Below are 238,041 nucleotides of genomic sequence, written 5' to 3'. Positions count from 1 at the left end.
ATTGTTCCAAAATGTGTTAATTGATTAAATTGTAACAGAAAGTCCAAAATTGGCATCTGAACTCTTCTTTTTAAAGTCTCATTATATGGTTGAAAGAAAGAAAAAAAACGTCACTTAATCGCAAGAAAGCTAAAGGCCCAAAAGAGCTGAACAGACAGCAGAGATTTATTAGCTCCGGCAGTCTCTACACAGATCCACACGGCGCCTTTGTTTTCTGATCTCTTCTCCAGCGTCATTAGCTTTCATCTCTCACTCTGTTCCACTCAGGGTTCCTTCCTTCCGCCCGTCCTTAGCATCACCTGCATCTAATTGCCTATGGCACACATTTGTGCATGACTGTGAGCATGAGTCGAGCTCTTCAGGCTAGACACTGCAGTAATAACTTCCAGCTCAGTCTTTAGGTAATGAGCATTTCCGGGTAGCTGCCGCCGGAGGATGATTCACAAAAAATACGCTGACTTTCAGTGGACTAGCTGGGGCTCTGTCCTCTGTTAGACAAAAATGTAAAAAATTGATCATTTTTCTTGTGAATGTTTTTTGACAGGACTGTGAAAAAGCTCTGTGTTAGCTTTAAGTTACAGTTTTAATGATAAACATTGGCAAGCCAGAGAGTGTGTTTTTATTACAACATACTGCTAACATAGGCATCCGATTTGTAGATTTCCCTATTTTGGAATCTGAACTACTTTACTGTTGTAAAAATAAAACATCTTCTGTCAGTACTATGTGAAGGTCCTCTATTTTTGTACAATGAAAGTCAGCTTTCCTGAGTTTTTTTTTTTAGCAAATAGGTTACTGTTACACCTGAAGAAATAAAAAAAAAAAAAAGCCCTGATTAACTGAGTTGTTCATGCTATTTTGGCCAGGCTGAGACATTTGTCTTGGATTTATGAAGTAGAGATCAATGCACCGAACTGGAGAAAACTTGAGCAATTTTGCTACAAAGCCAGCAAGAACTGTGGTTACAACTGACCTTTAACCTCATCTTTCACCAGCAACTGTCCTTTCACAGGGAATGCAGTTTAAACACTTTCCATAAATGGAATCAGTAAAATTTGTTAGGCTGGGCCTACGTCCAGTAGCAAGGGCATCAGAGAAGCCTTAGATCAAACAGACCGTAGCCTTGGGAAATGGAGGAGATTCGGGGCATTTCCTGCTGCGTGGATCTCAGTGAGCTGCTTGCAGTAGAGCCAAACAGTCCTGAAGTGGTCCTGCTTGACGGGACTATAAAACATGGGGTGGTCCGCATCCAAGTCCAAGAAAGCAGCAACATTTTTCATAACTCTCTAAAACACTGTTGTGTTCAACTAGAGCAGCATTAAAGTAGTACTGATCTTGACTCTAGACAGTGAGTTTACCTTCTGTAAAACGTAAAGTCAGTGCAAACCTTATAGATAGGTACAGCCTGGGGCATACTAGCATAAAGGACTAGGGATATTCCCATTGGGTTAATGGGTAAATGGGCCAGTGTTTTAGAGCGCCGGTGTGTTAGTAGGCCGGTGTGTTAGTGGGGCGGTGTATCAGAAGGTCAGTATGTTAGAGGGCACTCTCCCTGAAGTCACGCAGCACATTCTTGTTTTGCAGCACCACATTGCCTGAAACTCTGCAATATTAAAAGCCTTCTCTATGTGTCCTTTTCTCAAGTCAGGCAGGTCTCAGCGCACAATTCGCCCCCATAAAGCCCGGGGCTATGAAAACAAACATATAACATATTATCAACTCATCTGTCACGATATGGAAAAGCCTTGTCCCTTGTGCCACATGAATTAAATCTTCCTGTTTTGTGTCTTGAATTCAGCAAAGAGATGTGCAGTGCCATCCAGGGTCTGAAGCAGAATATAATTTAGGAGATTCTCACATCACCAGAACATCATCACCACTAGCTGCAGATTTGGTGGAATCTGGGAGAACGGGCCAAGTTTAATTTAGCCTGTCATAAAAGTAATCACTGTAAACTGATTATTTGCTGAGATTTATTCATGAACAAACCAAGGTCAAACATAATTGATTAAGCTCACAGCATCAGATTATCACTATTGAAACACAACAGTCAAACAAAGGAGATTATTCTTTGCACTTTTACTAAGTAAAATTGCTAATTAAATCTTTTTTTATTATTATTTATTTCTGATACTTAAATAAAATGTAATGGAATTGTCATCCTTAATAAACAAATGTTAAAATTTTAGACAAATAGTCTGGGTTATATTTCAAGAATAAAAGAGAGGGGGGAATGGTGCTCCGGTTTGTGGTCATGTCAGTCTTTCACAAAACCATTATTATGTTCTTTTATTATTTTTTTTTTCTGTATTGTTATTTCAAATACGTAATTAATACCTAGCTTTCCATTTGTTACAAACTAACACACATTTTACAATATCAAATAAAACTTAAGAAAGCACAACACTATAACACTCTAACTTGTGGCATCACTATGACTAATGATGCCATAAGTAACATTAAAGTAAATATGTCCGCATTAGTCATGAAGATGGAGCAGCAAAGATAATATACAAAACATAAAGTAAAGAGAATATAGCTGAATTGTTTCTGGACTGCTTTTTGGAAATCAAAATATGGGCACCTTAATAATAAAAAAAGTAGTCTCACTGTAACATCAGCTATGGTTGTCTGGTGCATTTTTGCCTAAAACATGTTTGCTCATCAATAGTTAAGTGACTCACAGTGAGTAGAGTAACCAGACATTTTGCACAAGAACAGCAGTACTTTATAATGACATTAAGTACCACTAAAAAGGGTTGTTTTTTTTTTCGTATTTTTTTTGTAACTAGTTACAGGAGTAAATGTAACTAGTTACAACCCACCTCTGCAAACAACATGTGACTGCCGTGGCAAAATAGATAAAATAAGTAAAACCTGAAGTCTCAGCAACATACACGAACAAAATCTTGCAAAATGTGGTCCTGGGATGTTTAGTTCAAATGGGGAGAGAGATTAAATGAGGTTAAAGCAAGTGAATATTTTTTTATTTTTAGCAAACTAGAGAAATACATAAAACGTGTACCTGTGTGTGCATCTGTTCAACATTCTAAATAATGTTGAACATTATTTAGAATTAGACTTACCTGTTGGTATTAGAATACCAACAGGTAAGTTGGTATTTTAGAAAGTCGGCTCTATGTTTGTATTTATAAGAAGCCGAGAAATGTACTGAGCCCGGTTCAGGTTCACGTCCCACCTTCTGCTACCAGGTGGTGGCGGTATATGCCTAACCACGCCTATAAAATTAGGAAGAAGAAGACGGGGCTCTGACTAAAAACTACACGGACTTATATCGTCTAAAGGTAACAACGTTTGATACTTTTGTAATACTTAGTGTATTTACAGCCTTATTTCGACCATATGTGCTTATTTTCCTGGAGCTTTTATATCAGAGGCTTTTTCCGGTAGCGTAGCTAACCACGACTCAGCTGACGTGCTAATACAGCCTTCTGTTAGTTTTCTTTCCTATCCACGTTGCTTTCACTAAAGCTAATGCCCAAAACTTTTCTATGAAGCTTATCGAATCCACTTCAGACAGCGATTCTTCCACTTTTTCAGTCCGTTTCGGTGTTTTAATGTAACTCGGTATTTAATTGGAAGAAAAACAACAACCTTCCAAGATCGAGTTTGGAAGTACACATGCTGTACTTATCTTGTGTTTATTCATCATTCGCCTGTTTTCCATCCAGTTAGTCTCTCTCTCTCTCTCTCTATATATATATATATATATATATATAGATCTATCTATATAGATAGATCTATATATATATATATATATATATATATATATATATATATATCTATATATATATATATATATATATATATATATATATATAGATCTATCTATATAGATATATCTATATATATATATATATATAGATAGATATATCTATCTATCTATATATAGATATATATATATCTATATATATATATAGATATATATATATATATATATATATATATATATATAGATATATATATATATATATATATAAAGAGCGAAATTTCATGACAAGACTCCACTAATAATCATATAAGTAATGAAAAGTACAAACATGTACAATAAAAAGGTTAATGAAAGTTTAGTATTCTTGTGGCGTGAGGGATGAAGCTGTTGTGGAATCTTGTTGTGGTTCTGTCAGCCAGGAGGATCCTGATTGGTTCAGAAATGTGTCACTCTAAAGAGAATATTTATTTAAAGTCCTCCGAAATATAATTGGACGGCCTTAATATAATAATAATAATTAAATTGGCTTTAATTATGAGATTAGAATAAGCTTGTGATTCTCTCAATTTTTTTTTAGAAAAAAAAAAGAAACACATTTGTTTTGTTGTTCTGTTGTTTTTGTTTTATATTGTTAATATGTTTCCCTGCAGTGATAACAAATTTTGCTGGATGATAAATTGTTCCAGAAGTTATCACGATAAACGCTGATATTATTTACCATGTAATTGAGCAATGGGTCGTTGAGAACAAAACACCAGACTGAAGACCTGTCATCCAGATTTTGGTAGAAAAACCATAAATAATGCAAATGGAAATGATTCACATGTATCATACAATTAATTGGCTTGTTGCGACAGGCCTCCATATTGTTAGCTTTCTAAAATAATGGCCTACATAAATCACAGCCTTTTATCATAGCCAAAGGATGATTCGGGGTAAAGGAAAAAGTCACTGTTGGCAAAAAATGACTTGCCATTATTTTAGGAAGGTGACAATATAAAGTAGTTGATCAGCTTTTCATGAGCTTAAAAGGTTTCCTGAACATTTTCCTGCTGTTTCTAGGCCTTCCTTCGACGCCATGACGAGGTGGGCGAGAGCCAACAACGTCCACAAACACAAAGCAGCCGAGGCGACTCCCTGGAATCAGCTCAGATCAGCCGGGAGAAGACAAGATGGAGGTGTGCCTGCTGGGCCGTCACGGCCGGGTCAGACGGACCCTCTGAGAAAGACCTGCGCTTCTGCCGAGAGGAAGCCCAACCGCAAGAAGAAAGAGTACGCCAGCGAGGACGTGAACGGGTTCCTGGAGTACCTGAAGCAGAGCGGTCAGGACGGAGGCAGGGAGGCGGAGACGGAGCTCAAGGAGACGGTGGAGGTGGCCCTGAAGAAAGACAGGAGGAGGGAAGACAGGAGGGTGAAGAGGCAGACGGACAAGAAGAGTAAGATGGTGAGCTCTGCTGAAGCTGAACCAGGAGGCCTGTAAACGTCGGCGTACTCACTTCTTGTTGCTTTGCAAACTTTGCTTGAATTTTAGTAGTTCATCATTGTGGAGCGGAATGATGAACTACTAAAATCAAGTGTGTTAAGTATTAAGTAAATTCTTGAAGCAGTGCTCTGTTCGACCTCTAGGACTGTCACAATGACAAATGTAGCTGGGCGATAAATTGTCCCTGGAGTTATTGCAATAAACAGTATTATTGTTTTGAGAGCATTTTCAAGTATTATAATGGTAATGACCTAATAATGCAATAGCATATTCTCAAACTTTAAATTCTAATAAACATTTAACAATAGAACTAGAGGACATTTGAAATACCAAAAATAAATGACCAAAACAGCAAAAGCAAAAAAAAAAAAAAAATAAGGTGAATTTTGAAACAAAACTGTCCATCAAAACACTTCCTCTCTGTCCCCTTCCTGTCTCTCTCTCTCTCTCCCTCTCCCTCCCTCTCTCTCTCCAGGTGTGCTTTAACTGCAGGAAGCCAGGTCACGGTCTGGCTGACTGTCCAGAAGCCGACAGAGACGAGGAAATGGGCCGCGGCATCTGCTTCCGCTGCGGCTCCACAGAGCATGAGATCCAGAGGTGCCGAGCCAAAGTGGACCCAGCACTGGGTGAGGTGGACCCCTGCACGCACGCACACACACACACACACCCCACCTTCACCAAGCCTGACTCCATGTCTGCATGTTCAGCTGTTGTAACTGTAACTCTCTCCTTCAGGTGAATACCCGTATGCTAAATGCTTCATCTGCGGTCAGACTGGACACCTGTCACGCTCCTGCCCTGACAATCCCAAAGGGCTCTATGCTCAAGGTTCTCACACACACACACACACACACACATACATATGGAAATACCCTCTCTACATATCGAGACGTGACAGAGAGGACTGTTGTGTTTGCAGGTGGCTGCTGTCGTGTCTGTGGTTCTGTGGAACATTTCCAGAAGGATTGTCCGGAGCACCAGGCAGCAAGTGAGTTTCAAACTTCCGATTATTCAAAAAAACAATCCATGTTTCCATGAAATGAGATACATAATTAAAATCAAATGCTGATAAGTTTGTTCACACAGTAAGTCGTTCAAAAACAACATGCCTGCCATCATCTGCCTCCCACTTCCTGTTATTTTCTTCATGGTTTGCCCCAGTGCCAACATCAGGTTGTTGATCATGTGAAACAATGTTTCTGCTGCAGTTTGGCCAAAAATCCTAGCATCAAAACTTTTTTCAAATAAACAAGTTTTTTCCAAAGTTTCTGTGTTTCCCTTAAGCAGATTTATGTTTGGAGTGTCAAGTTGCTCAGCTACATGGTAAATGGAAATGGCACAATGTTGGTTTCCCCAGACAACAATGTTCTCGGGACAAACTGACCAAAAAGCCTTCCTCACTTTCATGGTCTTGATCCAGAACGGTTCCTGGATTCTGGAGTGTTATGACATGTTGATGATCAATATTCTTTTTTTTTTTGTTTGCCTTTCTTTAGAAGTAATGACCCAAAGTCATTTTGCACAATCCTCTAACAATGTGAGCTTCTGTTAAACCAAATGGTGAAACTCTGGAGTTTGTAAAACGTTGAATTTAGTGCATAAATCATTGGGTCACGACCTCCCGGATCGCCGTCATCTTTGACTCATCGTCTCATGTTTTACAATCTGACTCAGTTCTAGAGAATAAGTTACTGTAATGCCACAGTACGTAACAACATACTGCAGATGTGGCAGAAAGTATAGCTAAATGTATTCAAAGGTTTTATTAAAATGTTATTTATATGGTGGCAATTCACAACAAATTGACACTTTCCACCAATTATTCCGAAAATGTTTTTTTCTTTAGAGATGACAATGTCATAATGTGACGCATATGTAATAAACAATCACAAAGTGTTTGTGTTCATCCTAATGATTATTTTTCTAATAATGGTCATGTTGTAGATCCTGTACGCTTCTTAGTTTAAATAAATGCTGAACTTTTGGTCGTTTAGTCGCCTTTTCAGAACCTTTGTTATTAACACGTCGCTCAAGACAAAAAGAACATTTTAATGCTGATTTTATTACATTATTACATATTGTGGCGTCACAACCTTTTGTCCATGGATTGATGTCGGTTTCACTGTTACAATAGGAAACTTTGGCTGTTTCCTGTGATTAATGCCAAAGAGAGGCAGGAGAAAACCTCACCTGGCTTTGCAGAACAGATGCTAAGCCATTACGTTGAGTTCATCATGTATGAGTCTTCTGGGGTTTTCGTGTGTTTAATCCATCATATTTGTGTGTTGGTCCTTCCAGCTAACTCTGTGACTCTGGGCTGGTTGTCCAACAACATGAGCGCCGACCTGGAGGACGTTCACGTTCCAGTGAAGAAAGCCAAACCCAAGCAGGCCAAAGTGATAACCTTCTGATGGGACATGAGAGGACGTTAGAGCCTTCACCTTGTGGACTCTTCAGAACCGGACCAGTGGGTCAAAATGCGACTCTGAGTTACTGAAGTTTTGTTTCAAATGTTGGCTTACACAGACTGCTGGAGGTGAATCGTTTCACCAAATAACAGAACTCAGGAAAGCCAGACTGTCCAACCGGAGCTGTGTACCGTTGGTGTTCATGTGTGTTTGCAGAATCTATTAATTATTCACACATCAACTGTACAGCTCTTCTAATACTGACGGTATAAAACTAGAGCTAATACAATACAATCATATTAGTAATCGATTAATCAACCGATTATTCTGACGATTACTCTGATTAAAAAACGGGCATATTTTACAGTTATTTCCTTGTATGCAATACATTAAAAGAAAAACATTAAAAATGGATCCAAGTCCTTTTTGAAAAATTATATTTTATTACCTAAAATGCTCTTCTTCTGTGATTCTGAACCAGGTGAAGCTAAACATAAACCACTTGAGTTTGGGCTAAAATATATTTACAGTCACAGATGTCTTTGTCTTAAATATAAAATAGAAAACAAAGTGAAACTGTAACCAGGCAGCTGCTGCTGGCTGCCCGCTCACTGAAGATGATTACGCCATTACCCTTGAGTTTCATCCACAGCGTGTGTGTGTGTGTGTAAGTGTGTGTGTGTGTGTGTGTGTGTGCCTTATAACATAGAGAACTGATTCTAATGTCTCCTGGTTCCAATTTGACAGCAGCTGAGAGCATCTAGTCAGAAGATTGTTCTGCTCTTGTTGAGTTGCCCAATATCCCACCTGTGAGCCCCAAACTTTAATTCTATGCATAAAACTTTGCAGGGGGGCCTTGTAGTAATATTCTCATTATTTATGACAAGTAGAATAAAAATTGACCATAGTAACTTCTTATGACAGTTATGCAACTTTTCTCTGCCGCGAATAGAAAAAGTAGTAAAGGAAGGCAAAGATGGAAGAAATGCTTCCAGACATACAAGAAAAAGAAGAACAAAAAAGGACATTGTGTATTAGAAACCAGTACCTTAAATCCAAATCAGACATGGAACTGAAGGTTAAAATGTGACACAAAAGCTTTTAAAATACGATGTTTTTGGGATGTATAAAAATAAAACCAAGCTCAGTCACTTCCAAAGTCTGGCCACCTTTAACGGGCCACATCTCCAGTGCAGTTCATCTGCTGCAGAGAACGACATAAAAAGTGAAAAGGTGCCACAACCTGTTTGCGTAAGTGTGAACTAAAACTTTGCTCAAGCTCTTTTTCTTCATTGCATTCAGGATTTGTCAGGAGACTGTCAGGATTTCTCATCTCGACTCGATCAAATTCTCCCACTCTACCCGTCAAAGGTTCAAGACTCTTTGGACATCTCCAGCCCTCTTATAAAGATCCCACACTTTTTATATTCTGGACTCCAAAAACCTCCAGAACTTTGATTTCCTTCTTATAAAGTCATTTTCTATTTATTTTTGATGTATTCTTGGTTTCGCTGCATATCTTAAAAAACAAAACAAAAAAAAACATAACATTATTTTATTCATCTCCAACTGTACTGTGGCAGAAGGTCATTTTTACAGCTTTTGGTAAAATGTGGACAACCCTCAATATGTTTATTTTATTGTAGTTTTGTTTTACATGACAGTATGACTAACAAATTATTTAGTCTTTAACTTGGATGGATCTAAAACCCCAGAGTACGTTTTTTATGTAGTGGCGCTTTTTCGCCACCAGAGGGCATTCACTATCAGTTGGAAGATTGATTAGAGTCCACACAGTGGAGAGCAAGAAAAGATCGTGTACAGCCCACATGGAAATATAAACAAAAACAAAGTATCGCTTTTTCTAATGTCGGGGTCAATTTAGGAAAAGTTATACAATTTCAATCCAGGAAAAAATCGTTTAGGGTATTTTTCCTACCGGTAAACATGGTAATGGGTCACTTTTGACCCGCAAGACAACACAAGGGTTAAAAATAAATTATTTGCTTTGTAGAAACTTTTCTTCAACGAAACAGAAGAAATTTCCGGGAGAGGTAGTCTCTTTCCAGTGTTACCCGGAACAACATCACATGGGAGCGGGTTCATATGTAACCCAAAGCTCCAGAGACCGTCCTTGAATTTTAATTTGTGATCACGCTTACTATTAAAATCAAATTTTTTAAATTTACGAAATAAATTCAATTAAAACTGACCACTCTGGAGTGGAAAAGTCTCCCCTACACCACTTTCTTTTTTTGAGATGATGAGATTAAAATTAAACGTAATTATTTAAGTTAAAACTGCATTCATTTTCTGAAATACATTTTCAAATAATCACAAATCCCGACTATCATTACTTATTCCGTAATTTTGATTAATTAAGTTACAGTACGACCCTGAAGTTAGGGTCCAATTTAAAGCTTTCGAGTTACTGCTTAATTAACTTGCTATTCTGCTGCATGCAATTATCATAGACTACTTTTGACCTGCTCAAGCTCAAAAATTTTAAAACACTTACAATAATAACACTTGAACTGGGTAAACTATCTATCCATTTTCGGAAAAGCAGAGACACCAAGTTGAGCTTGTCGTCTCGGGGACTAATTGCCAGTGGTTCCAATTGTGGACCAATCAGCAACGCGGGTTCCGGTCTCTCGCTCCGTCCAATCAGATCGGTAGATTGTTCTAATTTCGAGAATCAATTTTTAGGCACCCAATCTTGTTCCAATTCACTGAACAGGTTCGTCTGCGTTTCCGCAACTTCAGGAATTGTATTTTTCTACCATTGTAAGAGATAAATGCAAGAAATCAGTGAAAAATCTGTGTAGAAATTGTAATTGTGTGTGTTTACTTTTATTTTGTATTCGTGATTTCTTAATATTAGTGTATGCATATGACCACATATTTACACACAAATTCTTCTTTTTTACGGTTTACAAATCATGTTTCACAAATACAACTATGCAAACTTACACACAAAGATGCTTACACAAATGGCAAATTCAGTAAAACACACACATGTGTTAACTATTGCCATAGTAAGGATTATTATTATTATTATTATTATTATTATTATTATTATTATTATTATTATTATTATTATTATTATTATTATTATTATTATTATTATTATTATTATATGTAGTAGTGTGAGACTCCACTAATTGCCAGTCGTAGCCAAGTCTTGTGCTTTTAAAACAAAATCCAGCCTACTTCAGGCTATAATGAGGTGGGTTTTCCAGTTCTGCTGGGTTTTTAACAAGGCTGCAGCTCCCAGCTGATTTCACTTCATGTGAAGACAGTGAGAGTAGTGCTGCAAGCTCGACTGGGACACAGACATGCTGCTTCAGCTTTTAGTGGCTCTAACTTTAGCTGCCTATGTGAAAAACGGTAAGAAGTCACCCACCCTTTAATCCTGTATTGTTGTAAATGTCTGTAGAAAGATCCACATGGTTCCTCACTGCTTTTGAGAAACCGTAAACTCCAGTTCTCTGGGGGAATTGAGTGTTATGATCAATGTTTTCCTTAGTCATTCTTTATATATGAATGAGTGATTGTGTGACAGTTTTTTTTTTTTGTTTTGTTTTTTTTCCACAGCGTCTCTGTGTAACAAAAAGGTAGCGCAATATGTGGGCCAGGACCCAGAGACATTACAAGGTAAGGTCACATTGTCTGTGATTTCAGTTTCAGTTGACAGTTTGGTTGATCTTGGGTAGAAAGAAAACAAAACAGTTTTCAAGACTTTCAAGAGTGTATGCATTTAGGCATTTCAAGCAACTAAAGGAGACAAAGAACCAAGATCAATACTATAAGAAAAACTGTTAGAATGCGTTCAGAAAGAATTGTATTTTTTAATTTTAAAAGGCACACTGTTCTCCTCACAAGAATCATGTCTTGCTTTTTCTAAAAATTAAATTTGTTCCTGAAAGTGGTCTTCCTTCTTTGTCCTGAAGTATTTCAAATGGCTAAATAATGGCAAAAAAATTGTATTGCAGAGCTATACCTTGGGATATTTTTACCCTTAAAATCAGAAACTGTAAAATAATAAATTTAACATGAATGTTTTCCCAGAGCTTCTATCTCGTGCCCTGCCAGTGGTGGAGGGAGACATAATTTTATCGGTAAGAACAAGCAACACTTCTTTGCTCTTTGACACTTGGGGTTTATTTGCTATGCAGTCCATTTTAAATCGGCAAAGTTTCAGCTGCAATTGATATGTGGGCTCTTGCCGCTTCTCACAAGATATTACCTAGGGCAGTTGCCCATATCAGAAACCACCACTGGTTAAAATAACTTGACTGAATACCAAAATGAACTGGTGGTACTTTAATGCAGGGTAATTATTATTAATATTTATTTTTTAATGACCAAAACAGACACGGACAAAACTTACTTCTGATCAGTGTGAGCTTTGACAGAGTAGGTAAGGCTCCAGGGTCAACTAAGTCTGGCTGTTGGCAAGATCTGGAGCAGGCTTGCTGCACAGGATCTATCTCCATGGTAACTTATTTGTTGTCTTTTCCTTGAAACTAAATCGAGACCAACAAGTTCAACCAAGATCTAGTGAAACTCATCCATGCATTTATCTTTAGTTTAATTGATTCACAGGTCTGGTTTCCCTCCACCCCTTCATTGCCTGACAATAAACTTGCTACAGAGTTGCTTACTCTTTACAGTATTGCTAATTGCATATCAAGTTTTCAACACAGTATATGAGAGAGATATATAGGCACCCTTCTGTCAAATTTTAATCGGAGTTTGATGGATTAAAGACCCTAATTTATTCCTTTTAATTTCCGGTGTCAAATTACCCCCCCCGCGTCCCATCCTCCCATCCTGTGACAGGATAAACATTCCTTGGACATCTGTTATTCTGATCGATGCAGCACATTGTTGTTGTTTTTTTTGGGGGGGGAGGGTAGTTACCTCTGGTTTTTCTCACTAAGTCAATTGTGTTTGTGCATGTGTGTCCAGTTTTAAAACAAAATGCGGGACAGACCTCTGGGGTCGGCACATATTGCGACCCCCCAAGGAAACTCTATCTCTTTGGAAAACAAATTTTCAGTACAACTTAAAACACCAACAGGATGTCTCATCACATCAGGTGAAGGATCGATAGCTTTGATGATCAGTGTTTGTGCATGTGTGTCTGGTTTACTGCAAAATGTGGGACTGACCTCACCCGTCAGGATGAGCTGAGGTCATTGTGCTCATCAGTTATCAGCTCTCAGGATTTGCGTGGGAGAGGGCATAAGGCTGGACAGGGGTTGAACCCCCTGACCCCGCAATGTGTGTGGGTGGGGGTGTGTGTGTGGGTGTGCGCATTCCTGTGTAAGAATAAACATAGAAAACCTACAGTGTAACTGTTTTACTGCATTATTTATGGTAGCACGATTAGTCAGTGCTGACTATGAGTTTGTAATTTCCTTCATCACTTTAATTTGATGATTTTTTTTTCTATAACACTTGCTAGTGTGATACATTTCAGTAAATGTTACTCATTGGTACATGTAGTTCTTAAGAATATGTAACACTTGCTAGTGTGATACATTTCAGTAAATGTTACTCATTGGTACATGTAGTTCTTAAGAATATGTAACACTTGCTAGTGTGATACATTTCAGTAAATGTTTCTCATTGGTACATGTAGTTCTTAAGAATATTAACACTTGCTAGTGTGATACATTTCAGTAAATGTTTCTCATTGGTACATGTAGTTCTTAAGAATATGTAACACTTGCTAGTGTGATACATTTCAGTAAATGTTACTCATTGATACATGTAGTTCTTAAGAATATTAACACTTGCTAGTGTGATACATTTCAGTAAATGTTTCTCATTGGTACATGTAGTTCTTAAGAATATGTAACACTTGCTAGTGTGATATGTTTCAGTAAATGTTACTCATTGATACATGTAGTTCTTAAGAATATGTAACACTTGCTAGTGTGATACATTTCAGTAAATGTTTCTCATTTGCACATGTAGTTCTTAAGAATATGTAACACTTGCTAGTGTGATACATTTCAGTAAATGTTACTCATTGATACATGTAGTTCTTAAGAATATGTAACACTTGCTAGTGTGATACATTTCAGTAAATGTTACTCATTTGCACATGTAGTTCTTAAGAATATGTGACTGGTTGTAAACAGGCCTACGTGAGGTTCCTCAAATGTAACTTTTATCTTTCGACAGTTAAAGTGAAAAACAACCTCTAACATCCCTCCATTTCCAGAATTTGTCCTTACATCATTGTAAATGCTACTTTCATTCAGTTTTTTTTCTGCTGTTGAATCAACACTGATCTTCCCACTGCTTCATGCTTTCTCCAAAATTGACTTTCTTGTTTGATCAGATCTTGTTAGTCATTTACATAGCATGATTACTAATTAAAGGTTGATTCTTTTGTGTCTAGATGCAATGAAAGTAGCATTTACAATGACACAAGGACAAATTCTGGAAATGGAGGGATGTTAGAGGTTGTTTTTCAACACCAGTCAGAGTGTACATGAATGGTTTTGTCTTGTTTATCATATGTCTTGCCCTGTGATGGATCCACTGTGGACCCTGCCTTGCCCTCTGATTGCCAGCGATAGGCACCAGTTCCCCTGGTGTCTCGCAATAGGAAAAAGCAGGATTAGAAATTGGATAAAAGTTTCAACCTCAGCATCCTGTCTAGGTCGAAACCAACTTTAAAACAATGTCAACTGAACATCAGTAATGTATATATATATATTTTTGTACACCTGTATGTTGCTTTACAGAAACAGAGGAATACAAATGGTAAACCTTGGCCAACTACAGACTTGGCATATGAGATCAGTCCACTCATAGGTAAGTAGTAAGTAAACTAGTTAGCACCACTCACAAAAAGTTGTAACTGAGTTTATTTTTTTTAAGAATTCATGACGGAGAATATCCTGGCTGGCATGAACATGGTGTCTGAGCACACCTGTATAACTTTCCACAAGAGAAACTCTGATCCAAACTACGTGTTGTTCCGTCCTGGAAAAGGGTATGTAGACTTTTCAACCAGGTGTGGACATGGGTATGGTGCTTCATGCAGGGTTTCAGCTAATTAATTTAATATGCCTAGGCCACCAACAGAACACATGCTCAACCCAGCCTGCTCAGGAGAGAGTTGGGATCAGAATGATTGTGTCTAATAACATGTCTGTGTGTCATCTGTTGCCCCTTAGCTGTGCTTCAAACATCGGCTTTCGAGAAGGCAGGCAGTTTGTGTATCTTTCGCCATTATGCTCAGTGGGCAGCATTGCTCATGAGATCCTTCACACTCTTGGCTTTTCGCATGAACACACCAGGTCGGACCGGGCTGACTATATTGAAGTTATCGTGAAAAACATGATCGAAGGTAATGTGACATCTATATTGCTTCTGAATTCAACAAATACACCATGTTCCAAATTATTAGGCAAATTGTATTTAAGTGTCATAAAGATTAAATTTTTTTGTTGTGCTATTAAATTCATAGATAATATTTTGTGGCAAGGCTCTTTGAATCCCTATAATTAATTTCAGAGAGTTTGATTAGTTTGTCTGGTGAGCTCAATTAAAGGAAATCTACTTAAGAAGGATGTTCCACATTATTAAGCAGGCCACAGGTTTCAAGCAATATGGGAAAGAGAAAGGAACTCTCTGCTGATGAAAATCATCAGATAGTGTAGTGCCGTATGACAAGATATGAAAACGTTAGATATTTAACAAAAACTGAAACGTTATCGTACTGTGAAGAGATTTGTGGTTGATTCAGAACAAAGATGGGTTTGTACAGATAAAGACATAATGAGGAAGGTTTCTGTTAGACAAAATCATCGGACTAAGAGAGCAGCTGTTAAAATGCCCTTACAAAGCAGCAAACAGTTATTTGAAGCTGCTGGAGCCTCTGGAACCTCAAGGTGGAGGATCATCCAGAGGCTTGTTGTGTACTGGTACTATTGGGCCACCACTAACCAGAGCTTACAAGCAGAAACGGTGACAGTGGGCCCAGCCATACATGAAGATTAATTTTCAAACAGATTTGTTCACTGATGACTGCTGTACAACCCTGGATGGTCCAGATGGAAGCAGTAGTGGATTGGTGGTGGATGACCACCACATCCCAACATGGCTGTGACGTCAGCAAGGAGGTGGTGGAGTCATTATTTGGGCCGAATTCATGGGGACAGAGCTGGTCAGCCCATTCAGAGTCCCTGAAGGTGTGAAAATGACCTCAGCAAAGTAGATGGACTTTCTGACTGATCACTTTCTTTCATGGTTCAAAAAGAAGAGCCGAACCTTCAGTAGCAAAATCATCTTCATGCATGACAAATGAATGCTGTAAGGAATACCACTGTGTCATTGGCTGCTATGGGCATAAAAGGGGAGAAAGTCATGGTGTGGTCCTCTGATCTCTGACCTCAACCCTATTGAGAACCTTTGGAGTTTCCTCAAGCAGAAGATCTGAGGGTGGATGCAGTTCATATCAAAACAGCAGCTCTGGGAAGGTTTTCTGACATCCTGCAGAGAAATTCAAGCAGAAACTATCCACAAACTCACAAGTTCAATGGATCAAGAATTGTGCCGTGATATTAAAGAAGGTTCTATGTTAACATGGAACTCAGTCTGTTAAGATGTTTTTGATTGAAATAGCTTTTGATTTTAGTACATGTGACCACTTAATGCTACACATTCAATAAATGACCACTTGCAGTTCTTTATAATCCATAAAATGTTTGGAAAACTCATAAGTTTTCCAAATCAGCAGTCTAGAATTACAAATAGACAGATGTTTTATCAATAATGGTTTATCTCTAATATCCCCGTGTGTTTTCTTATGTTTAAAGAAAACAAACATAATTCAGGAATTTAAAATCGAAAAAACAATTTGATTTGACATCAACCCACCGTTCTTAAATGTCCATGAAGTTGCATGACCTGTGTAAGCAAATTATTCTACATAAGAGCATACTCCCAAAAGTTTATTTATAAACCCAACTTCATACCTCAATTTCAAGTATGTCCAATTAAAACAAATCCCAAGCAACATTTCCGACAACAGTATTTCTATTGTCATCAGAAATATTGCCCAGTGACTGTTGTCCTTATACCTGTTGACGTTTTCCAGCTAAAAAATTGTACCTTGGAGGCCAAATGTTTCATCATCATAAACAATTACAAATCAGAATTTGGATTGCTTTCCTTGAAAAACGTTCATTCATTGTTTATTCTGAACCCTCACATTAGAAGTGATCAATTTAGACGGAGGAGCTAAAATAAATGTGGAAATTCCTCTGAGACAAAGGTTTTGTAGTACTGTAACATGTCATTGCCTTTCAAATCAAATGGTTTGGTGGACTTGGATTTATGTATTAATTCAAATCAATTAAGAATTTCAGGCACAGATATGTTGTGATCCAATTGTTTTCCAATCTGTTTGTGTTTGACATAATCAATTAATGTCACATCCATCATACTAGTTATAAGATTTGGTGTTCCTGTACACCAAGGCACTCAGGTGCTCTATAAAGCAGCAATTAGTTTAGTTTGTTAGTGTAAAAAAAAACAACTGGATGAGACGGTCTCTTAATTAAAAATAAATTAATAAATTCTATCTACTTTAAGCCTAGGCTGAATTCTGATTGCTCCTGTTCAATTATTTTTCCCAATAAGTATTTATTGGGAAGAAATACCTTAAGGTCATTGCTGATTTCTTTGCTTCTCTTTTGAGGCAATCCCACTGATTAAAGTATTTATTACAACAGTTACATGTCTGAGAAGGAGTATTTAGAAACTTAACTTCACTGTGATTGAACATGTTGAGAAGAAGAACAATGGCTTCATCTCCACTTTAGGCAAACATTGAATGCTTCAGTCCACATTATGAGGACTGAGGTGATCCGTTTCCTGTCTAAAACGTTGGTCTGACTGTTTCAGGTGTGGAGAGCAACTTCAGAATAATTCGTGGGAAAACTTTTGGTATTCCGTACGACTACGCTTCCATACTGCACTATGGACGGTAAGGTAGTTTATATATATATATATATATATATATATATATATATATATATATATATATATATAAACAAAAGTTTGTTAAATGTAATTTTTTTTGTAAAGATTACTGTTCATTTGTCAGGACTTTCTTTTCAATAAACGGAGAACCCACCATCATCCCAAAGAGAGACGCAAGGAACATGGGACAGAGGCGTAGACTGACGGAGTCAGACATACAGAAAGTCAATCATCTCTATAAATGTGGTACGTACTAATGTGGACCTGCTGTCCAGGTGAACAGTGGCTGTGTTTGTGTGTGTAAAATGTAAAGGAGTGACTGCGTCTCTAGCCTTCAGACATTGTTACATTTTAAAGAAAACTAATTTAAGCTTGTCATTGGTCACGTGTGAATAAACGTAGGAGTGGGTCAGAAATGTTTTGCAGCCAGTAAAAAAACGACTGTTTATGGTTTATACAACAGAGTAAGGATAAATGTACCTTCAAATCTTGACGGGGTTCCTTTGTTTTTAAAAAGATCCTGGTAAAAAAGGAGGTTGACTCTTAAACTGGGGCTGCAACAGATTGTTGATGTGGCAACCTGCAGAAACATCAACCTTTTCAATCTCAGTTAGAAACCAACAGATTTTTCCATAAAGCATGAAAGGTTTATTCTATTACTTTATTAAAAAATTTTTGCTGCTCAACAGTTCAAATTAAACTCTGAAATTTTGAGCAAAGGTTTTTGTGGAAAACTCAACTGAACAAATGACTTGGTTTTCTTTTTTCTTCCTAGATTCCCTCAAATCAAATACTACAGCGGAAGGCTGAATTCCTCTCTTTCCACCATCGCCTCCTGGAAGCACATGGAAACCATCAGAGGGGTGTTGGAAATATGAATTTAAACATGGTAGTTGTAATGATGTTTAAACTTTAGTGCATGTTGAAATATTACATTGATCATGATTGTTTTGAGTAGGCCTCAATTTAGCTTAGATTTAGACTCATAGTTTAATCAATATATAACTTAATCAGCAGAAAAATATTTTCTTAAATGAGCACGATTTGATTAAAATGAATCTAATCAGTAGTTTTTTTTATATTAGACCATAGTCTTAAGAAGTATATGTCATTCATCTGAAAATGTTTTAGTTCATTATCAAGCAAAGGAGTTGAACACTAATCAGAAAATATTGAATGTAACAGATATTTTGGTATTGAAACTGCTCATGTCCGTTTTATGAGTTTGAAGATATTATATGAAACTGGTTAATATTTATAATCAAAATCTGCTGTTTGATGCACTGTGTCAGAGGAGAGGTCAGGAGAGCTCTGTGTGGTTCAGGAACCAGTTTGAAGGGATGAAAAACACGGACAGCTGATAAACATTTGGTCTCGCTTCCTTGAGTAAAATGTTTCTGTATGAAATAAACACATCTATTGTTAGTGCCCTGGGAAGGTACTCAGGGAGGACAGCTTAGACAGTGGACAGATTTATCCCTTGGCCTTGGTAATGTATGGTCTCTGGCGTGCAAACAGCAACACGTCATTACGGGCTGTTTGAGACCACCTCTGAACTACGTTAGAACGCATCAGACAGTAGAAACATGCATTCATATGAAAGTAATTGAGCTAAAACAGCTGGTCAGATCAGTGGGGTGGAACTGTCTTAACTGCCCCACTCTGTGGTCTCCGAAGGCTCGTCTTCGTATTTTGGTATTTTTCTAAGGTAATTAATTTCTTCTTTGTGGCTTTGGCTTCTGCTGATTATGTTGAGATGTTGATGTGATTTTATGCATTTGATTGTTTGAATAAATTCTGGTTGATTGTGAAGTTGAACAGTGACTGTTGTCTTTGTGGTTTCACTTTTACACACGACATTAATGGACCTGATGAGACGAGCAACAAGTAACAACTATCTCGCTTTCTCAACAGCAGGGAACACAGAACCTTCACTGATTAGCAGTTTTCCTTCTTTTTTTTAAAAAAAAAGGATTGCAACCTAGATATGATTATTGCTATTGTTTTTTGTTTGTCCAATCCCACCAGTTTAGACAAGCAGATGCCCATGTAGTTTCTTCTAGTACGTGAGCATAGTGAAATATTTCCCCTGTTGTATAACTAACGTCTGATTAGATGTAGAACTAATATACACTTTACCTGCTAAATATAAAAATGTTATTCACTATGTAGATGTAGTAAATAACATTTCACTTTCTGCTGAGTAATTCACATGGTTTACCACAGATGTCTTTCCATCCAGACTGTACATTTCCAGTTTTTATTTTGTTATAATTCCAGCATGAAAGACGCTTTCAGAACAACACACAAGGTGGAAGAGTGCTTCAGAACTTCTGAGCTCTGTGTACCTGAGAAAACTCAGTGCTTTGTTTATAAATGTCTAACATTTGTAAGAGTATGCTCGCTGCCCATAAGTGATCATGTCCTGTCACTGAATTAATACATTTTAAATGGCAATTTCGTGGGGCCATTATTTTAGGATTGGAACGATTTTTGCTTCAGTGTCACTAAACATATCCTTAGCAAATTAGATTTTTAGAATGCAGATTTGTCCTCCCGACCACCTGGTGGCAGTGATGCTCCAAGAAACCGGCAGCAATGGAACGAAGCAGAGGAAGAGCAGCGGTTTGTTTGTTTACATCGTTGAAGCTAATGCTAATGACGCAGCTATAGTTCCAGCTACAGCGGCCGTCTCTCTCTACCTGCCGCCTGAAAGCTGTGTCTCCTGTTCCGGTTTGTCCAGCGGTTGTGAATAAAGGCGTCGTTCCGGAGGATTACAGCAGCCATGGCTCAGCAGAGAGGAGTCAACAGCCTCCAGTTCAACCAGGACCAAAGTAAGCTTCACTCTGGTCCCACTTTAGGAAAAAGGCTTCGTCAGTAAGGCGAAGTTTTACAATTGCACAAAATATCCCCAACTGCCGCAACTTGTGGATGTGTTCCAGTCGGAGAGCAGAATAAGAGAAACCACCGCAGACGTCTACAGGCCTGGGGGAGGCTGTTGTTGTTTTGCTCTCTCTACTCCTACAGTTTTGGTTGCATCAGAGCTGTCGGTGTTTGGAGAGTTATTCATCGAATTGACACATTTTTGTTTTATGGGATTGATTCTGAAAATGAAAATATGCAATGTCCTTCCTGATTTTATTTGTTGGTCCAGCAAACGAGAATAAACACTAATACATACCTTCTATATTCCTTTGGATATTTGTTCTCCCATGATAGATCGTAAGGTAGTATTCCTTTCAGTTCATGTTTGTTTATATAGCACCAACTTAGAAATGTCTCAGGCGCTTTATAAGACAGACAGGTTTGATATAAATGACATACTTGACACTTTGAGCCATGAGAACTTTCTGTGGATTAGGAAAAGTTCACAACGCTAAAGACAGCAATAGTTAAGGTAACTTCTATGAGAGGAGAAATGCAGTTAAACATCAAAGCTTTGATCCTCTGGAAACCAGACAAAAGACACTGATGAACAAAGAATCACTGAGCCAAGTGTGTTTTCTATTGAGAGGAAAAGAAATATTTCAACTGTAATCCATAACAGTAGGAAATGTCCAATCAAGTTGGTATAATTAAACTTTATTTAAATACGTTTGTATTTTATGGACTGTGGTACTGAAATAATGAGATTTCTCTTAATGAGATTTATATGAAAATGTTAAAAACCACATTATTTTTTACTCAATCAACCCAGCTTACTGTAGTTTTCCTTTTTAATCACAAAGATGAAAAGTGTTTGCAATAATAGGCTAACAGCCAAATCTTTGGGTAGTGCTCTCGGCTAAATAAAATATTTGGCTGAACAAAACAAGATGTCTTCCTAAACATAATTTATCGTCCAGCAAAATGTCTTTTTGTGACAGATCTACTAATTCATGTACTTAAACATCAAGTTTTTTGATGTATTGTGGATATAATCACAAATATTCTCAAACCTAAGGTGTAATTTAACTTGTATATATATGTACATATTTTTTTTGTACATATTTACACATTCTTCTGATCTAAATTAAAACTGTCATATGCAACATTAATGGACAATTCACACAAATGACCATGAGTAAGGCTTACGTCAAACAACTTCATCACATCAAGTCAGTGCCAATGTTGTGTGAAAAGTTGCCTATTTTTGACCCTTTTTACCTTCCGTAGAGATCAACTCAGTTTGTTTTTGAATGGTGTTGAGTGTTTAGAAACGGCATCAGCTTCAACATTTCATGGATTCATTGTGTAAACAGCTGGAGGCGCTCCCGACTGAAAACCTGCAGAACTAACAAAGAGATGAAGTTTGAGCTGTTTGTCGTCTGCAGGCTGTTTCTGCTGCGCCATGGAGACGGGGGTGAAAATCTACAACGTGGAGCCGCTGATGGAGAAGGGTCACCTGGGTGAGTCCTGGTGGAAGTGGCTGATGAGCCGCCTGCCATCACTCCACCACTTTAATGAGAGTTTTTATCAGCTAATCAACAAACCTCTGGCCTGTTAGTGACTGGAAATAAATGCTTTGCAGTAGAGGTGGGCGATACGGCATTGTCTGGTATCGCTGATGCTGATACTGATACTTTTTATTACTTCAGTTTGATATATCAGAGTTCTCACATTTAGCCATTTTTATGGTTTATCAATTTATTTTCCAGCAAAAAATTTATGACAGGCCTACATATAATTAACATAAACAAAAACAATAGAAAAACAAAACAAATTTGTCTACACTTTTTTTCTGCGTTAGAGTTGAGGTACCACAACATAGAAATAGGAAAGCTTGTAAGTAAATCTGTAACTAAAGTCTAATTTTTTTTTTCCACAACATACTGTCAAAATTATCAATGTTTTGGATGGCTCCGCCCACCTCTGGTTTACAGCTCACGCGATGAAAATGTGATGCTGAACGTATGCCTGAGAGATGAAGACCTCTGTCGTCATGACAACTGTCCCAATACTGTTACAAGTCAGTGTCCTGTTTGAGTGTTTGTGTTGTTGCAGACCATGAGCAGGTGGGCAGTGTGGCGCTGTGCTCCATGCTGCATCGCTCCAACCTGCTGGCCTTGGTTGGAGGAGGAGTCAATCCCAAATTCTCTGAAATCTCCGGTGCGTCGGCTTCTCCAGAATGTTCTTTTATTTTTTATAATCAGCCTGACCTGTCTTCGTTTATGTTGTACCTGCTGTAGATATTTGGAATATGTATTTGCTTAGTAAAGGATCCCCACTAGTCTCTGCTGTAGCAGAAATTATTCTTCTTGGTTTCCACACCAAACATTACAATCATTCCTGCACAAACTATTTCAGACACCCTCATTATCAGACACTCTTGTCCCTAGTAGGATCACCTGGTGCCTAACGGTCAATGGACGACGGTCATGTTTTTGGACTGTGGGAGTACCCACACAGGGAGAACATGTAAACTTCATGCAGGAAGACCAGGGCTGGGAATCGAACCCACGGCCTTCTTGCTGCAAGGCAGCAGTGCTACCAACTTCCCCACTGTGCATTTTGATATGGCTACATCAGCCATATCAAAACTAAATAAAAAACAAAGATACAAATAAAACTGTAACAGACTGAAAACAGATTGAGGCATTCCATCAATTTCATGTACATTTATTCTGTATTAAAATTTACATAATCAGCCATTCATAGTGTGGGTTCGAGGCAGAGGCATTGTAAGAGTACTGACAGAGTTTTGTCTGGTATTAAAGGCATGTCTGTTGTAGGTGGGTCACTCCTACAGTGAGAATAGAACATGTGTTTCTCATTCATTAAATTATTGGGCATCACTTGGATTTGCTCTCCTCTGGTTTAAGTTCTGATCTGGGATGACGCTCGAGAGTCCCGAGACCCCAAGGATAAGCTGGTGCTGGAGTTCACCTTCACCAAATCGGTTCTGGCCGTTCGCATGAGGCACGACAAGTGAGTTTCCTCTGACCACTGTTACCCGTCCCCATCCGGCCACATGGATCCACTGATCATGAGATCGCCTGTTGTCGTAGGATCATCATCGTGTTGAAGAACAAGATCTTCGTTTACAGTTTCCCAGACAATCCAGTCAAGCTTTTTGAATTCGACACCAGAGACAATCCTAAAGGTGAAACTCTTTCTTATTCTGTAGCTTCTTTGTCTCTCCTCTTATTGTCTTACTTCTTGACAGCATTTCTCTCCGACCTGCAGGTATCTGTGATCTGTGTCCCAGTCTGGAGAAACAGCTGTTGGTATTCCCAGGTCACAAATGTGGCAGCTTGCAGCTGGTTGTAAGTTCCAGACTCGTGGGAGGACGAGTGTGTCTGACTCTGTTGTTTTAGCCAACAAGCTGGCACGTCTTGTCTCTTTCAGGACTTGTCCAACACCAAGCCCGGCACGTCGTCGGCGCCGTTTACCATCAACGCCCACCAGAGCGAGATCGCCTGCGTGGCGCTGAACCAGCCAGGCAGCGTGGCGGCGTCAGCGTCCCGCAAAGGAACCCTGATCCGACTGTTCGACACCACGACCAGAGACAAGCTGGTGGAGCTACGTAGAGGCACCGACCCGGCCACGCTCTACTGGTGCTGACTGCAGCACACAACAGATCACATCAGATCACATTAGATCACGACAGATCACATCAGATCACATTAGATCACGACAGATCACATCAGATCAAAACAGACCACATCAGATCACATTAGATCACAACAGATCAGATCACATTAGATCACGACAGATCACATCAGATCACATTAGATCACGACAGATCACATCAGATCAAAACAGACCACATCAGATCACATTAGATCACAACAGATCTCATCAGATCACATTAGATCACGACAGATCACATCAGATCAAAACAGACCACATCAGATCACATTAGATCACAACAGATCACATCAGATCAAAACAGATCACATTAGATCACATCAGATCAGAGTGGAAGGTGGATGTAGTTTGGGCCTTTGGTCCAGGTCTTCATTTAGTATTTTTGCATTTTTTGAAAAAGTAAACAGCTCTGCGTTCACCGTAAAGTTATGGCGTATTAACCATGTGAAACACGTGACCGGCGTTATCGGCTTTCCTCCATTGAAGCGTTCCCCGTTTTCTCTCTTTCAGCATCAACTTCAGCCACGACTCGTCCTTCCTGTGTGCCTCCAGCGACAAAGGCACCGTCCACATCTTTGCTCTGAAGGACACCAAACTCAACCGACGCTCGGCGTAAGACCCTCCGCCTGCTCCCGTCCTCTCACTGCTGCTGCTGCTGCGAGCTTGAACGCGTCTCTCTCCCTGCAGCCTGGCCCGTGTCGGGAAGGTGGGCCCTGTGATTGGTCAGTACGTGGACAGCCAGTGGTCGCTGGCCAGCTTCACCGTGCCCGCTGAGTGCGCCTGCATATGTGCTTTTGGAAAAAACACGTCCAAGAACGTGAACTCTGTCATCGGTGAGGAAACCTGCTGTCGTGCTTTGGCGTCATAAACGTGGCATTTCCTGCGTGTTACATGATGCAGAGAAGCTGGAATGAAGCTCAGTAAATGTTACTGATAAAAACGGAGCAGTATTGTAATAAGAAGATATACAATAAAATCTTTTTCGGTAGGATCTTATTTATACCAATCAGGGCTGCAGCTAACCATTATATTAGTAATGGTTAGCTGAATTATTCTTTTGATTATTCAGATGATTAATTGGTAAAAAAAAAAATTTGCCACATTCTGCAGATTTTTTTATTTGACCATTTCAGCTGTTTTTATACAATATTAGAAATGTGTTAAAATATGTACGTATGAAAATAATAGAATTTTTAAGAAAATAAAATATTTTATTGTCTGAAGTGCAATAACAGCATTCCCTTAGTGAACACTTGACCACTTCTAAAAATCGCTGATTAGTTTTTGTATTAACTAATAATTAGATGGCAAGAGGTGGCTAATAGATTTTGTTTTACACAATTTGAATCAGGTGAAGCTAAAACGATGACTTCATGAGTTCTGGGTCGAACATATTTGCAGATGAAGAATTTTTTTTTATCTTGAATGCAAATATTACATATTTTTGTACAGTTTTGGCCTTATTACCGCTCTGAGTGTGTTGTTCTTTCAGCAAATGTTCTTCTTTTGAGTCTGTATAATCCAGTGAACGATTTATCAATTACTAAATGAGTGGAAGATTATTTCAATAATCGATTAATCACAATTAACCATTTCAGTCCTAATACAAATACTCCCATCCAGTAACCTGGAGTTTTTTACGCTTGGCATTAGTGAGACTGACGGGGAGGAGGCGCTGTAACCGAATGCAGCCGCCATCTTTAAACACTTCTAGCAAAAGCCAGTCATCTTAGCTTTAGCATCATCATCCTGTACTTCAGCTTCACTTCTACATCCTGACAGAAAAAAAACATGTATTTCAAGTCCGTTTACTTTCTTCTCTAAGGTTATATTTCTCCCAGTAATTTTGAGCATCACTGTAGTTTTCTATCCTTGCCTTCTCCTGCCGTCTATAAAGCCGCCTCTCTGTTCTGCAGCCATCTGTGTAGATGGGACCTTCCACAAGTACGTCTTCACACCGGATGGAAACTGCAATCGAGAAGCCTTCGACGTGTACCTGGACATCTGTGATGACGACGACTTCTGAGAGGAAGGCAGAGGGACGAGACGGACCTGAAGAGACCGCTGTGGTCTGGAGAAGGAAAAGACCACCGAGCTGCAGCCTGTTTTATCGAGAGCCTCGTTTTAGTCAGTTGTATTTACAATGTGCAGCTCAGTCGGTCAAATGCAGCCCAACTTACCTGGATGACGAGTGACACATGACTAATGTGCAGGATTTATGGAAGCTGACAGTGAAAAAAATCTGTTTCTTTTATTAGTAATAAATGGACCTTTTCTTTACATGTTGCTGCATAAGTTGCTGTTTATCATTTGGCATTTATCTTGAGATTTCAGTGTATGTTTTGCATCTTTAGTGCGTCCCTTAGTTGCAGTGTATCAGAGGAATAGTTTGGATTTGTCAAAGTAAGGTTCTGTAGTATTTCTATACTATATTTCCACCAGGAAAGAAAAAACCCAGGAAGTCATAATTATGAGAGTGAAAGTCATAATTTTGACTTTCTGAGTCCTGCTTATGAGATACGTGTGACCTTGAAAGTCACAACTATAACCCTTGTTATTATAATAACTTGGAATTATGACTTCCTTTTGGGCTTTAATTATTATTTTTTCTTTCATGGCAGAAATGGGCTTCCGTACCATAGAGACCTTGTAGTAGCTAGCATGTTCCTGTGCAGGAAATGACTCTCCACAGAGTGACAGTCTCGCCTGTAGCTTAAGTAAAACATAAATATGACTTTGAGCTTTACCTTATGCTTCAATGTTATTCCCTCAGCAAAAACATGCCTGAATTGCTGCCTTGATTATTTCTTGCATGTTTGAGAAATCCTAAAATCTCCCATGGCAACCATTCGTTGTGCCTATAGGCTAGGTCTTACCGAGTGCTGCCTTTCTACAAAGATCCTCCTCCAGCCACGCTTCAGTGTCACAGAGCAGCCCGGCCCCACTCAGCTCCTTCAGACTAGCCAGCAGCAATTAGCAAATACCTACATTTAAACAAACAGGTTTACAGCTCAAAACTTTGACATCAATAATGCAACAATCAGTAAACCATTAATGGGAAAATAACTACTGGTCAGAATCTATATCTAGCAGTGCAGTAGGTTACTTAGTTATGGCTTGTTCAGTTGTATTCATTAAGAGCTAACGAGTCAAATGAAAGAACTGGAAAGTGATATAAAGTCCTCAGATAATAAAACATCTTTAAAGGGGCAGTGTTATGTTTTTTTCCAGGTGTATAGTTAACTTCAGTTGGTATAAAAATGCTACATACATGTTAAACATGAAAAAATAAAAGTTGCCTTTGCAATTTGACACCTTGAAATCTTCTCTTAAATGAAGACTAAATAAAAATGTACAAAAGTAATAGCAAAACACAAAACAACATACAGAGAGGTCTTTTACTACGACGTTTTATTAGAAAGAATGAAGCAGATAGATTAAGGTGACTCATCGTGTGGGAGAAAACGTGACAAACACTATGCAAGTCCATGTAAATATATTAAACCTAGAAAGATTTCAAACACATCACCTCGCTTATGTCTCATCATTATACATACAACTCACATTGTTGTTTTGAATACCTGAATTAGTGCTGCAGGGACAAGAATACAACGTAAAATCGACTTAGTCTGATTACTGTAAATGATAAATGTGGTGTTTTAGATATAAATAAGCAAATAAAAAAAAAAAAAAATTATTTGACCCAACCAAATTCATTCAAACTTACTTTCTTTACTGTGTAACTTTCTGTGGAATTTCACAAAAATATGCTGAACACAATCAGTTCAGAAAAGCACTACGATGAGCAAGAAATATCCAGAATATAGCAATTAATGTACAGGCGTCTGAATATGAAAAGATCATGAAGTGGTTTCTTAACTGCAGTCTGCTGGAGCCGTTGTAAAGAACTGAAAGGCACGTCACATTTATCAAAGCTGACATTTAAACCAGATGTCCTTAAAACGAACAGAGTGTTTGACATGGTACACCGCAGCACTGTGTCAGCTTCAGAACCCTTCATGTCTTCATGCGTCGCCGTTGGAAACATAGTCAGCTTAAGGCCACACTGCTCCTGTTCCAAGATGTCAGCTCAGTGACTGACATGGCAACCCCAGTCAGCTACAGACGTTCTCACTGGTGAGATGCCAGCAAAAGCAAAACTGCAATAATCCTGCACTTTTACACATTTACATACATTACAAAAGATATCGATGTTATTTTGGTTACTAAAATGTTTTTTGTTTTTTTTCTGCTTTCTTGGTCATCGTCATTTTGGCTTCATGGAAGTTTTTTTTTCTTCTTTTTTTGAAAGAGGCGCTGATCCATTTTTAGCACAAAAGTAACCATTTGACTTCAGTTCTTAGCTGACCTTCGGCTCCATTGGTTTGTGTTGGTGTGTGTAAAGTTCTAGAGGAGGACTTGAATGATGAGGAAGAAACGGGTGAAGACAACATGCTTTGGTCCGTTAATGATCTTTCTTGGCAGTTATATATTTGAGAGAACATGGTGGTAGCTCACAGGCCAAACGTCCACAGTGTGACCTCTCCATTTTGCTAACCATTCTCCTTCCATAGAACTAAGTGAATGCTATGGTCGGGCATGCTGGTGGCAAATACCAGTCCAGAGTCATTGCCCCCATCCAGGCCGTTCAGCCAGGAGGTGACGCCTGCCAGGAAGCTGGATCCTCGTTTGGATTTCCTGTAGGCTGGAAGAGGCCAGTGGCCTGAGATAGACTCTGTCCTCAGGTCCATGACATACAGGAAGTGGTTATCAAAAAGGAGAGCAAACACCTCACCGAAGCTTAGCAGGGACAGGTTGGCTGGGTCCTCCATCTTTATTACTCTGAGAAAAGGACAACAGAGTTGTAAGGATTAGAGAGACATCGACTGGGTGTCCATTAACCACAGAGCTGCACAAGTTGAAAATAAATTTGCTTCATGGAAATACACCAATTTGGAAAAAAACTCAGTTTTCAATTAAGTTTTTGCGTTAGATCGAGGTGGTTTTTCAGCTGAATCGAAATACAAATATTCTGCAAAACTGCAATGAAAACACTTTTTTTTTATGTCACACGAGTTACATCATCAACAGCCGGATGTTACTACCAGCAAAAACGAAGAAGACAACATGGGTCCATGTGCTCCACCAGAGCTCTCACAGCATCACATACCCATAGTACATGACTGATGTACCTGCGTTCAAAAACTACTGACTAGGCATGTGTACTGCAGTACATTTAATCAGTATGAATGCTGTTGTACATATTCTTCTGTTTTCTGCTGTATGATATTCTGTTGTAAAATGAGAATTTGTTCTCAATCAATTTAGCTGGATGAATAAAGGTAGTCTTGAACTAATGTGATATTCTGAACATTTTACCTCAGAATTTCGAAACTGGCAAAATCCCACTGATAGACCCCCAGGACGGAGCTGCAGACGATGTAACGTCCATCAAACTGCAGGCGAGGCTGAAGGCTGATGCTGCGGTCCTCCGACACCGACAGCGTCTTCAAACACATGCAGTTGATTTCTCTTCCTAAAGGCCAAACCTGCAGAGTGAGCAAAACATTCAGTTTCATCCTGTGGAGCGCTTCTCACGAGGATGAGAAAACCTCCAATGACAAAATGATTTCCAGTAGGCTCAGAACTTTACCTTGATTTCATACTTATCAGCACTTAGCAGGATATAATCTCCAGGACTGTGTACCATGGATTCTACTTCACTCCTCTGCAATATCACCTGATAGGAGACCAAACCAGGGGGAGAGCAAACAGTGAGAGTCGGCGTTACCAACCAAAAAACACGATCCGTCAGCATGCTGATCTCACCTTAGTGACCCACTCGGTGTGTCCAGTGAGCGTGTTGAGGCAGGCACCGGCAGACAGAGACCAGACCTTTACCGTGAAGTCTGCAGAACCGCTGACCAGCACATCCAGTTCATCGTTGTAGTCCACACTAAAGACTGTACACACACACAGAGACTGTAACCATGGTTGTGCATCACCCTGAGTCTCTTACATGTCAATGTAGTAAAAACCGTGGAACATGATTGATGTACGTCAATGTCAGGGCAGGAGAGGTTTCTAAATCACTCAAACATTTTATAGTTTCAGCATTGTCTAAGGCGTTGCAAACTCCAGATGGACATTTGGTCAGCATTCATACTGACCTGCTCCAGTGTGGCCCCGGAACTGTTGGATTTTAGCTCCGGTGCTCCATTCCCAGCATGCAATAGTGTTATCAAAGGACCCGGTCACTAGCTTCTGTTCATCAAATTTCACCGTGGCACATGTGTGTGTCTGAATTCCATAAATACACTGTCCAGTTCGCACATCCCATAATTTGGCAGAGAGGTCATCAGAGCCTGCAACAGAAGGAGACAAACATGATGACAGCAGGCAGAGTCACACAGAGGAACTAACACAGTCAGAGGCAGAGCCAATGAAAGGTACCTGTGCAGAGCAGGCCGTCCTTGTAGTACAGGGCATAGACTCGGGCACTGTGGCCAATCAGGGACGACGTCTCAAAGGCCTCCTGGTCCTTCAGCTGCATCATACGCAGTTTAGCTTTTAAGTAGACACCCTTCCAGTGGGCTGCATCCTGAATGGATTCATCGATCCGCCAGCCTAGCTCCCGACACGCACTCTGCCATACCTCTGTGCACGAGCTGATCACCTACACACACACACACACACAAACACACACACACCTAAATAGCTTTAATATTTGCTTCTGGGAGTTAACTTGCTTCACAGAGAATTCAGCTAATAAGATTCATGACAGATTTCATTACAGTTCTATGTAAATATTAACTTTGTATTATCATCATCAAAATATCTTCGCTATGACAACTTGACATTAACCTAAGAAATCCTGATCCGACATAAATTTGTTATGAAAGTATTACTGATTAAACTTTAAAAATTATGTAGCTTTATGTGGTAATATATCATTGCTCTGCCATTTTGTTTAGTCTTAAATTTCTTAATTTAATTGATCCTACAGTTTTACAGCAAGATGTGTACAAACCACTTTGTATTTGAAACATTATTCAAGGCTGTTTTAAGTAGTGCAATACACCATCTTCACCAGTGAGTGGCAGCAGTGCACGAACAGGCGTGCAGTATGATGGTGAAGAATAAATCTTCCATCTTGTGGCAAGAACCTCACTGCAGCAAACAGAAAGGGGCGGGGACGGACCGCTGTCAGTCTCATACCTTTTTTGGTAATGGGACCATTGCACTCCGGAAGTGAAGGGGCGCTATTTCCTATATTATTCGCGGCCTCCGGTTTTTATTTTCTTTTGAAATCTGTCATATATGCTGAACAAAATCAGTTCAGAAAAGCAAGTTAAAAGGATTTTCACCCTCAGCATGTATTTGAACTTCTCCCTTTTATTTACTTCAGCGCAGCTCACAGTTTTTAACAAATTCTGTAGGTTTCGGGGTACTTCTAAATCTGCTCTTTAGTCGCATCTTTTCGGCCCTGCTACTGCCTCTAGTGGCGTGGGGGTGGTAACACAACTAATCTAATTACATTACTAAATCAGAATACCACAAAGTCTATATAATATTATTCATTATTAATTCTGGCATTACTGGAACCGTAACATATAAATTCCCTCACTAAAGAACATATCTTTTCATTTCATTTAGGAGGTAGAGCTAATTAAATGAGATAAACAAGAACTGAAAGTGATCCCAGTTTCACTTGATGGCCAACTGTTGAAACTGTGGTAAATTTTAAATTCCTTGTGTCATTCCTGGACAGTCAGCTCAACTTTTCTGAAAGCACTGTATCTTTAAGAACGGTTCTCAGAGACTCTATCTTTTAAGAAGATCTAGTGATCTGGAGGAACCCAACTTGAGGTTGGGTAACCCTCTACTTAACCTCTAGGTAAATAGTGGTGAAACAACTCTGTCTCAACTGTTTGCTGAAAGAACATGGACGATGGGAGGAACATTTTAACAGAGAGCATCCATCTTGGTTTTTGACAGTTTGAACTTCTGAGCTCATGAAGGTGTTATTGTGTTCCTCTGGCAACTAAGAATATCTATTAGAAGTCATTTATTGACAGTGCAATAATTATTCTTAACCAAACTAAATGATAACATTTACCTACAGCATGCTAAGTGTTTTGCTCTATTCACAAATTGTTGATAATGTAATTATATGGATATTATTTATTGCTTTAGAGTCAAAGGAAAATTACCACATTGATAGACTAAATAGTTTCATCTTATTTTTTCCTATATATAAGACTCTACAAACAAAAAGTCTCTCAGAATAATATACATGGCACCGTAAAACCAAAAATTTGAATTTTTGCTTGTATCTGTTACATTTACTGTGATGGACTGCAGCCTGCCTGTTGTATCATGTTACACTACATGAGCTCAGGACCTTTACCTTATTCCACTGTTTGCAGACCAAGCAGCAGGTGAGCAGGGTCTGAGGATCCAGCCACCGCAGCAGGTAGAAGGCCAGCTCAAGGGGAAGGAGGCGCAGGAAATCTCGTTTCAGCAGCGTCTCCAGGCCATTGGACAGGTGACGGAGCTGGGCGGCGCTGCTCAGAGAAATGAGCTGATCCAGACACTGGTTACGCTGCTGGTCGCTAAGAGAAAGGAAGGTGGCAGAGACCGACTCCAGCCACCCCTCAAAGGCCGTTTTGTCCATGGGCACATGACCAGCAACACCTGCAAAGAGCAAGGAGTCCAACGTGTGACTTTCAGTTATGCATTTACTGATTAAGGATTTATTTTTGCTCATGTGGAAAAAGCAGTTATGTATGACTTTCTTTATTAGTATTTAAACTGAAACCAACAAGAGGACAGAATCTGAAATGTAAACGTTCAGCGTTGGAGCTGAGTTCCCTCAGTTCACTGAACCAGGTTCTGATGGAGGTTTCTTCCTGTCAAAGGACAGCTTTTTCTTTCCAATGTTGCTACAAGCATGCTCAGTATGATTATGAAAAAATATCCTTATCCTTTCAACTTTCTCAAATATTGTCAAAATACAACCACCACAACATTTATTCATGTTATCATTTCATGTTATCAACCAACACGCACAAAGACAACTATGAACTGGGAGGAAAGTAGTACTTGACTTTCCAAATGACAAATAAGAAATCTGAATAGTGTGGTGTGCACTTTTATTCAGAGGTGTTTACTCCAATAACTCTAAATAAGGCATTTCAATGCAGTCAATTTCCTTCATAATCCACCTAACTAGTAAACGGAGTACCTTTCAGTGGAAAAGCAGCAGTTCTCTGAAGGCCTCAGAGGTTTGATAGAGAGCATGAGTGGAAACAGCATCATCAGATGTTTTTCAGGGACGTCAGTGGAGCTTTGAGCTGGGAGGATGCCACATTCAGTCCTGATCCAACATCTCCAGCGTTTTCTCTGAGCCGTCTCCCAGATTATTTTACATTTTCTATTCACTTCATATTCCCGCAGCAACTCTACGTTTTTGTTTGCAAGCAGAACATTTAAACTGCTGGATATCATACTGTTTGCTTGTATCCAAATACATGAATTAAAAACGTCCAACTTCAGAGAAAATATTAAAGGAACCGGGGACTTCCCCTTTAAGCGTCTCCTTGGATACGAGGCGAGAGTAAGCCTCTGATTAAAGCCGTTTTAAAAGATGTTAGCTGGTAAAGTTCAAATGTTTCTCTGCATTTTTGTGTTCTGAGAAAGCCTGTCACAAGAAGCAACAAATCAATTTATCACATAACACATTAAAAGGTGCTTCATCATTTTCATTTGCATGATTGTTTGTTATTCTCGTGTTTCTCTCTTTCTACCAAAGTCTGGATAAGAAAGGCTTCAGTTGGGTGCTTTGGCCTCAACTAAACCTGCTAAGAAGGACAATGTTGACAGAGACAACAGTTTCTTGTTGTCTTCAAACACTTAAGTAAGTGTTTGAAGACTATTGGTATAGTTCTGTTGGAGTGTCCAACAGAACTATACCAATAGTGCAAAAAAATGTTAAAAAGGTATTGACAAACCATGTGATTTTTCTCCTTCACTTTGCATAAACTCATACTCTTTATTTCTGTAAAGAGGATGTTTATCTCTTTTTTCTTAATCCACAAAATAGAACCAATCATTATGTCTCTGTATACTCCAGAAACACAATGATCCAAAATTAAAATACAAATTCAAAAGTTGTTACAAAACAAATTAAAATGCTCTGCCAAAAAGAAGGACAGACAGAACCAAGTCACGGATAAATAGTTTAGAAAAGAGGAATTATCCTGTATGACATTTGACCTTGTTTGAGCTAGATTAGCTCAAACAATCTAGCTAATTTTTTCAAAAGTTGTATAAGTTGTGAGGTCAACACTTTTATCAAAGAAGGACGGCTACAAAATAACATGATCTTCCAATGACAGGTGTATCTGCGTTTAGCTTTAAATGTGTAAAGTGACAGCCAAGAAGGTTCCGTAAAGTCCTGCTCATACGACGACATCTATTGTCATCACAGACAGAAAATTAGATTATATTTCGCACAAACTGGGTTCTAAAGCAGCTTGCAGGACACAGACTGCTGCAGCTGACAAGCTTGTCCCTTGGCAGGTAGCAGGGGACAAGCTTAAAGTAACTTCATTTCTAAATAAAATGCTCCTGGTACTGTCAGAGGAGCAAATTTACTCACCTGGACTGGCATAAAGGTGCATCGATACACAGTTTGTTCGGATTCTGCACCTGAAAAAACTTTATTGGCCATAAATATTCTCAGCAACACTACCCATATAGCTACTTAGCAATGTCTGTAGCCGTCTTACTCATGTTATGTGCAAAATAATTATCATGGGTCGAATTCTCACTACAGTCAGTTCAATTACAACACGTATAGGTTTAACATTTCCACCAACCTGTAAGTTGCAGGAAGCTTTTCTTCGCCTCTTTCCTTGTTTAGTCAGTAGCAGCGTTAGCTTCCATAAGCTAACCTGCCTAACTAATTACAGTGTCCACGTAACATAGCCGACTGGCTTCTGAGAGCTAGCCACCATACACAGTGCATTTGATTGTTTAATGCTTAAATGCAACGTTTTTTACCTAAACGTCTTATTCGCATTTTGAAAGCAGGAAAACAGCAGGGAGTAGACAACGATATCAGTATTTGACAGCATGAAAACCAGCCGATAATAGAAACGCATCATCCTCTCCAAGTATTTTTTATGCCCTGCGCGCTGTCACAAAGGATGTATCTGGAGCAAACTACTCTCTGATAACAGAAATGAGATTATAGCTTGCTAATTTTTTTGTACACTTTCCTTTTATTTTTCTTAGTCTAGTAAGAAACAATAGTAGCATTTCATGTTCTTGTAAATTATTTGCCTGTTCGACAAAACAACGGGCATAATTTAACATAGTTCGCAGGTCTCTGACTTCCGGTGTTACACAAATAGTGTAACGGAGTGAAATATGGATGTAAAACATGACCGAAGTGGGTTTCCTTTTGTTAGGCTCCTACAAGTTGGTTTCTGTCATGAGACAATCGATGCTTGATTAGGAAAAGCCTGTAAAGTAACAGAGTACAGATATTTCTGACAACAGCCGCGCAGAGAGTATGTTTTAAAAAAAATCTTGATCTGAAAAATATTGCAGCAGGGCCGAGCACAATTTGACCTGTATGTCTCTCAAAAAATGGGGGCTCAGACCAGTCCAGAAATAGTTGAATGACACCTGCATTATTTTAAAGTTATTCAAAATTCAATTAAGTCAGCGCGTTTTTTTCCAGTCCTCTGTCTCAACTAGAGGTTTTGAATGAATGAGGAATAAAACACACACACGCACACACACGCGCGCGCACACACACACACTTCATTTGATTCTGCTGTAAAAATAAATAAAACAAAAAAAGTAAATTGCATGTGCTTGTATAATATTTTATCAAGTCCTTAGGACTCCAAAGCATTTCATACCACATTCAGTCATTCAGCAGTTTACATGACAATGGTGCCATATGCTACTGGATAGTAGCCACAGCTGCCCTTGGAAAACGAACAAGAAGTAGACAAGGGGCAGTCTGACAGAGTTGAGGCTGTCATGCATCAGCGCCATCAGATGAAGTGTCTTGCCCAAGGACACAATGACAAAGGTGGATAGAGTGGGAATTGAACCGATATTCCACCAATCGAGGGATGAACTTCTACCGTCACTACCATTGTCCCAAATGTTAAAGAACAAGAACAGTTTAGAGTTTGATAGGAGAATAGTTGAGAATAGTTTTTGAAATATTTTAAAATAGCTAAATAATATATTTAAATATTTTTTTAGATCTGAATTTCTGCTTGACAAAGTCTTCTTTTTAACTAAGAGAAATCTGATTCCAAGTCTAATTATTTTCTAAGTTGATATTGATCTTTGGTTTTTTTTATTTTTTTAAATTTATTTATTTATTTTAATCAAATATACAGATCCTGAAAGCAAATTCATTCATTTTATGTTTTTGTGTCATTAGCCATGTGCCATATTCAGACTTCTATTTTTGCTTTCATGTTACAGTTAAATGTTTCAGATAATCCAAAAATTTCAATATCTTTGGACTGTAGGAACTAGCATGATTTTATTAAGGGGTTTAACCAGTTTCTAAGCAGATTTGTTTAATTGTTTCTCTTAAAAGGGGGTTTCTGAAGAATTAATTTTCTATAAATCTCAGAATGTATATTGTGATTTATGAAACTAGGCAAATTTTAGGACAACCTTGTTGGTAGCTGTTATTACATATCTAGAAAGTGGGTGGACCTATCATGGAAAAAGTACAGAACTGGATCAAACAGACCATGTGTTGATGATCTAGGAATAAATTTTAACCTATATATACCCAGTATAAGCGCTTTGCAAATAACTTCTAAAAGATTTCAGTAAGATTGACATTCTAGTGTGATACAGTAAAGCGCTTTAGAAAATTCATTGAAACTACTCATCTTACTTAAAGTGTTGTCTTTATACTAATCTGTGAATAACATTTTGATTTGTTGGCAAATACAATTTATGTGAGATTATGATGTCGGAACACATGTGGTACTGCAGAGAACAAGCAGACGCTGAGGTGTCAGGTCCAGATTGTGCAGACAAACGTTTCTGAGCACCTGCTGGTGGTGGAGGAAGAGAGACTGAACAAGTGATAGATATCTGCTAATCTCTGTGGTGTAGGCAAGCTACTTAAACTTCTGTGGACACTAATGAGCTTGGAAGTAAATCCTGGCCTGGACTCACTGGAACGTATAAATGTATTATGTCCAAGTTGTTTGGCTGCTTCATGCACAGTCCAGCCTCTGGGAAGAGAACAACATACTGGAGTGAGCTGCTTTTTATCCGGATCTTCTATAATCCGTTAGCATTTTGTAGTGGGGGACCAGAAGATATAAAAAGCAAAAGGAAGAAACAACTTTTTAAGACAGTAAGGCGTATAAACAATATGATTTTAAGTAAGCGACCAGATTGGTGGAATTTGAATGTCAGTTGGATTAAAAATATCAACATGTCTAAGTTTTAGTGGGACGTCACATGAGACGCATCTTATGACGGCTGAAACACAAAGAGCTCTCAACCTCTTTGTGTTTTTCAAACCATACTGATTGCACCAGATACAGACGTATTGCTAGATTTCAGGATGTTTCACTGAGTGGAGAGAACATCATTTTCCCAGAAACCAGCTGTGGTCAGATGCTCCTCACCAGGTTTCCAATGGAGTCAAAGGAATAACCTGAAGAGATGTCCACGAGTCAAAGACCACAAACTGAGAGCTTCAGAAAGAGATTTTTGTAGGTAGACATTTTTCCATTCAAATAATAACCAATCCACTCATCGGTATTGGGTTCTTTGCACATTTAATTCACAATGTTCCACTGAAAAAAAAAATAATAATCTGTTTTCTTCAGAACATTTGGGCAAGCCAAGAAAATACAGGTTTAAAATGGATCTGGCCAATATTAAACTTTTTGGGTGAAGTTGCACAAACCATGTTTGGAGAAGAAATAGAGCTGGACTTCACCCTCAATTATAGTGTGGGGCTGTATTTGATGATGTCATCAGGGTTTCCCCAAGAGTTTCATAAGCCTGGTGGGCCACCAGTCTTGACTTATGCCCCCACCAGACTAAGAATTGTTCTAACCACTGCTAAGAACTTCAGCAAACAAAGTGACAAGTCACAAATAAGGGATAAACAAATTTTGGACACTTTCATCTGGATGAAATGACTGAAAGAACTGGTTTTGTGTTTGGCTTTTTAAGACTCCACAGTTGGTGTTTAATGCTAATAATTTCTTCCAACAACACATAATTAACTAGTCATATTTTAAAATTTTCTGTCAACGTTTAAAAATTTGAAACTCAAAGACATGGTGGGCAGCAGGATGACTACCACCGGGCTTAGCAAGTTTTCTGTGGGAAACCCTGTGTCATATTCATATGTGTGAATTTAATGTGAATATTTCTTTAAAAAGAGATAGCTCCTTTAATTCCAAAAGTCCAATGAGAGAGTTCATACCAGCACTTGCACAGGAGCAGGTGTTAGTCCACCTCATGTTTTCCTGACAGCTCTCTCTCTCTCTCTGATGGCTGATCACTCTCCTTATGACCAGGGGAGGCTGCCTATGGCCAAGCATGGAGGGTGGCTGTGGAGAAAGTCAACCTCTAGACTGAGGCCAGCCAGGAGCAACATGTCGAGACTTTAACACTTGCCTTTTTGCTTTTTTATTCTGATTTTTTTCTTTTTTCTTGAATGGACGTACATCTCCAGCTTTAGCATGGAGCTGGGAAAAGTTCATTTGAATTTAAAGACACTTCTGCTGACAATGATGATGTTCAAGTGGGGTGAGTAGAAACTTTTAATCCTTCTGTTTAATGTGAAAGTCCCAATAAAGAAAATCAACACAAAACAACTACATTAAATAATGCAGATTTACTTTAATCATTGTTCTACATGTAACATTTGTAGAGGTGAAAGTCTGTAAGAGCAGTGTTGGATGGGAAGGAATGTTATTGTGCCTCTTGATGATGGTGCTTCCCAAACAAGTGGCTGTCACAAAGTTGTGTGATGTAAGACCTCTTCTGAGCCTCAGCTATGTATAAAGAAGATGAAGCAATAAGGAGATGTTGTGTTTTGTCACCCTTAACAATTATTTTGAACTTTCATCATATCCAGTAAAACCGAACAATAGTGAAAAGGCCACAGGCATGATGAGGACAAATCATTTCAATCACCAAAGTTGGAAACTTTCTCAGACTAATAACGTAAAGAGAGCATTCTGAACTTGTGGGAGTTGAGTTAATCTGTGTCTGATTTGACACATGACTGACTCAGAATGAGACCACTCAGTCATGCAGACTCAAATCAGAGCAAACAATGGAGGAGTAGAGAAAGTTGGTTCATATCTTTTCATGCTTGAACGAAGCTGCAGAATGAGGTCACGTAATGTCCCGTTATGTTTTTTAATTTTCCACTAAGTTCTGGTTTATGACATGATGGTTGTCTACTGTGTCCCCTACCCAAAATAGGATCTGTTGTTTAAAGGTTCTGCATGAATGCTCATAGTGAACTCACCACTATGTCAAGGTCTTTACAGCAGAAAACTGACCAGCAAAAAAGCCACTTTAATGTTAATGAGGCAGTTTTTCTATATGCAACTTTGATATATTATTGATAACTAAGCATTTATCCTGTACATCTGCATATATATTTGTAACACATGGTTACATAACATAAAGACTTGAACTTGAAGTCCACCAAACATTTTTCCAGGCTTTTACTGTTAAAGTTCATTCTTATTATTTTATTACTGTATTATTTCAAACTGTTTGTGGTGTTCTACAATGTAGCAGATAGTTCAAATAAGATCAATAACATAAAAGCAGCTGCTGTTTTTCTAAACTGAAAAAGATGAATATAGATTTATACATGGTAACAGAACATTTTATAACTATAAGTAACAAATGGGTGTACTTATTTACCTTAATATAGAAACGATTAAACAATAAAAAAGGTTATTTTTGCTATAATATTCATACAGCTCCTTTTTTTTGGTATAAACTAATTAGTGCATAAATGTCCTTTGGCGGGTATGAATTTAAAGTGTGTAAAATGGCTTGTCAGATAACATCACAAAGGTATGAAATAGTAGATGGCTTGTACTTGTATAGCACTTTATCAAAGGACCCCAAAGCAATTCACACTACAGTCATTCACCTATTCACACACACACACACACACACGCACACACACACACACACACACACGCACACACACACATATGCTGATGGTGGCAAGCTACCGGATGGAAGCAAGGTTCTCATGCAGGCCTCGGACCCCCACCTGCAGGCAAGGTGGGTGGAGGGTCTTGCCCAAGGACACAACAACAGAAGCGGGTGGAGCGAGGATCGAGTCAGCAACCCACAAAATAACCAGCAGCTATCAAATAGGCTCTAAAATCAGATTTGATTGACTTTTATTCTTATTTTTATTAGGAAATGAGAAAGACATGTTATTGAAGCTGTGTTCCAGTTGATTACACCACATCATAAGGATTCTTTGTTGTGTTTGTAATTACTGAGCTGATACAACAGGAAAGATTGCGTTAGGATGTCTTTCAGCCCTTAGTCACTATGAAAACTTTTCCAACACTCCGCTGCCACTCTGGAGCAGCTTAGGCCAGGACTCAGGACACGTCTCATTCAGAGTTGAGTCAGATTGTAATGTCACAGACACAGACCAGACTACAATTACCATACCTCCTTATATTTATGTCTAAACACCCAAAGAGTCACAAGTCACAAAAGACAAAGGTGAACAGGAAGGATAGATGAAAGAATGAAGATTGAATCTTCTAGACTTAATCTGTCCAGGTATCGTGCCAGGAGATTAGAGGAGCAAGGGGGATTGTCCTCAAGACGCCAAAGGGATTACAACATGGAGAGGTTGGGGAGGTCAGGGTGGCTCTCAGAGCTCACGTGAAGGAAAGAAGGATGACTTATAAAGGGGATATGGAACATATCATAACACAGCAAAAAAAAAAAAAAAAAAAAGTTTAGTCAAATTAAATAGTTTTTCTTGGTTGAAGAAATACCTCAACTCTGCTGGAAATAATGTTATTTTCTGAAAGAAATAACTTTGTGTCACAAAACAGTAAAATAATAAGAATAATATAGGCTAAACACTTTCTTGCTCTTTCATTACTTAAAGTATTATTAATGATAAAATTTTTACACAAATTGTTTAATAATTATTTGATAATATATATAGACTTTCAGGCTGGTAGTTCCTAACTCCTGAGCCAAAATGGTTGATTTATGCACTATGCCTTTTCCAGTGAGAAGCCCAATCACTTCCTCTCTTAATTGCTAGAAACATTCCTGGTAGCCTTCTTGCACCTCCTTACATGACTTGGATCTAATCTTAAAACTCCAGACAACCACATGTAATTCTGTTACTGTGCAGGTGGCTAACCCCCCACTGAAGCCCACAGTAATCTGTGAAATTTCAAACTTAGTTAGTGTCTCCAGCTTAGACTAGAGGCAGGATGCATCTTAGCCAGAATTGGAAATGACATCATCCCTCTGTGGTGAAGGAAGGCGGGGCTGTAGGGGTCCCTCTCTTAAAGCAGATTTACAAGAAATGAATAAAAGTGATAAAATAGAATCACAAATAAAGAGAGGAGACCGTGTTTGTTGCAAAACATGTGCAGAATACACACTAGCATCCACACAAAGAAAATATGCTCCACAAGGACAGCTGGAGCACTGACACTGGTTAGAGAGCTTCCACTTTATCTTCTGCACAGACATCCCAGCTTACAGGGTAGCATGATTAACAAGATGCACTAATAACCAGACTGGTCCTTTATCTGTTGTGTGAGTTACTGTGCATGACATCCATTCGGTCATGAAAAGGAGGCAATATTCTTGTAGGTCCTTTAATCTCCTTGTCAAAGAGGCAAGTCTACTAAATTAATCAGAAAAAGGAGAATCACCCAAGACAGGTTGGACATCAGAACCGACCCAGTCAAGAATCAGTCACACTGACAGCTGGTCTGAGTGCTTGGTCTTACTTCGTTAGCTCCTTCATGTGAATGCAAGAATAAAAAAAGGAGAACAGAGAGATTAACATCCCATTAGAAAATAAATCTCCTGTCATGTGGTGCAGTAAAAGTCCTCGATTAGGAATGAAGCAGACGGAACACTTAAAGGACAATCAAAAGTAAATCTATGCCAAATAAATGTTTCCCTGTTGATTTTTTTTCATGTATTTGTAGCATGGTTTTTAGGGTGCAAAAATAAACTCTAAAGTACAATGAAGATTAATATAAGAACAATAAATCAGAGTGGAAAAACGAAATGGGATCAAACCTCTTTATCAGTCTAACATTTTAAAAATGTTTTTCAAATTTTACATGAAAATCCAGAACAACACCAAGACTGAGCAGTTTTCAAAAGATTTGATCACCATCACACTGTTTTTTTTTTTTTTTTTCAGTCTTACACAATTTATTTTTACTTTGCTTTAGGAACTCTCTGCTCGGCCACATCAGAAAAATGCCTGTCTGCGCCTTGCCAGAACGGGGCCACCTGTGTGGACACCATGGATGATTATGCTTGTATCTGTACCAGAGAAGGTGTGCTGTACATGGGCAAAAACTGCGATGAACTTTACGATGGCTGCTCCTTTGTGCCATGTGACGACTGCACCAGTACCCCGGGAACGAGGAAATACCACTGCATATGCCCGGATGGACTCACAGGGGACAACTGCACCGAGGAGGTGGACGAGTGTCGGAGCAACCCTTGCTCCGAGCCTCGATCTCTGTGTGTGGACCAGCTGTATGGATACTTCTGCAGGTGTCCGGCTGGATACGGAGGTCAGGACTGCAGGACGCATGTGACCGACTGCATCGATAAACCTTGCATGAACAATGGCACCTGCTTGCTCCGACCAAATGGCTTTGAGTGCCGCTGTGCAGCAGGGTTCAGAGGGAGGAGCTGTGAGGAAGACGTGAATGAGTGTTTATCGGAACCCTGTCAGAACGGCGCCATCTGCATCGACGGAGTGGCAGAGTACCACTGTTTCTGTGTGCCCGGCTTTCAGGGCCACAACTGTGAAATAGACATTAATGAGTGTGCTTCTCAGCCATGTGAGAACAATGCTACCTGCATCAACGAGAAGGACCACTATGAATGTGAGTGCATGGTGGGCTTCACAGGTAAGGTCCACAGTCGGCCCATACACTCCTACACACGCACACACACTGCAAGGTTTCCCCCAGAAAACGTGCTACACCCAGTGTTTGGGGTTCTAGGACAGCCATTCGTCCAGAGGCCCACCATGTTTTTTAGGTAAAAAACTTTTAGAGTTCACAAGAAACTTGAAAATATCACTTGATAATTATATGTTATTGGAAGGTTAACACCTGAACACCAACTATAAAGTCTTAAAATGCAAACGTTTAAAACAAACAAACAAAAAAACAAAAACTTAGATAAATACGCAATGCTTAGCCTGGTAGGGGCACAAGTCAACCCTGGTGGCCCGCCAGGCTTATAATACACTGTGGGAAATCCTGCACCATAATTCACAATCTTGGTTGTGTATGTGAGTAGGTTATGAAATTCAAGTGAATTAGTTTTGTTAGAGAAGCTTTATATGAAGACCTGGCTGGGAGACACTCTGGAAAGTTCACCTGTCCAAGTCCAGTCCTCGGGGTTTTACAACTTTACAATGTTTTTAGATTGGCTTTATTACACATGTATCAAACAATAAGGCAATTAGCAGAACTCTATGGGATTTGACTGACTGCTCAGGAGGTTATTCAACCATCTACACGTTACAGGACTGAACCTTTAGACCCCAGAGCCTTCATCCTGTGAGGTAGTAATGTCTCACAGGAAGTTAGTCAGTAAACTGCTGCCTTACAGTTAAAAGCCATAACTGTTTTGTTCCAAAAGAATTATTTTGGGGGATAAAATAACATTGGGTTTGTCCTAGTAAAACTATCCAAGATTTTATGGTCAAAAATATGCCTGAACAAAATATAAACTGTACACAATTTTGGGCTAGAAGTGATCAGTAGATGTCTGAGTCATGTTATAGTCATCTAACAGAGTGATGAAGGGAATCACACAGCAGCACCTTATGAGGTCAATGTTTTAGCTCCACCAAACAGCATTGGTAGTGAAAGAGGCTATGCAGCCCACTATTACGACAAACTAAAGATTTTAAATGGATTGGACCCCACATTTCTCAAAGTTCTGTTGATGTTCTTGAAATGTTGTTGTTGGTTTTACAAACAAAGATATTCTTTTGTCTGATGACAAATTTGGCCGATATTCCCAGAATTCCAGAACATTTTCTTAACCCTTTAATTGTCATCCCAAATACTGTCACATGCAGGTCAATGGGTCAATCAGACACCGGCGTCCTCATGGCAGTTAAAGGGTTAAGATAAAAACTTTTTAAACTACTTCGAATAACTAGTTGAGCATACAACTGTTTGATAGCTTGGACCAATCAGAATGCATGTGTGATTGAACTGAAATTATTTTTTTGTAAATAGGCGTTTGTTGTGGATTGGCGCTATCAAAATAAACTGAATTGAATTCAGATATCTGGCAAAAGCACAGTGAATAATTTTGTAGAGAAATCTCATTTCCTCATTGAAGTAAAGTAAAGCATCTAAAACTCTGTGTAAATGTGAATGTGACAATAAAGACTGGAGATACATTTTAAAATGAACAATCTTCTGGGATGTCTTTAACCGCCCTCTGATACTGTACTGCATTGTCACAATCCTTGCACCTTATGATACGTATTGTTACTGAGGTGTAGACCAGCTGTAATTGGGTAATTTTAAAACCTTTCCATCTTTTGCTTTCACCTGGATTAAGCAAAGCATGTGGATGAGCTCAGAGGCAAGACAAAAACCTCTGATGTCATCCATCCATGAACTGAAATTAGAGACGCAGCCTTGAGAGGGTTGTTTGGGTTGTGTGTTGCCTGTCTAACGGAATCGTGACCTTTCAACTCTCATGGGCTCAGAAAGAGTTGATACAGTGTTTGTGTTGATTTGCAAAACAGCTTTATTGAATTCCAAACACTGACTCCTGTACGTCCCATAGGAGTCAACTGTGAAACTGAATTAGACGAGTGCGACTCCCATCCCTGCCAAAATGGAGCCACCTGCCATGATTTGACTGGAATGTACTCTTGTGAGTGCCTGGCTGGGTTTGACGGCATCAACTGTGAGGTTGATGTAGATGAGTGTGCCAGCCAGCCCTGTCAGAATGGAGCCTTCTGCCATGACATGGTAAACAGGTAAGTAGTCTCCATAACAATCATGCCCACCTTAAGCAGTAAAACAATGTTGTATCCATTTTATTTATATTAGACACTCATTACACTGTTGTAATGTGTGTCAGCCTTTTATTTTAATGGTAATAGATGACTTAATTCCATAGAAAAATAATGTTCCCACATAGTCTCTTAAAACATTTACTAAGTAAGCTAGCGTGCTGCTACCCTCTAGATTGTGTGAGGAGCATCTCATGTGCATCACTGATGCGGCATTGGCACAAATCAGACTTCAATTTTGTAGTAATAAACCAATAATAGCATTGCTTAATCTGACCATTATCCATAACTTTTACTCACATCGGGATGCCAGAAGCATGAAAGTCAAGGAGAAACATATCATATATTATTGTAATTATTTGGGTAATTATTATTTACTCACATTACTCACTCAGAGGATTGAAGCCTCATTCTCAAAGTGCCATCTGACGATTTAATATGTCAAAAACTACACTAGTAAAACAAGACACACCAGTGAAGAATATGGAAAAGTAGCATACTAGGTCATGACGCAGCAGAACACTGTGAATTCCACAACACCACTTATCTCTGTATACAGAACATATCAAAAGTGACACATGTACTTTAAAGACGTTGCAGGATTTGATGCTCCACAAAATCTTTAAATCTTCATGTTTTCACTCAAATGAAGTGTTTTTCAAAATGGCAGCTTATATGGCAAGGTACAAATTAACCAGCTTTAGAACTCCCTGAGAGCAGTAGTTTTATTGTCAAGACCCTGGACAGGTCACCAGTCCATCACAAGTCAAGACAGAGTCAAACAGGATAAACAACCATGCACATAAACACACACACACACACACCCACACACACACGCACACACCTAATGACAAATTATGGAGGCTAATTAGCCTAACAGTCATGTTTTTGGACTGTGGAAGGAAGCTGATGTACTCAGAGTTAACTCATTCATGTACAGGGAGAACATGCAAACTGCTCAGTGGTACAGTTGGTAGCATTGTTGCCTTGCATCAAGAAGATTCCTGACCTGGGATCTTTCTGCAACCTTCGTCTAATGATTATATACTTTTCTGTAAATCTTACACACCTTTCTCATTTGTCACTGATGGACATCTGTTTTGCAGAATCTAGTGTCTGAAAAATGAGCTCCTGTAATGTCTCAAATGATCTCAGTCTGCTGATCCTCTCCAGTCTAATCACTGGTATCTATCTGTCTTTACCAGCTATAAATGTGACTGCAGTGACACAGGGTTTGAGGGCGAACACTGTGAAGTGGATATTGCTGAGTGTGCCTCAGGTCCCTGCCAGCATGGTGCCACGTGTATAGAAGAAGTCAAGGGATATGTTTGTCTTTGTTGGCCAGGTATGGAAAGACTGTCCCTTTCTCTGCCAAGACAAGATCCAGCATGACGGACTCACAGGGCCACTGTCCCTGGATGTAGAATACTTAGGGGACAGGAAGAGCTTGTGAGTTGAAGTATTGTAAGATGATTTAAAGTTACTTAAACAGGCCTCTCCTAAGAGAGACAATTCCTTAGAAAAAAACAACAGTAGGAGTAAGAATGGTTTAGTAAAATAGACATTGTTAAGGATGAGAGAGAATGATGTACTTACTGATAAAAAAATTGGAAGGTATCTGAGATTAGATAGAGAGAATTTGAATATATCCATCTGACTTTGATGTGGAGCTGTTTTGTAAGTAGGAATTAATTTAGGAATTTTTTTTTTTTTTACAAATTCTACAAACTGTTAATTTATTTCAATTTCTGCAAATTATGGATTGTTGCATATACATCAGTGTCCATAGTGAAAAAACTGGCAAATATGTTAATATTTTTGCCTTTTTTTCAGGTTATGAAGGAGCAAACTGTGAAGTTGACTTTGATGAGTGTGCTGAGCAGCCCTGTCAGAACGGTGGCGAGTGTTTCGAGCGCTCAGATCCTTCTCACTGGGAGCAGGACTGGGAGCTCAGGTTTTCAGACGCAGCCGGCTACATCTGCCAGTGTCAGGGAGGTTTTGCAGGTTGGCAAAGAATGAATGAGAAACTAAGTGATCTCTCACACTTCCGGTCTGATGGTGCTGACTCTGATGTTTTTCTACATTTCAGGAGAAAACTGTTCCATCAATATAGATGAATGTGAATCTGAACCGTGTCAGAACGGAGGCGCTTGTGAGGATAAAGTCAATGGCTATGTCTGTGTATGCCCTATTGGATTCTTAGGTAAAGTTTCTAATCTACAGCCAACCAATCAGAGCCAAGAGGAGGGACTTAGAGCTTACAGTGAAATAAAAAATAATAATGGAGAAGCAGGAAAACTGTTTATTCACTGTCATCGGTGGCCATGCTAACTAGCCTATCATTCATGGCAGGCCCTGCTGTGGGGGAGGAGCTGTAGTAGAGCAGAGGGAAAGGGGGAAGATTATGAGAGGTGTGTATACAAGCATGATTGACACTGCTAAGACCCTCCTCCTGGCTCTAACTGGTTGTTTCTGACCAGTTAAGCAGAGTATTTCTGCAGGTAGCACTGGCAGAAGGCAGAGGAGCTCAATTTTTTTCACATATTATCCATCTCATATTATGCTGTCACAACATAGTGATAGTTTTAACAAATATGCCAACAAAATGCTACTGCCAAAACTTAAGTTTGTGACTTTTTTACACAGTCTATATCACCTTATACATGCTGAATTTGGAGATTTCATGTGGGTGCATGATTCCTTGTTCAGAGCAGAATTCTTCTATATTTTAATGGAGCAGAAACATTAGAATATTTAAATGATTAAATCCCCTCTTGTTGTTATTGTGTGTTAACTTTCTGTTACAGATATCAGCTGCAGTTTCTGTCTAACATTCAGTGTTCTCTCTCTCCAGGTGAGCTGTGTGAGTTGAACATTGATGAATGCGAGAGCCAGCCCTGTCAAAATGGCGGCTGGTGTGAAGATGGCAGAGGATTGTACACCTGTCACTGTCCTGAAGCTGAGCCTGGCGACCTTCCATGGGGAGGTGACCACTGTGAGGTTAAACTCTCCGGGTGTGTTGGCCACAAGTGCCAGAATGGAGCCAGCTGTCTTCCAACTTTGGAAGAGGGAAAGCACAGCCACAAGTGTTTATGTCCGCATGGCTTCTACGATGAACAATGCTCCACCAGAACAACGTTCTCACTGTCCAGGCCTGGGTTCATTCATATACAGATTGCTCTCAAAGAGAAAGTCCGCAGGGAGGTGGAGCACCGTGGTCACCAAGGTTTGGGGTTGCAGCTTCGCTTCCGGACAACCTTACCCAATATGTTGATCTTCTACAGAGGAGATCTGGATAATTATCTTTTCCTGGAGATTGTTAACGGTGGCCTTCATGCAAAAGCTTTTTCTGAAGAGTCTGAATTGGATGTTACATTTGCTGGCCCGGTGAGTGATGGAGACTGGAGGGATGTTCATGTGTTTTTGGATAACAGAAGTCTATTCTTGACCCTAAAGGGTCCTGACTGTGACAAAGATGGATGCACAGTCACAGATGGTGATGATGGCGAACCTCCTTTCCAGCCCTCTCAAGCCTTCGCTGATGTTTACATAGGGGGAGCACCAAATGACCTTTTGGAGCTCTCTTTAAGTGGTGCAGCATTCCTTGGATGTATCGAAGACCTTATGATTGACTCAAAACCTATCCTACCCCAATCGCTTCCAGAGGGCCAGGATTTTGAGTTGGGCTGTTCCAAGATGGAGTGGTGTAAACCTGATCCCTGTAATGGGCACGGCCACTGTGTGGATCTGTGGACTAGCTACCAGTGTGACTGTTTCCGTCCCTTCCATGGGGAGAGATGCTCTGAAGGTAACTATAATCTCCAGCCAGGTTCCAACTTCCCAAACTTGGCAGATTTCTTTTACTGTAGTCTAAGGCTGTTTTCTGAGTGACCACATAATAGAGCTAGTGTACAAGGTATAAGGACCCAACCGTACCAGGTATGAGAATAAGGGTGTTACCTGATAGTCTGGTACTCGGTTTGATTGGGAACTAAAGTTGCAACATTTGTTAGATTTTCAGCTGGTGTAGCAGTTCTCTTTCACACTGCACCCGTCAAATGATCCAAACCCTTTGAGAACCGAGACCAAAGGTTGTAGGAGGACTAGAGTTCACCTTTTTGGGCCACATTAGAGTTCAAATACACATTCACACTACTCCAAAAAGACTTTATAGGCAAACGGACTGCAGTTCAAGTAAAATGGACCAAAAGGGATTCACACCAGCCCTCACTGTCTTCTTCAGAGTGAAGGAAACTTCCTACAGTGGTTCTTGGTGCAGCGCCCCCACAGGCGAGGCCCCCACAGTTTTTGAATGGGTTTGAACTGTTTGTCACAGTGCAGTGTAAAAGGGTACTGCAGAAGCTGAATATGGAACAAATGTTGCAGTTTTGGTCACCAATTGAACTGAGTCTATACTGGACCATCAGGTGTGAAAACACCCTAATAATCACCATGCTACTACCACAAACTCTCATGTATATAAATCTTAGTATGCAGATAACCAGTAGGAATTCTCTCATATACTAACTTTATTTGAGTATGGAGTTAAATTCTTGTTGATTTCACCTTGTTGGTGGAAGAAAACACATCAACCAGTGGCAGTAGGAGTGCTTTCTGTTCCTTTCTGTTCCATTGCTGATGCCAGATCTGTCTCTTGACATATTCTCAAAACCACACAAAAACTGGGCTGTTTTCTTTAGCATTACAGCTAGCTAATACGCTACAGAGTTTTCATAGACAGATTTAGAACATGTTTTGAGTACACACCAACACACACTTATTTACCATTTTGTTGAGCTATATTGTTTGTTGTTTTCAAGATGTATCTATTGATTAGCAAAGAGCTAACTTTAAATTAGCATTGGCTTCTTAATTCATTTAAATGCTATCTGCTTTGTGTGTAATGGCTATTTATTTTCTGACGACTGGAAAGGTGAGGTAAATTTTAACACTACTCTTCTTCTTGTCCCTTGACAGAATATCTTTCATGGACTTACAGCCATGAGGACACAGTGAGTTTTAGCTCCTATGATTTGGAAGAGAGCCATGGAAGTAACTTCAGAGTGTCGTTTTTGCTCAAGTCCCTGAAGCCGGACGGGCTGCTGTTCCAGCTGAGAAGACCCCATGCAGAAGATGAGGGGGAGGCCTACTTTTCCATCTACCTGAGGATGGGGAGGATTTTCGTCAGCTCTCTGCCTGACAGCTCCCCGCTGACAGCTCCTGTGTTTGTGACCACCGGGGAGAAGCAGCTTCTCTCTGTGGAAGTCAAACACACACATGTGATGTTTGATCATGCAGGACTTAACTATGGAATAGGAGAGATCCCTGAGGTGGCTGTCCGGAGCGGAGATAAGGCTTATGTCGGAGGGCTTCCAGAAGGCTGGGACGCTGCTGAGTGGGGGGGGCATTTTAAAGGCTGCCTCCAGGACCTTCGTCTAGACGATGCACATTTGGATCCGGGTGGCTGGAGCAGCCCTGATGAAATAGTTTATGTATCAAGTGAAGCTGGAAATTGGAAGGAGGGCTGCATCAGTGATGATGCCTGCAAGGTACAACAGACCTTCCTTTTGTCCTTTGTTGATGTAATTGACTAACAGAAATATCTTTGTACATTTTTCCATGAGTAGCATAACTTTATTTTGCTTCTTCTTATTAGATGGGAATCTCAATGAAATTAATTCCAGACTTTGATTAGACCACAACAAAACTTTTATCTTGTTTTTTGCTTGGTTTTGATTTTTCTGGCCCTTCAGAAATGGACTTGCTGATATGAAGTAGATTCAGGTGTAGTTTAGTTTATGATTATGAGCTGAAGGTGGGACATTCTCCTTCAGGGTTTTCCACTCAATATGGAAGTCCATCAGTTACAATAAGTGGTGATCATCAACCCTACCACCACCATGTCTGACAGTCAGGATGAAGTTGTTTTCCTGAAATGCTGTGTTAGTCACAGGTCAGACAGAACACACACCCTGGGCCGGATTGACAAAGATTCTGGCCTCTGGGCTGCAGCCAGGTTTGGTTCCCGTTACAACAGGAAACATTCTTCTGCTAAGGCAAATTACAGTACATTAATAGGTACATTAATAGTCCCATAAATCATCAGGTATGAATTAATGCATTGTAGGTTTAATACATCATCTAGCCAACAACTCCATGTTGTTCCCAAAGAAATCTATCATAATGCCATCATTTTCCAGTGCTTAAATATTGTTTATATTCCTACAAATCCAGAATATTTATACAGCTCACCTAATTTGGGCCAATAGGTTTTATACAAAGTGAAATATTTGTAAAATGCATATTAAAAAAAACAGAAAGAAAAAAAAAATCTTTGTTGCCCTCTCAAAAGTTGAGGCCCTGGGTTACTGCCATGTAAGTCCTTTCTGAAGTCTATTATTCTCAACATTCCTGGGGAACATCAAGATGTCTCCTTTTCCTACAGTTGTCCTGTGTGTGCTGTGATAGTTTGACCTAACCAAGTCAGTCAGCATGTTTCCTGTTACAGACCAAACCATGTCAGAATGGAGGGGAGTGCACCATCACCTTCAACGACTTCACCTGTTCTTGTACGGAGGAATACACAGGGAAGAACTGCCAAACACGAGTTTGGTGTGTCAGCAATCCATGCGTCCATGGCGGCTTGTGTGTGGACCTTCCTGATGGATATGAATGTAAGAAATCTGCACCAATCTTTTTCAGCAAGTTATTCATCTGTTTGTTGGATTAATGCAGCTGCTTGTATTTTGGCCTGGACAATCTTCTATTCATCGTCTCCAGTTAGTACAAAATGATGCTGCTTGTCTGCTGAGTGGCACAAAATGAAAGGAGCATGTTGACTTCCCTTCACTGCCCCCCGGCCTATTTCAGGATCCAAACTAAAGTTTTACTCTTTGTTTTTAAATCATTGCTTGGTCTTGCCCCTTACTACTTGTCAGAGCCACCCTCTATTCATGCTTATACTTTTTGATGTCTTTCAGCATTTTGTGTGTTTTTTCCTTTTAAAGCACAAATTAATTTGATCTTGACTTTGACAGCTGAGGTTGCATAGAAATAATATAACCATTCAGTTTTGCGAACGCCTGGATGGACATAGCCTGGATGTTGAGACACAGCCTCTCACCAGAGCTGCAGGGTCCAGGCCTCTGAAGTTCCACCTCTCAGAGCAGCCCTTTCCAGCAACGACCCCACTCAGCTCCTTCAGACTAGCCAGCAGCAATTAGCAAACACCTGGTGGAGCTGTGTATCTGCTCAATTCACTACAGCAGCTACTTCTAAGTGAAACGCTGGTAAAAAAAAAAAATAAAAAAATTAAAAAAAAAACGTTGTTAAAGGATTAATAGAGGAGCCACGTTGTGATGAATCCCTGAAGGCGGAGTTTAAAAAGAGCAGGAGTTTTTAAAGAAACAGGAGCCCTATTTCAAGCCAATGAATTTTGAAGTCAACTTTCCTTTAAGTTATATTTAATATATATAGCATTTTTAGAACAACTGGAGTTATCACAGTTTGGTTGTGCTGTAAAATAGCACTATGTGCCTGGAAACTTGACATTGGTGAACTTTGACCTTGCTAACTTGCTTGAATTAAAAGCAACAGGAGAGAAAAAGCTGGTGTATTTTTGTGCGCTTTGAGAAAGAGAAAGTTCACAGCATGACTTGTCATTTGATGAATAAGATGTGAACACTTGAACAGTAGCAATGTTTCCTCCATGTTCGCTGCTAGGTTTGCACAATGCCACGTTTGAGAGCAACCCAGTGCAGTACAGTCCTGGAGGCTCCCTGGCTGGACCTGTCGCTGACATCTACATGGAGCTGCGGACCCGATCAGAGAACGCTGTGCTCCTGAGGGCCTCCTGGGGCTCCAATCTGCTGGTGGTGGGCATCCTGGATTCCTCTGTCTGGGTGGAGATCCAGACGGACAGCAGCATCAAGTCGCTGACCCTTAAAGGAATCCGTCACGTGACTGACGGACGCTGGCACCGCGTCAACGTCTCCATGGCAGACTGGAAGCGCAAAGCCTCCCCCTGGGTCATCACTGTTGATGGAATCACAGATGCCACCAGCAAACAAGAGCGCACAGGAAGTCTGAGCTTCCTCAACAAGAAAGGAGCGTTGCTGTCTGTTGCGGACAGCTTCACTGGCTGTTTGGGTGCAGTGAGGCTTGGCGGGATTTATCTGCCCTTTGCAGATGACCATAAAGCTCCGCAGCCCTCTCAGTTTCACATAGTTGGAAAACCCAAAGTGCATCTGGGCTGCAGCAGCGCGCCGGTGTGCGATTCTGGTCCCTGTCTAAACGGAGCCACGTGTGAAGACTTGTTCAATAAATTTGGTTGTGTGTGTGACACGGGTTGGGAGGGAGAGCTGTGTGAGACGGACACCGACGACTGCGCGTCTCAGCCCTGTGTCTACGGCAACTGCAAGGACTACCTGGCGGGCTACGAGTGTCGCTGTGACCCGGGTTACACCGGAACGCTGTGTGACCAAGATACTGATGAGTGTGCTCTTCATCCCTGTGAACATGGAGGAACCTGTCAGGATGGGGATAACATGTACACCTGTGTGTGCCCCACGGACTACAGCGGGCCCCGCTGCCAGTGAGTGCCGGCTGTGCTCATTCTTTTTTCTATGCTACATCCCTTCTATTGACAGTCATGAGGTATTTCTTATCTTTGAAATATTGCAAACCATGAGAGAGAGATCACCCAAACTGTTGATTTTGTTATGACAAAGTGGTGTCTCTCCTTAAATATTTAAGTGGCGTTTAATGGATTTACTATATAATGAAGGCAAGGTGTAGATCCAGTATTGTCTTTTGAAATTCCTTTTATAACATTATTGTTTTTTTTTAGGTGGGACTATCCTCCATTACAATGTGACACAGACGTCCAATGTGCAAACGATGGAATATGCAGAGATGGGCTCTGGGGAGCTAACTGCACATGCATGCCAGGTTTCACAGGCAGCAGGTAAAATAACTAGAACATTTGCAGTATGTAGTTTTTTACTTTTGACAAAAAAATAGTTTGTTTCTTTTTCTATATTTGTTAAAACTGTCACCATGTGATGAGACAGATAACACTCTCATCACTAAACTAAGCTCTTCCACCTGCTACCTGAGCTGCTATTGCCGTCTGCAAAAATGGTCCAGTCCTGGAAAAGAAAAACAACCAATCACAGCCGGGTGGAGGTTCTTAGCGCTTCCAATCAACACGTTCATGCGCTGCTCAATGTGCTAATAGCAGAGGAACAACTTACCGTTACAGAAAAACTGCTTATCTGCAGCCACGAATGCTAAAGCCATGCTAATTAACCTTAGCATTCATGGCAGGATAGTGGTCATGAGCATATCTGGTGACATGAAATCATACAAACCATGATTAACATGTAATACATTAAATTTAATACATTTAATACATTAAACAAGTATTGCTTAATGCTGGGGCAGGTGGAAATGCGTGTTTACAGTAATGTGTCTTTAGGGTGTGATAACATCGCTAACTGTGTGGGAAACTCCACTGGCTTCACTGATTTCACACAAACACACTTCCAACAGTTATCTGTGACAAGCAGACCAAGTCAAAGCTCAATTCTAGAATAAATATGACGAACAAACTGCTTTTTACATGGCAAAAACACAAACTCTTCCCAAGTACTTTTGTCTAGTTTTTAGTTCAAATATTTTAGTTCATGAAATAAGAAAAAAATTTAATTAAAAGTAAGTTTTCAGCAAGATAAATACACTCAATAATTCTTGAATATGGAAAAAAATAATATGCTTTTTCTGTTTTGTGTGAAAAAATCTGCCAGTGGAACTGGTGCTTGGTATTAGTATTATTGACCTCTAATAGTTCTTCATGTTTTGTTTGCCTTGTCTGTGGATTTGTAAAGGGGGTTTCCAGCCAGGTGTTAACTTTAGGGGGTGGCATGTAAAGTTTGTGAATCCTCCTTCAGCAGATTCTGATGATGGAATCTGCTCCTCAGTACGCCACCCAGGACGGTGGGCCCTGGAGCCCAGGCCTGGCCATCACTGCCTGTTACATGACATAATTTCCTCTTTTCTTTAGGTGTGAACTGGAGCTCGATGAATGTAACTCCAACCCCTGTCGGAATGGCGGCTCCTGTTTGGATCGCTTCAACATGTTTGTATGCGAATGCCCGGCGGGGTACAGCGGCCCGCTCTGTGATGTCAACGTACGTTTCCTCCGTTGGTCTTGTTCTCATGTTTTCTGGGTGTATGGATGTCTGGGGTGTGTGTAAGCCAAAGACTGCAACTAAAACAAAACAACACAAAAAAAGAATAAAGCCACAGCATTATTGCTAGCGTTTGTTTTCCTGTGTGTTTGCAGAAGGAGGCCCATAAACAGGGAATCCCGTGGCTGATGGTGGTTATCCCGCTGCTCTGCCTCTGTGTGGTGGTCCTGCTCATCGCCGCCACCTTCATGCTGCTCACAGCCAGGAAGAAGCGCCAGTCAGAGGGGGCTTACAGCCCCAGCGCTCAGGAGCTGGCCGGAGCCCGGCTGGAGATGGACAGCATGCTGAAGGTCCCACCAGAGGAGCGACTCATCTGACCGGCTGGCCGGCTGCTGGGTGGAGGGAGTTCCATCTGATCGGAGCGCTGCAGGATGAGCTGGGCACTCTGACGCATCACAGGGCACAGCCTCCGTGTGGTGGCCGACGCTTCCTAATCCCGTAAACGTTGTTTGTGGCGGAGCCTTAACGCTAGTTTCCTACCAACTGCCACTTATGTGGACTGTGTGTGCGTGTGCAGCGTCACAGTCCTCTGGCTCTGCACCTACGTTAATGGATTACAGCATGTACTGTACTGGACCTATGACTTAAATCTCTGGCTTAACTTGTTTTCCTTGTGACACTGGGACGCTCAGATCCCAGCCGGAGGGAAACGTCCAGCAGCGACTCTGATCTCTGCAGCTCTTCTCGAGGTGCGGGAATTAGTGGAGAACTTCACAGAAATTTGATGTCATCAACTGTGTTGTCTCCATTATAAAAAGTAGATTTCTACCCATATGCTGATGTTAATTTGTGTACAGTGCCTTGCAAAAGTATTCAAACCCGTCAGCCTTTGTGGAGGAGTTACAAGCAGGAAGCTGGTGTTGAAAGAAAATCATAAGAAGTTCTGTCTGCATTTTACCAAAACTCATGGAGAGGAGACAGCAGGAAGGTGTTGTGGTAAACACACGAGTTGCTTTACTTTAACAGAGCCAGAGAAGTTAGTCGGAAGGTGGATGAAGCTGAGTCCAGAACAGTCCTGGAAGAAAACATGTTTTCTACAAACACGCCTTGAAAGTGAGGCACTGACTTACCTTCCAGCAGGACAACATTCAAATGAAGGATTGGACTAGATCAAATCATCTTTGTGTGGCTGAGTCAATGTCAGGATCTGTATCCACTGGAAGCGCTATAGCGATATCTGTAAGTTCTATTTCTAGAAGCTCTGTTGCCAATTTGAAGTTTGAGCTTCTCTGCTGCCAGAAAGACTGAGCAGAACTCTGAGTCCAGACAGAGCATACTGGTGGAGATGAACCCCAGAAGGCGCTCAATGAATTATTAACTCAGGGAAGTTGGATATTAATGTATGACATATTTTTAAGATGTTTCATCGCCTTGTATAATTTTCCTTCCACTTGACCATGACGCTTTATTTCTTCTCGTGACGAATCCCAGTGACCTACAATGAAATTCCCGGTTCCAATGTGAGAAACTGGAAAAGGTGCAAGGGATGCAAATACTTTTGTGAGGCACTGCAACCTGAGTCAGAAAGGGTCTGGACTCTCAACACCACGCTGTCGTTTTTATTTATTTAACAAAAATCACTCAGAAACTAAATGTGGTGGAAGTAGGGGGGCTTAAAACAGTTCTGTTTTTAGTCTGCATGTTCTGATGCTGTTTAAAACGACGGTCAGAACGTCAGACATGTTATCCACAGCAGATAAAGCCTTTAGCTGCTGCCTTGTTCATACTGGTGTTGTACTGAATTTTCTACAAAGAACTATTTTTCAAACCAGTTCAGATTATTTATACAGTATTAATTCACAACACGCCATCTCAAGGAGAAGAATCTACTCGGAAATCCCAATTCAGACCCACCCAATGCACTGTAATATTATTCAAATGTCCACAAACAGCTAATAAGAACATGACATTTAACATGATTGTGTTCCACATGCTAGGTCATTTCTACACACTCTGTGCTGTAAATAACTACAGATTACTATGGTAACGTGTGTAATACAAAAATGTAAGAGTTTAATGAAATAGTGTGTATATCTCCTGTTGTACTTGTTGGGAGTTCTTTGATTTTTCCAAGCTGGGTGAAACGTGTCATCCACTGTAGGACTACAGGACCAAACTAATACAAACCCAAGAGTCGCAGAAATGTATGTAAATAGTTTTAGGTTTCCACAGAAAACTTATGTTGCAAGATCGTTGTTGGTAAGTGAAGTCCGTCGCTTCCACTTTCATATTATTCACCAGTCGGAAATTGCAACTCAGCAAAATGTGCTGTTACACTTTTGGCTGTGATGTGACTGAGTATTTTCCTGTCTTATAAGTTTCCTTTTGCTTTTTGCCACAAACGTTTTAGACCATCAATCACGACTGATTAAATACGGAATGCAGTTTGGTTTAAAAAGGTAATCTCTCCCTAAACATAATTTGTGGTTCTTCAACTCTTGACAGCAACAAGCGTTTTAGGTGACAAGCAATGAGTCGCATTAGCATAAATGGCCTGTTTGAAACAATATGACAATTCTAAACCTTCATGTTTTTTCGTCAGTCAGAGGTGACTTTATCTGGACATTTTCCTATAGGCGTGGACACACTCTTTTTTTTTTTTATATACGTCTCAAGTCATGTGATCAACAACTGGCTGCTACTACTGGCAAAACCTCTGAAAACACAGGAAGTAGTTCTGACGATGTGCAGCTGGCTCCACCAGAGCTCTCACTGCATCACACTGTTCATAAAGGTTATGTCATTCCAAAGTGTTGAATCCATAACTCTTCTGTAAAATTTCAAACTATTTTCCCTAAATAGCGTCTCCCAAGTAAAGTGTCGGGGGTTTGATGCTCCAATGCTGCCGGTTTTCAGTAGTTAATCTACCACAGGTCAGCTGCTCCCTGGACAGATAGCTGCACTGCCGCAGGGCAGCAGATGACACACACACACGCACACACCTGCGCCTCAAAGCCATTTAGAGAGACCAATTAACCTAACAGGAGGGAGAACATCAGTGAACTTATGTAACCTGCACACACAAACACAGCAAAAACATGCAAACACCACATAGAGCAAACAGCTGCATCACCATGCAACCTCAATAGCAAGTTTAAAGTAACACTGTCCTTACTATGTATTTTTAGTTATTCATTTGGTCAAATTTGCTCTGTATGATTTCACTCCTTCTCTAATATGTTGAACCCCAGCAGGTGTTTTTTTGTATTTGTGACAGTTCTTTATTTATCCTGTCCCCCAACACCTACAGACTTCATTTCCTTTCACACTGCTCACCCCTTCAGATTGATCCTGATCCTACATCTGCCAAAAAACTCAGAAATTTTGAAATTCATTTTCAGAAATTTTCTAAAAAGCATTAAAGTTTTTTTTTCCTGTCCACAATGGCCCCAATACGCCGCTGTACCATTATGTTCAAAAGAAACAAAAACTAACCTAAAATCTCTTTCAGCGGTTATTCCAGTTTTACATTAATACCATGATAGATAAACTGTTGTTTTTATGTTTCTGTTGTGAATATTTTCAGAGTACAGTAATTCTGTGACATTTTCAAAGTGGCACACGAACAATGAAAAATGGTGCATATGTGAAAAGAAAGCCAAGTTTTCTCCTCTTGCTGCACTTGAATCCTTATTGCTGCCAGTGTTTACATTAATGCTGATGCATGTAAACATGGAAATAAGTTAAAGTGAAAAATAAAATATGGAGGTTTTTTTTTTTGTGTCGTCAGTCTTTGTCATTCCTTTTAGCTACGAGTGCTTAAATATTAGAGGTTATTTCAGGAAGTGTAATGAATATGTCAAAGGTCAATTAGACAAAGTAATCCACAACAAAGTGATGCTTTGCAGACACTTTATTACACAAATACAATAGTTACTGAAAATAGTACTCTTGTACTTAAACTGCTGTCACAGCTAATACAAGGTAGGCCACATGTGACAGCGTAGCTAAATATCTATGGCATGCGGTTAGGAAAGCCTCTCAAGCCTCATAGCAAACTATGAGCAGCGGCAGAAAACATAGAATACGATTTTAAAAAATGACAACCGAAAAACTGATCCACTAACGTAAAACCTGACGTTACAGAAAGTGACTTAACAGATCATTAATTTTTTTTAAATTTTTTTTAAAGATGCGATTTACTAAATTATTCACTTAAATTCTGCTGCAATAAAATATCTGAACCGCGGTTAAACGGAAAATAAATTCTCTTTCCATGCTGTCCTGAATACAGTTCTGGATGGATGTGCTGCTTTTAGTGAACTCTGGAAGTGAACAGAGGAAATAGTTTAGTTTCCATTAGCTGGACAGAGAGAGAGGGAAAAAAAACAACAACAACAAAAAAAATGCACAGTGGGTTCAGATTAGCCTGTGACAACAAGCAGAAAGCTGCAGCAGCATGAAGCCTGCTCCCCACATGTTAAATAGTTAGCCATGCCAAACTACAAGATCTGGGCTTTTTGCCCTGACAAAAACAAACCAGCAGAAGGCACAGAATTACAAGTGAAATGATAGTCGACCAAATACAATGATGATGCCGAACTGTCATAAAGAACGTCAAATGACATCTAGAATCCCGACTGCAGCAACAAATGTCAGGATTCTCCTCTGAAATTCTGATTCATCTCATCCCTAAACTGACACTGAAACACTGCAGGTTTAATCTGAGCCAACATTCAGATTGAGCGTCAGCATTGTTTAATAATCTGACAGGAGCTGCAGGAGACAAACATGGCTGACAACAGCCCCACCTAGCGGTACTGCAGGCACTACAGTCACAGGGCTGCAGGATTTTATGAAAACGATTAAAAAGTGAGAGCTAAGAAATAAAACAAAAATAATACAATAAAAAAAGATAAATAATAAAAACCACATGAACATTTTTTCTACATAATAATGCATTTGCAGAATTTCTTGGACTTTTTAAGGCTAAACCTGATATTAGTGGACGGTTTTTTTGGGGGGACTATGCTGATAGTTTTACCATAAAGGCAATTCTTTTATATAAAGAAAAATATAAATATAATCATTTTGTCTCCAAGATTTTGTCAAGATGACACTAAAATGAATTTTATATACAAGAACACATTTAAATATATACATTAAATAGCAATTTTGGCAGCTGACAACAGTTACAAAAACAGTGAATTAGCACATGTGAGAAATCTAAGCTGTGTTTGGAGGGGTGGTGGGGTGGGGGTGGGAGGGCAGACTAGGAGGAGGACTGAGGAGGAGGAGGGCGAGGAGGAGGAGCAGAGTACTCCTCTGTGTCCGAGTCGCTGCTGTCCTCCACGTTCCTCTCCTGGTCGCTGCCCTCAGTGCTCAGCTGGTCGAAGCCCTGGCGACTGTAACCTTTGTGAGACGCAAAGAATTTCCCCAGATTCAGAGTTCCCGCTGCTTTACCTGACGGGGAGGAACAGGGGAGTTACCTCCTGCTGGAGTTCAGGATCAATCTATAGGACATGTAACACAGCCACAGTCCAGAAATGACTTTTTTTTTTTTTTTTTGTATCTTACCTCGAATTTTACCCAGGACTCCTCCCATAGAGCGAGGCTCCATTTTGATCTCATTTCTCTCTGAAAACAGTCAGTAAACAGAAAATGAGTGAAGGCCACACAGCAGAACTAACTCAGTTATGGTTAGCATAGAACCTTCCCTTCACAACACCTCGTCTGTCTGGATGTGCAGGAATAGAGGTTTGATGTCCATCAAACTTGGACAATTTTCAAGCTGTATTGATGTTTTATTAGTGCCCATAAATTAATGGACATTAATAAATTTTTTTAATGATCAAAAATACTCAAGAATGTTAATATAGCAAACTCCACAACACTTCCATACAAAGTGGACAGTAAAACTGTAACCACAATAATCACATCCGATGACCACATCCACACTGCAGGTTTTCATTCTCAATTCAGATCTTTTGATAAAATATTTTTACTGTCTTGTACTTTTTCTTTTACTTTACTAATTTTATTACGAAATATTTCTACTCTTGTAAAACCTTTTTACCCACTGAATGAAGAACAAACATGTTTTAAGCAAAAATTCACCAGACAAACACAGACCTGCAGTGTCTGTTAAAAGTTTTACATTGAAAAATTGATTTGGAGAAAAAAAAACTTGGCCTGATTTTTTCATTTTCCGTCACTTAAATGAATTATTGTCATTTTGATTATTAAAATAGAAAAATTTCCACTTAACTTTATATTTTGGTCCATTTGTTGATGTAACTGTTAAATATTAAATGATTGATCATTTGATCAGTCACTCAGGACTGGAGTAGACTTTCTACAAAATATTGCTTTACTCTTATTTGAGTCATTTCTTCTTTTATGTTTACTTGTGTAAAAATATGTTGAAGTAGAGCTATTCTTACTGGAGTATGATTTTTGGGTACTCTGCCCCATTCTGACAGTCTGGTTGGCTGCTTTGTAAAGGGTCACATCAACCAATAAACCATTGAGGAGAAAGTGAAGTAAGTGTTTTCAGTCATAGAAAACACTTACTCACAAACACAAATGTGCAGGTATTTTGTTAGGTCTTGGAGAGAGTCAGTGCATGAAGTGAGATTAGTCGTCCTGTTTTCCCATCATACGTACTGTTTTTCATCCAGCACATGAAGACGCCCAGGAAGACGATGACCAGCAGAAGGACGAGGAGCAGCGAGACAACAACAGCAGGGAGGACGCTGTTCTCTTTCTTTGACTTTGGTGTGCTTTTCCTGGGTTCCACTTCTACCAGCGGATGGCTCTTCTCTGCCACGGTTTGCTTCTCCTTGACAGGCGCGGTCTTTGAAATGTTGGGATCTGGCTTCAGCTTGGCTTGGACGAACGCCTCCACTTCTAAACAGAGAGCAGGAGGGATGAAGCTGGGATCTGATAGAGCAGTCAGGCATTACAAATGGAACTTAAGTCTGCTTACCTTCAAGTTCCTGGACCTCGATTCCAGCTTTCTTCACAGAACGGTGTAACTCTGAAAAGTGGAGACAGGAAAGTTTCCAATAAAAACTAACGTATGCGGCTTGTAACCAACAAATCTGTGACTGAATTACTCAGAAAAGACACAATAAAATACGTTGGATAAGCTGAATTTGACCCCATGTGAACAAGATATAACACATTTATTAGAACATTTAGCATGGTGTCATAATGTGCATGAACCTACTTTCTGCAGTAAACTTAAAGACTGAATTGCTTCCTGCGTCGCCGACAAAAACACTTCCATCCTTAGTTACGACAATGTCATGAGGCATTTTAAACTCCTGTAGAAAGGAAAACACAAACGTAACCATGTTGAACCTTTTTCACATTCGTCACTTTATGTTCACAAACTTCGATGAATTTTAGTGGGATTTTATGTGATAGATAACCATACGGTAATACATGATTGTGAAGGTGAAGAAAAATGATAGATTGTCTTGACTTTTATTTAGTGCTAAAAAACTGAGAGATGAACTTATTTTCTAACAATAGTTAAGCCCAGCCACTAACGATGAATGTTACAGCGTCTGAACTCCCAAACCTCAGAGGAGGAACTGAATTAAAGGTGACCCTATTATGCTTTCTGAACAGGTCGGGATAGATCTGTGGGTGATACAAAACATGTTCCTAACATTATTTGCACAAAATCATTCTTACATAATGAGATTCCAGTCTGCTCTGCTCTGACTCAGAATGAGTTGTTTTAGGGCCTCTGTCACTTTAAAATCCAAATAAGCTGCTTCTGGCCCCGCCCCCCCACCTCAACATTTACACTCACACCTTAAAATGACATATGTGCAAGTATGCAACAATGCATCTTTGAAAAGCAGAAGTGGAGCCTCCTGCACAACCAACAAACATGCAGCAAGCGGTTTTTGGATGGCAAGTCAACAACACTTGTCTTTTCCAGCAGCCATTGTACGGCGCATACAGTGGTAAAACCAACTGACCAAACGTGATGGAGCCTGATAGGGGTTGCTAGGTAACAGGCTGGGCGTCATAAGCTCCTGGGTGAGGGGCAGTGACTGCTGATATGTGACGTTAGATTCAGAAGGTTTTTGAAACGGCTCATTTTTCAGACACAGAAAAACATCAACTTGTTGCCAAAAACTGGCTGGGTGGTTTTTAAACACGTTGGCTGTTTTTAGAAGCAGCTGAGACCCAAATGAAAGTACAAAACATGCGAAATGTGAATTTTGTATGATACATTCTCTTTAAAGAAAGCACCAGCTTCCACATCAGCATTTCCTCAAATACGAACAGAAAGAAAAACACTCAAAGCTTTTGTTCCTGAGCTTTTAAAAGATCAAATATTTTTAAGTGTTTATGTTCTGAGATTCAAGATAAATTGATCACAACTGTACAAGATTGCTGGTTATTCAATAATTCTTAGTTTGAATGGAGCAGAAGCTTTAAGAGACATCAAACAGTCTTTAGTTCTTCAGCTCTGATGAGAGATGATTTCCATCACATCGTGATAAAAATACCAAAAACGTTGGTTTTACATAATAACCTTGTCTCCTCTCTTTTAAGTTCTCCACAACAGGAAAATCCAACAAGACATCAGTATCAATTACATCATCACATCTGCGAAATTATTATTTTAAAAACCCAACTTGACTGCATCAAACTGATTAAACGATCTGGTATTAAATTACAATTGCCCATCCTAGTCTAAGAATGTTTTTTGGCAAACCTTTATGAGAGTTTCTAAGCAAGTTTCTAGAGTCAATAAGAAATGCAACTCATAGAGGAATCCAGAAATGGATTTGAAAAAGTCACAAATATCTAATAATGACGTTCAGGCTAACACTTTTGTTTCTTCTCTAGCAAGCATCTGTTTTTAGGGAAAGGTCCGTCAGTGTATGTCAGCGTGTTTACCTTGTGGGTGGGACTGAAGGAATCCAGAATTTGTTTGGTTGAATAATCCAGAACAAACCCTCTGAGAGGAGCTGAGTGGTAGGGCGAGTCTCCGTTCACTGCAAAGATCAGGCCGTCTTCAGGGCCGAGAAGACAGGAAGGAGATTCATTAAGAACAACTAAAATGACACATATTCACAATTTAAAAAACCTCAACAGAGATAAATGAAGATGTTGAAACTGAATCATCTGATATCTGAAATGAAGAAGAATATGAACAAAGCCTGACTTTGGACCAACAGTGCCAGTGTACTCACTTCCAGCAGGGCTGTAGGTGATGGCAAACACTTCTCCTCCAAAGTCTTCGTTCTTTATCTCTTTGACAAACTCCCCGGTCTCAGCGATGAAACACTGGATTCGGCCGTTTTCCCTGTCAGCCACACACACTTCCTTCCTTTCAGGAAGGAGAACCAAGCTGTGGGGGATCCGGAACGGTGTGCGCCTCCTTCTGTCTGACGAACCTTTACCCAGAACGTACAGATGAGAAGATGAATTCTTGATCCATCAGTGTTAGTAATGTGTAGTCACAGTGAATTATATTGTCATTGTTGCTCTGACTGCACAGAAACTGGAATCTTGAAGAATAAGTTTGGCTACTTTGATTAAATGTGCACGCTGATATTTGACACTAAAGTGTAAACTGAGGAATACCTTGAAGTTCAATAAATTTCCTGAACCACCAACAAATGGTTTCATTACAATTCTTTGGAATAAAACTGAAACCTGTACGTTTTATGGCTTTAACACTCAAAGTATCTATGTGTAATTTGAGCTGGCTACCTGCTCCCCACTGAGTTAAGTATGTGCCATCGGCAGCAAACTTCAGGATCCTGGCGTTGCAGTAGCCGTCAGACACAAAGACGTTCCTGGTTTCAGGGTCGACGGCCACGTCCGTCGGCTGGCAGAAGTGCTCGGTGTCGCTACCCGGAGTGAAAGCCTCTCCCAGGACCAGCAGGGTTCTGTCCCTGCCGTCACGGCTCACTTTTAACACCTGAGGAACAGCAACACACAAAACAGATGAAGGAGACTTCACTGCTACTGTCAGGGTGGGAATTTATCCTATTGTTTATCCGTTACCGTGATAAATCTCTTATCATGATAAGAATTTTGATCGCTGTCACAATAAGTTGCCTGGCCTCATGCTGAGATGGGCAAAAAGTTGGTCACATTTTATGGTGTTTTTTTCTTTTTTTTTTTTTTTGCAGCTTTGACTGCACATCACTACAATCACAGCCCAAAAACTGAAATACTGCTCTTAACACATTTTTAATGAAGAACAACTGACCACTCCAGAGACATTAGGTGGTGCATTTTTATCACTAAACAGAACTACGTTACGTTTTCAGGGTTTGCATACATAATCATGTCAAATTTATTTTTCTGATGGCAAAAATATTTTCACACAAAAACAGTAAATTGGTACAATAATTGCTCATTACTATTGCATACTTATTTCTTCTAATTCAAGATTATGCCCCTACTGGGTATCGGTCCAACACATAACAGCCAAATACTGAAGTTTGTTTTTGACAAAATGTGAAAAATGTTGAAGAGGTCTGAACACTTCATTTGTGCTGAATTCTTCAAAACGTTTATCTTTAAAAAAATAAAAGATAGCTAAATATCATTTCAATGTGAGAAACAAAAGCAACACACACACACACACACACACACCCACGGAAAAAACCTGTCAGGTTTTATTACTACTTGATAATAGGTCAGCTTGATGCTACTACAAACTGTGGGTTTGTGTAAAGGCTACGTAGCTCCAGTGTGGTTAGAGCTTGCGCTCCAGCTCACCTGATGCAGAGCCACATCAGTCACCCAGTAGTTATTCTCCTGGTCTGTCGTTATTCCATGAGGCAAATAAAACCTGCCAGACCAGAAAATGATCTGAAGTTAAAAAACAGAGCCAACTCTGCAGGGCTTCAAATCATATCCCAGCAATACAACCCTTACATTTAGAACCAGGAAACATTTTCTCTCGCACTCACATGTTCCGGCCCGAAGCCTTCAGGATTCTGCCGTTGGCCGGGTCCACAACCAGAATAGTAGACTGCTGAATGGGCCCCAGGGCCCGCTGCTGGTACCGAGCCTGGCTGTTGAAAGAACTAAGCAAACACACAAGAGAGAACATTTACTGTGCGTAACCTTGGAAACTGCAGCTCCGAGGAGGAGCTGTGCCTTGATGGCGGAGCTAGGTCCATCCAGGTGTTTTTGACAGCTAAATGGTTGCCATGGAGATTAAAGGATTTCTCAAACGTGCATAAAATAATTAAGGCAACACTATAGGTATGTCTTTGATGAGGAATTAACACTATAACTTGATTTAAAGACCTAAAAAGTCTATTCAACATAATATTGCCCCTTTAAGTTGAGCAGGACGGGCTGGGCGTCTCACATGTTGATGTTAGAAGGATTTCTTAGCTGCAGATGAAAACTTTGCTACAAAAGATCAAATCTACGCCAGAGTAAAGTTGTCGTTGTATTTCAGTGCTGCTCCAAACAATTTATTAGTAGTAGCGGTTTTGGTGAAAACAACAGACATTAAAGTGCTTAGATAACATTTGTTAACTTGTTAATAACATAACCATGTGAAAAGTGAAAACAACCCACTCTGCCCCCCAGTGGTGGTCGCCTCTGTGAAAAATGACCAGGTTGGAGTCAGAGTCCAGGGCGAGTCCTGACACCTGGCCCAGCTGAAGAGAACTCTGCGGCCACGCTGACACCTGCTCCAAATGAGAATCTGCAACCACACCATGAATACACACACACACCGTTCCATATGAGCAGGAGAATTCTCCACGGGTCTTGCTCATAAATGTTTATTTTCACAAAGCCAATTGGGAAACAATAACCGCTTTTTACTAGAATCCAGTCAACCTTTCCAGTTGGCTTGGCACACAGTCACTGCAGTACAGTCAGTCTTTTATTTCACTGTTTAGTGAGTCACATCAGATGGGTATCTGAAGTCATTATTTAGTGCAGTCTGGTGTATTATCGATTTGAATCTTGTATCAGCAAAAAAAAAAAAAAAGATCAAAAACAATGCTAAAGGAATATTGTTAAATACAACAATGATGATATCAGTAGCAGTTAGCCCACAATTTCACTTTGCTATTTATTTTGTTGAAATTAAGACTACGGTTCAATGTTATATTATATACAGTTACATACAGCTACTTCCATTTCATCATCTGTTTTATTAGCAATAAGCTGGTCATGTAATGTTATGGACATAGTTCACATTTGATTCACTTTGAACTCACCCTGATCCAGAAGCGGCTCTGCTTTGTTAGCATTCATCGGCTGTTTGCCATCTTGATAGAGAAATACAGAAAAGAAAATAATCAGATGCAACTTGTTAACATCTTTGAGATTTGTAACAAGCCACCTTTATTAAAACCTTTGTACTTTTTTGGAGTAATTTATTTATATATATATATATATATATATATATATATATATATATATATATATATATATATATATATATATATATATATATATATATATATATATATATTGGACTGAGACTTAAAGACAGTTATAAAGTCAATTTATGTTATTTAATGGATGTTCTGTTTACAATGTCTTTTCCTTTTGTTCCATAATTTAAACAGACTCTCTAGAACGTTTGAATAGAAAAAAATGTTTTCTTGAATTAAAAATCATTACTGAATCTAATCGCTAGACGGTGAAAGTTTTGCATTTCTTGTTACTGAAATGTGCGACACATAAACTGGACTTCACTATTCTGAGTCATGTAGAGATTAAGAAATTGTCACCTGCTGCCTTGTAAGTTACTTCACTTCTGTTACCATGGAGACTGCTGCATCATCAGTGAACAGAAATGGTAAATGGCCTGTACTTGCTAACAGGCCTTAGAGGATCTCTAAGCGCTTCACTCTACATTCAGTCTAGAGAAGCAGATCTTCCTGTCCAAACAAGGTGGAAAACTGTGTTTAGTTTTCTAAAGTATTGATCAGCTCAAGAGGGAGTGCTGCTCAATTACTAAGAAAAAAAAAGCCCCACATATATTACATAATTTTAATGGATAACGATTAACTGGAAACCCTATTATCTGGCTTTTAGTTCATGCTGGCTTCACAACCACGCCTGATGGACTCACTTTCATTAAATCGCTTTCACACAAAATAAAGCATAATGATAGTCTGCAATTAGCCTGGAGATTAGTGAAAGTTTAAGTTCCACATCTCTCCTCTCATCAAGTCACTTTGCTGTCCCTCATTTTGACACATAACAAGGACACATACTCTGAAGAAATCATTTACTTACTGACACTAAATAAATGAGGATTTTTTACAGAACAATAAGGGAGTAGAAGGAATCAATTAAAAAAACGGTCAACTGATTTAGTCATCGATTAACTGTTAACTGTAGTATAAAGACTTACAAAAGAAGGTAATTTACTAAAATAATAATGTTCAGAGCAGTAATTAAGTCATAACTGTATGAACGACATAAACAGTCTGTACTTAAAATAAATTAAACCTGTCTGTAAATATGTTCTATCTAGATGTCCCATTACGCCCCTTTTGCAATTCAATGAATAATTAGTTAATCAAAGAAATGTTAAACAGATCAGATCACTGTACTGATGTTAAAGTCGAGCAGGAAAGACTGAATTTTTTTACTTTATTTTATCTGCAGATCCATTATTTTCTACAAATGATCAAGCTGTCACTGAAGGAATGCTGTTTTTTACTTTAGGCAGTCAAAGTGTTCATTTTTGAATTATGTGCCTAATTGCATTTTTAATGTATTCCTAATAATGTATAAAAACAGGCTTGAGTGGTTAAATGAAAAAAACTCTGAAATTTGCTAAAAAAAAAAAAAAAATCCTGATTAATTGATTAATCGCCAGGATAATCGATTACTAAAATAATCTAAACTTGCAGTGCTATAAAGGAGAATTGATAAAGAAAATATGTGGATACGTTGACAAGCTAACTGCACCGATGCTGTAAAAACTTGTTATGTGTGTGTTTGGCTCTGAGCCTTTCTGTGAGTAGTTTCTGCAGAACTGTTTACTTCACCACAAACTAAAAGCCGTTATTACGCGTGGAGACTGATGAAGCAGCAGCATGGTATGGACATGACACTGCAGTGCTATCAGTACTACTATCAAAAGGCACGGAGATTAAGATGACTCACTTATCTGGCTGAAGTAACACAAAGCACAAGACCAAAACACACAGCCCTCCCTGAAGCCTGAGCAGGACGGTGAAAGAAGCTAAGGAGCTTTAATTGCTTTGGCTGGCAGAGAGTCCGATGAGCACAGAAGATATTTATACAGGATATTAATTGGCAATGTTGCTCACTCAGGCAACAGTTTAAAAAAAAAAAAAACAACCCAAAAAACAGGCAACTGATGGAGATGAATCATCTTGTCTGCGACCTGAATCATCTTCAGGTCACAGACAGTCATAAAGATTCATCTTTAATCACAACGTAAATGTAAAGCACAATAAATAAACAAGTTATAAAATTCTAAATAATTTTATAAAATTAAATACATCAAGTTTTACTGGCCTGGTCTGGCCATGCCTATAAAAATGCTTCAATGGCGCCACTGTCACCATTTCAGATTTAAATCACTGTTTTAACTAAATGCTGGCAAAACGCATCATTTCTAAATCGGAATTTTATTTTATTTTACTGGATTATTAAAAAACATGTAGAATGCCCCTTTTTACAAGTTTGGGATTTCTTTGGCCAAATTCAAAGTTTATGCCAGATTTGAGACGGACATAGATAAGGTAGATTCATGTACCTGTAGCGTTTCCCATTGGCATCATGGCGTGCATGTGACCTGGACTCACGGCGATGGGAACATTTGCCTCTGCTGGAATATGTCGAAAGAGTTCTTTAGAGCCCGTCTCCATGCAGCTCATGAAGGGAACGGCGTGTTTCCTGTCCATGTAGTACATCATATAGAAGTTGCACATTTCATCACTTGAAGTACCACTGCAGAAAAAAAAAAAAAAAAAGGATTACAATAATTAAAGCCACAAGCAGCACTGATTGGTGCTGCTACCTCAAAGACACTTCAGTCTGCATCAACCATCAGGTGCTGTGAACCTGATGGTTGGCATGGAAACTTTGACAATACTTCACAAGGTTATTTGTTATGCACAATCACTAAATTACAAAAGGAGAATCGTATAAAGAATTCAAATGTGTGCTTGGATTACCTCCAAACGCTCACTCAGCAATAATCGGCAGTGATCTGTGAAACTCACCCGATGTACGTTTTGGAGATCCGGCCCTCCCCACTAAAAACACATCTGGCAGCCATGGTGTCACCGTACTGCACAGTCACATCCCTGTTAGCTGGATAGAAAGCCTGGAAAGGAAACATTCATTAATGAGCAAAGAACAGTGTGGAAACGTACAGAAGATGAATCAGAAAAGCCATTCATAAATGAGAACTAGAACTGCTTTTCATTATTCATATTCATTACGGCTAGAAACAGTTCTGTTTATTTTAAATAAACAATACTGAATTTTTAAAAACACAGATTTTGATCTCCCATTAAGCGTAGTTGATGTGCTTAATGGGAGATGGAAACACATATTACATACGAAATATGAGTCTGATAAAAACACCTTGACATCTTTTTATGAATGCACCCTTCAAAGTGGGGATTTTTATATGGAAAGAAAATGTGAAAAATTGCAGTCAACTATATTCCAAACAGACAGCAGTGACTTTTGAGAGAAAAATTAGATATCTCTCTCAGAAGAACAACAGTTGTATAGAACTGATGTCACAGTGGTTAACTACCTGTGGTAACTGAGGGGACTGTCTCCCAATCAGACTCCATTTCCCATCACGAATCCTGTAACCGCTGACCACTTTGCCTGTGAAAGAAATGATCATGAAGGACCAAGGATGTAACTCCAGGAGACACAGAGGCAGGAAATGACACGACTCCTCACCGAGGCTGTGTGTGTGGGTCCTGAAGGCAAACGGGTAGATCGGGTAGGAATCATAGTCACAAGCAACATCTGCATTTGTAACTGTAAGAAAAAACAACAACAATGAACTGTATTTTCTGTCAATGCATTTTTGCTTCGTCTCCTACAGGAGGTGTTGGAACACACTCTCTCAATTTTTGTTTGTTATTGTTACAGATCCCATTCTGGATGATCTTAAACAAATTTTACTTGGGGCCAAAATCTGACTGCAATAACTAACTGATAATAATCTGACTGCAATAACAATAAAATCTGACTGTTACTGAAGTATAACCAGTAGCTACTTAGAATAGTGCACTAGTTCCCTTTTTAAAAATGACTTGCTCAAACTAAAGTTTATAAAAAAACTCATCGTCATAGTTCCTCATGTGGAACATCTTATCTCATCATCACACACTCACACTCACACAGCAACACACTTCATCTGCATGATCAACCTGCTCTCTGCTGCTTCCTTTTTCTGTTTGTCTGCACAAATGTGTCACATCTTATAGTCAGCTTCATGCTGACATTTGCCCACGTCTATTAGTCGTCTGAATTCAGTAAAACCTTTTACTGTTTACTGTGGAGAAACGGAACCAGATTGTGTTCTCGTTATAGATTGTAGCAAGTGGAGGCAATTTACTCACTCAAACACAAAGACCAATCCCAGCATCCCTGCCAATAGCTCAGGAGGTTATTAGTTGTGTTTTAAATAACAATCACTGCTTGTGAAAGCTTCACAATACTGATCATCTTTTATCAGCTGACAAAAGATGACAGGTGAATTCAGAATAAACTGCAGAAAAATTAGCAACATTCTGTTAATCTGATGTTAAGCTGACATTTTCAAATTGTTGAAGCATAATGTCTCCTCTTTCCTGTACTGGAGCTGAAGCCGGTTTTCTGGGTTGCGGCTGGAGTTTGTCTCCGTGGTAACACAAGAAACAATGGTTTAGGAGCCAGTTGAGAACTGGAACCGATTTGGTGGAAAAAAGTGTGAAAGAAAAAGAGCTTCAGCTTCCCTCCGATTTTCCAAGGTAATACTCGTTAGGTTGATTAGTAATTAGCAGGTTCTAAAGAATTTGAGTAGAAGGAAACTTGACTTCATGAAAATATTCCGTCCTAAAGTCCCAAGTCCTAAATTAAAAGCCTGAAACTTTCCAGTTATTTAGAACCCTTTCAGATGAGCAGGCAGTATTTACCAGGCATACAGTCAATGTGCTAAAGAGGAAATGGAAACACTTATTAACCAAAGTCTTATAAAACATCTGTTACCTTCAATTGTTATAAAAAAATGCCATATACATCAAACATAACTAAAGAAATTTGACTTTGTAATTTAATGTCTTGAAATTGGACCTCTGTCTCTTTAAATTCTCTTTGCTTTTAAGAAATCATCACATCATGGATCCTCCATTAACCCTTTAACATTGTTTTTACCAGCATTAAGAAGCAGCTCCTATAATGAGCTCAGTTGATGCTCACTTCCACCAGATGCTTGCTAATTTCTTCTGGCTAGTTCTATTATGTTTCTCCAGTGCACCAGTCACAAAGAAGAGGGATTTTATCACTAAACTGCTCTCTGCAGCTACATTTCATCAGTCGAGAAAATAGTGATACTGACAATACAGTCAGTCTTGGAGAGTTTTAACCAGCATTACTTGGAATTTATCACTACTACAGTAAATCAAAATTCTTATGACAAGAAATCACAACAAATGACCACTGCTATACTGGAGCTACACAGATTAATAATATGGTCTGAGAATCTAAAAGCAGGTAAGCCATCATCTAATGTTACAGTGTTCCACTTGATAAAGTTTATGAGTCAACAGCCAGTCAGAGACTTTGAGGTTTACCGAGCTAAAGCTTCAGAAACAACAAATGTACCTTTTTTTCCTGGAAGGATGACCGTATCCACAGACATTAGCAGGTAGATGCCCGCAATGAAGGGCTGCCTTTAATGGAGAAACAAAGAACAAAGGAAGCTCTTACTTTCTCCATTTTAACTCAGTTATTGAAGGGAACGTACAGGCAGTGCCAGGCAACAGGCCAGACCTTCCTTGATTTCACACACAGCTTTAGTGGAAGACGTTTTATATTTATTACCGCAGGCAGGTACAACCTCTTTAATATGGCAACTTAAGGAATGTTTTCATTTTATCTCTGCTTTCTTATTCCTTCAAAAATGACCGACAGTACTATCTGCATGTGGCACACCTCCCCCAGCTGAACCAAAATGCTGCAGTATTTTTTCAGCTTTTTCTTTAAGAAAACAAAAATCCTACTTTATATATTTATATTTATCTGAATGTATTGAAGAGTAATCCAGTAATCTGGACTGGATGTGCTGCAGTGTCAGTGAGTGGACTTACGGTTTTAAAGTCATTCTTAAAGTTAGTCCAGAGCAATCTCTGTGATGATCTGGAAAAGAGGAGAAAAAAAAAAAGAAGATTATTAATAATGTTACTAACATCATCCAGTCTCCAAGTCCTACTGCTGCGGGCATCATTCAAACATTCAACTGCTAAAGAACTGTTGCTAAAATCCATATGCATTTTTCTGGCTCAGAATGGCACAATGTGGAAGTGACTGTAAATGCTGAATGTCTGATAGACAAGCAACAATCCAACAACTCAATCAGTCTTCAGTGAGCTTATATGGGCTCTGGAGCACATTATAAAGATATGGATCCAATTTAAAGCTGATAACAATCACTGGAGATTCAACAAAGCTAACAATTTCCAAAACCTACAACTTATCAGTTACTGAAAAGAGATTCAGATAACCGTCCCTGAAATTGCATTTTAGTTATTTAACAAATCTCCGTTAGCAATTTTTCTAAATAGCTTTTGCTATCTTTGACTTTTTGGTCACCTTACATAAAGGGTTGGTTAGCGACACCATCTACTGCTGCAGAGCAGTGAAATGTGGATGCTTTTGCTTGGCTGAAATATTTTCAATCACATCTGTCTGTAGATGTGTTCAAGGTTGTTCAGTTTGTTTCTCAACAGATTATCAACCAGTTTTTTCAACATGTGTGGGAGGTTTTTTTATCAAGAGAAAGAGACTCAAAAGTATTTAGCAAGTAAAATGTAGAAACATTTAGTCCTTTGTCGATTTGTGAAGAAATACAGGAAGAAAGCCCAACAAAGTATTCTGAATTGACCTGAAGGTGGATCGGGTGTCATCCCTGAATGGATGACTCCAACAGCCCGATTCATTTCACTTGATCGCAAAACGTAAAGATCACAGAAAGAAAGATGTTCTGAAACCGCTTACAACTTTTTTTCCCCCATTTTGCTCTTTGCAGTAACTAATAAACTGCAACAACTTGGATCTTTTCAGAAGTTTGGGGAGTTTGATAGAAAGGTTAAGAAACACGATGGCACTCACCTCTGAAGGCACTGACATCTCCATAATGTATCTGCAGCACAAAGTAGGACATTCCTGAATTTCTTCCAACTTTAAAGCCAACATCTGATGGAAGAAGAAGAGGAATACAAATCAGTGAAAAACAGAGAAGGGGCCAGAAAACACAAAAGCGTCTCTCTTTTCTGTCTGAATGCAGGTGTAAAAGTAGCTAACCAGCTATCTACTAAAATAAAGAATGAATTCTGAATATTGTTATCAGCAGCTGTTTATATTCATCTGAACCTTTCCTAAAACGGTTTTTGTTAATGTTTCTCCTAATAAAATAGTTTTAATACCTGTTAAAAAAAAACACATAACTTGAAACGATGTAAACCATTTACCTTGAGTGTGTGACTTACCTTTAGGTAACTTTGTTGGAGGAGCATTTCGAGCCCAGGCATACATAATGGAAGACTCGTCTTCACAAGTTCCCTGTACACTGCCACAGTCCCTGAACAGAGAAGGGATAAAACCAATGCCATGAAAAGACACACAATCTTTTTTTATAGTCTTAAATGAAATCCAACTAAACTTTTCCTGTTTTAGGTCATTTAGGATCAGCAAAATTATTTCTATTTGCTAAATGCCAGAATGATGGGAGCTTTACAAATATTTTCTTGGCATCTCTCCTGCTCCCAACCAGCTACTGTACATGCACCACCATGCACCATCTCATATCATGATGGCACGTTTTAACTGATCAGACGGCTTAAAAATATTGAGAAAAATAATTATGTAGATTATGGATCAAACGTTTGGTGAAACACAGCATTCAAAACTGAGCTCCAGCTTGTAAAAATAAGTCTTTTCATGCCATTTTGACATGCGGGTCTTACCAGTGGCTGCTGGTGGAGACAGGAGTCTGGCAGCCAAAAAGCAGCATGTGGTGAACAGTGTCCATACTGGCATGAGGTAGGAAGTCCACTGAGAGAGGAAACACACTGTGCTTAATGGAAACATGTTCAACAAAATCAACAGAGTTTTACCAATTTTTCAACATTTCCATATAAATTTAACATTAACGCAAGTAACTTTTATAACATTTTCTTTTTTTTTTTGCAATTATTACCCCGGTCACTATTCCTGACAGCATAAGATGAGACAGATAAATAAATAAATAAAAATTGAGATCCCCTGCCTCTTCCCTGTTGCCCTACTGCAATCAGTTTCCAGTCAGAGACGACCAATCAGAGCCAGGAGGAGAATCGTAATGCTGTCAATCATGCTTGCACCCTCTCCTGCACAGCACTCATGAGCCCCAGCTGTTCCAATGGTCGGCAAACAATCTAACGTTACAGGAAAACTGCCATTGGTGGATGATTGACAGCGCTAAGACCCTCCCCCTGGCTCTCATTGGTTGTTTCTGACAGGAAGCGGTGTATTTCTGCAGATTGCTGTAAGACCATATTGAGGAGGCAAAGATTATCCATCTCATATTTTACTGTCAATTTGAACAAATATGTAAAAATCCTATTTTTAGAAATGTTGCACACTGATCCTTTAATTCAAAGAGAGCATATTGTTTTCTCTTGGTGAACAAAAACATGGCGTTACTAAAGATCTGTTTATTTACAAACAGCTATTTCATTAAGGAAAAGTGGAAACTTGCTCACCAATATATGAATCCCGACTAGTTGGCACAGGAAAGGCCATGCACAGGTAAGTGTCCGACTGAAACAACAAGAGGATGAGGCTCATGACTTTATTTCAACCAAACACAAATGTTCTGCATGACATTTATGTGAAGGTGAACCAAAAACATATAATTTTCTTAAATTAGAAGTAGATTTAGGATGGTAAAAAATAGAAAGACTCACTTCAGTTGGTAAAACCCCAGGCATTCGAAGATCCACTGTGAAATTCTGAGAGTTAAAGAGCTGCGGCGGCTTGACTCTGGACACACAGTCACTGGGATTTAAGACATCTTCCCAAACCCTTAGGAATGACAACAACATACACTCAGTCCATTACTAACATATACCCTCCTCCTTTATTTATTTAAAACAGATCTGTTCCGTTTGTCATTACTGGGAGTACATTCAGCGGGAAACAGAATTCAAACAATAGATATTTAAGCTAGAATCTTTTAGCGAATAAAAGGTTCTGAGTTGAATTTCAGGAGTTCCTTACCTCTTCGACCCATACAGGGAGGGCTGTAGTTCCACACTGTGACTGTGATGGAGGAAGGCTACCACCAAACTGACCACCAGGAGTCCCATCACACCAACAGGTCTCACTCTGCCGTTCACAACCAGGCTGCAAATGGGAAAACAAGCCATTAGAACATAAAGATAGCTAAAATACACAATGCTGAGTCCCTGAATCAGAATTCCTTTATTTTCCTTATACTTAAAAGCAGATAGATAGACCCTGATCTTATACTAAAGCTATTTCTTTGTGTAATTTTACAAGCCAGATCTGTGATGTCAAAACTTTTTGCCCAGGGGGAAATAATTGGCAAATTGTAACAAAATGTATTAAATAAAATGCAAAAATTAGTTTATTGTTATTATTTTGTTTTACCTGCTCAACAATAAACAAAACTTTTTTGGAACCTTTTTTATATTATTGGAAATCCAAAACACATTTGCTTCCGATTGCTGCCTTATTAAAAGAAAAAGAACCTGATAATTCTCAAATTTTGGGGTCGTGAATCGTCTCCTATTTTGTTGGCCAAATTTTTGACCATTCTTGATTTGTGGTCAGGGGCCGAACAAAATCCTTTCCAGATCCAAAAATGGCCCACGGACCACCCTTTGACCTTTACATTAAAGTACTGTAATATCTGAATAAATCCAAGTAAAGCTCCAAAATAAATGGCTGTCAAATTTACTGCAATAGCAGCACAGGTTATGGACACGTCCTGGATTCTCAAGTAGTGTAATAACTTGTAATAGATCATTTTCAAACAGTTCAATAGAACCACTGATAATTGAGCCTCGTCCTCAGGCCACTGACACATTTCTAACCGAAAAGATAGAAATTGGTTAAATTACTGACAACAATAAGTACTTTACCAAACTGATGTATCTAATTACGTTCATAAACACATTTCAAACATTTTCTTTGTTACCCACAATTGAATTTAGTAAATTATTTTGATACTCCAGTATTTTGTCACCATAGTTACGCTTGCCGCTTGTCCTTAAAGACAGGTTGTAGCTACAGTACGTTCTGTGACACCAGTGAAAACACGCTACATTGTTTCTTCTGAAACGCTGAATGTCTGTTCCTTGAAATGCTACAGTTACAAACATGGCCTCTGGCTAAACAACATTTTATTTAACCATCATTTATTGTAACCACTAAAAAGGCAGATAATAATCATTTCATCCCAATACCTGGAAAATTTTTTTGAACATCAAGTCTTTTTCTGCTGATGCTGGGTTCAAAACTTTTCACAGATTTTAATAAAAATTAAGGGACAAAAATTCAGCTTTGCAAAAATTACTGCAACAAACTACGTTTTCAACCTGCACACATGACCTTGATGTCATTTGAAAGATTTTTATTGCTCTCTCTGGCATTATGGTGGATGATGCATCATCGTCCCCTCTCTCACCTGGACACTGTCGGCAGCACTGTGAGAATCATGTTTTATCAGCTTCTCCACTTACTTCAACACCATCTGACCCACAATTCTGAGAGACAAGCAGGAGGAGAAAGGAGTGAACCACCAGGTCGCCTCACAAACCGAGGTCAAGGCTGTGTTTCAGACAGTACTGGAGCACCACTGCCAACGGTTCTAGAAACTCCACAAACTGCTTTCTACAAAAGTTTTCTGATGACTCCACAACAGCTGCCTCATCACAGATGGGGGCCACGAGGAATATGAAGAACTGACTAATGACTGTGGAGCGCTGAAAGCAGAACTACCTCCAGACAAACAGAGGAGAAAAACAAAGAGATGGTGCATTCTCCACTGCAAAGGTGCAGACTCCTGGGGACAGAAAGAGACTGAACAGGTTGATCTGGATGGCGTTTCAGATTAGCGGCCCTCCAGGACTGGAGTTTGACACCTGTGGTCTACAACATCCCTTGCAGCTGACCAGTCATACAACACACAACAGGCTGACAAGCACACTTCTTCTATAGACTTGGTAGTTTTCTGTTGATGCGCAATATTTCTACGAGTGTAATTATGGACACATACATGTCAGTGGGTGCATGTGTATATATGCCTGTATGCATATGTAAGTATATATGCATGTGTGTGTCCATGCAACTGCGGTTTTGTAAATGTAAATTTGTGTGTATATTTTTATACATGTATCTTTTATATATTTATATTGCCATTTTCATATTTATGTTTCTATTTTGTCTTGTATGCTTCTACTCTGTATCGTTCTTTTATTTCTGTTCCTCTTTTGTTCTGTCATGACAGCTTAAATTCTCCACTTGCGGGACAAATGAAATTAATAAATTGTTTGTTTCAACTGAAAATGTGGGGGACATTCCTACTTACAGCTACTGCAAAGCTCAGTGATATTCTCCTCCGCGTTGGAGTGTGGAAGCAGCTGTTTGTATCATTGAACTTTAAATTTAGAGGATGCTTTTCAGTGTGAAAACTCATTGAAATGCTCGGCTTTCCTGATGACTCATCGCTGTTGACAGCGCATGGTGGATCCAACAGAGGAAAAGAAGGCTGAAGGTCAGCGCTGTGCTAACATAACAACCCTCTGAGAGCAAAAAGGAAACTATGGAAACGAGACTCTTCCCACACACGTAATAAACCGTCAACCACATTAAACCTGTATGCAGTGTTAATATGAACATTTACAACCGTGTGGACTCTCAAGAACGAATTTGGAATCATTTTAAATTTCCATTGATGTGGTAAACAGGACTTTGGTTTGATGCGACAGCTGGTTAAGGCCAAGCAGGGATAACAAATGTGTTAAATATAGGAGTTCTTACGATAAGCATATAGGAACTTGACGTTTTCACTTGGTGGCGTTTTTATTTGGTGTGCTAAAACATGTTTGGTTCAAATAATTTCGAACTAAAAGATAGCTGAAACATTAATGGCGAGCCTGAATCAGACGAAAACATTTCACCATTATGTTTTCCGACTACCGGCGTGTTACACCTGGTCAAAATGGCTAAAATAGAGCTCACTATAGCTAATAAGTGCTGGAACGATACACCTTCGCTGTAGAGATGCTCTAACATTGTTAGCTAATGTGGCTAATAGGGTTTTTAACAGTAATATCTATGAGCTCCATAGGCTAAAGGTGGTTGTCTGCATTGAAACCGACTTCTATTAAACTGCGACCAAACAAGAGAAGACAATTCGCAAAGATAAGGCTAGTATTTTTTTATCAACGGAGTACAATACCTGCTGGTGGTCGCAGCACGTCTTTCCAGATGACGATTGTTTTCCCGTTTTTTTTTTTTTTTTAATTGATAAGAAGTCACGTCTGCACTTCCCCTTTCAGAGTAAAAGCACCAAATAGCCCATGATTGACCATAATAGTCCATGGGAGGCACAGACCACATACGTAGACGCCGAAGTTACGTATGACCTTATTGGATCGCTACGTCAGCGCGTCCGACTTTTAGCTGTAAGATCAATCAGTCAATAGGAAACTGATGTTTAGTGCTCTGCTCGTGAGACAAGTAATAGCCTACCGTAATAGAAAGAAAACTAATACCAGTTTGTTTTTCTTCCTATGCTATTTCAATATAGTTATGTTCTGCGTTATAAGCCGATGCTTTCTTTAACTATAACACATTAAATTCCTTTTAACGCACTGGCGTCATTCAAAGGATGTCAGTGCATTAAAGTGACAACACTGACATAAAAACCTGTGACTAGCAACTGACATCAAAACCTGTAACTAGCATTTTTATGTTTTTTGTTTGTTTGTTTTTTTAGATTACAAACAACATTTTGTGACTGTTTCTTCCGTCCATCCTCTGTCAGATTGGATGGTCTACCTTTACTGACCCATTCTAACATAGAATAGAATAGAATAGAATAGAATAGAATAGAATAGAATAGAATAGAATAGAATAGAATAGAATAGTTCTTTTTTAAATCCCAGAGTGGATAAATTCAGTTGTTACAGCAGTTGTTACATATTAGGGAGAAGCAGGACAGACGCATAAAAATTTGAATCTGATAATAACAACAACAATAATATAAATTATAAAGATAATAATGCCAAAGAATATGATTTGACCTAAACCAATTCATTGTAGTTATGGTTGTATGTTGAGGATCATTGTCCTACTGTACAGTGAACCTACAGAAACCTTACTTCTTTTGTAACGTTCCACAGCATTATGCTGCTTCCATCATGTTTCACAGAGAGAGCAGGTGTTTTTCTTTGGGCTGCAACGTTTTGCATGCAGCTTGAAAAAAAAAAAGTTCAATTTTAGCTGAACAGGGCTTCTATTTCCAGGTTTGCTGTTTCCCTCACATGAACCCCTGTGGTTTGCTTTAAACATTGACTTTCTTCTTGCCACCACTTTAGGCAGCCCAAATTTATTAGGAACATGACAAATAGTTGCTTTGCCAAAAACCTCTTCCATAAGCTCCAGATTTCTGTTTAATCTTTCAGACATAAAAACAAAATAATTGGAATTAGTTTATTATTTGCCATCCCCGCTCATGCATTACATTGTGTACATATAATTCCAAAAGATACACTGAAGTATGGAATTACATTTTAGTAGTAATTCACTTCAAATATAACCTCAAACTGTTTTGCAAGATAAGCAACTCCAGCTTATATCCAATGAGTTGAGAACAGTCCGAAGTACAAAATGTCAGTTATTTATGTCATGTGAAAGGAGACTGAACAATAACAGATAAAATGCTGACCCAGGAACAAAATACTTGACAATTAAAAAAAGAGGTGGATAGATTTAGCCACCAGATGGCAGTAATGCAGCTCTGCAGTTGCAAGTTGCGTTAATAAAGCTCGAGGAAGAAGAAGCAGCTGGGGAAAATGAAGACGCCGAACTGTCAAATTAGAAGGTATGTACGTAAAAACTGATGTTCAAGACCAACTGGTGAGATTCTATGATTAAAGCTGGATTTAACAGAGATTTGGTGGCTGGGCTAATGCCTGATAAACGGAGTGCGGAGAAATAACACACACAATATTCTCAGTCTTTAGCACATTAAACATTTGTGCTTTGTTTACAATAGCAGGCTGTGAAAATGAACGGTGTCACAGTGAGAAACTGGCATGTTTTTAATCCTTTTTGCTCATTGTTACACTGTTACAAACAGACATGATCTGACAGGCATGGTCACGTTTACTGGAGCGTTATTATTTGGCTCAGGTGTGTTGAAATAGAGAAACATCTAAAAGTTGCAGGACACCGGCCCTCGAGGACCAGGAGTGCCCACCCCTGCCCTACGGTGTCCAAAGTGTGGTCCAAGGGCTACTTAGACTCAAGTAACATTCAAAATTTCCGAGAACCTCAAAACAATAATAATAATAAAAAATTCATTTCCAAATGTTTTCATTTGCTGTAAACCATAATCATCTAGACAAACAGGGAAAAAAAAAAATGTGGATAGAAATGTGTGAATGTGGGTTCTATGGCTTTGAATTGATGTATTGAACCTTTTCCTGTACTGAATTATTTTATATTTCTTAAATTTATATTATTGACTGTTTATTGAATAGAAAAGCATTTGGAAACGTCTCAATTTTAACAAAAACAAAACTTTGAATCTTTTCTCTGAAGTTTATTCTAGATTTTCTCAAATCTGGACAGGATCAAAATTAGTACACAAAGACTTAAATACATACACATTCAATAATATCTGGTTTAACTTCCTTTAGTAAGTTGCACTGCAAACACAAGTGTATCTTTGGGTTCCTTCACCCAGGATATTATGATTCAGATGTTATATACAGTGAGAATGATCATTATTGGATCACCTGCACATTTTATATTTTTTACCCACTTTTTATGTGCTATAATATTTTGCTTTCTCCTTCACCTGCAGAGTAGCATGGGTCACCACAGCAGCAGCATTAACTCCCTTGTGTTTCCTGTTGTGATGGGATGCCTTGCTGCTTTGATGCTCAGCAGTGCCTTCATATACCTGTACCTGGATGCTGTGTATCAGTCGGAGGAGCAGCTGGTGAAAACACACTCTGACTGTCTCCCTCAACACTTTAAACTGCCGGTCATGAAGAACTGTAGCCCCTGGCTCCAGTGTTCACAGATTGAAGCAGAAGTACGCAAGATAAAGCTGATTGGGCTGGGAGCTGTGAAGAAGGTGTGTGTACCTTTAAATTAATAGATGGGTTAAAAGATATGAATGTGAGAACAAAACAAACTTAAGTTATTAGTAAATACAAAAACACATACAAAGTGTTATTATATAGCCTTTTCATACCTTTTTACAGAATGGAAGTAGAAAGAGACAACATGGTGGTATTAGATTATGAAATGAGGTTATGAATTAGCAAATGAGGGATTTTTTTGTTTTTTGTTGTCATTCTCATTGGTTGCTACTGTAATCATTCCCCCAGTTTTCCATTTTATAGCAATGCAGTTTTGGTGTGTCATCCCATTAATCTGCATTTCGTAATATTGTTAAACTTTTCCTATTAATCTCATGCATTAATGCATTAATGTTCTATGTTTTCTTTCCTCAGGTCTATCTGGCAGAATGGAGAGGTCATAAGGTGGCTCTGTCTGAGCTGGCCTCTGTGGAATACCGAGAAGATTTTCTCCATGGACTGTCGATGTTGCTGGACCTTCAGGGCCCACAGGTTGTGCAGTTGGTGGGATTTTGCCTTGAAGACGACATTATAGTTACCCAGCACCATCCACACGGCTCGCTGCTAAACCTAGAAGACGTTCTGGCACAGCAGAAGTACCAGCATCTAAACACTTGGCACCTCAGGCTGAGACTGGCCACAGACTACGTCTCCATCCTCCACTACCTCCACAACAGCCCTGCTGGGCGGCGGGTGATGTGTGACTCCAACAGCCTGGAGAAAACCCTTTCACAATTCCTGCTAACGAATGACTTCCACCTGGTGGTGAACGACCTAGATGCTCTGCCCAAAGTAGACGCGTCTAAGGGCGCCCTGGTGAAATGCGGCAGCCGAGAGCTCACTGGAGACTTCGTGGCCCCAGAGCAGCTTTGGCCTTTCAGAGACAGTGGACAGCCATTTTCAGACGATCTCATGCCACCGTATGATGAAAAGACAGATATCTGGAAGATTCCAGATTTGACACAGTTCATAATGGGAAGGACTCCAGGTGGAGATTTAGTTCATTTTCACCTTTTTCAGATCCATAAGGAATGCAAAGATGTGGACCCTAAACTCCGTCCTTCTGCTCTGGATGTTTTGAAGGCATACAAATTGGTCTACAGTGCAATTGTACGAGAAACATCTGGACACAGAGATATGCTGTAGGATCTTTCTCTGAGCAACATTTAGCTGAGTAGACAGAAAAGACAACATAAAATTTGATGGTTGCAAAATCTTCAGAACTCTTGTTGAAAGGTGTGTTTAGACTAAAGGTGTTTTCTCTGCTTATAGATTCAGTTAGATTGGGAACCAAAATTACAACATTTGTTACAGTTGGTGCGGCTCACTTTCATCTTTTGAAAAACCTGTTTATCTCCTTGCCTGTGTGGACGCTGCACCAAGAACCACTGAAGAAGACATTGAGCGCAACTACCTTCTTCACAAAATGTAAACAAAAAGGGAGTGGCGTCAGATTTTAGCGGTTGTAGGATTTCTCTTTTGTGTTTCTCATTTTTGTTTACGTTTCATGAAGAAGGAAGTTGCACTCATGTCTGTTCTGAGGTTTTCATGTTTTTGCTTCAGTGGTTCTTGGTGCAGCAGACAGGTGAGGGGAACAGGTTGCTGGATCATTTGACACAGTGCAGTGAGAAAGAGAACCGCTGCAGCTGGAAATGGAACAAATGTTGCAATTTTTGTCCCCAACTGAAATGAGTCTATGGGACTATCAGGTGTGAAAACACTCTAAATTTGGATTGGGCCTGCGAGTTCAACAAGTTCACTTTTCAATGTATTTTTCTAGCCTGAGTAAAGGCATCTGGTAAAAAGATGTTCATGAATGTTCAGTGTTTGGGGGAAGACGGTCCAGACATTATAAAAATACTCAAGTCAGAGGATGTAGGAATCTTATTTGCTATCAAATGCAACGTTTGTATGTTTACTAAAATAAACTTAAGTAAAAATGATTTCATCTGTGCAGTCATTTTCAACACTCAGCAAGTTGCTGCCACTAAATGGGACCTTATCTGATGTGGACAGAATTGAGTTTGCAGAAACAGACATTAGTATGCATAATGGAGGAAGTTTCATAATTAGGCTAACTAGAGCTTCCAATAATACTGCTTTTAGCTAATAGAAAACAAAAACTCAAACTTTTTTCTTACTTTGAAAACATAATATAAGCTGTCAATCTTTACATGTTTAAGTCGTTACTTACTTTATTGCTATTGTCTGAGCCAAAGAACCTAGTGATTTGATCAGCCTCATTAACTAAGAATTATCATCCTGACTGTATTATTTCAGAACAACTAAAATTCAGTAGTAGTTGCTGATTACTACTTCATTCACTACTTAATATGCTTCAGAAAAATCTGAATTAACACCAACTGTGTGTTGTCACATCGAAGATAAAAGTAAAAATATTTTGAGAGCCAAACTGTTGTGGTGAGTTCTCACAATGGAGATAGTTATAATTTCATTTGAAGGTCATTAAAACTGGAGTATGAAACTTTTAAAAATATATATTTGTTTTACATGTTTGTTGACAGTCACTATGTCGTGACAGTATGGCATGAGGTAGATCATCTGTGAAAAAATCAAGCTCCTTCGCTTTCTCCTAGAGCTCCCAGGGGTAGCTGGAAACAACCAATCAGACCCAGGAGGAGGGTCTTAGTGCTGTTCAGCATCTCCCCTCACCCTGCTCTCTACCATGCTACATCCGTCAACTTGCTAAGACTAGTTGGCATGACCACTGACAACGACGGATTAACAGTTTTCCTGTAACTGTGAGATGTTTCTTCAACATTAGCACAGTTAGCAAATACATAATTGACAACACTAGAACCCTCCTCCTGGCTCTGATTGGTTGTTTCTGACCAACAATAGCAGTAGCTCAGTGAGGAGATTATTTCACAGATTATTTGTTTCATACCAAACTATTACAACATGATGACAGTTTTAACAAATATGAAGAAAACATGTTTTCTTGTGAATGTTACGTACTGCAGCTTTAAGTTTATTTCACATTTGAAAAAACAAATTTTTTTAGATTCATGGCAAGAGATTCTTGCACTGTGATCCAAAGTTTATGTTATAATGCCTTCTTTTAAACGTGAATTAAAATAAGACCTTGGATAAAATTAACAGAGAATGAAAAGTTGGCCCTAGATATTAAAAGCTATAGATTATTTTTGAAATATCTTTATACATTTATTGTAAATGATTTAAAAGTGTTTTAGTTATATTTCCAAGGCTACCAACTGTTCCCCCATGCAGGAAAGTTTACAGTGACATGAAATTAATTGGCTCTGCTAAATAATGCTAGTTTGTCTGTTGTTTTTCTTTTTCTTTCAGCGCTTCTATAGTATATCTACCTTCACCTCTTTTTCATTTTATTTATTTTTTCCCATAGGTCATATATGTAGTATTCACCCATATATTTACTGTGTATTACGAAACCAGTTTTTTCAAAATATTTTTCACTGCCAGGAGTCAGGAGAAAAATAAAAGAAGATACTTTACTTGGGTCCTTACATAACACACTAAATTGGAAGCCAAAGATTGGAAACTGCTGTCCTACTTTCTGTGAGTACAAAGGTTCTAAACGAAGGCACTGAAGTGTTTTTCTTCAGGTCTGAGCTGCTCGGTGCTGTGTGTTTGTGTCCGGAAGGGGACTGAAAAAAACCCAGTTGATGACCTCATTAGGAAATCTTTTTGGATTTTAACTGCAGCACAAAAAAAAGAAACAAACATATAGCCTTGCCTTTAATTATAGCCAGATGACACCAAACACCTGCATATGGATGGTCTGAAGCATCAGCTTGGATTTTACTTGAAGGTAACCAAAACACATACTTTTCTATCTTATTTTCCCTCAGAAGAAATTGCAATTGTACTGACTTCTGGAAAAGTACAGCTTGCATAAATACACAAGCAAAAATTAATTAGGAGATAGTGGAGTTATTTCTCTCTCTTACCCATCATCTTAAAATTCCAAGAATTTAAAAGCCTCTGCAATGGTTTATTAAGTATGATGTATTCAGTACTCTGTAAATCATTTAAAGCTGTTAACTTACATTGGGCAACACTAAAAGAGATCAGTTAAAACATATAAGCATGTTTTAAAATCCAATTTAAGGTTTACATTTTGCAGCATTGTTATTCGTTTCAAATTCAAGTACATAGCCTCAAAGAGGACAGCATTTATTTATTTATTTTGCTGTAATTCAGAATAACAGACACAAAGAAGGAGATTACCAGATTGTATTTAAATATGTTTCAGAAGTAAACACGTGCTTCATGTTTTGGGACGTTGCTGACTGGCAGTGCGGCCAGGCAAAGTCTCTCTGTAAACCTGTGGAGTGATGCTGAGGAACTGGCTTCGAGAGTGGTACGCCTGCTTTTGGCACAGCCCCATCCGACTGAACAGCATCAGGATGTCTCTGTGAAACGCCTTGGTCAAGATGGCGTAAAAGAACGGGTGTGCACAAGAGTTCAGTGGATAGAAGAGCACAAGCAGCACCTGTGGAGAAAATACAAGTTCGTTATTGTTTTAATAAAAAAAATCAAAAATCTGAATTTAAAGTATAGTGGACCCCTAGTATTTATGTGGACTAGGAAACACAAGTGTGCACAAATAGCTGTAGTCCATGAACACTTGAGACTTGAGATCCCGAACATCCAATAGATAGGGGTCCACTGTCCAGAGAAAAATGCAAACCTTAGAATCTGTGATGGTCATCAGTGGCTGGTGGAACACTGCAGCCAAACCATAGAAACAAATAGGAGCCAGACACAGGAAGTTGGTAAAGATAAGAACAGCCATCCGCTTGGCCATGCTGGTGTCACATCGGCTGGAATCATGCTGGGGATTGTGCACCATGCAGTAGATGTGCAGGTAACACAGACATACTACTATAAAAGCTATTATGTTTAAAATTAGAACAGAAGCTATATAAAACTGGGCAACGACTGTCTCGGTGTCCATGGGCAGACAAATGCTCACTCTCTGGTAAGTGTTCACACCAAGCACTGGCAAAAATGCCACTGTCCCACAAAGTAGCCACCCAATGAGCATCAGCACGGCCGCATGTCGCAGCCTCATCTGTCTGTCCGGCCTCATGGCATTGAAGATCGCATGCCAGCGCTGGAAGCTGATTGCAGTCAAGGTGTACACAGATAATTCACTGGCAAACAGTGATAAAATCCCTGCCAGCTGGCAGCCACTTCCTGTTTGCCAAAAAATAGCATAATGGTAGTAGTTAGAATGGGTGTAGTAATCGACTGATGCTATCAGCAGCAAGTACATCCCCATACAGCTGTCGGCAAAAGCCAGGTGACCCAATAGGAAACGGGTGACAGAAAGCTTCTGTTGAGATGTCAACAGGATGAAGAGCACCCACGAGTTAGCTGAGATGGCTAACAAGCTAACGACCCAGACCAACACCCGCAGGAAGCCCTGACTCATTATGTCCTCACAGGGGTTCAGCGCATCAGGCAGAGGCGTGCACAACGGTACAATATCTTGGTGAAGCTCATCACACAGAGCAAAGTCCAACTCTTCCCCTTGCTCCTCTGAGGATAAATCCACAACAAACAAGCCTTCATCCTTAGCCTGTTCACCCAGACACCCAATGCCAGGATTGTTAAGATGGTAAGTTTGGGTCTGGAAGTTGTTTTTCAGATGGTGGGGCAGATCATTTCCCACAACTGTAAAAGATTCCTGCAGCTGTGCGACAGCAGCCCTGGTTTGGTTGCAGAAATGTTCCTCTCTGTGTTTGGAGAGACAAAACACAAGAATATTTTAATTGTTGCAAACCAGCCTCAGGTGTCACAATATGGTTCTCAGAAGTTCAGTCACATTTTATGAAAATGTCTGTCTGTCGACATTCCTGGATACTTCAGGTCAGTCACTAGCTACGTTTGCATTAACTGTAAAATTACGCAAATTGAAACTACAAAAATAAATTAGCTTAACAGAAACAAAGCGGTTTTGAAAACCTGTTTTTAATGAAACATTTTTGCACTAGGATGAGGTGGCTTTTCTGTCATAACGAATCACATGAGTCACGTGATAAACAACCGGATGTTACTACTGGTGGAAATGACAAAGAAGACGACAGGAAGTAGTTGGAGGATCACGGTTTGTTTTAGTTGTTGTTTTATTTCGGACAATGTCCAGCTGGCTCCACCAGAGCTCTCACAGCATCACAGTTCATAAAAAGTTGAGTCGTTCCAACAATCTGAATCTATAGCTCTTCTGCAAAATGGCTGACTACAATTTCTCCAAAGTGCTGCATACAAAGCCACTCCCAAGTAAGGACGGCTTGTCAAGACGCCAGCTTCTCCTCTGATTGGCTGGTAGATGATTAGCTCTAGCACTATGGCTGAATTATGAATATATCCCATGAAAACTGTTTACAACTTGTCATTGCCATGATTTTTAATGACTTATCATGTGAATAAGCTCATTCACGTGTGATTTTAATCTCCACTCTTACTTAATAGAAACACTGCAAAAGTTTCTTGACATTTTATCAGAAGATAGACACAGATTTGCGCAGATTTGTAATGGAAATGCAGCAACTGTATAAACTTTTATATTCATTAAAACATGTTACAATCCGAAACTTAGCTAATAGGTCCTCAAAATCAAATATCATGGTTGGTTGGCCAATTTAATCAACCCTAACATCTCTTCAACCAATTTTAAACATCACTGTACCTCTTGCTTTTTAAACAGAAGGTATAGTCATATAAACAAGTCTTGTATCATTATTTACCTATAACACATAATATTCTAACGTTGCAACTCGTGTCTTCACATTGTGAGAACTGGAGTTGATTGAAATGTGAGGAATTTGAGGAACGTGGGAGCCGTTTCCAGCACTTTTTGTTTTCTTACTCACCTTCTCCATCTTTTGAGCATTTTAAGGCCACAGCAATGGCTTGCGAAGGTCATGTGAGCACTCTGCAAATGAAGAAAAGCACTAAGAGGAGGCAGAGCTTTAAGTGCCCATGTTTTCCGAACTTGAAGGATCTCAATGCTGCTCATGCCTATTGAAGGCAGAGAGAGTACTTTGGTTTCTGAAAGGTCTCTAGAATGACAGAAGAAGATATAAGAGTAAGGAATTCACTCACATTGGTATTTTATATTTAGCTTAGACTTAAAATCATGCAGTGATTTGATGTCAGAATGTTTATGTGAAAAATCATTTGCCCCCTTTGTCAAACGTGCTAACATCAAAGATCAGTGGAGTAAATTCAAAATGTAATTTTCAAACGATGATTTAACTCATTAATTGAAAATGGGATACTGGAACCACAAGCACCCTTGATCAATCATGAATTAAAAATAGTTTTATGGTTAATTTGGTTGAACTTATGTGATTATCCGCACTTTAATGTTTGGTTTCTTTAGCCACACTCAGGCTTGATTACTGCCTGATTACAAAAACATTGAAATAGAAATAAAATATTTAAAAAGGGAAATCATCAAGTCCTGATGTAAAGAATTATGATAACAGATAATAATTGCTATAAGGTTGATAACATCTATCATTCTGGAAAAGTCATTCCTAAGACTTTGTGAGTCCAGCGAAGCACAACGAGTGTCATTATCCACAAACAGAGAAAACATGGAACAGTGGTGAACTTTCACTGAGGTCATTTAAAGACCCCAGAGCGACATCTGAAGCGCTGCAGGCTGGACCTGCTTTAATGAAGCTCAGTGTTTGTGATTCAACATAAAAAAGAGAGACTGGTGAAAAATCATATCCATGGGAAAGGTCCAGGATACAAAAACTTGGTGAACAAAAAAATAAGAAAACAAAGATCGACTTCACACCTGACTGACTCAAAAAAGATGATATGACTGTAAACAGGTCGATGATTCTAGAAGAGACATTCAACCAGAAGCAGTTTCAAATGAAACCATTTGAAATCTAAATCTGCTTGGGAAATTAATCATTTTGCCCTTGATTGTTGTTTAAAAATTTTGGTGCAATTAAATAAAGGGTAAACACACATACTGCATGTTACTATAAGTAAGTTGTGACCACATGAATCAACGCACATTGAGTTATTAATAGACTTACAGATGAGTGGGGCCATGGATCACCCCATAAAATGCATATTCTGCTATATTTTCCAAATCCATATTGCTGTGAAGGTATCTGGAATTACAAAGAGAGAATTTTTAAAAAGTAATTAATCAATTGTTAGTTTTTTCTTTTTGAAACAGTAATGCCAACATTTCAGCAAATGTGGTTTTAGCAGAAAAAACAGGGAGCTAATTTTTAAACATGTAACATGGGCTCCCAAAAGAAAAAAATAAAATGGTGGGCTAATATAATAGTAATGACTTCTATATAGTGTTATTCCTTTGAGCTCTCAATATTTGTATATCTTTTTAGTATTAATTCAAAAGGCCTCACACTTCTTCCAGCTGGCTGCCATTGAAGGCATAGTCCTGGATCTCCGTCAAACCGTTTCCATTAAGCATGCTACGAGACAAAGAATGCTGTAGACATGGTGTGACACAAAAACATCTCATAACTCTACGGCGTTTCAGATAAATAATGAAGGGCTAAAAGTCTCATTTACAGGACCAACTAGCATAATGTAAACCTCACAGACAGCGACTTCCAAGCTCTCCTTTTTATGTAAATATGTGCTAAAAAACAGCGCTCTCTAACACCAAGCTGCAGCTAACTGGTTAGCATGGCAACTGATGACAGGCATAGACAGTTTTCCTGTAACAGTCAGTAGTTTCTCCACCTTTAGCTCATTGAGCAACAAGTACATGAGGTGATTGACAGAGCTAAGCCCTTCCTCCTGGCTCTGATTGGCTGTTTTTGGTCAGGAGTGGTGTGTTTCTTCAGATGGCAATAGCAGCTCAGGGAAGATGTGGAGGAGATAGATTTTTTTAACAGATCATTTGTCTCAGATTGTGCTGTCACAGCAGGGTGACAGTTTGGAGAAATATGGAGAAAATATACATTTTTAGGAAAATGACATACTGTAGCTTTAATCTGTGTCATGTTTTTCACTTACTGAATGGAATCACTGAAATAAATAAACTTTTTTTTAAAAAACCCAAATTAATTTAATGTGACTGTTTGATGCTTAAAAGGGTTTGCTGTGCTCAAAGTGCCTAATTAGTTCAAGAAAATGATTTAATTTGCTATTTCTTAATTGCCTTAGTTGACTTCAGCTAACTCCAACTTACACTGTCAAGGCGTTCTCAGACACTCCAGTGAAGGAGTTGGCAGGGATCTCTCGTAGGAAGGCATTTTCCACTATTTCCCTGAATAAACAGACAAAATGACTGAAATTATTCACACCAGGTAAAACACATTGAGGTTTCTCTTGACTAGCAAAGTTTGCTTACACCTCTAGAATACATACAAAATGAAATCCTCCTGTCTTGACTGAATGTATTGTAAAACAGGAAATGATGTCAGACCCGTGTTGGTGATCCCACTGCAATGACACACATCCAAGTCAGTAACTTCTGAATGGGAAAGTAATAAAAGGTTTACAGTGGACCCTCGCCTAGTATAGGTTAATATTTGAAGATTCTTCTGTAGAAGATTAACTCTAAATTATTTTTGCCTATTTGTGAGTTTTTTCAAAGGACATATCTAAAATATCTGAGAAAATGCAGCTTGGGAATCTGAAGTATGTTGTTCTAAATCTACTGGACACTCTATTGGCTGGTGTTTTCAAAGCAGCCAATCCAGGAGCACCATTAAGTTTCCTTGTGACTGATTAATCTATTAGAGGAGGTGTCAAGTGTTCAAGGATTCTAGTTATTTACAGGACACTGTTCCCCTGTCAAGGGGACAGTGTTCCCCTTGAATTCCAGGGGAACACTGTCTTTATGGGATTTTCATTTACTCTCTTCAAAAACAAATACTCTTGAATGCTAAACATATAAACAAAGACTTACAGATATTTTAAGTTTGGAAGTTCCTTGAATGCCTCTGGATCAATGTAGGACAGTGTTTTGATGCTGTGCAGCTCTCTGTGGGACCCACAGACACAACCATCATGTGTACACACATCACATGCACATAAGCAAATCTGACACTAAGAACAAATGCTGTTTTTGGTCTTTTATGCATTTTCTTCTTGAAAATAATAATCTAATGTAGTTATTTAACTGAATCCATATGTGATATTTTGAGGTCCAATGAGAAGTTATTGGTAGTCAAATTAATTAGCATTTGTTAATTAATTTGACAAATGTTAATTTGACAAATTAACATTTGTGACAATAAAGGAAGACAACTCAAGCTGTTTAAAGTCGACAGCTCACCTACATGTGCATGACGCTGGACAGATTGTAAAAAGAATATCTCTCAAGAGATCTTAAAGCATTGTCATCAGAGATATATCTGTAAAAAATAAAAAAATAAAATAAAATAACACAAAACAGAACCTTTGTTATTCACAGAGTATTTTAACTGATTTGAAAAACATTTTTTATTTTTGCTTGTTGAGATAACTTGAGTGAACCAGAGTGGTGTCTTGATTAAATCCTGGTACAAGAAGTCATTCACCCAAACGCTCATGATATGTTACTCTTGTGATTAACAGAAGGGAACTTTTGGTTCAGTAGCTGTTCAAGGTAGATTCATTTTATCCATTGCTCATATATGATAAGGTAAATTTTACTTATATGGCTCCTTCCACAGGATAAAACCACCAAGTGATAAAGAAACGCAATCATCACAGAAAAATAAAACATCAAATATATAATAGCACCCTTTTAATCCTGCCTAGAGATTTTCCAGGGAGGCCCCCTGGTGGTCCCCACTTTCAAAAACACTGTGTTCAACTATTCTCTTTCTTTAACACTTTTGTCTTTATTTTTGTCTCTTCATCTTTGTGTTGGTCAGACTGTCTTCACGCTGACTCACCACTGCAGCACACACAAGTCACCCTATCTTGATGGCGTCAGGCATCCAGAAAACTTATTCTGTCAAACCTTTTCATGTTTTATGTTTCACAGCAATGTGGGCCCTCAGGGCTACCAACATGCACTGAAACAATCCATGCAATGAACAGACAAAATGTGCATTCAGTTGAAGATTTCTAACTGGCAGAAAAAGATTGTTTATTTTAAAGAGCATGTATCAAACTCACATATCACAGACACAAACACAGCATTTTTTTAAGGGTCAAGACAAATTTTGTGAGATAAAAGATTATTTTAGCTCAACATAATGTCAGAATAATGGCTGTATAATCAGCCCAGGGTGTGAAGAAATATGTGTGCAGCTGTGTTTGCAAATAAAAAGCTAGTTTACATAAAACATAACAGTTATGTTTTAGTTTAAATGATTTAGCTAATAAATAGGATAATTTTCAGTTTTCTCAATGACATTAAAAGTTGCCTTGAGTTTCACTATAATTACAATAAACTAGCTTAGAGAGAGTTTTACATATTTCAGAGACACATGATGAAAATCAAACTCTTACATGTGAGAAATGTTGGGCAAACTAGCAAAAGTATTTTGAGGAATGAAAGCAAGCTTTGTCCTCACGAGCCACCTAAAACACAAGTAAGAAAGGCATTAGCCATCATCACTTGCTAACTAACATTTGAGTCAAAAACGTAATTACTTACACCTCCTGAAAGGACAAATGGAAAACAGGCACAAGTTCAACTCCAGTGCATGACACACGTTTGGTTTTCCAATCGCACTTGCAGCGGGGAGGACAGCCGTCCGCGGGGAGAGACAGTCCAACGAGGAGGAGGATGACAGAAGGAGGCTTCAGGTCGGGCTTCATTGTGAATGTGGTGATGCAGTCAGAAGGCTTCAAACCACTGAACTCAGTCTTTACAAAACACAGGATTGCACTTCTAGTCAAGACCTTCAAAATAACATTTTCAACTCAGACCCTTCAAAATAAAAACCATCGTGTAATTTTAGTTCAACATATTTGTCTCTAGAAAAGTTTTACAAATACTGGTAGCACATCATTTGAAGGGGTGTGCATAAGACTGACATGACACTGTCATAAATATGACACAACACCAGTTATGAACATGAGTCTTTCTGACTGCTGTCAGTAAATATTATTCTGCAAATGACACTTTTAGTGCAAAGTTGATTCTTTTAATGGACTTTTAATGCAAGTTTTAGTGCATTAAAATTAAGCTTTGCAATCAAAATGCCATTATTTACAGAATGACACCTCGTGATAACAGTCATAAATACTTCATGTTTATGACAGAGTCATGTCAGTCTCATGCACACCCTTCAACTAAAGTTTTAGCCAAACACTCCATGAGAAATTAGAGGAAAACAGAAGACGGAGTTGATCAACTTTTATTTACATTTATTAAATCTCATTTGTCACCCTGTTGGATTGAGAACAATTTTTAATGGCCTGAACATTCATGAGCAATATTATTTTCAAAACAGCAGCACGGTGGGAGCCATGAAGCCGTCATCATATGGGAAGCTCGTCTCGGCCCTCAGGCTCCTAACATTTACAGAGTCCAGCTGTTCCTCACATTCTGGTTTCTTCTGGTGGGAGGCTCATGTAGTCCTGAAGGACCTGGTGAAATGGCCGCCACTTCTTTATGGAGGCTTTGATGGCTAAAATCCATCTGGTAGAGCACAAACAAAACCGTCATAAAATCACTGAGGTTGCATGTCAGACATCGAAGCTGATCAGATACATTAATGCCTGTCTTGAAAACTTCCGGTTGTTTCTGTCAACACATGTCTTGCTTTTCATCTTGAAATAAAATTATAGGATAAAACTACACATTAGGACGTTTTGTGAGGAGATTTCTCATTCAGTCTGTTCTACAGAAGAGATCTGGTCCAAAGAGCAGCTCTACTGGTTTATCGCAGACTGAGTTATTCTGACTGTCAGATATGAGTCCTGCTGTTGACGCCTGTGAAAAGCCTCAAAGAGCCTCAAAGAGCCTCAAAGAGCCAACTCCTTACCGTTTATTTTCAGCTGAATCGTCGGCACAGAAGTAGAACGTCTTGAACTCATCAGTCGGAGGTTTCAGTTCAATTGTGGACTTTTTGGATCCATAGGCCTGCTCCCGCACCGCGTAGCCCTGAAGGTAAATCCCACCTTAAAGCAGAGACAACACAGTGTTCTGGTAAATATATTAGTAAATCATTTCAGAAATGAAAAATGTAATCTCGGAGGAAACAAGGACTAACAACCAACTGCTTATATCTTTATCAAATGTTTGGATTTTCGTAGCTAATCAGATGGCTCAGTCAGGCACACACTGACCAGTTCCCCCAGGAAGTTGTGATGTTGCGATTGCACCTACTTACACAGATTCACTCACCATTCACAAAGTTTGCATAGACAGGCAACTTTCAGCAGTCATTTTCCACATCAGGTCACCTGGGTCAGATTATCTCATATCTCTGAAATAACCTTATGTGTGGTAGTTCTTACCAATCACTGCAACTCGGATGAATTTTGACCAATCCTTTTAGCCCCCTTCTAACTGAACTTCCCATTTTACAAACCTACATGATGGAAGCATGAGTGACACTGAAAAGTACCTTCTTTTTTTTGTGGCATAAGCCATTCTGAGATGTTCTGTAGAATTTGGTTCTACTGTGTCTACAGTTCATATTAACCTGAACAATCAATATGAAATTCTTATTTTGCACTTTGACCCCTCCTGATTTGATTTGTATTAGAACTTGCAAAAAAATTGCAACTTTGACTGAAACCTTTTTGAAAAAGGTGATCAGTCAAAATAACAAATTTTGAGCTGTAATAATCACAAAAAAACAAACAAAACATTGCAACATCCTGGAGAGACTGACTGATGCTAATTCATGGCAGCCCCAGTCTCTGAAACTTGGTGTAATGCACATTAATATATTCATTCTGCTTAAAGATAAAGGAAGCAAGTTATAATGTATATGCATTATAAAACAATTAGAAATATGACAGCATTTCACACCAACACTACATCTGCTGACAAGGCTGACACCTGGCACAGATTCCTACCATGTGCGTGGGTGGAACGGATGCCGCTGTACAAGTAGAGACACGCGTCTTTCAGAATGCAGTAGTGCTGGACCCACGTGTCTTTACTCCGGTCCAGTTTGTTGAGCAGTCCCAGACAGTCCGGGTTTTTCACAGCCAGCGGCGGCACGTTGGAGTTATGTCTTGTGACGTCAACCCACACATGGTTCTGAAACAGAAAATGATCTCAGAGTTTATGTAAAACATGATATTCTGATAAGTATAAAAGTCAGAGAAATTCAAAGCGATTCAAAGGCTTTAATAATAAAAACAAGGTGATTTTTTTTGACAGACTTTGGTGTACCTGTGTAATGGGATGAACAGCTCTTTCCATAGCTTCACACCATCTACAGTCACAAAGGAATCAAGACCAAAAAAATGATTCAATAACATATTGATGGAATATGAATGAAACTGAAATACGTTATCAGACTTAAATTCGTGCTGCTTTAAATTAGAGTCTGAAGAACAGACTTTATAAACCTATTTGATTTATTTGGTCCTACGTTACCTTTTCATTTCCTGATTGGAAGTGGCGCAGAGAGAGTACACCCGACTGCCAAACTGAGGGCGACACTTGAAAACAAATGGCTTTCCCAGGGAATCATCCGGCCCCACCTCAGCACCTTCCAGCTTCACTGAGGATAACGGCTGCCGCTTGCCTTCATCCTGGATTACAAATGGAGTCATGTTCATTAGAGGAATTTCATTTTTCTATAGACGTTTATCTTCAGAGCGAGCATTCCTCTGCATATACTCACTCGTTTGTTTTTGAAGTAGTATAGGCAGCAGTCGTGTGTGAGAACAAACCACCTCTTCCTCCAGCCTTTGATTAGACCAGACTGGGTTCGCTTATGGAGGTAACCACGGCATGGTGGTCTGGGTGTGTTAGGACCCCGAGCAATGTCTGATCCAATGGTCAATGTTAGAATGTCTGGACCTACAAGAAATATTACAACTTTGATCAGTGTCAAGTTTCAGCTTAATAGCTATGACAAAATAATAACTTAACTAAGATCATGCTTTGCTGTGCAGACGCTTTGTCTGCACTGATGAAGGTTCACTCACCTTGATACACAGATAGATATTTAGATAAATATTTATTTTTCAGTCATTTTTGACATGTTTATACACAAGTAAAAAAACAAAAAAGCACATACTGCTGAATGAAAATAAAACATCAGGAAAACAAAAACAAAAACAGTTAAACAATATTTAATTTCTTGTCAATGGCAAGAACACCAATGTAGTCTCAAAAAAGTGTAAGTAGAAGCACAAGCTTGCTACACCTTCACTTTGTTGCACATAAAGCATCATCGAACTGAAAGGAGCAGAATCTTTTCAGATTGTCTCAAATGATTAGTGTTGTTTTTGGTGTTTAACTTCATACCTTGTCTGGCTAAATTAGCTGCCTCCGAATGAGGAATGCTGGTAACGTCAATTCCATTAACAGCGAGGACGTAGTCACCTACTATTAGCCCCGCTTCCTCTGCTGCTCCATCTGAAAGCAAACAGATCACATGTATGATCCTACAAAGAAAAGTAAACAGAGCCACACAATATCCTGTGGACAAGAAAATGATATTCTGTCAATTGGTAAGCTTCTGATTTAGAAAATGAATGAGCCATTGTAATAGCATTGACTTGGTTTAATTATTTCAAAACACACAACTACATGTTTGTTCATTTTACTGCAGAAGAAATACACTCAACATTAACGTACCCAAAATCTGGAAAAGATTCAGTTTGCATTTGACTAATCACTTCTCTGTGAGTTGTTCTGCTGACTCAAAAAAAATAATAAATAACTTAGAATTACTCATCACTTACTTGTGTCAACTTCAGTTACAACAATGGGCTTGGAAAACTGTATTCGAAAGCCCCAGGGATATTCTCCTGTCCCTTTGCTGATTCGAACAGTCCTCTCTCGAACTGGGGAGAGAATTTAGACAAAACATTCAAACCCGTCCTGCATTCATGATACTCAAAGCATTTTGTTTCAACAAAGACCATTGTAAAAACTCCAGGATAAATAAGTTTTCTTATAGAGTTTCAACATTAGCTTACTTGAGACAGCACGTGTTCTGACTGTGAGATTGGGACCGATGGCGCCTGAGTTTATGTCGTCTCCTTGGTAGATCCAGGCTGAAGAGTGGAATGTCTCTGCGTATAACCCCCTGTCTTCATTGTCTTGAACTGTCACATTTGTAGAGAGTGTATCCTCTGATACTAGAAAAAGACGTGTGAAATGTCAGCACTAAATGTGGTAAAGAACTAAAACAGACGATGATGGGCCTGTTGAGTTGTAGTAGCAGTGGACTGCCCACCTTACCACTAAGCACAATACAGAGAGACAACCAATGAGGTTCAGTCAAGATGTGTGTGTTGTTAATTTCATTAAAATAATATCCTGTTATGGTGCTATAATGGAGCTCATATTTTGGTACCAGATCTAGATGAAGGCAACACGATGGGCTTCATCTATTCAAAAGTGAATAATTGTTCTTGTGAGTCTCTGGTAATCCTGCGATGAAGTAGCAATCTGTCAAAGCCCAGTTCAGTACGAATGTTTTCAGTTGCATCTAATCTAAATTCTGTGATAATGATCAGTCCAGTTCAGTGTCCTCCACTGGTCTAAAAACAAGTTGCAGGTGCAACCGTTCTGAGACCAAAACCAAGACATCTTTCTCCCCACAATCCCAACATGATCCCAGGTCAGAAGGGATATATGGTTACCTTCTATCGCAGCATTTGTGTAGTCAGACCACAAGAAAAACATTTTGCTTGGAAGATATGTGAAGAACATGTTGCATGAAATCCCAAACCAGCTCGCACTAATAGAAGAAATCTGCGACTTCAGACTTTGAGACTCAGTTTAATCCAATTATAACTAATAGTTACCTGATTCCTCTGTGATGTCGCTGGTAATTGAACTTCCACCAGCAGAGCTCCACTGTTTGCTCTCCTTGAAGAGTTTTCTCTTCCTGGCCCAGTGGTCTGTGGCGTCTCTGTCTTTGTGAGATCCAGGCTTCAGATGCTCTCTAGCCTCGGAGTTAGCTGGAAATAGTCATAAGAAGTCACACCAGACCAGTTTTATTCTGGACAGTTTTAGTCAACTGATAAAAAGAGATGAAACTGCAACTTACATCTGTACACAGTGGGTTTCTCTGCCTTGCCGACTTTAACAGGCTGCTCCTTTGCATGGAGGACTGTGGATGGTTTTACAACACATAATAAACCGTCTGCTGCTTTGTTGGTGTCTTCTGAATGGCTTTTTTTAGCCACCTCTTTGTCATCCAGCCCATCAGTAACAAGAAGAAGTGGAAGGCTACTAACTGACTTTTCAGTCGGGTTGGACTCGATTTCCATGGCAACATTGTGTTTTTTTAGGGAATCCGTGTCTGTCTCTTCAGATGTTGACCTGGACAGGGCGTTGTGCTGAACAGCATCAACAGGTGCTGTCATGACTGAGCATTCTGGTAAAGTGGAATCAGAATTGCTTTGTGTGAAACTTCTGTCATCTTCGTCCTTAACAAATACCGTGGGAATCTTCTCCAGGATTTGTTCCTCTGAACCACTGCAGGATGGAGGGATGACTTGTATAGCAAGGCCTCCTTGAATAATCTCTTCCACATAAAGTTTTGGGCTCATTTCTCTGTCAGGCTCCATGCCTGTAAGTTCTCCAGTAGTTTCTAAACTGTCTGAGCAAGTTTTAGAACTCTCTCTACTTTGTGAAGAAACACATTTTTTTCTCACATATGTAGAAAATATGTCATCCAACTGCTTGTTTTTCTCCAGCCTCTCAGTTTGGAAAGGAAGAGAGCACATGACAAACGAAGAGACTGATTCTTTGTACGGGAGCAGAACATCCTCATGAATCAGTTCTGGATCAAGCGACGTCCCAGGGAACGTCTGCCGTCTTTTCTTCATTAACAGACACTCCTTGCGCTCCACGGTGGCAATGCTGTTGTTTCTGATCCAGGACTTTCTTTTCTGGCAGTAGATGAAATCTTTGACAAAGCTGGACCTGTTGGTAGACACGGAGGGCCGAATGGACATAGGCTCGTAGTTATCCGATTCTGATAGCTGATCAAAGGAACGGGTTGTATCTTCTCTTTCCTTCTCCAGAGCAGAAAATGGGAATGCTAATTCTGCTTGACCTCGTATCCTAAAGGAAGCTAGGTCATTTGTCAGGTCTTCTAAAGTGCTGCTGCATTTAATGTCATCAAAAACCCGTGGTGTTGAAATATGGAAAAAACGATTCTTGTTCAAGGCGTCTGGCTCCTTCCCCTGAATATTGCCATCTGGCAGTGATGGTGGACCCAATAAATGTTTAGCCAGGTTTTGTCGGATGTAATCACTGCAACAGCGACAGTAACTCGGATCGCCACGTACGTTAGATGTGCAGACTGATCTTGGCTCACTTTGTTCCTTTGGTTGTTCATTTATGCTGCCAAACGTAAACCTATAATTTATATCCTGGTTGTGACTAGTCACATGTTTTGGGAGCTGCTCCAAAGGCTGATGGTCAGGGATCTGCATCCCCTCATATTCCTGGTTAATAATGACTTCAGAAGCCTTGTTTTCATTCATAAAAACACAAGTGGTCTTAATGCCATAAGGATTTCCCTGTCGAACTTCTTGGATTTCCACTTTCACGTGTGACCCAGTGCAGCTGACATTGAAGATGTTTGTTATGGGTGTAGATGAGTTGGTTAGATCGTCATTTAAAGACTCCTGTGACTGTTGGATTTGGACAGTTTGGGACTTTTCCATGTCATTTGTGGACACTGATGTTACTATCTTCACTCCTTGCTCTTCAAACTCCGTTGTTTTTGTGTACACACTCCTTTGTTCCTGAAATGCAGCCATGTTAAAGTCTTGTTTACATCTTTTTTGGCTGGGTGGAGTGTGATCATGTTGTTGATCTTCAAATCCCATCAGAACATTTTCTTTGTGAAGAGCGTTTTCTTCATGCTTTCCAGCTAGGTCCTTCTTATAGCTGACAGTTGTACTGCTGCTCTGGTTTTGAAAGAGAAAGGAGGAGGAACTTTCTGAAATAAAAGAAAAGAGATGTTTGCTAATTTTATAAATTCTTCTGCCCTCCCCAGTGCTGACGAGAAACAACCAATCAGAGCCAGCAGGTGAATATTAATGAAGCACTGCTCGTACCACCATCGTCTCCCCCACTTGCTGTCTAGTACGTTGCTGCTAGCAGATCCTGTAGTGAATTATAAGGCTATATGGAGGTGGATAAATGGTTTTCCTGTACCAGCAAGTCATTTTTCTGCTACTAGCATATTTAGCAGGGAGTACATGAGCTTGATTAGCAGTGTTAAGCTTGCATATTAATTTTAAAAAATGCTCAAATAATTGTTGCAGATGATGACGGCTGTGGGCATAAAGGATCTCGTGTAGCAGTCTGTATTACAGTGAATTTGAATACTGTGTTCTGATTGAAGACAGTGTTTTTTCTATGGCAGTATCATGAAGTCGATGCTCAGGGTTGTTCATAATTTTTTTTTATTTTATTTAACATTCTTCTTGGAATCATCATCTCCAGAGGTTCCAGTCGATGTGTGAAGGGATCGCCCAAAGCAAGCTACTGAAAACCTTTTATAGAGCTCTCACTGATACAATATTGGCTGAATAAACACTGTTGGTCAATGACAAAAAAAAAAAGATAATACATTCAAATACATTGATTAGAACCACAAGTTTGGGGTTGTAACATAAAGACATGTTGGAAAAGGTGTGAAAACTTTTCCACTGTAAGTTTATGACTTTTAAGTCTAAATGCACTTATTGTCATATTCTAAAAATCATGGAACTTAAAAAATGTAAAGAGAAAATAGATTTGTGTTCACATAGAATCATTTCTACTAGAGAGTTGTTGGAAGTGTATCAACATTATGAGCCAACAATAGATTAAAACTTCAATTTATGTCAATTTTATGGGTTTTATAACTGGGAATTTAGGAGTTAAAATGTTTTTTTGTATTTCTACCATGTCAGAAAATCTGTGTCTAAGACCACTGGTTCACGATCTTCACATATTTGGAACTACAGGCAATTTACAACAAAACTCTGAACCTGCTGCTGAGCAGGACGTATTGCGAGCCAATAAGAGCTTATGTTACTCCTTTCCAAGATGGAGGAACAAGTATGAGACTTTTCTGCTCAATTCAAAGCTTGCAGGTGCACTGAAAACGTGAGCGAGTTAAGCACATGATTAATCTGATGGAGCTGCTCCCACTCACGTTTGCTGCTGCTGGAGCTCTTCCTCCTCCTGCTGCTCCGTCTCCTCCCCCTTTTGCTCATTCTTAAATCCAACAGCAACACGTCAGCTGGAAGATGAATCACAGAAAGCCTCAGGCTTTTGCATTTTCCCTAAGCTGTAAGTATCTAAAGTCCAAACACAGGTATTTTTGTTGTGATTTAGCACAAAAATAAATAGACAGAAATACAGTTTAGGCATGTCACAAAAGTTCTTGGATGCGCTACAAGTTCTACTATCCTTGTATTCCTCACACAGTATAAAGACATTTCCAGATTTCAAATGTCTTTTAAATAAAGGTTGAGTCATTACAATTCAAGAATAGTTATATCTGAAGGACCTTGAATGTGTGTGGAGATAAATAATGTTCTGTCAAATGATTATAACACTACTAGTAAAATGCCAAAAATGTACAGGCAACTGCAAATTTTCTTCAACAGAGGTTAAAACAAAGTGAGTCTAATGCTGGGGAACTGATAGCAAATAGGATACAGTGTTTCTAATGGCGGCACTTTTAAATGTACGACATAAAGAAAAGACAGACTTACATGTTGCTGTGAAGTCCTGCTGGAGTGAATTAGATGAGAAGGTAGGAGACGGTTCCAGACAGCGCGGCAGCAGCCTCCCTGTCTGCAGCTCTCAGACCGCTCCACTTCTTATTGTTGCTATTCTCAACATAAAGCAGCTTACTACGTTTAATCTCATCAGGCGTATGCGTGATGCTGCTGTGAACCTTGTTTATTCAGTCATTTCCACTGGCTATCAGCCACTGAGGACGTGCAATTAATGCTCTCTCTCCTCCTCTCATGTATATTTACTTTAACTCCTGTTCATGATGGGAAAATGGAGGTAGAGTCTTTTTTAGTTGTTGGGTTTCATGTTTCGGGACAAATCAACAACAGTCTGACCAAGTTACAGAATTTTTTATTATTATTATTTTATTTATTTATTTCTGAGTTTTTACAAAACAATGAGCATCATACATAGACATTCAAGTCAAATTTGAGACAGTACTTTTGAGAACTAATAAATGACTAAACAAGAATCAAAATTAAAACAAAACCAAGCAATTATTTCCACAAGTATGTGGATAAAAAGGAAATAACTAAAGAATAAACAAACAGAGGTAACAGAAAGTAAATAAAATGTAAATTAGACAGAAAACAACTAAAACGGGGCACCTAAAGGGCTTAATGTAGTCTGTGCTACTAAAATTGCTATAAGACTAAAAGGGTGTATGCCATTACAGCTGTGAAGTACATGGGGACACATTGAGTGTCAAAGACATAACATGGTCCAGAAATGGTGACCAGATTCTTGAAAATGTGATTTCAGAGCCTTTGAGAATATACCTAATTTTTTCCAATTTCATGAGCGAAAGGGCATCTTTTCTCCGATGAGGGTGGGAGAGGATTCTTCCAATGCATCAATATAATACGTCTAGCCAGTAGCGTGAGGAAGACCACAAGGTCAGCATGATGGGGTGACAGAAATTGGTTTTTGGGGAGGACCCCAAATACAGCAGTGAGTGGAGAAGACTGTACTGTGGTCGAGGTGATTACAGAAAGTGAGCCAAAAACGGATTTCCAAAATTGAGATAAGGAGGAACAGAACCAAAATATACGGCTGAGACTTCACACAGCTTAAATCCACATCCGGGAAGATTCGTGCCAGTTTGCTTTTGGACCAGTGTACTCAAGTTATAGAAATTTAAACTACAAAACCAAAGAACATTTTCAGTACTGTTAGTGTTTTTTGTAAAATAGCAATAAAGCAAAAATGGGAACATTATCTCCAAATTATGTGTTCCAATTTCTTCTGAAACCCATTTTACTAACAACATCCAATTGATTTGAGTTTCCAGATGTTCCTGAACAACTCACTGAAGGTTCAACCTCACATTCAGTTGGGTTGGGGGCTGTACTTTGACTAAACACCTTAACTTTGTTCATCAGTCATTCCATTGCAGTGCATATAGCTTGTGTGCTTGGGAACATCGTCCAGTGGCATTTGGGAGGGGGAGCGAAAAGGAGAAGCTCACTGCGCCCCCCAGTGACTATAAAGAGTTCTACAAAAGAGAGATGAAAGAAAATGGGAATCAACAATAAATAAAAAAGAAGAAGAATTTGCTTTTTTTTAAAAAAAAAAAAAATGTTACTTTGCTAATGTAACAACTTTAGAACACTAAGAAGAACCTAATGTCCCGAGTTGCCACTTACTTCAGTGAGTTCACATTCATCTGAGTTGAACAACCTCACAGTGTAAATGTGATCAAACATAATGATTTTAAGGCAGGATCATTGCTGACAAGTTTATTTGAGATTCCAGCACACATCTTTCCTGGAACAGAGTTCAACAATTCAATGTCCTGCAACTTTGAATTGAGGAAGAAAAAGTTCAGAACTGCTGCAGTTCTGAACTTTTTCCGTGGAAAATTTGGGGAGTTTTACATTTTGACCTTAAAAATTCATCTGTAAACCCTGTAGCAGGTAAATTCCTGTATTTTAGGCAACTGGTTGCTGCTGCTCCTAGTAGGCATTGGTTTTACATGTGCTCAATCGAGATTAGTTTTGCCAATCTTCAATTTGACTTATAATCATAAAGTAATTTATTTTCTGTATGTGCATTGTCTTGCCATTTCCATTTTGAGCCACATAAATCAGCCACAAACACAAACCAGGCACAATAGAAGACCGTGTGGCCCTTCCCATTAGCAACACTTGAACTTAAATAACCCCGTCTCCCTTCAGACATACTCAGAACACAAAATGAAATACGCCCCCTTGTGGCGATAAACACAGGAAAAGATAAACGGCTCCTACAAACACAAGAGGTGCTTGTGAGCTGGCTGGACTAAATAATGACTGACACCATAAAGTGTTTTTGGTAAAAAGCTGGTTTGTAGGATGGATGGATGGATGGATGGATGGATGGATGGATGGATGGATGGGTGGATGGATGGATGGATGGATGGATGGATGGATGGATGGATGGATGGATGGATGGATGGATGGATGGATGGGTGATCCAGGATTTGGATGTGAATGCAGCCGACTTTATCGTTCTGTAATAGAATAATTTTGATTGAATCAAATGGATTAGATTACTATTGGATGTGTTTGTCTTCTTTAGTGCATGAAAAATTTATTTCTTGTAAGTGAAAACCTTTATTTTGAAGGGCCAGGCCGGAGGCAAGGTGTGTGATGAAATGCACAGGCTCGTCCCCGTCGCTGCGGCTCTCGCTGTGTCGGGTTACAGGGGTGTGGCTCCACCATCAGCCATCATTTCCTAATTCATCCGCATCGCTGAAGGAGGAAGCGCAGCCATGGCGCAGGGTCTCAAGGAGCGATTTGGCAAGTTCCTTCATGAGAAAAACCTCGTGACAGATGCTCTAGCAAAAGTCGAAGCCAAAACTGGAGTAAACCGGACGTATATCGCTGCCGGTGAGTGATTTTAGGAGATGCAAGCGTGGAGGAAAAAGACAAAACGGAAACGGGACGTCATCGTGGTTTTGTTACATATTTCACTGTCTTCTCGAGTATTTGGTACAATACAGTCGTTACAGGCGCGATGCTTCTGTCCAATAGTGTTAATTTTGTGAAGAAGAGTGTTCGTGGTGTGATGTCTTTTTTTCTCCTCTTCCTCCCCGATAGGAGTCATAGCGGTGGTCGCAGTTTACCTCGTCATTGGTTACGGAGCCTCCCTGCTGTGTAACCTGATCGGCTTTCTTTATCCAGCCTACATATCGTAAGGGTCTGATTTTCTAACTACCGTTCTGGCCAGCAACCCCTCCCAGTATAAACACACCCTGTAAGCCCTGAAGAAATAGTACCACCATACGTCATCATATTTCCAGCGCGTTTCAGGATTTCTGGCTCCTCTCTGAGCCCGTTATTCTGAGCGTGACTCCACAAAAACTTAACAACATATGTACGACGGCTTATTCTGGCCATAGTGGATAGAAAATGACGGAGCAAATTTCCGCCAAAAATTCTCGTAAATTATCTAAATGACCGTATAGATGGATATCTAGAGCATTCCTGATATTAATCTTGTTTTTGTTGTTGTTTTTCAAGCATGTTTTTGACTTTTCAAGCTCAGAGACGTCCTTTTTTCTAGAAAATGTCAGAGATTATTCTCAAAGGTTTTAAGTTTATTGGTGGAAATTTACTTTTTTTTCTACTTAAAATTAGGCCGATTTATAGGCCTGATTTTATCACAAATATAACACTATATCACACTACATCACACTATTTGTCTATTAGGCTGTTATAAGGAGAGCAGAAATGGAGTGAAATTTGTGCAAAAGGTTATATTTCTTAGCATCTCCAATTCTACACCTGACAAAATGTTCAAACTTCAATGTATGCATGTAAGTTTTCTAAAAGCCGCCATACTTTTCAGGAAAGTATGGGGTGTGCAATCTCATGTTGCAAAGTCTCCTAAACATGAAAAGTAGTGATTTCCAAACTTTTTTTTTCGGATTTTTGTGTAAAAGTCACCAAATGTTTGTGGTCCTTATAATGTGAACCTGAATTAAAGGGGAAGTATTATGTAAAATTGACTTTTTTAGATATACATCATGTGATGATATTATTTTCTCATCAAAACCATACCTGGTGTGTTGCCTTGATTCTTTCTTGCATGTCTGAGAAATCCTTTAATCTCCATGACAACTGCATCAGTCTCCAACCTTGAGCAGAAAAATCAAGTTTGTGTCATTTTTGTGTTGTAATCAAAGCTCACACATAATTCCTTTTAGCGCCACAAATGGTCCCCGGGTCACAGTTTGGAGACCCCTGTTTAAAAATATTCCTAAGAAAGTATCTTTTATTTTGAAATAATGTAAGAACAACAACAACAAAAAGTCTGATAAAAAGCATTGTACCCAATTATAGTCTTGAAAACACACGAGGAACAAAAAAAATCTAAACAAGTTTCCTTTTAGTAGATATTGCAAAAATTAACTTAAGTCTTTTGTTTTGAAAGGCTGTGTAGATTTTGTGGCTTCAAACAAATTTTGATTTGCTTAACTGAAGGAATAAACAAGATTGTGAAGGTCAAATCTTTTTGTATAGAACATTTCAAAGTGCTGTGCACCATAACAAAATCATACAGACATCAATTATGAAACAAGCAATTACAATTTTGTCAAATGCCATCACCAAAGTCATCAAGCAAATGCACATCAAATATGAGGTGCAGCTGGAAGATTGATTTGTTAGTCAGACCTATGAAGACGCTGTTGCAGTAACCAACTAAACTAAAGATAAACACACGGATGAGTTTCTCTTGATCTTGCTGAGAGTCCTTTATCCTGGAAATGTTCTTCAGGTTATAGAAGGCCGACTTTGTAACTGTCTTTAAGTGACTCCCAAAGTTAAAGTCACTGACCCCTGTACTAGATTGACCTCAACTCTGTTATGAACAGAACTACTATCAAAAGGCTGCAGTTGAGGTGCAACTGACTGAGAGGTGTTATTATTATTGATATTAAAAGTTGTTCCCAATTTTTATCTGAGCTTTTTTGTGTAATAATTGCTTCATCTAGTCCAAAAGATTCCAAAAATTCTTAGACGCATATATTTATGCTCATGAAATCCATTAAATGTAATCTCAGTTCTGTGCTGTGGAAATATTACAAAGATTTATCTTTAGCTTGTGAAGCCAAACACATTTCAAGTGAATCTTTACCTGAAATATCAGGTGAAAATGGATGTGTCAGGACTTGTTTCTGAGACATTCAGGTTCAACGTAGCAATGTCTTTTTGAGGAAGGGCACAGGCCCTACCAGTCATACGAGTTCCTCAGTTCATGGTAAACTAGAACCAAATCACGCCAAATCACGCCAAATCACGAAGTGACTAAAATCATCCTATTTTTGTCACTTCAGTTCAGTTCAGTTCAGCTTTTATTCATATAAAAGGAGAAATTGGTTTGCATCAAGCATAAGAAATACAAAAGACAGAAAAAAAAACATCCACAAAAGACACCAAATTCATTCTGTTAGTACAACTACACACATTAGGAGAATGAACTCATGCCCCTGTGCATAAAAGTACATTGAGCTCTCAAGATAACATGAATATAAAATGCGTATTTCAGAAACCTAATAAGTGGTCTGGGTATTGGCGTCTAAACCAGGGAGATTAAGCTCAGTAATGGCTGCAGGAATGAAAAAAACCCGACCGAGCCGGGTTCTGGTCTTAGGCGTCTTAAAGCGGCGGCCAGATGGAACAAGGTCAATCTCTCTGTAGAGTGTTTGTTCAGGATGTTTGAGAATCAGTTTGGTCCAGGTCTGACATGCTTGGAGTTTATATGTCAGAGTTGGACTTGCTTCACTCCAACTACGTTGCTTGCCACATTAGTGAGCCTCATCAACCTCTTTTTGCTTTATAAGGTAAGAAAAGGAAACCACTCCACAAAATTCCCTGGGAAAATAAAAAGGCCTTACTGGTGTTGTCAACTTTCCGTTATGCAAACATGTAAACTGAGAGACCAGGCAAGGAGAGCATTCATTCAGTATAGTGACATGCGAAAGTAGCCATGGAGGAGATGCAAAGATCCACAGCTATTTCTTAATCCGGTCGTTATGAAAGAGTGTCGATAGCAGTGTACTGCTCTTTGAGGTTTACAACGAGCCATGCAGGAAACACTGCAAGCATGCGGAAGGAGTCCACTGTGTGGCCCAGTTGAAGTATAGACCACAATCCAAATGACAGTTTGGAAAATGATCATCACAGATATTCTCTATCCAATCTGATGAAGCTTGAGCCATTTCACAAAGAAGAATTGGGGTAAATGTCCAAAACTGATAAAGAAATGTTCTGAAAGCTGTGTAGCTGTAATTCCCACAAGAATTTTCCCCATTAAGAGTTGACTCAGCTGATGTTTTGTATAAATTTACGCCACATTTTCCAAATTTGTATTAATTAAAAGAAAACTACTGATCACTTTCTAGCTGCTTTTATGCACAATTATGCACCATTTTCTCTTGGTCTATCACATAAAATCCTAAGAAAATATGTTAAAGTTTGAGGTTGCACACTGAAAAATGTATAAAAGTTAAGTAGATCTGAATTCTTTTTCAAGTCACTGCACCTATTGCATTTATATTCATATTTGTATATGCACATATAACAATTGTATATACTGGTCTAAACAAACCTTGTTCAGGTTTCTTTTAAGTGATGCATAACATGATGCTCTTGGGTAAAGAATTAGTAAGAAAACAGGGTAATATGATTTAATATTTAATGGAGGTTAACTGACCACAAATATCACTGTGGTGGAGAGAAACAACTAGAAGAATGTAGTCACAAGTTGTTGATCAGGCAACATGCTGTAGCTAATGAACATTTCAAATGGAGCTCTAACAAATATAATACCAGGAATACTTGATTATTCAACACAGTTTTGACAAATGACTATCAGTCAGTAGAATATACACCAAAGGCTCTTTCAGATCATAGTTCTACAGTAAACATAAAACAATGATATGAGCCGGTCCATCAGACCACAGAGCCTGTGTTCTTTCACAGGGCGATGTCGAGATTCCAGAACCAAAAAGGCGTGGCTTTACCAGAGCTGGGGTGGGAAATGTTAGGTGCTAATTTCACCAAGGATTTTAAAAGGATTTTGTAAAAAAAAAAAAAAAAAAAACAAAAAAAAAACATTTAAAATAATTTCTTCTGTTCTACCTTGTTCCATTGTTTCTTTTAAAATGTTGCGAATGAAAAGAAACATTTTAATAATAATCAAAATGCACCTTGAAAAAAGAATGCGGCTGTCTTCTTTGGACACCACTGGTCTTTATTATTATACATAGTTGAAACTGTTTTAATAATGCAGGTTTTCAAATCCATTCAGTGTTTGAAATTGTAATTTTATGCAAATCTGTTTATTGATCTAAAATACAATAGAAATAAGGAGAATCAAACAGATGAGAGAACATTTTGATCTCAGGAATTGCTTGTTGACGTCTCTTGGCAGGATCAAGGCGATTGAAAGTGCGACGAAGGATGATGACACAAAGTGGCTGACCTACTGGGTGGTCTACGGACTCTTCAGTGTGGCAGAGTTCTTTGCTGATATCTTCCTCTCCTGGTTCCCTTTCTACTATATTGGAAAGGTCATTGAATGCCTCCCATTCTTTTGTCTTTTTAGTTACCATCAATATGTCCCGTCTACTGGTTGATAAGGTAACCTCTGTCTCTGTTCGCAGTCTGCCTTCCTGGTGTGGTGCATGGCTCCCACTCCTTCTAACGGCTCAATCCTGATCTACCAACGGGTTATTCGACCGCTCTTCCTCAAGAATGAGGCCAAGATTGACGACGCAGTGAAAAACATCAAAGACAAGGCATCAGAGGCAGCAGACAAATTCAAAGAAGAGGGTAAGTATGGAATACTGTTGCTGCTTATTAAACCCTAGATAACTCAATGAGCTTTTTATTTGTTTCTTGTTATTTTTTTAAAATCATTCCTCAAGTATTAATTGCAGTATAAAAACACCATCTTCTCTATCACATAATCAAACACTTGGATCCTATACTCTAGCTGTCTGGCCATAGTAAGATATGATAAACATAGGGTTTCATCTACCTGGATGCTAATGTCACTGAGTGTTTGGTTGCTTTATGGTGATGGGAACCAGCAGTACTTTCACTTCATTTTCTAAAATATCAATATCAATATGAACTCCCCTGATGAGAACTGGGTTGCTTAGATCATATTTCCAATTCCTCCACAGCTAAGAAAGCCACAGCAAACATCATCTTCGAGGAGAAGAAAAACTTCTAAGACTGATGCCTTCGCACACCGCCGGCTCCGGACCTGACCGTGGTACAGAAGCTAAATGTTTTTAGGTCATCACAACTGTTAGCTTGAGCTACATGCTGGATGTGTTTCATTTAAATCATATTAAAGTTGTTTCTCATATCTATTATGCTGTATAAATATTCATCGGCGTGTGCTTCATGACCCCAATTAAAAGAGATACATTGAAGTTGTTTTGTCATTCTTCAACTTTTTGGCTGATTTGTTGTGTAAAGCAGCAACAGATGAACAATAAGCAGGCAGGCGTGTGTCTGCAGTGATTACTGGGAGAGATTCAGGTACCACACTGGACAGACCACCAGTCTGTCACAGAGCAACACACACCTAATGAGCAATTTTAGACAGGTCATGCTTTTGATTATGGGAGGAAGTAAAAATACCTATAGATATCACATGTATGTACTAGGAGAACACAGGCTGCAGGGGGACAGTGCTAACATCTGCTCCACTCTGAATCCTCATCACTGTCTACTTGAGACATTGTAGGATTTTACAGGGCATGCTATAGCAAGCTATAGGCAGGCTGGCGTTGCTGAAAAGTGATAATGTTGCCAAATTAAATACAACAAAAATTCTGGCATGATTTAGGTAGATGTTGTAGTTTTCTTCCGGGTGATCAACACTTACTCTTCTCAAAAATGAGGAAGTTTACTGATGAGTCACGCAGTGTTTAGCAGTGGTGAATGGAAGCAGCTGAAAGTTCCACTTTCCGACCTACAACCACCACATGTCTACACCACAGGACTGGAGCTGTCCAAGCTCTGAGGCTGAGATGCTTTAAAGAGACGGTGTTATGCAGAAGCAGCTCTTTTTTTAGCTTTACATCATGTTATAATGCCATTCCTTCATCACAAACACAGCTAGAGTGTTACCTTAATTCTTTCATGCAAGTTTGAAAAAAAAAAAACAAAAGAACGCATATTTGCTCATATTTTATTGCAAAGTGGTGACAGTCTAACTCCTCTACACCTACAGACTGTGATGAAATGACAGATGTTGTTCTCTGAATTTACGATAAACATTATTAATCATTATTAATCTCACCCTGCATTGTTGTTTTATCCTACTGTTGCTTTTATAATTGATCAAGAAGATTGGGATTTTTTTTTATAACAAACCAAAGTTCACAAAAAAAAACCTCTTAATGTTAAAATGAAAATTGATTTCTACAAAATAATTCCAAATAATAATGAAACACAGAATAAGTGCTTGCGTAAATAACACCCCCTTGTGACTGACCTCATTCAACAGAGGTCTGTCCAGTTGGTGCTAGTTGAAGTTGGACTGTTGCTTTTACCAACATGAGATCTCAAGTGTTTTACTTCAGGATAGCATGTTGATATTGTTAGCAGTTAAGAATGAAGACATTCTAGTATAAACGTGATTTGGTCTCCTATAGGAAGAAACCTCCTCTTCACTACTTCTATCTGGGTTGTGTACCATCTCACCGAGCTAATGGACTCTCACTGCCGTGAACAAAACCATGTGATCGCTCTCCCTCATAGAGGAGCAGCATTTGTTTTTCCCCCTGAGGGAAGTGATCCTGTCTCATGACCCAGAATGATGGGATAAGAAAAGCATGCAGCATTAAGCCACCATATCAAAGGCAGACTGGTGGAGCAGCATGCAGGCGTGGAGCTGGACAAAACCTCTGTTTACTGTTGGTTTCTGTTTGGAAAGTTTATTTCTCAGAAGAAAACGGCAAAATGTAATGAATAAATCAAATTATTCAAAACAACAAACCTCAAAACCTAACTAACACCTAGCTAAACATCCATAGCAATCTCCAACTAAAAGGTCATTTCATTATAATAGTCATTATTATTATTATTATTATTATTATTATTATTATTATTATTATTATTATTATTATTATTATTATTATTATTATTATTATTATTATTATTATTATTTACAATAAAAGCCAACACAAAAACATTAGAAAAAACAGAGAGACAATTCTAAATAGCAATGTTGTACATCAGCCAAAATCTTTAACTTAAAATGATTTGGGAGTCAAAGTGAAATAACTTCTTAAGAATCTGGAAAAAAAAAAGAAAAAAAAAAAAAAAAAAAAAAGAAAAAAAAATTAGAATAATAATTACTGTATTTTAGTTTTGAGAAATCTAAACGTAATAGGTCTATTCTCCAACAACAGAGAAGATTTATTATTTTTATTAAACAAATACAATAGTTAAACTATTGTATATGACAACGGTCATATATAGGCTACAAGATAATTTGCATGCAGCTCACAAATTCTGCAAAAAGACAAACAAAAAAAACCCCAAAACAAAATAAAACAAACAAACAAAAAAAGAACAAAAGTCGTTTTAAAAGACAAAAACTATATGTCATTACCTAAAGATAATCGTAAAGTTTTTGGTGCTAATTTTGCACTAATTAAACGTAAAAAGGCTCCAGTTTCATCACCTTGGTGTGCCGGCTGGCCCTGGTACTTTAAGAAACAGGTGAGTTTGAGTCTGGATTTAAAGAAGAGGGAATCAACGTTACAGAAAATAAAAATGGAGATTGAACCAGCTGAAAGTTCTGCTTCCCATAGTGCTGAGGCGTGAGGAAGATACAGTGACATGATGGAGTGGGTGGAGGTGGTGATGTAGAGTTTGATACTGTAGATTTTTTGCCGAAGTGGAGAACTTCGGTTTATCATCTTTAATTTGAGGAAATCTGATGTGAATCAGGATTTTACTTAAGACAGGCAGATGGTGAGAGATGGGGGTGGGAGAGTATAGCTAGGTTTACTAGAGAGGCAGAGCTGGGTTTCAACTGCAAGACAGTGGAAAATGATGTTAAAGTGAGGGAACATATTGTCGAGGGGGATGTAAGATGTAAGTGATGAAGAGGAGGAGCCCCAGGACAGAGACCTGGGGAACACCAGAGGTGATGGGAAAGTTGAGATCTGAACGACTTGAATGAGAGATACAACTGGACCCAGGTTAGGTGGTGCTAATGGAGATCAATAGAGAATAATCTATTGAGGAAGATGGAGTGAGAAATATGTCCAAAGGCTGCACTTAGAGGGAGGAAGATGAGAATAGAGTAAACCGGAACCAGCTGCCAGGGGGTCAGTTATTATGACGAGAACGGAAACCAGACTGGAACCTTTCATACAGAGTATTGTAGCCGCAACTTTTTGTTCACAGCGCCATCTGCTGGCCTTCCACCTAATCACAAGACAAAAAGATACTTTTCATTCTCTCTTCTCTCTCAGATAAAAGAATTTTTTTTTATAGTTTTTGCTTTTCACAGTAAAAATGTAAAGATTCTACAAAGAATAAAAAGAAACTGACAAACAGATAAAAATGGATGTTGAATCAGTTTTTTAATTGACTTTAAGCCACTTGGATCAAACATACACCATGACTCAGCACAGAATTTCCAATTTATGATCTGAAGAAGAAAAAGTCCAGTATTATAACTCACCTCTGAGACAAATCCCCAGAGGGTTTTACTGCACCAGCAGATTTGGGTGTGACATTTCCCAGCTCATTAACCTGAGGTCTGCTGACCTTCCTTCATTATTCATAGAATAAAAGGGATCTGTTGTAGCTTCCAATGACTAAATGATAGGTTGGTTCAGATCTAACGTTTGAACATTACATTGGTTCTAAAACGGGTACAGAGGGTGGAATAAGAAATAAAACCCTGATTGAACTTTCTCCATCTTTAGCTGCATGTTTTTCATGTGATGCTTTGTTCCTCTCTGTTTAACCAGGAGTTATTGAGAGATGTAACTGAATGAGAATCGAAGTATTAGTTTAATATTACAGTTATTACACCTCTATTGCAGTTTTATCTGCAGGGAAGTCATTTTTTTTTTATCAGAGTGTACTCTTTTGGACAAAGCCCTATCTCCCCTCAGAGAGCTGCCATTACAACAACATTCTATGAGGCATTTTTAGATTTTATTTAGAATCCACAAAATAGAAAAAGATTTATTTTATTTTTTTTACAAAGTTGACAACATACAAGAACACAGGAAGTCTGACCTTTACAAGAAAATAATTCAAGTGAAAAACTCATATACTCCTCAGGTTCCTGCAGTGCCTTCTTGTTAAAAGACAGATGAAGATAAATACTCTTCATGAATGGTTGAAACTGAAAAACCAGAAGTCAGATACAGTTTGTTTTCCTCATATCTAAAAATCCCAACAGCGCCATCTTGTGTTTTTGTTCTATCTATTCATCCCAGAGTCATGTGTGCTGTGTATCAAAGGTCGACAGGAGGGCCGAACAGTTCCATGGTCTCCACGACGAGCGACAGGTGGTCCAGGAAGGAGTTGACGGACACTCTGAGGATCCGAGCTTCGTCTGCGCTCCACCTCCTGAAACACAGCCACAGACGGTCAGAGAGGAGGCGGGCGGCTGACACAGACACAAACACTCCAATCGCTCACACAGACAGCGTGCTGCCAGACACGCTCAGCTGCTTGCTGATGCCACCTCTCCTCGGCTCCCGGTCCGGGGACAGGGACCTCAGGGCCACGGTGGCCTCACGAGACGATGGGAAGGGGACGTCCAGGAAGCTGCAGGGCGGTCAAGGAAGACTGGCCGAGTGAACGCAGTAGGTCTGCGTTGCTACTTGATAAAATTTAGAGCAAGTACTAAATGCTGTTTTTGCTCCCAGTCCTTGCTTCTTCCTTCCTCTCAACTTTCCATGAACACGCTTGGATACCACTCTGTAACCAACCACCTTCTTTAGCAAGTACCATTTGGAGGTTTTTGGGTCATGTGATTAAGATGTGTCCAATATTTTACTTTCTTAGAAATATTTTCTAAGAGAATATTTTTGTTATTCATTTCATATGAGTAACAACATTTTCAAGTGAATAACAAAATTTATTTTTGTTATTCATTTCCCTTTCTGAAATGGATAACAAAAATATTATTTTTTAGATGCACCTCATCCCAGGTGTGTGTACCTCGTGCCAACTAAAATGTTGTGAACGAACCAATCAGAAACCTACAAAGCAAAGACCGTGTCATGTCGGATTCCCCAGACAGTAAACACTGTATGTATAATATATACTTTCCACTCTATTATTGGGACATTTCGAAAATATAAATAACTTCGACAGTCCTAACCGACCGAAACCAGGCATAGTTTAATGTCAGGCAGTGAGAGAAAGTTCATCCACTCCTAAAAATGTCCAAAGAACCACCCACACCAGAACAGAACTCTTCATTAATAGAACCAGAACCAAACCGAGCTGCAAGCAAGCAGACCGGAAATCTAAATCCTGACATTTCAGTTGAAGCGCACCGCCACTATAGTCCGCATGTGAAATAAAAGGATACAACTCCAGCTTGCCAGTTTCTTGGTTTGTTTCTGTCGCCATTGCTATTGTGTTGAAGGGACTGAACTAGAAGAAGAAGAAGCGTTTTCTACGTGAATGGGGGTGTGCTCCTGCCCCCAGTGGCGAGGCGCAGTAGCACAACAGCAAATGCGGGAAGAAAACCAATTTACAGCCGAAATATTTAAGCAGAAAACGTATAAATTTATCCTTTGTGGGATAAAATATGAAATTAATAAAAAGCAGTTGTATCTGAAGCAAATATTTCGGTCGATCCTTCATCCAGTCAGGGTACAAATAGCACAATAATGCATGGCAAACTGTGACGTGCACCTATAAACACAGCCATGGTATTAAATTGATGTACATCATAAAGTTTTTAAATTACTGGTGTGCACAAAACCACATATTGTGATTTGTATATAAAATAAAATTTCACATTTTCAGTCTAATATTAGCGTTTGTTCTACTAATTATACAAGAATATTTTATCTAAGTGTTTGTGTAGCTGTGGATATTGGCCTGATCCTCACCAGCGCTCCATAAGTTAAAGTGTTCTCTGATGGCTTTTTGATGATGAGCCATGATTTTTAATGACATCACATGAACATACTTACTCCCGTGTGATTTTAATTTTATTTTTTAAGTTTTATTTTATTTAATGGAAACACACGAAATTGAGTTATTCCGAAATTATAGAATATAGACAAAGATTTGCGGACATTTGTGATGGAGACGCAGGTGTTGTCATGCAAGTTGAACACTGACAACTTTACACACAGTGTCACATTTGTGACACTTATGAAAAAAATCAAAAAACATATTTACAAAAATATGAAAAATGCATGTCACGCGTGCAAGATACTTTATGTAGTTAATCATAAATCATCATTCAACAAGGAAGGATTAGTTTTTAAATTGGGATAGCTTTTATCCCTTAATAACTAAATTTATACTTTGAAAACTTGATTTTGTATTTACTCAGATCATCTGTGATGTTAAATCAAAGGTAACAAAATGTGAAAACAACAGAACTTTTCCCAGCACTGAAAACTGGATCTATCTTGACTAAAATCAGAGCCAGTTTGCGGAAACGTAGCAGGCTCTGAACACTCGGGTGTTTTTCCGTGGACCTGGCTGAGGAGATGGGAGCAGAGGGGGTGGATGTGGGTGATGCTTATCAGCGCCCGGTGACCTCCGGGCTTCCTAAGGCTCACAACTTCCTGTGGTCAAAGCAGGCTGCATGTGGAAACATCAACTCCTCCGCCAAGTCTCACACTTCACTGATATCTGACCCTCAGATAAGACACACACTATTTTCCACATCTCACACACAAAAACAACAGTCCCGCGTCAGTTCCTGAAGCAGATTATAGAGGAAGTCAGGGGGTCAAATAAGACCTGAGGGGTCTTGATTCTCTCTTCCAATAATAATAATAATAATTATAATAAAAAACTTTAATAGTCTGAAAAACAGCAATTAAATACAAATCAGACAGGATTCATAAAGGTGAAAAAGTTCATAAAGATAAAGAACAGCTCGTATACCATCATTAGATGAAGATATGCCTCAGGATGTTAAATTCCAGCTCACATTGCAGAAACCTTTGGACTCTTTCAATACATAAAATCATTCAACTGATGAGGAAAATGTTTGTCTGTTTGTCCAAATGTCTCTTGGATTTACATGTTTCTAAGTCAAGCCTGTGCAGATGAGGCTGGTGTCATGTTAAAGGATTCATGATTGTGTAAACTGAAAACAAACTGGGGAAGCCTATTCTATTACAGCATCTACGCAGGAAAAAACATGGACTAAAAACAGCCCCCCAAAATATTCACAATTACTAAAATAAAAAAAGCAAAATAAATGCCATATCAAACTTAAATTTGTATTTACTTATCAGACAGATACCAAAACATGCAGTATCATACACCTCTAGTTTGGTTTTGGATATTTATCTTTGTTAAAATCATCAGGAATAGTTCATATATAGCAAACTCAAAGAAACTCAGTAAGCAAACCGTTGCAGTTTTGCGAAATAAGCCAATTTTGACACGACCAAAGGAAAACTTCACCTCATCCCAAAACTTTCTTAGCAGAAAACTGGAGATTTCTTTTTAAATCGGCGTGTTTTCTTTAAGAAATTTTGTTTTTGCTTAGTGGGCCAAATAAAAACCTTCTCTTTGATTGGACAGCATTTGACAGTTATTGAGCGCAATAGACCTTTATTATCCCTATAAAAGCTGCAATGATGGAGTTTTCTATGAGTTCTGGCTCCCATAGTGCTGCTCTCAGAGTTTGGTACTAGTTACTGTTACTGAGTAACCTTAAAATTAAAATGAAATAAACAAATACATAATACTTTTAGACATAATTTTTACTATGCTGTACATTTTACTTTTACTTACATATATGTATTACTGCTGATCTTATGTGATGAAAATTTCTGGATACTTTGTCTACTGAGTTACCAAAAATTCACACAAGTATACAGTTTTTGTTAAAGTTTCATAAGTTTCCTATAGAAAGAATTTTTTTTAAGAAAACTTATTTTGCCTGATTTTGTTTTTTAATTATGTCATCTATATGATTTATTTTCATTTTGGTCATCAAAACACCTAAATTTTCACATAACTATTCATCTGATGATGTTTTAAAATATTAAATGATTGATGTTCTTCAGTAGCCTTTTTACCAAAGCCTTGATCAAATAAGAGTATGTGGAAGTAGTGCAATTCTCATTGGGTAAAATTTCTGGCTCTTCCATCCACCTCCGCCTGCTTCCATCCCTCATGAACGTCACGTCTTCTAGTGACGCGCCTCACAGGAAACGCGGAGAACATGACAGTAATCAGATTCACCAACTGAAGTGTAAAAAACCTGTTTTTTGTAAATAAGCTCCATGACTCAGGTGTGATTTAACAGTTTTAATTACTTCCCTATAGTGATTTTTTTTCCATGTCAAGAACATGTTTAAGTATTTTATGAAGCGCAAAGACCGAAGAAAGTTTACCGTAACTCGTGCTGTGTGGTGGAAATATCCTATTAACCGCGGGGGTTAATTACACACATGAATGAACCACGAGCTGACCGCCGCGTGGGAACGGCGCGCTGTGATTGGTTCCCTCAGAACGGGCTCTGTATAAATACCCGCTGTGGAGTTAGAGGAGTCACGAAGACCGAGCATCTGGAACCAGCTGTGAACCACACACCACCTCCTCATCCTCATCTTCATCTTCATCTTCATCAGCTTAGAAGAAGAAGATGCTGCGCCGCTCCGCTCCGCTCCTCCTCCTCTGCTCCCTCTGCCTCGCCTCCGGCTTCCAGATGCCGCCGGAGGAGGCCGCTCCCCGCCGGGCCCGCTTCTCCTCCAACAGCCCGAGTGAGTGTCTGCTCTACCCGCTGCCTCTGGCTGTTCTTCCCCTTCTCCTGTAGTTCACTCATAGTTTGACATTTGTGTTGAAGTTTATATGTCAGCCTGGAGAATTCAACCTTTTACTTGTAAATAATTTTAAGAGCATTGTTTTCTAATTAGGAGGATGTGTCAGGTGTGGGTCTAATAAGATGAAGCTCTGCAGTCAAATAAAATATATCATAATATATCTTATCTTATGATATTATAATAAATCTATATTCTACATTATCTCTCTATAATGCAGTGGAAATAATTTCAAGGTCTTATAAGATATGATATAAATAAAGACAATAGTTGTAACAACCATAATGAGAGCTTTCAGAGTTACTTGCATCTTTTGTTTATCCATTACCTTTTGAAGTGCTTCAGTGGTACTGAAAAGATAGAACTTTGAGTGTTCTGCTCAGTATTAACTTCCACACTGAAATACATTGGATGATTTTTGCAATGTATCTTTATACAATTAAACAGAAAAACACTTTTATATTGTTTAATATTTTGAAAAAATATGAAAAAATTGGTGTTTTGAAAATGTAATTCAAAGAACAACATTGCATTTCAGTCATACGTAATGTTTTATAAGACATGTAGCAGCAGTTGAAACATAAAGCCTGAAGTTCATCTTTGCCTGGAAATGGGAAACATTTGTCCACCTTTACTTGATTAGTCTACTTATTTACAATATCCACAGTCGCTGTGGGGCTACAAAGCAACCCTGACATATAAAGTGGAGTGTGTTTGTCATGTAAAACGTTTCCCTGTAAAACGTCTCCTCTGAACGTGCCGCTGCAGCCGATGTGGCCAGATGTTTGAACGGCGCCATGGCTGTGGGCTGCGGATTCTTCTCCTGTCTTGAAAACTCCACCTGCGACACAGACGGGATGCACGAGATCTGCGAGCTGTTCCTCCACGCTGCGGCCACCTTCAACACAGAAGTGAGTCCTTCCACCCGGCCCCTGCCTGGGTTGCACCCCAGTTCACCCGGCCGGGCCTCAGTCTGACTCCTGTTGCCGTTCTTCAGGGTAAAACTTTCGTGAAGAAGAGTCTGCAGTGCATTTCCCAGGGCATCTCTAACAAAGTTTTCCAGGCCATCCGCCGCTGTAACATCTTCCAGACGATGATCGCTGAGGTTCGTAGGCCCAGAAATGTTCATGTAGATGTGAGATTGTCCTCTGAAGCATGACTCTTGTTTTTAACATTATAGGTAAATCACTGGCAGTCATACAAAATCTTATGTTTTTTTCATTATGTTCCTCTATTTTCATTAACTTTGCTGTGTTGGATGTAAGCTGCAGGCTGCTGGCTTTGCCACATTTGCAAGATACGTTGCCTCTTTGCTCAGCATGTTAGATTTAAACTGTCACTTTTAAATTTGGATGCTGCATCTCAAACTGGTTTATAGTGGATATATTGTGTCTTTAAATCTCTCCGTTTTACACGTAAATCCTTCATTTATGGTCTACATAAAATAAAACTGCACTGTTGCTGTTTTTAAATGTGATTGAGACATTTGATGCACCGACTCCCCTCCACGCCACAGAGCGTTCCACTCTACCACATTCGGCCATTTTTGTAGTTTGATAGCAGCGGTATGATTATCTACCAGCAGAGAAACTTTTTATTCCAAAGTTTATCAAACACGTCAACAGAAGACTTATCCATCCAACATTACATGTTGGAGCCAGAGTCTGACAAAGCAGGAGGATGAAGACAGCCAACCTGCAGACCCAGGCATTCAGATGAAAGCATCACAGTGGAGTTATTACTGTATTTACATCCATATCAACTACCTGCAATATGGAGTAACTACAGTTTCCATGCATCTCAGATAATAATAATAATTTTAATGCTATGAAGTAAACAAAGCCTCGACATAATTAAGGAGCTGGTTATGGGAATGTCAAGACAGTCACTGAATCCATTTAGGTTGAATCCCACAAGACAAAAATGGCAAAAACCAAACCAAATAATTATAATCAGAACATACAGTCTTTATAACGTTAAGGACGCAGCTAACGGCTAGCACACAGCGCTAACAGAAGCAGAAGCCTCAATGCTACTATCGGTCTGTGCTAGTTAAAGTTTGAGTGATATTGTCGTCAATTATGCAAACTCATGAATGGTATTGAAAGTCCTGAAACTATGTTGGTGTTGCGACTTCAGTCATGGAATCAGACCCATTTTTATACTACTGCAGTGTTTTTTTTTGTTTTTTTTTTTTTAATCACTCTGTTCCCACCTTGTCAAAGGTTCAAGAGGAGTGTTACACCAGTCTGGACATCTGCACTGTGGCTCGGACAAACCCCGATGCCATTGGAGAGGTGGTGCAGGTTCCCACTCACTTCCCCAACAGGTGAGCTCAGTCATCCGTCAGTAAGACATAATGAAGCCACAACTGTAACAATACTAATCAAAACTCGGTTATCTGATATTTGATAAGTCAAACGGGTTCCACATGTAAATAGGCTTTTATCTTCTGTTGTTGCATGACTGTCAGTTTTATTTACGTTAGGTAGCATTAAGAGTTACAGGAGTTTACATAAGAGAGCTCTCTGACTGTTCAAATGTGTGCCTGGCAACAGAAAACGACCAACTACAAAACTAAACCACAGCAACACAAACCTGAGGAGCTCCATTTTGGTTTTAGCCAGTTGGTGTCACTGTTCACACAGTTTGTGTGAGCATCATACAAGATCCATATGAACAACAGACTGCAAACGACAGAACAGCCCAGAGAAATATGGCAGGGGGGAATTAAACTGTGAAAAATGTAATGCAATGAACATGTTTTCTACTTGACATATTGACAAAATACTTTCTGCTGTGTTTTATGCTTATGTTTTTGCTAGTTAAGCTCATTAGCAAAAACATTTAAATGTTGTCTTTAAATGTTGCTTTAAAGACAACATTTAAAGCTGCAGAATAAGGCTTTTGTATAAAAAAATATATATATATATATTATTACTGTATTTGTTGAAACAAGTATGGTGTGAGGCAGTTAATCTGTGAAAACATTGAGCTTCTCCCAGTGCTAACTAGAAACAACCAATCAGAGCTGGGAGCTAGGAGGCGGGTCTTAGCGCTGCCAACAACTATCTTGTATGGCGCTACTCATCCCTCTCCCCCTTGCACTCTTCTATCCTCCAGCTAGCAGAGAATGTTGTGAATGCTTAGGCTAGCTAGCATTACCAATGCTGACGGCAGATAAACGGTTAACCTTTAGGTTGTTTCTCCACCATTACCACATTGAACAGCGAGTACACAAGGATGATTGACAGCACTAAGCCTCTCCTCAGGTCTAAATCCAGTTGAATATTCTGGTGAGTCCTGAAAGCTGATGTCTACTGATGCTTCCCTGCTCTACCTGACTGAGCTTCAGCTGTTTTGTAAGGAACTTTGGGCAGAATTGTTGATCTTCAGATGAGCAGACACCAAAACATTTACTGCTGTGATTGTAGCAAACGGCGCCTCTGCAAAGTATTGACACAATATTCCTATTTTTAGTTTATTCAAAGATTTTTGAAAACCATGCATCGTTTTAGTTCCACTACACAATTTTGCTCTACTTTATGTCGGTGTGACTAATGAAACTCCTGATAAAGTGTTTTAATGCAACACTTTATCTGTCAGCTTGCAAATGCTGACAGTTTGTCAGTTGATTGGGCATAAAGACTTTTTCCACACCACCTTGTGACCCTGAGTCTGCATTGTCTGCTGAAACCCCAGGTACTACAGCACGCTGCTGCAGACGCTGCAGGCCTGCGACGAGCAAACAGTGTCAGCGGTGAGGACCGGGGTCATGACCCGCCTGGGGCCCGACATGGAGAGCTTCCTGCAGCTCGTCCAGAACAAGCCCTGCACCCCCAGCTCCGACTCCACAGCATTCAGCAACCCGGCCAGCTGGAGGAACGTGCCCGTGTTCAACATCCAGCCCGGCTTCAGGGGTCGCGACCCCACCCACCTGTTTGCCAAGAGATCAGCGGACACCCAGGGGAATGAGGGACGGGCCCAAGCTGACGAGTAGATGGCAAAGATCAGAAACAAAAAGATTGTTGTGTTGTAATTTGGGGGATGTTTTTGATTCTCTTAGGTCATCCACCAGGTAACTGATGTGATCTTGTTACATCATAACACTCTTATTACAATTGATATTTATTGTCCTAAATTAATTTATTAGGCTGCCATGGTGGTATGTTAGCCAGAGCATAAGAAGCAGGGTGAGGCATTCATGCTGGTCATGGAGCTATTCACTGTCTTGTTTTACTGCTCTACAAATCACTTTATAAGATGTTTGTCAAAATGTGGGATTCAAGCTGGTTTGTTGGAAAATTAGAAATAAATGCGCTGATATAAACTAATAAATTTGACTGGATTATTTCCATCCATCCATCCATTTTCTCTTCACCCTTGTCCCTAATGGGGTCAGGAGGGTTGCTGGTGTCTATCTCCAGCTAACGTTCTGGGCGAGAGGCGGATTCACCCTGGACAGGTCGCCAGTCTGTCGCAGGGCAACACAGAGACACACAGGACACACAACCATTCACACACACTCACACCGAGGGAGAATTTAGAGCAGGGGTCTCAAACTCCAGTCCTCGAGGGCCGCAGTCCTGCAGTTTTTAGATGTGCCTCTGCTGCATCACACCTGAATAGAATAATTAGGTTATTAAGTCTCTGGAGAACTGGTCTACACAAGGTGGAGGTAATTAAGCCATTTCATTCCAGTGTTTTGTACCTGTGGCACATCTAAAAACTGTAGGACTGCGGCCCTCGAGGACTGGAGTTTGAGACCCCTGATTTAGAGAGACCAATTAACCTGACAGTCATGTTTTTGGACTGGGAGGAAGCCGGAGAACCCGGAGAGAACCCACCATGCACAGGGAGAACATGCTAACTCCATGTAGAAAGACCCCGGGCTGGGAATCGAACCCAGGACCTTCTTGCTGCAAGGCAACAGCTCTACCAACTGCTCCACTGTGCAGACCTGAATTATTTCCACTGAATGTTTTTCATAACGTCCACACTGGCAACAAAAGAAATATATGTCAATAAGAAGTTTATTATGTTTCTATGTCAGCCATGTTTGGGATAAAACAGGTTGATAAGAGCACAGCTTCCACAAAATGACCTGCATTTTTTAATTATGCAAAATTCATATTTAGAAACATGTTGCAACTTAGTTTTACCAGAAAATATGCCAAAATATTTCTGAATCCAGCCAGCTTTATGCTCTAACAACATTTTCAGCTATTGTTTAAACATTTTTCATTTACTATCAAAGAAGCTAAGGCGAGGCGAACATCTGCCACCAGATGACGTACAAACGTGTCAATCATTTCACGTCTTATGAGGTACAAAATGAGGTATAAACAGACGTGCTGAGTTTGCCGATCTCAGGATTCTCTGTGTTGAAAAAAATCACAGTTTTTTTTTTTCAATTTTAGCGATTATGACTAACAATTATGACCCAAAATTCAATGTTTCAGAAAGTAAGAATGTTGCAGAAAAATAAATGAAGATGAACATTTCCAACATTCCTCAAAAACGAATTTCATCGAATCCATAAAGAAATGCAGCTGCCCTGACAGTGACGTGTGTAAAGAAGAAATATGTGACACCTCCGTCTGGGCTCACAACTGAAGGTGCAAACTGGCCCCACGCCGGCGCTCACTCAGCCATCGGTCGCCGTAGGCAACAACTGACCCATGATGGCTTCTCACCACCATGTTATGGCCCATTACCCCCCACTCTTCCCTGGGGGGGCGTCCATCTTTCCTTCCATCCCTTGGGCCAGGGCTTGCTGACAGGAAGGTGGGCAGCCGCGTTTCCAGGAATCCCATCAGTGTAACAGCAGGCTGCTCTGTGTGTTCACTGAAGCAATGGGAGCCACAGCATCACTAATGAAGCAAAGTTCAGGCTGCGGGGACGCTGAGCTGTTCCAGTTAAAGTGTAACTCAGCTCAATAGCATCATGGAGCCAACTAAAGCTTCCTGATTTCACTGGAATCAAAGCCTGGAGGAGACATCTCCCATTTTACTCTGACTTCCTCAGGGCAGCAGGCAGGCACAGCAACCTTAAACCTGCAGAATGCAATTTTCATAAAAATGTGTTGTTTTTTTTCACATACTGTATCTGTCAAAACTGTCACCACGTCCTCATCGTTTAATAAGAGATGAATAATCTGTCAATAGATCAATGTCCTCCACCTCCTCCCTGAGCTGCTACTGTCATCTTTAGACCAAAAGCCACCAATCAGAGCCAGGACGAGGGTCTTAGTGTTGTCGATCAATCTCATGTACTTGCTACTAAATGTGCTAATGCTGGAGAAACAACTTACTGTTACAGAAAAACCGTCAGTCTCCAAGATAACTAGCCTGACCTCTGGGAGAGGCCAGAGGAGCTTTATTGTTAGCTTTAGTCCTTGTCTTTTTTCAGAGACCACTTACACTCTGCCATAAATGGAAACTTCATTGCAGTGAAACGTATCTGCCCACTACTGATTTTTGTTTAGTTTTGGGGTTTTTCTTGTCACTGACTGTATTTCCATTCACCATAAAATTGCACAAAGTCTAGACCTGAATTCAGTGCCAGTGAAAAACCAAACAACAAAACCTACTCAACCTGCAATGTGATGAAATGTGAAAAAGTTCAACACATTTTCAGGGGACAAAACTATAAAACACTGTGATATTTAACCAAAATGAAATATTTATCTTGAAGAGTTAAAACTAACTAGAAGTTCCCATGAATAAATAAGTAAGATCTTCCCAGTTAATGCTAAGACACCCTCCCCCATTGCTGTATTAGTATTAAAACACATGAACATTGCACAAACTTCAGTTGTTAATTTCACTATTTTTACTATTTTACTTCAGACATTTTTTTTTTTTACTCTGAATTCCTTCCCTGTCTCAGTTTTATAGTTTGCTGAGGTTCCTGCCACAGCACTTCCTCTGGTAGTAACTCAGCCTTTCATGGCAGTCTGAGAGCTCTGAGGGATGAAATGGATGCCAGGACTGCAGCAAACAGGAAGAAGAGCTCAGCATGAGGCTGCAGCTTAATACACACAGCAAGTGGACTGTCAGGCCGGGGGCTGCGGAGGAAATAAAATGTCACAGACTGGAGCACATGATGGACGATCTCCCACGTTCCTCTTTATGGGAGAAAAGAAAGTGTGGAGCTACAAAAAGGCAACTTAACAATCTTCAGGGAGAAGAAGCAGAGCAGTTAGATGAAAAACGGACTGTGTGACAGATGATGACAAGTCCTAAGTGGAACTCTGCTTCTTGCAATCCACCTTCTTGGGGCCGACACACACATTGAGAGAGTTCCTGCTGAAGGTAAGAAGCCCTCAAAGTTTATTCCTCAGAATCAAACCCACACTCCAAATAGCAGCTTGTACAACAATCATCAGTGTTTCCACCACAAAACGTGTCGTCTATATTCTCACAAAAACACACACACATACAAGCACCCACACACGCTTGTTTACACAAGTCACTAAAAATCATGGCAGCGACGTATGTAAACAGTTACTTGAAATATCTTCATAATTCAGCCATGGTGCTAGCACTGGAGCAACAAGCCCCGGCTCCTTGGGAACTGCTACGTTTGCGGCACTTTGGGGAAATTGTAGTCTGCGATTTTACAGAAGAATTATGGATTCAACAAGTTAGAGTGACATAACTTTTTATGAACTGTGAGATGCTGCGAGAGCTCTGGTGGAACCAGCTGCATGTTATCTGAATAATTACATAAATCAACAATCACTTTCCTGCCATTCCTCTTTGTAGTTTTCTCCAGTAGTAACATCCAGCTGTTGATCATGTGACTCCTGTAATGCAAATAAAAATTTTCCCGTTGCAGTTTTGCTAAGTACATCTACTTTAATACAGCTAAAAAACCCATCTCTTCCTACCACAAAATCTATTATAAAAAATGTGAGAGTTCTTTTTAAATTGGTGTGTTTTCATTAAGCAAACTGATTTTCGTGATGCCAATTTGCACAATTCTGTTTGTTTTCTGTTTGCAAGGAGACACCATAATCATGGAAACTGACAAGATAATACACTTGGTCCAAGAAGAGGACAAAACTTGGCTAAACCTTATTGATAAAAGGAAATTTAAACCAAAACTTACAAAAATATTCAGATGATATTCAGTCCTTATGAAAGATGGACAAGAGGCAGAGTTCTGGTGGAGCGCTTTGTGTCATCTCATCCTCAATGTGAAGAAAACAGGAGATGATTGTAAACTTCAAGAGAAATATAAGGAATATAAATACTGCGGTGTTCATCTGGACAACAGACAGGACTGGACAACTGTGAAGCATCAACAAGAAGGGACAGAGCAGGCTGTACTGGGGAAACGTTTGGTGCTTCAGTGTCTGCAGCTCTGCTTAGTCTACTCTAATCCAACTCCAGTCCGTTTGGCTAGATTCTAGCCACCATCCTGAACTCTGGTGTGGTTCGAATGTGTATGTGAACATCGTGTGTTCGGTAGAGGTGGGCAAATTGATACAAAATATCGACAATAGCAATACCAAGTCAGTATTGGTATCAAGTCGATACTCACGTGGTGAGATTAATACTTTAGTTCCGGGTAATTTGTAATTTACTTTATTTTTAGTACTTTTTATCAATTCGACCTAAAAAAATAAAAAATAAAAAAAAGTTTTGTTTTTGCTTTATTCTGTCTCACACCACACTTGTTTCTCTAACAAGAGAAATGGCTCATGATCGTTTATCAAAGAAAAAAGAGAAATCCTACAACCGCTAAAATCTGACATCACTCCATTGTTGTTCACATTTTGCAAAGGAAGCTGGGGGTGAGTGTTTTTGTGTTGTTTCCTTCAGTGGTTTTGGTGGAGCGCCACCAAAGGCTGGGAGGGGGATAACAGGTTTTCAAAGGCTTTGGTTTGTTGGATACAGAAAAGAGAACCAGAGCAGCTGGAATGTTGCACATTTAGTCTCCAGTTGAGCACAGTCTACATAAACCAGCTCAGTAGAAAAGAATTAAATGAAATTAAAGAAAAATAAATTTTGGTATTTGAGAGGAAATGACTCCAATGACTCATAATTAGCTTTAGGTTAAAATGAATAAAAATGAAAACAAGGCATGCTTTTCAACTTTGATTTGACATCTTTTTAATATCGTTTTTAATACTGTTCTTTAGTTATTTTACATCCAACTTAGAGCTCATTGTTTAACAGTAGCAGCCCATAGAGAATAAGTGCAATATGTATTATTTTGTTTTTGTTTTGTTTTTTACAGAAAAACAAACAGAATATATCAAAAAGTATGTTTTGGAGAGTATTTTATGCGTGATAAGTTATTCTGCTGAGGAGCAGGAATCCAACTGTACAAATAAAGAATAATAACTACACAAATTTATCAAAAACATGTTGCTGTCCACTTTTCTATCCATTCCATTCATGTCACTGTAACACAACCAGACAGATACTCAACATGAAACAGACTAATGTGTACAATATTCACATAAAGTACATTATTATAGACACACGGGACAAATGTCCTCCTTCAGTGTCTGAGGTTCGTCTCCTTCTGTCCAAGCAAGACGCTGCGTTTCCTGTCTGAGGGAGTCCAGTTCAGTCCAGCTGGTCTTTACATCACACAGCAGTGAAACGGTTCGTCTGAGCGCCGTCGGTCACTCTGCCCGGCGGCCTTATCTGAGGCTGGACCAGGCTGCACAGGAAACAGGAAGCAAACGTTCCCAGGACGACGCCGTCGAGGTACGGTGAGCCTAGGCAGAGCCACAGACCGACGTGTACTGGACCAGAGGGACGGCCAGGTCCAGGTACTCCTGCAAGGTTACGGAGAAAGAGTTAGAGCTGGCCGTCAACTTTAATAAGGTGACACATTAAAACAAATTAGCATCATGCAAGTGGCTGGTTTCAAAAACGGAAAATGAGCTGCATTACATTCTGCCTTGACTGTCAGATAAACTGACCAATCAGAACAGGCTGCGTTGAAATGGATGAAGTAAAGATGAAGAAACTTAAGGTAAACATTTTAAGTTATTGTCACCACTTTGTACAGTAATACCTACAGAAAAACACTTGGAGAACTGTAATTTATCGACAGCTGATGTAAACTGCTTGTGTGGGGAAAAAATCCATCAGTTCAAAAAGCTAATAAATAGATTCATAAACACAAAAACACAGGACATTACAAATAGAATTTCAGTATGTTTTAGTTAGTTTTATAAATGCACAATATAGTTCCAGTTATTTATAGTTTTTCCCCATTAATTACTATTTTTATTTATTTTACTTATTGAAAATGGTTTTAAAATGTTATTTTTTATTTTGTTAACTTTTCTAATTCTAAAAATACATCTACAGCTCTTTGATCTTTGACAAGTTATTAGAACATTCCTATCTTTGGGGCCATTTGTCGACCTGGTGACTGATATCAAACAGTTCCTGTTGTGTTTGCAAAGAGAAACGACCAGTCGCTTCCAATCATGATTATCAACCACAAAGTTAAAAGTTCTTTTCCCTTATCAGGTTCAAATATTCTCTAAAACCTTTAGTGCACGTCTTAAAACTATTTAGGTGAATTTACGTTCTATTTGAGGCTGCATATGTAATTCTGACTGAGTGTGGATTCAATAAAGAAAAATTTACACCCAAGTTTTACATTTAGAAATCATTGAAACTAAATGCTGTGTCATCATCCCCATCCTGGAAAAGAGTCATTCAGATAAATCCGACTGCAGCTGAATGTAAACAACAATTCCTCCAAAGTTGTACGTTTGTTACCTGGTTGGCCATGTTGGAAAGCGTTCGATCCAAGTCTTCTACAAGCTGCTGGAAGGTTGGCCTTCGTGCTGGAACAGCATGCCAGCATTCCCTCATCATCAGATACCTGAAACATAAAAAAATCATAAAGACTGCTGTTTTAGGACATCTGCAGATGGAGTTAAAGAGGAGGAAAGTCAATGTGTGTATGCACTCACAGCTCCTGAGTGCATGCGGAGGGTTTTTCCATGCGGTGTCCCTCCTTCAGCAGCTTAAAGAGCTCCTCCACGGGGACGCCGGGGTAAGGCGAGCCTCCCAGGGTAAAAATCTCCCACAGCAGGACGCCAAAGGACCACCTGCAGCAGCAGCACATAGGATCAATGTGGGGAATGTGGAGACTGAACTGCAAACTGAAGTCCAGGTTTAGAAAGGTGCAACCCTGCAGAGAAACAACTTGATGGAAAAATAATGCTGGGCAAACATAGAATAAAATTACATAATGACTGAAAGCAATTTTAGGAATTTATCTTACTGTCTTTTAAGTAGTTACTGTGGACAGATTTTCTTACCACATTATGTTTTGCAGGACGTGTTTAGCGTGAAACAGACTATGGACCATTTCAGTCCTTTCACTCCTGTTCTTCATCGACTCAACGAGAGAATCTGAACGTAGTGGTGATGGTTTTTATCTGCTCCTCTTGTAGTTTAACCAGTGGTGGGAGTTGATTTATTTTTGAAATTGATAAAATAAGCAAAATTTTAAATTCAAAAACCCTTTCTGGTGCTAAATTATTGAATGAACATATGAGCTCAACAACAAGGATATTTAGTGTTGTCATTCATTCAGTTTTCTAGTGTTTCAGGAAGTTCTGATCATTCATGGAGCTTCTCTAGAAAAGCGGACTGTGGACGCTGACATTAGTGTTAGCTGCTACACGTTTAGCATTGAGAAGCTGTTTTAGGCTCGAATAGTTTTGCTGATAAGCTAGCTTTTTTTTTTTTTTTTAGCAAAACTTGAACACAACAACAGGCTTTTCCAGCTTCCAACCAGACCGTTCTTCAAAGCAAATATTAACCCCTAGTGGCCCAAGAGTAGTGGCTGTGCTTGTCCATCACTGCTGTTTGCGGATGTCGCTTGTGCAGCAGAATCATGTCGTACCAGAAACACTGGATTTTTGTAGGTACCTTTAAAAAAAAACTGTTATTTGTGTTAAATTTTTAATGGGTTCCTATCCAAGTAATGAATTAACTCAAGTTCTAACCCCAACTTTCACACAACTGTAACTTTAGAAGTCCAAGCAGTAACCACTTCAAAGATGGTATAAAACAAAAAATTTAAATAAATAAATAAATAAATAAACTGTACGTAGTAGAGAACTCACACATCACTTTGGTGTGTGTATATCCGATCGAACAACGCTTCAGGAGCCATCCACTTCACGGGTAACCGGCCCTGCAGGGACATTAGCTCATTAGCGTCCGGTCATACTGTCAATAAATCTACAACAAGCTTCCTTAAAACAGTCAGGCTTACATTAGTGGTCTTCTTGTAGTAGTCAATGTGATGGATGTCTCGAGCCAGGCCGAAGTCGGCAATCTTCATCACATTGTCCTCAGTGACCAGCACATTCCTGGCGGCTAAGTCTCTGTGAATACACTGAAACAAAACAGAACCAGGGAATGAATCCTGAAATCACAAGTTTAACTTTTTTATTTAAAAAAATCATTCCAGAATATGACTGGAGGGAAAGAGAAAGTGTGATCCTTCAGAACGCGGCTTTATAGGCTAAGCTCACAGGTTTATTAGCCAACAAAGCTAACAGAGGCACAAAAACCAGACAGAACCGACAGGAAGTCGGTTCTGTCTGTCTGCTGCATTTTATCCTTTACTTTGTCTGACCAGGTTGGATGTTTTATGTAATGCAATTGTGAAAACTTGTAGGACTCTATCAATTCCTCCAAACAGAACCCACCAAGCACAGGGAGAACATGCAAACTCCATGCAGAAAGACCCCGGGCCGGGAATCGAACCCAGGACCTTCTTGCTGCAAGGCAACAGCTCTACCAACTGCTCCACTGTGCAGCCCTTGTGTGATTTTCCAGTAGAGCTTTTTAGTGTACAATATCTGACACTGTTCTTTTTTTTCTAACCTTTTTTGAAGCAAGGTAAGACATTCCTCGAGCCACTTGGTAAGCAGCAGACACCAGCTCCCTGATCTCCAGACTGCCCAGACTAGCCTGCCGCAGGCCGCTCCAGTACTCCAGCCCGGCAGGCCGACGAGCGCGCAGATACTCCCTCAGATTCCCCTGAGACGCGTACTCCACCACCACATACAGAGGGCCTGATCCAGGGCACGGTGACACATCCGGGGGAGAACACACTGGTTAATGAGCAGAACTCTCCCCACGCAACCCAGCCGTTTAAAAGCTTCCACACTCACCGCCCTGAGTGCAGGCGCCCAGGAGGTTAATGATGTTTTTGTGTTTCCCTATCATCTTCATCATCTCCATTTCAGAGATCAGGTCAGACAAGTCCTTCTCTGTGGCATCCGCTGAACACAACAAGGTGTCAATGATTAGAACATCTCAGATCAGCTGCAGGATGTGACTTTTATTAAAAAATGTTTTTTTTCTTTTTTTTACATATTTGTTAAAATTATAAATATGTTTTAACACTATAATATAAAACAGACAATCTGTGGAGAAAAAAAAAAAAATCGAGCTCTTCTGCCTTTTCCCAGTACTGACTGCACCACTCATTGTAGTGCCAGGAGGAGGGTTTTACCGCTGTCAATCACTCTCATGCTCACCCCCAGCCACTTTGCTCTCTGATAGGCCACAGCTGCTTCACCACAACTCACTCCGTCATAAACGCTAAGATTAGTTAGCGTGGCCAACGATGAAGGAAGACAGACTGTTTTCCTTTAACAGTGAGCTCTGATTGGTTGTTTTTGGTCGGGAGCGGTGTATTTCTTGAGATGGCAATAGTAGCTCAGGGAGAAGGTAGAGGGGATCGATCTTTTCACAGATTACCTGTCTCGTATTACACTGTCACAACACTGTGGCAATTTTAAGAACTGTAAAAAAACCAACATACTTTTGTAAAAGTATTATTGGAGCTTTAATGAACAAAAAATATAAAAAAGAATAGCTTCTGTCATCTCTCACCTTTGAGCATCTTTACAGCCACTTTGGTTAGACGTGTGGGTTTGTTCTTGTCGACCCCGATAGCCTCAGCCAGCACCACCTGACCAAAGCAGCCCTCTCCCAAAGGCTTCCCCAGGGTAAGCCTGGAATAAATGCAGAGTTGCCAATAGCTTAGCAGAAGGTCTTGCCAAAGATCCTGAAATAGATTTAGGTCTGAACCAGGCCTAAACCTGAAGATCATCAGCAGATCAACTCCTTCCACCTTTTTGTTTAGTCCCATACATGTGACATGGTAAACTGCTGGTGCTTTTTGTAAAATGAAACTTTTGTGGGATTTGACTGCTTTTGGAGACATTGGGTAAAGACATACCGTTCACGTGGCAGCTCCCATCCAGGATCGTATGGAAGTTCGTACTCCGACACTCCAGCCAGGATGGTGGTGGCAGCACTGGAGAGACGCGACTGATGCATCAAACACATCCCTGACTGCTGGGAGGTCGAGGATTCAACTGAAACCTGCAAAGACAGATGGGTCATGTGAGATTCTTCGTATCAGATCAGGAAGACAATGAAGAGGTGATCTGGAAGCTCACCTGTCTCCTCAGAGGAATGCTCTTGGCTAACTTCTGCACTGCCAGCTGGCTGTTAAAGTCCCTTTTCTTCTGGGCGCAGCAGAGCCTACACATGACTGCGGAGACCGTCAGAATGATGATGACGAAAAACCCCAGGCAGTAGATGAAAATCTCCAAGTATGTCTGCGAGGGCACCGGTGAGGGCAATAACTCTGAGGAGAGGGACGTCATGGTGACCGGAGAGGAGAGAGTCTGAATTATGGTGTGCATGGCTTCCATGTAAACATACCATCGACCACAGTGAGCCACGCCGAGTGGTAAGACACTCCGATGGAGTTCTCCGCCAGGCAGGTGTACTCTCCAGCATCATCCAGGGAGACATTCTTCAGAGACAAAACCTCCATGTCTTTTTCTGTGGTGTTCAAACCTGCAGCCTGACGGCAACATAAATATTAACTCCAGATCAGAAACAAATAGAAAATGTTCACAGCTGGAACCTGAAACAGAGATACAAGCAACAGCATTTACAGGGTACACAGGTGGATGTTAACTCCTTAAATTAAAACCTACAGATTACTCAGGAACACAGAAACATCTCTCAGAGTTGGTATGATTAACTCTACTCTGCTAAAAGAATAGTACAAATCTCAATCTTCAACTTGACTGTAAATAAATCTTCTGTAATTGAACAAGAGGCTGAAGTGTTTCTCCTCATTGTCCCGCCACTTCCCACGAACCCAATCTGACTGTCTGCTGACCAGAGAAAGAAAAATGAGACCAGTGCCATGCAGCAGAAACCAGCTCAGCCACCACAACAGTAAATCATTGCAGCACACTGGCATGCATCGGCCACATGGCCTACAAATCCTCTTCTGCATACTGACAGTAACAACAGTGTTATGCTCAGCTTCCACAGAGCGGTACGTCAGGGGCCGGTGCAGTTCGGTGCTCTATTTTATGGTCCGCAGTATTCAGGAGAGCGGCTCCAGCAGCAGTTGGACTCTCACTGGACAGGCGTGGTCAAACCAAAACCCTTTAACTTGGCATCTAATGCAACAACAAACGTGATGCATTTGTATTCCTCATGTCTGTCGAAAGCAGGAACTTTTTTCCATCCCCCAGTCAATAGAATTTGTTGTGTGACATCCGTGGCTCCATCATAACCATACAATTATCTTACAGACCTTTAGCCAGTGCTGCCAAGTCTTCTTATCATCAGCGACCATGGGCTTTTTTTTTTTCCTGAAGTCATTTGCAAATTTAATGAGGTTGCTGGGTTTTTTTTTATTTTTTGAGGACTGGAATGTTGCAGTCCCTTGAGTAAGCTGGGTGGGGATGGGGGTGTCATGATGACCCCTCCCAAGATGCCACCCTGGACAGTTGCCCAAGTCACTCGGTGTAGACTCAGTGGAAAACTGAAGCTCCATGTAATGGCTCAGTTCTCTCTTCACCTCAAGAGACCAATACAGCTTCACCAAATCCACCAAACACTTTCATCGATACACCTAGGGTATCAATGTCTTTGCTAAGCTACAGATAAAGCTCAAACTGAAATTTGCTTACTTTCAATTCATTGAAACTAAATTTACAAAAAACACCCCCTGTGTGCTTTGCGTACCTTGAGAACCATGACGAATGGGTGTCCGTCTGCTCCCTGTTTGCTGCCGTTGACGGTTATGTGTTTGAACCACTGGATGTGAGGCTGCGGGTCACTGAACACTTTGCACACAAACTCCACATCGGTTCCAACAACAGCTGTCTGATTGGCCGGCAGGCCCGCCTGCAGTATGGGTCTGTGAGGAGAACGCTCTGCAGCAGAGACGTTTGGACAAAAGGTCAAAAGCTGCACTTCAAAACGTCCAGTACACTAAAGCATAAAAACTCTATAAAAGTAAATATGCTAGGATCAGGAATGTCCTGTGTTGTATTTGCTCAAATTTTTGGAAAGGATGGATGAAGGACAGGAGGATATGCAGAAAATTGGTGTGACACAGGAGGGAACTCGGTACAGAAGGGTCATTCTGATGCCCAGAACATCAACATATCTCACCGATTACGTCCAGAAGGAAGGTGTGTTTCAGGCTGCCATGTACATTCTCCACCACACAGGTGTAGTTCCCTCTATCAGAAGGAACCACGGACTCCATTATGAGCGTCCCCATGTGTTCTCTGAACTGTTAAGGAGCATAAGATTTAATATATTTCTTTAAAACCAGACATACTGTTCCTACTCTAGCTGCGTTTCCATTGACTGTATAATTGCTCAATTTGACAATTTTGCTAATAAGTTTGCATTGTTTTTTTTTTAAACATGCCAATTTAAAAAAAGAAAAAGATAAGTTTTAGTGTAGGATGAATTTGTTTTTTTGCCATTATCAAAATTTGCTTTCTTCGCTTTGTGGAAGTACTTTTTTCACATCACACAAGTCACATGACCAACAACCGGATGTCAGTACTGATTCAAAACACAAAGAAGAAGAAGACAGGAAGTAGTCGGTAGGAAGATGGCGCGGCATGTTTTTTAATGACTTACCACGTAAATAGACTTTTATTGACAAAGTTTTGCGCATATTTGCAATGGAAACGCAGCTGCTGGTGTCAGACAGACCTTGAACCCTCCAATTCGCTGGTCTTTCCTGAACTCCTTCCCGTTCTTGTACCAGCGCAGGCTGGGTAGCGGGTTCCCGGTTGCTAGACAGCGGAACTTGACAGTCCTGCTGGCAGGCACAGCATGGAGCTGCTTTTCCATCTTCTCTGGCATCACCCACTGCGGTGCCAGCGCTAACAAGTAGACACCACAACATAAACACGATAAGATCAGCCATTCACAGCTCAACTGCTTTCAGGTAAAAGTTTGGGAGTCCTAACACCATTGAGGGAATTACGTTGGAGCTTTTCGTTGCTTGTTGACATTTCGTTGGACAGTTTATTTTCCTCTGAGGATGACTCGTCATCTTCTTCGTCTTCAGAAGACTTTGCTGCATCTGTTTTAAAAGAGATTTACAATAGATTTTGTTAATGCAAAAGTGGGAGAAACATCCATGAAGGTGTTTTAAGAGAAATAAAAACTGTTTGAGGATCCACCTCTGACCTTAGTGCAAAGAAACTGTCAGTGCTTCTGCTCAGGCTGCTGCAGCAGACATACAGGCGCTATCGCCAAGCACAGTTACACCCCAACCACTTCACAGAGATCCTCCCCATTAATCTGGACCATAACCAACAAGCTTAAAACACACACATCCTTTCAGCCGGGGGAGAGGGGCCATGTTTTATGTTTAAGATGGTGTCAGTACTCCTTTAAATCACCTTGATGACGTTGCATGTCAGAAGAAAAGGCAAAAACTGAAGATGGAAGAAGTGTGCAAGTTGATTGGTTAACAAGCAGATTGGATGGCAAACAGAAAGAATGCAGACTGGAGAACATCCTTGCAGTGTTGTGTTTTTATTCATTACAGCGATGTCTTCATCATGTGGACATTGCTGCACTGAATTTCATTGTACATTTTTAATACAAATTAAGCATAATATGATGTGCATGGAGTCTCTTACACAACAGACGCTGTATCCTGACACCTTTTCAGACATTTGGGTTGCAGTTATGTTGGGCTCAATGCCCCATTTTCCTCAAGACACCTCGGCTCCCATCCTGCAGCTGGTTGTTCCTTCCTTAGGACATTTCTGAATAACTTCTGATAGATAATTGTAACAGTAGTAAAATTGTAATGTATTGTCTGCAGTCATACTGGTCTGAGTAGAAACAGACTTTTTCAATTGAATTCTGACTTTAGGAGGCTTTGCCCTTTATTGTCTTCAAAGGGGGGAGTTTTATGTATTTTCCAGACACATAGTGCCATTTTATTGCACAATCAAGTAACTTTGTTTCCTTCAGTTATAAAAATCTTATTTATATCAAATATGACTTAAAAGAAAATTGACTTTGCAATTTAACACTTTGAAATTGTGTCTCTATTTTAAAACTTCTTCTCTTTCTGAAACTCCACCTACAGAAACATGGCTCCTGTATTAACCCTTTAACGTTTTTACCAGCGTTGCTCTGAGAAGTATCTCCTATAATGAGCTCAGCAAATGCTTAGTTCCACCATGTGTTTGATAATTGCTGCTGGCTAGTCTGAAGGAGCTCTGAGAGGCAGAAGCTTGGAAGCTGCAGCCCCTGAGGAGGAGCTTTGTCTTTGAAGGTGGGGCTAAATCTGCACAGACATTTGGACAGCTGAATGGTTGCCATGGGAGATTCAGGGATTTCACAAAAATGCTTGAAAGAATCAAAGCAATAGTTCAGGTATGTTTTTGATGAAGGGATAACATTATAGCATGAGGTAAAGCTCCAAAAAGTAGATCTTCCATAATACTGCCCTTATAATAGAAACTCTCTTTCTGAGACCAATGTGGTCAACCGCACATTGGTCTCAGCTGGAGCTGGAGCCCAGATGGTCACCAACACTGACCATAGTTACAAATATGCTGCTGAGGTTCAAACACTGACCACTTTCTAGGCATGGCCAGAACTTCTGTTTCCCTCTGAATTCAGAAAAGTGGTGTGATTTCAGAAAGCACGCAGCAGAGCAGAGGGAGCTGGGAAATTGAAAGCAGGCCTTGTTTATAAAAGGGGGCTGGAGCAGAGAGACGAGATCTGATGGATTCTTGACTGAGATGAAAACAAGAGTTTACAATGGTGCTACAGACAGTCAGCTGGAGCCCAGATGGTTGGTGAAACACAACCAAATACACACAGGCACGCTAGATGTATACATGCATATTCACAAACAAAGAGAGAGGAAGGAGCATTAACGCTGCCTGAAAGTGCAGCTTTATGCCCAGCCGGTTGGGACAGTGAGCCCATAACAGAGAGCGACAGGGTGTATGTGTTCCTGGGTTCCTGTGTCTGGATGGAATCTACAGACCATAACCAGCACCCACAGAGCCAAACCATGGTTACGCCATAAAAAAAAGAGAAGACATATGCCTCTGGGCCAAAATTAGCCAAACCTAGAAAAAGTCACCATCCTATTAACAAATTCACTCTTTTGGAAGGTTTTTTAGCCCTCTTCATAAGAGCACAAACTGAAATACATACAACCACAGCTGAGATCAGACAGGAAAGCAAAAGAGAGCAGGAGGGACCTCCGAACAAGAGCCAACCAGTTCATAAGGAAGCCAAGACCACTTTCAATAAGAGCTGACTTCAGGACTTCAGTGAGCAGAGGAGCATGGGAAATCAGTTTCAGTGGTTTGAATCCAGAACATTAGGAGATGATTACATTCAGTTTGAATTTTATTTTGTCAGACAGCAGAAAGCCGATTCAGTTTTTGTCTCAGATTAGTTTAATTGTCCGTCTCTTCCTACATACAGGTTGAACGGTCAAAGAGGTTCAGTAAAGTAGCAGACTAGGTGGTCCCTGAAGTGATTATACATATATTGGTAAGTTATGAAAATCATTTATGTTGTGACACCACTCAGTCCCTTCAGGCAGCTGTGAGGTTCTGATGTCAGCTATTGTTACAAATTCACTCATCATTCGCAAATTTTGCGCAAACTTGTGATTTTCATCAGTCATGACAACTTTTCCGTAAATCTGACCAATCACCTTAATGTTTTCAGTATTTCCTTATTTGCTGACCAATCACTGAAACTCAGCAGAATTTTGACCAATCCCCTTTGCCGCCTTCTGATTTAACTTCCTGTTTCACAACATCTCTTGAAAACCTGTGAGATGAAAGCCTGAGTGACGCTAAAGAGCAACATTAATCTTTATAACATTAATCGGAGATGTTCTGAAGGATTTGCTTCTACTGCGTCTTCAGTTCATGTTAACCTGGATGAGACAATATGGAACTATTCTTTTGCACTTTGACCTCTCCTCAGGACAGGATCTGATTTGTATAAAGCTGCTATATCAAGAAAATGTTCACTTTCATCACGAACCATGTTAAGATCCTGTGTCTTTTTTGGGAAGGTCATGTGCAGCGATTTCAACTTTTCGAAAATAAGACTTTAAAGAATTCACAACTTTGACAAATCAGTAGTTTTAGGCAACAACGATCACAAAAAAAACCATCCCGACATCCTGGAGGGACTGAGTGAGCCTAACTGTTGCTCAGCTCAGAGCCTTTATGGAGAACAGCGAAGCCATGCAGAACGAGTCAATTGGGACTGAATGGTTGGAAAGGAAAGAAAAAAAAGAAAAAAACAGCCCTCAACTGGTCAAGGTTTGGGACACAGTGAGCTCAGTAGTGTGATTCATTTCTGCACCAGTTCCATAGTGAGAGCAGAGCAGCAGGCGGGCCGGTCATGGGAATGCTAAGCAGTAAACACAAAGTGGCCTCAGCAGCAGCCTGCTGTCTGCCAGCGTTTCAGATGCTCTAGTACCAATGTGTGCCTTCAAACAGATTTCCTCTCCTGTTGCTTTTTACATTGCGCTGAAATGTCTCAGAGATTAAACACGTGTTAAATCAAACATAACCAGAGTGAAGGCAAAATGTGGTTTAAAAATGGTGAAATATTTAATAAAGGACTGAAGCTGTTCCAGCCAGGTTAGCCCTGTGCGTCTAGTGGAACGGTTTTAATTCAGTCACACTGTGCAGAACAGCATGTCTGAGGCCATGAACACGGCATCTATATCAGATTTACTTCCAGACTTTGACTAGGCCGGTCCATAATCTCCATTTTAGTTTTCGAGCCATTCACTGGCTGATTTGGGCTTCCGATGATTGTTATAGTATCAGCTTGCTTAGCTGCTGATGTCCTTTTTCTGAAAAGCCGTGTTGGTGTCACACCATCTATGCACATAAGAGGATGCACACCTAAAAAGAGTTCCTCTTTTGTCTCGCCACTCAACAGAATATTTTTATAAAATATCGTTTTTTTGGAGAAAATGAAATAAGCGTTTTTGTTCCTTTAGTTCTGCAGAAATCTTCAGCTTTGGAACCCTTCCATGACTCATAAACATGATCCTTAGCAGACGCAGTGACGCCTGCAGAGCTTTATATATTCTAGGTTTGTTTGTGTAGAATCATACCTTCAATATGAGACTCCTGTCTGTGTTTGGGTGCATTTCTGCCACAAACTGTCACACAGAGGGAGTGTGTTTTCTTTATGTTTTGTTTTGTTTTTTTTGTTTTTTTCCACAGAGGTTCTAGTTGGGTAGCTTTGTTTCTTTAATAAATGTGGTCATCATTTGAAAACAGCTTTTGTTTGTTGCCATGGTTATCTTCATCTTTTTATCTGACATAAATGTTGAAGACTACAAAACTAACTTTTCTCTGTGAAATAGAAGAAATCTATTTTGGGAAAGCTGCAATAGGTAACATTTCTAAAAGTATTTATTTATTTTTTTACATATTTGTTCAAACTGTCCCTGTGTGTCCTGACAGTATGGTATGAGACAGATAATATGTGAAAAGAATTGAGCTCCTGTGCCTCCTCCCTGTGGTCCCCCGGCTCAGAAACAACCACAGACAATCACAAGGCCACAGCATAGTGACAGTTGGATCAAATATGTAAAATAAATATATATGTATTTCTGTAAAAGTGACCTACTGCAGCTGTAACAATAGTAAGAAAGAGCTGAATGAGACTGTGAACATGTGCAAACACATGTGGTACACATGTGGTTTATGCTAGCAGCAATTCATCCAGCATGTTGTCTCATCTATCAAAACATCCCTGCAAAAGTGTTCAACAGCCTGCTAGAAAAATAAGCAGGACCTCCCAGTTACTGTTGTTAACAGAGCAGAACAAAACCGAAAACCACGAGCCTGGAACTAAGAACCAGATAGAACTGTGGTCTTTATGGCCAAATTTGCTTTTCCATGAGTTTTACCCTCAGTCTTTAACTAAACTCGATCACAGCTGAGGTACTTTATCAGCTTTTTGTGCAATAAAACACAAAAAGGCTCTGACCTGTGTCCGTGTCTTCTGTGGCTGGTCTGGACTGGACCTGAACCAGCAGCAGCACCAGGACGCACGGAAGCAGGAGGCAGCGCTGGGAACCCATCACGTTCGACTGCATCAACTTACTGGGACTTCTGCGCTGCAGAGAGAGGAAAGAGATGATAAATTTAGACCACAATGAGATTAAATGTTCTCACCTTCTGCAGATTTTTCCAGTCTTGAGGCACATTGTTTAGTTTACCGCTAACCCTAAACTTTAGAAACTCCCTTCGTTTTATGGAACAATGAAAATCCCATTTAGGTTGAGCAAAACACAGACCTCTTCTGACTCTTTCAAGAAACGCTCAGATGCTCAGATGTCTCTGAGTCAATTCCCGGTAAAACCATTAAAACCAGAAGGTCTGCATCCTGTAGCTCAGCTGGTGCTGGTCAAGTATAAACTAATAGTGCATCAGCTATTCATTTAGAATTTAAGTGCAAATGTTTAATGCCATTAATTATGTGGAGTAACTGTGACCACAGTCAGTGGTTTTTGTCACTATGGAGAAAAGGTTAGTCATAATTTAGTCAGTTAAAGTTTATTTGTTTGGTGTCATTCACCATAAACGCAGCCAGGTCCCATTAGGCTAACAGGACACAAACACATCAATAACATCCTTCACACATAAAGTTTCCTCTCTGTTAGAACTTCTAAAACATGCTGAGCTAACTGAAACACACAAACCTTAGTTTCTCTTCATCACCAAAATAAAAGAAATCTGAATAAACATCAAGAACTTTACCAAGCAATTATTTAACAAAATATACCCGTCATAGAAGTTCCAACAGAAAATGTGTTTTGTGAATCTGTGATCCGACATTTTAATAAACCTGTTCCATAATCTCACCATATAATCTCACCACCTCACACGGTTCCCATCCACATCTCCACATAAGGCCGGTTTAGGAATGTTTCTGGTCTTCCTTTAGAAATAGCTCAGCACTCTCTACTGGACTTTCTCACTGTAAAGTTGTTGACAATAACCCCAGACTCTAGAACTGGACAGACAGGATGTGTCCAGGTTTATAACCCAGGTCATAACAGAATTTTACACTGTTTATAACCTAATTCTCCACCCACTGAATCTAACTGGACCTTTACTCATTCTTCAAATTTAATATGCTCATCCACAATAAATCCCAGATATTGATATTTTATTTAGCAATAAGTTCATTCTCAGCACTAAGCACAATGCCATCTGCATGCAGTCACTTACAGACCTTCATATCACTTAAACTGTAAAAAATACATCTCTAATTTATGGTGAAATGCCAGAAGCCGTGGTTGCCAGAATTTTACCATCCATATTTTACTGTATTTTGTCATATTTAGTGAGATGTACTATCACTCGCACATCCACCTCTTTACTGTTACCAGATCATTTATAATGCAAAGAGCAGGAGACAGGACATTATGTGAACCAGCCTGTTCTGAAGTCATTCACATGAGCACAAAAACCTGTACATGTTTTAATAATTAATTAAACTGAATGAAAATTAAATGCAGTTGAATACTTGGAACATTTTGACAGGTAGAATTAGATTATTACTGAATTTTTTGGGGCTCTGTCAGTCAAAATGACAGACAATGAAAAGTCCAGGTCAACCTGAGGCCTCAGCTTACATCTGAACCAACCGCAGAATGACTGGATGAGAAGGAAAATGCATTTTGGGACATTCAGAGTCCAGAACTAAATCTAACAGGAATCTCTGTCTGGGCCACCTCTTCAGATGACCCTCATAGTTTGAAAGATTATGAGACCCTGGTGTATCTTTTCTGGCTGGCAAGTGAAGCGTCTTACAGGATTAGTGAGACAAGATGTCATGTTGCTAGGCTCTACACGATGTTTTTTGAGGAATCGCTTTTCCTCAGGATGTCATTCCAGCATTAAAGCTTTCAAAATAAATGGTGAAAAATTCTTAAAAAAAACATCCAAACAGATGTGTGTTTTATTTGATTATTTTGACAGATGTCCTCTCAGCGTCATGAAACAAATCCCAGCCGTTCACACAGATTTTGTTCAGAACTGAAGAAATCCCAGCAGGAAACAGACGGAGAGTGAAGGAAGCTCTGTTTACCCCATGAACAGAGCTGGTAGAGGCTGCAGGAGGGGGACAGTAAATGACATTCATCAACTTATGAGGCTCATAAACAAAATGAGGACTGTTTGGCCGCCCTCGCTCGAGCGTCTCATTACAGAGTCTGCGCCCGGCGCGCTGCTGCGTGCATGCAGAGCACATGCATGTGGTTGAGGGTGGAGTGTGATGAGCAGCGGAGGGTGCCAGCTTCATGCAGACATAATTAATATGCTCAACACACACATACACACAGACAGACGCCTGTTTAATTACTGTTGAGTCTTTGTTGTGTCACACAGAAGATTCACAAGTGATCAGGCACCACAGCAGACGCCTTCATTCACATATTCAGTAAATGCAACTTGCTGCCACCAACTGTAAGCCAGAGCTGTTTGGATCAAACTCCATGGTAACTAGAACGCTACTGTAGTTGTTGCCTGTTTTACATCCCTTGTTAGTTAGTAAATGCCAGGAATAAATCCGATCATTTTTTCACTTCTGTACAGAACTTGTGTTCACTGTTGCTTTCCACATGCTGAAAAGAAATCTTAAAAGACATTATACAACCAGACTATTAGAAAACTGGTAAACGTACTGTAGAAATGCAAATGAATTTTATGAGTTTTTACAGTTTTTTTTTCTGTAATTTGTCTTTTACACTTTGCATCCTGGGAACAAGAACCTTTAGACAACATTAGCAGCTCTCGCTAACCAAAACCAGGAGCATCGACCATTTGGAGCTAGATTTAAGAGTTGGATTAACCTTTTTGGCACATTTTTGGTAATATAAAATAAACTGAAAATTTGTTTCTGAGTATAATATTTTGAAATACCAGAAAATACCTGAAGAAATTTAACCGGGGCCTGCCAAAGTGTGCCGGTTGGTTTGGACCCAGCGTTCTGATGCTAAAAAACATGGACATGGGTATGTTAAAGTAAGTGTATCAGCTGAAATTAGCCAAAATCCTAATGTTAACATGAATGCTATCACTAGCACGTTGTCTGTACTTTACGTACTTCATTCAGTACACTAAACATGGCTAATAAGTAAGAAAAATAGCTAGTAGCTTATTTAAGCTAAAAGGCTAATGATTAATGATTCTCTCAGGTTATCTTTTTCTAACCTGAGAGAAAAAGATAATGCAGGCTAATATGGGGGGGGAGATCTTGAGGCTTTTATTTTGAAAATTTCAGTAAGCTTCATATTAAATGGCCACACTAATCCAATGTGTAACGGTGCTTTGGATAAACCAGTCACATAAAGCCAAGAAGAGCAATTGTATGATATAAAAATTGTCAAGGCTTTTATTTTGAAATTTTCAGTAAGCTTAATTTCAAAGGGCCAAACTAATCCCATGTGTTACAGTGATTGGGTTAAATCATTTTTATAATGCTCAAAACACAAGTAGTTCTAAAGGCCAGTTCAGTCCTCCTCTGTAGTAACTGACAGTTCCACCATGTTGTAGTTCTGACATTCAGCTCAGACCTCTTCTGTAGGAGCTGAGGATTCCGCCATGTTGTAGTTCTAACCATCAGTCTTTGTAGTTCTAAAGAGCAGCTCAACTGTCATGCGAGTGAAACACACAGAGAGAGACAGAATTCTAATAGTGTGAAGTAGTTAGTTTTTCTGAACAAAGCAGGCCGAACAACTCCTTCCCGTTCAAGAACCGTAAGGCCGATCCAAAAAGCATTTGAAGCATATAAGAGGGCTGTTTCTCCTCTCCGATAATACCGGGATTCATATCTATAGCTCTCTCTGCACTAACCTGAGAGAAAAAAAGGACTAGGCATGAGAGGAATACTCAGGCTTTTATTTTGAAATTTTTTGTAAGCTTACATCACCAATAACCTGAACATCCCAGCTTAAAACAAGCTTCAGTGTTTTATAGAAACATTTAAAAAACCCAGTCCAAATAAAAGCCAGCAGATCTAATGGATATTTTCCAAGCTCCACCTTTGACCAAAAATCCACGGTCCTCCGCTTTCTACAGCATCGGAGGGATTTAAATTTAAAGCAACACGCATATTACCAAGAACTGGATGTCACTCCCAAACTGACAAAAAAGTACAGGAAGTGTGTAACACACACACTCACACACACACCCTACCCCACATCATGTCTGGGAGGTGGAGTGGGTTGGCAAGATGGAGGTGTTTCCCCAGGATGAAAACATCCAAACCCCATTAAGCCTGACATACAGTTATTTTGAAGAAAAAAGGGAAGTAGTTCCCACATTATATTGATGTTGTATGCATGACAATATCGTGTTAGGAGCTGAAATATTCTGAAGACTGGAGTTGGGTTCTGTTTATGGTTTCTACATGCTTTCCAGTTCATACTTCTATATCTATAAAGTCTCTAATGGGATTTTCTGCTGGTTTTATTGACATTCAAGTACATAACATTTGCCTTCTTCGGGTTTATTGTTGTTTCTAAATCATCAACTGAAACAGAGTGATTTTTAATGTTATTTTCAAACCACTGAAAATTGAAATTTCAATGCTTTTTTGTAATCTAAATCAAATCCAGTTCATGAACCTTTGGGCCAATTGTTAAAATCTAAAACAAATTATAGATTTGTGAGTAAAAAGAAACTCATTACAATGGATGTGATCTTTGAGTGTATGAATAACTGAAAAGCAAACTACAGATAATCATAATATACTTTTAAATCACTGTAAAAAGTTCATATTTCCCAGTTCGGAAAAGCTGGAAAGTTTGATAAACATGTATGACAATCCTTTTACTTCACAATAACATATTGCGTTGTGTTTGTATTACACAGGACTGCAAATCTCCAGGAGAATTAATAATTTTGCACAGTATAAAGGTGTCGGTTTCCTGCGCGTCAGACCAAGCACAGTGACACAGCTGTCAGAGCTGCTGCCTCGGAGCCAGGAGGTCCTGGATTGAAATGTGGGCCGGGCCGAGGCCTTTCTGGTGGACCTGATCCATTTCTCCAGACAAGCGCATGAAAAGAGTCGGAGCGGAACGAAGCAATTGGACTGAAAAGAAAAAAAAAAAAAAAAAAAAACCTGCATGGAAAACCTTCTGAGGATTCAGGAGAATTACACAGGACTAAAAATCTGACGGAGGTGAACAGAAGCCTGACCCAGTCGATGCCTGTAGGTCCTTGTGTTTTCTCATCTGGGTCCTAAAAGTCTCCATCCTGGTGTAACTCAGTCTGAGCTGGAGCCCTCACCTATACACCAAATTCTGCAGCCGGCTGGCAGCTCCACATAGCTCTCATACTAACATACCAGCTGCTCGTGGCTCTCATCCATCCAGGCTGGAAAATATACACACAAGTGCCAAACAGGAAGTGAGGCAGGAGGCTGTAAACCTTCCACAGACTTTGTTTAAACCATCACAGAGAAGAGAGCAAGTCAAGTTTAAAGGGGGAAATGGTCCAGGTTTGTTTTGTTTCAGACCCAAAATTCTTGAGGGTTTTAGAGGAAAAGTGACTCACCTGTATCATGCAAACTCTACATATTACAGGTCAGCATGAAAAATGATGATTTAACATCCTGAAATATGGTTATATTTATCCATGTTTTGGAACAAAGCCAGTGTTAACAATCAGCTGCAGTTCTGCAGCAGTAAAGCAGGGCTGTTCAAGCATGTTGGAAACATGGACTAAAATAAAATAACAAAAACATTTTTTAAAACAAAAATTTACACAAAGTTTTGAGATTTTTTTTTTCCTGCTCAACAATAAGCAAAGCATGAAATATTTTGATTACACATAGAAAGTAGATTTCTTTTTGTAGGATTTTGTAAATCATTGTAGATCCAAAATTCAAAAGGTTTTCACATGTTTTCCTTAAAGAAGAAAAGGCAAAACCTTTAGTCATTTATTTTAGGATTTAGTCCACTCAGCAACAAAAACAAGATTTAGGTCAGCTTTATTTAGAAAGTCTTGATAACGTAATTAAAAGCAGATTTTGGAGCTCTAAAGTCTGCTTCAGTGTAGAAATCAATGAATAGATGTGATCCAATATACCAAGAAATTAAAGGGAAAGCAGAAAGTTTGGCTGTTAAAGGGGAAGTATTATGTGAATTCTGCTTTTTTGAGCTTTACACAATATTATAATGTTATTCCCTAATCAAAGATTGACCTGGAGAGTTGCCTTGATACTTTCATGCATATTTAAGAAATCCCTTAATCTCCATGGCAACCATTCAGCTGTGCAAAACATCTGGGGTTACCTGAGCTTCTGCCTCACAGAGCAACCAGTGACTCCTCCACTCAGCTCCTTCAGACTAGCCAGCAGCAATTAGCAAACACCTGGTGGAACTGAGCATCTGCTGAGCTCATTATAGGAGATACTTCTCAGAGCAACGCTGATAAAAATTATGTTAAAGGGTTAATAGAGGAGCCATGTTTTGATGACTTCCTGAAGGTGGAGTTTCAGAAAGAGCAGGAGATTTTAAAGAGACAGAGGCCCAATTTCAAAACATTAAATCATGAAGTCCATTTTTTAAAGTAATATTTGATTAAAAAAAATTAAAAAAACATCTTACCTTCAGCAGCAACTGAAGGTCTTGTGCTATAAAAATGCACAAGATGCCTGCGAGATACATAATACTGCTGCTTTAAAAGACAAATATTTTGTATTGCAGATGATATTTTTGTAAGAAGATTTTAATTTTTGGGTCATTGTTTTGTTCTAATTAGAAAAAAAAGGTTTCCATGTGCATCAAACGCCTGCACTGCTGGGATAAATTTAAGTAATTCAGGAGCCGCACAAAATAAGGGCAACAAGGAAGATATGGTTGAAAAAACAAGCAAGAAGTTCTGAACCTAAGGAAACGTAGAAGAAATATAATGGAGGATTTTCTGATTGGAGGTGATAAAAACGGATGATACCAGAAAAAAAAAAGAAAAACACCTGCTGGAGGAAGTCAAAGAAGAGAGACTGGGGCAGATCTCTTCCAGCAGGACAACACAAGCACAGAGCCAGAGCTGCAGTGGGAGAGTTCAGATCAAAGCATAAACAACTGCGAAAATGGCATAATCAAAGTCCAGACCTAAACCCAACTGAGTCTATGACAAAACAGCTCTCCATCCAATCTGATTGAGCTGCTCTGAAAAGAGGACCACTGTCAGTTGGATGTGTGAAGCTGATGGAGTCATTTGAGGAGTGGCTTGATCTGCAGTGGAGCTGGTTTTTATTGTTATGATCCTGATTTATAAAAAATATATTTACATACATGGAAAAGTAAAGCATGCACACTTTCCACTTCAGTATTCTGCCATACTTTGTTGGTCTGTCAGATAAAATCCAAGAAAGCACACAAAGGTTTCTGGTTATGATTACTTCATATGTAATACAGCAGGTAGCTTCATTACCGCCTCTTCCATTTATACTGCGGGACGTTTACTGAAACCAATCTGTCGGCTTTGAGCTGATAAAGTCATTCCCTGAACATTTGGACTCTTTTCTGCTCCAGTGGCTCAGATCCATCCGCTCCACCACGGCCCTCCTGCCCGCCTGCAGCTGGCAGTCAGAACCCACTGAGGTCCAAAGATCTCCGGACTGACAGAGGAAGCGATCCGGTCCGCCGAGACAGACCTACCTGTACGAGACGGTCCGGTTGGCAGGATCCGGAGCCCAACACCGAGTTCGTCCGCCCGTACAACCATGAAGTATGAACTTTCCAGAACTACTGCGAAAGTCCTGCGGCGGTCCGGACGGGCTTTATGACCTCCAGCTGGCGGTAAATCCCGGCGGGGTGAGTCCGAGCCAGCGGCTTTTCTTCCTCTGGAGAAAAACGTGGGAAAGGCGCCACTGGTAGACAGAGTTGTCTCAATAAATAATGGAACCCAGAAGAAACGCCCACAGTGGGAGTTTCCTCTGGTCAGCGCCCCTCCACCCACGCCCCCCAACACACGCACACATCTCCATTATTTCTACCGGGGCCCCCCTCCCAGGAGCCCCTCGCTCCGGGTTTCCTGCTGTTGTGGGGACACACACTCTGTGTTTCTTCAGCGACTTCATAAGATTTAGCGACATGTGAGGACAGCGACCCCCATTTCACCAATCACACACACACACACACACGCCCACGCACGCACGCACACACACACGCACACACACGCACACACACACACTCACACACACGCACACACACACACACGCCCACGCACACATCCACCCGCACACACACACACAAAATACTCAGTTACAGAACCGAAACTAAATTACTAAATTATTTCAACATTTGTTCCAATTTCAATGACTTGTTGAAGAACAAAAAGAAAAAACCCCTGAAATAATAACCTAGTTGCACAAATGAAGAATTTAAAGCAACATTTCATTAAATTTCTATTATTATTATTATTATTATTATTATTATTATTATTATTATTATTATTATTATTACATCTGCCATGGCTTACATTGAATTTGATTATTTGTAAAACAAATCAGTAGTGACTTTATGTGATTTAAAAAAAAAGACTTTTTACTACGAAAGCAGAGCTAAATCTACAGGGTCACCTGAAGAGAACTGTGCACCAGATCCTCACATTTTCAGATCTGGAGATTTCTTTTTCTTTGCAAGGCAGAGTGAGCAAGACATTGTGCTGCAGTGCTGAAATGAGCAGGTGGCAAAGACGATTTAAAGATGAAATCGAGTCAAATGTGTCAACAAAGTTTTAGTTTAACTAAGAACTAACTTTCTGATGGTCGTGTTGTCTTGCAATCGATTCCAGATTCCTCCTGTCAGATGTCAACGTGCCCTTGAGCAAACCCAAGGTCATGATGGATCTGCGGATCTGTGTATCGATGTGTCCATGAACGGCTGAATATGGATGTAGTTTCACATGCTTTGACTGGACTGGAACAGCTCCATTTACATTTCTAATATTAAAGTTGTGCTCTTAAGGATTTATTTAAACCTTTTTTTCTTTTCAAAATAAATCAACAAACAACTTAAATGAAAAAAAAAATCCAACTTTCTTATATATAAATTTAAATGAACTAGGTTTCAGCTTTTATGTGAGAAAATTGCATAAATAGTTATTTGTTTGTATTTGCATAAATTGTTTTGGATTGGTAAAAAAAAAAAAGGAAAAGAGTTATTTATTCTTCTCATTTGCTCAAAGTTGAAACAAAAAGTCAAAATGTATAATGATGCTGGTGTTTGGAGGAGACAAGGTCTTTACCCAGAGAGCAGGTCAAGCCTGGTGGAGGATGCATGATGCTGTGGGTCACCAGTGGTGCATTTCAATTGCAGAATGGGAATAGAAGAAAATAATTCAAGCTTCCGCAGCATTAGGTGCTTCCAAACACACATCCAACATAACACATCCCGATCGAACATGGAGCCAAGTTAAATCTCTTTACACAGGCTCTGATCACATGACCTCTGTTGGACGTTTTAAATGCTGTTTGGCTTCAACAGAATCAGTTTCTTCTGGAATCTGAAGATGCAGAGCTAAACCAGGTTATCATCAACATACGATTTCTGATCTCTCACTTATATCAGAACATATTACATAAAAACATTTTTCTCAGGCAGCTCCCAATCAATTCCATGTGGAGCCGGTGTCCATGGCAACACAAGCCGCAATGTTATCTACAAAATGTTAAATAAAAGAAAGAAGATATCTTTTGTCCAACACTACCCCAGCCTTTCTGACAGGCTACTTGGTAAAGTGTTGAAGAAGTGAGTAAAATTTACTCACGTGCCAAAAATCAATTCCTCTTTGTTCGACTTTTGAACTATTTTGCAGACGGGTAAAAATCATCTTTTGTGCCTGAAAGGTGTTGCCATCAGTTTCATTGAGAAATTGGATTTAATAAAAAAGTGTTTGCTCTGTAGCGCTGAGTACTAGCTCCCTCAGAATCACAGAACAAACACTTGTGTCTGCGTGTGTGTGTGTGCTTTGGTTTAGTTAAGAGAGACTGCCACACCTCTTATTCTTGAAAGCAGCAGGGAGGGAAAGGATTTCCTCCTCTTTAGATTCCTGCTGTGTTTTTTCTGAGCACGATGATCTAAGAACGTTTCCAGAGCGTACTGGATCATTTCATGAAGTCAGTTTTCACTGCAATCATTTCGGGTTGCAAAAAGAATTTCGCCTTCACCAAATCCAGAGCACAACATTCAGCTCATCACATGCGTGACTGTGTTCACAGGCTAATTCCTGACTATGCCTAAACTTGCCTTGGACAGCAGCCCTGAATCCAGATGCCTCCTGTGATTAACACTGTGTGGATCTAAGGGATTCCAGGCAGATCGACTCATGTGTTTTCTTCTGAGTTTGGGGCGTAATGATACATAAAACTCACAAAACCAGACGAGACTTGATATTGAGCTCACAAGAGTGTGACAGGATGAGATTTTAATATTAATTTGATCATTTAAAGAAGACTTCAAAGATCAAACTTATCCTGCAAAATGACCTCTACAGTACATCTTGATATATTTGCTATCAAAACTGAAGCAAAATTCCTTTTCAAACTTAAGGACAGTGCTTCTACTACAGAACATTTCCATTTCCCAGTTACTATTACTAGCATGTGCTCTGATTGTGATGCAGCTCCACTAAGTTTTTGAATAACATTTTTTGCCACTCTGTTGCCATTTATCATTCCCACTGGAAACCCCAAAACACAAACAACTGATTTAAGAGTAGTTGGGACATCTTCAGTTCCAGCTTCATCAGGCCTGGCCACAGCCTGACTGTTGCATTCAGACGCTCTTCCACTCGATTCAGATCTTACTTCCAGCTCAATCTGGGCTTTCTCCCATTCACTTGGATTTCTTCAGTGGAATTTCTACTGAGCCAATCAGCAAACAGAAGAAGTTCTCCCCTTTTTTTTATCAAAACCCAGCTGGCACAATTATTTTAACATGAATGTAACTAATTTTTTATTTTTTTATTTATTTTTTTATTTTTTATTTTTTACATTTCTCCTTTTCTTAGAAGTTTCTAGGACATTTTCTGTTGTTGTAATTAATGATTTTCAGGTTCCTTGGTGTCAGACTTGTCCTCCCTAGAAACTTCATAGTTGCTTCCTGATGTACATGGCTCAAACAAATATGGCTGCAGTAGAACTAGCTCCATCTTTATCATCACTCCATATTGACTATTCCTCAAAAACTGCAGATAAATTGCTCAAATCCAGCATTAGTTGTTTGCAGCTTGACTGACCCTCATTGTGTCACAAGATGGCGCCGGCGTTTGACCGAGTCACTAACGACGAAAACAGCTACACTCTGCAATGCCATGGAACTTATAGCAATCTGTGAGAAACATTTATTACTACACAGACGAAAACACAGTAGCTCATATTTTTAAATGAGCTATGAACGATACGATTTTATTTATATGATATAGGTTTATCATATCAGTGACACTTTAAGCAGAGTCTTCCCATAAATCTTTGTGTGAACTCGGCCTAAAAGTGAAGATCGGCAGAGGAATCCTGAGATGATCTGCACTGCGGAGCCGCTTAATGAATAACCCCAGCATGTGATCTGTGGATTTCAGACGTGCCTGACTCATTTATAACACACCGTGTGCGGTTTGCACTATGCTGTTCACATTGAAGAGCTGCAGCTTTTAGCATTAATATGAAGCCTGTGATAACTTGACTGACATATTAACAAAAATGAACTTGTGTGTGTGATTTGCTAATCTGATGATGCAGGTTGTTTAAGTGACGAGGGAAAGTGGAATTCCCTCTTCAGACTGTAAAATGTGAAAATAATTGTTGTTCTGGTTCTTAACAGCTGTAGAGAAAACCTTTATGGAATCATGAATCAGTTCATATTCCGGCCAGAGTGAGACATGCACAGGAAGTTTCTGTTTGAGTTTTCTGTATCACTTTCCTGTGATCGCAATCAGCTGTTTAGACTGTCGTCTTTTAGCGCTCCATGCAGCTCACACACAGTCCACACACAGTCCACACAGTCCACACACAGTCCCTTCTCATTATCAAGGGACAAAAATCACATCAGCTTCCATTTTCCTGCATCAACCTTCAACCAGACAACATTTACACTCTGTTTTTACTAAGTTTGTCATGTTTAAATGTTTCAGTTAGTCAAAGAACACAACATGTCTCCTGTCTGACAGGGAAACCAAGCAAACAAACATATTAATCATCCCTCAGGCTGCTTCGCGTCTGATTAATCTGATCGGTTTCATGGATCAGGTAGATTATGCAGCAGGAGACTGGCTCAGAACATATGGTCAATTTAAACCGAAATGGCCTAGTTAAGGTTCAAACTTCAACTTCATTGGAAAAAAAAAAAATCATTTTTGTTTAAAAACTCAACCATGAAGTGGGATTAAAACAATTCCAGAAAGGAGAGAAGTCCAAAATTGCTCCACGTTGATGTAAAAGACTCGTTGACCGGTTGTGTGAACACTTGTTGCCAAAGGGAGCAAAACTAGTTATTAGATTATTAGATGTATTCCCTCAGGTCATCTCATATTAAAATGAGTTTTTATCTCCTGGGGCATTTAGGCAGAATAGTAAAGTAAAATCTGTGAGGGGCAAATGGTGCTTTGTGATGCTGCGTACTGCTCAGCTAGGAGAGTCTCCATCTGACTCATCGTAGATCTCTGTCCCTGCAGCATTAATAACACCAGCTCACACACACAGGCTGAACCCTACAGATGTACTCTGAATTCATCTGCAGGCTGGAATAGTGTGTGTTTGAGTGTGTCAGGCTGTGAACAATGCATTTGAGTGTTTCCCTCCGGCTGAGTGTTAGTGTGCAACAGAGCACAAAGACCATATTGTGAGAGACGTTCCACCAAACAAAGGAAGAGCAGCGTCTTCTGTCAGACATTTATGCGAGTGGGTGAGATGGGCGCAGGCCCCGCATCATTTTCAGGAATTGGATTGTCATGCACTGAAATTACAAAGTCAGTTACAGTAGAAATGAGATTTCACAAACAGAGGAGAAAGAGCTCAAGGTAAAATGACGAAGACCTGGATTCAATACCACACTGCCATTTTCCAGTGTGTCTTACCTTCGGACTCGGCCATCATCAGCTGGGTTTCCATTACAAATGTGCATAAAACTTTGTTAATATTGACCTAATGTAAAAAAAAGCACAATTTCTCAAGTGCGGTGTTTCCATAAAATTGGAGGCGCAATAAAAAAATCACAGGTGAAAAGTTTGTTAAAGTGATAAGTCATTAAAAAACATGACACGCCATCATCCTCCAACTACTTCCTGTTGTCTTCTTCTTGGGTTTGTGCCATGAAGAAGCCCACACGGTTGTTGATCATGTGACTCGTGATGTGAAATAAATGCTTCTGTTGCAATTTTGCAAAATAACATAAAGTTTTATGCGGTCAAAAAACCACCTCAACCTAACGAAGAGAGTTTTTCCAAATGACCTCGTTTCCATTAAGTGAATTTATTTTGGAAATGTCAAATTGCTCAATTACATGATGAAAGCAAACGTGGTCGCTGCCCTGGATGTCCCAACAAAAGTGAATGTTATCATATCTTGCCATGTTGCCACCACAAATATCCATTTATTTTAGCATAATTTCCATCACATTTTATGATGGAGAAACAAAAACATTCTTCAACACATCTAACTAAAGAAACTGCATATCTTTTAGACAAGACGTATATAGATCCATCCATCTGTTGCTCTCTCCCTTGCATTAAGATTGGGTCTCAGATTTAACAGATGCAAATAAATTGGATCTGTCCAGCCCTTCCTGGACATCCCCACAGATTCCCAGGTAAGGAGTGATGGATGCTCCTTCCTGTGGGATGTTTCTGCCAGGAAACCTTGAAAGATGTGTCTGCCGGAAAGTCTCCTCATCAGCTTCCTCTTCCTCCAACCTCCTATCTTCACCTTTCAGTTTGATTCCTTCTTCACTGCAACGTTCTCATATCTGCAGATTAAACCTGATTGGACGAATCAGCTGCTAAACCCTGATCCCTTTATGTACTCTTAAAGGGGCAGTATTAGGTGAAATCCACTTTTTTGACATTTACCTCATGTTATAATGTTATACCTTCATCACAAGCACACATGGAGTGTTTCTTTGATTCATGCGTGTTTAAAAATTTTTTTAATCTCTCATGGCAACCGTCTGGGGCTTCCTAAAGGCGTGGTCTCATTGTGTGCAGCCCCACAACCCCCCCCCCCCCCCCCCCCTCAGCTCCTTCAGACTAGCCTACAGGGATTAGCAAATCTCATCACAGGAACTACTTCTTGGTGAAACACTGGTACAAACGATGTTAAAGGGTTAACAGAGAGATGTTGATGAGATAACGTCCTGAAGGCGGAGTCTCAGAAAGATCAGGAGCATCTTAAAGAGACAGAGGCCTATTTACGAAGCATTAAATTACAAAGTCAAATTTCATGTTTGAAATTTTACAGCATTTTATGAGAACTGAAAGTAACATAGTTACTTGTTTGTTCTTTAAAATGACACCACTACTACTACTACTTCTAGTGAATTTATTGGGGAAAGAAGAAATACAAACAGGATACCTAATGGCTCTTATGTGTATCATTGTCTAATTCTTATTTTTGAGATTAAATGGCAATTCAAGAGAATTCTTTGCTTAACTAACTAACATGTTGTAGGTATTTTCTTGGATTCCATCACTGAACTGGTCAGTGATTCATCTGTTACCCAGTCAGGACTTTCTTGATCCCTCTCACACCAGCCAGAGGATGGTTCTGAAAGCCGGTGAGGAAAACCCCACATAAGAACCATTCCCAGTCCAGCTCATACTTCGGATCCTGTTCTGCCAAACTTTTTGACCATTTAATGGACCCACCCAGACCTGGGGGCAGAGCCAAAATGACAAATGCTCTGGAGAACCGGAGCATTGCCCGGGAATGCCAAGAGAATTTTAAAAACAGATCTGCTCACAAAACTCTGCTCCAACAAACAGGCAAAGAGTTATTGACGACTAAATCTTTCATGTCCCCACTCAGCTTTAGTTTATGTTATTTTAAAAAGTCTAGCTTAGGCTATAATCAATCTACTCTGATTGGTCGAAGGTCCGCCATTTCCTTGGGAGCCAAGAAACATGGAAACCTCAGAGAACCTGAAATATGTCAAAACACTGAACTAAACAATACAGACACTCTGACAGTTTCAAAGATATGTGTCAGTGCAAAAAGAATAAAACATATTTTTAAAGTTCAGTGTAATTTACAGGAAGATTTATTGACAAACTGTTTTATAGATACCTTTGGGTAAATTGGGAAGTATCACCTGCCTTTACCAGTTTGTCATAATTAATTTTCCAGCTTCTTAAAAGCTGTATAGTTCCACAGATACCTGACAGCGTCTGTGGGACGAAGCATTCTGTTAAAACCAGCAACTTGTTCTGCTCTTCACTTTGTCCAGTGAGATTGGACGAATCAGCTGCTAAGAAACGATTGCTTCTTGAAGGTGTGGGCTCTGTTTAAGTTTTAGATTTTCCTCAGTTGCTAACGTTCAGTCATGACAAATGTCACTCACCAGTTCGACATTACCATGGTTCCCAGAAGTTGCCTGTCCTGTAAACAACCATCTTCCACTGTGAAGAGAGAGGAGCTGATCTAAACGAGGCTGTTGATGTTAATTCATTTTAAAAAATTTTAAAGTGTGGCCGGCACGGATTAAACTTTGTTCACTTTCTCTGCTGCCATCACTAAAACTCTTTGTTTGTGGTTGAGATCACGTCTGGGGGAGAAGAACATTACTACACTTTAGTTTCCCATTTTGTCCATGGAAGTCCACTGTCATGGTCTCAGTCATGAGCGTGGTCAGTCCCTACTGGGTCGGACCGTCTGTCTGGGTCCGACCAATACCAGTGATGTCATCAGCACACTTCAGGGAATTAACAGCCAAGACAAGAGGAATGGGGAGGGAATGCAACTCTGAGGGGCACCAGATGCTGCTGCTTCTTGTTTAAGAGAAGAAGCTCCCCACCCCCACCTGTTGCTGCCGGTCAGTCAGGAAGCTGGGGTCCACTGCTGGGAGCTGAAGGCCACTGCTGGGGGCCACCGCTGGGAGATGGAGGGTTAGCTTCTGATATTTACTTAATTTATTTATTTATTCCTTGCTCTGGCATGTTCCTTGTTGTGTTTTCTCTCTTTTCCCTGCTTCTACCCAAGATATCTGTATGACCCTAAATTAATTAAAACAAGCAATATTAGAGAAAATAACAATAATAATAACAAATGATCATAAGAAAAGTATCGTAACCCACATAAACGATTCCTTTCTTGCTGTGACACCACTTGGTTGTGTCCTGTGTTTTGTCTTTGTCCTAAATCTATCCATTTAATGTGTTCCTCCATCTTTTTTTCATTTCCATTTAATTTCTTTGTTCATTCTCGTATCTAAATGGTCATTTCTTAATTTGTAGTTCTATACCTCTGTTTGTTAGTCTGTCATGTTGGTGGTGTTAAAGGTCGAGCTCAAGTCCACAAACAGCATCTTGAATGAAGTGGTGCAGGAGGAAGTTTCTTAGGTTTACGTCTTTGGTTAGTTTTTCTCCCTGCAGATGCACGTGTTTCTGTTTGTGTTTCATTTTTAATTCTTCACATGCAGTCCCTTTTTTATGAACAGAGGCAATGGATCATTTAGCAACTTTTTCTCTTGTATTAAGCTAAGAGTGTGTGAAACTCAAAGACACTCAAGTGCAGATCTCTCAATGTCTTTCAGCTAAATAAAAACACACAAACACATGGAGTCTCCTCCCTTCATAAAAGCAGAACTTTGAGACAGTCACACCGCAAAGTCAGGAATGTGGAGTTTACATGGGCAGCTTTATTTGGCCTGACGAAAATGTTCCCTCTTTGAGTTCAGAAAGCCACATCACCTTCTTTTTCTCCTTGAGAGAGAGAGAGAGAGAAAAAGACTTTTGCTACAAAAGCAGACACACATGAAGTAGATGTCTTAAAAAGCTCCATCTGTTATTAACATTAAATACTGTTGGTTCCCTCTGTGGTGGGTCAGAGCTGAACTCAGGATCTGTGACTAACAGAACCAACAGACTGACTTGAACAGAAATAGTGTATTTTAGCTACGGTAATATGACTCAATCAAAAGGTGGAATCAAATCCAACAAGGAAGAAAACACAACTACAAACAACCAATAGGGGGAAGCTAGAGATAAGTGGATGGAAGAACCTTTTTTTTTTTTTTTTTTTTTGGTAAAGTAAGTTGACATGTTGTGAATTATTGCAATGGAAACAAAGTGAATTGAGTTGAATTCTGTTACTGGAGGGTTTCAGTTTTATGAATAAAAGGAACTGGGAGTTACCCATGGTGCCAGTTCTGAAGTACAGAAAATAAAAAAAATAATACAAGAGTGAGACGCTGATCTTGTCTGAGCAGCTTTGAGTTTATTGCTGGACCGGCTGATGTTTATGCAGGTGGGATTCCTGGAACATAAACAGTTGTTCATGTTCCAGGATAGATAGATCTTCACAAAACAGATCACCAGACCAATGCAGTGGGATATCAAATATTCAAGCTTTCCAAGCCTTATTGATAAAGCACTTTGAAACCGCACATTACTTTCATTCATTCATTCATTCATTCATTCATTCATTCATTCATTCATTCATTCATTTAAGGCATCATCTACATTTAAAAGATACTCTTTAATGTGTATTTTAAGTAATTTAAGTCTTTTTTTTGTAAATAATGTCCAGAAATAATGAGACACTCTTCATGCCACTGAAGTAGTGTGTGACAGTGTAAGCAGCAGGAAGGTGCAGTAATACTGAGTTATTTATCTAAGGCCTGATTGCCACCAAGATAGGGGAGAGAAAACAACTTTTTTTTTTTTTTTTTATTGTTTGTTTTTGTTTGTTTTTTTTAAACACAGATAGGAGAGATTTGTGTGGATTATTTAACTGTTAGGAACAAGAATCACTGGATTGATGTTCTAGTGAGAAATCAAAGTAATTCTATGTTTTCAGGAATTTTATTCTCTAAAATCCTCCTATGAGTATAAAAACTGGCGCTTCATTCCCTGTTAAAGGTTCATATCTCTGAGTGGGAGGCGGCTGTTCAGCTGAGCTAAAATGACTAAAACTCGGCTGTGTGTTTGCAGCATGGCCTCCTGAGCCAGCGGAGCACAAAGCAGGCAGACGATCGACACACTTTGAAATTGTGACACGGCACCAACTATAACCCAACAAAGAAACAGCCACACACACTTATAACCCAAGTACAAAGAGACAAACCAGCACACAAAAATCACTTTAATAAATTCAATAAATCAGCTCAAACTGACTAATAGGACAATAAAGAAGCAGATTTTTTTTGACGGTCACTGTGTGAAAGAGCTGCTGCTCATGTTTCTGTGTGGAAGACGGACTTTGTTCCATGACTGTGACCCACTTCTGCATGTGATCTCACATATAAACGGGCAGCTGTCATTACAGCACCAGTTAACTTTTAATCCTGTTAAGCAAAGTATAATTAAAGCATAAATCCATGCTGTGTCAGATGACAAACTAGAGAACAACGATAAATGCAGAAGCTCGTCTAACTGCAGTCAAAACATCTGAGAACAACTCATACATCACCAGCTGCGTTTCCATTACTAATGTGCAAAAACCTTTGTCAATATTCCACTAATGTCAAAAAAATACAGCCACTCAATTGTGGTGTGTCCATTAAATAAGAAACACAATTAAAACATGAATAAGTTTGTTCAAGTGATAAATCATTAATAAAACCATTTAGCACCAAGATCCTCCGACTACTTCCTGTCATCTTCGTTGTTTCAGCCACGGGGCAACATCACCAGTCATTTGATGCAAAAGAAGAGTTTTCATTGCAGTTTTACAAGATAAACCATTTTTGACAATCAAAAAAAAATAACAATAATTAAAAAACACATCGTCCTAGTGTCATGGAGATTAAAGGGTTTCTCAAACATTTATTTTTTATCCATTTATTTATTTTGAACAGAAAAAAGTAAAAGCAAGAAAGACACACAAAAAACTATTCAAAGCAAATGATCATGCCCAAGTGACATGAAATTTTACATTATCTGTTCAAAAAGGTAGAAGACAGAAGATCTTATGATTTCCTGCCCCTTTCATACTCACCAACTTATAAACATTTAAATGTCCAAACACCAGATAAAAAAATATAATTTCCATCTTACATGACATTTAAATTCTTTTTTTATATCATCAATAGCGTTTATGAACTTTGAAACATTCATCTTTTTCATATGATATAGCATATTGTATGTCATATTGTATGAGATATACAATACATTGTACCTCTTATACAACATATTCTCAATAAGCTACTTTTTAAACAGTTTCTTAAGCTGGTTTATATTTGTACTCTTTTTGAGCTCATTATTCAATCCATTCCATAAATCTACTCCACACACTGATAAATAAAACTCTCATTGGTTGTTCTAATGCGTTGTTTTTTTAAAATGTCTTTCTCCTCTTAAATTATAACCTCCTCCACTCAGTCTTATCTTATTTTAAGTGTACTAAGAAACTAGATCACAAATACTAATAAGATTTTGGATTTTTGCAGTGTGCTATCTAGAGTCTGGGTTGAGTTTTTACGAGGCTAACGTCTTTCTTATCTTAGGTAAATGTTCATACTAAATGCATTATTATTAGTCTGTACTGAACTTTCACTTTCAGACAAACTGTAGCCTAATATTAGCCTGCAAAGCTACGCTGTGTGATGTGGTTCGTATGATGAGGACCTAAATCAAAGATCCTCTGAGTGAATTTAAAAACATCAGATATTGTTAACCTGTATCTTGGAGTAACTTCAATTTGCACATTTTGGTTTTAAAATACTTTGAACTGTCTTGTTGCTGAAATGTTCTATACAAATGAATTGATTGATTAAATGATTTTCTGTCAAACAGTGAACATGGCGAGTTTGACTGAGAAAAGCAAAGTGCAATAAAACTGTGAAACTGGCAACAGGAAAACATCTCAATGGAATAAAAACTGAAAAGAGAACATCATTTAATCTCGTAGTCATCATTATTATTTGGAGGCCATGGTGGTCTGATATGTTTGCTTTTGAGTCTGTAAAAATGAAACCCAGCGGGGGAATTACATTCTTTTCCAACCTTGACCTTGTTGCAGGCCTCTCTGGTGTAGCATCTTCACCACAAACCACCAATCAGGGCCCTCCACCTCCAGCCTCGTAAACACAGAGCCACAACAGGATGCTGTGGTTTCCTAAGAGAACAGAAACAGCGGAACCAGCGGTGCGTCCCTCCACCGCGTTTCTGTTATGGTGTGCTCGGACTAACTGTTGAATCCTGGTTCTGTTTACGAAGGGGCAACCTGTTTACTCTCCAATAATGAACCTGAATGCACCACAGTTGTAAACGGTGGCTTTGGCCAAATCACCACTCGCAAACATGGAACTGCAGGTTTCGACACAAAACAGGAAGGTCTTTTTTTTTTTACTAATTTTATACGAACACCAAAGAATGAACTGATTATAGCCTCTTTGTTGCCAATAACACACAAAACCTAAACCAGTTACAATAATAAACAAGAGTTTTTCTAGTGGAAGTAAAAATTTTTATAACCTTCTTACTGAACCTTGTTTAAGAATTTGTATTTCTTGTATTCTCTGTGATTTCTTATGTTTTTGTTCAACATTTTTATTAAACTTTAATCATCTACTTGCTGCCTCTGTCTCTCTGCATTTGGGTCACTATTAAAAGCCAACAACCATGACTGATTTCAACTTAGGTTATATTTTCAGCAACAAGCCAGTTTAAAGTGTTTTACACCAAGAAGACATATTACTGTAATCAATAATGAAACCATAAACATTACATTTTGTCAAATGCCATCATCAAGATCATCAATGAGAGATACATCTTTTAGTTCTTGCTCTTAATTTATAGGAACTCAGTATTTCAGCTGCTTTGCAGTTTTCTGGAAGTTTGTTTCAGATTTGAGGTGCATAGAAGCTGAATGCTGCTTCTCCACTTTTGGTTCTGGTTGCACAGCAGAACCAGAACCAGAAGACCTGAGAGTTATGGAAGGTTGAATCAACAACAGCAGATCTTTAATGTATTGTGGTGCTAAACCATTCAGTGATTTCTAAACTACCAGCATGATTTTACAGTCTGTTCTCTCAGTGAAGGACTGTAGAACTGGGTGATGTTCTGTCTTCCTGGTTTTGGTCAGAACTCCAGCAGCAGCGTTCTGGATCAGCTGCAGCTGGAGGGTTGATTTGTTGTCAGACCTGTGAAGATGCTGTTGCAGTAATGAATGTGACTAAAGATAAACACCTGGGTGAGTTTCTTTAGATCTTGATTAGTCCTTAATCCTGGAAACGTTCTTCAAGTGATAGAAGGCCGACTTTGTAACTGTCTTTATGTAACTGAATGTTCAAGTTCATCACTAGACACAGATTTCAGCCTGATCTGTAATCTCCAGCTGTAACAACTGAAGCTGTGTGCTGGCTCAGCTGGAGAAAGTTATGTTACATCCACACATTGATCTGTTCTGAGCATCTGTTCAGTGATTGGATAAGTTTAATGTCAATATTAAATAGGAAGGGTCCCAGGGTTGAACCTTGGGGTACTTCACACATGACTTCTGCCCGTTCCGATGAGAAGTTAGTTATTGTGAAATAGAAGTTCCTGTTCTTTAGGTAAAATTCGAACCAGTTGTGATTTGTCCTGAATATTTACAGGTTTTAACCAATGCAAAGGTTGAATTATTTTAGAATTATTTTATCAGCTGCGATAAATTGCAGTCCTTTTTAACTTTTAGAAATGTTTGATAAACCAGTAAATGACCCAGCCTCTAGTGATGGACTGACAAGTTTTTGCAGAGCTGTGGAGAGTCAAAACAAGTTGTTAAAGAAACAGGAGAGGTCATTACTGCAGCAAACACACTCTGCAGCCTTTAAGCCCACATTGTTTCTCCATCATGGGATTGCATTTAAACGACAAAGGTTTGAAGCAAAGTCTCATTAGCGCTAATTATTAACCAGCAGGAAGCATCGATGTGGTTTGTCACTTCCTCCTGTCAGAGAAACTAGTTCTGGTTCCGAAGCCCATCACCTCCCTGGATCCCAAAGGAAAACATCATCAGTCAAAGCCAGAACACATCACATTGCTGCCTCCTTGTGGTTCTTTGTCATTTCACATGGGTTTAGTAGCTCACATGAATCTTTTATTTGAAACGTCTTAAATAAGCCACAACACATAGTATTCTATAACTAGTAGAAAATTCTTGTTTGCCCTTTAAAGATAAGATTGGTGGGGCAGTGTCCTTCTGACTTCCCTTCCTCCCAGTCTTATCTGCTCCAACGTTTAAACTGTTAAGTTTGAACTTTCCTACAAATAAACTGTAACCTTTTTTATAAAGTGAAGCTTCTCTAGAGCTTTATAGAGAAGGTTCCTGGTTGTATCCCTTCTACAGAAGGCTAACAGTGGCACAAACCCACAAAATTCATAGGTTATTCGAAGCATTATAATTTATCATTTGAAAAAAAAAAAGGAAATTTATATCAACCATATATTTCAATATATTTTAAAGCCATAGTCTACTGTAGAGCTAAAACAGCACTAAAGTTTTAACTGCCCTTTGCACTAAGTTGTTCATATTTCAGGCTACTCATGTTGACATTTAAAGGGGCAGTGTTATGTGTATTGCAGCCACACAGTATCATTGTAAAACTGACTTTATGAGACCGTTAACGTTGGATCCTCAGTTAGCAGAAACATCTGATTTGAGCAAACCAAGTTTAACCAACGCTAAGGAGGGACAGGAGAGCCAATCAGCAGCTTTCATACCGTACTGCTCTGTCTGGCACTGACCATGAGAACAAACATGGAGGTGTGTGTCCTGGACATGTAACAATAACCACACAAACTAACCGCTCCAAAAAGAACATGAAGATGTGGAGGCATCACCAGGGCTTTGTCTGCAGCAGTGCTCAGAGGAGGAGACTGCATGGCATTACTGGAATAAAACGGGAGGACATTTTGTCAGAAATAAAAAGCTGTGTAAAGTCACTCACCACTGCAACAGACTCAGACAACAACGATGCAGATGAGGACAGTTCATGTGTTAAACACTTCAGAACATCTACAGGCAGCAACAATTAGGCAGATTGGATTCATGTTTCTTGTTAATGTAATACAAGGCATTATGGGTAAAAGAACATTAAAACTGCTGCAGTACAGTAGTTCATCAATCATTGACCTACACATGCCATATACCAGCTGTTCATGTTTCTGAACATCACAGCCTTAATAAAACACATACAAGATAAAAAAAATATACTCCTTATGCTACATTTGAAATGTCAGCTCATGCTACCAGTAAAGATGTTTCATGTCGACAGTAATGTAAAGAAACAAAATGTTTCGGCATTCATTGGAGAGCTGAGCAGGAAGTAGCAGGTGGAGGTTTCATCGAACGCTCTGTGACATGTGCAGAGGGGTCAGCATCTCCTCAAAAATGGCTCCCTTCATGTTGGAGCCTCTCAGGTTGGCATCCTGAAGATCACATCCAGACAGGTCACAGTTCTGGAGAAACAGAACTGTTGAGCAGATCTGCTCATGGGTTCAGATGTGGGTGCATAAACACACATATTAGTGTGCCACGCTGCAGCAGGTGAGAGAAATCTGGTCCAATCAGCAGCGCCCTCAACTCAGGTAATATAAGGAATCCACCAAGCATTTGGCTGGTTTAAAACAGAGCTGAGGAAGGCAAACAGTCTCCAAAGCAGCATTTCATGGTAAAAGGACTTGGATTAAACAAGGACTACCAGTAAGCTGTTGACTGGAGTCAGTTGAAATGTAATGTGACTTTGGTTTTGCATTTGATAAAAAGAAATGCAGAATTTATTGAAGGAAGTGTTTGCACTGCTAGTTTTGTTATAGTTTGGCTCTATTAATGCATATTTAAGATATTTAATGTAAAACTTATGTCCTGAGAAAAAGAAAAAAGTAATTCTAAAATGTCTGGATTTGTTGGATTCAACAAAACACAGAATTCAATAATTTAATACTTGAATTGATGGTTAAAAATGTGAAAGAAATGCATGTCTAAGGTTAAAAGTGGAATTGATCATAAAGATAAATTATTAACTTTAAACCAAATGTTTAAAATGTATGTTAAAAAAATTTGCGTGTGTTTTTGTAGGTTTTTCACCTTGATTGATTTCACTCTCATTGGTGAAAATAAAAAAGGATGGAGTGAAATCCTGAAGTCTCTTCTAATCCTCCTATTCAACACTTGACAATAGCATCAGTTCAACAGTTTAGAGAAGAGCAATTAACTTTATGGGGACAAGGTCTTCTCAAAAGATCAATCACATTTTTAAAGAAGAAATCCATGATTATGTTGTTTATTAGAATAGAATGGAAGATAATAGATTTATTATTGTACATTAGTAGAATCTGTACTTGTTAGCTAAAGGGCTCTTTTTCATCTGGAAGATAAGATGCACAACAATTATAATCAGTGGTAGGACTCAATAAATTTTTTTATAAAGTTAACTGCAGGGTCTGTGATTAATTAATTGTAATTGGTAAAGACTAAAGTACGTTTATTTTTGTAATCTGACTCGTATGGATATTGTTGACTTAAAACTTTTGTCTCGAAATATAATATTCTTGTAACAAAAAATAAAATAAAATCTTAATCTAGTTCTGTTTACAAGTTTGTTAAAATATGAACTTGAAAGTCTGTTGCAAAAGTATTAGTTTGAACCTTTTTTATTGTGTCTTAAATCGACAAACCTGGTGAATTGTATTAGGCCTGTACGGTGGACTAGAAATCTTCATTATTATGTAGCGGGGGTGGGGAGGAACACACGTATCACATTTTTACATACAGAAAAGTGGCGTGAATTTGTTTTCTGAATGGACATTTTGTAGAACCACCATTCGCTGCAGCTCCAGTTCTTTGCGCATCTGGAGGTAAATGTTTTAAATGTTTTCTTCGTAAAATGAATGGATTTATTCAGACACACTACATGAACAGTGAAGCTCTTCATCTTTATTTGGCAAAAATTAAATAGTATTTAAAGCTTCTGGGCCAGAAACAATGAGGAGGGAATATAGCAGGCAGTGCTTTTTGTTTTCCTCATTTACAGCAATTTAAATCCAGCAATAAACACGTTCAACAAAATACATGACTGCCTCTGTGATCTGTACATTAGACTGAAACAACTGGATGACACAGAAATTATAAAAAACCAGGAGCACAGAGGTCAGCATAAAATCCATTGATCACGTTAACATTGTGTATATTATATTCAATCAGGAAAAACCTGATGATTTTCCCTTTGTGGCCTTAGGACCGTGTAGACCGTGTAATGTAAGGGTATTTTGAATTTATTGCTTATATATATATATATATATATATATATATATATATATATATATATTTTTTTTTTTTTTTTTTTTTTTTTTTCCTTAATCCAGATCTGAAAAAATAACAGGTTTTTCTGTGATGGTAGAAATTATTCAAGGGGAACAACAACATAAAAGAATGCAGAACTGTTTTAAAGTTTATCATCTGGCCACAGCATGTCGTTTATTGGCAAAGTTCAACAAGCACCAATGGAAACAAGGTCAGGGGAACAAAAATAGTTCATTTTGCATAGAACATGTAGTCATTCAGCTGGTTCTAAACAAGGGAAAATAATAGAACTACAGAAGGTCATCATCTGCAGCTTCTCATCGTCATGACAACAGATCAGGTCAGAGCTGATCTGTTCAGACACTGCTTCAGTTCATTGGGGAGAATTTAAGGCAACAAAGGATCACCTGTGATTATCATTCAGTCCAGGACCCACACCCTGCGTCCAGCCGTCTCTCTGTCCTCATCCTCTTGGGACAGGTGGTCACTCGTTCCTGCTGTCCTCTAGGGGGACAGGCGGTCACTCGTTCCTGCTGTCCTCTAGGGGGACAGGCGGTCACTCGTTCCTGCTGTCCTCTAGGGGGACAGGCGGTCACTCGTTCCTGCCGTCTTCTGTGTTGTCATCTCCATCACCCCCCAGTCGGGTCTTGTGGCTCTCTGGATAGTTCAGGATGTGTCTGTTGGCCTGCAGGATGTACTGCTGCTGTTTGAAATACACTTTCAGTACGCCTTTGACAAGCACGAACGCAATGCCCCCCTGTGGAGACAGATGGTAGGACATATAGGAAACAGAAACCTTGAGAAAAATATTCATAGGAGGGCTGAAATATGACAAGGTATTAGGGCCATACTGAGGAAAAATAAAATTACAAGAATAAAGTCATAGTATCATGAGAATAAAGTTGTAATAATGGCAACAAAGTCAGTATTACGAGCACAAAGTTGTACAAGAATAAAGTAAACAATCTGACTGAGGTTGAATAAATTCACAAAGAAGGCCAAGTAAACATTTTTAATGTCTAGACGTTTTAAAATTTGTAATATTCCTTTTTTTATTCTTTTCAAATTCCTATTATTCCTTCTAAATTTTTCTGAATTTCATTTTAACCATACCCATTAATCCACAAAGTAGGGAATAATGGTGTAAATGACAAATATTTAACAAATCAATATTCTGCTCTGTTTTACAAATGAAGCAACCAGCTGTGGTTCAATAGAACATTGCTGTTACCAGGTGACTGGCAGCAGCTTGTTGCCTTCATCTCTGTTCCTGAGTTGTTGCATCTTTGCCCCTCCTGTCAACCGTGTGCTGACAAAACATACAAAAAAAATGTTCTCCTGCTTCATAAAACCTGCTGGCCCTGAACCTTGTGCTAGACTTTGACAGTGTTTCTATAGTGGGGTTTCTTGCCATGGCTGGCTGGTTTATTCTGTCTGTGTGGAGAGCAGAGCTGCTCCTCACCGGGTAACAGCAGGTACAGGAGAATAAACCAAAACTACAGAAACTACCGCATGTGTTTTCCTTCTCACAGACATCAGCTAATTCTGTACAATTCAGCATTTTATTGTGGATTCCATTTTGTTTATTGAATTCCATGATTCCATCCTTGCTCTAACATCCCATGCTGCATTAAGATGAAACGCATTGTGCTGGGAATCTCCCAGTTTCCAGGCGGACTCACCAGTATGGTGCGCTGCAGGTTGGAGGTAACCCGTCTGAACAGCAGCCGTCCCACCAGACTGGCTATGGAGGGAAAGATGAGAGCTCCACACAGAGTTCTGGACACAGACAGGTGGTCTCCAGCGCCGGGCATCTCGGCACGCAGACGTGGCACATAACCGCCACCGCCTGAGGAGAAACACACACACACACACACACACACACACTGTGTTAACTGAGAATGTGCTGTTAAAGAGTTAACCATTAGAACTGAGGCTCCCACTGAGTGAAATGTCATTTAGGAAGCTGCTATTGAGTCAAAGAATGATTTTAAAAGCAGAAGTATTATGGAAAAGACTTTTTTTGAGCTTTACATCATGTTATAATTTTATTCCTTCATCAAAAATACACCAAGAATGTTGCCTTGGTTCTTTCATATGTTTGAGAAATCCCTGAATCTCAGAGCTGCAGGTTCCAAGCTTCTGCCTCACAGAGCAGAGAGCAGTTCTCCCCCACTCAGCTCCTTCAGACTAGCCAGAAGCAATTAGCAACCTCCTGGTGGAACTGTGGATCTGCTGAGCTCATTATAGGAGCTACCACTTAGAGCAATGCTGTTAAAAATGATGTTAAAGGGCTGATAGAGGAGCCATGTTGTGTTGACTTTCTGAAGTGGGAGTTTCAGAAAGAGCAGAAGATTGTAAAAAAGACAGAGGCCCAATTTCAAGGCATTAAATTGCAAATTATATTTTATTCTATGTCATATATATGGCATTTTCTAACAACTGAATGTAGCAGTTACTTGATTATGCTATGTGCCTGGAAAATATGTAATACTGCCCTTTAAGTAGGACCTACAAAACAAAGTCAGGATCAGAGTGTCACAGGGGGCTGAGTGAGGAAGATGATGTGTTACACACCTGATGAAGGGCTGTGTTTATAAGAGTATCTCTGCCACAGCCTCACTAAGTAATCCTCCCAGCGGATCATCTTCCCCAGGACCAGCAGCACCGGGATGGTCGGCAGGCCCATGAGCAGGAACAGAGGGTCAGCCCGTTCCATCACAAACAGACCCTTCTTATGCCCCACCACCTGCAGGGGGAACCAGAAAGGTGAGGTTGCTGCAGATGGTGACGGCTCAGTGGTTCCTCCATGCACCTGACCGCACCTGCATGACGGTCACGGCTCCATAAGTGACTGCTGACCAGTACACCGTCCCAACAACCACTCCGACAGCAGCGAACGGGCTGGCGCGGGACAGGGCTCTGTCTGCCTGTTGCAGGAAGTACACCAGCGGGCCTGGGGGAACAGAACAGAACCGGATCAGTTACATCACAGAACATCACACAAAGGATCAATTGTTGTCTTCTCGTACTTTCATGTCGGTGTCTAAAAACTGAGAATTGTGCATCTTAGCTGAGCGATATGAACAGCAATCATTTACATGTAGGGTTGTGGCAAATGATTACAAATACTAATTCTAAAACTTTCTTCAGCTCTTGTAGTTGCATTTCTCTGCCTGTAGGGGGCCAGAGGAAACGGCTGAGCTGCTAGAAAAAGCTCTAAAGCTCTGCCAGGCCTGCATATAGTTTCGGATTCTCTTTACATAAAAGCTACAAGAGAGGATCCCGACACGTGGTACGGTCCAGTCAAAGGTTGCTCCAATCCTCACCCATCTTGGGGAAAATGATGCAGTACTCGGTGCCACACTGCGGACAGTTAACGGCGGCGCCGCTGTTTCCTTTCTGTTTCTCGTCCAGCCAGCGCTGCAGACACGACTGGTGGATCCATTTGGTGCAGCCTTTACACCTGCAGGGGCTCACCCACTCCGCGCCGCGGTCGTCCCGCTCAGTGGCGAAACACACCCAGCAGTGTCTGCAAACAGACACACATAGACACACACTCAGTAAAGCTTCATATCATTTCTGATGTTTTTCTGATGCTTTTTTTACAACATCAGAAATGATTTAGATAAACTAGAAGTCTGTTGATATATAATGTATGGTGAGGGTTTGCTCAGATTCTACAAAATATTCAAATGACGAATGAAAAGGAACATTACTTCTCAGACTGCTCCTCTGTCAGGGCCATGACGTTACTGAACAGGTTCTGATGGACCCATCTGACTCCAGCAACAACCTGGGAAACAAAAATACACGTATACAGAGTTATATTAAAGTTAAGTTGATTTTAAAGCTACTGGAACAGGCCAGGGCAGATTTTTAGATGTAGATTTACTGCATACAATGAATCTTTTCTTCCTGAAGGAAAGAAAATATTAAAATCAACATTAGTGACAGACAATAACTGAATCATCTCAGTCACTGGGAATGGTAATTCTGGCTCTTCTGCACACAGTAATCAGAACGTCAAAATCTGAACAATTGCTGCCAAAAATAGCTTCTAATTTATTTTTTAAAGTCTGCTTTCGTTTGTCTTGTTTTTATTCCGTTTGTTGAAACAGATTGTAATTTTCATCTCGAAACGTGCTAAGTAAATAAAGTTTAACGTTCGTACTTAGGAGAATTGGCATTTGCTGTGCTTTCAGCAGCATAAAAAGTTCTCAGATCTTGCTATGATCTGAGCAAGATCATATGATCCTGTCACCAATGTAGGATCATTTCTCGGAGGTTTGACCATTTTAAGTCTTTTAAATGTTGATTTCGAATTAATCAAACGTATTCCAGAATTCCTAGAAACCGTGAACAGCCCTTTTTAAATCAAGCGACAGGTCGGAAGCTATCTTCAGCGCTGTCATGCTACAGCTAACAATGTTAGCAACGGAGGCTACTACAACTTTACCCAAATTTAAATAACAAACCACGAACGTCACAAGGAGAAAATATGGTAAATAAATAGATCTAAAAATGACCCAGAGAACCATTTTTGCGACATTGTTAAACCGCTGCCTACCTGTCATACAGAAAACCTTCCACTGTTTCAGCCGACGTGATGTGTTTTGCTGCTTCTCTGGTTTCACCTTTAGCTGCTGCCTGATTGGTCATGGGTATGTGACGTCTGTTGATGTGTTCACGTTAGTTATAAAACGTAGAAAAATTTGGATAAAGAGTAGCGTCATAATCTATTTGCAGAGGCGAATTTAGTGTGAACCAAGTAAATGTGTCTTGACTCCTTAGTTATTATTTTACAGCCAATTTTATCTAAAATCTAGTTGCCTGCAGTTGATCCTGAAATTTTCAAAAACATCTTTGATTTGTCTCAAGAGTAAGTTGACTTAATTCAAAGCAGTTCAGGTTTTTCCGTTGTTTTGGACAAAAGTCTAGGTACAGATAATATTTTGAGTCATGACAACCTATTTCCAAAAAATATTTTATTCCTTTCATTTTTAATTTCTCTTTTTGGAGGGAATGAAGACATTTCGAATATCTTAATTGAGAATGAAGAGGAAACAAAATCAAATTTGAAGGCAAAACGTTGGCAAATATGTTCTGATTTACTATGAAAAAAACAACCTTTCCCTAAAAAGCTGGGTTTCAGATGGCTTTCTTCCTATCAACTTCACTTCACAAAACTTTGCTTCTTACATTTAAAAACGTATGTCCTTCAGTGTCTGCAGCAAAATGCTGCAGACCTTTTTGTAACTCTGATGTGTAATCTTTTCATCAGCACAATTAGAGTCAATAACATAATCAGGCTGAACAACATGATAAAGAAGGCTGGTTCTTGATTTTATTTTCATAAAATCAAGAACATTATAGACAACCCAGATGATCATCTTACTGACACACACTCAGAATATCTAATTCAGGACCGCTGTTACACAGGCACATTAACATCTGCAACATTTCAAGAAGATTCGACAATATGAGTTACAACAACATTTGATTTCCTTTTGGGAATAAAATTTTAAAAAATGATTAAATTGGAACATATCATTTGTCAAAAAGATCCTTGTTCACTGAATTTCCTCATTCGTTCCTATCCACAAGTAGCCTACATTTTTACCTAGAATGAACTCAATCGATACTTAAAAAGACTCTTCGACTATACAGTTATTTTATTATGCTTTTTCAATGCAATACCATGCATTTTACAAAAACTATTTAAACAACAACAAAAAAAACATACAAATACTGTTACTGTTATTCTCGGACAGGTAACAGTCGCAGTACTACAACACTAGATTCCACTGGTTCATAAAAGCCACTGCTCCCGCTGATGGACAGCCGTCAAATTAAGCATTATTATTGGCTACATTTGCTGTCAGTCAATAGCTTTCCCCAACCTGATTGGCTGTCTTCACGGTCAGTCACGCGGACGCTGTGGTGTTGCGTTTGTTGTTGTGGGGAGGCAGCAGGCAGAAGCAGCGACGGACTGCACAGTGACAGGGCGTTATTTTTTACATGCTTACAACACTAAACGAAGACGCTGACACTCGCGGATCGCTAGGAACGTGTCTGAAAAACCCTGTCCGTCATGGAGTCCTATGACATTTTAGCTAACCAGCCGGTGGTTATTGATAATGTAAGTATGATGATGTCATTCATCCACACCCAAACCAAGGCCGCTTGGTAATGGCCGTTAGCCTACATTACCTTTGTGTTACAGCTGCGAATATACAGGGGGAAATCCACGAGCGGACGTTTTTTCCTGAGCACCATTTCCATGCACAACTTCCCAATGTTCCTATTGGAATGCTACCATTAGAAGCTACAGTTAAGAATAACTGGAGCTTCATGTAGCAGCGACGAGAGCTAAAGCTGCTAACCGGTTAGCTGTAGCGGTGTGTATTATTATCGCGTTAGAGTCATTGTAAAAGGCTTCATTCAGTTCTGCAAGATACAGGAACATATGAATAACTTAATGAGGAACTCAGTTATCCAGAGGTTTCAACGGTAGCTAAAAGCTAACACTGTTTTAGGAAACACCCTGTATACACATATTAGACCAACAATAGTCAGATTTTACTGGGTGGGAATGAAAAATGAGACATTTCATCAAACCCTTAGGTGTTTTCATTTAACAGTATTGAAAATCATATTTTCAATACTTTAAAATAATCAATACTTTCTATGAAACTTTTAAAATTAGAATTCTAAAGGTTCCATAGAAAATATTCTCCAAAACAAAAACAGTTTATTATCCAGTCTTTTTTACTCATACATCTGTGAAGACAAGAACGTTTCTAATAGTGTGGCAGGATGCTGCTGCAGCTCATGCTCTGAGCTGTCCCCATTGTCTCCCCACCAGGAACAGGCACATCCTGAGGACACACTGGTTTTTAGGATATTTAGGACCTGATTCCGTACTGTCATCCAGTCAGAAACAGATGTTTGATTCAGCATCAGACAGTATTTCTGAATCCTGTACAGAGCTGGACTCAGACAGCAATGCTGACACTCTGAGACTGTTGAGATGATTTACTTCATAAGCCCAGTTCAACCTCCTTGATCAGTAATAGCATTTAATTGTCAAAATTATTTTCTTTTCACAGCAGTTGTTAATTTACCAGCCTGTGCATTTACGAATGTATAGCCTGTACTTTCTTTTTTCTTTTTTCAATAACCAGCTGCCATTTTTGTAGAACTTATTTAATAGTCCCAGTCTTTTGTTTTACACACTTTGTTGTAGTTCAATTCCTGAAAAATGTAACTATAATGTCAATTTGAATCAGTTTGATGCAGAATCGTTGTACTCCTAACAAATTGCATGTTTGATATTTTAGTTTAGAGACGTAAGAAGATGATCATTTATAGTTGGTTTATCTCAAATCACAAACAAGTCCAACTGAAGCAGTCAGTAAAGGGCAAAGTGTTTCCTGTAAAGCTCAGTGTTTCTTCAGGCTGAGTGTGTGACTGTTGGCGGCTGAGTCTCATGATCTCTCTCTTTCTGAAGCGTAGAGGAGTGCCGAGCTGTGGTGAAATGTCCCTTTTCTTCTTTTTAGGGCTCGGGGGTCATAAAGGCTGGTTTTGCTGGTGACCAGATCCCCAAATACTGCTTCCCTAACTAGTAAGTGTCCTTCTGTGGATCTCCTCACAGATTTAGTTTCCAGAGTTGACCTTGAACACGGTGTTGTATGTTCAGCTGACAGATGTAGAATCACTCCACCAACTTATTTTGTAATGTAATGTGTGCTCTCGGGCCTTTTTGTGTCTGGTTGGCATGCGCGGTGTTTTTAATAGCATTACTGTGTGTATTCAGTGTGGGACGCCCCAAGCATGTGCGCGTGATGGCTGGAGCCTTGGAGGGGGATCTGTTCATCGGACCCAAGGCAGAGGTACGGCACACTGGACAGGAACCACGGGAACCAGCAGAGAAAAAGAAATCTGGAGTGTGGAGAGATTTAGTATTTCCAGACTGTGTTCCCTGTCCACTGTCTAAACATCGTCTGTCCATCTATCTGCTCTTTCTGTCCTTTCATCTTTTCCTTTCTTTCTTTTGTTCTATCTTTCTGTCTTTCTTTGTCTAAACATCATCTATCCACCGATCTGCTTTTTCTTTCTTTTCATCCTTCTCTCTCTCTTCCTTTTTCCTTCTCTTTCTTTCCTTCTCTCTTTCTTTCTTTCTTTCTTGTGTCGTTTTTCTTCTTTTTTTTGGAGAGCTCTTTTTGGGAACATGTTATTTGAAGGGGTGTGCATAAGACTAACACAACAACTGTCATGAACATGACAGAGTCTTCATGAATGTTTGACAACACGTTTAATGTAAATTTGCATTAAAAGTCCATTAAAGTGGCCAACTTTGCTGTATTTGGTAAATAATAACACTTTTATTGCAACGTTGTACTAAAACTTCCACTAAAAATGCATTAAGAGTCAATTTTTCAAAAATGAAGACTGTTCATCCCTCCACCTGTGTGTGTGTGTGTCCCTCTGGATGCATCAGGAGCACAGGGGCTTGCTGTCGGTGCGCTACCCGATGGAGCATGGGATAGTGAACGACTGGAACGACATGGAGAGGATCTGGCAGTACGTTTACTCCAAGGAGCAGCTGCAGACCTTCTCAGAGGAGGTGAGCTTCACTCTGGGGTGTGTGTGTGTGTGTTTTCACACAGAGTGCTTCCTGAGCAGCCGCTGATCCTGTTGTGTTTGGACTGTTTGCCAGCATCCTGTGCTGCTGACTGAGGCGCCGCTTAACCCCAGTAAGAACAGAGAGAAGGCCGCAGAGATCTTCTTTGAGACCTTCAACGTTCCTGCTCTCTTCATCTCAATGCAGGCCGTGTTGAGCTTGTAAGAACTGCTGCGTCTCCAGTCCGTTTTGTTTCATGTCTTACAGTTCAGTAATCTACTATGGAGTATTAGGGCCAGAATGAGAGATTATATATTTATTTATTTATTTATTTATTTATTTATTTATTTATTTATTTATTTATTTTAAGTGACTAGAATAAAATTAGAAATATTAGTAGAATAAAACACAATATTACCAGAAGAAGATTGTAAAGTTACTGGTAAAAAGTGGCTTTAATGGCAGCAGGTCTTTGGTTATCCAGATCTGTTGTGACTGGCTCAGATGGTTTGTGATTCTTCCTGCTTAATGGAGTCAGTCGTTTCCAGAGTCTCTTCATTGTCCTGCTAGTGAGGTTTAAGTTCACAAGATGCCCAACAATTCTCCTTTTAGTTTAGTTTTGTTTTTTCTTTCTCGTGTGGCAGGGATCATAAAATTACTACTTCATTTTACCAATATTGCAACTTTATTCTGGTAATATTACTTTATTCTTGTGTCCTAATAATTTTTGTGCAGTATTATGACTTTTGTTCTTGTCTCATTTCGATTTATTTGTTCTCATATTTTTAGTCATTTATTAACATAATGGCCTAAATTTTTTTTTTCATAGGAATTTATTCTGGTATTATTATGACTATTATTATAACTTTATTCTCATATCATGGCATTTTATTTTTCGACTGTTCTTGCATTATTTCTTTGTTGTATGACTTTTTGTCTTGGCCGTAATACTCCGTGGTAATGATCACTCCTGACAACTTTGTGTTTTGAATTTTAAAGGTCCCATCTATACAGATGATGGACAGTGGATGCTGGATTATCATTCTAGCCATGTACAGTCAGCTGATACTAATACTTGTCTGTTCTGCCACCAGAATGTCATATCCAATCTTTTTTATCTTTATTTTTGAAGGGAGGGACATATTCTGAGTGAAAAAGGAGAAGCTTGACAGGATGAATTTACGTTGGCATAAAAGTGACTGAAAAATAACGTCTTTACTGTTGATGGGTTTATATCCTCAGACTGTGAGGCCCAAGGCTCCCTGTCCTTTAATGTAACATTTACCTGCCATACTCAGCCCTGCATGTAGAGGGCAGTCTAACCAGCTGCTGTCTATCAGGACAGATTCACATTGTGCCCGTGTTTAATACTGTAGATATGCCACCGGCCGCACCACTGGGGTGGTGTTGGACTCTGGTGACGGTGTGACCCATGTGGTGCCCATCTACGAGGGCTTTGCCATCCCACACTCCATCATGCGTGTGGACATCGCCGGCAGAGACGTCTCCCGATACCTCCGCCTGCTGCTGCGCAAGGAAGGCTACAACTTCAACACATCAGCTGAGTTCGAGGTGGTGCGCACCGTCAAAGAGGTGGGGACGGCCGTTACACAAACACTGCTGCTCTGGGCTGAAAAAGTGTCTAATCTGGTGTTTCTCCTGCTGCTCAGAGAGCCTGCTACCTCTCCCTGAACCCTCAGAAGGATGAGACTCTGGAAACGGAGAAGGCTCAATATGTCCTTCCTGATGGAAGCACTTTAAATGTAAGTCCGGCAGAGTCTGTGATGGTCCTGAGGGATGTTCAAAGGGCGGTTCTGAAATCATCCATCCCGTTGTCAGATCGGACCGGCCAGATTCCGTGCCCCAGAGCTGCTGTTCAGACCCGACCTGATCGGAGACGAGAGCTCGGGAATCCACGAGGTCCTGGCCTACGCCATCCAGAAGTCTGACATGGACCTGCGGCGCACGCTCTTTTCCACCATCGTACTATGCGGCGGGTCAACACTGATCAAAGGTCAGTGAATGCTGTCATTATGGCTGAGTAAACAAACATGGAAGCACGTGTACATTAAGGCTGCACAATATGATAAAATTCACAGACCCCCTGCTGGCTTTTGAACAAAGACATTGTGAGACTGAGTTTCTTCTGGACTGTTGTTTGATTCACTGGCTCTGTGGCTCTTCTCAGGGTTTGGAGAGAGGCTACTAACTGAGGTCAAAAAGCTCGCACCAAAAGACGTGAAGATCAAGGTAGGTCTGCCTCCTGCTGTTGTGAATGAGCTCCTTCATTCTCTTTAGGGTTGCTGAAACACCAAGCTGCCTCTAAATGGGTCATGCAGCGAGTAAAGCAGCTGCTCTGTCTCAAAAAGACTCCTCCAGACCAGAGGGGGGCAGAGTACCCAGATATTGTACTCAAGTAAAAGTAGCACTACTTCAACATATTTTTACTCAAGTAAAAGTACAAAGTAGCCGTCCAAGAAACGACTCAAGTCAGAGTAAAACAGTATTTAGTAAAAGCTCAGCTCGACAGTACTGAGTAACTGTTCAAATTATTTCATATTTAAAAATGACATCATCAGATGGACCAAAATATAAGTGGAAATTTTGGTATTTTAAGGATGAAAATGAGAATAATTTAGACAAGTAACCAAAAATCAAAATCAAAAACTTAAGAAACTTTAACAGAAACTGCAGGTCTGTGTTTGTGTCTGGTGAATTTTTGTTTAAAACATGTTTGTTCTTCATTCAGCGGGTAAAGAATCCAGAAATGATACTCAAGTAATAGTAGAAAAACTCCATAATAAAATTACTCAAGTCGAAATAAAATACTCCTAAAAGTGGACCTCTTTTTTTCTTAAAAAAAAAAGTTAAGTAAATGTAACTAGTTACTACCCAACTCTGCTTCAGACCTTTGTTATTGATGTATGTTAGAAGGTCACATAATGGTGTAACTGAATGACTCCCAGCACTATACAGGCTGTTTCCTCCTGGGAGAGAATGAGATCTTTCAGTGTAGACGTAGAAAACATCTGACTTCAGAGCGGGAACAAAAACCCCAAAATGAGCAGTAAGTCCTTCTGAATCAAAGAATGATTTGTGAGAGGCATCAGGGAGATTAGGTTGTTCTTCATTATCCATGTCAGGCCACTTAACTAACCGGCTCCAGTGGAAATGTGAGTTTTACTTCTCTGTTTTGTTACCTTCTGATTGTATTTTCTTCTTCTGCCTTGTAGATCTCCGCTCCCCAGGAACGGCTGTACTCCACATGGATCGGGTAAGATCTGACTTCATCACATCCTCTAACCCTTCCCAGATTAATGGGCAGAAATTAATCTGCCCATTTAATTTTTGTCCATTTTAACCTAAAAAGTGGGTAGTAATGGAGAAGTCAACATTTACAACCAGCTTCTGAGTTGTTGTATCTTTGCTCCTCCTGCCAACTGTGTGCTGACAAAACAAACAGAAAAGTTTTCTCCTGTTTCATAAAATTCACTGACCCTGAACCTTGCACTAGGCTTTGAGTTATTTCTGTTTTTGGGAAGTCATCTGTATTTCAGAGTTTTTAATCTGTCTGTGGAGAGCAGAGCCGCTCCTCACAGGGTAACAATGGGTACAGGAGAATAAACCAAAACCACATGTCATTTCCCTTCTCACAGATATCGGCTAATTCTGTAAAATTCAGCATTTAATTGTGGATTCCGTTTTGTTTATTGAATTCAGCAATGCCGTCCGTGTTTTGCGTAAATTGTAGGAGCCTGGAGCTGCTTCACAAACATGATTGCAGATGTTTTCTCTTATCAAAGAACCATCTGTGAAATCCAGATCACCGTAAAGCCCAAACTTCTCTTAAAGTAGTCGCACTGATTCCCTCTGTGGGACAATAAAGGCTATTTCTATTCTATTCTTTTAAATGCTATTTAGATGGCTGCTACTTTCTGTAATCACAAGCTGATAGGATGGACTTTTTTACACACTGTTTTACCATTTAGCTTCATTTTGTATCAGAAACAATGACTGTTTGGAATAATTTGTGTTTGTATTTTAAGTCAGGCCCTGGTAAAGATGGTGGATGTTTTTGTTTGCTGACTCTCTCTCTTCCGGCAGCGGCTCCATCTTGGCGTCGTTGGACACCTTTAAGAAGATGTGGGTGTCCAAGCGGGAATATGAAGAAGACAGGGCGCGTGCCATCCACAGGAAGACCTTCTAGATTTGGATCGGCGCCACGCGTACGCCAGCCCCTTCCCATCAGAACTGCCCTCAGAACCCCTCCCTGCCCACATTCCCCCCCCCCAGTCACCCTGCAGCTGAACATCCCCTGACATCCTGCAGCAATTTGTCCATCGTCCTTTCTGAACCTTCGCCCCACATCTGAACCACTGCGGGTCCCCAGAATCAAGGCTTTTGTGTATGCTGGGGGCCCCATGTTGACCCCAGGGTTGCTCCTGCTGTTGGGTGGCGGTGGCAGCACCCTCCACACTTACCAAACAGTCACACCCAGAGGGCCGTCAGGGACCCTCAAAGGACACCTCAGAGGGCGGAGGGGTCAACACTGTGGACTCCTGTTGCTGAGTTTCCATTGAAGTATTGGGCTGCTCTCTTGCCTCTGCACCCTGTGAGGTGTAAGATATCATCAAATCTAAATCAACCTAAATATTATTTACTGTTGAAGTTTCCATTCCAGACCGAAGTTTAGATTTTTTTTTTATTTTTAATTTTTTTTTTTTGTCTGTTTGTTTAGAATTTTTCTCTCTGACAGTTAGCTTTTAAACAGCAAACATCTGAAATACTGCAGCAGCGCTTTATCATTTTATATATATATACAGTTGTAGTCAGTTAAAGATCGCCACTGTATTATAGATCAGAACTACAGTCCAAATGACTTGTTTCTGTCATAATGACATGTTTCTGTTTATGGAAAGGTTCTTCTTATCCGAGCTGACGGATTAAAAACTTGTGGGAAATGCCTTGATTTATTTATTGCTTGTTGTTTTTTTAGAACCCGATTGAAAAGGTGTTTTCAGCCTGAGTGTCACATTCAGGGCTGTTCTGTTTTCTGCTAACTTGAAGAAGCTGGTTTTTGTGGCTAGATAAGCACAAAGTTTATTCAAACGTCGTCATATTCAGTCAGATAACTATTTGGGAAAGATCTTTAGCTGGATCTCAGTGCTTTTGTGAACTTGTGCATGCACCTCTACTTCTAAAATCAACCCCAGGACTTAGTCAAGATGGAGTTATTAGCTGGAAGCATTGATGTTTCATGTAAATGTTGGATTTAACCTTCCATCCATTTCATGTGACAATGAGAAAATGTTTGGATTTTTAATTTGCTAGTCAAGCTGCAGAAGCCCCAACGATTGGCTGATATTCTCCCTCCTCCAGCCCTCAGTGTGTCCTAGTAAAACCACTGCTCCTACCATTTTCCTGAACCTACATGGCAGTGAAGGGGTTGTCCACCATCATGTCCGCCTTACTTCGGTGTGTCTGTGCCGGAGCATCCACGTCGTCTGCTTTTGGGTGTTTTTAAAAACAAATCAAAAGGTCGGAATTTAAAGAGGTTGTAATGTCATCAGCCTTGTGTACAGTGGAGTACTTTTTCAAAAACCACCAACCATCTGGTTACAGACTAAACATGTACAATACTGTTTACTTTTACTTTTCGTAAATTCAGTATAATAAATAAGTTAATGGCTGCTGCTTCTATGTCTCGCCATTTTTTTTCCTCTCTTTTCAGATCCTGTAGTTGCCGTCTTAGTTTTTCCACACTTGATTGAACATCATTCCCTTATAGATATGATGTAAAATTATTCCTCATAAAAGTACTTCATAGTTATGATTTTATAGCTGCCTAGACACAGAGGTGTTGCTAATGGGAACGGGTGTCAGGCAGAGACGTGCCGCTTTCCCGATGCTTTACCAGTCTTAAAGTCTTAAATTCACATATATAAAACTAAGGCCTTAAAATGTCTTATAAAGAAAGTTGGTCTTCAATATGCTAGTCACAGGTCTTAAATTTTGTGGTGGTGGGAGTGTTTGATCTTAGTTTTATTTTTTGTTTTTTTTTTCACGGACATCACTGGATGTGACAGACTCGACTTTGCCGTTATCTACAGAATGCTATTGCTGCCACGGAGGAAAATACAGTTTTTAATATCACCATGTTACAGAGTTGCACTGTGCAAATGTTATATTGCGCAAACATTATTTTGTTTAAACATAATTTCATCCAGAAGGTGGCAGTAGCACGCTTTTAGTACCTTAATAAACAAGGCCAGTACAGTGCCTAACAGGAATTGGTCTAAAGCAGGGGTGTCAAACTCCAGTCCTCGAGGGCCGCAGTCCTGCAACTTTTAGATGAGCCTCTGCTGCAGCACACCTGAATAGAATAATTAAGGCTCTGGAGAACTGGTCTACACAAGGTGGAGGTAATTAAACCATTTCATTCCAGTGTTTTGTACCTGTGGCACATCTAAAAACTGCAGGACACCGGCCCTCGAGGACTGGAGTTTGACACCCCTGGTCTAAAGCATGAAGAGATTCTGTTGCTGCTATACGTAGTGGATGAAATCATTATTAGTAGGTGCACTTTGAGCAGGACTGAGCAGAAGAAATCAGTCCAATCCTCTAGATGTGGTGACCTTCCTGATTGGCCAGCTGGTGAGTTATAGCCAGCATCAGTTTCATCACCTTAAATGTGCTCAACGTGAATATGTTGTATGACTACAATAAGGCATCAGTTAAAATTCCTTGAGTCCAGCAGTGTGGAACGAAGTCAAAATAGGTGGCTGATGCAAGAAGTTTCCTGGACCTGATTTCATGTGGCATGTAGTGACTTTGTGTCTGTTTAGGACTCTAGAGGCCTGTGTGAAGACTTCTCAAAATGCAAGATGTCATTCAATCTAAAAATAATACAGAACAGATTACCATTATTATATAAATGGGGACAACATTTAACTGCGGGAATCTTCAAATAGGTGACCAACCTACCAAATCTGCTCCACGGATCGTGTCACAGAAGAACTCCCCTTCTGACCTAATTTGAAGCTGACCGCAAAGGGAGTGTAAGTCTGAAGGCCAGTAGGTGGCAGTCTAACAACATCACTGATGAGCTGAATTGCAGTCAGTTTGTTGCCTTCACAGCAGCAGCAATAATCACCATTATAAACATTATTCCTGCTGCATCTATTCCACATCCTCCCTGAGGATTTGGCTGCAGTTATTTCCATCTCACCCTGGAAGATGTTTTGACAGCTGCTCCCTCTGCTGTGCACCTCCTGTTTATTAGTAACACCATTCATTTCTTGGCGTTGGTTTTTGCACCTCAGTTCAGGATTCAAAAATGTCACTGTTCTAATTAGATTACTTTGGATGTAAATGTCTTAACTCGGTCGTTCTCTCAAACTCCAGTCCAAGACTGTTGGATCCTGCAGCCTGAGGTCAGGACAGAAGTTCTACACTTGTGAGACACCAGACACCGTTCTGTCCATCCATCAGTTGTCTATGCCCCGTTGTAGGGTTGGATCCCTGTGCCCAGTGGTCATTGGGAGAGAGGTGGGTGGCACCAGTCCAGCACAGACACACAGAATAAACAATCATGCACCCACACATACACACAGGTTGCAGGGACTTTCCATTGACTTCCATTCATTTCTAGAGCCTAACCCAACCCAAAACTCAATTCACACCTTAGTCCTAAAAGCATAATTCCTCCTTGTTGGTTTATTGCGGCCTCACTTCTTACAGACTGGCACAGGGCAGCTACTATCCAGTAGCTTCCCAACGTCAGTGTGTGAGTGTGTGTGTGAATGAGGGGATGACTGACTGTACCATGAAGCACTTCAGGGTCCTCTGGACTTTATCAAGTACTATACAAGTATAAGCCTTTTACCACATATACATAGTCATGCTTTACTGCTTTATAGAGCTGTTTATAGAGCTGTAGAATCAGGCCATTACTTGAATCTGGTATGCAAAGAGCAACATGGAACAACTCCATCTAAAAAAGTCTTTATGATTGAAAATCCTTCAGTTTGACTGTAATGGAAAATATAATTTCTTGCTACAGTCTTGACTGTTAAACTTCAGCTTCTAAACCTTGTAAACGTTCGATTATGTTATGTCTTTGCTTAATTATGCTGCTGAACATTGTGCAGGTTTATCTGCATGCCACTCAGGAGGTCATCTGCCAGTGCTGGTGCAAAAGTCAGTTCTCACATCAGTCTGTTGAGAAGCTGGCTCTCTCAGACTTTCATGTAAATATCTTTGGACTTCTTTTGTCTTTGTGTATAAAATACAATGTACTGACTGGGTTGGAGTTCTCTGATGCAGTCTTTTCTCTAATCTTGTACAATATCCACTAATTCAGCCTGACTGAGTGCTTTCACCTTAAAAGTGCTTGGATAACTTCATCTTTCCACTGCGGTTGCTGGATTAAATCAATTTTGCAATGCGCTGGATTAAAATTCCTCCACAACACACCTGATGGCAGCTGCTGCATGAGCAGGTATTGTTTAGGGTGAAAACTATTTGACACAGAGCCAGGCTGGTGTGACAGACTGGTCTTACTGAGGAAGCTAAGGTCCTTAGCTATTATTCATATTTCACAATTTACTGAACTCGCTAAGCAACAATAAAATTCCAATAATAGCAATAAACTTAAATCAGTCTGTTGTTGAGAGCGTTATCTCTTCATTGTCATCCGTTGGAGCGGCAGCATCAGGACCAGAGAACTAAAAAGGCTCAACAGCCTGATAAGTCAGGCTGGTTCTGATCTGGTATAATTCATATCCATTTCAATTAATATGAGCTACAACAACGTTTAATTTCCCTTTGGGATCAATAAAGTATAAACTGAACTAAAATGAAGGCAGTTGAATTTGAATTTTGTAGTTAATAAATAAAATCATCATTATTTTGTACTTCCTCATTTAATCTTTGTCAAATATTAAAACGTCTTTGACTATCTAAAAGATTTAAGTGCCACTGTAACAGCTGCTTTGTTTTCCTGACAGGGCTGCTGAAACCTCCTCAGACGGTCAGACCATTTGTTACCAGGGGAGGGAAACTTGGTTATTTGTTTAGTATTTTTTTCTATTTTTGGCAGCTCTAAACTTTGTTTAAGTTTTTGTATGTTTATTAGTAATTGAGCCCTTGTGTGCCAGCAGTGGTCTGATCAGCCGCCATTTAAGTTTCCCTCAGGTTTTATTTGTTAGGTCAGTTTGTGCTCGAGTTCTTTGTGTTGAAGTCTGTTATGTTGACCTCTGTTCTGGGTCCAATTCATAATTTTTGGAAACATCCTTTTGACTCTTATGTGATAAATTAAGAATCATTTTTGAAATCATTTAGAGTCTCTCTGGCTGGTTTGTGTGAATCCTTGACAGTCACACAAAAAAACAATTCTGCAAGGGAATGAATGAATTTCATTTTCATTATGTTGTATTCAGAGACATTCAGCCGATTTGGTTCATTACAGTTCAGATACATCATGGTAACAATCAGGAAACTAATGAAGCGAAAACGAACCCGATTCTTTCATTTACAGCAGATCATGTCGTCGTGAACTCAGAGTTGTGATGAGGAAACTAGCTTCACCTTTTTCTTCACATCTGACAGCAACCAGGCTGGTGAATTATAGATCATAAATCAGAATCCCTGAGTTTTAGAACCTTGGAGGAACAAACCAGAGAAACAAAGATGTGAGAGGATGACATCATTTATTCAGCCTCTATCTTTTTGTGTTGCCTGCCTGCGGAAAAGGGAACAGAGATCTTTAGCAGTCTGCCAACTTCATCCTCAGAAGGAGTTTGGCACATTGACACCCTTCACCTATTCTCTTTTATCCTTTTATATGAGAAGGAGTCTTGGAGTAGTGAGATAAAAGCCCACAGTCTCTCTGGGACTTTAAGTATTTCTGGAGTATTTAAAGAACACACTGATCAATACAAAAGGAGGGCGAGCTCTGAATGCCCTTTACTGAATGTCAGGGTCACAGCAGCCGTTTAATGAACAAAATAACTGATAAACCGACCACTTTAATCTAACTTTAGTTAAACCGACCACTTTAATCTAACTTTAGTTAATGTTGCCTTTTTTCAGCTGCAGAAACTTTAAGGCCCAGTGACAGGTTGTATCAACCTCCTGCATTTATAAAAGTAATCTGAAAATGTAGATTCAATAATGTAGAATATTGAGTCTTGTCAGATTAAAAGTTCTTTTTTAAAATGACATTTAACCAGGTATTAAACAAACTTTACATAAGGCTCAAATTTCTGTTTAAAAAAAAATTGTTTTTATTTCCTGGGTCTGATATAATATTCTAATTTCAAATGTCGTGTTTTTATTAGCAATTAGTGGCAAATTAACTTTTCATTAGAATTAAGTTTTCATTAATCGAAATTATTGTATGGGTCTGTTTTTTCAAAATTTCTCTAATATACAGACCTATTTAATAAAATCATGCAATCCAGACTAGAATTGATTTATGTTCCAAATATTACTAGTCAAAACCAGCAATAAACTAGTGGGTTTTTAGCTTCAATATAAAAGTACTCAGTGTTTCAGCAGCTTTTCAGTTTTCCACTCCTTAGCCTACATTACACCTGACAGATCCAGATGTGTGGGGCATAGAAACTGAATGCTGTTTCTCCATGTCCATCCTCTGGTTCTGCTCTACATCCAAACAATAACCAGAGGACCTGAGGGGTCTGGATGGTTGATACAACATATCTTTATTGTATTGTGGTCCTAAATCGTTCAGTGATTTATAAACTAATAGTATTTTAAAGTATTCACTTACTGTATAACTGGGTGATGTGCTCTATCTTCCTGGTTTTAGTCAGAAATCCAGCAGCAGCGTTCTTTATCTGGAGGATTGATTTCCAGATAAATCACATGTGAAGACGCTGCTGCAGTAATCAGTGCGACTAAAGACAAACGCCTGGATGAGTTTCTCTAGATTGCGCTGAGACATTAGTCCTTTAATCCTGGAGATGTTCGTCAGGTGATAGAAGGCCGACTATGTAACTGTCTTTATGTGACTCTGAAAGTTCAGGTCAGAATTCGTCACTTACTGAATAAAGTTATGGTACCTCTACACATTGATTTGTCTAAATATCCGCTCAGTGTTTGACTGGATTAACATTCACCTGACAATATTGTAAAATAGAGTTGTGTATCATCTGCGTAGTTATGGACCGTAGCTTATTGTTTTCTATATTGATCGGATCATGTTCTCAACTCTCTGCTATTTACATTGTTAACACATGACTATGTATTCAGATATAAGGAAACCTCATCACTAAGTTTGCAGATGACACAACAGTGATGGCGTTGATTAGCAGAAAAAAATTAATCATTGCACAGCAAAGAAATTGATCACCTTTAGGTTGGTAGACAATCTGGTTCTAAACAGATGATCAGTGGTCTGCTGAAGACACAGCACTGGCAGCTAGTCACTAGAAAGTAATACTTTGCTCTGAATATCTTAAAAGAAACCATTTAGCTGTTTGAATAAAACTCTCTGAGTGTTTAAAAGTGTAGTCTTTATGCACACTATCAAATCAAATGTCTGTTTAAAGCATACTAAGTTGTGTAGATAATGCAAATATTTGAGTAGTTAGCATTTCAGCCAGAGTCATACATAATACATACCTCTAATAAAATTATAAGTAATGCACGACAGTGTTCACTGTTACATTTAAAATTAAGGGTTCAATAGAATAATTTTTTTCCCTTTAGAGACTGGAATGAGCCCCATGCTTTTCACTCTCAGTTCAGTTTTATATAGTTGAAACCAGAAGTTTATATACACTGAATATAAAGACATGCAGCTTTTTATCTTTGTCTAAAGTTAATTCAGAGCAACTTTCTCTTGTTTTTGGTCAGTTGGAACTAAAAAGATTCAAAGGTTATTTCTATTTGTTAAATGCCACAAAAATTAGGCAAAACAGGCAACACTTTATTTGACAGTGTGGATAAGACTGACATAAACATGACATAACACCTGTCATGAACATGAATGAGTCTTTATGAATTTACCGAATGACACATTTAATGCAAAGTTGCTTTAAAAGTCCATTAGTTGCGCCAACTTTGTATTATTTTGCAAATAATAGCACTGTTGCATTGTTTGAAACCAATCTGGTTTCCATTTGATGCAATTTGAACGTGGGATATGAATACAAACCGAAGTAAAATGAAGGCCGTTCATTCACAGAGACATGAAAACCATTTGGGCCCTCGTTGACCTCCATGCAGGCCCAGCTGGAGGAAAAGGTTTGAGGATAGTCCACACCTTTCCATGCCATCACGTGCTCCTCAGAGCCTTTAATCAGATGCAGAGACTACATTTCCAAGAAATGCTGTTGCCTCTCCATTTGCACACTGCAGCAACCTGTCTTATTTTAGAAACAGCTAGTGTAAGAAACAAGTTGTAGCTCTTCCTCTTGATTTACCATGACAAGAACACAGAGATAAGATTTTTTTTCCCCAGCAGCTTTTAAAGTCCCTGAGAACAGCGCTGCTGTCGGGTTGCCAGGACAGAAAATTTAACACGGCACACAGCCGGCAGTTAGCCTGGAACATCGCAGAAACCCTGAACTGCACAGGGATTTGCTGAGCGTGTCTATGGGTGAGTCACACCGCATAAATTAGCATGAGTTTACTTTATAATAAGAATAAACAGAGAGGAAAGCAGGGCAAGTTTGACTGGTGCAGCTTTAGGATTCATTTCAGAGGACGAGAACATGACTTAAGGTAGACTTTCTTCCTTTCTGTCTCTGCTTGTAGCTGAGCGGAAAAATGGGAAGCAGAGCAACAACGCTGCAGCTCCTGGATCATCTTAGACATTCGTCTTCTCTCATAACCTGAATCCAAAGGTTTTACCAACAGCCGTTTTTCATAAAAACACTCTGTCAATACATTTTGTAGAAGTGTTGTCATCTGGTTTGTGGGAAGATGAAAAATGACTTTTGAAGCCACAGCTACTGCATTTCAGGTAGTGTAAAGTCAAACTGGTATAATAGAACAGCAGGGAATGATGGCAATAAAAACGTTAACTGAAAAACTGATATACAGTCATACAGGAAAAGAGTCATCTCTTTTACTTCTAGAGTTTTAAAAATCAGGGCATATCGAAGGTGACCTGGTGTTTATTTGTCTCTAAAATCATTTTATGATGACTAGACAAGTATAAAAACACACAAAGGATTCCCTGTTGTCTTTAGAGTTTAAAAATAATCTCAAAAAGAAACACATTGTTTAATAAACCTTTCACTAGACGTCATGGCTGTCATTAGTTTCAGAACGTTCCCTCACTAATCTGTTGCGTCCACACCAACCATCTTTTCAGTGTTTTCTTGTTGAGTGAGCGCTCATTATTCTATTGATTAAGTTTTGATTGATTTAGTTCATGTTCTGTGTTTTTCTGTCTATTTATTTTGAGTTTCTGAGTCTCCTTGTCGTCCTGACTCCCCTCGATTATTCCCAGGTGTGTCTCGATCCCTGATTACCTCCTGTGTATTTAGTGTCTCTGTGTCTCTGTGTCTCTGTCGGGCCATCGTCTCATTGTGGCGTTCTGTCGTATGTGTGCGTTCAGTCCGTCGTTCCAGTTGCTACCTGTGTTGAGCCCTGGCTTCCGCTCATCAGTGCTGCCTGGCGTTTGGACTGTTTCTGTTGGATATCTCGTCATTAAAACCTTCATTATTTATCTTACCTTGGTCTACAGCGTCTGCCTCACCACCACCTCACACCAATTCCTGACAGATTACATATGAAATGATTTAAATTCTCTGTGATGGGCGTGCTGTGGTGGTGTAGGGGATAGGGTGACCCACATTTGGAAGCCTTCAGTCTCAGACGCGGAGGTCGTGGGTTCGATTCCCGGACCCGGCCAACGTTTGCCGCACGTCTTCACCCCTCTTCTTCCCCCTTTCCTGTCAGCCTACTGTCATATAAGGGACACAAGAGCCCACAAAAAGACCCCCTGGTGGGGGGAAAAAAAAAATAAAAAATTCCCTGTGATTTGGTTTGCAAAAGTCGTTCATGTTAAGACTGGAATCTCAGGTTAGAGCTCTTGCAATGCTTTCTTTCTTTTGCCAAAAACATGTGTAAATGATCTGCACAGCAAAGCTTTTTACCCATCACCCTCTGTCTATGACCACATACGAAGACATCACAGCAAATTAGACCACAACTCAAATTAAAACAATTTTTTTGTGTGTGAAAGTAGTTTATTTGGATTCTTATCTTCACAGATGAAATCACACATAAGCTCATGTACAGTAATACAGCATCTATGACAAACATTCAAAAATCCCAGCATGAGAAAATACAATGAAGAAAAACTAAGAGATGGCTCAGATCAGACACCTAGAAAATAAAACCTCTGACTATTGTACAGATTTCATAAACATATCTTACAGTGACATTCATTTGCTTATTCACATTGCAGCCATTTTTTCCCTTCCTTTAGAAATAGATTCAACTTGTTAAGCTACCAACACTTTCTCTAACATGTTCAACTCTCTTAGAAATCAATATTACTTTAAGTAACTCTAAAAGGGTTTTCTTCACCATTAACATAGAATGTGTTTGATCCAGTGTGTTAGCTTGCAGATATTTAAAAAATGAATTGCATTAGCATATTTTTGTGGACAATGAAGTTTCATTATCACATTATTTATCTGAAGTCTAAAATCTAAAAACCTTGTTGAAACGAGTTCAGTTAGTCCAGTAGGATTATTTAACAGCTGTGTTCAGTTCAGGACAATGGCACTTCTGAATGAATGAATGAGCACAGTAGTATATATAGATATATATATATATATATATATATATATATATATATATATATATATATATATATATATATATATATAAATCATATAATTCCTTTGAGCCATTCAGGGATGGATTTGTTGTATCTTGGTGCTCAACCCAGGAAAACATCAACTCAAATAACGATGTTCTGTAGATATTATGGTTGATCACAGTCAATACATTAAAAATGCAGGGAGACAGGAAGAGGAACTATGTATACAGCGTAGCTTTTAAAGACAACTATCATTTGAAGATGGCTGTGTGTCTTTACTCAGACCTTTTTAGACTAGTTGTAAAATTTGATGATCTTGGCCTGCGTTGGACTGGTGACCTGTCCACAATGTAACCTGTGTTACATCACACAGGTTACAGAGATGTAACACAGATGTAAACTGCTTTTGGAGATAGGCACCAGCCCCCTGACGACCATGCCTTTTGTTTCAGGTGCAATGAAAGATGCAGAAACAGAAGAAATATTTAAAGGGGCAAATATTGTTTTCCCAGCACAGAGAGAGAGAGAGAGAGAGAGAGAGAGAGAGAGATGACACTTTTTTACTTATCTGGTTGTATCACATGCTCATACAGAACTCAGTAGATGATCACTAATAGCATCTACAATGTGAAGTTATAGTACAGTGATGGTGACTAGAGTTCTACCACTGCATCCAAATAAATACTAGTGAGCTTAAGTGTTTCAAAGTTCATACTTGGCTTGTCATTTTTATGAAGATTTTTTGTAAAAATTGTCCCAATTTACACAAGTTATACAATAAATTTTTAACATTGTACCTGGATAACACAGGTAGAAACAGACGAGCCTTACTACAACTGTTCACTTTACCTTTAAAAACAAAGCTACTTCACACCAGTGGGAGGTCAATGCCATCAGCAGATCTGCTAATGTTAAAGTAAAATTATTAATAGATTCAATCGTCTATGCTATATTAAAAACTAACATCACTTAGATTTACCCATGTCACATTTCTCTAGAGTAATGTAGGCCAGTGTTGTAGTCAAAACCACCTAACCCGAGACCGAGACAAGACCAAGACCAGCGACCTGCACTATATGACACAATAAAATGTGAAATATGATCATAATCGCTTCTCAAATTGATCTGAAAGATTTACATTCCCATTAAAACACCTAGATATTAAATACTTGGAGCTGAAATAAATTTAACCAATATTAAAAGCAGAACAAAACTCTTTGTTCTGCTTTGCTTCCATCTCTGTGCTACAATCTACAGTGATCTCAAGCCATCCCTAACAAGATAACATCCTGTCAGAAACCACCACTGTCTGCACCATTAAACATAGTTTTGCATCCAGTGAAAACAAACATTAACAAATAAACTGGACAGTATGCTGTACGTTTAGTGATATTTTCACAGTTGCGGTCTTGACTGGTCATGAAATAAAATCGCGAGTCCTCAGCGTCTGAGACCATCAAACAATGGTCTCGAGACCAGGACCAGTCTCGAGTACTACAACACTTATGTAGGCTACCAAACTCGATAATCTTAATTATGCAAATTCAACAGAAACAATAATGTCACCTACCTGAAATAATGACCTACATTTTTTGTTTTTTCCAAAAGTGATTATTTTTTATTTTTCTTTGTCTAAATCAGGGGTGTCAAAGTCAAATGGACGGAGGGCCAAATAAAAAATTTAGCGACAAGCCGAGGGCCGGACTGATCGAATGTTCATAGAAATTCTTTTAAATGACGCATATAGTCTAGTGCAGTGGACCGGCCCAAGCCTACGTAAATTTCCTGCGGACGGGGGGGGGGGGGGTGCGTGCGCGTTGTGAGGATCGAACGGGGGGGGGGTGCGTGCATCTCGCATTTTTTTTCAGACGGGGTGCCGGCTTGCTGCGGTCTGCGGGCCGGTTCTAATAATAAATCAAGATCATCCCAGGGGCCGTAGAAAATCTTCTCGCGGGCCGGATGTGGCCCGCGGGCCTTGACTCTGACATATGTGGTCTAAATCATCTTTTATTCAAAAAAATTATATTTTAGGAAAGTGACAATATGATAGTCTGGAATTATGAGAACATTTTATGTATCCAAACGGGACCAGATGACACATCATGGTTTGTGCTGCAATGTCTGAATGGGGGAATTACAAAGTGGATAAAACAAATTCATGGCACTTTATCATATTTGTACTGGTATGGTATTCTTTCCCCTACTTATCCTATGGTGGCGTAGATTATGATAAACAGATTACCTGCTCTGTATAATTGTAACACTCATTGAACCGACATAATGATGTAGCGAGTTTGATCTATAACATAATTTACTTTCTGCAGAGAAAGAATACTGTAACCAATTTCTAGCTGTTTTTCCTTTTAGAGTTTTTCTTAAAAAGCTTATTTAGCATTCCTTTCCACATATAAAAAAAAAAAAATTTGCTAGTACAATGCAAACGTATACAGAGGCAAGAGATCTCAACATGGTCATCCCAAATTCTACACACATCTCTCCCTGCTTCTCTCTGCCCTCTTCCTGTCAGATAAAAGGCCACAAAAAAAGATATTTTAAAGAATGAACGATGACAAACAAAGCCTCAGCACTTTACAAACATGTGACTCACGTGGACTAACTTGTTGGTATCCCTCTGTTAATGAACGACTGGTAGCAGCCATTTGAAACGAACTGGTTCATAATAGTCCAATATTTCGTTGTTAGTCATTCTTAGGTGTTTGTAGTTGTGTTTGGGCCGTTGTCCTGTTGGAAGGCCCATGACCTGCTACTGAGACCAAGTTTTCTGACAAGGTTGTTGATTTTTGTCCAAAATGCCTTGATAGTCTCAACATCTCATCGTATCCTGAACCCACTGACAGATGTAGGAAAGCTGCCCCTGATCAGAACTGAGCCTCCTCCATGTTTCATAGTATGTTTTTATCCGTATGAATCAATTTTGGTCTCTGAATGCAGAGCTGATGCACTTTGGTAAAAACATCCATTATTGTCTCGTTTGTCCAAAGGACATTTTCCCAGAAGAGCTGTGTCTTGTCAATATGCAATATAGCAAATTCCAGTCTCGCTTTTGGGTGATTTGCTTTTAACAGTGACTTCTCCCATGAAGTCCACTTTGGCTCAGACAAAATGTATTGTTCAATCTGATGGACCTTGACCATGGAGTCTACCTTTAATTTCCTTGGAGGTTGTTCTGGGCTCTTTGGTTTCTATTTGTATTCTCCTGCTCTTCAACCTGTCATCAATTACCCTTGATGCAATTGAGCATTGAGCTGCTTAGAGATGCTCCAGTAGCTTTTACCTTTAGCATGTTTTCTTTCTAATCTCCTGGGACAAATCTCTCATTTGCTTCCTGTGGTTCATTGTGGTTTCCTTAGTTTATTTTCAAAAATGATTCTGTTGAATCACAATTCAGAAACCCTGATGTTTGTTGGTTAATTTTCTGTAAATTTGTATTCATCATTGCTATTGTCAGTTTCAGGTTATTGCAGTGGTGACTGTGGGGTGCCAGCAATTTTGTTCATGTGTGTAAACGGTAAAATGTGTTTTTTTTACCCAAAATGTTAAAATGTCTGGTATGAGGTTGATCTGTCACAACTGGAAAGCTGAACCTTTCCAGGATGGTTTTCACCAGAACAGTTCAGGTCCTTCAGCTTTCTCAGTGTTGGTGTTCTGGACTTCCAAGTTCCATCCACAGTCTTCAAACTTTTGAGATGATCAATCACAACAAGAACAATATGCTGTCAAATATTATCTTAGACCATTTCTAGCCAGGTTCAAGAGTTGGACTGGTTCAAAGTTGATCTTTATCAGTTGTACACAACTGACGTTCTAACAACCACTCCGCACTTAGGATCTTGTCAAGGAATTCTTCTGTCCACATTGTTACAAGTTAGCCGGTAATGTTTTGGATAGCAGAGCTGAGCTGATCTCAGGTTTGGGTGAGGGGACACACACTGATCCCATCCTGTTGAGCGAAGTGGCCTTTGTTATGCCCTCGCTGCCCACCGTAGACAAAGGGAAGCTCTCATAGCTCTCGCCTGCCCGGGTGCCACACTGGCAGCGCTGCAGCGTCGTCCTCAGCTCCCGCTGGAAGTTGCTGTTGAGGAAGCCGTACACCACGGGGTTGATGCACGTGGAGGCCATGGCTGTAAGGTGGCAAGCGGAGAAGACAGCGTCATGCTGACATTTTGGCAGGGCCTGGTGATGCCAGTCAAACAGAGTGTTGAAGACATTTAGAGGGAGCCAGCAGAGAGCAAACGCGATGACGATGGCTAGCAGCATGACATTGATCCTCTGGGCTCCCCGGGTTCTCCTGCTGCGCTCCAGCATGTCCCTGCACAATACAGAATGTACCCATTACCACACTGTTCACTGCTGAACACCGTTCACCCCAGGCAGGATTACGCAACAATATGAGACATAAATAGTTTCAACTGAGATAAAAATATGGTGTCAAAGCAGTGGATTCGAAGACACCTGTGGTGAGAAGACTTTTGAAGTGCATGAGGGAGAGTGTAGCTGTGTGACCTGCGGCGTCTCAGGCGGATGAAGATCCTCAGGTAGCAGAGCAGCACCAAAAGGAGAGGCAGGCAGTACTGGAAGATCAGCAACGAGGTTGTGTAGGCAAGCCGATGTTTGTCTGACGGCCACAACTCCATGCAGATCAAATGGTCCCTTAGACATGTTAGGAAACAAATAAAAATATATTTCAAAATATAAACTTTAAGAAATGGTGTTTTTGTGGTAAGGTTGAACGGTTTAGTCCAGATTTAGTACTGAAGTGACGTTATCAGAAACCCTTGGAGTGGTGCAAGCTAACATGATTACGCAGCGTATTCACGGTTCAGAAATTTCAGATTCACCTAATCACAGACATATCAAATATTTTATATATCCACCTGTTAAAGAATTTTATTCATACAGCATATTTAAAATATTTGAAAGAAAATGCATCTTGGGAAGCTGGGCGCGATGCTACCGGACACACCGGACACAGCTCCTTCAGACTAGCCAACAGCAATTAGCAAACGCCTGGTGAAACTGGTAAAATCGTTGTTCTAGGGTTAATAGAGGAGCTATGCTGTGATGACTTGCTTAAGGTGGAGTTTAGAAAGACCAGGAGTATTTAAAGAGACAGAGGCCCAATTTCAAGATGTTGAATTCCGAAGTCAATTTTCTTTTAAGTCATATTTGACACATGCAGCATTTTTACAACAACTTAACATAGTTACTTGATTGTGCTATAAAATGCCACTAAATGCGTGGATAATAAATAATACTGCCCCTGCAAGATTGTTGGAAGGGTAGAATTGGGTCTAAAATTAGAATAAAATCTTGCTGTGTGAGCCATGTGTAAGCAGCACAGCTTTACTCGTATTTATTCAACCAGCCAGCATGGCTCTCTGGGTTCATTCTCAACACGACTCACTAACCACAGAAGAAAAATGATCCTGAAAGTTTCCCTAAAGTCTGAGCTCATTTGAATTGCTATTTCCTGGTCTGTTTATGTTGGGTTTGTGTTTCTGGCTGCCACTGCTGTAATTATTACTTCATGCCCATTCTTCACTCCCCATGGTAATTCTCACGGGTTGTGTGTGCCAGGAGGTATCCTCAAATTCTGAAATGTGTTCTTAGTTTGCATCAGGAGCATGAGCAAACATAATTTCATGGGGAAAGCATCACGAGTGTTGCACTGCAGGGTCTAATGAGCATAAAAATGGCCTCAGCAAGCTCCTTTTACTTCCACCTCAATTCCAGCTTCTTCACGTTATGCCAGGTAATGATGCATGCCCCGGGAAAACCGCTGAAGACAGGATGATGCTCCAGCCCTGTGCTTCCCAAAATCCATTTAGCATCAACATCAGGTCTTGCCTCGCAAAAATATTCATATATTTGTATTTTCATATTTGTGTATGTAGTTAATTAAATTGCATGTGGCTGACAACATGCAATTAAAATAATTTAATTTTCACAATTTCGAAATGGAAGAAAAATAATAAATGTTTTTTTCTAAATTATGGAGAAATAAAAAAATGGGCGTGACAAACTGTTTAACCCAGATTCTGAGTCAAACTGGGATGAATGAATCAGTTAGACACTTAAAAGTGCCTTGGGACTTAAGACTGAAAACACATTTAGTCAAAGCAAAAATAAAAGTGCTTTCTTTTAAGCTCACTGCCTGTTTTTCACTTGCACAAGTTGGCCAAAATGACCAAGTGGCCTGTTAGTGTCCCTCTCCATGTAAAATGAAACAGAACATTTTAAAGCTTGCTGTGTGTTGAACATTTGTGCCGATTCTATTCATGCACATTTATCTAATCTCACATTAAGATCCGTGTGGGGCAAAACCTTCAGCCTCACCTGAACGGGTTGGAGGGCAGGCTGATGTTCTGGAAGGGGTCATTAGTGAGGATGTTGAAGGACAGGAAGGGCAGCGAGATGAAGCAGCCGACCAGCCACGTGAGCCCCACCGCAAGGTAGGAGTGCCCGGCCGCGGGGGTCCAGCCGGTGGGGTGGAGGATCAGCTGGTGGCGCTCCAGAGCGATGAGCACGAGGGAGAAGATGGACACGGTCACAGACATGCACTGGACAAAGGGCGTCACCTGGACAAGGCCAGAACAAACACGTGTCTAGTTAAAGCATTCAGTGATAGTCATTCATTTCTAAAACAAAATCTGCATGTAGATGTAATATTTACTTTGTGTTGAATCTATATTTAGCGAACTGTGTTACTCTGTGTTTGCATCATCTGTTTTGAAGAGGAAGCCGATTTGTGGGAAAGCTGTGATTTTTGACGGGGAACCAGACGTGGCAGTTTGACATAGTGGGGCTTTTCTCTACTAGGCACAGTTTGTTCATCCACTGAGTTGTGTGGATGAATAAAACAGCAAATGGTAATGGGAGGTTCTGCAACAGCTGAAATGATAGCTCCAACTTCACAGTCTCTGTAAAGCACTACACTGAAAAAAATGACTCTTTGGATGAACATAAAAAAATCATGGAAAGATTTTCCACCTGATTACTTTGCTTTATTTCAGCACCATGTAATTCTGTTACTCCTATTTAAAGCAAATTAGGTCAACTTAATTTATTAAGGTTATTCCAATATAAAGCAATTATGTTGGATCAACTTATGTTATTATGGTTATTCTATGGGTGATTCTAAATCAAACCTGTTGGCTGAACTTAATATATTTATGGTTATTCTAATTTAAATAAAATGAGTTTGCTCAACTTATTTTTTTATGGTTATTCCAATTTAAAGCAAATATGTTGGCTCAATTTAATTTATTAAGGTTGATTCAACTCATTTACTATAGTTGGCCCCAATGTAATTTAAAAGAGCCAGCCCAACTAATTTGCAAAGCTTTGGACCAAATAATTTACTTGACTAAGATTAATGGCAATTTAGTTGAAACCAACTTTTTTTTTTTTCTGAAGAGTTTTTGCGGCGCTAGTGGCTCATATTTTTTTGAGACAGTAGGCAGACAGGGTGAGGACATGGCAAAGGTACAAGGACCGGGACTTGAACCAGCAACGTCTGCGTCAAGGACTAAGGTCTCCAAACATGCAGTGTGCTAAACCCTTGCGCCACCACATCTTATGTTACAGTGATACCTTCACACTACTTATTAAGTTGATCCAACTTATGAAAATTAAGTTAGCTCAACAAACATGCTTCATGCTGAAAGAAAGCTATTTAATCGTGTGACAATCCTTTCCACGATTTAATTACGTTAATTCAAAGACAATTTTTTTTAAAAAGTCAAAGACTTTTTTGGCACTATTACAGTGCAGTTCTTCAATGCCAATAGTGCCCTGAAGAGAAAAACAAATATCTATAGTTTAATGTGTAACTAAAACAGCTTTGAAGTTTTCCCAGGCGCAAAACAGTTATGTCTCGTGATCTTCCATAATCTCTTGTGATCCCCTGATCTCGCTAGACCCTCTTCGGAGGGAAATTAATCTGACTAAATTGAATCACGTTATCTCAACTTGAATACGTTATTCAAGTTGAGACAAAAACGATTGTCTTGCGTGAACTGGCGTGATATCCCGTGATCTCACTCGGCTTCAGCATAAGATCAGTCTGACTGACTATAATGAATCATGTTATCTCAACATTATCAAATTTCATAAACGTGAAGTTGTTGACTTTTTTGTTTATCCAACATGATTGTATCACGTTTTTGTTTGAAACATGAAATTATTTAGTTAAAAGTACATGATATTCTTTTGTTAATCTGATAACCCCCTAAGTTCATTTTTTACAGTGTAGCTAGCAGACAACACGACTAAAGAGAAACACATGGATGGGTTTCTCTAGATCCTGCTGAGACATTAGTCCTCATGGGATATGTTCCTTCTTCTTTACAACTACGCACCACTTTGTGTTGGTCTGTCACATCAAATCTTAACAAAACGTACTGAAATTTGTTGTTCTGATGTGACAAAATGGGAGAAAGGTCAAAGGTTATGAAAACGTTTGGAAGGCAGCGCTGCATCCGTCATCCCATCAGGTGTGACCCGCTGACCTTACACAGGGCCTCCCCCAGCACCCAGTGGTCCATCAGTGTGTAGATGACAGTGACCGGCAGACACACCACGCACATCAGGATGTCCGAGCACGACAGGTTGGCGATCAGGATGTTGGTGACGTTGCGTAACTCCTGTTGCCGGGTGATGATAAATACAAGGCCTGCGTTGCCCAGCAACCCGATTGCAATGACTGCACTGTAAGCGACAATCAGGAAGGTAGCACCGCCTACTGAGGGCGGGCACTGGGAGGTGTCTAACCAATCAGTGGCCTCCAAGAAGGTTGTGTCGTTAGACATGGCAGGTGGATGGAAGACGGGGAGGGAAGCGGATGGGATGGGTTGGTGGGTTCAACTCGGAGGCCTGAGGCTGTGGCTGAACTCCTACAGGGGATCAGAACGGAGATGACAGGAGGACAAGGAGAGAAGAGGAGGAGGAAGCAGAGAGGAAGCACAGGTCATGAACAGGATCCAGGAACGTCTGAAGGCGCTTCAGAAGCATGTCCAGCACAAGTGGAAATTCAAATGTAGAAGTTGCCCTGCTGTTTCCTTTCTGTTAGCATCCCGGTGGATCGGCTCTGCATCCGCAGTTTCCTGCAACAAAACAGAAAAACATTGCAAAGTAACGAGGACGGCTCACCAGGTGGGAGAAGGTGAAGAAGATCAGTGGAGATGAGAGACTGAATAAATTAGCTCATGCTGTTCTTCTTCTCTTCTGCCTGTTTTAGTTCGCTCTCAGCAGAGACGCTCTGCAGCCCCCACAGACACTCATTAATATACAGCATTGTTGGTTTAATGGCACATTATGCAGCCCGGATCACCAGGGATACTCTGTTTGTAGATGAAGCAAGAAAGACTTGATCTGAGTGTGCGTCTGCTGAACCATCACAGTGAGCACTGCCTTTCGCTTTGACAGGAATTCTAAAATGAGCCCTGGGAGTCCGCTTACTTCAGAGCTGCAGAAGATTCAGGCAGTCTGCTGCCCAGACGGCAACATTCAAACCCAATGAAAAAAAAAAAACAACAAAAAAAACACCAAAGAGACGACAAGAAAGACCAAAGATGAATGGACAGGAAGACAGTCTCCAAAGAGCAAATGTCACGAAAGAAAATCATTACAAAGGTCTGTCAAATAAAACCTCTGTTCAGCTGCTGGGGAGAACTGGTGAAAAAATGACTAATTTTCTGCTTTATTCTGATGCCCTTGTCCTTCACTCCTCCCTTTGGTCACTGCTGTAATTATCTTTACCATTTCTTCTTGTGTCTTGTCAGCCTGGGTCTGCATGTACTATGCTGTGGTCTCTTTTCCTTAAACCCCAGAAACCTGGCATTTTAACTGGTGTTTGTGGACTTTGGTTCGTTTTTGATCAGCAAAGATCATCAAAAGTATCTCAAGAAGTTTTGAGGCAACAATTTCCAACTGTAATCCCAGATCAGCTCCTGCAGCAACGTGCACGGACATGTCTAAGGCAGACAGAGAGGACAAGTGGCTGCCAAGAATATAGACATGAAAGAAAAGCGCCCAAAGGCACAGAAAATAGAAATATTCATGCTAGCATCTGTGAGAAGAGGTTCACGGAAATGCTCTCAATCTAAAGCCGTTTTCAGTTACATGGGTTGCTGAAAACCTGATCAGAAGAGACGAGTTGGAGACGATCCTGTGGTTGTTTTCCTGATAGCAGAGCCAACCCTTCAATTTAGCAACACATTTCCATATAGACGGAATTTCATTTGATTCCATAAGGAGCAAACACATCTATCTGTGATCAATTTATATGTATGAAAAGTTGGAAGTACATTTACTCTTTCTTGTCTTATTGTATGCATTACAGACTTAAATGTTATTTTTTTGTTTGTAATGTTTTTTCTGCATCTCTGACTGCATATATACTGTATAAGGAGCTTGTTGCTCCAATGCCTGAATAAAACACAGACGTCTCCTCTGATTGGTTGATAGATGATGAGGCTGATAGATGGTTAAATTATAAATACATCTCATGTAACTGTTCATATCCGTCACTTTTAATGACTTGTAGCATGAATAAGCTGAAGCATGTGTAATTTTCATTTTGTTTCTTAATTGAACGCCATAATTGCAAAATTGTGTTTTTGCAACATTTGCAGAATACAAACGAAGATCTCTGCACAATTGTAATGGAAACACAGATTGTGTATTTACACCTGCCAGTTCCTGGGTTCTGTGATGGATTCTGCCCTCATGCAACTCACCTCATGTGATCTGGTCTGCCTGTGTCGTTAATAGTCTGTTACTTCATGAAGATCCTTGTCTGGGTCCTTTCATCCCTCAAATCCTGACAGAAGAACCTGGCTACCCTCTGGACCCGGCAGGGCTTCATGCTTTAGAAAGACAGCCACGATGCATGTGAACTTCATGGCCGGTCTTAACCTCCATGGAGGAGAGTTAGTGCTGAGGAGATACTGATAAACTCTCTCAGTGAGTTTAAACTTTTACTTTGATTTGATGATGCTGTGTGAAGAGGCTGAATGGAATCAGCTTGGCAACAAGCCGCCTGAACCTGAACCTCAACCTGGTTGACCAAACTTGTGAAGCTATTGTTGTATTTAAGTGTGCTGTACTGGTGCAGAGTTAAAAAATGAATTTGTAACTCAGTACATGTGTGTCTGTGTTCAAAAAAAGAAACATTTTAAGTCAATTCAGTACTGCTTTTCTGTATCAGATCGGTATCGACCGATACTAAATCTCAAATATTGGTATCGGAAGTGAAAAAGTGTATCATGCATTCATAATTGATTAATCATAATTTTTGCTCTTAGCTAGAAAGAACCCTGTGGTTTCATGAAAATTTCCTGGAGCCATGGGAAATGGCATTGATATACCATTTCCCATGGTTTATCAATACTATTAAAAAAGTTATTGAATATCTTTGTTAGTATCAGTTTCAAGTTTGAAATGTAAAGGTTTATATATTTGACATCTGCGGAGAACTGAAACATTATTCCATGAGGAGAGAGCCAAATGTCCAAAACAGCACAGCATAAAGACGAATCAAGTCAGAGAGAAAACGACAGTTACTACAGCTCAGATTGGTTCTACGAGCTTTTGAATGACGTGGTTCACCTAATTACTTCCTGTCACAGGAACTTGTTTCCCCAGCGCTGTACATATGCATGAATGCAATCAGTTGATTGCCACCATTGCTGTTGCCATCCTCTGTGTGTGCAGAGCTCCGTCTGTCGCTGCATTTTCAATCTTTTCTGTCATTCGCTGTGGCCCCCGAGGGACAAAGCTGCCAAAGAATGAGACACACTCGCAGGTGTTGCTGCTCCTCCGCTTTGACTCACCCGCTTCCACCCACCCCAGATAACATTCATCAGAAATCCTGCTATCTGCCGCGCTGTTGTTCCTGCACACAGCATGGACACACAATCCTGTTTACTTGAACATGTTCAGTCACCTGGAGGATCTGAACTGTGCAGACTGGACGCCAAACAATGGGACTGATCTGAAATTAGGCATACAGACATTGTGACATTGAGTCTGAGCGGTGACTATGGTTTGGAGCTTTTTATAAAAATAGATTTTTAAACGTGCTGTTTTAGGCATGTGTCTTCCTACTGAGTGTCAGTTATTGCTAGATGCACAGAATCTAGATGTGTTTATGTCGGACCATCCACAGCAAACCCAGCACGCCCAAATTATCACTCAGGTTTGATTCCAACATGTTTAAAGTGTCTACATGGGTCCAAACCAGAGAGAGAGTTTCAATCTTTTTTGGAGAGTTGGTACCTTAACTCTGTCAAGTATTAAATCTGTCTGGAGTTAATCACTTAACACTTAAATGATTAAATAGCAACTCTATTGATCATGTGACTCATTTCCATTGTAGTTTTACAAAATACATCTATTTTGGCACAGCTGAAAAACCACCTCATCCCAGTGTGAAAACTTTTTAATATTGCCATGGTTCCTTTAAGCAAATTTATTTTCATAATTTCAGTTTGCGGAACACTGTGTGGTTTATGGAAACACAGGTACTTATGCCCATATGAATCCTGAGGTAGGTTTTTTTTTCATAAGGAACTGAAGCGCAGATTGTGACAAATACTCTAGATCACAAAAATCCAAACTGTTCTTTTCAATGACTGAAGAAAAGTCAGCGACAGAAAACTGAGCTTCAGGGTTAACTCAAATGGCTGAGCTTCAGGTTTTCACCCCATTACTAAACCACACGCCTGTGATTCTGGATATTCAACCAATCCCCTGCATTCACAGAGTGCTATGAGTTTCCTTGTGCTCAGTATATTGAGTGGTATCTGTATTATTTTTATGAACTTGTTCCACAACCAGGAGAGATTCATTCTTCCACTTTGCAACTGTGACAGGACAGGATCGTGCACCATCAAATGCAAGCCACAAAAGCTCTTCACATGGGATATCCCACTTGGCTCACTTAGAAAACGCATTGATGAGCAGCACAACACAGAACAGGACTGTGTGCTATGATTCATGCATCTCAGTGTAGTTTCCTGTAAACAGAGCAGGACAGAGTTAGAGTGGAGTCAAAGAGCTGCACGGCTCTCTGGAGGTGACAAGCTGTGAAATTCGTTGTCCTCACTCCTGAACGCGCTTGCACCGATGAATAACACAAGTGCAGAAATAAGTTTGGCCTACAAATATTTACTGTGACTGTTTGCATATGGACACAATGACAAACTCCATGCAGCAGAAACGTCTCAGCGGCAGCTGTGGTGAATCACAGCGGCCTTCGCGGGTCAGCAGATGTTTCTAGCTGCAGGTAGGAGTTCTGTCAGCTGCTCTAAAAACAGGAATCAAACTTATAATGAATCCAATTCTTCTGTTCATCTTTATTAAGGTGAATTTTAGCAAAATACAAGACATATTAGGTCAGGAGTGTACAAAGTCTGTCCTCAAGCATCCTGCATGTTGTCCTCCTCTCTCCGTCTAAAGACCTGGATCAAATGATGGCACTATCTGCATTCCACTAACTATATAATTGCACAATTTGACATTTCAAAAATAAATTTGCGCAATGGAAATATGACAATTTTGAAAAATTCTTGTTTTCAAATAAAAAGTTTTGGTGCTGGGATGAGGTGGGGATTTTTCAGCCCTATTGAAGTTGATTTACTTTGTAAAACTGCAATGGAAACAGTTTTTTCATAACACATGTTCAACAACCAGATGTTGCTACAGGCTCAAACCATGAAGAACAAGACAACAATAAGTAGCTTGAGGATCATGGAGCGTCATATTTTTAATGACTTGTCACGTGAAAAACTTATTCATGTGTCGTTTTAATTTCACTTTTTTTATTTAAATGAAACACCACAATTTCAAAATTATGTTTTTATTTTCATTAACAGAATTTTGATTAAATATTGAGTTCCACGCACATTTGATGAGGTGGCATTTACCAGCATCAGGAACAGAACTAAAACCTGCAGGATACGGACATTAAGGACCAACTGTGGACACCCCCACTTTAGGCAAACTGAGCATTTATTCTGGACTAACACTTCAACCATATTGACAAGACACTGTGCCTGGAATTTCATATTACCTATCTATCCATTTTCAATAGCTCCTTAATCTTTGCAGAGAGGCAGTACATCCACTCTGTCTCTGTGGGGTCACAGACGCCGGTTCGTCACACAGCAACAGAGAAACACACAGCCAGGCATTCATACACTCAAACATAAGGGCAATTTAGAAAACCTAATTATGTACTGAGTGCATGTTTTTGACTTTTGTGAGTGACCAGTGACAACCCAGGTATGTACGGGTAGAACATGCAGTAAGGCCAGAGCTGCGATTTAAACCTTTAAGCCTCAAACAACTACAACGCGATGCATATCACTGATTAATATGAATAAGAATAAGATGATAGACGTTCTGTGTCAGTGTGACCATGATGTGGAAACAATCAACTCTTCTTGAATGTGTATAAACCAAATCAGACGACTGATCTTCTGGATAAAGCAGGCAGCACTGTGAGGTTCATGTTATGTGATTTATCCAGAACATTTAGCACAATTTAACACAAATTAAATTAGTGAGGGGCCAAACACTTTTTCACACCGCTCTATACTGAGCAGAAAAAGTGAGGACATTTTTATTCCATGACATGATCCTGTTTACCACTGTCTTATATCATCGGAGAGCTACTTGATTTCCCTCTAAATGGTGCCACAGTTTTTGAGAGAGCTGAGGATTTGGGCAGCAACCATGAACAACTTAGAGAAACCGCTCTGCGTTTGCCAAACAGCTTAAGCATCACTGAGGCCCTTCTGTGCTCAGTGGAGACTGTTAAATCACCAATATGTCTTGATTCTTCAGACTTCCATCATCCAGTCAAACTAACAACCACCAACCGGAGTCAAGAGCGGGATAAACTGTTTGGCATCGACTCATTTAAAGAGAAATAAATCAGCTCTACAACAAAATAAGAATTACTGCCACAAAGCTTTGGAAAAGCAGAGAAAAACAAACACAAATGTTCTTCCTTTATCAGCTCTCTTATTTCCTTTTCTCATCACTGAAATAGAAAGAAAAAAATGGATATATTCACCGTTCTGTAACCTTTTGTTTTCTTTCCCACATCAAGCTGGTAGCTGAACTGTTTAGCTATCGGTATCTACGTTTGAAAAACTTCAAACTTCATAGAAATATGAAAAGCGGACGAGCTGGAGAAAATAGCAAAGTGTCACTCAGGATGAGAGACCCATGTCCACCAGATGAGCAGAACGTGAAGGTCAAAGCAAATCGCAGAGACTTGAGGAAGGACCTGAGGGACGCAGCGTCCTGCACTGCATGTCGACCTTTCAGTCTATAGATCCTTTGTAATCCCTCTGATATTGTTAATGTAGCTTTGCAGGAAATAAGGACCTCTAAAAATACCAGATCTTTAAATAGAAAATGAATCAAGCAACACAAATGTACGGTTAAAAATTTAATTTTACTGGAAACATGGATGTTTTTCTGACATGCAGGTAGACAGAGGTGCAGGCTGCTCTGAAACGTAGCCTCACCCTGCAGACAGTGGCCTTTGGTATTTAGGTTTTTCCTATTAGTTGTGGCTTTAAATGACCTCATGAACCTGCTGCTGCAGCAGCTCTGTTCCTCCACACAGCAGGAACCTGTCAGAACTAGTGTGTTCAGGAAAAACAGAAGTACAGCGTTGTGAAAAAAGTATTCATCCCCATTGAACCTGTTCCCATTGTGTCATGCAACAATGGAAGTGGGTGGTAACATTTACTTGAGTAACTCTTTAAAAGAAACGTTCTTCTAAAAATAGCTCTGCAGCAGCAGCTTTTACTGTGACGTGAATAATTTTACTTTGAAGTGACGCGACTTTGACCTAATTACAATATTTTCCAGCGACTCAAACTCAAATTCACTGAATGAGCATCCACCAAAAATGCACCAGAGACAGAGTTTATGTTAAGATGAGGCTTCTTTGTTTGGAACAGGATTCATTTTGTTGATATTACTTTCTTAAAAAATAAATAAATAAATAAATGAAAAAAATTATATTTTGCTTGAGCAATTTAGCGCTTTTTATTTGGATCCTTTTAGGATCAGACCCTAGAACAGAACATCCTTAACAGAACAGCTGCTAAAGACAACAAAACACCTGGAAACTGGGACAGAGTTTACCTTCCAACATGGCAGCAACCAAGGAATGGTTTAATTCCAATATTCATATAACATAGTCTAATCCAAAATCCACAAATAGGGACATATTCTGGTGTTTTTACCTTCAGTCATTTGAAAATCACTTAAACATTAAAGGAGCCAATCAGAGCCGATCACAGGTCTCATTCTAATTAAATATCATCAAACCACCCATGTGGCTTTATGCTTTTTTTCACAGGAATTTATTGATGGTCTTTAGAAACAGTTTCAATCAAGGTGCTAAAAATATGAAACATGATAAATTGGATCTGACTTGGATCATGAGGAGTTGACTGACGCCACCGGAAAGGATGAAAAATCTCCCTACAGGCCAACATGCAGTAGATTATTCTGTTTGAAAAAAATTACCATCTTCCTTTTCATTAGAATTGTTCCATTGTTTAAATCTGAAATGACATCTGAGTAGCTGATTGGCTGCCAGTTTGAGGGTAAGCTCGGCTTGTTTCTTGTCCAATGAAGAAAAGTGGTTGATTTATTTTTAATTGTTTTTTGCGGCGTCTTCTTACGTCCTTCAACACGACAGACTGAGCTGATTGAGGAAGTCAACTGGTTTCTTTAAACAAATATTCTTCACTATCTGAACAAAAAAGATTGTTTCTACCACTTTGAAAACAGAATAGTCAGCAGATTAGGCTTTAACATCTGTGCCAGTTATTACTTTGCTCTCTGATGAGACCACAAGAAGCATTTATAGATAACCAAAAGCCCAAGAATGCAGTTGATTTTTTTTTTTATTGTCGTTGTTGTTGTAGTGCAAGACTACAGAGATATAAATAACTCCAGCTGTGTGTGTGTGTGTGGAACTGGGACAGCTTGATAGTGGAGCTTTTAATCTGTTTTGGATTAAACCGCATCGTGGTTCACTTGATGCTGAAACAAAGCGGCCCGATCGACGACGCCATTCTGGTGACCGCCATCGCTTCAACGTCACGTCATCGCTTCCGCATGAGGCCGCAGCTCCTCGCCACGGCGGAACAGACAGACGGCCAGAGCGGCTGAAGAGTCCTGAAGGTTTTGTGTGTGTGTTGGGAAAACGAAGCGTCCGCCTGAGCCTGAGGGAGACGTGGTTCAGATGGTGGGAGGGAGCCCAAAACATCCAAGGAGAGGACGAATTCAAGGACAAGAAGTAATAAATACAGGCAGAAGCTCAGCTTCTACGCTCGTCATATCAACACAGACGGCATATTTGCATTTTTTCACTCAGTGAATGTGACTGTCGCTGTCCATCACTTTGGACAGGCTGTTGTTTATCGCAGACGCAGCATGGTTACATATCTGCAGCATTTCATGCATTATTGACCAAATTTTCACACAAAATTTGCCCCATTTCGACATGAAGTAAAAATAGTTTTAAATAGTGCTGATTAAATGTGGATGTGTAATTGCTTGAAGAAGGCTGCCCTAAAGGATCTGGTGAGAGCAGTCAGCATGCAATGCAAAAATCAAACACTAATGATCTCAGGGGTTTCAGACCCACACGACAGAAACAAGTGAGTACTGAGAAATCAAGCAGCCACTCGTCACAAAGCTCTTCCTCCTCAGTTATCTGCCCTCCTCTGTCACGTCGGAGGCCTTGAGCCAGCAGCCTCATCCGCTTTCTAAATGAATCGGTGAGCTGAAGCAAGCAGGAAGTGCTTTTTGTAATCCTGTCGTCAGGTATCTCTCCATCTATTCACTTCTTTTCTGTCAATGTCTGAATGTCTGACAAGTATGGTCATTATACACAGTCATTATTTGATTGTCAGGGTTCCTGTTTTACAACAAAATTGACAAAGTCCACACCTGTACACACAGCTGAGAGACCAATAATTCATCTTTTCAATGGAAAGCATGCCGCTCTATGGAAGAGGCAGACAGGCCTGCAACACAGTTACTAATCACTAATCACTGCAGTTCACAAATGAATAATTGTGATCTTTTTTGTTTTTTCCTGTTTTTATGTCCTGCTGGTTGCCATAACAGCATGACAAATGAGAATCGATGTGCTGGTAATGCAGAGGGACAACAGGATGATGAATGTTGTTCCCATCTGATCCGACACCGAGTTCCACCATGTCACCGGCTCTCACACTGGCCTTCAAGGTGACGTTACAGCCTCACGTGTCACAAAAACAGTTTTGCACTTGAGGCACAAACCCTTAGACATGTTTTTACAGACTCAACAGAACATACGATGGGAGGAGCTGTGAGGGGCTGCAACCAGAGGACTGACTGCCTCTGGTTAATCCACACCATCTCCTCTGCTCTATAAGCCCAACAACAACTCCTTCACACACAGTTCAAAGGATTAACCTCCTGAGACCCGGCCCATTCATTTGTGTCCTTTATAGTGGACATTTTGTTCACCTGTATTTTCTTTTACTATTTTGAGTTACCCTATCAAGCCCTGCATTACTCTTTAGAGGACATCCTGGGCTTTCCAGTGATGTGTCATGTGATAGGTTTGCATGCTGGGAACTCACTTTTTCTTTTCAATCAAAATGGCTGGCATACCAACAACCACATTTTATGGAAAGAGGAAAGGTAAGCAAATTATTCTTTATCTATTGCTATTTTTACCATGATAATTATATATAGTCTTGTTTATTAACATGTCAATGATAATATTTTTATCTCAGAAAACAGTTTAATAATTTCTGTTTTGAAATAACAGTCCTTTTATGAATGTCAATTGTAGTGGACACCAGGACCATTTTAATGTATTTAATGAGTCAACATTCTTGTAGGAGAAAGAAGTGAAGCAGAGAGGATTTTATACCGAATAGTAGAGGGAGATTCAGATTTGGGGCTGTCAGATGAGGATGAGGATGAGTATCAGCCTGGGACAGGAGAAGATGGTGAAGAAGAAGTAGGTGAAGAAGGAGAGGAAGAAGATGCAGGAGTATCTGATGAGGAGACAGTCTCAGAGCCAGAAAGGGAGCAGGAAAGTCAGTGCTTTGTGGGCCAGGACTACCTTGTATGTTTTATTTAGGTCTCGGCTAATGTCTCCAAGTCTATTATCATAATAGATTATTGCTGTATTAGTATTTAAGTACTTATTTGTGTTGTTTCGTCCATCCATCATAATAGATTCACACCTGTGCTACCTGGGCTTCCTGTCTGTCAAGATGACCCTAAAATCCGAGAACACTGGAGTCCAATCCAATACTTTTCGCAGTACATCGACGACAAAATCTTTGAAGATTTGGCAGCTTTTACAAATCAAAGACAGCTGCAAACGACAGGAGTGTCACTAAATACTACTGCTCAAGAAATCAAGATTTTCTTTGGCATATCAGTACACATGGCCTGCCTTGGCTATCCCAGAGTTAAAATGTTTTGGGCTAAAAAAACTAAAGTGCCAGTTATTAGCAGGAAAATGACAAGGGATAGATTCTACAAGCTGAGAAGCTCACTCAAGATTGTTGATGATCTGGATGTAACAGAAGAGACAAAGGAGTCAGACATTCTTTGGAGAGTCAGACCATTGCTTGACCGTGTGAGGCAAGGTTGTCTCAGACTTCCAAGGTATAATAAGGTCTGCATTGATGAGCAAATCGTCCCTTTCACAGGCCGCTGTCCAGTCAGGCAATATGTCCCAGGCAAGCCAAACCCTACTGGCCTAAAAGTCTTTGTCCTTGCCTCTCCAAATGGTCTAGTACTGGATTTTGAGGTGTATCAAGGGAAGAATACGTTCAGGGGCCAAAGGTTGGGAGTTGGAGCTGCAGCAGTCTTGCAATTGGTTGAATCTCTTCCCACAGGAACCTGTGTATTCTTTGATCGATACTTCACAACAATCGATCTCATGGATGCTTTGCTTGCAAAGGGTCTTCCAGCAACTGGAACAATAATGAGGAACCGAGTACCAAAGCCATGCCAGCTACCAGGAGATAAGCAGTTGCGAAAAGAAGGGAGAGGAGCATCAGTGACGATGGTCCGGAGGAGGCCTGAGCTGGCAATCACTAAATGGTTTGACAATAAACCAGTGTTGATGGCTTCCACTGTGTATGGGAAAGATCCAGAAGATATCTGTAGCAGATGGTCCAACAAAGAAAAGGCTCATGTCCAGGTGCGACGACCAGCAGTGATCAGAGAATACAATGACAACATGGGTGGCGTAGACTTGTGTGACCGAATGCTGAGCTTTTATCGCATGTCAACCAGGACCAAGAAATGGACATCACGTGTGATCGCTCATTTCTTTGATGTTGCCATTACAAACGCTTGGATCCAATACAAGTCTGACAGTAAAGCGATTAATCGATCATCTAAGAACACCCAACAGTATCTGGACTTCAAATTGCACCTGGCTGAAGAGCTGTTGGATAGTCCTTCATTTGATGACAGCAGTGAAGACAGTGAAGAAGAGTATCAGCCACCAACCAAAACAAGGATCCCTCAACCAGAGCCCTCTGTACGCAGACTAGGGGCCAGGCACATGCCAGAGATGGTGGATATCAAGCATGCAGAAAGATGCAGGAATAAGGGCTGCAATGGCAAGACATACATGAGGTGTACCAAATGCAAGATGTTTCTCTGCATCACCAAAAGGAAAACGTGCTTCCAGGATTATCACCGCTAAAATATCCAAAAGAAGAACTGTAGAACTGCTTATGTTCAATGTTCAACTAAATACACAGGCAACTATTGTCCTTGCAAGCAATAAGCAACAGAAAACAACGAAGAGTGATAAAGAATTTAGTTTTTGATCAAATTAAATTTATTCTTTTGTTAATATTACTCTAAAGCGATAATCTGCTCATTTTCTAAATTCAGTTGTATTTTTACACAAAAATCATCCTGTTGTCCACTACAGTGGACATGCTGTGAAATTAAAAATAAAAATATTTTTTTAAAAAATTTAATTGTAAGGTGTTTTTGTAGACCCAAATAGATAGGAAATCACACAAAAAAAGAAATTGGAACACACTTTTTTTCTTCGGTTCCCAGGAGGTTAATAATAGATGTTAAGAGACATAGTCCTGTATCAATACCCCTATTCAATACCTATAAGGCTGAGGAGAGGTGAGGTGAGACCATGGGTGGATTTACAAGTAAAAATCATTTTAAAACTGACTCTAAAATATTTATGCAGCCAGTGTAGTGAGCCTGAAATTAGGAAAATGATGTGAAACAGCAGAGCTTAGAGAAATCTGAAGACGTAAAGAACAAGTACAGCCACAAAGGAAAACACTAGCTGCTGATTGAAAGTGGATGTGTCTCCATAAAAGTGCGTAAATTGAAATTGCGAAAATAAATTTGCTTAATGAAAACAGGCCAACGGTTTTTGAAAAAAAAGGTTTTGTGCTAGGATGAGGGGAACTGAAAGCTGACGGTGCACCGTGTCAAATGTAGCAGCTAAAAACTACAAGCACAAGAATAACAGACTGACACAGCTGGAGTCAGTTGCTAAAAAAAAAAAAAAAAAAAAAGCAGTAAGGACTCTTAAAAGAGCTCATTTAGTCCAGTGGAAGGTTTTAAAACAACACTGGAAAACCTCAAGAATTTTATGCTTTTTCCAGATAAACTATTAGTTGGTTTTTCTCAAGGATTTTGAAATAAAAAAATCAATTAGACATCAGCCTCAAGCTTGCAAAAACAGCAGAATCTGGTTACGAGACTGAAGAATAATGAGCTGAAAGGATTGAAGTCCTGATAGACGGAGTCGTATCAATAAAGAGATGAAGAAAATTTTAACACACAGTTGTGGAGGACTCCACACAGACAGCCTGTGGGACATTATGAAGGCAAAACACACAAAACACAAGGCTTAAGACAGACAGAATCATTTCAGAGAAACAATTGCTTTCAGCAGCTTTCAAAGTTTTCTGATAATGTCAGCAGTCCCTAAAAATTTAAGGTGACACCTGAATTTTGTTCCTCTCCACTTCTCAGCTGTGTGGCACCAGCGTGTGACAGACCGAGTTGACATTCAACCAGCGTTTAGTCCTAGACTTCCTGTATTTTAGTGGAACCACGGTGTCTGTAAGTGATGGCAGGTTAGTAAAAGATCCTCTGCATCGTTCTTCAGGCTCTCAGTGACACAGCTGTGTCTGAAAGCAGCTGAAACCTGAGCAGCTGCAGTCAGTAACTTACAAAAATGTTTTTTTTTTCTTCATATTTGTTAAAACTGTCAGCAAGTTGTGACAGAATGGTATGAAAGATCATCTGTGAAAAAGTAAATCCAGCTTCTGCACCTCCTCCAAATGCTGTCTGAAGAAATTTAATGCTCTCGTTCAAAAGCAACCAATCAGAGGCAGCAGGAGGGTCAATCATCCTCAAGTACGCGCTGCTCATTGTGCTAATGGCAGATAAGCAGCTAACCATTACAGAAAAACTGCTATCACCTGTGGCCATGCTAACTAGCATGCTGTGATGGTGTGAATCAGCTGCAGCGCAGCAGAGAGCAGGGGGGTGGCATGTGAGCAGCATGTACAAGAGAGTGATTGACAGCGATAAGGCCCTCCTCTCAGCTCTGATTGATTGTTTCTGACCAAACTGTGTACTTCTGCAGTTAGTAGAGAAACTATATTTTTCACAGATTCTGTGTCTTATACTGTGACAACACAGAGATAATTTTAAGAAAATATGTAAAAAAAACAACATAATTTGTTTTTTTGTTTTTGATTAAAGTTATGGTGCACCCTTAAAACAAACTAAAAACTCATATAGATTTTCGCTTTTGTGCAACTTTATTAAACAAAATCCAAGGTTCGACCATTCAGCGTGTAGTTTTTTTCTCTTTCCGTATATATAATCACAGGTCAGTCAACTCCCATCATGCATTGTGTCCTTCTTAAAGGGGTATTACAATGACAGAAATCTATAAAATAATAATAAAAAAAAGTAGTTTGAGCACATACTTAGCCATAAACCAAATGAATTGTTCTAACTAAATACTGAATCAAACAGATGCTTGCCTAATAGGATAATTATACCTATTAATTTAACATTATCACGTTCCAAACATATTTTCAGGGCTCTACAGTTACATCTTACGACAGCAAGAGGCAACAGTGCAAAGTTTAACTACATTACAGGTGAGAGTAGCAGCAAATAGAACAGGAGTATGATCAAAAAAATGTTGCGTCACCAACCTTTAAAATCAAACATCAAGTGTGTGTTCGCTTTCTTGTGTGGGACCAGACACAAGATTAAAAGTGTCCACGAAGTTTAAAAAGTGTTTTGCCATTGGCTTATCTGTATGACAAACAAGAACTGGGAACAGCTGTTTTCACCAAGTCAGCACCATTATTCTATTCTATTCTATTCTATTCTATTCTATTCTATTCTATTCTATTCTATTCTATTCTATTCTATTCAAAACATTTGGATTATGAGTTATGACATTTAATTTTCCTTTTCTGGATAAAACAAGTATTTTTGACAGTAAGAGAGGTGAAAGTGTCAGCACCAAGGCCCTCCATGCTGGAGGCAACATCTCCAGACAGACAGAATCCTGCTGGACTCCATGCATGCAGACTCAGAGGGAGGCAAACAAAACGCCACTTTGCAAAAATCTCACCAGGCGAAGGCGACTTCTGGTCTCCTGTTTCATTGTCGGATGATCAGAAATCATCTCGCTTTGTGGGATAACCTTCATTTGGAATAAAGGTATTCAACCACTGGCAAGCATGATGGAGGAAATATAATGTTACATTGAGCGTTTCAGCATGACTGACCCAAAATATAGGCTATAATCAATGAAATAAATAGCTGACAAATATAAGAACAAGGCATGGAGCTCATCAGGTCAAAGATACAAGCTGAAGCAGTACTAGGTGGGTATAACTAGTAAAGTGGTTAGAGAATACAAACACTTTTCTGATAAAAAAAATCTCCATGTTTATATCTCTATTGTTTACAGTAGAGTGATGTGGGTAATAATCCCAGAGGGGCTCAGTGGAACAGTGAGACTAACGCTGTGACACTGCATTTATTTACTCCGTCCTGCCTGGTCTCAGACTGGCTCTGTTGTAACACTTTGAGCTCTGCTGTTTCACTCGCAGCCTCTCTGCCTTACCTAATGGAGTGGAAATGAGCGGATGAGTAACTAGAACAATCCTCCCACACCCCGTTGATCATCAGAAAGAGGCATGAGGAGCCCTTCACCAGCCTCACAGAACCGGTGACAGCCACCGGTTCTGTCAGAGATCAGGGGGGGGGAACACGGCCAGAACCCAACAGCTCACAGAGTGCAACTTAACCCTGTTGAGTTAAGTTTTGCATTTTGCAATGTCCTCCAGTATTTTGATGATTTATCTGTGGTGAAGAGCTCTAAGTGTTTCAGGTTGGAGGCCCCCCTCCCCTGCTCCTCCCCGTCTTTATCTGAGTCAGATTCTGAATCAGATTCATGAACCGGTTTCTGGCTGCGATGCTCCTCCTGATCTACAGTCTGAAGGAAAATGTTGGGTAAAAACAAAACATAGCTCTGAACCTAAATCTGCTAATGGAGTAATTTTTTTGTTTTGTTTTTGGAAAATAATTCATAAATTATGTGTTTTATGTTAGTCAGGTTGGTTTAGTTTTATCTCATTATCTTTTGTCTACTTTTGTGAGTTTTAATTTGTTTTTAAAGTGAGTTTGCTCATTTTTATTAGTTAAATAATGTTTAGTTTCATTAGTTACAGCTGTAGTTTTAGTTTCTCCATACTTGCAGGTGCAGAATTCAAAAAGGTCAAAGTATTGTACTGTGATTATGTATGGATGGATTGGTGAATACTCAACAGAAGATATTATTTTCAAAAAAATGCATTTAATTACTTTTGAACAACCAGCTGACTCTGGAGTTTTCTCCCAACTTCTGCTGTCACCATTTTGTGTATTAGCTCTAGCGCCACCATGAGGAGAGTGGAGAACTGCAATATATCCACAGCTGATGTAAACTGCTTGTGTGGGAGAAATAAATAAATTGAAAAAGTGACAGAGTGTGTAGAAACAGATATATTGTATATCGGTCACACCAACCTTCACATGGTCAGTCAGTTCATCTGTCCAGATTCTGGACCTGTCATTACTCAGGGTTAAGGAGGGAGATATCACAGTCCTCTACAGGTTATCTAATGAAAAGAGCTGTCATGATGGGGAAAAACTGCAACAAAAATAAATACCCTGAGTTGTATCAGTTTTCTCTCTAGAGTTCAGTTCAATCGATAATTGATCCCTGAGGCTTTATGGACCAAGCAATCTGTCTAAAAATATCAGGGACTCAGTCAGCTGTATGAGGCACCATATTGATCCCAGCCCACTAACAGCTGTTGTTCAATAATCGGTCTGTGAATGTCTATAAGTATTTGCTTTGGGCAATTATTTAAAGAAAAAAAACTAGCAATGTAGATGAAAATGACCGTGACAGGGAACCACCTGATCATCAGGAATATAATAGCCTAAGAGTTCAGCCTGAGTTATTGTTCACTAATGCCTCCCTGATAAGATTTAGGTTTTACAATAACAAGAGATGAAGACAGAATCCAGCACAGGAGTCTGTGATCTGGTAGTACACAAGCAGTTTGGAGGATTAAATATCCTGTAGAACACAACAAAACAGTGAAATGGACAACTGAACAATATTGAAATTTTAGAAAACTTTGAGTCTAAAATTAATCTCTGTCCAGACACAAACCTCTACTTGAGTTAACCCCAAGAATCAGGGAAATTCTGATAAAAGAGTCGGAGCTGAACCCAGAACCTCCTCAGATCCAGGGCTGAACTCCAGTACTGGAAGCAACAGCAGTTGTTCAGTTAGCAGTAGGCGTGGGCTGGCATGAAATTATGACGGCACGATAACCTCTGGAAAAAATATTATGGTTTTGTGGTATTGCAATATTATGATAGCAGCTCTAAAATGTGTTATTTCACATTTTCATTAGCATTCTTTGATGTGTATGCACAGAGGGGTTGCTTGTTAAATGTTTGCTGAATTCTGGGCTGATCTTCACCCTCCGACATGACCTGTTGCTGCCAGAGTTCTAACAGAACAATCAGGACAGACGTGTGAATTTAACTGGACTTTCCAGTGAAGAAGCGATCAGGTGGGGGTTTCAGGAGGCCACGCCATGTCTTCTCCTAAGAACTACACCATGAATGGGACGTATTGCTTCTAATCCCAGGCTTGCCTGGTTCTAATGATGTCAGAGTTTTGATTCCTCTCATGTAAAGGAAAACATTACCATCACATAAATGTAGAGAGGAAGATATAAAGACACAACTGAAAAACAAAATTCAAAGCCTACAGTTCATGGAAGTGTTTCAGGCCTGTTGTGTCCCTTGTCTCAATTTGACAAGCATTGAATTTGTTCCTGCTTGGTTTGTTTACCAGTTTGAATGAAAGACACAAAAAGATATGCCATTAGTTTGCCCAATGATTGCAAATTGCAGTCATTATTCTGTCTCAGCAGGAGACAAAAACAAAATGTTCCCAAACAAATAAAAGTAGTGGAAACTGATTCTTAAAGATATTGACAGCTACAGACACAATATCACCAAATGTTGCAGAAGCTCCTTCAAAGAAAAACTAACATTGAGGAGAACTTAATCTATTTTAGAGAGAAAATAGATTAAAAAAAAAAATATTTTTCTTTTTCTCCAAAGAGTTTTTGCAGCACTAGTGGCTTATATTTTTTGCAACAGTGGGCAGACAGGAAGGAGGGTGGAAGACACGCGGCAACGGTCGCTGGGACCGGGAGTTGAACCTGCGACGTCTACGTCGAGGACTAAGGCCTCCAAACATGGGGCGTGCTAATCCCCTGCACCACACCCCAAATAGATTTAAGTTTTATGTATCTCAAACATATGAGTTGAGTTAGACATGGAAAGAGAAATGTATTGATGGTGCAGGCTGCTATGTGAAACATTAAGGGGCAGTTTCATGTAAAATTGACTTCTTTTAGCTTTACACAATGTTATAATGTCCCTCATGCCTCAGTGGAAACCTTAATCTAAATGGGTGTGTAATTACTGCGGAGGTGGTTCTGTGGCGTAGTGGAGACAGCCTCACCTGCCTCTGCATCTGTTTTCATCAATGAGGTAAAAAGGTCATCATGTACAAATCCACATCCTGGAGAAACTTCTTCCTGTTCCACTAAGTACAACACTTGTCCTCTAGTCAGTTTCAGGAAGACGTGTAAAGACTCTGCAATGGGCCTCTATGAAACATAACATATAAACATTTACCCTGAGGGTGAAGCTTGGCTGCATACCTCAAACCCAAACTGGATTGGTTTGCCCTAATAAACTGTTTGCAGACTTGTTTCCCATAATAGGCTATCATGCTTTCATCATCTGAAACCAGTTGTGTGTATGGCAGCATCTTATCAGTCATTCAGTGCTCTGCTGATGGGCAGCACTTTGTAGATAGGATCCTCTGTCGCCTGTAAGTTATTCACCGGATGAATTGAGGCCTTTACCTCCCTAAAGTGGCTTCTTCTCCACTTCATTATAGACATCATGGTTATATGACCAATACTTGTGTTGCGATGGCAAAGACCTGGAGCCAGAGGTGAGCAGAATACATCAACATGAACAATTCAACAGGGTCAGGTTTAGCTTCTTTCATCAATCTGCTGCTGTCAGGTCATAGGTCACAAATTCTGATCCACTGGATGTGGCTGCTGGTTGCTGTGATGTTTTAAGAACCATGTCTCTATTTTGAAGGGTTTTTCACTATTGTATCAGTTTCATTTTCATATGGGCATTATATTTTACTCGACTGTAGAGTATTAGTTTCTCTCATTTTAGGTTCTTTTATGACATTTGGGGTTCCACCTGTCATAAAAGGTGGAGCCCCACCTTTTATGACTGCCCTGGTGACTCACCAGGTGAGGATGGGTGACTGCCCATCCTCACCATCCTCACTCATCAGCTTTACAATATTATAGAGCAAGTATGCTTTGTTTACTATTTACACTTGATGTGATATTGGAGTACAGTAAATTCTGTCAAAAGAAAACGTGTCATTGCATCCATGGAATGTCACTTATAGAGTATGGTGGTCTCCTTCTCATTTGCCAGCCAGTCAATCAGATCAGTAGCTTTGGAATGCTTGGCGTTATGGGTAGTTTTGACAGTAATACAGTAGGTATCATGGGAAGAAGAAGATCCAGTTATCAAACTCCTCTCCTTTGAAGCCAGACTCCCTGACTACTTTTAAGAAACTTTTGTAGCTTTGATCATCTTGAGCTGTCGATGTAGGATTCAACTTTTACTTATGCTACAGTGTTTATTTCCATTAAAAAAATGACCAAAAATAATCTGTGTGCCAGAAAGAAGATGGGGCAGTGGAAATGTGGTGCATGACCTCGAGCATCACTCATTCCTGAAGCTTATGCAGACTGAAGTGTTCTGATCCACAGATGATTGTTTTGGTTCTCACTGGTTTTAGTGTAATTTGTACTTCCATTTGTTTCTAATGTGACTGTTATTTGAACTCTACTGTTACTAGTTAATGTGGTTTGCAAATTAAAAACAAAAGGAACATTTATTAAAGTGCTTTGCAGATACCCAGAACCTGTGACACGACTGTTATTGTTCAGTGGTTTTAGTCATTAAATTGACTTTGGCTTCTCTAATTTGCACTTAAGGTGATTTTTATTTTCGAGTCTGTCATGGTTTGTTGTTAGAAACACTATTAGGCACAAAATAGCAATTATCTAAAAGGTTTCAGTTGCTCTAATGCCTTTGTTATTTAGTGTTGGGTTTTAGTGGTTTCACTGCCTAATGCTTCTCTAATGTCTGCTTGGCACAGGTTTTCATTTCAACTTTTGCTGAAGTTAATAAACACATACACTGGTACAAACACACAGCATGAATACCACACGTTTACACTTCAATCTCACGGTACAATCTGCTGTTTGCCTTAAAACAGTGGCTAACCATACTTTTCAATTAATATGGGTAATAATTATCTGAACACTTGGGGCAGAGGTGGAAAAGTTACAAAATTCTGTATTCAAGTTAAAGTAAAGTTACTTTGATACAATTTTACTTGACGTTACCACTGTAAAATGTTACTCTAGAGAAAAAGTGATCCCTTTAAATTTTTACCTTAAATAAAGGTTACTTTTTTTAAGTGCAGAAATGTTTTGCTCATGGATTTGACAAAGAAAATGAGAACATATTTGGTCTCAAATTATTTTTTGCTAAAGGAGTCCAAAGCTCCTAAGAATGCTTGTAAACAGAATAAAGGAGGAGCCATGTTACAATGACCTTCTGAAGGCTTCTTAAAGGGACAGAGACCCAATTTCAAGGTGTCAAATTGGAAAGTAATTTTTTTTTAAGTTATGTTTGATATTTACAGCAGTTTTATAGCACAAGCGAGCAACAGCACTATATGCCAGGAAAAAACATAATAAAACCCATTTAAACTGAAAGTTGATGTATTTTGTTAATAACTGTTAATAACTCTTGTGTTTATTCAATGTGTGCAAGGACAGCCAGGCATTCATGACACAAACACTGAGAGCTGTTTGGCTGTTATATTCTGCCCTGACTTGTTAACTTTGATCAAAATTGTCAAACCAACCTTTTGATGTACAATTTTAAACGTTAAATGTTAATGAAACGGCTTGCAAGCACAAAAAATATTAAATAAAAAAAAAAAATGGAACCTGATCAAAAGTGCATTTCTGCAGAATTTCTTGTAAGATAACACCTGTGCATTACTCAAGCCAAGACACCCACACGTCTGCAGTCTGCAAACACACAGATACTCACACACCACTTCACAGGGGTTTGCTTTGCATCTCCCTCAGGCAGTTATATGTACTCAATGTGACCATGTAAACACACTTTGCCACTTGGGGAGACTTGTGTAAGAGTAGTACACACACACACACACACACACACGCACACATACAATCACTGACAAAAGCTTCCTGCTAAATTTACAAACTGCACTTTGATACTGATGGTCCTTAACTGGGGCTGGAATGAGTTAAAAGAAGACATGAAGCAGAGTGCGTGTTAGCCTGGAACTTATGCTTCTGTATGAAAGTTAGTTTGTATTTTTACTAACAGCTCAAGAATTAATACCCTTTTTCTGGCAACCTGAGGAGAATTTTATCAACTTGAATGTTGAAAATAACCATCCTATTGGGTGAGATGCTATGAATTTTCTAATACTGTTAAGCCACCCTGGATGGATACAGAGACAGAGTTGAACAACATATATTTTACTCCATATTTCTCCCTGAAGATGCAGTGGTCAGGTTCTGTTTTTAAGTCAAAGATAAAGGCATATGCATAACAAGATTTATAATAAATGGAATGAAATCATATAGCAATTTTTTAGCGCTACTGACCTCTCAAAGCTATTTCACTCTAGAGCTGTATTCAGCAAGCCAAACTCAAACTGTCACAGTGATACAGTTTCCAAAATATTTAAACCACAGGAACACAGGGACCCAGAGGAGAACAAAACCAGGAATCCAGGGTAAAAGAACAAAAGGGAATCAATGGGAAAGTAACAGGGAGAAAATAGAAGGAACCAGCAAAGAGTGTCCGAGAATAAATCGTATAAATACTGGAGAGTGTTGATTACTGAACAGGGAACAGATGGCTGATTAGAAACAGGTTGCAGGTGTGAAGGAAGAGAGGAGAAGGCATGCAGAGGAGAGGAAGAGAGAGAGAGAGAGAACTCAACATTATCTGAGCCAAGTCATCTACCTTAAAAAACAATTCTACCGATTACTAAGGAATTGCAGGGAACCCATCTTAATTTGATGAATGATTTTTTTAAATCTCTAAGAAAATTATCTCATATTATTCTGCTATTTATAAATAGGAATAATTGTAGTAACCTTAATGTACCTAAAACAAGAAAAGCTGCATAAATACATAAACATGGTGACACAGAAAATCAATGTAGTGCCTGGTTGTTTTTTTTCCTGCGTTCTCATAATGAACTGAGACTGAACTGTTGTCATTTCTGAATTACGGTTTAAATATGTATATCAAAAATACAGAAATACTCACAGAAGAATATATAAATGTTGAAATTTGTTTTCCCTATCTAAATAAAAACCAAAGAAAAATAAGGGGGCACACTGAGTGTCAGAGCCCTTCCTGAAAACTTCCGAAATGAAACCAGCATTATTGGAAAAGAGCTTCCATCCACAAGCTGGCAGCCAGAAAACAGCCGATGGTTTCAGCCGTGTCTGTTTTCTTACATCTGATCTTCCCACTCAATGAGCATAAACCGAAGTGATGAAGTCATGTTTTCAATATATATATATATATATATATATATATATATATATATATATATATTTTTTTTTTTTTTTTTTCTGGGTGAAAACAACCAACACAAAACAGAGCAGGGAGAATGACTAAATTCTCTTTAGAATATTTATCATAGAAGGTATTTATGGAAAAAGCAGAATTGATTTCCGTTGATTTTCCGAAGAGTGTTTGTTAAATATGATCCAGGGTTTCACCAAACTATGTTTACCTCATCATCTTACCACCATGTACAGTGAACATTACACCACCACAGAGCTGCTGCAGTAGCTGATATTCATGTGTTATGGGAGTGTGATTCCATCTGCATCTCAAAGTAACACACTGAATCATCTGATATGGTTTTGCTGTACGCTCTGACTTCCAGCTGCCTCTCATGGACAGCAGATCCCCTCATCTCACTGCAAATTTGTTTGTCCAATTCAAACAATTACACATGGGACACAAACAAAGCGCTCATCTTCTCTGGATTTTTCTTGGTAGCAGTGTGAAACATAATATTAGTGCATATAAAACAGGACCTAACGAGTCCTTAGTGATCATGCCCAAATATAATCCTTAAAATTCAAACTGGCTGTTTCTTTTTTTTTTTTTTCGTCAGAAGCAACAGGTTTTGAGCTCAATGTCTTGATTGACTGTCTGCAGAAACCCTCCGAAAGTTGAGCTGTTTGATCCAGCAGAGAAATGTGGAGCTTACATTCTGCCTCCAGCAGCGAGCCACAGCAAAGCATCCGCTCACCACCAATTAAACATCAATTAGCCTGTGAAAGCCGCTCCGGTTCCAACTTTACCTACATTTTAATTTTCTGCTTATGGAGGATCAGAAGTTTCCCTCCCAGGCAGGCGGCGAGCGGCGGGTCGTTGTGTCGGTCAGTGATGGAGTGTCTGGCGGCCGGAGCGCGCGCGAACAGCCGGGAGAGTCCACAGTCTGCGTCTCACTCCACGGACACAACGAGACAAGACAAACAGGACGGCGGGCGGAGGACAACACGGACAGGTGGACTCACCGGGTCGAGTCGTCAGGTCGGGACTGGGTCTGCTCACCGTCTCCAAGGGAGCAAATAGGAACTGCGCACGCACGTGCAGGATAGCTGCCGCACGCGCAGCCGCCGTGCAGCCAGTACCGGGGCTCCGTGCCGTTTACAAGGGTGGGAGGTAAGCTGTGGGTGAGGCTGTGGAGGTCTGTCAGGTTCGGTCCTCTGAGAGCGGGTCTGAATTTACTGGGCCGGGTTCGGACAGACAGTGAGGTAGTAACAGTCAAACCCACCTCCAAATAAATCCCACACAGGTGCAGCAGCTCTTTGGACATTGGTAGTTCAGTTTAAAAAGTGGAACTTACTACAATTCTGCATTTCAGTTATTTTATTTGTTCTTTTTAACTATGGCCAATAAAAACCCAAGATATCACAGGAAATGGGAGTATTTCACTTTCAGAATCTAAGAATGTTGGGCACAGAATGTGACACTAAAAAATGATTGTGAAGACTGCTGACAAGACCATTGCAGCTCAGAGGGTCATTCCTTAAGAAGCTGGCCGTTCACAGAACTTCTGCATCCAAGCATGCTATTGGAAAGTTGAGTGGAAGAAAAAAGTTTGAAAAATACACAAGAAACAGGAAGAGGTTTGAAAGGACTGAGAAGCAAATCCCACTGAATAGCTTAAGGGAGATTTGCAAAGCATGGACTGCAGATGGAGTCAGAGCGTCAAGAGCCCCAACACACGGTCATCTCCAGGACACGGACCGCTCCTGAGTCCAGCCAATCTTGAATCAGTCCTGAATCAGTGTTAGGAGAATTTTAGCTGTGCTAATGAGAAAAAGGGCTGAGGGAGAGTTTAAAGAGTGGAAAACATGTTGTTTGAGGTCAAGTATGATCCTTCAATTTGTTTTTTTACATGGAGTAATCCTATTATAGAGCTGAATAACCTCTACTGCAGAGGAGACTTCAAAGTCCAGCAGACCCCTGAGGCTCCAGGAGTCACAGAAGATCCAACACAGTCTCACTCCCGACTCGTCATATATTGACGCATGGGCAGGTTCCCTTAGCGTCACATGTTGACGCGTCGGGTACCCCCTTCGCGTCAATAATTGACGAGAAGGGTTCTCTCTTTGAATGCTGTACCGCTCCCTAAGCGTCCAGAACCGACGATCTAGGAACAAATAAGATAACACAATTCGTGCATAGCTGATGTATTTGTAGGTTCTTAACAATTTAGTTAATTTTACTTCTGTTTTAAAAGATCCTCCGGTTCTCTGAAGCCGCGATTTTAGCACCCGCTTCGGATGTTATCATCCCATAGAATGGCGATTATCAGTGGTTATCAGCCCCATTGAATGGCCTCAGTTGGTATATATATATATATATATATATATATATATATATATATATATATATATATATATATATATATATATATATATATATATATATATATATATATATATATATATATATATATATATATATATATATATATATATATATATATATATATATATATATATATATATATATATATATATATATATATATATATATATATATAGCATATAATGAAATTAAAAGGTATATTCTAGAGTTATGTAGTGTTATGAGTTGTCCAACCTCATAGCCTTCCACTAGGTGGCTGTATGTACATCTGTAGTTGCTTGCAATCTTATCAATAATGATAAGAAGAAGTTATCTTATAATTTTATTTTTAATTAAAAAAGTTAAAAATAAAAATACGGATGGATTTGCTCATATGATTATATGAAAATCTGTGTTTGTACCATATGAAAATGTTTAATATTTGTATTAGTAGTAATAATAATAAATTACGGATTGCACCCGACAAAACATTAGAGAAGAAGAAGAAGCTTACGTCATTCGACGCGACACTTTCCACGGTCGGAGCTGGTGAGTAGCCCTGAATCTGTCAAATAAAAATGTAGTAAAAAAACCCTCAAAAGACCGAAAGTCTACATTTATAAATCTGCTGACGGTAGTTCTATGAGTTAATGTTAGCGAGTATGTGGCACAGCATGTGTTTGTACAGATTTAGACACGTTTTTAACCCTACTTGGTAGTAAAAGGCTACTTTAGCTCGCTAAAGTAGCCTTTTAAAAGCCAGTCAGGTTCAATAGCTGTCCTTCATACCTTTAATAACAATGTGCTAAAATTTTGTTTCATATATCTTAAAAACCGTATACTTTTCAGTATACTAGTTTATATCAGTATATTGATTTAATGTTAGGATTCTGTCATACAGTTCATTACATTTCATCGTTTCCACAGTGTATTATAAACCCTGAGGCCATCATTCTTTATTTGTAGCCCCACCAGGCTAAGCATTGTTTATTTAGTTAAGTCTTTGTAAAACGATTGCATTTTCTGTGACTTTATAGTTATTGTTCATGCTAATTATACAAGCTATGCCAATATAAAGTCTTTGTTTTCATTTTAGATCCGGATCACATACACAGGAGTCACTCATTGAAGATGAATCACAGTAAGTGACAGAAATTTGTACTCTTCTATATTTGAACAACAGTTCTCGCCTCAAGTAAAGAAACTGTGCGTTGTTTTCTTGTTGTTGTAGTGGTTAGGCTGGACAGGGATCTTCGAATAATTGAGAGACACCATGGTGTAAAACGAAGGTGGCTCCCTTCGGATGGCATTTTCCAGAGAACACTGAGAGATGTTGACCAGGAACTAAGAGGTCAGCTGATACGAGAGCACAAAATGAAGCAAGGGAGAGGGCCACTCTTCTCAACCTGAAAAGAAGATGTAATGGTAACACTACTTCTTCTCTTGACTGTATGGTCATTAGCAAAATTGAAGCTCAAAGGTCTTGTGGTAAACCTAAATTTAATCTTTATGTTATCCCTGCACCATGCATATGTTCACTCTAGGTCTTGGCGTCTTTATGCAGTGTAAGAAGTGACTGGTTTATTCCAACTTGTCCTTTGTCATGGGTATGTGCTTTTGATGTGTATGGTTATTTATCTTTGGTGTATGAATATGTTTCTTGGGTGTATCCTGTCTTTCACCAATGCCCGTTGTAAATAGGCACAGATAAGTGAGTATTGTAATACATCCATTTTCTAATGGACATTCAATGATCTTATACATTATGGCAGATATTGAGTCACTGTAAGAACTATCAGTCTTTATATTCTGAGGATAACTTTTTTAAGAGTACAATTAAAATATCATTCAATTATTGGCAGTAATAGATTTTGACCTACAAACTGAGATTTCCTTATGCGACGAACTTTAGTGTCATGTTGAATATCTTGTGTAGAATTGGCTGCCACTACTTGTGTTCACAACATCCAAATTGAGATAAACACTATTTCAGATGTCAACCTTTTATTATGTTTAACATACTTCCATAAATGACTACTGTATCATGTTTTCATATTGTGCTGATTGTATTATTTTTACTAGTATTTATATTTCTTCTTTCTTTACAGATGGACAGGGAGTTGTTATAAGGCTGTCCAAGCAAGTGAATGCCTGTAACAGGAAACTGAAGAAGATTGTTACAGAGTACAATAATCTGCAGTGGCCTCCACAAACTGGCATCTTTCCATCACATTTAGAATTTTGAGAATTGTGTGATGCCTCCTCCCAGCTGTACACATTGTTTGATGAAGAAGTGAGTAGAATTGATCTAAAGGTTTTATTCAACTTTCTACATGCTGTTATTCACTTTATGTTGCTACTACATTTAACAAGGTTCCACTTGCAATTGTTCTCTTATTTTAAAGATTGAAGATCATGGTGTTGTTCCAAAGAACCTAAAAGTCGAGCAATAGAAGCCCTGCATTTGAAGACTAGAGCAACTGAAGAAAAGCTTCTACTTAAGAGAGAGATGAACACTGTCATTCTTCACCTTCATCAACAACATGGACATTTAAGTTCAGCTATAAATGATACTGCAGATCCTGGTTCAAAAGCTGCACTTCATCAAAACATTATCATGTTAGAAAAGAAAATGTACAGTGCAATGAACATGTTCAAGAGGTTTATCAGTTGGTGCCCTCCTCCAAATCATCACCTACCAGAGTTTAACTCTTATTCTCAAGCACTTATGTCTCCAGATCTATATTACATAGACTATGATGAAAGCATTGACGATGGAGAGGATGAAGCAGATGATGACGACAATGTTGACGAAGGAGAGAACAGCATAGATTGTGAATCATCTTCATGATTTATTACTTACTGTTCTATGTGAAGAGCACATATTCCAGTATAAAAAGTTCATTGATGATTTTCATATAAGCTTTTTTGTTCTAACATCTCAGTTTATTGTTTTTGATATTGTTGAGACATATCTGTTTTTAAGTCAAGCTATATATAATCAAGGGCATTTTAATTTTACTCATTACAGCTTTGTAGTCTTTTTCACATTTATTAATGTTCTTGTTCAGTATGACATTGTTAATGACTAAACTTTATTTACAGTTTGAATTTAACTCTTAATCTTGAGATGCTGCATAATCTGCTTTACATAATATCTTTAAATTTGAGCACAACAATGAAATAACTAAAACGTAGTGGACAAATATTTTGTGATGTTGATATTTGAGAAATATTTGACTGTTATCCAAGAATTACATTATTTTGAAGGGCACTACTCTGTATTAAAAATTCATTAAGAGCTATGTCAGTGTTTCTGTGATATTTCAGACAGATTTCAAAACTTACAATATGGACTATTTGTAGCCTGTGTAGGGACTTACAAACTGGATGATTTGATTTACCTTCCTGGTTTTAGTAAGAATGCCAGCAGCACCATAATGTATCATCTGCAGTTGGATGATTGACTACTTTTAGGAGACCCTCACACCAGCATCCAGGTTGAGTGTTTGGTGTCTTAAGCGCTCCTTCCACTGCTCCACCACTCAGATGGCTGCACAGACTAGTGAGAATTATCTTACTGTTAGATTTGCATTTAGTTTTGCAACTGTAAGGACATGTACATTCCTGGTTGTTTAAAATGTTATAGAGCAGTTAATATTAGTGTTGATGTTTGCGTTTTTCTGGAGGGCAACACGAATATTGACATCCTTCACACCAGATATTACATTAAAATTTAAGCACACAGCAGGACGGATCAGGCAGGAATATAAAGACAGAGAGTCTGAATAACACCAACTGTATGTCAGAAAATTCTGACATGTAGTCTTATGTGATTTGTCTCTGCTTACATAAAAAAAATATATGGGCCACTATGGAAAATGGTGACAAACCATTTTGGGACCAAAATGTCTGCCCTCTTTTTTTCCCTTATGGGGCCCACCTAGGTATGGCTGGGGCATCATGACATAACTGTTTGTAACCTACCTGAGAAAGCGGCAACATAAAGTCATATGTAAAAGTTTGGGCACCAATATTAATCTTAATCGTTTTTATGTATAAATATTTGGGTGTTTGCAAAAGCTACTTCAGTTTGATATATCTAATGGACACAGTAATATTTCAGTATTGAAATGAGGTTTATTGGACTAACAGAAAATGTACAGTATGCATTAACAGAAAATTTGACAGGTGCAAAAATATGGGCACCTCAACAGAAAAGTGACATTAATATTTATTAGATCAGCCTTTTGCAAAAATAACAGCCTGTAGTAACTTCCTGTAGCTTTTAATAAGTTCTTTGATCCTGTATGAAGGTATTTTTGACCATTCCTCTTTACAAAACAATTCCAGTTGAGTTAAGTGTGATGGTTTCCGAGCATGGACAGCCCGCTTCAAATCATCCCAGATGTTCAATGATATTCAGGTCTGGACTGGGATGGCCATCCAGAACATTGCAATTGTTCCTCTGCATGAATGCCTGAGTAGATTTGGATTTGGGCGGTGTTTTGGATCATTGTCTTGCTGAAATATCCATCCCCGGCATAACTTAAACTTTGTATCAGCTTCTTGAACATTATTCTCAAGAATCTGTTGATATTGAGTGGAATCCATGTGAACCTCAACTTTAACAAGATTCCCAGTACCAGCATTGGCCACACAACCCCAAAGCATGATGGAACCTCCACCAAATTTTACAGTGGGTAGCAAGTGTTTTCTTGGAATGCTGTTTTTTGTTTGTTTTTTCCCCGCCATGCATAATGCCTTTTTTATGACCAAACAACTCAATCTTTGTTTCTTCAGTCCACAGGACCTTATTCCAAAATGAAGCTGGCTCGTCCAAATGTGCTTTTGCAGACCTCAAGCGGCTCTGTTTGAGGCGTAATTGCTGAAAAGGCTTCTTTTGCATCACTCTCCCATACAGCGTCTCCTTGTTAACACATACTATCTGTAATAGTGCAGCTAAACTAAATATGAGAAAAAAGTGAAGCCCTGATCATAGTTTAATACACTACAATTACACTCTCAATACATTACTTTATATACATCCTGCATCCTACAACTCACAAGGTCTTATTGTCGCGGCAAACGTTCAATGTTTGAAATGGAATGCGCCCCATCATTGACACACGGGGCCTTATTGTCGCGGCAAACGTTCAATGTTTGAAATGGAATGCGCCCCATCATTGACACACGGGGCGATGTCATGATTAAACTCACCAGTCTGAGTGGGTAGCAAATTCTGTTAAAGTAAGTAAATCACATTTTCCAGTCATAAACTGAACTTATCAGACAGAATGAAATCCTAATGTCAAATCGTATTAATAGTTTTCATTAAGCGGCAAAAAGTGTGTAACTGGTCACGTGGCGTGTCACCCATTGATAACCAATAGTAACATGTGACGTTGTGGAACTACTGCATCCCACAATGGAATCTTCTCCAGCTGTGTCCTATCAACATGCCTGTCCCAACGATTTCGCGAAGGGAGAAAGTGCCTTTACCTGAACGTGTCGTCTTCTAACCTGGTCAATTTGTTTATTTAAAAGGAAAGATCTTACTCATTTTTTTGCTAAAGGGTATTATTTGTTAGTGATGGGCAAATGAAGCCTCATGAAGCAATGAAGCTTCCGCCCCATTGCTTTGCCCAAAAGTTCATTACTCGATGCTTCATTCATTTCTCACTAGTGACATCTGCTGGTGAAGCTGTGACAGCCTTGTCACTCAGACAGACATATTTAAAAACAATTAGTAAATGCAATATTGTCACAAAGTTTTTGTCAAACTCACGTTTAGTAACAGGAGAGTCAATTAAATCCTATTTAACTAATCGTTTTTAGTTATTAAAATTATTTGTTGCCAATCCTAATGGCTGTTTTCTTCTGTCATTGACTGATTTAACAGTAGACATTTGTTTTGGTGTACTTGGAGTGCAGTGCTTGTTGGGGCAGACAGTTTTCTTCGAGTTTTGATTTGCCTCCTGAAAAACTTTCTATTGGCTCTCTGATCTGATCCCTTATATTTTTACTCATAAGCCAGAATTTTACTCATCCAACAGCTTTAAGTCTGTTTCTGCTGTGCAAGACTGATATATTTTTGCAGAACAAAGAAATAGTGGAAATTTCAAGAAGGTGAAAATTTTAGAGGTGAAGGGTTTAATTATTGTTATTTAAGAATCTTGTGAGTGAATCATCTCAAGTATTCCCAGATGTCAGATTTTTTTCTTCTTGCTGGCTCCTTTTCAATCAAGTTTATTTGTGTAGCACATTTCAGCAACAATGCAGTGTCAAAATGGTTTACATAATAAAAACACATAAATATAAAGTCATAAAATATGCCACAATCAACCATTGAGAAAACTGGTAACAAACATTACACTTTGATGAGTGTCATCATCAAAATCATTAATACACATGAACTATAAAAGGTTCCTTTTATTTCGGCCACTTATGAAGACAAATGCTCCACTCATGCGATCAAGCAGCGACTCATCACGCTTTTATTTTGAAAACCGACACGCAAAATGAAGCAGTCACGTGACCCATGCAATGCGAGGCCTCGTTTATTGCCAGTCACGTGGTTTTCACCAAGACGACACAAGCCTCGAAGCGGGGCTTCATTGACACGCCCCCTCATTACTCGGTACAAGCCTCGAAGCCTGGCTTCAGATAGCCCATCACTATTATTTGTGCTACCATGTGGAAATTTTTGAAGTGCAACAGTAATTAGTTCAGCTAACATGCTCACTGATGTGTTTGTTTGATACCCAAATGTTTGTTACTATTTAAAGCACTCACATTTGACAGAATATCTTTCAATACAAAAGCTTTTATTGATGCATTATACATTTATCAATTGTTTAAGACAAACTACAGGAAATGCTAACATTGACAGCTTTCGGATAAACAAATGTCACAACTGTGACCAAATTAGAAGTGTCTTTTTTGCAGTCCCAGTGATACATAATACATTTTGAAAAAAACATGTTTAATGACAGATAGCACAACACAAAAATACATCTCCAATAAAAGCTTGTTTTACAATTTTGCTGAAAACAGAAGTGAATGATTTCACAGACCTGAAGATGTTGCACAATGGAGATCCATGGCTATAAAAAACCAAAAACTACTTATATCATATGTTAGACACTATCTTCGAACATACAGATTTGAACATTTTGGACAGTGAGACACCATGTCATTATTCCAGCAAAGAACCAAGTAGTACTATAAGACAATTTTTCAACGTTAAACATGTTAATGTTTCACCTTCGCTCTGAAAGACTTAATATCTGCCGTAATGTATAAGATCATTGAATGTCCATTAGAAAATGGATGTATTACAATACTCACTTATCTGTGCCTATTTACAACGGGCATTGGTGAAAGACAGGATACACCCAAGAAACATATTCATACACCAAAGATAAATAACCATACACATCAAAAGCACATACCCATGACAAAGGACAAGTTGGAATAAACCAGTCACTTCTTACACTGCATAAAGACGCTTAAGTTGTTTTTAACTTGTTTTGTACAAGCACTTTGAATTGTCCTTGGCTGAAAGGTGCTATATAAATAAAGTTGCCTTGCCTTGCCTTAAGTACCTAGAGTGAACATATGCATGGTGCAGGGATAACATAAAGATTAAATTTAGGTTTACCACAAGACCTTTGAGCTTCAATTTTGCTAATGACCATACAGTCAAGAGAAGAAGTAGTGTTACCATTACATCTTCTTTTCAGGTTGAGAAGAGTGGCCCTCTCCCTTGCTTCATTTTGTGCTCGTCGTATCAGCTGACCTCTAAGTTCCTGGTCAACATCTCTCAGTGTTCTCTGGAAAATGCCATCCGAAGGGAGCCACCTTCGTTTTACACCATGGTGTCTCTCAATTATTCGAAGATCCCTGTCCAGCCTAACCACTACAACAACAAGAAAACAACGCACAGTTTCTTTACTTGAGGCGAGAACTGTTGTTCAAATATAGAAGAGTACAAATTTCTGTCACTTACTGTGATTCATCTTCAATGAGTGACTCCTGTGTATGTGATCCGGATCTAAAAATGAAAACAAAGACTTTATATTGGCATAGCTTGTATAATTAGCATGAACAATAACTATAAAGTCACAGAAAATGCAAACGTTTTACAAAGACTTAAATAAATAAACAATGCTTAGCCTGGTGGGGCAACAAATAAAGAATGATGGCCTCAGGGTTTATAATACACTGTGGGAAACGATGAAATGTAATGAACTGTATGACAGAATCCTAACATTAAATCAATATACTGATATAAACTAGTATACTGAAAAGTATACGGTTTTTTAAGATATATGAAACAAAATTTTAGCACATTGTTATTAAAGGTATGAAGGACAGCTATTGAACCTGACTGGCTTTTAAAAGGCTACTTTAGCGAGCTAAAGTAGCCTTTTTTTGCTACCAAGTAGGGTTAAAAACGTGTCTAAATCTGTACAAACACATGCTGTGCCACATACTCGCTAACATTAACTCATAGAACTACCGTCAGCAGATTTATAAATGTAGACTTTCGGTCTTTTGAGGGTTTTTTTACTACATTTTTATTTGACAGATTCAGGGGCTACTCACCAGCTCCGACCGTGGAAAGTGTCGCGTCGAATGACGTAAGCTTCTTCTTCTTCTCTAATGTTTTGTCGGGTGCAATCCGTAATTTATTATTATTACTACTAATACAAATATTAAACATTTTCATATGGTACAAACACAGATTTTCATATAATCATATGAGCAAATCCATCCGTATTTTTATTTTTAACTTTTTTAATTAAAAATAAAATTATAAGATAACTTCTTCTTATCATTATTGATAAGATTGCAAGCAACTACAGATGTACATACAGCCACCTAGTGGAAGGCTATGAGGTTGGACAACTCATAACACTACATAACTCTAGAATATACCTTTTAATTTCATTATATGCTTATATATATATATATATATATATATATATATATATATATATATATATATATATATATATATATATATATATATATATATATATATATATATATATATATATATATATATATATATATATATATATATATATATATATATATATACCAACTGAGGCCATTCAATGGGGCTGATAACCACTGATAATCGCCATTCTATGGGATGATAACATCCGAAGCGGGTGCTAAAATCGCGGCTTCAGAGAACCGGAGGATCTTTTAAAACAGAAGTAAAATTAACTAAATTGTTAAGAACCTACAAATACATCAGCTATGCACGAATTGTGTTATCTTATTTGTTCCTAGATCGTCGGTTCTGGACGCTTAGGGAGCGGTACAGCATTCAAAGAGAGAACCCTTCTCGTCAATTATTGACGCGAAGGGGGTACCCGACGCGTCAACATGTGACGCTAAGGGAACCTGCCCATGCGTCAATATATGACGAGTCGGGAGTGAGACTGTGTTGGAAGATCAGATCAGCAGGACTTTGACTTCTTGAACCAGAGGGTAATTATGACCCTTATTAGACCTGCTGCAGACAGTGATGAGCAGGTCAGAGATAGATGAATAAACTGCTGCATCACAGATCCCACAGTGAAATGTAACTGTAATGTACGCATCTACTGACTCTACAGTGTAGCAATACATAAATAAATTAGTAAACTGATAAGTTGTTTTTTTTATTTTTCTTTGACGTGGAGGTAGGACGTAACAACAGCTTTCCTTTTTTATTGTTAAGCCCAGTTCCAAACTACTGGAGTTTTGTTTAACTCATGTCTGTGTTGGTATATGGTGTAGCTGTGTCTGAGTACGTTGCAGTCACACCTGAGCTAGCATAGGTTCTGTGTTTGTGCAGCTTGGCCCGTTTTGTACGTGTATTTCAGCTGTGTTGTCTGCGCTTACATTTTCTTTATGAGTTGTGCAGCCAGGTTCGGCTTTGCCTTCTTTAAATATAGCAGCCATGTTCGGTTTGCTGCTCCACATGTGGTTCTAGAGCAGACAGCTAGCACTTGTTGGGATCTAGGTTTCACCATTTTTCTCAGTTCGTCCAGTTCTCCATCAGATGGCGTCAGGGAGCACAGCTGGTTTATCCAGTAAATCTACAAATAATCGAGCCTCATCGGTAACTACTGCGGTAACGCCACGCCCATGTGGTCCTGGGTGGGACTTAGCTTATGGAGCTACTTTAATTCTGTGACTTATCTTGCTCTGTGCTCCTTCTTCAAGGTTACTCCTAGTAGTGTAGTAAGAAAAGAGCGGCTAACATCTCTGCAGACCCCTCACATCCTGGACACAGTCGGGTGTCAGGTCAGTGAATCAGAGCTTTCTCATCATAGAGACAGTTTGTTTTTGGTTTTGATGAACACTTTGCAACCAGAGTCAGCTACTCTGCTCTCAAACACGATCATTTACAGTAGCACAATAACCATTTTTTGTTTAAGAAAAAATGGCTTCATATACACCTACAGATACATCATGTTTATTTTATTTCATCATTCCTCTTCAGTTTGTATGTTACACAAACCTCCAGGGGCAGCAGCCACAGACAGTCCGTCTTCTGGATGGGATGTACTGAAATAAAGTTTGTTGTGCTTTGGTACAATAACAATAAAAACATTCTGATTCTGATTATATTTAATGTCTGTACACCGCGAGCAAATACAACAGTGGTTAAATTCCAGGTTCGTGCACACAATCTTTTCCACGAAAGTTGAATCTGATTCTGAACCTGGGCTAAATGTCCTTCTGTGAAGCTTCCAAAATGTGACCGCTTAACTTTGCTTTGTGTAAAGCAGCCATTCCTAAACAGATGAAAATTTTTTCAGAAAGTAGAGACATGAAGACACAATGGTGACTTCGCTCCGCTAGTGAACAACTCAGAGTAATTTGCTGTGATGATGAGTTTGAAAATCTTCATGGCACAGCGGGGAGAGGTTAAAGCAAGCAATGAAGCACAGACGACAGAGTGCTCTGAGTTATCGAACAGAAGATTGCACACTGTGTTCTCCTCAGGTTTTGTTCTGCACCATAATAAAATATCTGACTCTCAGCAGCCACATATCAATAGGTGTGTGAGCTCGGGGCAAAAAATATGACAGATGAGAGAAACAGATCAGTCTGTAGCCGGTTGTAAGGCAAGTTCAAAAATGCTAACTCTACGATGGTGAATCAGGGACAAACAGAAACAAGGAATACATTTCCGCCGAAATCTCAGAAAATTTCTTGAAAAATGGAACATTTCCTAGAAAAAACTGTTAAATTCTTAGATTAATCTCAGAAATTTTCTAGAAAAAAAAATTCTAGAAAATTTCTGAGATTAATCTAGAAATTGCAGATTTTTTTGGTCGAAATGGTTGAAATCTACAAAAGCCATCAGAAACATATTAATACCATGCTGATATGCTGTCACACAATTTAAGACACTTTTAAAACATTAAAATGGATTGGACATTTTTCTGATAACTGCACAGTATGTTTAAGTCATAATCTTGTTCTTAATGTACAGAATTTTATTCTTCATTTAGTTTGTTATATGTTTTTATAATATTTTAATACTTTATATTTGTGTGAACCAACATGCCCCGATGCTGCTGTCACGCCTGAATGTCCCTCTTGTTGGTCAAGAGAAGACATTTCTATTCCGCTCTAAGCTTTGGACGCCACTGGATGCAAAGTTTTTAACTCTTATGGAGAAAGACAAAAATAGAAAACTGTAAATCTGAA

At 39.5% G+C, this 238,041-nt stretch overlaps 17 protein-coding genes and 2 long non-coding RNA genes across 24 annotated transcripts; 10 read left to right on the top strand and 9 right to left on the bottom strand.

The window, feature by feature from the left end:
• Positions 1-3,192: 3,192 nt before the first annotated feature.
• Positions 3,193-8,038, top strand: zcchc9 (zinc finger, CCHC domain containing 9). Its single transcript, XM_044096593.1, has 6 exons — positions 3,193-3,305; positions 4,796-5,177; positions 5,692-5,842; positions 5,952-6,044; positions 6,136-6,204; positions 7,515-8,038. Exons 2-6 carry the CDS (start codon positions 4,812-4,814, stop codon positions 7,625-7,627), a joined length of 792 nt encoding a protein of 263 aa, XP_043952528.1. The 5' UTR covers positions 3,193-3,305; positions 4,796-4,811; the 3' UTR covers positions 7,628-8,038.
• A 2,866-nt stretch (positions 8,039-10,904) lies between these two features.
• On the top strand, positions 10,905-19,456 carry LOC122819680 (zinc metalloproteinase nas-7). Its single transcript, XM_044096592.1, has 9 exons — positions 10,905-11,014; positions 11,222-11,281; positions 11,696-11,745; positions 14,392-14,461; positions 14,528-14,642; positions 14,827-14,999; positions 17,561-17,642; positions 17,763-17,884; positions 18,414-19,456. Exons 1-9 carry the CDS (start codon positions 10,963-10,965, stop codon positions 18,446-18,448), a joined length of 759 nt encoding a protein of 252 aa, XP_043952527.1. The 5' UTR covers positions 10,905-10,962; the 3' UTR covers positions 18,449-19,456.
• Positions 19,457-20,206: 750 nt separating this feature from the next.
• On the top strand, positions 20,207-26,488 carry wdr45 (WD repeat domain 45). Its single transcript, XM_044096590.1, has 10 exons — positions 20,207-20,472; positions 21,952-22,026; positions 22,622-22,726; positions 23,440-23,545; positions 23,626-23,720; positions 23,804-23,883; positions 23,966-24,174; positions 24,719-24,820; positions 24,896-25,041; positions 26,125-26,488. The coding sequence occupies exons 1-10, from the start codon at positions 20,424-20,426 to the stop codon at positions 26,232-26,234; spliced, it is 1,077 nt and encodes a 358-aa protein (XP_043952525.1). The 5' UTR covers positions 20,207-20,423; the 3' UTR covers positions 26,235-26,488.
• A 1,114-nt stretch (positions 26,489-27,602) lies between these two features.
• On the bottom strand, positions 27,603-35,412 carry fbxw2 (F-box and WD repeat domain containing 2). The gene is made up of 9 exons (XM_044096589.1): positions 35,092-35,412; positions 34,872-34,921; positions 32,619-32,905; positions 30,662-30,884; positions 30,379-30,573; positions 30,038-30,171; positions 29,862-29,948; positions 29,588-29,757; positions 27,603-29,050 (listed from the first exon to the last, which is right to left on the bottom strand). The coding sequence occupies exons 2-9, from the start codon at positions 34,891-34,893 to the stop codon at positions 28,762-28,764; spliced, it is 1,407 nt and encodes a 468-aa protein (XP_043952524.1). The 5' UTR covers positions 34,894-34,921; positions 35,092-35,412; the 3' UTR covers positions 27,603-28,761.
• A 3,453-nt stretch (positions 35,413-38,865) lies between these two features.
• On the top strand, positions 38,866-59,507 carry crb2a (crumbs cell polarity complex component 2a). The gene is made up of 13 exons (XM_044096588.1): positions 38,866-39,040; positions 42,727-43,419; positions 45,332-45,527; positions 46,769-46,908; positions 47,397-47,567; positions 47,653-47,766; positions 48,418-49,371; positions 50,541-51,112; positions 52,072-52,237; positions 53,286-54,156; positions 54,412-54,528; positions 55,627-55,753; positions 55,909-59,507. Exons 1-13 carry the CDS (start codon positions 38,974-38,976, stop codon positions 56,128-56,130), a joined length of 4,410 nt encoding a protein of 1,469 aa, XP_043952523.1. The 5' UTR covers positions 38,866-38,973; the 3' UTR covers positions 56,131-59,507.
• A 141-nt stretch (positions 59,508-59,648) lies between these two features.
• Positions 59,649-80,620, bottom strand: pam (peptidylglycine alpha-amidating monooxygenase). Its single transcript, XM_044096587.1, has 25 exons — positions 80,460-80,620; positions 77,252-77,377; positions 76,939-77,056; positions 76,735-76,792; positions 75,958-76,045; positions 75,481-75,572; positions 75,104-75,187; positions 74,083-74,131; positions 73,598-73,665; positions 71,687-71,767; positions 71,532-71,608; positions 70,987-71,090; positions 70,518-70,711; positions 67,990-68,040; positions 67,337-67,466; positions 66,715-66,831; positions 66,521-66,593; positions 65,501-65,711; positions 64,978-65,181; positions 64,682-64,797; positions 62,985-63,081; positions 62,742-62,792; positions 62,420-62,662; positions 61,331-61,390; positions 59,649-61,216 (listed from the first exon to the last, which is right to left on the bottom strand). Exons 1-25 carry the CDS (start codon positions 80,618-80,620, stop codon positions 61,026-61,028), a joined length of 2,844 nt encoding a protein of 947 aa, XP_043952522.1. The 3' UTR covers positions 59,649-61,025.
• Positions 80,621-82,023: 1,403 nt separating this feature from the next.
• On the top strand, positions 82,024-85,319 carry pomk (protein O-mannose kinase). Its single transcript, XM_044144864.1, has 3 exons — positions 82,024-82,106; positions 83,094-83,369; positions 83,752-85,319. Exons 2-3 carry the CDS (start codon positions 83,100-83,102, stop codon positions 84,520-84,522), a joined length of 1,041 nt encoding a protein of 346 aa, XP_044000799.1. The 5' UTR covers positions 82,024-82,106; positions 83,094-83,099; the 3' UTR covers positions 84,523-85,319.
• Positions 85,320-87,352: 2,033 nt separating this feature from the next.
• Positions 87,353-95,184, bottom strand: LOC122847106 (thyrotropin receptor-like). Its single transcript, XM_044144473.1, has 11 exons — positions 94,988-95,184; positions 94,840-94,911; positions 93,678-93,752; positions 93,305-93,379; positions 92,761-92,835; positions 92,582-92,659; positions 91,788-91,856; positions 91,449-91,526; positions 90,261-90,449; positions 88,073-89,123; positions 87,353-87,874 (listed from the first exon to the last, which is right to left on the bottom strand). The coding sequence occupies exons 1-11, from the start codon at positions 95,149-95,151 to the stop codon at positions 87,650-87,652; spliced, it is 2,151 nt and encodes a 716-aa protein (XP_044000408.1). The 5' UTR covers positions 95,152-95,184; the 3' UTR covers positions 87,353-87,649.
• A 546-nt stretch (positions 95,185-95,730) lies between these two features.
• On the bottom strand, positions 95,731-101,442 carry pdzph1 (PDZ and pleckstrin homology domains 1). The gene is made up of 11 exons (XM_044096169.1): positions 100,530-101,442; positions 100,285-100,440; positions 99,451-99,612; positions 99,214-99,315; positions 98,774-98,884; positions 98,145-98,323; positions 97,895-98,052; positions 97,688-97,730; positions 97,366-97,552; positions 96,324-96,459; positions 95,731-95,977 (listed from the first exon to the last, which is right to left on the bottom strand). The coding sequence occupies exons 1-11, from the start codon at positions 101,440-101,442 to the stop codon at positions 95,878-95,880; spliced, it is 2,247 nt and encodes a 748-aa protein (XP_043952104.1). The 3' UTR covers positions 95,731-95,877.
• A 5,452-nt stretch (positions 101,443-106,894) lies between these two features.
• On the top strand, positions 106,895-112,664 carry reep5 (receptor accessory protein 5). Its single transcript, XM_044144276.1, has 5 exons — positions 106,895-107,103; positions 107,314-107,407; positions 111,653-111,791; positions 111,885-112,053; positions 112,410-112,664. Exons 1-5 carry the CDS (start codon positions 106,986-106,988, stop codon positions 112,457-112,459), a joined length of 570 nt encoding a protein of 189 aa, XP_044000211.1. The 5' UTR covers positions 106,895-106,985; the 3' UTR covers positions 112,460-112,664.
• A 3,776-nt stretch (positions 112,665-116,440) lies between these two features.
• On the bottom strand, positions 116,441-117,920 carry LOC122846971 (EKC/KEOPS complex subunit Lage3). Its single transcript, XM_044144278.1, has 3 exons — positions 117,815-117,920; positions 116,914-117,042; positions 116,441-116,841 (listed from the first exon to the last, which is right to left on the bottom strand). The coding sequence occupies exons 1-3, from the start codon at positions 117,853-117,855 to the stop codon at positions 116,727-116,729; spliced, it is 285 nt and encodes a 94-aa protein (XP_044000213.1). The 5' UTR covers positions 117,856-117,920; the 3' UTR covers positions 116,441-116,726.
• A 3,076-nt stretch (positions 117,921-120,996) lies between these two features.
• Positions 120,997-125,584, top strand: stc1l (stanniocalcin 1, like). Its single transcript, XM_044144515.1, has 5 exons — positions 120,997-121,193; positions 122,019-122,161; positions 122,248-122,355; positions 123,476-123,579; positions 124,953-125,584. Exons 1-5 carry the CDS (start codon positions 121,076-121,078, stop codon positions 125,248-125,250), a joined length of 771 nt encoding a protein of 256 aa, XP_044000450.1. The 5' UTR covers positions 120,997-121,075; the 3' UTR covers positions 125,251-125,584.
• A 4,771-nt stretch (positions 125,585-130,355) lies between these two features.
• fgfr1b (fibroblast growth factor receptor 1b) lies at positions 130,356-151,536 on the bottom strand. Of its 2 annotated transcripts, none has more exons than XM_044095735.1 (17): positions 151,317-151,536; positions 143,627-143,756; positions 138,594-138,692; positions 138,317-138,489; positions 137,759-137,882; positions 137,327-137,517; positions 135,998-136,142; positions 135,730-135,920; positions 135,507-135,652; positions 135,158-135,279; positions 134,431-134,541; positions 134,141-134,331; positions 133,524-133,646; positions 133,372-133,442; positions 132,208-132,345; positions 132,011-132,116; positions 130,356-131,049 (listed from the first exon to the last, which is right to left on the bottom strand). In XM_044095735.1, exons 2-17 carry the CDS (start codon positions 143,733-143,735, stop codon positions 130,990-130,992), a joined length of 2,100 nt encoding a protein of 699 aa, XP_043951670.1. In that variant the 5' UTR covers positions 143,736-143,756; positions 151,317-151,536; the 3' UTR covers positions 130,356-130,989. The 2 variants fall into 2 exon arrangements, with proteins under 2 accessions (XP_043951670.1, XP_043951669.1); XM_044095734.1 differs by having other exon boundaries at positions 143,627-143,751.
• Positions 151,537-168,707: 17,171 nt separating this feature from the next.
• Positions 168,708-175,442, bottom strand: march5l (membrane-associated ring finger (C3HC4) 5, like). Of its 3 annotated transcripts, XM_044143888.1 has the most exons (8): positions 175,307-175,442; positions 172,813-172,889; positions 172,423-172,625; positions 171,919-172,049; positions 171,671-171,842; positions 170,776-170,942; positions 169,696-169,850; positions 168,708-169,659 (listed from the first exon to the last, which is right to left on the bottom strand). In XM_044143888.1, exons 1-8 carry the CDS (start codon positions 175,376-175,378, stop codon positions 169,650-169,652), a joined length of 987 nt encoding a protein of 328 aa, XP_043999823.1. In that variant the 5' UTR covers positions 175,379-175,442; the 3' UTR covers positions 168,708-169,649. The 3 variants fall into 3 exon arrangements, with proteins under 3 accessions (XP_043999823.1, XP_043999822.1, XP_043999824.1); XM_044143887.1 differs by having other exon boundaries at positions 168,708-169,850; positions 175,307-175,441; XM_044143889.1 differs by lacking the exon at positions 175,307-175,442 and adding an exon at positions 173,664-173,768 and having other exon boundaries at positions 168,708-169,850.
• On the top strand, positions 174,887-182,805 carry actr1b (actin related protein 1B). The gene is made up of 11 exons (XM_044143886.1): positions 174,887-175,235; positions 176,656-176,720; positions 176,913-176,988; positions 177,597-177,722; positions 177,816-177,940; positions 179,096-179,312; positions 179,390-179,482; positions 179,559-179,733; positions 179,908-179,969; positions 180,953-180,993; positions 181,824-182,805. The coding sequence occupies exons 1-11, from the start codon at positions 175,188-175,190 to the stop codon at positions 181,924-181,926; spliced, it is 1,131 nt and encodes a 376-aa protein (XP_043999821.1). The 5' UTR covers positions 174,887-175,187; the 3' UTR covers positions 181,927-182,805.
• Positions 182,806-194,458: 11,653 nt separating this feature from the next.
• npy8ar (neuropeptide Y receptor Y8a) lies at positions 194,459-225,951 on the bottom strand. 2 transcript variants are annotated; one of them, XM_044095688.1, is made up of 5 exons: positions 224,764-225,951; positions 201,057-201,650; positions 198,883-199,124; positions 197,050-197,196; positions 194,459-196,855 (listed from the first exon to the last, which is right to left on the bottom strand). In XM_044095688.1, exons 2-5 carry the CDS (start codon positions 201,354-201,356, stop codon positions 196,405-196,407), a joined length of 1,140 nt encoding a protein of 379 aa, XP_043951623.1. In that variant the 5' UTR covers positions 201,357-201,650; positions 224,764-225,951; the 3' UTR covers positions 194,459-196,404. The 2 variants fall into 2 exon arrangements, with proteins under 2 accessions (XP_043951623.1, XP_043951624.1); XM_044095689.1 differs by having other exon boundaries at positions 224,976-225,951.
• Positions 211,054-213,594, top strand: LOC122819181 (piggyBac transposable element-derived protein 3-like). 2 transcript variants are annotated; one of them, XM_044095686.1, is made up of 2 exons: positions 211,054-211,278; positions 211,825-213,594. In XM_044095686.1, the coding sequence occupies exons 1-2, from the start codon at positions 211,181-211,183 to the stop codon at positions 213,314-213,316; spliced, it is 1,590 nt and encodes a 529-aa protein (XP_043951621.1). In that variant the 5' UTR covers positions 211,054-211,180; the 3' UTR covers positions 213,317-213,594. The 2 variants fall into 2 exon arrangements, with proteins under 2 accessions (XP_043951621.1, XP_043951622.1); XM_044095687.1 differs by lacking the exon at positions 211,054-211,278 and adding an exon at positions 211,700-211,711 and having other exon boundaries at positions 211,825-213,549.
• Positions 225,952-226,769: 818 nt separating the features above from the next.
• On the top strand, positions 226,770-229,622 carry LOC122819184. Its single transcript, XR_006368568.1, has 5 exons — positions 226,770-226,866; positions 227,414-227,458; positions 227,549-227,742; positions 228,426-228,610; positions 228,723-229,622. It is a non-coding gene; the product is annotated as an uncharacterized LOC122819184 (long non-coding RNA).
• A 4,211-nt stretch (positions 229,623-233,833) lies between these two features.
• Positions 233,834-235,042, bottom strand: LOC122819183. Its single transcript, XR_006368567.1, has 3 exons — positions 234,928-235,042; positions 234,329-234,373; positions 233,834-234,238 (listed from the first exon to the last, which is right to left on the bottom strand). It is a non-coding gene; the product is annotated as an uncharacterized LOC122819183 (long non-coding RNA).
• Positions 235,043-238,041: the final 2,999 nt, after the last annotated feature.

The sequence above is a fragment of the Gambusia affinis genome, linkage group LG17 (assembly GCF_019740435.1).
Source record: "Gambusia affinis linkage group LG17, SWU_Gaff_1.0, whole genome shotgun sequence".
NCBI lineage: Eukaryota > Metazoa > Chordata > Actinopteri > Cyprinodontiformes > Poeciliidae > Gambusia > Gambusia affinis.
This window is presented reverse-complemented; position numbering and strand designations above follow the sequence as displayed.

What these genes read in the sequence shown, in the direction of transcription:
- fbxw2 (XM_044096589.1), bottom strand. Translation starts at nt 34,893, where the DNA reads ATGCACCTTTATGCCAGTCCAG. An exon ending in TCTGCAAACAGTGGAATAAG is followed by an intron (nt 30,885 to 32,618) that starts GTAAAGGTCCTG and finishes GTGTGTGTGTAG; the next exon opens with GTGATCAGCTCGTGCACAGA. An exon ending in CTGATAAGTATGAAATCAAG is followed by an intron (nt 29,758 to 29,861) that starts GTAAAGTTCTGA and finishes CTCACTCTGCAG; the next exon opens with GTTTGGCCTTTAGGAAGAGA.
- stc1l (XM_044144515.1), top strand. Translation starts at nt 121,076, where the DNA reads ATGCTGCGCCGCTCCGCTCCGCTCCTCCTCCTCTGCTCCCTCTGCCTC. An exon ending in CTTCTCCTCCAACAGCCCGA is followed by an intron (nt 121,194 to 122,018) that starts GTGAGTGTCTGC and finishes GTGCCGCTGCAG; the next exon opens with CCGATGTGGCCAGATGTTTG. An exon ending in TCCAGACGATGATCGCTGAG is followed by an intron (nt 122,356 to 123,475) that starts GTTCGTAGGCCC and finishes ACCTTGTCAAAG; the next exon opens with GTTCAAGAGGAGTGTTACAC.
- LOC122846971 (XM_044144278.1), bottom strand. Translation starts at nt 117,855, where the DNA reads ATGGCGACAGAAACAAACCAAGAAACTGGCAAGCTGGAGTT. An exon ending in GAAACTGGCAAGCTGGAGTT is followed by an intron (nt 117,043 to 117,814) that starts GTATCCTTTTAT and finishes ACCGCCCTGCAG; the next exon opens with CTTCCTGGACGTCCCCTTCC. An exon ending in TCTGGCAGCACGCTGTCTGT is followed by an intron (nt 116,842 to 116,913) that starts GTGAGCGATTGG and finishes GCTGTGTTTCAG; the next exon opens with GAGGTGGAGCGCAGACGAAG.
- pomk (XM_044144864.1), top strand. Translation starts at nt 83,100, where the DNA reads ATGGGTCACCACAGCAGCAGCATTAACTCCCTTGTGTTTCCTGTTGTG. An exon ending in GGCTGGGAGCTGTGAAGAAG is followed by an intron (nt 83,370 to 83,751) that starts GTGTGTGTACCT and finishes TTCTTTCCTCAG; the next exon opens with GTCTATCTGGCAGAATGGAG.
- pdzph1 (XM_044096169.1), bottom strand. Translation starts at nt 101,442, where the DNA reads ATGTCCATTCGGCCCTCCGTGTCTACCAACAGGTCCAGCTTTGTCAAA. An exon ending in CCGTTCCACCCACGCACATG is followed by an intron (nt 96,460 to 97,365) that starts GTAGGAATCTGT and finishes CTCTGCTTTAAG; the next exon opens with GTGGGATTTACCTTCAGGGC. An exon ending in GATTCAGCTGAAAATAAACG is followed by an intron (nt 95,978 to 96,323) that starts GTAAGGAGTTGG and finishes GTGCTCTACCAG; the next exon opens with ATGGATTTTAGCCATCAAAG.
- fgfr1b (XM_044095735.1), bottom strand. Translation starts at nt 143,735, where the DNA reads ATGCAGTCGAACGTGATGGGTTCCCAGCGCTGCCTCCTGCTTCCGTGC. An exon ending in CATTCGTCATGGTTCTCAAG is followed by an intron (nt 136,143 to 137,326) that starts GTACGCAAAGCA and finishes TGTTGCCGTCAG; the next exon opens with GCTGCAGGTTTGAACACCAC. An exon ending in GGGCGCCTGCACTCAGGGCG is followed by an intron (nt 134,332 to 134,430) that starts GTGAGTGTGGAA and finishes GCCCTGGATCAG; the next exon opens with GCCCTCTGTATGTGGTGGTG.
- LOC122819680 (XM_044096592.1), top strand. Translation starts at nt 10,963, where the DNA reads ATGCTGCTTCAGCTTTTAGTGGCTCTAACTTTAGCTGCCTATGTGAAA. An exon ending in TGAGATCAGTCCACTCATAG is followed by an intron (nt 14,462 to 14,527) that starts GTAAGTAGTAAG and finishes ATTTTTTTTAAG; the next exon opens with AATTCATGACGGAGAATATC. An exon ending in CAATCATCTCTATAAATGTG is followed by an intron (nt 17,885 to 18,413) that starts GTACGTACTAAT and finishes TTTTCTTCCTAG; the next exon opens with ATTCCCTCAAATCAAATACT.
- reep5 (XM_044144276.1), top strand. Translation starts at nt 106,986, where the DNA reads ATGGCGCAGGGTCTCAAGGAGCGATTTGGCAAGTTCCTTCATGAGAAA. An exon ending in CTTTATCCAGCCTACATATC is followed by an intron (nt 107,408 to 111,652) that starts GTAAGGGTCTGA and finishes GTCTCTTGGCAG; the next exon opens with GATCAAGGCGATTGAAAGTG. An exon ending in CTTTCTACTATATTGGAAAG is followed by an intron (nt 111,792 to 111,884) that starts GTCATTGAATGC and finishes CTCTGTTCGCAG; the next exon opens with TCTGCCTTCCTGGTGTGGTG.
- crb2a (XM_044096588.1), top strand. Translation starts at nt 38,974, where the DNA reads ATGGAGCTGGGAAAAGTTCATTTGAATTTAAAGACACTTCTGCTGACA. An exon ending in CCTTCCTGATGGATATGAAT is followed by an intron (nt 52,238 to 53,285) that starts GTAAGAAATCTG and finishes GTTCGCTGCTAG; the next exon opens with GTTTGCACAATGCCACGTTT. An exon ending in GCCCGCTCTGTGATGTCAAC is followed by an intron (nt 55,754 to 55,908) that starts GTACGTTTCCTC and finishes GTGTGTTTGCAG; the next exon opens with AAGGAGGCCCATAAACAGGG.
- pam (XM_044096587.1), bottom strand. Translation starts at nt 80,620, where the DNA reads ATGTGGTCTGTGCCTCCCATGGACTATTATGGTCAATCATGGGCTATT. An exon ending in CTGATGTGGCTCTGCATCAG is followed by an intron (nt 65,712 to 66,520) that starts GTGAGCTGGAGC and finishes GCTGTTCCTCAG; the next exon opens with GTGTTAAAAGTGAGCCGTGA. An exon ending in CTTTAAGTTTACTGCAGAAA is followed by an intron (nt 62,793 to 62,984) that starts GTAGGTTCATGC and finishes TCCACTTTTCAG; the next exon opens with AGTTACACCGTTCTGTGAAG.
- wdr45 (XM_044096590.1), top strand. Translation starts at nt 20,424, where the DNA reads ATGGCTCAGCAGAGAGGAGTCAACAGCCTCCAGTTCAACCAGGACCAA. An exon ending in GACCCGGCCACGCTCTACTG is followed by an intron (nt 24,175 to 24,718) that starts GTGCTGACTGCA and finishes TCTCTCTTTCAG; the next exon opens with CATCAACTTCAGCCACGACT. An exon ending in AAACTCAACCGACGCTCGGC is followed by an intron (nt 24,821 to 24,895) that starts GTAAGACCCTCC and finishes CTCTCCCTGCAG; the next exon opens with CCTGGCCCGTGTCGGGAAGG.
- npy8ar (XM_044095688.1), bottom strand. Translation starts at nt 201,356, where the DNA reads ATGTCTAACGACACAACCTTCTTGGAGGCCACTGATTGGTTAGACACC. An exon ending in TGGGGGAGGCCCTGTGTAAG is followed by an intron (nt 199,125 to 201,056) that starts GTCAGCGGGTCA and finishes GGCCTTGTCCAG; the next exon opens with GTGACGCCCTTTGTCCAGTG. An exon ending in CTGCCCTCCAACCCGTTCAG is followed by an intron (nt 197,197 to 198,882) that starts GTGAGGCTGAAG and finishes AACATGTCTAAG; the next exon opens with GGACCATTTGATCTGCATGG.
- LOC122819181 (XM_044095686.1), top strand. Translation starts at nt 211,181, where the DNA reads ATGTGTCATGTGATAGGTTTGCATGCTGGGAACTCACTTTTTCTTTTC. An exon ending in ATTTTATGGAAAGAGGAAAG is followed by an intron (nt 211,279 to 211,824) that starts GTAAGCAAATTA and finishes CCATCATAATAG; the next exon opens with ATTCACACCTGTGCTACCTG.
- march5l (XM_044143888.1), bottom strand. Translation starts at nt 175,378, where the DNA reads ATGGAAATGGTGCTCAGGAAAAAACGTCCGCTCGTGGATTTCCCCCTG. An exon ending in ACAGAGGAGCAGTCTGAGAA is followed by an intron (nt 172,626 to 172,812) that starts GTAATGTTCCTT and finishes GTCTGTTTGCAG; the next exon opens with ACACTGCTGGGTGTGTTTCG. An exon ending in ACCTGCAGCGCACCATACTG is followed by an intron (nt 169,851 to 170,775) that starts GTGAGTCCGCCT and finishes CTGTCTCCACAG; the next exon opens with GGGGGCATTGCGTTCGTGCT.
- actr1b (XM_044143886.1), top strand. Translation starts at nt 175,188, where the DNA reads ATGGAGTCCTATGACATTTTAGCTAACCAGCCGGTGGTTATTGATAAT. An exon ending in CTGATGGAAGCACTTTAAAT is followed by an intron (nt 179,483 to 179,558) that starts GTAAGTCCGGCA and finishes TCCCGTTGTCAG; the next exon opens with ATCGGACCGGCCAGATTCCG. An exon ending in CAAAAGACGTGAAGATCAAG is followed by an intron (nt 179,970 to 180,952) that starts GTAGGTCTGCCT and finishes TCTGCCTTGTAG; the next exon opens with ATCTCCGCTCCCCAGGAACG.
- LOC122847106 (XM_044144473.1), bottom strand. Translation starts at nt 95,151, where the DNA reads ATGAAGCCCGACCTGAAGCCTCCTTCTGTCATCCTCCTCCTCGTTGGA. An exon ending in CATTTGTCCTTTCAGGAGGT is followed by an intron (nt 94,912 to 94,987) that starts GTAAGTAATTAC and finishes CTTGTGTTTTAG; the next exon opens with GTGGCTCGTGAGGACAAAGC. An exon ending in TCTGAGAACGCCTTGACAGT is followed by an intron (nt 91,857 to 92,581) that starts GTAAGTTGGAGT and finishes TTTGTCTCGTAG; the next exon opens with CATGCTTAATGGAAACGGTT.
- zcchc9 (XM_044096593.1), top strand. Translation starts at nt 4,812, where the DNA reads ATGACGAGGTGGGCGAGAGCCAACAACGTCCACAAACACAAAGCAGCC. An exon ending in CAAAGTGGACCCAGCACTGG is followed by an intron (nt 5,843 to 5,951) that starts GTGAGGTGGACC and finishes TCTCTCCTTCAG; the next exon opens with GTGAATACCCGTATGCTAAA. An exon ending in TCCGGAGCACCAGGCAGCAA is followed by an intron (nt 6,205 to 7,514) that starts GTGAGTTTCAAA and finishes TGGTCCTTCCAG; the next exon opens with CTAACTCTGTGACTCTGGGC.